This window comes from Cydia amplana, chromosome 1, assembly GCF_948474715.1.
Source record: "Cydia amplana chromosome 1, ilCydAmpl1.1, whole genome shotgun sequence".
In the NCBI taxonomy this organism is placed as follows: domain Eukaryota; kingdom Metazoa; phylum Arthropoda; class Insecta; order Lepidoptera; family Tortricidae; genus Cydia; species Cydia amplana.
In genome coordinates this window covers 3101024-3315109 of record NC_086069.1, presented here as the reverse complement: position 1 = coordinate 3315109, position 214086 = coordinate 3101024, and the positions used below count along the sequence as shown (strand labels likewise).

Here is a 214086-nt window from a genome sequence, read left to right as displayed (position 1 = left end):
AATAGAAATAGAAATTTATTTGCTAGAAATGTGGTAGGTACAGAAATTAGGTAGTAACATGCAATTTAGCGAGTTCAGCACATTTCGCCAATAATCTAGGCATGCAAATTATGTTTTGTTTTGACCTATATTGTACTATACATTATTTACAAACTATTTACATAATATCATATACTCACCATCGCATTACAGTGGCAAATATAAATCACTAATATAAATCTTGATAAAATATTTCAAATTAAGCAAAAGTCAACTATAATAAAATAAGAATAAAAATAGTTCTTAAATGTCTAAAAATAACTCCTGTACTGAATAAAAAGCTTTTTCCAATAACCACTTATGCAATTTTGACACAAACCTTGCATAGGTTAATTCTTTTATATCGTTAGGTAAACGGTTATAAATTTTTTTGTAAGTGCTGATTGTTTAATTTGTAATCCAATTCGAATCAAATTCCTTTCAATTTTTATGAAAATATGAAGTTTATAATGACACTGCCTCACTTTGTAATATTCAAGTCGTTGCAAAGTTAGCCTAGGCGGACTTTAAACGCAAGTCTGTGATAAAGGAACTATTATTTTATCTGTGCTTATGCTTATACAAAATGCCACTTGCCGGGTTCTGGCGGTGAGCAGCCGTTCAGTGTTTAATATTCAGTGGGCTCATTGTTGCATCCGGACCGCTGTTTACAATCATCACAACGCTTTATTTCCATTCCTTTACATTTTATTGCGAAATCGTTTCTATGGAAATCACCGGTGTGGAAATTTGTTTTTAATGGGGCGGTAAAGGTTGGTGGGGTGGTACTCGTACTATGCCTGATCTCAGTAGTAGACCAGGACACTTTGCAAAGAGTATAACGACAAAGAAGAAGATTAGATAGTAAAGTAGGTATTGTGTAGGTAATTCTGAGATGAACCCGCTTCAAAGTAGGCCCACTTGCGCGTTCCAGGGTTAGCCAACTAACTCGGAGTTAACCGTTTATATACAGTACAGTTTAAGAGAGTATGTCTAAGCTAATTCTGCATCGTCTTACTGTCGCGGACGTGTGCGACGGATTTTACTTACAATATGGCACCCGAGTGCGTGCGCCCGTTCCGTGCACCCGCGCCGTGCACTCGCGCCAGCTAGGTAGTACTTAAGTCGTCTATGGGATATGTCAGTGTCAAACAAGTGTCATAAGATTTTGTTTAAAGAAACGTCACTTTTGACGCTTGTTTGACACTGAAATATCCAATCCATAACGTTTGGATATCTAATATTTGACGTATCTTAAAGTTCGAATATGGCTGTGTGTTAGTTATCAAACGGCAAAGTAACTCAAGTAAAATAACCCTGAATATTTGATGAGGGTCAGAAATTATTTAACCAAATTACGTGCGACGCGGAGCATTAGGAAAGGCCGCATATGCTCCATTTGTTTTAAATCAATTTTAAGTTGTAAAGCTTCGGCCGTTTGTGGAGTTATGTATGCTTTGCGGATTTTGCGGATCATAAAGTTTCTTTGTCGATTGAAATTTGGAAAAGGACACATTGTACCTATTTTTCATAGATTAAATATTAAAAATAATGGCCACTTAGAATTTTAAAAGCCTGCTCAGGTATATAATGCAATTCGGAATAGGTAAATAACACTGGTTTTCTCGCGATGTTTTTTACTCCGAACATCACGCGACGCATCGACGATGAACCCAGAACACTTTAATTGAACCATGAAAATCAAAAATGTGCCAATTTTGATGAAAGCATTATCGAGTGTTTTGTGATTTTGTGATTCAGGTAAATACTACCTACATTTCAGAAACCATTTTCCAAACCGAAAGTGATTATATATGAAATAGTTGTTTTACATTTGTTCGCTGGATATTCTAAAAGTTGCATTTCAAAAATAACCAATCCAAAGCAACTCTCAAAAATGCTCGTTAAACTGGCACTGCCAGACGTGGCGTAAATCTCGTGCGGTGTCAATCACGTCGGCGTGCCCGGGGAAATCTGTTGAGTGCTTTACCTGCCTGTGTTGCGGGCAACGTCATTCTTGGTGTTAAGAGTCTGTGTACGATATTGATAGTTTTTTTTATTTTTAGAGCAGTGGTTCCTAACCTGGGGGTAATTACCCCCGTGGGGGTAAAACTGGTATTTTACGGGGGTAATAAGCTAACCTAATATACCTAACAATACAACAAACGTACACGTTTTATTTTTTATTACCATTGGGCAGGGCCGGATTAACCCTAAGGCAGAGTAGGCAACTGCCTATGGGCCCCGCCTCGCCCGCCTCGGCTAGGGGGCCCCGCGCGCGCCAAATAAAATATTTGTTTCATATGGTCAAAAAAAATCTATGGTACCTAATGTCCAATATCAGTTTCTCAGACACACAATCATTCATGTAAAAGTACTACCTATGAACAGCTCTTCTTAGAATGTAATATTTTAACAGTCCATGAAAAAGTCAAGTTAGTATTAGCTCTAGAACAAATGTGTAATGATGAGATTAAAATACCTATTGTCAATCAAAGGTTAATAAGAAACAGAGATAGTAATAAATTGCTGGTACCTAGTTTTACGAATTATTATGGCCAAAGAAGTAGAAAATATTTAGTCCCTAAGATCTATAATGAGTTACCGTCGGATTTAAAGACCACAAGGATGACAAAACAAACATTTAAAAAGAAACTAAGCAATCTTTTATTAAACAAAATACAAAGTCAATAATACGTTACATTTTTATTTTATTTTGATTTTCTTTTACTGTACGCTAAGAATATAGAGTTAACCCCTTACTTCATGTCATAAATAAAAAGTATTTGTTTAAAAATGAACTTTAATAGTTGCTATATAGGGCTGCGCATGCGGTAAAGGGTTAAGTAGATACCTAAGTTTAAGTTACCTATCAACTACCTAGCTTGCATGATTATACATAAAGGAGCCTCGTCTGCCAACAAACCACTCTGTGGTTTGGCAGAAGAATATATGTAATTAGTTGTACGCAAAATCTCTGAATAAACGTTTTTTTTTTTTTTTTATTAGATGATTTTGTAAATTATGTTATTTTATAGCTTTTAAAGTATGTAATGTCGAGCACGAATTTCAGGCTCCTGAGGGCCTAAAACTTCATCAATGGAACTTCGGCCCTCCGAGTAACTGTTGTACATATGACACATATTATTGTTGGGTAACATTTGACGATTGGTTCGTGTCAGAGCGCTGCACGCTGCTTTCTTACAGCTCGATCCTCGGCGTCGCTTTTTAACAAATATCAACATTGATTTCAGAAGCTTGGCCTTTTGCCTCGCATGAAAGCTCACCTCGCTGGTTATAAGTACGCTTTGGGCTTGTTAAGTAATGTGGAGATTGCTGAGCTCGACCTTCAACCAAAAGTGAGGCTACCTCAATTTTTGGTTTGTCTTCCAAATCTCCTCTTCTTCAGCTTAGCCTTTAGTCTCGCTGCGCCAAGCTCGGCCTGCGGTCTCGCTTTTTAATACAATGGACATTCGTTAGCGTCTGTGCTCCAGCTGAGCTTGTCCTGAAGCACGGCTTTGACCTCGCATGAAAGCTCGCCTCACTAGGGAACTTCGAATTTTTAGGGCCGGCCCGGCCTTTCTAACACGCACTCACAATTTTTTTCCAAAAAAATTCGCGCTCGTTTCGCTCGCGTTTTTTGCTGGTTGGGCCTGTACCTACATGGTAGCTTAACTGGTCAATGAATACATGGAAAATCATTATTAGTAGTTTAATTTTAATCATGTGGCTCAGCGTATGGTCTTACGGTCGGACAATCGCTGTTCAGCCTCGCAAAATATTTAACTACCTAGCGAAAAACACATCGCTCGGCTTGTTCGGATCGGCTCAACCGACACCTGAAGGTTGAAATTAAAACCGAAAACTTACTTCCCTATACTGAATATTATGTATGCAGAATTAACTATAAGGGGGCCCCGAGCATTGCACTGCCTAGGGGCCCCGACACGCTTAATCCGGCCCTGCCATTGGGAGGAGGGGTAAAATCAGGTTCCTTAGTTAGTCATAGGGGTAACCGGACTGAAAAGGTTAGGAACCACTGTTCTAGGGGGATCATTGTGAGCTAATCATAGGTCTAGAATGTATCTAAAAGATGACCTGTCAAATCGGAATGGTGTCCTTTCAATTGATCAGCGATCGTCATCTTGCCCGTTTTATTTCTCAACAATCCTTGTGAAATTTTGTGAGCAGGTTCGATTTACATGTAATTTTTTGTTGATTCACAGGCCAATTCGAATCTACACTATCAGAATGACATCCAACTGATGTCATCCAGACCATCCAGTCATAGTGCATTTCGCTCGTACTTGTCCGGACATGTATTGGCGCGGGCGAGACGCACGATAACTAAATAATATGATTCAAATTGATGTCAGTGTACGTTCGGATTTGCCTGCCAGTTTTTGATGGATCCATGGGGGTTTACGAGGTCTACAAGCTCACAGAGCCACTAGTTAGGTATTATTTGTAAGAAGATATCGACTTAGGTGTTCAGAACTACGTGCATTAAGTTTTGTTTATGTTAGTTCCCTAACTGATACCGTTCGCTATTGGATGAGTTAGCAACTCCGTTTCATCGTCAGCTTCTCAAAGTTCATGTTTACTTCTACAATACAGGCAAACGGTTTAGAGTTAGGTTGTGTACGTTAGGTAACGTTTCGGTGCACTTTCCTTACGGACTTCATTAGGGTAAAGTTGAGAATAATCGTATACAGGGCTATGGTTTAAAAAAATCTTTGCTATATCCTGGCTATCCACAACGGGCCACACACACGCTTTACTAGTTCAAAAGCACAGACAAACTTCTAAACTGTGCTAATTGAAGGTTCGTGCAATCAGGATTTACCGTAATATGGTCTCAAAACTTCTAATATGCGACTCCCCTTGGTCTCCACAACTCCCGTTGTTGTGCTTTTTCCGGCCAGTTACTGATGAAGGTGACGTCAAAGTCGTCCCGCCATCTCTGTCTGGGCCTGCCACGTCGGCGCTTCTTTTGCGGTATCCACTTGGTTATCCTAATATTCCTTATTTTCTACTAATTTATCAACATTTTCACAGACATTAGACACCAGCTGAATCGATCCACACGACAAAGCTAAGTCAAATAGGCATCATATACCGCGTTTACTCAGCCAACACTAACACGCGCTATATCGGTATTGTAGAGGTGCTTTGTACCAACATATATCTATAATTAGGTCGGATAATTGAGCCAGTTGCGGCGTAATCACGCGATGCGATGTGATACGGGGAACGGGTTAATACTGCTATTACACGGGTCTGATGTCACAGAATCATACGTCACTGTGCGTCACTGTAAGTCCTATATACCCATACGTTCTCCATATCTAAAACGCAATTTGAAAGTAGTTCGGCGGTTCCGTGGAAATCTGCCGAATCCTACACCGGTGCCTAGCCAAGGTGACAATCGCTTGCGCTACGATAATGTCTCTCTATCATATTCATATATTTATTCATAATAATTCGTATTACATGTCACAATATTATTTACAAGAAATTATTTACAAAATAGGATTTGTAACATTTTACATAATTACATAATATAAAATTAAATTAAAATCTAAGTTTAGATACTTATTTTGTACTCCATAAACTCATTAAAGCTATAAAAAAAGCGGCCAAGTGCGAGTCGGACTCGCCCATGAAGGGTTCCGTATTTAGGCGATTTAAGACGTATAAAAAAAAACTACTTACTAGATCTCGTTCAAACCAATTTTCGGTGGAAGTTTACATGGTAATGTACATCATATATTTTTTTTAGTTTTATCATTCTCTTATTTTAGAAGTTACAGGGGGGGGACACACATTTTACCACTTTGGAAGTGTCTCTCGCGCAAACTATTCAGTTTAGAAAAAAATGATATTAAAAACCTCAATATCATTTTTGAAGACCTATCCATAGACACGTATGGGTTTGATGAAAAAAAAAATTTTGAGTTTCAGTTCGAAGTATGGGGAACCCCAAAAATTTATTGTTTTTTTTCTATTTTTGTGTGAAAATCTTAATGCGGTTCACAGAATACATCTACTTACCAAGTTTCAACAGTATAGTTCTTATAGTTTCGGAGAAAAGTGGCTGTGACATACGGACGGACAGACAGACGGACAGACAGACGGACAGACAGACAGACAGACAGACATGACGAATCTATAAGGGTTCCGTTTTTTGCCATTTGGCTACGGAACCCTAAAAATGTGCTTTGATAAGCCATCGTTTCAGTTGCATTTTAAAGCTCGTTAATGACGGCGCATTCGTGACATGACTCGGCAGTCGGTTGTACACAGTCGGCCCCATCAAGTGGGTTAGTTTCGCTGACTTGGCTAACCTATGCTTTACACCCAAGAGTCTGTGGGCATTCCGCATTTCCGCAAGTTACGACCGTGTACGTCAGCTCCTCTCACGTATTCATTAAGGTGGCATCGCACATAGACAGCCACTTGGTATATAACTACTGAGGGCAGAGTGAGTATCTGGAGGTCCTTAAAGAGTGGTTTTGCAGATGTACTTTGTCCTACTTGCACAATCGCTCGGACGGCTCTTTTCTGCATTCGGAAGACGCGCTCCCATTCGGCAGCGCGGCCCCACAGCTCCGCACCGTATTGGAGGATCGAGTGCACAGTGGCAAAATAGCAAGACCCCACCACATCCCTGGGAACCACCCTTGCCAGGCGTCGCAGTGCGAATCAGGCACCCGCCAGTTTGTTACAAACTTTATTAGTGTGTGCTTCCCACTGGAGGGGATCAAGTTCAATGCCCAGAAATGCGGTGCTTTGGACCTGGTCTATTCTGACACGGTCTACGAGTACCACTAGATCCCTAGGATCTCTTCCTGTAAGATTGAAATGCAGGAAATGGGTCTTTTTTAAGTTAAGTACTAAGCCGTTCACACTGAAATACCGCGATACCTGACTAGCAACTTCATTTAGGCGCTGCTCGAGTTGATCTATAGTGGGTGCGGATACTACAACAGCGACGTCATCGGCATACATATAAGCTTCTCCCGCTGTTATTGCTTTCGGAAGGTCATTTAGAAGCAGCGAGAAAAGTATATTCGACACCGACGACTCTTGCGCAACTCCCATTGCCGTCGATATCGCTTCCGATCTCACTCGGCCCCCGTCACCTACCACTGCCTGGGACCTACCATGAAGCATACCTATCTGTTAAGAGTGCGTGCGCTTTACAAGCACGCTGTGGTCGGCAACATCGAACGCCTTCGACAGGTCACAGCATACCGAGCGACCGAGCGCCCACGACACAGCGCACCAGCTCGCGCGTCATTGCGCATGCGTAAGTCGAGCGGCCCGCGCGGTAGGCATATTGCCGCACAGATAGAGCGTCTGTAGCCGTAAGAAAATCCGTTAGTCGCGAGCTCTTACATATTCACTCTTTCATATTAGTGCGACAGTGACAAGCAACAACCGTGATCACTGCTAGTGCAACCTGGCTGAAACGTCGGAAAAAAGGAAAAATAATGAAATTTAATCGCTTTAATGACATTAATTTAATTACAGGCAACAAAGACCCATACATAGGAACATTCGTACCTTACAGACTAACATACATTTATCTTAAACTCCCAGAGAGGAAAGCGGGGACTACGTTCGTATGGCGAAGCGGTCACGTGACATCGTCTCCTTTCCTCTTAACGGTAGCTGCTGAATACAAAAACTAGCGCAACAGGTTTTTATGAAACAAAGTGGTTTAAACTTAATTAACTTTGTGCCTGGGCTTGAGAACAAGGAATTTCTTATTTCCTTTAACCTTGTTCTAGTGAAATTGCTACTTGGAACTTTACTGTTGGATTTTATTATGCGCTTTAATTACGTACGTAGGCGATAGCGGGTGATAAAATAAAGTAAATATTAAGTGTTAGAAATAAAATAAAATACACTCGCAACTGCCGGTACCCGTCGCTCAACCAACTAAGCTACCAAGACTTACCTGTCTGCTGATAATATCAATTCAGTGTTTTATATTTTATTTTTCCTTTATTAATTTAGTCGTTTTTAAACATACATATTGTGTAAAGTCAGACATTCGAAAATAGTAAAAATATAGCTTATGAGATTTGGTTAAAATATAGCTATAAATAATAGTGGTGAGTGGCGGCGTGAAATTTAATAAAAATGTGACTGTACAGTCTGGCCACTCTGGCCGTTTCCGTCACAAAAACAAGCTACTGAAACGTGTAAGCGCGAACTTTTATTGTTGTTTTAATCATAATCATAATCATAATCTTTATTGTTTGTGAGAAATGGGTTACATTGCCGGTAATTACTGCCGGTAATTGTAACAATATTTCATGGACTCACCAAGTCTACCTTTACAGATGTACAAACAAATATAGCTAGGGAGCATTTTTTATTTATAAGTTTATTTTTAAGTTTATTTATAAGTTTATTTCTAAGATTATTTTTAGTTTTATAATGCATGTACTTAGTTTAGTTTGTATTTTTATGTCAAAATAATTCAAAATTAATTATAACATCAATAAATAGCTCTAATATTTCCTATGTTACATTAAAGTTGAAGTCATACATAATCAAAGGTAATTTATTATAAATACGAATACACATAATATACGAGTTTCTTGAGGAAAGTGCCAAATAACAGAACGTTTATGTAAAGTAAACTTATTTTGTGTTCTTGTCGCGCGTGGACCCATTGTTTGAAACTCCACAAACAAGTATTTATACTTGCGTTTTGTTTTGTTTAACATTTTATAGTGACTTCTCCAGATTATTGCTTGGTTAAAATCTTTTTTCTTAAACTCCGTTATATTTCCGCACAATAAACGGCCAGCACTCGAAACGCTCGTATAGGTTTTGCCGCTGACGCTCTCGGGCGTGAAATATCGTTTGTGGACACTCCACTCTAGTGTTCACACAGCCGGCTGTAAGGAAAATTCGCTGGGGATCCAAAAAGAGCATGCATTGGTTATTTTTGTTTCTAACGTAGCTTACATTGCGACATATAAAATTTAGAGTAAGACCGACGAAACGACACAAAGACTGTTAAGAGCAAAGTGTAATGTTGACGAAATATAATTTACACCGATCTCTCGAAAAACTTATCGACGGTGCAAATAACAAATGTCGTAAGGGACATCTTGCCGTATGTCCTTACGGCATTTGAAATTTCCACCGTCGTTATGTACATATATGTATGGTATATCGGCGCAAATTTTATTTCGTCAAGTATACAGACACATTCAAAATTTGGGCCGCCATTATGGGTACCATTTCATTCCTGTTTAGACAGTCGATATGTTCAATGCATGATAGAGTCTGTGCGGGAAGAGAAGAGTCGTGGAATATAAGAAAGTTCATACATTTCACGACTCTTCTCTTTCCGCACAGACGTAGATATACAAAACTTCTTGAAATAAAAAACGTTTTATTCCTGAAACTTTGTTTACATTCTTTATCACGTTACAGCACGGAATCCCCCTGTTTATAGATATGAAGTGTTAAATGTCAAGTGTAAGTTTCCGATTTTGGCCGCAAGATGGCAGACCCTCCAACGCACAGGTTACCTATAACCAAACCGTTGCATAACATATTTACTATTTTACATATTTCAACCGTTAAAAGTTAAACTGTTCAGACGACAACGGTTTCACTCACTGTTGTCGTTATTTTTAGTTGTTAAGTGAGTCAAACCGTTGTCGTCCAAACAGTTTAAAATATGTCTCACGAAAGTTTAATATCGATCGTTAAAAATTAACTGTATGGAGGGAACGAAGAGCAAGTTTTTTCACTGTTGTTTTATGTTAGATACTTCTCCAGGTAAACGTTCCGACAAATTGATGAACTACATCAAAACTTTAAGAACCCCGAAGACGTCAGCTCAATTTTGAAATTGCTCCAAACACGAAGTTCGACAACTCGGAACTTTCGAGAAACATGTCAACTAGCCTGAGTGTTTGCGTACCGACTGTGTGTCTATTAAAAAGATACCCAAACTCGACAGGGACGGCGTGTCCAGTATAACTTTATTCTAAACTTTGATACTTCTGTACGTGATCGGGGTCAGAATCCTGGTCTAAGTGAGGCAGATTAGAGCTTTATGAAGAGCCATGAATTCTCACTCGTGGAAAATCAGAGAGGATCTCATTCGGACAAACCAGCTAGTATAATGTGATCTCTTTATCCGTAAGGTCTCGCGTTTCCAATCTTCTTAATACATTTGGGTCATCTGTATTAAGCCAGAAATCTATTGTATTTCACAAATCAGTCAACGGACGACAAATCAATTAATTAATCTTTGAATATAATGGCTACATATTCGTACATAGATAGGCACTGTTTTTCACATCGCATATGAGGAAATTATTACGTTCCAAAAAATTATTTAAGCTAAAAAAAATACAAATGTTGTAGTATGCAAAACAGAAAAAAAACCGTGTCCTTGATCAGAAAAGTGCCACTTTGATCCCTCTTCGCAGGGAATACTTAGAAAAGCATTTTTTATTTATTTTTCAAATTTTTTGTATTTTTTAAGCCATTTTATTAAATCTTGATTCACCGTGCCTGCTATCTCTTTTCAGATATCCAGTCAAGCCAACCCTCTCAACTAAATAACCGGGTCGTTCGAAAACCAATGAAATACTCACCAAAATTCGAACTTGCGTTATCAAAAACTTTTACAAGATAATCTGTAACCACCGAACTGTTCCTCAGTTCGCCTAACTCAGGGCCGCATTATTCACAACGCTTACTAGCTAATTCTGTACGCAAACCGCAAATTGTAGATTATTGGATTTTTCCGTATTTTAAGTGATAAAACAAAAAAACTAGCATAATAAAACTATGTGACAAAGACCAAAAGTTGGGGAATGTAGGACAAAAATAGTAATGTCATATAAAGCACTTGTCAAATACTTGGCTTTCCTCACTCGTGGACACTTTATAGTTAAGAAAAAGATACTATAGTTTATTAAAAAACATGGCATACCTACCTGCCTTCAGATCCACAGCGCAGGTTACGTCATCTTACAGAAAGCTCACTAGTTAAATTTCGTCATAATAAAAGTAGCCTAAAGCTCAAATTATAGTGGAAACGTGTGCATAATCGAGTGGAAACCGTTTCGCGAGTAGAAAAGGGCAATCGTTTTCATTTGCAAGTTAAAATGCTCCTGTGGGAGATATCATCCATCTTCGCCCCCATTACGCATCGATCCACAGACCATGTTGAACTAGATGCAGCAAGTTCTCATTCGCTTGTCACTTATTAGAGGCAATGCACGCCAAGCATGGTTCCGCTCTCTGCGTTCTGTCAGATTTTATTGCAACGTCAACAGTTGAAAAGGCTTTATAATTATCATAATCTATAATTAATTCAATTTCGTTATAGTTTGTATAAATTCTACCAAAGTTTCCCATTTTAACTGTAATACTCGAGTGAGACTCGAACATATTAAAGTCTTTTTTCATTTATTCTTTCTATGAAGAGGGGGTTAAAGTGATAGGGTAACAGCACCAGTGGCCAGCCAGGTACCAGTAGTCAGCCTTTTGAGTCGTTTATTGGTCATAAATATCTGGTATATTCGTTTAAACAAATCACGAGTACTCAAATAGCAGCTTTGATTCCTTATTGGTTAATACGTCACACGACAGGTGCGGTGAGGGAACGGGGGGAAGAAATATACTCGTTCATACAGGTGCTGTTTATCGACGAGTGCAATAGTGTCATGTCCGCCATGTTTTTTACTACACGTGGTGTTCTCTTAACGGGCAAGAAAAACTATGTTTTAATGTTAAAAGTTATTGTTTTTATTAATGATTGGTTTATTTATTAGTTTATCTATTACATTGCATTATATTTGAATGAAAATATCAATATTTCACTTATAAATTGAGGGGGCTGGCCACTGGATAACACTTTTTTCCAAAGAATCCAGTGCCCAGCCCCCACGGCTGACCTTTGGGTTATTCATTTATTTTATTATTTTCGAGCCAATGCGACCGTTAGGACTGTTAAATTTACATTTTCAAATTTAGTTAGGCATGCCCAAGTCAATTTAAAGTAAAACCCAGTAGTCAGCCGCATTTGAAATAACGTTTTAATGCGGCTGACCACTGGGTTTTACTGATCCAGTACTCGGCCATTGACCTTGCTTGGTCATTGAAATATAAGGTTCAAAAGTGTATACATATTTTTGACGTTAACTATACATAACTATCATTTTGCTTTTTCCTGGTCGGTATAATATGACTTTGTTTATTAATGATAAAATGATAATTAGATCTGAATAGACTCGTTTAATTATTTTTTACCGAATACCTACTAGGAACATAATTATATATTATGATTTACCTCGTTAATTTTTGACGGATTAATTATTAGAAAATAAATATTGCGATTCTTAGTTTGCAAGAATACTGTTAGTACCTATGGCCAACAAATTTCGTGTCATAATAATTGTATGTACCTATAAGATTTTTTTTTAATTAAATAAGTAAACAAGTAAGTAATACATATAAGCAAAAAAAATAATAAACTAAAATGAAAAACTACAACTACAATGACAATAACTAAAATTATAAATAAAAAATATATATTATAACATCGTTGATTTTGATATACCTATGCAAAAAATTATAAACTAAAATTAAAAACTACAACTAACTATAATAACAATAACAAAAATTATAAAGAAAAAATAAATATTATAATATCGTTGATTTTGATATAAATATTAGTGATTTTGATCTAATTATTATGAATACTTTATATAGGCTGAGTACTGGGTACACAGAGGCTGCTTACTGGATTTTGGAGGCTGACTACTGGAGAAAAGTGCCACTTTTTGTTTAAACTTAATTAGAGATATTATAAAGAGGATTGTTATTTTTTTTAATATTTTGTTTTAAAACTATGATAAACAATTGATCTAACCATCTCATTTGTTTAATTATCCGACTAATCCTGTAGAAATGCCGAATGTTCAAACTTAAAAAAGTCGTTATAAGGCTGACTACTGCTGCCTTTACCCTAGGTACCTACGTTTCGGCCTTTTTAAATTTAAATTAATCAATTGCTTTCGTAACATCATTTTATGTAAAGACAGCAGCATAGACGGATAAGCGGGCCAGTTGTCCAAAACAACCTGCTGCTGACTGTATACAAAATCGACACAGTTGATTGTCACATGGCATTAGCGGCCTCTAGTTCTATGCATGGTCTGTGCATCGATCGGTCGTCATTTCCATTGCAGCTCGAATTAGTTTTCGAGTTTAATGAATCATTATAAATAATGAGTTCATTATTAATAATGAGTTTGAGAAGAACGATACGTCAATCGTCGAGCGAAGGAGTGCAAGCGATTATTGCTAAACAATTTGAAAGGTAAAGATTTTATTGACGGATAAAAGGAAAAAGAGTAAGCTTCAACTGGGGTATATTATAACCACGAAAGTACGTAGAAATTTCCAATATTGTACATATTTCTAAATTTTCTAAAGACGTAACTAGACGAAACTTCGATTAAGTTCGCGGTAATCTCCAGTAGCATAAACCTACATGCCGAATTTTATGGTTATTATCGACATTTTGACCTTTATTCCCCGAATATAACCTACCCATTTTTACAGTAGTTACTGTGCGGTAAGAGAAGAATCGGGAATATTATGTACCTTGACATTGATGGCATTCCCGCCATCGTGACAAATGTGACAATCGTTCAATAATAAATGCCAATCGAAAAAAATCAGAAATAAAATTGTCGGAATGAGAGATGGGAACGAAAAGTCACGTGATAATAATTGTAGTTGGCGTTTTCTATAAATGACAGCCTTTAGGCCCCTTGTACCAACACCATTAAAATCTAGAATAGAATAGAATAGAAATAGAATAGAAACACTTTATTGACAAACTGTGTACAGAAGATGATATCTATATATAAGAACATTGTCCCAACAGTTACCCACATGGGCATGCAATGTTTACTTACATCTACTTAATACCTATATTTACATACATGCAATTTATGTCTTAAACTAATTAGACTATTGCCATTACTGCAAAAAAGACTACAATACTGACTCTGCACAAACCTGAAAATAATTACCACAATATGCACTTTCCAAAGCCTCCATTTTTAGGGTTCCGTAGCCAAATGGCAAAAATGGAACCCTTATAGATTCGTCATGTCTGTCTGTCTGTCTGTCCGTCTGTCCGTCTGTCCGTCTGTCCGTCTGTCTGTCCGTCCGTATGTCACAGCCACTTTTCTCCGAAACTATAAGAACTATACTGTTGAAACTTGGTAAATAGATGTATTCTGTGAACCGCATTAAGATTTTCACACAAAAATAGAAAAAAAACAATAAATTTTTGGGGTTCCCCATACTTAGAACTGAAACTCAAAATTTTTTTTCATCAAACCCATACGTGTGGGGTATCTATGGATAGGTCTTCAAAAATGATATTGAGGTTTCTAATATCATTTTTTTCTAAACTGAATAGTTTGCGCGAGAGACACTTCCAAAGTGGTAAAATGTGTCCCCCCCCCTGTAACTTCTAAAATAAGAGAATGATAAAACAAAAAAAAATATATGATGTACATTACCATGTAAACTTCCACCGAAAATTGGTTTGAACGAGATCTAGTAAGTAGTTTTTTTTTATACGTCATAAATCGCCTAAATACGGAACCCTTCATGGGCGAGTCCGACTCGCACTTGGCCGCTTTTTAAAACAAACAGTCACTTTAAAAACTCGAAATATAGCAAATATTTTTCTCAAATGCCTGCATTTATGTGTGAACAGCTGGGGTGACCGCAGCGTCGTAGCGCGATGGTGCGGTGCTAGTGCGGCGTTGTAGCCGCACTTGTTTACAGACAACGGGCTGTAAACCCCACATGCGACCCCTAGCGGGTATAAAATTAATAATATGAATATGTTATGTGGGTTGCGGCGAACTATGAAATTTCTTATTAGACCGGAGTGGGAGTTTCTGGAAGAATGTTATTTTTGTCAACAGACTGTTGCTTTAGTGTTTTCAAACCACACTGCGTGTTTTCTTTATACCATAGTTTATATCATAGTGTCAGCTGTAATCGTATTAAAGATTTCTACGCATATACAGCGACATTTATGTAACTAAAAATATACCTAACATATCAATCATATAAAATAAATCTGAACGAATACCTTCGCATAGGGGCACGCAATGTTTATTACTTAATGCAAAGTTTCATGTAATTTAAGTACTTATGTCGTTTTTAAATGAGAGTGTGACTTCGATTGTATAGGAGCGGCTTTTTGGTGGCCGGATCGTGTGACTCTTTAAGTAGGTATCTAAGTATGTCTGGTATTCGGTTTTGATACTAGGCACTCTTATACAAAGATTATAAAGAAAGTAGAAGTTTTACTTGCAGATCAGAAAAGGTCTTTTTGAGTATAAACTTGCTTTGTTTTCTTTTTATGATTTTTAGCAACGAAATCTAATACCATTCATAATACATATAGGTACCGACATATATTATTTTAATATTGTAATTTAACTTCAAAATAACATTTTTACAGAGCATATGAAAATATAGAATTTATGTATGTAAGTCAGAAGTGCGGGCCTCGACAAATGTGTGTCGTTAGGGCGACGGACCCGCATTTTTCAGCCCGCAATCGGATCGCTTTGTCACTGTTTAGGGCTAAATATAATTTCGCCATCCCGGCCGTGATCCTTTAGGCCTTAAGGCGAATAACTTTTAACATTTGATAACGGAACACGTTACCTGTACCCCTAGCGTAAATTTCATTCGATAGCGCGACGCGACGTACGCGTTTGCGTTAAGTGTCATTTTGTATGGGATTCTGAGTTTCCAAAAAGTCCCGCTTAGTGCGCTGTTCTAAATCCCATACAAAAATAGATATAGGTAATGCAAAGGAGGAGGCAGGGATTCTGACTATGGGACAAGTTAAATTAACCCGATTAAGGTGCAGTGAGTGCATGTTCTCCGAACGCAGCTCCAACCAGATTCTAACTTCTCGGGACTCAAACTATCTTCATACCAAATATAATATCAATCGGTTCAGCCTAGGCATGAAGAGGTAACACACACAGTTACTTTCATATTTATTAGTACAAGTAGGGATTTTAAGTAGGATTTTATCATTTTACAGTGGAATATCCCTCGTTACATTTAATACCCCCCGGTTCAGGTCCCGTGCCCCAAAGACGTTTGCTCTTCAAGTATATAGAAATAATACTTCATTTTTCAACCCCATTGTAAGAATGTGCCGTCTGTACAACGACCTAGTATCTAAGCATAGCCATATTGATATATTCAACTCGAATTTTGCAATTTTTCGGAAGCAGGTTATGGAAGTTCTTTGCCATTGAACACCTTTAGGTTAAGTTTCGTTAATCACTTTTTAATTTTCTATTGCCTTTAATGTGTGTTTATACTAAAGTTCTTTGCTTTATTTGCACTCTTTTCTTGATGTGAATTATTATGTTTTGTGTCAAAAATTGCTTTACTGTGTAATTAAGTTAGTTAGCTGTAGCCTTAGCATAGTTGTAGTTTTCGCTCCAATATGTTTTCATGATGTGCATACATGCTTTGGATGGCATTCCCAACCAAAACCTGTACTGAAAATAATTATTTCATGTAACAAATGTTATCTGTTTTGTGTGACTAATAAAAAAAAAAAAAAAAAAAAAAAAAATGGTAAACTTGGACACCTTAGTCGGACACCCACGCAGTGCGGGCGAGACAAAGTACAGTCTATTAGCGATAGTCCTGTGACAAATGGGAAATGACACAGGATCGTCATAAGCTCAATATTTAATAGGCTATCGAGGATACTAAGCGGCCCGATTCGAACTTTAAGATACGTCAAAAATTTGCTAAAGATACGACATGGATGGGACATGTCAGTGTCAAAAGTGACGTTTCATCAAACAAAAGCCTCACTTCATCGGGGCTCGTATAACACGCAGTAAGGGCAAGAAGAATAATAGGTATAGTTGGTCAAACCAATTTGTCAGTAAATAAGAACAAAAAAATATATACTCATCCTTATCTTTTGGATGCTAGTCCTAGTGTAAGACAAAGATATGGTAGGTATGATTCTCTCTGTCTATGTTTGAAATGAGACAGTCCCTTGATAAAATGTAAAATTGACAGTGACTTCATCCATTTCCCGCTATGAATTCTGTACAGTATGAAACCTTAAAACACCCAGTCAATCCATAAAACGACAAAAACACACACGCCCATGCACCCTGTATGTTTCCAACCACACGCGATTAATATAATTTATATAATTAGCCGGCATTACCGCAGCTTATTGCCTCGGCAATGGGATTAGATTTATAATGCATAAGTAACCTCTTTGTTTGCTCACAATGGGGAACAAAGGCCCGCTTTGCATTCGCCCCGTGTTGCTAATGGCAGTGTTACGAGCAGAGACCAGTTGCTAATATAGATAGGCTACTACTACCTACTTCCTATTAAAGTGTCATTCAATAGAACTTGCTATGTAAACAAACCGCCATACTAAAATTGACACTGAATGTCAATTTACTAGTAACTTTTGTTTACATAGTGAGCAAGTTCTATTGAATGACACTATATATATACAGTAGGTACATATATCAATATAAATAGAAATATATACCTGTATATATTGGCGGGGCTCCGTCGACTCAGGGAACGAGTCAATGATTTTCACGTTTCACCATATGCCTAAGAATTACATGCTCTGGTGGATATTACGAACGGCCGACATATTTACCTCTATTGTGACTTAATTGTCGCTAAAGCCTTCCACCGCCGGTGTGGTTGTGAGCGGTCGTTGCTTTTACTTATATACAGGTTGTTGCCTGTAACACGAGCAAATAATTAAAACGTATGCTATGGTGTTACGTGTGTGTGTATGTTATACTCCTCAAAGTATAAACTTTTGTTAAACAACTTTTAAAAATTATGAATTCTTTAGACTTCCTCTTTTTCATACAAAATCAATATTGCCTTCAATGTACGCTAACATCAGTGTGTTTGACGTTGCCTGTCACGCTTTAAACATAACAAAATTTGCAATACATTGCCTCTTAGACTAAACAGGAGTCTGTTACAAGAGACCTTACGGCCTTACGGGCACTAAGAATGGTGCTAGTTCAGCGGTGTCACTCACGAACTGCACGATTGGCTCTAATTCGTGTGCGTGACACAGCTGTACTGGCCTCATTCTTAGTGCCCTTCAGGCCGGTCTTTACGAAGTAATATATAAGTCAATGGGTCCTTATTATTGACTAGTCCGCGGTTACGACTGTGTTTAGGGCAGGAAAGGTGGGTAAGCTTCTTAGTTAACCGCCAAAAGTGATCAACTTGTGTGGCTGAGTGCTTTGTTACTGTGCATGGGATGCTGGTGGTTTTGTTGGTTAAGATTATTGGTGTTTCTCCTTTTAGTGGTTCTAGTAAAGAATGGACGGGAGTCGTACTATAATTAAAATATACGCTTTTCATAAAACTGGACAGAAACGAATACAATTACTTTATTTTATACCCCTCAAGGTTTTATGTTATTTTCTAAAAATAGTGTTTAAATATACTTAATAACATAAATTAAAATTAAATACATTTTATAGTATTGATGATGATAAATTTATTGAAACTATTGTGTTTTAATATACTTACCTAAACCATTGTCAGTATTGTAACAGAAAACAGTAAGCACGAACTTGGCTTGTCACGGAATCTAATCCATAGGGATCAAATTCTCCTATATTTTTTTGCACGTCGCAAGAAACGTTTAGGTACATAATTTAACTCTGAAAACTGCGCGGTAGTTCTATTATAGAAAGAAGCCTATGAGTGAGTAGTGTATGACTCTGTCTTCTTCCTTCCCTTATATCTTCTTCTTTAACTAAAACCATATCGTAGTAAACTATAATATCGTGTCAGCCTCCATCTGAATTGAGAGAAAGACCTATACTAAACAGTGCACACCGGATACGTAGACGTTCACGTGCGCGTTGTAATACAGATCCTTATGAGACAGAGAGACGGCAGTCCGCTTGCGTGACGTGTGCATGCACGGCTCCAACATTTTAATCAACGCACACGTGCACGCAGGCCGGTGTGCTCTGGCCTTAAATTATAGTACTTAGAATACCTCCATTCATAGAACTGCTCGCAACTATTTATATTTAACGCATATATACAAGCAACCGAATTGTTTTTGATATCATATTCATATTTAGTCAAACAGTAGCGAAGTCAATTGTTCCCATTAGATTTAATCTAACACAATTCAGCAACACAGCACAGTGTGCAATTGTTCCGAAAATTGGACTGTAAGCGGGCTAATCCCCTTCGTGTTTACTTGCTGCCTAATTTGTAATCGCGCGTTCGAAATTTAGAACAGAATAACCCTACAAACATGGCGGGTAAATCTTGCTTAGTGGTGGAATATAATAATAATAGTGATGGAATATAATATATTAGGCGAAAACTAATTTACAGGTATTGTACAAGTATGCGGCAATCTTAACTTACACTAAAAACCTACAAATAAACTCGCGATAAATAGGATAACAAAGCGATACAATACAAGTAGATCGCCATCTTCAAATTATACTGCATTTACTACTGCCAATGTTGTCGTATGAATTATTATGAGCTCGTACAGAATAGTAAGGAAAAGCGATATTTATGACCACGGTAAATCACCGGGCTTATAATGTATCAGACTATTCAAGAATAGTGTTGGGCCGTGGGGATATTTCCTATGGCCATACGAGTGTCCCCTTGATGATTGTCAGAGATCGGACAGATTGGCGTCATTGCTCGCAATAATGTGCTCTCTGTTTGGCCCGAGGGTTAACTGGTAGAGAATGCCTTCAGGCATTAAGTTCGCCTTTTGTACATTTTTTTACTGTGCAATAAAGTTTAAATAAAAAAAATATAAAAATGTGGACATGACTACAAATTGATTAAATACATAATTAATAATTTAACTATAGCTGGTCAACCAAATCTTGTCAGTAAAAAAAGGCGCGAAATTCAAATTTTCTATGGGACGATATCCCTTCGCGCCTACATTTTTCAAATTTGCCGCCTTTTTCTACTGTCAAGATCTGGTTGACCAAGTATATTTTAATTAATTTTTTACCTGAGATTTAGTTATGTTCCCTAGTCAATAAATAGCACTTAAATATATTTTTGATATAAAAAAATGAGTACCTACAGAAAATTTGGAAAACATACTAATTTTTTTTATAAATTTACATTATAAGAAATCTTTGTGTTATTTATTGATTAGGAATCAAAATTAAACCTCAGGTAAGAAATTAATTAAATGATTAATTAATTAAATGATCAATAATGGAGTCATGTCCACATTCTTGCGAGCAATGACGCAAGAGGTAAGTAACTATTGTTTCAATTACGCAGTTCTGAGGTAAGATATTTTCATAAATGAGAGAAATAACTCAGACAAAACAAAAAAGAACATTGGTGACAACATAATCACGTATTTAAACTGTGGACCATAGGTTTAAGTAGGTAGTATTGGATTTATAGTTACCAAGGTACAATACAATACAATACAAAACTCTTTATTGCACACCTCACATACACGTAGTTTACAATAAATGTACAATAACATAAACAAAGACAATAGAGGTAACAACAGGCGGTCTTATCTAGGTAGTATTTTATACAGAAAAAAGTATTTTTAATGGAATTTGTTTGTGTGAAGTTACACAAAAATCGTTCACTTAAACTCAGTTATTGTGAAATATAGACCCAATACCTTAAACATTGGGTATATATTTAACATTCTTAGGTATTGCAGAAAACACTATAAGTACTTGCTACTAACCAAACTTACCAAATATTTCGTTGAATAGCGAGTAGTATTATATTAACGAGTTAGCGGGGATATTCCCACCTTGGAAATATTGTCTTGAACGTCCCTTCACTATTAAGTAGCCGTGTAACTTGCAGCGCGATTTACGATATATTTTTACGGCTACTTATTTCAGTTAGCGGTTTCCATTTTGTTATGTCCTTATCCGGTCAGTAGCGTTTTCCATACAAATCTTTTACGCCGTCGCTAGCGAGTACGGCCAATGTTGAGGGTAGATTTCTGATATGAACAGGACAAAGTGAGGGAGTGTCATTTTATAAACGTCATATTACTGTACGGATATGATAGTTGGACTTTCAGCGTGTCATGTTTTTTGAGAATGAAATAAATAAAAAATATTTGTGTTCAGCTTCAGTAAAGTTATACGAGCGAATAGTATAAGGAATCAGTGTTTTACATTAGCCCTCGTAACAAACCTCGTAGAGTCTGTGCGGAAAGAGAAGAGTCGTAGAATGTATGGGCTCCCTTACATTCCACGACTCTTTTCTTTCCGCACACACAGACTGTAATGTAAATATTTACCTACAATACCGTGCCTTTACCACTACATAGTATAAAACAAAGTCGTTTCCCGCTGTCTGTCTGTCTGTCTGTATGCTTAGATCTTTAAAACTACGCAACGGATTTTGATGCGGTTTTTTTTAATAGAGAGTTATTCAAGAGGAAGGTTTATGTATAATTTGTTAACCCGTGCAAAGCCGGGGCGGGTCGCTAGTTATATAATACAAGTGAAACGCAATTAAGCACTAAACATTCTAAATTATCTGATTTCGCTATAAATGTGGTTGACAATTAAAGTTGTTCAAGTATTGAACACGCAATGAACTAAAACTGAATGGCGATTGTTTGAAATGGTTTAATTACACGTTGTGGTTTACACTACCAGCGTAGTACCTATAATATTCATCGTGTGCTATGGAATCATCAGATTAATACATGTTATTAAATTGTACAACGGGACTTAATCGCGTATCTAAGTTTTAAGACGGGAAGCCATTGAAATCAAAAAACATAAAGTCTATTCTTTTATTCGGTAGACTGAAATGACAGTTAATAGTATGAACATGAAATGTCATTTCATACTATTAACTGTCATTTCAGTCTACCGAATAAAAAAATAGACTTTAGTAATTTCAATCGGGACGAGGGTTTCAAGATCTCATCCACATGGAATCCAGTCATTAGTAAATGTAAGCGTAAACGAATATCGACAATCAATAAATCATCGAATATCGTTAGTGTTGTGTGTCGACAGAGTGACATCCCTAGTGCGCAAAACGTTCAAGCGGATAAACAAGACCAAGTGCAGGTAGTTCGAAAAACTCGCGCGGTTAGAAGATGCTGATGTCAACTTAAGCCAGTCTTCTCCGAGACCACGGGGACAACGCCGTCCTCGAAACATCGGAGCTAAATGTTAAAACTTAGATACGCAATTAAGTCCCGTTGTACAAAAAGTTTCAATCAGTGTTAAATACATGTGTTGAACGTTCGGTAATTATTATGTAAGTTCTGTTCCATTACCTTCTGGACGCCCTATAGGTACCTCCAGTGGTACCGGAGGTACTCGTATACGAGTGTGGAGTGGTATATATATTGATATAGGTGCAAAAAGACGCGCCGTCGATTAAGCCCGTCACAGACGGAGCGATAATATACCGACAGCTTAGGTATCTTAGCTTAGAGTATAGCTGAGCACGACACACGACAACTATACCAAAATATGTATCGCTCTCTGCCTAGCATCGACATTGTGAGAGAGACGAAATATCTCAAAATATATCGTATAAATATACCGAGCTATAACATCTTAAAATATCTTAAGATGCCTAGCTGTATAATATATCGTAAGATACCAAAATATATATTATAGCTTCGTGTGTGGACTCTATCAAATACTTAGTACGTAAAAGATATCGTAAGATGCCTTGCTATAAGATATCTTACGATAGATGGTAGGCTATGGTTTTAGTACCTACCTGACCAGCTATTATGGTCGCATTTTTATCACCTGTCATGCTATGCGTCACTTTCGCACTTACATATTTGTTAGAACGTGACAGCCATGGTGACAAATGATAAAGAGCCGGCCATCTTAGCCCTCCTGGTCTATGAAATGTAACACCTTTTTTGTATACCTATAGTCACAATAAATATATTATGATTATGATTATATTATTGCTCTGTCTATGAACGGGGTTTAGCCTGAAGCGGCTTTGTAGAGGAAAACATGGCGGTCTTTGGTGCCGGAGGCCAAGACCCTCTTCGGGTCATCGCGTCACCTTACATTGTCCAGTCCTACCATCAAAATTGGCTCTTATGATTCCTGCTCTCTTATATCCCTGTATTCATTATGTACTTAAACATAATTCTTGCCCGTCAAAGTATCTCAAAAGCCTTTGCCACTCGCTGTAGGTAGGTATTCGGCACTGATTGTTCAAAGAGATAAAAACGGAACCAAATGGCGGAATTCTAGTTTTCACAGGAAATTGATACGGCTAACTAGGTCGCCATCGGACTTGACAATTAAAAAGGAAGGACTATAAAGGACTTCAACTGCTAGTGATATGGCTGATTTCGTGATGGCGGACGGCGATGTATGCAGATAAGAATAAGAATAAGAATTCATTTATTCATGGCAAACTAAACTACATTTAATACAAACGTATTACAAAAAGTATAGTTTAAACAGAAATTATAGTTTACCACGAAATGGTCCCGCCTCAGCATAATGCTAACCCGAAAGTCAGCGTTGGTCTTCCGGCGAGACCATTTGTGGGCCACGAACGCAACCGTACAACACAACCCTACAAGTAAACGAACCCGAACGCGTCCACTTTGCGCTCTGCGCCGACTGCGCCTGGGCGTACATGACAAAAAGTCATGATGACTTACAAGGCCATGCCGTACAAGTATTGTTGGATAACATTCCTATATTATAATATATATGTTACTTAAACATTAGTTATTGTGAAATAAACTTGATAACATTACAAAGAAAACAAAATACAAGCATGCAGATATATATCGGCGGATATATATGAGCGGATGAACCTGACCCTTAGTCTCGTTTCCCAATGGGGGGGCGACAATCTGGTCGCGTTCAATGCCTCCAAAACGCAGGCGTGTCTGTTTTCCGCAAAACGGAGTCCATTCGAACTGACTCCTTCTTTCCGAGGTGCATCTGTACCTATTACTGACAGCCTGGAACTCCTCGGCGTGGAGTTGAGTTCAGTCCTCAACTTCGGCACCTTCATTGAATCTAAAGCACAGACTGCGGCCAGAAAGCTGGGCGTCCTAAATAAGGTGAAGCGATACTTCACACCTGGACAGCTTCTAACACTGTATAAAGCTCAAGTCCGATCGTGTATGGAGTATTGCAGCCACCTGTGGGACGGCTCAGCTAAATACCAACTTGCCGCTTTAGACTCAGTGGAGCGCAGAGCCAGGAGGATGATTGGTGACAAGAAGCTAACGGGTAAGCTTCAGTCTTTGGCCCATCGGCGGAAAGTCGCCAGTCTGTCGGTGTTCTACAGATTGCACTTCGGGGAGTGTGCTCAAGAGCTACACGAGCTTATTCCACCGTCCCCATTCTACCATCGGACTTTTAGACGCACGGCCGGTTTCCATCCTTACTTGGTAGATATTCCACGAATCCGCACGAAGCGCTTTGCTTCCTCTTTCCTTATGCGCACTGCCAAGGAATGGAATTCCTTGCCGGCGTCTATATTTCCGAGCTCATATAACCCGGCAACCTTCAAATCAAGGGTGAACAGGCACCTTCTGGGCAGACTCGCTCCATCGTAGGCCACGTCTTCGCCTCGGCTAGTCTGTGGCCATGAGTAAGCCCATTTTTAATAAAAAAAAATATCAGTTAAATAATCAATTATTTCTTAACCCATTCAGCGCTAATCACAACACGTTGTCGTTTTGCCTCTACAAAGCATTTTCGCTACTTACCGGGAAACATGTTATCGGCTACGACGTAGCGCTCCGACCGTAGCTCTGCGGTTTTCAGCCCATACGACCGCCGGCGGCGACGACAGCGAAAAATTTAAGGGTACCTAAAAGACATTCTGAAGGTCAGTCAATACTTACTCCCCAATATAAGTTCGGCAAAAAATGATGTCCAAGTACACCTACTTATTGAAGAGTAAATTGTTTACAAGTATAGGTAGGTAAGTACCTACTTAAAAATAATGCTCCTTATTCAGGTTCTTTTTAAGGTGAAGCATTCTCCTTGCGTTATTATGCTTTATTTGAGCATCGGCACTCAATACAGCGCATTAGAACGCTGAAAGCAAACGCTCTCATTGTGCTCACATAAATATAGCTCGTTGTAAAAATAACAAAACCCTCTGTCCTCGACATAAGAATTGAATTTTTTAAGAGATTTTCTTAGAGTTCCCGCAGATGGATTTAACGGAGATTTAAAAAAGCCGCTCCTTTTAAATATGTCTTCTTTTTAATACGTCTTATTGTACAATAAAGAGTTTACTACTACTACTAAAACGACAGGAGCGCCATAATACTTGACTTGCTACTTGGCATGAAAACTTAGTCTGGCGTCTATTTCACAAACTTGCCAATTGACATCTGACGCTGATCTGGGTCACTAAGTAACCACGGTACATACTTAATGTCAATGTTTACTTGGTGGATCACCAATGTGCAGTGAATTGTCAATGTCAGACGAGATTTGTCAGCGTGGTGATACAGGGGCGTGATCAGACTCTAAAAGACTTAAATGTCAACACAAGTACCAAGAAACTACCTCATTAAATCTTGTCTTATTAAAATAATTCATTCATACAAGTAGATAAATAAAAACCCGATACGGAACCAGTATACCGTCGGCCCTTTCTCCCCGCCATGCTTTATTTTGAGCTGTCTCATCCACAAAGCCCGACACTAGACTACTTACTACAAAGCTAATACTGTCAAGCATTTCATACTCCATTATTCATAAGAAAACAATCCGAATTTCTGAAAGCCGGCCCGAGCAAGGGACGAAGTGTTTTAAATACGTTTTGCGTAAGATCGCTTTTGAATTTTTATGCTGAGTTTCTTAGAGGCTCATTTGGTGGAAATTTGACATTTTCGAGTCTCCAAATGGTATTTTATTTTATCCCGTGTTTATATTATCATTTATCAACGTCACCACTAATTTACCTGAAACAAAGACTTTAGTTATAATAGAACGAAATTGTTGTCGAAATTTGCAATTTAAAAAAGTATAGATACTTACATTTATAGTAAAATAATCGTGGATGCAATTGAAATAAGCGAGCGGTCATGCTCTCTTATATAATACCTAAAGGGGCCCACTGATTAACAGTCCGCCGGACGGTATCGGCCTGTCAGTTGTTTGGAGCTGTCAAGTTTTTGTTCTAACTGACAGGCCGATACCGTACCAATCTGCTTGTACTCTTACGTCGAGATATCTTAAGGGGCCCACTGATTAACAGTCCGCCGGACGGTATCGGCCTGTCAGTTAGAACAAAAACTTGACAGTTCCGAACAACTGACAGGCCGATACCGTCCGGCGGTCTGTTAATCAGTGGGCCCCTTTAGGTATTATATAAGAGAGCATGACCGCTCTTAGTAAGGTGTATTTGGTTTCGGAACTGGAAGTATTACTTAGGTTTGAATTCACTCGCATCCAGCTGCCAGCTTGTAATAATAATGATGGCGTGTAACTTCCGAAATATTAACATATTAAATACTAGCTTCTGTCCACGACTTCGTATGCATAGGATTAGTATATCCATATACCACTTCCATAATAAATTTCAACCCCCTTTTCATCCTCTTAAGGGATGGGTTCTGGGACGAAAGCTAGCCTTTCCCGAGTCTCAAAATAACTCCATTAGAAATTTCATCGAAATCGATTTAGCGGTTCAAGCGTGAAGAAGTAACAAACAGGGAGGCAGATAGACAGATTACTTTCGCATTTATACTATAGTTATGGATCTGTTATTCTGTAGATACCTAAGCATTAACTCAATTATCTAGTACATTATTTATGGGCTAACACATAAATCCATCAAATAATGCATTTAATTTGCAACAGTCCATTCGTCTATTTCATATATTCCAACCAACCGACCGACCGCCACCGCAACTATTCTCATTTGCATCAAACAAATGAATGATTCGTACAAGTATTAGTAAGTACATACCTAATACGTACTATATCAAACAGAAATGAACTAATCAGACGTTCAAGAGAATTAGAAATGGATTTAAAGTTGATGTATCTAAGGTTGAAAATACAGTATGCTTGCTTGTAGACTTAAGGTTCTGTGGGTGTGAATGCGAGATATATTTGTTCTAATTTGTGAAGCTCCCATGGCATTTGTAGGCGATATAGCGGCGGTTAGTTGATATTTATTACTCAATACTACCAGAGCTGGCTACCGCCACTTAGTGGGTAATGTCGCGAATTATGTGAATATGTTAATGGTGCCTTTGCTCCTTATCACATGGCTGGGTTTATAATGGAATTTGAATAGCCAATGCGACCTAAATTGACTACCTTTAGTACGTGCTAAACCTTTTTTGCCTTTTAGTCTTCTCTACATAAAAGCCAAATAAATGCGCGGGTTTATGTAGAAAGGCAATATGTAGGTATTCAAATGAATTTAAAAAAGGTAAATAATTTTAATATTATACTAATAAAAAAAATATCAATATTATCAACTTTTGTTCTGATCATGCCTGTTCGCACGTGAATCATGTTACAAAATGAAATTTATAGCCTATAAAAAAGTAAATTAATAATAAGATTTCCCGGAACAAAAACGCGGCAAAAAGTCCGTCAGCACGGCAGACACGCCGCGAAGCTTTGTGCGTTACTGAAAAACGTGAGACGCCCCACTACCCGACGAAAAACGTCGCAATTGCCATCATTGCCAGCCCAATTACAAACTTATTACCTTAAAAATATAGGTGCATATCGCAGGTCCTTGGATTACAAAGGCTTATTATTTCCGAGCCGTATTTTCCTGCGCTTATTGTCTGATGAAGCCCCTGACACGAGTCGTATTTTTCTCCTCGTAAACACCGCATGGATCGGGCTTTGGTCCGGACAGCCTTTGAAATTCTTTATAGTTTTTTTTAGACGTCCCTCAAGTTTTGCCTACGTCTATGGAATTACATAGAATTATTAGATAGTAATTATTTCTACGTAGTAAGTAGTTCTACGCCCAGTTACAGATGTCATGCTAGGCGTCATATATATTTTAACAGATTTGAATCAGACAGACTGGCTACCAGTCTGTATCAGTCAATCCCCGAGGATGGCACACTATAAACATGATCAAAATAAGTTACAATCTAATAAAATACCATATTATTTTCAGTTCAGTCAGCCTTAGGATTTCCAAAAAAGAAAATTCAACCTTTTGATAACCGTACCTATTATTTCGTTCTGTAAATCCACAAAGGTTTAAAAAAGCCTTTAAATTAAATCCTGTAGGTACCCGTAATTCAAACTCGAATTGCGTGTGTTAGGGTTTAGTATATTGCAATATATCTGGGCACAGTAAACAAGGCATTGTGTAATACTCTATTGCCCCGCTTTTTATCCAAATAACCTAATCCACCCGCTATCAACTTTTAAACCCAATTTCCCTCCATAAAGGCTGTGTTCGTTAAAAAACGATAGATAACTCGATAAACTTTCAACTTTATGTATCGCATAAAAGTTGAGCGACACAAAAATATCGGGCCGATACAAGTTGTCCAATGCCATTAAAAGTTTGAGAAGAGTTGAACCGACGGTGACGGGTGTACGCTTAAGGATGGCTCGCGTCACACCGTGCCGAGCCCGACACGAGACTCGGCCGGCGTTCAGATACAATTTTTTTCATCTCGTCTTCCTCGCTTTGTCCCGGCATTTTGCCACGGCTCATGGGAGCCTGGGGTCCGCTTGGCAACTAATCCCAGTAATTGGCGTGGGCACTAGTTTTTACGAAAGCGACTGCCATCTGACCTTCCAACCCAGAGGGTAAACTAGGCCTGTATTGGGATTAAACCGGTTTCCTCGCGATGTTTTCCTTCACCGATAAGCGACGGGTAAATATCAAATGATATTTCGTACATAAGTTCCGAAAAACTCATTGGTATGCCGGGGTTCGAATCCGCGACCTCCGGATTGCAAGTCGCACGCTCTTACCGCTAGGCCACCAGCGCTTCAGCGATTGTTTTTATTATCACAATAATATTGAATAGAAAAAAGCCAACTTCACAAAGCACTTGGAAATGCAATTAAAATTATATAAAATCATAGTGCATCACATAACAATTCGCGGAGGAGTTCCATTCTGACGGAATTGTGTTGGTGATGCAAATGCTTGGTTTTTAGATTAAAATCTAAATATATTTTTTGGACTTTATTTAAAAAATTATTAAAGAAATATGTTTTACCGTATTTTGATCACTTGAATGTTACAGTTCTAAATATTAATATTGTAATATATTTCTAAATAAATTAATGTTCTTAACTTCCAAAATATGTCTGCAAACATTTTACGTGACACATACCTACTCCATATAAAAATGGACTGACATAGGGACCATTATTCGACGCGAGAGGTATCGGCACTATTTTTTAAGTTATATCATGTTATATTACATTACAATTATTGTTATAAATACCTACTTATAGTGGGATTTTGTTTAACGCATGCTACTCGGGTCCGACGGCTAAAGCTCGGCACAGAGTTAGCGGACCCTGAACGGTTTACGCCTTAATAAACTGTTTGTAAACATAAACAAAACTCGTTTCGTTTATCTAAACATTTTGAACAAGTCACTCACGTCTCATATTACAATGTTTATGTTAATATAAATATGTAAAATACACACAGAAGAAGAAATATGGATTGGAGTTCGTTTACAAGCTTTTTATTCATCGGCTGCGGATGTTTTCCGTTTCATATTTTGTTAATGTTTGCGAATCCATGCAGAACGGGACACGGTTAACGGGACAATATTACAGGTTGGCCCAAATATAATATAATATGACAAAAATGTTTACTGCGGCATATTTCTTATCGTTGATAATTTTAACAAATGATTCCGTTTGTGTATCGAAGCTATAGGATAATAATTATTTAATAGATACCTAATACGTTTCGTTTTAGTTAACGTCAATATCCAGAAAGGAAAATAGGGTTTGTATGAAGAAGCCGGTCGTTCGCAGCCGTCCAGTTTTAAGAACTAAGAGAAATAATTGCCATAAAAAAAACTAGTTTGAATTAGCAACTTACTGCACCTGAAAGTACACGAAATCATTGTCCAGTATTATCTTAAATAACTCCTTAACTAACAAAGTCGCATATACAGAATGATTCAGGAGACGTTAATGTATGTCAAAGTGTGATTGTCCTACTTAAATAATGATGGTCGGCGATCCATTAACATTTATTGAATGTGTAGGCTTGGTCCTGCTCACGTCTCATGAATCATCCTGTATGTAGGCGATACCAAGGTATTCTAAGATTCCAATGAAGCGAGTATGAGAGCTATCCCTATTGACAGTGTGAGCACTAATGTATGCCTATTGATTGTTCCATTAGGTTCATCCAATTTGGCGTGTGATCCGCATCTCCATAATGCCCGTATTAATGATAGGCGTGCTAAATTTACTCTAGGTATGCTAAACGCACCCGCCGCAACTCATGACAAATTAAACTTATTGGCATGGTATCTGCCATGGTATCTAGGTACGAGCAAAATAAACATAAATATCCCAGGGGGCCTAACCAATTCAGAATAGTTTATAGAAAACGCCAAATTAATTCCAAGCAATACGGGTGACAAGCACATCGTCTCCGCTGGCTTGCCCACCTCGAAAGGATGGGAGGAGATCGTGCTGTAAAGAGAGTATTTGGTCGACCTACGTCAATCAGTGTAGGTCATCCTAAGTATCGGTGGGCGGATAGAATAGAGGTAGATCTCTGGGAGCTCGGCGTCAGTGAATGCTGGCGTGAATCCGCGCAGAACCGGGTAAAATGGCGTGCTCTTGTGTCGGAGGCCAAGACTAATTTTTTGTCATCGCGCCAACAAAGTAAGTAACTATGGGGTGACAAATGAGTTATCAACTATTGGGATTAGGCTGTCAAATAACGAAACGTTTAATATATAAAATTACGCTAATCGATCTTCGTACATCTTCAACTAAGGACTATTAATTCCGATTCCGTACCTCTTTGTACTAGCGTTTTTCTGGTTGTCTCCTGAAGGCAATCCAATCCCAAGGATCGGCGCAACGTTTCAACCCAGAGGGGTAACTTGCCCTTAACTGAGATTAGTTCGGTTTCCTGACGATATTCTCCTTCACCGAATAGCGAATGATACATATCAAATACTGAAGTTCTGAGAAAGTGACACGCCATATCGGTAGGCAACAAACGCCCCTACTACCATTCCGAAGTGGGTTCAGAGGAGTTTCGCAATAACGTAAAAGAGCTTGGAAATTTCTCTTCTTGGGTAGCCCTAAAACAGTCAACAAATAGTTTCATTAAATCAAAACATTCGCAAATCAAATGAAGATATTATTCACGTTAATGGTAAGCCCATAAAATATTATAAAAAGTTGAAACTGCAACAGTAAAGTGAGGTCGGCGCCGTTCATTCCGCGCAAGAACGAAACGCAATAAAGTACTGCGCCGCAGGTATATATTAAAAGCTGGCTCATAATACAGCCAGCAGCCAATAAATTACGTAGAACAGAGAAGTACGAGCTGACTGGTCAGTAGCTCCGTTTAATTATTAACATATATACACTGACTATAGAACACACAAAAACAGCAGGCGCATTTGCTTTGAGATCTCTTTACATTTCTACAAAATCATCGTCTATGTAATCTACGTATGTACAATTGTACATGTACAATGAAATCAGATAAAATGTATTCGGTATATTTGGTTTTTATACTATAAATTTGGAATATCCTAGTTACATTATAATAATGAGATTTGAAAAAAAAATACCAAGAGTATACTAATTATTAGTATTAGGTAGGTATCTTGAATTTTATAAGAAACTAAAAGACGGGCGCTTAAGCAATATAATATGCACCGGTCTACATACTGGGACAATTAATGAACTTAGAGATCCGGTAAAACAGTGGAATATGTTTAAATTAAAAAATATTCGCGGAGTAAACTTGCCAAATTGGGCCGTTGATACAGCTCCAAATTTTGGTTTGTTTTGTCATACATTATGTCCTTAGACTTCGGTTTTATTTGGGTCATAAGTACCGTAATTCGGGGTGAGTTGGCGCGAAATCGAAGTTCAAACCTAGATAAAAGTTTATTTTTATATGTGGCACATTGATTTATATACAAAAAAGTGTTCCGGAGGTATGAATTTTATTTTGTCAATGATAGTTTGTTGCTACATGCATATATAGTTTCTACGAAAAATGCATAATAGTAGGCAAAACCAGCTCACCCCGTAGTTGGGGTGAGATGGCTTACCAAAAGGGTGAGTTGGAAAAATTGCTAGGGTTGCCACTTTTGGATTAAGACAATAGCTCGATTTGTCAAGAGATTTTTATTTTATGCAAATTTATGTTTTATTTATGCTCCTATTTGAACCGGCTTAATGTTTTCGATAAGTAGTGATGAACCACTCAGTAGGTAACAGCCTGTATTACTGTATGAAATAAATAAATTGCAAATTTTAATATAACGTATTGATTTAATTTGCAATATTTAATTTCTTTGCTACTTCAATGATTTTTAAAATAATATTTACCATTTCATTATAATGTAAGACACTTTTGACTACTTATGTAAATCGACAACCCTGAACTACGAACGCCATCTCCCCCCTCTACCAAGCCGGTACACCCCGTTCGTAACACCAACTCTCACCATTCGTGAGTCAACTGTCCCCGTTGTCGAGCCAACTCACCCCACAGTACAAACCTACTCACCCCATAAAAATCATAAAATACGATTGGATTGTTTTCTATGTTAAAACCATTATAAATAAAGAAAATATAACATATGTTTTTCTGTTTCCAATAAGCCATGTAAGTATATAAACGATATCCGAATAGTATATGGACACTTACTTTGGTAAACATCACTTAAAATCAAAGTTAAAATCAACTAAAAATCCGCAGATTTCGAGCATCAACTTTGAGAGTGAATTTGTGTTTCAAAATTGTATGATTTGGGAGCTTAGTGTTGCGAAAAGAAGAAAAAATATGTCTAAAAATATAATCAAATTACTTTGAGAGCAACATAAGCCCAAAAATTAAAGTAACTACTCAAAAAAGAAATTCTGGATTCGCAAGCCAACTCCCCCTGCGAAACCTACTCACCCCGAATTACGGTATATAGATTTAGTAAATAGGTATGACAATTTTGATCGGGACCAATTTTTAGCGATGTATGTGTATGACCTATTCGTAATCATTACATTATTGTAACGTACGGTAATGCTGTTATTTTAGCAAGTGCAGCCTGAAGCTAAACTATGCAGCGGGGCGTTTGTTTCAGCAACTGATGTAACACCACCTTCGAACTTCGGAATTAAATTCATTTACGAAACGGACGTGTTTGACTTAATTCCTCTTAACTCCGTACATACGAGTAATTTATTTTTATTTAGGTTAAATAAACATCCAAAGTGTATTATAAATAATTGAAATTATAGAATCAAGTCACTTATGTAAGTAAATTGAAAAAATATGGAACATGATCCTTTTGGGTAGCCTACGGTACCTATAATAAGGTTTTCTAAGTTGTTAACCATTTCGAATTTTTTCAACCTTTTCTAATACATTTGCTTTTTTATAAAATTAAATAATACAAAAAATAAAGTTACAAATGTTGTAATTATTGCTAGCTGAGTGCTGACGAGTTGTGTACTCAAACCATAACACTGAATGCAAGAAATCACAGCAAACATAATTAACCTTTTTCAATTAAGTACACATAGTCAGGCATACTATTTCTGTTAATATAGTTCGTTTTATTAGCATTAGAAAAAAGATAAACAAGCTTGGCGTGTCTTTTTATTGAAAAACACTTTTGAAAAATAGTCACGGTAAATATATAACAATTATGTAACATATACGATTATGTACGTTCTTTTGCTTTCATAAGCAATAGTTACTGATAGTTAAAAAGCGTTTTTCTATTAAAAGACATGTCAAGATCGCGTACTCAAATTCTAATGCCGAAAATAACGAACTATAGCAAAAGCGCAAAATTCTGAAATTGTAGGCTCAAATAAATTATTTTAAATTAATATATTTTTTTAGTAAAGGAAATAATTGACCTGGCTATAGTTATGATGGAAATAAAGATTATTTCTGTGTAAGAATGTCCTATCATTGATTTATTAAACACTGGTTTGTCCAAAACCTAACCTTTAAGAATACACGGCTTGACCACAAGGCGGCTTAGAAAGCCGACGACGAACATCGCAAAGGAATTGCTTCGCCTCCAAATTGGAGTGAAATGTTTTGAAGCACCAAATAAACCTTTATTTTGCAACGCATATGACAGGCAAAGACAAGGCGAATCTATAAATATAAATAAATTTATATGGAAGGTATAGATAGTCAATAAAAATAATAAATAATAGGTTGAATAACTTTTACAGCATGACCTAGTCCTATTTATTATATTTATACTATCATCGACACTGTTGGTTAACCATAACCTAAAATACAGCAAATACATATGGGCTGCAAATGGTTGTACAAGTACTTAAGAATTGTTCACTTTTTACTTCACGGAGTAAACCAAAAATGGCGTGAGAGTGACGTCAAAATGAGATCAATTTATAAAACTCGAATAAATCTCCAGTATAACTTGACCCCTACTTTATTATCAAGTATTTGAACTCGGAGGTCCTTATACTGGTCAATTGGTAAAGTGGTTGTGCATATATCGGGCAGCTCAACAGTCATTTGCAGTCGAGGGCCGGCAACGAGGGCTAATCTCTCTAAACATGCACGGGAATTCAGGCCAAGTTCGTCAATTGAAAACTGTTACCTTATTGTTTTGAAATGTCTGTCTGACCTTTCCTAGCTAGCATAAACAAAAACTGAAATTACTGTAAAAGACCCCCTGAAACCTATTTAAATTGTGCATATGTTACAAACCTATAAGTATGTACTTATCTGAAACTCTAAGAAAAAATTAAATTACTTGAAATAAAATATTTTGGTCTTATTTGTTATTTCGTCTAAGTAGGTATCATTTTACAAAATGATGACGCGTACACAAACAATCTTATCCAGAGTTTCTTACTGGGGTACGTGAACCCCCGAAGGTCCACCAGTGATTGTATTGGGTTTGCGAAAAGAAACATCATATAACATAAGAAAACTGACTGGCTCGTTTTAAACAAATAAGTTTTGGATTTTTTTATGGAGGATCGCAGTTGTCTGGGAAATATAACACAGTTCGTATGTTTGAGAATTCTTGGTTTAGATTACTTACTTGACGATTACAATGACTACAATGGACATTATGCGGCTACCAGAGAGCCGCGTGTCACGTCATAGCGTCACGTCACGGGGGATTTGCGACCAATATAAAACACAAGTTATGAAATAACAATTTGTGTTGATGATGATGCGAACACAAACGGTCTAATCTTTACTTACTTGACTGTTCTCTACGTGGCGCCTGGCACAATGGACATTATACGGCTAACACAGAACCGTGTCATGTCGTAGCGTCGCGTCACGGGGGATTTGCGACCAATATAACATAACACAAGTTATAAAATGATGATGCGAGCACAAACGGTCCAATCTGTACTTACTTGACTGTTCTCTACATGGCGCCTGGCACAATGGACATTATACGGCTACCACAGAGCCGCGACATGCGTCAAGTGTCACGTCATAGCGTCGCGTCACGGGGGATTTGCGACCAATATACAGATTGCACATCGCACTCAGTGCGCAAAGCTGCCGAGATTGAATTTCAGATTATGTGCAAAGGTAACACACGCGTTTAGATGCGAATTGCTTCCTGTGGGCATACTAAATGAGTGCATAGTAAGTAGACAAAATACCAAAAAAACAGCCCTGTTACATTTTTGCCTGGTTTCCTGAGTAGCGAAAAATAATACACACATTAAAAAATCGAAAAACTCAAAGTGTGGCTGTGGTTGATATTCATCAAATTTTGTGAAAACATTTTCTATAATGTTATGCAGAGAGGAACATAGGGACTATGTTTGTATGGAGACTGTCGGGTGCGGTTGTCCACTTTCCTCTGAGTGCTACAACGTTAACCCATTAAGGTTAAAAATGAGAATTGTATACATTCATGACCTTGATTTTACCTACGTACCTACATTTTTAGGGTTCCGTAGCCAAATGGCAAAAAACGGAACCCTTATGGATTCGTCATGTCTGTCTGTCTGTCTGTCTGTCCGTCTGTCCGTCCGTGTCACAGCCACTTTTTTCCGAAACTATAAGAACTTATACTGTTGAAACTTGGTAAGTAGATGTATTCTGTGAACCGCATTAAGATTTTCACACAAAAATAGAAAAAAAAAACAATAAATTTTGGGGGTTCCGCATACTTAGAACTGAAACTCAAAAAATTTTTTTTTCATCAAACCCATACGTGTGGGGTGTCTATGGATAGGTCTTCAAAAATGATATTGAGGTTACTAATTAATATCATTTTATTCTAAACTGAATAGTTTGCGCGAGAGACACTTCCAAAGTTGTAAAATGTGTCCCCCCCCCCCCTGTAACTTCTAAAATAAGAGAATGATAAAACTAAAAATAATATATGATGTACATTACCATGCAAACTTCCACCGAAAATTGGTTTGAACGACATCTAATAAGTAGGAGTTTTTTTTAGTACGTCATAAATCCCCTAAATACGGAACCCTTCATGGGCGAGTCCGACTCGCACTTGGCCGCTTTTTCTCTTTAAATCTCAGGAAGCCTAAATTCGAGTTATATAGTGTTATGATTCTTGTGCTAGTGTTTGTTTGTTCATAGTAAGGCAGTGTCCATCAAAGTAAACAATCTCTATTCCATCATACACTTACACACACACTTACACTTGTTGTTCACAAGTATGGATTTCACGGCTACTAGCCGTAATGGCCGCCGTACTTCCGGGAATTATCATCATTTGGGCTAAAAACGCGCAATAACGAAGCGGGAGACCACACTACACCCTTAACAACAGTACGCAAAGACAATCATCAGATCTTACCTTGACATCATTCACAGCGGATCTAACTTGTTGTACTTACTGTATCCATATCAAACATATATGTAATGCTAAATTGATATAAAATGGATTATATTCTAGCCCCCTTATGCATAAATGCGCTACAAACCTCAATTGGCTAATAATCGTTTGTCCTTATCTGTCATTTTGACTTATGTATTTGTAAGAAAAGGATCAAGCATAATTTAAATAAATCAGGGCCGTAAAGTTTTATGAATAAGGGGATAAGTTTAAATGGAGCGTAAGTTAAAACAACTGAAATTTTCGATAGATAGATTGGTGAAACGAGCAGGCAAGCTGAAGCATATTCGCTTCGCTTCTAGCAGGTAGCTTCAATTAATCAGAACCTATTTTTCTTACGGATGAAGTACCTACATAAAGACTATTTAGCTATGTGCGATATGAAATGAATGTGTCCCATTCCCGCCCAGGCGGCAAGTTGTGCACAGAGTAAATATAGTCAACTGAAACCTAGATGTGTCTTACTGTTCTCCTATATCCACTGCGACCGCGCCAGTTAGCATCATTACGTTCGGAAAAAATCCCTTTTTACAGAAAATTGGGTAATCGACGCTCGACAGGCGGTGTATTATCGCTGGTGCGAGTGTGACGCCTTGCTGCAGCCCTTAATCGTGGCCCTTACGGCGTTGGGGAAAATGGGTTCATTGGGGTAAATGGGTTCATTATTTATTTGGTGCTTTGTAGGTTAGTTGTTTCCTGATTTAGGTCATGCATACAATCAAAGATCTATAAATTGTGTAAGGTGTGAAAAGTCTATATAATATAATGTGTAAGACAATTTCATCTTTGTATTTGACGGCTAAACGAGATGGCGCTGTACGGCCACGTACATTATGCGGTAACTTTGGTTGTCAAAATTTGACGTTTACAATTCAGTGACATGAAAAGATATGGTGCAGTACAGCGCCATCTATTTCGGCTGTCAACCTAGCGGGCACGTTCTTAACTTAGACTTCTTAGACTTTACATTTTAATTAATTACATAAAATGAAATAGATACAAGCCCCCCAATAATATGTAGTGACAATATGATAATTGATCAAGATCGTAGTGAACCTTTGGATGATGGCAGTGAACGTCGGTCGTAAGAATCTTTCCTATTTAAGTACCTACCAAAAGTGTCATGTTTCACAACAAAACAGACGATTTTGAATTACAATAATCAGGAGCAAGGATAATTAGAATGATATATTGGCCAATCTATAGTAAGTGAACTGCAAACCAAACCGCCTTTAACAATTCGACAGTCGCTATGCAGTAAACATAAAAATCAGTTTGCATATTGAAAATAAAAACAAATTCATACCACAGCTCGCAGCCGAACTATCAATAACTCAGCTCCCACCGCAAACCCGGATATTTCAAACAATAATTAACAGAAAAATACGGAGTTCAGTTGACAGCTCGATTAGCGGTTTCAATTTCGCAACGTGTGACGAGACGGGTGCGTGACGTGACGATCGCGTGACGCGTGACGGCGCGTCGCGTGTCACGGCAAGGGATGCCAAATGGCGTTAGATATTCGGTACACGGCTTGTCGGGGCGCTTTTGAACGACATTTTTTTAGAAATTTGCACAATATGCTGCTCGTGGTGATGACTAGCGAATCTCAGGTTAAAAACACAAGGGATCTCCGTATAATAAGTATGTACTTAATATCTGGGAGACCGAGCAAAGCTCGGAAAACATATGAAAACTGTAAAATGCGCGTTTTCTCAGAGATAAGACCCAGCTAAATCGATTTTTCACGTCCGAAAACCCTCAAATAGCAAATTTCTTCGAAATCGTTAGAGCCGTTTCCGAGATCCTCGAAATATATAAATAAATATACAAGATTTGCTCCTAAATAAATATAAATAGTAACTTAGTTAGGTTTATCTTTAAAGTCTAGATTTGCTCAATTAAAGGTATAAGATAAAGTCTCCGAAGCCCAAAGAGTTTCTGTCCGTACCCGAACTAAGGTTTCATTTTGTACTAAGTTACAGAGATTCGTACACCGATACCGACCGATTAATTCATACCATTATTAAAGATCTAAAATAGCTGTTCTATTTTAGACAAAATCAAAGTTCATCTTTACTTACTTCAGCACTGGCAAAGGTTGCCGTGGCACGACCTTGCGCCCTTTGAACATGAATATTGAAGCTCCCTTTAGCAGTGTTTAACGAAAAAAGGCCGTATGTTACAAGTAAGGACCGTACGTTACGTCTTTCTGTCTAATGAGGAAACGACGTCGTAAATCTACCGGACGAACCCGCTCCAGGCCAATAATCCATATACATAATTATCATATGCTGATATTGGCATGGTATACATAATATATTGAGAAGCAAGCAGACGGTAGACTCGGTAACAGCTAAGTTCAAGGAGACTAAACATACCTACACGTACGTCTATTAGTCTTACAAGGATTGCACCTACTGGTACAGTCACCTGCAATAATATGTTACACAACGAAGGCCGCAAAAATATCTGACACGATCTTATTTGTAGAGCCATAAAAGCGTGTTACATATTTTTGCGACCTTCAAAGAGTAACAGGTATTATTGCTGGTGCCTGTACCGTCACGCAGCATTCGATGTTTTACAGACCGTCATGGCGATAGTTTTCAGTTCACGCCCAATTAAAAACCTATTATGATAAATAAATAAATACCTATTACATTATTTAACAAGAGCTAAATAATTTAATAGGTAGTCAGATTTTGATTTCTTAGAAATTAAAATCAGAATCGGGCTCCAGGTTTTTGTGCACAAATTCATTGTTTTAATCGAAGGTTTATATCATGTTTCTAATCCTCGGATATTATGGCTTTAAGGAGCTTACTCAGGTTTGAAATTCGTATTTAAACACTACTGTGATAACTTGAATGGGATTACATAGTTTTCGGTACAAACTTAAACTATATGTAAACTATTGTAAACTATGTTATATTATGGTTGTTACTAAAAGGAACAATTTTTTTTGACTATGTGTTAGTGAAATTCTTAGTGTTAAATTTGATCTGTATAATAATCCAATGTTATTATGGAATAATATTAACATTAATAAATTGCTCTAATAATTAGATTAAGATAATATGTACCTATGTAATACCTAATTACTATTCATAAGTGCTTGTTGCTAGGCCTACATGAATAAAGTATATTTTAATCTTTGAACTTTTGTAATAATAAAATCTATTTTTTTCATATTGTGTTCAGGCCAGAAACGTGTTTTTGAAAGCTGCACTATGAGAGCTTGTGCTTTTAAGCACAATTTTGCTCAAAATATCCTATCAAAATATAGGTACTAAAAACAATTCCAAAAATACAAGTTACAATATCGAATTCGCTTCATGACGTTTACTCAATAATTTAATATATCATACCGAATAGGGTTACCACCACTGAAGCCGAAATTCAGGATAATGCGATCAATTTGATGAAACACGGCCGCGTCAATTATATTTCGTTGGTAACTTGATTTTAGTTTATCTGGCGGCTTTTTCATTATTTCGACATCGGTAAACTAAATTAGTGTATACTTTTTGATACCTGTGTGTATATGCTCTGTCGATTTTGACCTGTCTTAGCTGAGCGAAGATGATCAGCAAGTGTATGACGGACACATTTATTGCGTGATAACGACATGATAGCAAACGTAAACCGCTCCGTAGAAATATAAATGATCTATTATTGCCTGCAATTGGGTCACTAAGTAGGTACCTAAATTAAAATGCCAATGGTACTTTTAGGTAAACATTTGCTACCAAATGACAGAGGTTTTTTTTTAAATTCCTAGTAAAATTTCAGAAAGTCCGACAATTTGAAAAATTCAAAATAAACTGCTCATTCTAGTCAAGCTTTATTCAGCTATAACTACAATACCAGACTGTTGGAAACTAAAACGTCACGTTCCGAAGAGAAAAGACATTCCGCTTTTTTCCAGAACAAATAAAATTAAACACTTGTCCGAGAAAAAGAGAGAATAATGGCTACCGTCGCTTGGGCGGTTACTTTTCACGTTTACTGAACGCTTATAAAACGACCAGTGTAAGTGTGAGCTCCGGTTAGGGTTAGAAGTTACGTATTTTGAGGTCAATGTATTTTAGGACCAGCTTACAGTCGGGAGCAAATGTTTTGTAGTCAGGTGGTTGTGTACTACTCGCATACTTACGGAGTGAAGGCGAGCTTTTGCCTCGATTAGTTAGGTAGTTAAATACAAGCGCGCACGTGAGAGCCATAACGGATATGAGTGGGCGGAGGTTAAAGTAATGATTTTGCCTTCTTGTGAGTGTTCTATCATTCAAATCTAGTTACATATATTACGTTATGCTCAGAAGAATTGTTCTCATTATGATGCCCACGCCAGTTAGACAGGACGTTCATATTCATACTCACACCCTACCACCCTAGAACCTATGTGTAAATGGTCCCGCACTGTCCGGTTACAGAGAGATTTTCTTCCGCGAACGGAGTGGCGTTTCACTGTCGTGGTTTCCACGAGAGACGCTTGCGGTTGTCAAAAAAATGAGTTTTATAAGGTTACCTATAGAGAAAAGGTTACAAATATACTTGTAGCCCGAGGCAATCCTTTATAAAGAGATGGGAACATCGCCCCTGCAGTCACGTAGTACCCACAATATTGCAGTGGGCTGACATCTAGCTGTAGACTTCGGGATAGTTCGGCATAGTTCGGCCAAGTTCGTACGTGAGCGCGGCGAACTAAGTTTGTGGATGTATATGGTTCGACTGAGAAAATAGGTTCCGTATTTTCTTGCAAACAACATTGAAGTGTTCAGTGACATCAAAGAGAATAGAGTGTATATGTCTAGCGAGTAACTGTCGTAGTAAATTATGAAGCCACAGTAAATTTACTGCCATCTTTCGACAGGATTAAAACTGTTAGAACGCCATTTGACTTTGATTCTTATTCTTTCACTGATATGTGTCAATTTGTTAAATGTCAAAAATTAACGTCATCTACTCGACAGTAGTAGGCCAAAAGTATGGCACCATCGCTCGAAAAGATTGCATCATACCCTTGGCCTAGCCTAGAGTTATGGATGTTTTCTATATATCCGAGTATAAGTATTTAAATATATAATAATAATAATAATTTGAGCCTATATACGTCCCACTGCTGGGCACAGGCCTCCTCTCATGCGCGAGAGAGCTTGGGCTATAGTCCCCACGCTAGCCCAATGCGGATTGGGGACTTCACATACACCTTTGAATTTCTTCGCAGATGTATGCAGGTTTCCTCACGATGTTTTCCTTCACCGAAAAGCTAGTGGTAAATATCAAATGATATTTCGTACATAAGTTCCGAAAAACTCATTGGTACGAGCCAGGATTTGAACCCGCGACCTCCGCTTCTCACTTAAATATAACTATAAACATTTAACCTAACCTAACATTTAAATATGTAATATATATCGTCGTCGTCGTCTAGTACCCCAATGCCACAAGTCAGTAACACAAGCCTTACCCATAAGTGTAAGGCCTGAGTAGACGCTCGAAGCGGAGCGTGCAGCGTGGCGTCGGGCTCACAAGTGATTTGAGCAGCGTGCACTAAGGCCGCTCCTATACGTTTGCATTTGTCTAACATGCACGCCGCACGCCCCGCCCCGCTACACGCCCAACTCGAGCGTCCACTCAGGCCTTACACTTACACTTTAAACTCTCGCATTTAAGGTAAAAACAATGAAACTATATCGCGGTAGACCCGTTTGTGTAATTAAATACAAGCCTTATCTATTGAGCTTACCGTGGGACTAGGTCGATCTGTATAAAATTGTCCTATTAATATTTATTAAATATCATAAATCCCTAACCGCGTTTGTGTGCATTTCATAATATATACAAGATTACGTGTAAGTGTAACGTAGTATGTATACAGTACTCTAATTTGTCGCCTCGCCTATTCACTAGGTATTATAATTATGGTTCCCACGTCCGATATCTCGTCAAAGCATCATCCAATTTCCCAAATAAGTTGGAAAACGCTATTTCAGATACTAGTTACGCATCCCTATTTTGGCCGCATCGGGGCTCATTACCGGATATTTGAGGGAAATGGCGGGAAATTCGGTTATACAATGTTGCCCGCTATACAGTTTTGATTTTATTACCCGAGCGTCAAACGTACCTATCCGTGGGTAAACTGACTTATCAGATTGGCCAACTAATTTGTCAGAAAAAGCGGGAAATTTATGGTTTGAACCATGTCATTTTATCTGAAAAAAAAAGTTTGTCAGATTAGGTTTTTTGCACTTTTTTTGCACTTGTGTAACTGCACTAAGTTATCACGCCAAGTGCCATAAAGTGCTACTCTGCTAATCTCATCTAAATACCGTTTTTTAATACATTGAAAACCGACTAGAAATTTTACAGCAGGCTTCGTTCGTACTTTATTATTTGGATAAATAAAAACAATGTTCCTAATTCTCAAATATATATATGAGGTAGGCAAAGGAAGTATAATAATTATTGTTCCATATCACGTAAATTTTCACCTCCTTAGTGCTACACTAGCAGGGTACGGTAAATCCGATATTAACCTTCTCGCGTTAACTTCGTTAGTCACTAGAGCTACGATCACGATGCTCAGACCACCCGGCCATCCTGACAAAATTGTGTGTCCTTAGGAGCTTCATTGAAGCATAAGTCTTTTCACACAAGACGTCAGCGGATGAGTTTAGGCGCCGCTACACAAAATTTAGTACTTGGGCAGGTACCTACTGATAAATGATGGGTGAAATAATACAACACACGTTTTACGGACTACACATATAAGAGTAGTAGAGTCTATGAGTGAAAATGTTGGCCTCCGAAGTCGGTCCAGAGCCCAGATCCTCGTCCAGTCGAAACGAATTACCAAAAGATGCACGTGGAAATTTACCTACGGGTATTTGACAGGTCAAGCCTTTCGCAAGGCAGGCCTGTCGCTTGTAATTATGATCACTAGGAAGAGTGGGAAGGCTTGGATGAGTGAAGAGTACGACCGGTTGTTGTCGCCATTATTATCCACCCCGCCAAATTGATTCTGACAGTATAACAATATATATTTACTGGCATTCTCTTTGAGCATGAATCCATTCTTCGACGCGTTAAGTGCATGCAGAAATTAATTCACTTTACGTCGACGATTCGAAAACAATTAACGGCGTCTGTTTCGTAAGTACTACGCTGATATGATTCATTTCGGATATTTATGTAAATTTAAATGTAAATAATTTTCTCGTTCAGTAAAATATGGAAGTAAGTATACTGCCCTTTAAAATTGGATGCAATATTTTTCCAATATGCGAAGAACAAAAGGAGGAGGTTCTTGATCCGACGTGTATTCTTAGCTTTTGCGATTTTACGCCATAAAAAATACATTTTCATTTCTCATGTTTTTTTTTTCAATGGGCAATGAATATTCGGTTCAAAATGGATTTGCCGGATAACTTCCGATTCCCTTACTTCAATTGCTTAGTAAAAATAACCTCACGAAATACTACAAGTTTTAGTCATGTTTTGTAAAATATGTATGCGTTCTATCTATTTACTTTTATTCGAGATTAAAAGTAGAGTATCTATTTAACTCGGGTTAAGCTATATCTCGGCAAAAATGGGGTTCTTTCATCCCTTGGTTAATAATCTGCTATTAAGTATTAAGTTTCACCAAAATGTTGTTTTGAAACGACTTTTTTCCGAAAAACAATATACTCGAGTTCTACTAAGCTACTGTAACTAACACTAGAGTGTCGACGAAAAATCCAAAGCAATTTGCATAGCTCTGAAAAAGAGATTAACGCCGGGAATGGCAGATACATATAGACCTTACCTTCATGGTTGCCGAATTAAGGCGCCTTTGACGTCCCGCGAAAATGGAATAACCAACTCGTCAGCTTTATTTGACAGCAGGCGAAAACGCGGAAATCATATTTCCAAAGGTTGGATTGGAGTTGGCGCTATAATTGGATGGTAGTTATAACACGAAAAGGAAATAAAAATGTTAACTTTATTTTGCAAGCTGTCCTCTCGGCCACTTGTTAAAGTCCCACTAAAAATAACTGTGGGAGTATTGAATATAAAAGTGCTTTTGGGTCACACTTTTCTTTTGATTGTGGTTACATGGTTTTTCTGAATGGTCCGAGAGATGGTGGACATTTTGGAGTAGGTACCTACTTGAGGCAAGCTGAAAATTTGCCTGATATTTCTCCTATCTTAGCCCAACTCAGAACTGCAGGTCTGGCTGCAGGGTAGCGCGGCTAAATCAACCCTTATGTTTTAAGATTTAGAAGATTATTTTTAAGTTGCTGAATTTATAATGCCTTCGTAATCTATATATATAAATGCAAGTGTCCTGACTGACTGACTGACTGATTCATCAACGCAGAGCCGAAACTACAAAAGCTAGAAAGTTGAAATTTGCACACTAGGTTGAATTTATAAAGTGTACAAGAGATAAGAAGCGATTTTGAAAAATTCAACCCCTAAGGGGGTTAAAAAGGGGATGAAAGGTTGTATGGGGTGCAAGTTTTATTTTAAGCTAGGAATTTGAAACTTTGTAAAAATGTACTATATTAAAAAACAAGAAAACAAATTTCTGCGTTTTCGAAAATTCATCCCCCAAGGTGGTGAAAAAGGGGTTGAACGTTTGTATGGAGATCAAATATTTTTGTGAGTGTTGGACTTGAAACTTTGTATATAGAGATATTATTATAAGACGGGAAAAGTAATTTCAGCGTTTTTGAAAATTCATCCCCTAACAGGGTTAAAAAGGGGTTGAAAGTTTAAATCCATTACAAATGCTTTGAAACTTCTTAGAAAGGCATAATAGCCGATGACAAAAAAAAGTAATTGCGACGTTTTAGGTAATTCAACCCCTAAGGGGGTAAAAAAGGGGATGAAACTTTGTCCTGGGGTGCAAATTTTATTTTAAGCTAGGACCTTGAAACTTCGTAAAAAGGTATTAAATTAAAAAACAAGAAAACTAATTTCAGCGTTTTTAAAAATTCATCCCCCAAGGTGGTAAAAAAGGGGTTGAAAATTTGTACGGAGATCAAATATTTTTGAGAGTGCGGGACTTGAATCTTTGTATTTGGGGATATTATTAAAATACAGGAAAAGTAATTTCAGCGTTTTGTAAAATTCATCCCCTAACAGGGTTAAACAGGGGTTGAAAGTTTGAATCCATTACAAATGCTTTGAAACTTCTTAGAAAGGTTGAATAATTTTACGGTTTAGACTCACTTGTTTTAAGTCACTCGCGCGACATGTTTCGGAGAGCCTAGGTCTCCTTTCTCAAGGAGAAAGGAGACCTAGGCTAGGAGAAGGAGAAGGTCTTTTTCTAGGTTTTCTCGGCGCGCGCGCAGCGTGCGACGCGGCGTGCCGCAGTACGCGATACACGGCCGTCGTGAACGCTGCTCGCACTGTTAGTGCTTGAGAAAGGAGACCTAGGCTCTCCGAAACATGTCGCGCGAGTGACTTAAAACAAGTGAGTCTAAACCGTAAAATTATTCAATGTTAGCATGTCTCACAACAGTTTAAATTCGATTCTTAGAAAGGCATAATAGCCGATTACAAAAAAAGTAATTACAAACAAAAAAAAATGAAAGTTCGTCATAGGGTGCAAATTTTATTTTAAGCTAGGAACTTGAAACTTTGCAAAAAGGTATTAAATTAAGATACAAGAAAACAAATTTCCACGTTTTTAAAAATTCAACCCCCAAGGTGGTAAAACATGGGGTTGAAAATTTGTACGGATATCAAATATTTTTTCGAACGCAGGACTTGAATCTTTGTATTTGGGGATATTATTAAAATACAGGAAAAGTAATTACAGCGTTTTGTAAAATTCATCCCCTAACAGGGTTAAACAGGGGTTGAAAGTTTGAATCCATTACAAATGCTTTGAAACTTCTTAGAAAGGTTGAATAATTTTACGGTTTAGACTCACTTGTTTTAAGTCACTCGCGCGACATGTTTCGGAGAGCCTAGGTCTCCTTTCTCAAGGAGAAAGGAGACCTAGGCTAGGAGAAGGAGAAGGTCTTTTTCTAGGTTTTCTCGGCGCGCGCGCAGCGTGCGACGCGGCGTGCCGCAGTACGCGATACACGGCCGTCGTGAACGCTGCTCGCACTGTTAGTGCTTGAGAAAGGAGACCTAGGCTCTCCGAAACATGTCGCGCGAGTGACTTAAAACAAGTGAGTCTAAACCGTAAAATTATTCAATGTTAGCATGTCTCACAACAGTTTAAATTCGATTCTTAGAAAGGCATAATAGCCGATTACAAAAAAAGTAATTACAAACAAAAAAAAATGAAAGTTCGTCATAGGGTGCAAATTTTATTTTAAGCTAGGAACTTGAAACTTTGCAAAAAGGTATTAAATTAAGATACAAGAAAACAAATTTCCACGTTTTTAAAAATTCAACCCCCAAGGTGGTAAAACATGGGGTTGAAAATTTGTACGGATATCAAATATTTTTTCGAACGCAGGACTTGAATCTTTGTATTTGGGGATATTATTAAAATACAGGAAAAGTAATTTCAGCGTTTTGTAAAATTCATCCCCTAACAGGGTTAAACAGGGGTTGAAAGTTTGAATCCATTACAAATGCTTTGAAACTTCTTAGAAAGGCATAATAGCCGATTACAAAAAAAAAGTAATTGCAACGTTTTTGGAAATTCAACCCCTAAGGTAAGGGGGTTAAAAAGGGGATGAAAGTTCGTCTTAGGGTGCAAATTTTATTTTAAACTAGGAACTTGAAACTTTGCAAAACGGTATTAAATTAAGATACAAGAAAACTAATTTCAGCGTTTTTAAAAATTCATCCCCCAAGGTGGTAAAACATGGGATTGAAAATTTGTACGGATATCAAATATTTTTGAGAGTGCGGGACTTGAATCTTTGTATTTGGGGATATTATTAGAAGACAGGAAAAGTTATTTCAGCGTCTTGTAAAATTCATCCCCTAACAGGGTTAAAAAGGGGTTGAAAATTTGTATGGAGTTCAAATTTTATTTTAAGCGAGGAACTTGAAACTTCGTAAAAATATATGTTATTAAAATACAAGAAAACTAATTTCAGCGTTTTTGAATATTCATCCCCTAAAGTGGTGAAAAAGGAGTTGAAAGTTTGTATGGATATCAAACATTTTTTCCAACGCGGGACTTGAATCTTTGTATTTCGGGATATTATTAAAATACAGGAAAAGTAATATCAGCGTTTTGTAAAATTCATCCCCTAACAGGGTTAAACAGGGGTTGAAAGTTTGAATCCATTACAAATGCTTTGAAACTTTTTAGAAAGGCATAATAGCCGATTACAAAAAAGTAATTACAACGTTTTTGGAAATTCAACCCCTAAGGGGGTTAAAAAGGGGATGAAAGTTCGTCTTAGGGTGCAAATTTTATTTAAAGCTAGGAACTTGAAACTTCGTAAATAGGTAGTTAGGTAGTAGGTTTTATTAAATAGAGGACATGAAAATCTTATAAGGGGGTTTAGAGGGATTACATCGAGGACAATTTTATTCAGTTAGGGGCTTGAAACTTCGTAGGTTGTGAAAGAAAAGTCTCATGCGTTGTATAATATTAATAATTAAGAAATGATTAAGCGTCCTACCGCAATCTCTTGCTGCATAATGTTCTAAGCTAATGTAGAATATATAACCACCAATATACAAATCCACGCGTACGAAGTCGCGGGCAACAGCTAGTTTAATCATATGAAGTGAATATTTATTGTAATCTAATTAAAATGTTCTGTGGTAGGGTTAGTCTTAGTGTTGGTTCGCGACGATCAACCTGTTAAATCATCCGTTTATTTATATCGTAGGTATTCTTTGATTGATTTTGCATTCGCTGCATGATCATGTTACTCTCAACTTCACGAGAATATTAATTTAAATTAATCGATGATTTAATTTGACTGCCTAACTCGTTCGCGTCTTTCCTGTAGGCATCGCGAAGTTAAGAGAATCAAAAGTAAATTTTTGGATTGCACTTTTACAGGCGGTAGGTATAGGTAATTTTTTTCAGTACTTGGGACTCAAATAAGAAAAACGTGATATATATGTACCGGGTCGTTAACTTCTGATGTGTTGTCCACAGAAGTGACCTTTTTCTGAAATGTGTTTGACCCACATACACCTTCATGACAATAAACTAACAACCAATATACCTATCAGTTACCCATATTATAAGGTAGGTACATTAATAATCAGCAGTGTCGAATTGCAATCATCTTGATACCCGTGCTCGAGACCGCATATCTCCCGTAATATCTGGAGTGTTACATAATGGAGCCGTTTGACACCTGCCCGTCAAGTGCTTTACATAAAATACTAGTAACTAAACCTAACACATATAAAGAAACATATACTTACGTATAGATCATACAATATGAAATTGTCTTAAAGGGGTCGTAAGGAAATTAGAAGGAAACGAAATACCTATATGACGCGCCGCGCGAAACTTGCGACGGAAGATATGGCCTAGTTTCCGCAAATATCGTCTAGTTTCCACGTGAATGTTTTCGTGGCATTTGCCCTCGATTAAAACGTGTAAAAATCCGATATAAAAACTACAATTTTGCGTTCGCCTTCGCCTAAATACATTAAACATTGTAGTCCGTAAAACATTGTTGTTGAAGTCAGCTGATTTTAGTTACATTGCGGATCATTGAGGTTGACACCAATTCAGCCGACCGATCGAAGGACGCAATGTAATGAAACTCGCATGCGAGTTCTCGCACCGTCTATAACCTGGCATCTTAAGAGGCCCACTGATTAACCAGGCGGATGGTATCGGCCTGTCAGTTGTTCGGAACTGTCAACTTTTTGTTCTAAACAGGCCGATATCGTCCGGCGGACTGTTAATCAGTGGGCCTCTTTAAGCGAGGAAAAAATAGGTACCTACATGATTATAAATCGTGTCAACGTTGATACAGCACCGCGTCAGGGGAGCGTCGCGGATCAACGTAAACAAAAGTTTACGCTTGTCTTAAATTCTTTACGTGCTCAGTATACTGTTATCATCGGCGAGTTTTACGTCACACCTTTATTTCGGATGCTTTTCATATTTTACGACGCTGCGAACGAGTGTGAACTAAGTGAGATAGCGCCTCACGAGTTTACTGTCGGCGTAAAAACGTTTAAATGTTGTATGATATCCATCTGCGGAATACAAAGTGCGGGCACAAGTGCGTAAAGCAGCGGTTTAGTGCTACTGATGTATTCGTAGCGTTTACCGAGCAGGCGGGTGGACCAGCTTCATTGCGGCTTCGAGATGAAGGTATTTGGGGACAATCTTAACCCGGGATCTCCTGCTTAGTAGGGGTCACTACCGCGAACGAAACGCAACTGTCACTGTCGCACTAGTATGGAAGAGTGAGAGAGATGACTACGATACGCTACGGAGCCAAGACCTCGGCTAGTAAAGGCAATGATAGCAGTGGCGTTAAAAGTTGTGTTGTTCGCGTCGTAATCGTTTTGTCGAGATTGGGCTTCGTCGCCGTTTATCCACCTGGATAGCGACTTTACAACACCGTCATTACCTAAATAAGGTTTTAATATTTAAAGATACTGAGCTGACTGTCTTCAGGACGAAACGGTAGCATAATTACGAACTTGGATTGTAAACGTAATGCTAAAAGTTTTGAGTACGACACTAAGCTATTATTTCAACTAAACTCGCGAAAGAAAATTAATTTTGAACTTTCAAAGATTTTCATTTATAAGTAATTTTCCATACTCTTAAAAAAACAACGGGTTACACTCAAGGAGTACCGGCAGAAGTGAAAACTCAATGACTAGTGCAAAATGCACTATGTATAATTGAGGTTAACGCCATCTAGCGTTATTTCGTCGCATTACTTCAAACCCCTAAGCACATCACTGTTAGTACTCGAGTTATATATACCCACTATATACCAGTTGGAGCGAAACTCACTAGATGGCATTTAAATCAATAAAGAAAAACTCAATGACATTACATGTAACAGTTTTTCGATCAGGTCACGTGTCCGTCTTACGACTCTTACGGTCACGTGATCGTCTTACGTTCACGTCATCTCTCGAGAGTTTAACATTTTTTTCCCACCTCAAAAAGTGCACAGCGCCGCTAAAGAAGTTTTCACTTCAAAAATTAACAGGGGAGGCAATTTTGACTTACAACCCAAACGGCTTTATAAAGTAGGTACATTAAAAATTGCAATTGTCCATCAAAATGTCAGGTATGTTCATCAAAACATTAACAACTCATTAATATTAACTTACACGTAAATAAATTAGTTTAAAAACGTAAAAAATCCGGCTACAATTGAGACCTATTGACTCTTTAGATATAACTCATTTCGTTTACAACTTTACATAATTAAATTTAACGAGATGCAACTTGTTAACAATATTAAGCTAGTTTATATAGAAATAGCTACATTGCCAAAGCTGCAAAACCTAACTTTTGAGTATGAAGTCCTACTTATACATGATTAAAAGAATTTCAAATTGAATTATATGAGTAACCTTCATTCGAAGATATAAAAACCAACAATTCATCATAATTGTTTAAAGTTACATAGTTGGCACTGATATTTCATCAATATTCATCATATTCCTAAAACTATACAAGCCTCATAATTTACGTTTTATCCCTTTCTTACAAATATTTATAAACTAGTCAAAATTACAGATTCGGACAACCGATTATTAGCTAATTGAGCTTGAAGCGCGTTTATGAATAACCATCACACTTTGGATACACTGAAACAACTGACTGTGCGCAACAATAATACATTTTTCTACTCCAGCACTTAAATGTGTCAATTAAATGACTGACAGTGATATCTAAAGCAATGTCATTTGAATGCTTTGTCTATAGGCTCATAAGATGACTGCTAGCAGTCATCTTATGAGTATAATACAACTGCTTTATTTTTTTTAAAGATACAAGTTCCGATCATCTTGATTGAAAGAGGTATGTTTTCATTTACAATAATAACTCTTTTTTTTTTTTAAATAATAACTCAATTTTTTTTAAATAATAACTCTTTTTTTTTAATAATAACTCTTTTTTTTTAATAATAACTCTTTTTTTTTTAATAATAACTCTTTTTTTTTTAATAATAACTCTTTATTTTTTTTTTGCTGCAGCTGTCATAGAAAAAGTAATGTATGCAACAGCTCATAATTGGTTCTTAAAATTCTCGGGTCTTTTTTTACAAAACTCGACTACGTCTCGTTTTGTAACTTCGACCCTTGAATTTTAAGAACCCTTATTATATCACTGTTGCATAAACTACTATACTTAGTTATTTGACAGTTGATAAGTGATGTCGAATAGTTAGAAGAGAATAGTGTGGGATACCTCCGGGAGAGCCGAGCGTCCCTAAAAGGCACACATCATCCTCGATGTCAAATATATTGAAAGTTTAGGCGCATGAAAGTTTTTTCTTTGGCACATGAATGCCGATTATAACATATTATCAAACAGAAAAAGTGATACGAAAAAATTGTAAAGAAAAAACTCGTGTCAGATTAAAATTAAAACACCCGCACGCAAGTAAAAAAGGCTGTTAATCCGACACAATTTAATTTCATGTTTGCGCCGCATAGCTGCGAACTTTTTAACATTTTATTCAGTTTCAGTGCAATTACACTGTAGTGTTGGCGGAAGTTGTTGTACTTTCTTTTGCCACGAGTGTAATAACAGAGGAACTAACGAAGTTAGCGCGTTGCTGTTTCGCGAGTGAGTATCGGGGGTAATTTTGTTGCAGCGCTCTCCATGTGGGACTACGTTGCATCTAAAAGGGCATTTCTAAATTTATCACATCCAGACACTTCGGAGGCTCTATTTTATGATCTAACTACTAAGTGCCGGTTGCACCATCCGCACTTGACAGACCCACTGCCCACCCCATTGCGGCATAGTCAATTAGGCCATTTTGGCCATTTTTTAAGGGCTCTAGCGCCTTAAAAAACAAAAAAGTCAAAACGGTCCGACATAGATATTGACAATATTAAGCTGTGTTGAAAAAATCATTGCTCTAGCTTTAAAACCCATGGAGGAAACAGTCGAGTACGTTTGTATGGAGAAATGACCACTCCTGTTGGCTCTTAATTGTAATTCACTTCCAACGTCACCCGGCGCGCTACGGCGGTTTACTATGAAACTTTCCATACAATAAAATTTAGCGAACTCTTTAACGATGTCAAACAGTTTAGTTCAACCGACCCTATTAGTATTTATTTGTGTGATGATTTGATGAACACAAATATTTGTTCCTTAGCCATGGGTGTTTTCTATGTATATAAGTATGTATTTATTAGCACATAGTACCTACATGGTTTGCTTAGTTTGGGGCTAGCAAGGTTGATCTGTGTAAGATTTATATATTGTTAATTAAATTAATTTATTAGGTATCACAATTAAACCTCGGTCACGGAACGAGTACATACAAAATTTTGTACTCTTCATTTTATAACATTAAAAAATCAATCAGTATCCATAAATATTGTACTCTATTTCTGCAATTAAGTCCAGGTCATAGTAACTATAATCGTCCGCCAACATTAAACTTAAGAATAATAATAATTCCGCCTTATCAGTATCAGGTCAGTATGTGCTGGCTCTTCAAAAAAAGGAGTTTACAGGTTCTTAAAAAGGGTCGGCAACGCGCAAATAACACCCCTGGAGTTGCAGGCATCCATAGGGCTACGGTGACTTTCCATCAGGCGGGCATTGTGCTTGTTGGCCACCGACGTGGTATATTTAAAAAAACACTTTCAACGGTTTCAGTCCAATCCACAACAGTAAGCGAATAGCCCCACAAATCCGACAATATTGCATAATTGACAACGCCCCTAAAAGCCGTTGCTCAGTTGATTTGTAAGCGATGCAATAACTTTAAAATGCTCTGCATAGAACCAGCTGGTTTACGAGATGGCCAGCGGCTGTTGTTCGATCCAACAAATCATTTTCATAGACGTATTTTATGAACTAGCTCCTCCATTCTGAGTATTGCGAGGCCAGATGGCGGGAACGGGCCGTTTTACAGTTCTAAATGAATTGAATTCAGACAGTTTCGGACAATGATAAGATTATTTTATTAAGGCCCACTTGCACCATTCCACTAACCCGGGGTTAAGCGGTTAAACCGTTAACCCAGTGTCAAATTGTACTGGTAACCATGGTAACACCAGGTTTAACCGGTTAACCCTGGGTTAGTGGAAGGTGCAAGTGGGCCTAAGTGAAGCACTGTCCTAACTGAAGCATCGTTGGCAATAATAGAGTTATCGAGCGAGTGATGCCTATGCGCCGAGGTTGATATGCGACAAGTCACAAGGCGAATAAGTAGCAAGCAAGTAGGTAGCTAAGGTAGCTAGGAAAGTTCCTAGCTCCTAGTTCCTAACACCTAAAACTCCAAAAAGTCCAAGTTTCTTTCAAGTCACTGTCACAAAATTAGCGTTGCCAAAAGCTATTAAAATCAGCTACAAATCTTTAGTTCATATGTGTATAGGTAGGTAATGTTGTAAAATAATATATCGGTTTAATTGTAGATACCTATTTTATGCTCAGATAACCAAGTTTGTCTCATTGGATCCTATCGAATATCGCAACATAGCAACTTAGGACATAATCACATCAAATTGAGCAAACTTAACCCATTCATGGCCACGAACCGCCGAGCGTACACAATACGCCAGGCCATCATACAAATCGTTTTTAGCTAAAACGCATGACTCAGCTTATGGGTCTCGAGCCTGGCGCGAACGGTAAATAAATCGCCGCTTATGAAGCCGGCCAGTTGGACAGCATTATGCAACATTTTTACTAACCACCGATTTTCTGTGCCTATCAAAAAAGATACTAATTATTGCAGTTTGTAGGAGTGAATATTTTTACTTTCTACAAGCGTTTAATGTCTGACCAAGCTAAGTTGGTAGCAAATTTTATAGCCCAGCCTGTGCAAGTGTTAATTTAAACGTCATAATTTCATATAAGTATGACATTTAAATTACACTTAGGTACTCAGCCTGTGCTATCAAAATTGCTGCCAACTTAGCTTAGTCTGATTCTATTTAACTTGCCGTGTTTTTTGTTGTTGTTTTTTGGGGCAAATCTTGGAAGTTAAATTAGAACCGTTTCCCGATTTAGATGAAATTTTTCATACGTATGTAAATCGAATGACAGACTGACAGTGCAATATTATGATGACATGGAGCTGATCTGATGATGAAAACAGGAGATAGCTATGGGAACTCTGTGATAAAACAACGCAAACTAATTGTGTTGTGTGTCAAGATAATACCGCCGCCGTCGTTCGGATGCATTCCTTGTTTATTGTCCAAGTGTGTCCGATAAGCTTACACCTGGTCGGTCATTATCTTTGTTTTGGTAAACGCCATTATATTAGTAACAATAGAGAACTTAAAATGTATTATAGTACTTACTTTCTAAGCTGCCGTAGAAACCACGATGTTTGAAAAAACTTGTAAATATTTGTCACAAACTATTTGTTATACAATACATATTAGTTAGTGGTGACTGTTTCAACCGCCTTGTTCTATATTGAAACGAAAAAAAATTAACTTTAACATCATTGTTAGTAGGTAATTGCCTAAGATACAATACAACGATCACCAAATATTATGACATAAAAGTACAGTGGGAAAAAAATCCTCGTTGCCTTACCCCTCATACAAAACAAAATATTATTATACTACGGCTTGGTTCCTACAAATTGTTGCTTACCATCATCCAAACAGTAATCAGTTGTAAAATGTTACAATATCAAACAGCTTCAACATGAAATAAGCTTTAAAACCAGTCAATAAAGTTTATTTTAGCCTGCTACGGAAACATTAGCAGTTTTTACAAGTAGCGCCAGGCCACGGTGACCCATACCTTGAGCCCTGTCAATAACTTCTGAAATATATATATTTTTTGTATTTTTTCAATATAGATTTTTCTGTTTGCTTGCATCGCATTATGTATCTAGAATTTCAGTATATTTACTATATTGCACTGATAGTAAACCAAACTTGAATATTCGAGACCCTGTTTTCATTTAAAAAAACGTGTTTATAATTTTTATCCTAATATGCCTTATAGAAATGATTGTTAGCTTATATGTTACTTACGTTATTACATCAAATTACGTTTCGTTTAAGTTTAAATCAGAATTTATTCAGGACTCACATGTGAGTCACTGGCCCTGCGGAACTGTTTGAGCATGACCCATACGCTGAGTCGCTGGCCCTGAATGGGTTAACGTACCAGTGTACAGTCGCCATCAGATATATTGGAGCGCCCAAGGTGCTCACAAATATCTGAACACGCCTCTAAGTCTATTGTCAAGACGTTAGAGTGTGTGTTCAGATATTTTTGAACATCTCGGCCGCTCCGATATATCTGGTGGCGACTGTACCTTATCCCATTGGTTTGCCGAGCGCTTAATACCATCAGGGATACGTGTAAGACTTCAAAACAATCATAAATACATACAGAGTCCGTCTAAGATAACTCTGCACCGACTTGGATAAAAAGTGAGGGAATATCATTATTTAGTGATATTTTCATAGAAATTAGAAATTAATGATGACATTCCCACATAATATTTGGCATTGCATAGTTTGGTCAAACTAAGAAAACTTATTCCAAATCCTACCGTACCTACAATTTATACCTAGTGGAATTATGATTTAATGCTCGTTAAGGCAAAGTTACGTACTAAATGCGTATTTAGGGTACGTATTATTGGCAACCCTGATTTTCAATGAATTGCATAATTGATAACGGGGTTTGCTAATAAATAATTCAAAGTGGCTAAGATTCGAGTGATAGCGTAGCTTACAGGAAGTACGTTCTAGGAAAATTGAATCTGCACTTTGCAGTGTGTTTACAGTCAATACAGGTTTCCTCTGCGGGTCTTCCAATTGCCAAGCTGGATGGCAAGTGTAAAGAACTTCTGTAGGTATAGTAGGTACCTACTCGAAAATGTAATCTAAGTTACAGTCTTGCAATCATAGCTTGCACAACGAAGTGGGCAAAAATAAAGTAGGTATGACATAAGTGTCTCTAAAAACGTATTTATTAAATTTTTGGTTGCTTTGTTGTGCGTGATAATTCAAAATGGTGTTTGACAAGCGATCATTTTGGATTTTTATATTATATTCATTATCAATGTTCAATATAAGTCGGTAAAAAAGATACACAATCAGAAACGTCTGAGATAAGTCAGTAAGGTATACGAATAACTAGAATAACTAGTAACTGCAAACTGTCGACACAAACAACTCATCTGGACAACTAATAAATAAGAGCACAATAACATTAATAACACAGTTTATGGACAACAACTATGTTATAGCCATTCTCCGTTAAACGACTCGAGCCAGTAACATATACATAACACACTTTTCATGTTCCGCCCCGTTTGCCAGTGGACATGATTAAGTCATATTATTGTGTCTGCAGAGGCTCAGATCATAATAAGGCTTGGCAATATTTCAAATTATATGACTTCGTTATACGTTACTAAATAACTTGTTTAAACGTTAATTTTCTATCCAAATTTCCTCATATTTCTGCATAGAAATCGAAAATACCCACTTCCAAAATAAAAGTTTCTTTTGTATCCTATGAAATTTTCTTAATATTTTCGGGAACTTTTCCATCTTTTTGGCAACTTTCCGCAACTTGCATATCTGTTGTCACTGTTAACAGTGTAATCCTACCGACTGCGCCATGTACCTAAACATATTACACATAGGAAACATCCATTAGACAGCAAAACTTAGCTCATAGCTGGTTAGATTCTAGCCTGTCCGTTTATTTTCAAAGACCATTATGTTCAGCAACGCGCTCGTGACATCTCTAGAGCAACAAGCATCCATGGAGACTGCTTTTCATCAGACAAACCTTACGCTTGTTAGGTTACCGTCACGATATAAAAAAAACGTTGAGCACGATTCGATAACGTTAATTAAATTATAACGAATTATAACTTAAGTTAACGAATTAATGCATTAACGGTTACGGTTCCTGCTTTGCTTCAGAGGCATATTTCAGAGTCTGGCAGCGAGCCAGATCGGTGATGTGTCCCGTGTTGTCATTCCCATAGCTTTCTCTAAGCACCAGTGTAAATGCGCTCACGTCGACATGACTAAAGGTCTGGATGGATAGCGGCAAAATGTAGACACACCACCGCAACACCCCGGCGTGACATTCAAGCTATACCCAATCAAATTATTTGTTTTACAAGCGGGCAAAGATGTTGTTTAACCCCGTGCTAATATGAGCCGAGCAAGTAAAAGATTCCAAAATTGATTTACGAGTAATAACGAGGTATAGCTAATAAGTGCTAGTGTTTTGAAAAGTGGATTCTTAAGCGTTCCAAGGGTTTCAAGGCACGAGGATTAAACGAACTTTGCCACCGAGTGAAAATAAAATGTTCACCCAATTTTATTGCAAGTGTGCAAAGTGTTATTATGTCCAGACTTTTATGAGCCGTAGGCGAATTGGGTGGCTACCACGAACATCGAAATATCAATAGAGCGATGGAGATGGACATAAGATATTAGGATTTTGACGGTAGGTAGCCATCTAGAATCTAGGTGTCCCTCCATCAGGTGACTCACTCGCATTCGTGCAGCAATAGGAACACAACCAGCTTCCGCCTATTAATCATAATTCAATGGCGTGGCCGATGAATTTCCATTTTTGCCATTAGGCTTTTAGGCGAGTTATCTAGGCCCCGGTCGGAGGTTACTCGTTAGTGTCTCGGATGTCCGGGCCGTGGTTATTAGTTAAGAAATACCTATTTATTATTACTAGTCAACAGGGCAGGGCACAGTAGAATGGCTTTTCGCTAGAATTTGGAGCAGCTGAACTGGGGAATCGGCAAACCCCGTTTTCAATGTTGCAATTCATTGAAAATAAGGGTTGGCAAAAATACGTAGGTATCCTTAATAGACTTTTAGTACATAACTTCGCCTTAATTAGCATTCAGTCATAACCCCGTTATAATTTGTATCATGGGATTTATGGGTGTATTCAACTTTTAGGATTTGAAAGTTTTTAATGATCACATGAAAGCTCAAATTCGGAAAAACAACCACTCACAAAAAAATCCAGCAGTAATAGCCGCCGATTCAGATTCCAGCAATTTGGCCGGCAATTTGAATATTTGTGAGTTGCCAGTAGAGAGAGACGTGACGCCATTGTCGCGAGCGTTCAGGGGCCCGTTTCAAAGCTTGTGGCCGGTTGTGGCTTGTAAAACAAATGAAAGAATTAAAATAAAAAGAGTATTAATTTCCGGGCTTTCGTAAAATGGGCCCTTTCTAACCCCGTTATCAATATTGCAGTTCATCACAAAATAAGGGTTCACAAAAATAATAAGGAGGGAAAAATTGTATGAGTGATGTGGATGCTTAAATAATTGTTTTTTTTTATATCCTCGCATGTTTGGAGAAAAACACTATATATATACGGCGGGAATAGGAATTCGCTTTGCCGTTACCCGGTCTCTGCAATAATAATATTATACTATAGCTGGTCAACCAAATCTTGTCAGTAATAAAAGGCGCGAAATTAAAATTTTCTATGGGACGATATCCCTTCGCGCCTACATTTTTCAAATTTGCCGTCTTTTTCTACTGTTAAGATCTGGTTGACCAAGTATATTTTACTATTTTTTACTTTCAAACTATTTTCACGCAGGTCTATTTATTGTGAGTTAAATTGATATCTACTACGGCTACTTGCGCTTAGTGGGAAAACGCAATTACCAAATCTATGAACTCGCAATAAACACTAATAGGTACCTACCTAAATGTAATTCTTTATTCTTTAAATAAACACATGTTTATATAAGTTTACAGCTCAAGATAAGCCAAAATACATAGTCATATACATAACTATCCCTAGGATCTTTATTTATCTTTACAAAGGTAAATTTAAAAAAATCCTGAAACTACAGTAGAGTCCGGTTATAACGACGCCCAAGGGACCGGTGATATTACGTCGTACTAACCGGACGTCGCACTAAACGAACTGCCAATTTTAATATATTTTTTTAATCAAAATAATGACATCATTTTGTATTATAGACAACTGACTAATGTTGAAACAGCTCGCCTTGTTTATTATAGTTATTTTCATAGTGTAATGTCATATGGTATTCTGGTTTGGGGCAAAGCAGCTGACATACAGACTATATTTGTCTTACAAAAGAGAGCCATTCGTTCTATATATAACTTAAGAGCGCGTGAATCATTAAGAGAACTTTTCAAAGAAATTAATATTTTAACTGTAGCTTCCCAATACATATATGATAGTATTATTTATGTTATTAAGAATCTAGACTCCTTCACTAAGAATTCTGATGTCCATAACTTTAACACTAGAAATAGAAATAAGCTTGCTATCAGAAAGTTTCGTGTCCGTAAAGTACAAAAGTCATTCGTTGGGCAATGCATTCATTTTTATAACAAGTTACCTGAGAATGCTTTAAGATTACCCTTTCCAGCTCTTAAGAATTACTTAAAAAAGTCATTGATGTTAAAAGCTTATTACAGAGTCGAGGACTACTTGACAGACAAACATGCATGGTCCAAACCAGAAACTAACTAATAAAAAGTAGTAGCAATTAAAAACATTGTATTATGTATAGAGTTATAGGTGACACAGCTCAGGTAAGCAGGAAAGCACATCAAATATTATATGTTGGTAATTAATAATAATCAATCAGATTTATATAATATGTTTTCCCATTTCTTTTAATAACTTTATTTTCTTTTCCTTTTGTAAGAATTTGATATGTTTTCTGAAAGAGCTACGATTTCGTATGATTCCATGTACATATGTATATTTTCTAAATCAAATTTCTATTACACCTTATGTGTATAATTGCATGAATTCTATAGTAATTTAAATTGTATTTTTTCCCTTATTTTCTCGTAATGCATGTTAATTATAAGATGTAATTATTTTTGAAAAGATGTGTCCCGCCGAGTTTGTTGCCGGTCCCATATTGGGATACCCTCCTCCAATTGAGGGGGGATTTAAATCTTCTCGGGGCAGAGGTGTAGGGTTGGAGCCGGTCTACCTAGCTTTATTTGACGTTCATAAGCGCATTGTAATTATGCCTACTTGAATAAACTATCTTTTATCTTTATCTTATCTTTATTTATTAATACTTATGCTACAATCAACGAAAAAAAAAAAACATTTTAATTAAAATATTCATTTACGTTAGTATTACAACACTTTGTGTTAAATGCAGAGGCTTGTGTGTTTAGAAGAAGCCACTTTTGTAGGTTCGCGTACTCACTCATCATCCGCAAATTACTCGAATCCCGTACAATAAAAAGTCGTAATTTTTAGGGATCTAATCAAGGTGACAATCGTACATCGACATTAAAAAAAAATAAGTTTTTTGTCAAACATTTCAATTTTGACTCAAGCCTTTATCGCAGACTGTTTACTTTTGTTTCAACAAGCAACCTATATACAATTGAGACAATTATTTTTACACACCCAAACTCAATTTAGGATGCGTTGTTTTATCAAACAGTTCCTATGACCACCTCCAGCTCGAAGGTACCAAAATATTGCATTGTCACCCAACTTACATAATTATGTATGTGAAGTTTAAGCTCAATTGAATAATGCGAATTGGGTTTTATTTAGTTTGCAAAATTACGAAAAGTCAGTTTTTCATCTTGCTGCGTATAGGCAAAGGGGAGAGGGGAGTTGGGTGCGCGGGACGGAGTAAGCTTCTTACCAACAATTTATTTGTAAAAATTACGACGCTCGTCGTTATAACTTGACTTGACGGACGGATTTTGTGTCAATTTCCGTCGTTAAAAGCGGTCGGTCGTTATAAGCGGAGTCGTAATAAACGGTTGTACTTTCATAGTAGCTCATACTAAAACCAAACAAGTGCTTATACTTACGTCGCTATAAGCGGTTGGTTGTTATATGCGAAGTCGTACTAATCGGACTCTACTGTATACTAATTTACATAGGTAGAGTTTAAAAAATAAAAAATCCTGATACTACGTTGTAAATCCTGATGCTATACTAATTTACTTAGGTTGAGTTAAAAAAATCCTAATACTATGTTGTAAGGACGGCCACTTGTCTGCGAATATGTCTGCGTTTTGGACTGCAGCTAAGAAGCTATTAGTAATTGTATTGCTCGGTACGTGGCGTGGGTGCGTTCGAACCGTGATAGGTGCGCACATTTGGATATGCGAAAAGGTTTCTGGCTCTACGTGCGCTACGCCCTACTGCAGCTATGTAGTTGTCGGCGGTAAAAATACGCATACGCTCCAGAACGGATGAGTTGTCAATATGATTTCTTAGAAGTAGACAGTAGGCCAGCAACACTTACCCATATACCACACTTACCCGTATTGATCTTACTTCAAAATTAATTATCCTAATGTATAATAGAACAAGAGCACGGTGTATATTCAATTCACATTCGCCGCACCATTAAGTTGGGTTGGACAAGTTCGGAACAAGCAGGGAACGCAAATATTTGGGTGTTCCTCAAGTATTACGGAGTTATCCCGAGTTCCAGGTTTCTGTGTAATCATGTTGTTTGGATTGTTCCGAGTTTTCTGGGATTTGGGAAAACGAGACCTGTTGATACGGGATCAATAAGAACAGAGAGGCGAAATTCGTAAATTGCGGGGTTCTTTTCCCTTTTACTCCAATGAAGGCGTAATTAGAGTGACAGAGAAAAATGCCCGCAATTTGCGAACTTCGATTTTTGCGGGTATAGCCCTGACAGGCCGATATCGTCCGGCGGACTGGCTCGTATACAGTGGAACTTCAATTCAATAGCACGAATCTCGGAAGTCCAAAAGTTCGTGTGCCTCAATGCTCTCAATCCCTCAATGCAGGCAAAGATTTTACATTTATAATATGTAGTATTAAGATTTCCTTACGGTTAAACATAATCCAACTAAGACTTATTTGTAGGTCACTATTTTTATAATTTAAGAGATCCAGCGATAATTTTAATTATTTCGAGTTCTTGTTATAGGTAGTCTGTCTTGAAAGAAAATAATAGTTATTTTCGATACAAGTGCGAAAAAGAGGAAATTCGAAACGAGTGGCGATAAATTAAAACACGACCGAAGGGAGTGTTTTAAATCGACACGAGTTGCGAATTACCTATTCGCACGTGTATCGAACAACGTTTTACAGTACATATGGCACTTTAAAGTTTCGACATCGCACGAAAAGTGCTATTTTACGCACTAGTGCGGAAAAGTAGCCCCATATGTACTGTAAAATCATTTAAAACCTTTCTTTTAATCCTGTCCCGAAACAGACATCTTAGTTTTATACCTCTCATTAGATGCGAGAGGTAATTGAATCCAGTGATATTTTAATGTTTTGAACTGAAAACAAAGCTAAGTTCCCGTGACAGCCACCTTGGCTGAACGAAGCGTATAAACCTCGTTAGAACTCTTAGCTTATTGTTCTGCGGTGTCGCCGTACAATCGAATTAGCCTGTCTTAAAGCGGACGCTTCACACATAGTAAAGTGTTGCCAGCATAAGGAGTTTTCTAGAGATTTTATAAAAAAAAGCCACCAGTTTAACCACTGAATTGTTGTTTTTAACTTGTCTCAGTAATGCATCAATCTTATACCTTTAAACGAGCAATTCTTGTTTATTTATTTATTTATATATATATTTCGGGGATCTCGGAAACGGCTCTAACGATTTCGATTAAATTTGGTATAAGGGGGTTTACAGGGTCGAAAAATCGATCTAGGTCTTATCTCTGGGAAAACGCTGATTTTTGAGTTTTTATATGTTGACGTCTGACAACAACAAATAGCAACTCTTGTCAAGTTATGTACCTACTATTGTAATTGTAGGTAAATGTTACCAGATACTGACTGATTACTAAATGCTAGTAAAATGCCTTGACCTCCACAAATTAGTACTGCTGTTCTACATGTTTTAGACATTATTTATTTTTGGAACCATTTTGTTCGTAAGTATAGCAACCCCAACGTCACCAGATTAGCGGACCCGTCACAGCTCGTCGCGGGCCGCATTAGAGCGCAATCACTGGAGTGCTTAACGAGGTAAATCTAATGTTGCCAGTCACTAGCAGATTTCCTGTGACGGTGACTCCAGAGCAAAGATCCACGGTGCCACGGAAGAATACTTTCTTATAAAATAATAAGTATCATTTATCTCACTCTTTTATAAGTTACAAACTTTATATGTACAATTAACCCTCAATATAATTTGTAATGTGCGTATTGGGTGTCCTGCAATTTCATTAATTCATCTTTTTGGTATAATCGATTTAGTAATAAAGAATTAATTGGTTAAGTGATCCATAATCCATATTTTAATTGAACACACTTCCGGTTTAAACCTAAATATAAGATACGAGCGAGTATCATATCGAACAGGAAATACTATAATTAGGATATAATGTGGAACAAAAGCTTAAGGGCATAATCGATATCGTATTCTACCTAATTAACATGAACAAAGACGGGAAAAATAAAAGAAAAATAATTGACGCTCAACAAATAATTGTATTGTGGGTTACACATTACGCCTTGTATACTTGTATATCCTGTTTTAATAATTTTAGGATAAGTTTGGTCTTTATTACAATTCTTTGTACTACAATTTAATCAACTTTCCTGAAAGTCTTTCCTTTGAACCTTTTTGTCTGTGCAACGCCTGCCGCGAACGCAACTCAGTAAAATTAGTAGCAAACAATAAACTATTGTGAAGTCTCTCGAAACAAATGTGAGAATTTAAAACCTTTGTGTTGCCAGTGGAATAATTAAATATACCGAATAAAGAACCGGCGGAATGAATAGAGGAAATTATTTCCCTCTATTGTTTAAAGTACTGTGCTTTTTCGAAGCTTCTCCGTGTCTATTTATAAATTAGCGACCCGCCACGGTATCGCACGGGTTTCACAAAAACTTAACAAATTATAAACCTAAACCTTCCTCAAGAACCACTCTATTGATAGGTGAAAAAAAATCACCCTTGATTGCAACAAATTAGAGTCCATTTTCGGAATTACACGACAATTTTAAGTATTCGAATTTACCCAAACTTACCTTATAGGGTTACATACAACGTCTTTAGGTTTACGAAAAAAAAATAAGCAAATACGAGTTTGATTCTTAGCACTTTATTTCATTCGCAATTACAGTTGTACTTCTAAATTACAAAAAACATCGCATTATTTTAATAGCCTACTTACTATGATCAAGGCTGAATGTACAGATTAAAAACACTAATTTAAGTACTATTTACAGGGTACACTAAATAACTTAAAATTGTGGTCATTTAAAATGTAAATTTGACATTTTAAATTACAATCCATTGAAGCACATTTGCTACAATCGGGCTTCGTATAAAAATATGAATAAATAAACAAGTAATACGATTCATAATTACTATCAGGTAAATAAAAACCGACCAAGTGGTTGTCGGACACCGCAAAAAGAAGGGTTCCGTATCTTCAAACAATACGAAAAAAGCTCCCATAAAAGTTTTCGTTTCGTGTTTGGCCGTTTTCTAAAATAAGTAGGTATAAATATTAAAAACCTGATTCTTTTAAATCTTGACATTCGTGGGCTCATTCTACTAGAATCGACAGCATTCTCCATCCTACCATTAAAAAAAACCAGCCAAGTGCGAGTCGGACTCGCGTTCCAAGGGTTCCGTACATTAAGTCCGCCTCACGTCACTCTAATAGGTTTTCTTGTCATCTATAGGTAAAGAACTATTATGGGTATTTTTTTCAAAATTTTAGACCCAGTAGTTGTGGAGATAAATGGAAGGGGGGGGGGGGCGAATGGTCGGACAGACAGACGCACGAGTGATCTTATAAGGGTTCCATTTTTTCCTTTTGAGTATACGGCACCCTAAAAAAGATGTCCCAAAATGTCCATTCCATTACGTTACGTATTATAGTGTGATTTTTTTTCACTTGTATGTGCGTGACGTAGTGGAAAGTATAAAGTGTCATTCTATGGAACTTGCTAACTATGTAAACAAAAGTCACTAGTAAATTGACAGTCAGAGACAATTTTAATATGGCGGTTTGTTTACATAGTTAGCAAGTTCCATAGAATGACACTTTAATAATGTAAAATACAATGCAGTGAAACAAGCCCCAATTTGAAACCCAGCCACACTTATCCCGCCCGCAGCCACACTTACCCGTTTTCACCGTAACTGTTTTTGTGAAATTGCCAGTTATTCGAAAGCGGACAGTAGCATACAATTTATCCTATTTTTATGTAAAGTACCTCTATTTAATCAGTGCTTGCATACTAGCGGGTTCGACTCGTATATATACAATAAGGGATCACAGCAGTCTTATATAAGTTATATAATTCAAAGCACTCATTTACATCGCGATAAATTCATCACATCTATATAACCATAATTATACTAGCAATATTAAAAGTTTTGGCGGGATTCTATAAGTAGGACGTAAGTTTCGCAATTTTTAGGATTAGAATGGATACCACAGAAGAAAGGGTTCATCCACATATTACGTGACAGCAACAGGTGCCAAGCCAAGTGTGAGAGTACGTATTCGGCCTATCTTTTTCCTATGAAAAAGTGTGACAAGGGGGGAGGGGTGTCTAATTAATGGACGACCCCAAAGCATGAGCTTGTAAATCACTAAAACGTGTGCATTTACACCAAATTAAGACCCCGATAAATATGCTTCTGTGGAGTTACTTCTAATCCTACCTGTGTATTGTGTTATCCCATTGTTTTCCGACGCCATTGCATAATATTATTAAATTATACATCATTTTATACTTCGTTTATTTAGCATCAGAAAGAACTCCACTCCACAGAAGTAAGCGTGCAATTTTTATCAGGCTTTTTAATTATTCAAAATAATGGAATTAAATATAATGTAGCATGGTCAAAACGTATCATTCACTTCTAAATTGTAACACAAAAAAATGCCCGATTTTAATCCACGTGCCTACTTAGGTACTTCTGCAAAGTTTTTACCAATGCTAAAAAAAACGAAGTATAATAATAACTGTTTATTCAACTACCTTGTTGTATTAATATAAAATATTTGTGAAAAGGGTTTTAACTTACTTTTTAATTGCGAATTAAAACATTAAATATTTGATAAGCATTCGGGTAACATAAAAACCAGAGTATTTATGAAAGCAATATCAAGTGTCATTCTATGGAACTTGCTATGTAAACAAAAGTCACTAGTAAATTCACAATTCAAAGACAATTTCAATATGGCGGTTTGTTTACATAGTTAGCAAGTTCCATAGAATGACACTTTATGCAAATATATGATGGCAAAACACTTAACTGTTGCTAGACAATGGTTAAGAGCTTCAATATACCTACTTGCGATTTTCGAAATGACCTCGTTTAAGTACCCTAATGCACCTTTTAAATAATTCGCAATCCTAGTAACTTTAAATGTTCGGATAATACTGTAAGAAATAATTTATTAAATCACAGCAAAAGACAAAGATGATTACTTAGGGCAAAATAATTTGAGGCAATACTTATTCCTAAGGTTCTAACCATTTAAAGTTAGCCGAGCATGCAAAGATACTAGGATTTCCTGTACTTTTCTTATTATCTTACTATCTAGTCTAGAATATCTAGATAATATAAACTCGACATAAATCAACACACAGAGCTAACTGGATTAACAAATGCCAAATAAATAAATTCGTGATTTTGACATAAAATCCAATTTTAATAATAACTAAAGACATACCAGTCCTAGCATTCATCTTCTGTCAGCACCATTTTTCCAAAACTTATATATTGAGAAGCCTCAATACTGGGGCTTACTAAAATATAAGCTAATAGGTAGGTACTAAATGATTTGGTAAGTAAAATCACGAATAGTACCTATATTTTTTATGCAATAGGCCCCTGATTGCAATGTTCTTGTACTACAAGTTAACTTCTTGTACTTATATTTTAGACACGCTCTAGTAAATGATAATTAGTCGAAGTAGGTACAGTCACCTGCAATAAGATATTGCGCAATAAAGCGAGCAAAAATATATATTATAAAAAATAAAACAAATACAGTAGGGTAACAGTACCAGTCATGGGACATTTAAGAGGAAATTTGGAGTATTTGTGATATTTCCCTGATACATGTAAAAGTTCTACCGTTTAGCGTGTTAAAAGATGAATGTCCTATCCGTATTTCCTGTTTCAGGCATTTTGTATGGAGGATACTGCAATTAGTTTCCACATAATTAATAAATTAAAACTATGCTTTTTTCTCCAGTCATGGACACCAAAGCTCCAGTAATGGAACCCCGGTAATGGACGAGGATCCAGTAATGGGCCCCCTATAATGGACATACCGTATCAGTATAAGATATTGGAATAGGGAATAAGTTTTCGGCAAAAAACCAGTTATTAGTCATTCTTGGTATAAGCTTTTATGTAAGAATGTATTTTTCTTTCCACAGCCAACTAAAACTCATCGAGACAATTCTAACAAACCCAAACACAATTAGGTTACGTTTATCACAGAGTTCCTATGGCCACCTCCTGTCTCCATCATGAGATCAGGTCCATATTATCATAATATTGCATTGTCATCCGATTTGCATACGTATCCAAAATTTCAACTCAATCGGAAATCCGAAAGTGGCTCAAATTCAACTTCCAAGATTTGAACCACACTACCTAACTAGAGTGTATACTGTATGTTCCGAAAATCGTTATTTCCTAATTGCAGTTAATACCATTCGCATTATTTCTCACTTTATATTTTTCTCGTAATCTTCCTTTCCCTATAGCAACTTTAGTCATTCGCATATTTTTCCATTCTATTTTTTTTTGAAAAACTTATTTTCCCGGTATGTTTTGTAACCATTCGCATTATTTTCCATACAAACGTCCGGAACACTTATTATATATGTCGTAGTCAGATTGTATAATCCGCCGTATTACATTTCCTTCACAACTTAAATAGACGGAGCCCCGCTTAAGTAGGTTAGGTTCGTTAGGTAGCTTCAGATGCCCGAAGGGCAAACGGCTCAGAAATAGGAGCCCCGCGAAGCGGGGCTCCGTCTAGTTAAGTTGCAAAGGAAATGTTTTTTGAAAAGAAACAGTCCGACGAACTCCAGATTTGATGGACACCCCAGCGTTTTTCATAGTTTGTTGTTGTTATGTCAGGCAGAAAATAAGCTACTAATAAATACATAGAATGGGTAAATATGAAAACGGTTCAAAAACATATCGAGAAAATAAGCTACTAATAAATACATAGAATGGGTAAATATGAGAATGATTATAATTGCTATTGATAAATGAAGCTTACGAGAAAAATAAAAAGTGGAAAAAAATGAGAATGGTATTAACTGCCATTTAGGAAACTACAGTATACACTCCCTAACTAACATACAAACTGATAGGGCAAGTTAAATATATTTTTTTTAATATTAATTTATCCGAAGTCCGAGGAGACCTCCTGACATACGAGGGGTATTCAAAATATTCTCGGTATGAGAATGAAAACAAACAAGTACGAAAAGTTTGATATTTTTATTTTTCAATATACTCCCCCCCTATGTTCATACACTTAAAAGATCGATCAATTATTTTTTTTAATCCTGCATAAATATATTTTTTATCTTTGGTGTAAAAATGCTCCTCCACTGCCGCCTTCAATGCTTTATCATCGGAAAATTTATTTCCACGCAGATCCTTTTTAAGATTGGGGAACAAAAAGAAGTCGCTGGGGGCTAAGTCCGGACTATACGGTGGGTGAGTAACAGTTTCAAACCCACATTCAACAATAGCTGCCTTGGCAATATGAGCAGTATGGACGGGGGCGTTGTCATGCAGAAGCATAACACCTTTGGTTAACTTTCCTCGCCTCTTTTCTTTGATTACATCCTTTAATTGACGTAGAATGTTAGCGTAGTACTGTCCTGTGATATTTACACCTTTTTCTTTATAATCGATCAGTAATACTCCTTCACAATCCCAAAATATCGTGGCCATGACCTTGCCAGCTGAAGGGATGACCTTGAACTTCTTGGGATGAGCTGAACCCTTAATGTGCCACTGCATGGACTCTTGTTTACTCTCTGGGTCATAATGATGAACCCAGGTTTCATCTCCAGTAACTATTCTTTGCAGCACCTCATCAGGATTTTCACCGCACAGGTCAATAAAATCGGAACAACAAGCTACACGCATGTCTTTTTGAAGCCGAGTCAGCATTCGCGGAACCCATCTTGCACTTACTTTTGACATATTAAGATGGTCATGGATAATATCATGTACGGTACCAATAGAGAGATTGGTTACTTGTGCTATAGATTTTACCTTCACTCGACCATCTTCCAATATAAGTTTTTCCACTTTATCAATATTTTCTTGTGAAGTAGCTACTACAGGCCGGCCAGGTCTAGGGTCGTCTTCAACACTCTCCCTTCCACGTTTAAACTCGCTTGACCACTTTTGAATGGTAGATAAAGAAGGAGCAGACTCACGGTAAACACAATCCATTTCCTCTTTTATGGTTTTTTGATTTTTACCCTGTTTTGTCAAGAATTTTATCACGCATCGATGTTCTAATTTAGTTAACATTGTCAATTCCCACATGATGTTCATGTTTGTTCAGCAATTGCAGAAAAACAAAAGAACATCTCGGTTCGAATTATACTTTTTTTTAATGTCAATGAATAAACCTTAGCGGCCAGTAACGAAAGAAATTTTAGAAGAGGTTGTAAGATATCAATACCGAGAATATTTTGAACGCCCCTCGTAGTTCGTAACTTACATACTTCTGTATTGTTTAAACATGAAACTCCTGACACACTTCTGTAAGTAAGCATCATTATGTAAATTGTCCCATCATAAGAGGTATGCAGTTTTACAGCGCCTATAATGGGATTGGACAAAATACCACTATTTTTATACATCCCTAGAGTCACAACATAGTATGTTGTATACCTTATATCTCATGGTAAATGCAATTAACAAAACACATTCTAGTTTACACCAGGTAATAATTAGTTACAATTTAATATATGAACTCAACTCTCTTAGCGAAGTTGTTAAGAATTCTTACTGGTTATTTTTTTCAGTGACACGACAACTTTTCGGTTGACGCCAATTTCTTAAAACCTAACCGAAATTAATAAAAAGTCAAACTTCTATGACTCTTATTTATAGTAAAATATTGTGTGTGTTTATAAACTACTTTTAGATACTTATTTTAGAGGGTTTGTGGTTTTATGTCCCATTACCAGTTCCACGTCCATTATAGGGGTGTTTACTATATGTGACGTTATCTATGAAAAGGACGTTAGTGTCGATGGCGCTTACGCCATTATTAACGATGCTCCGATATAAATACAATGCCGCGCGACGCTGGGCGGCGTAAGCGCCATCGACAATAAGGTCCCTTTTCATAGATAATGCCCCACATGTAGTTTGCTAATCTACTAAATTAAGTCAATTAATATTAAACGCGCGGTTCGCGCGGCGGGACGTTAATTGCATGCAAAAAATACCCAAGTAGGTAGGTAGGTACCTATAGGTACCTAAGTATAGCGTGTATGTCGTGTATAAGGAGTATAAGGACCTAACTATAAATTAAGACCTATATATTTTTGCGCGTTTTGTTATGTAAGATAAATCATTGCAAGTGAATGTACAATCGATTCCCTGACTCCCAGGCCTGCCTACTTCACTAAATGTCTCTAACTATAGATACGATAAGTCTCGTGGGGCTATTTGGAACCAAGAGAACTTATAGTTCTTATTTTGCTTAGATTTAGTAAGTATAAGAAAACCTCAACTAACTTAAGAAATATTTGAACTAAAGCTATTTAATTGTCTCGTGGTGCCAAATAGCCCTAAGTTTTGTAATTAGTCTAACGAGGTGCTCAAAATAGTGAGCACATGCCGTGTACGCAATTTCCGACTATATTTCAATGCCGTTAGGGTTTAATGGCTTTCTGTGCCTACAACTCCTGTGTCCGGAATCTAGTAAATCAAGATTGAGTGATTGTAGAGTTTCGTATTTTACCGTCTAGGGGTAGAGTTAGTTACTTAAATATATATCAATACTGTTTCGGAATGTTATAAATTAATTCTTTGTTATAGTTAGCATCAGATACTTAGATACTCATAGTGACGGCGAAAGTGGCCTAATTTATCTCAAAATAACTTTGCCATCACTATATATTTGATGCTGCCTATAGGGTATAGGCCTGGCCATCACATTGGGCCCTGTTTATCTAATTGATTAGTGTATATTTCGAGTTTATACATTTGGTGCTTGCGTTTACGGGCAAATGTATGAACTCGCAACCGACACTAATCAATGTGTAAACAGGCCCCAATGTGAAGACCAGCCACACTTACCCGTATAGACCTTATAAACTACCTATAACAGTTGTAGAGCGAGCACCGCACCTCGTCGATTGACGAACCCTCGCAGTGGCGTAGCGTGAACTAATCTAGCCGTGGACGAAATCGCATCTGCGAGGCCCATGTCTTTCACTGTGCCCGATGGGGCCTCGCGCGAGGCCACTCTTGGGGCGCGAGGCCGTGGGCGACGGCCCACTTCGCCCACGCCTAGCTACGCCACTGAACCCTCGCGTTCACCAGATAGCCGGACGCTTCCACCTTTCACCCCAGCGATCCCAGCGGTCGGCACTCAGCGGGTACTATTTTCCCTCAACATGTATTCTAACTTGTCATAGTGTTACAAACTTTAGTGGCGCCCAACTCTAGTAAAACCGTAGTAGAGTGGACACCGCAGCTTACACTCATAGTTCGTCGAAGGAGCTCTCTCGCTCATCAAATGGCCGGGCACGTTCGCCCCAGGGGTCCCAGTGCTGGGCACTCAGCAGGGACTACGTATTTTCCCTCAATAAGTATCTTAACTTGTCAGAGTGTTACAAACTTTACAGTGCCGCCCAACTCTACCGTAAAACCGTTGTAAAGTAGACACTAGTAAAACCGTTGTATAGTTCGTCGAAGAAGCTCTCTCGCTCATCAGGGAGTACGTGTCAGAGATCACTCAGCAGGGACTAAGTACGTTTTTTCCCTCAATATGTATCCTAACTTGTCATAGTGTTACAAACTTTAGTGGCGCCCAACTCTAGTAAAACCGTGGTAAAGTGGACACCGCAGCTTACACTCATAGCTCGTCGAACGACGAACTCTCTCGCTCATCGAATGGCCGCGCTCGCTCTCCCCAGCGGTCCCAGCGCTCGGAGCTCAGCAGGGACTCCGTGTCTTCCTCGGGGATCGGCAGCGGGAACGCGATGCCATCGCCGAAGCTGGTGTTCCATGTGATATAAGATGTGTTAGTGTAAGGCCTCAGTGGACGCTCGGAGCGGAGCGTTCGGCGGGGCGTGCAGCGTGGCCTGGGGCTCACAAGTGATTTGAGCAGCGTGCATTAAGGCCGGTACTATACGTTTGCATATGTTTAACATGCACGCCGCAGGCCCCGCCCCGCTGCACGCCCAACTCGAGCGTCCACTCAAGCCTTATACTCACGGTTCGTTTATAGTAAATGGGGTTGGCAACTGTCAAAGGTTTGCATAGATGCCGCCATCATAGCTTGCCTTTTTCTATGAAATTTGGCTTAAAAGGCATCCAGGGCATTAAAAAAACAATTTGACACAATTCTAGGGATTGACAGAGCAAGCTATGATGGCGCTATCTGCTAAATACTTCGACTTGCCAACCCCGTTATACGGTACTTATCTTATTTGGTTACCTATATGGCGCTCAACCATATTTTTTTTAAATATATTTTTGGCTAAAGGCTGGATTGCGTAATAATTTTAAATTTATTGTAAAAGATGCATGTAGATATGGTAAGAAAGGCACCAAATAGGACAAATACCTACCTCGTAGCACAATCGGCCTCAAAAATCGCTGAACCTTTAATGTGTTGTAAATTTTGTCGCAATGCAAACATCAATCAAAATAAATTCATTTAAAAATTCACACAGCCGCCGTTTTGGGGCCGACGTGCGACGTGAGGGCCGAGTCGACGAATGACATATTGGCGATATTAATCTGACTGTCTTCTCTTCTACTATATTATTTACCAGAAAATAGTTACCTTCAGCATTTTTTGGGAAACGAATTATAATTATAAGATTCAAATGTTCTGTTTAACTATATTATATTATTGTTTATCTACTCAATAAAAAAATATGAATTACCTACTCATCTGTGTACAAACTTAGGTTGTATTTCGCTACATCTTTATAGTAAGCATGCTTACTTATGAACACTGTAATAAATTTTCATCCGTTATAAAAACTCATGGTGATAAAAAACTGGAAGAATAAATACGAATCATGTGTGTGTCATTCTTAATAGTCTTAAACACAACCCACTGAAACCAAGTTTTTAAGTAAATGGTAAACTCTTGTAACAGCATTTCTTAACAATACTTCTGTCAACGAATTTACAGTATTTCATGAGCTAGGGTGTGTAATTATTGTTAACACTTTTTAAGCGTTTAATTTAAGTAAAATAAGTAAGTTACGAATCTGTTATATTTCGTATAGTGACTATTCGTAATAAATAATATATTATGATGATCATGTTTGTGTCTAAATACCGTCCCCATGTCTGTCATGTCTAAAATGTGCCCATGTACGCGATCAAACAAAAATATACTACGTGATTTATATATTTTATTTGCAGTTCTACTAAATGTGTTGCTGTAGCTCAGCCTAGTTTCTAAATAAGATCAATGTGACGAAGACCGTCTGACAGATAAGACCGTCTACATGCTCTTTCGTCGCTTCTAGCTCTTTCGTTTATACACATACTTCACTAAAGGTAAGGTCGGTAGAGCAGAAGGTGCGAAGCTCCTCCTTTTTGTGTCTGAGTGACGTATACTAAGAGCTCATTTAGACGCGCGAACTCGTAAGTACCTATACTTTAGTTACATTGCGGATCATTGAGGTTACATCAATTCAGCCAACCGATCAAATGACGCAATGTAATGAAACTCGCATGCGAGTTCTCGCACCGTCTAAATGAGCCCTAATACGAGTGTTTTTGCCTTAACCTCTAGCAGCCTCTATACGTCAAACCTTGCCATGCAAAATGAAATTTCATTTCGTCAACACAAAGTTCAAATTAGAATGGAACAGGAGACCTTTTTATAGGTCTCTGCGGCTAGAGGTTATGACGGTTTTTCCAATCAACCATTTTATATGTCGGTCTTCTCCACATTGACGTAAAGCTTGTTTTGTTCTACTGCTAAAATAATTAGCATGCAAAAGGACACTGTATAATTGTATATATATTTAACATCAACTACATCAAAAAGAAGTGAATGACTTAAATTTTGACCAATTAAAATACGGGTATATATCGCCAATGAATGAAAAGCATGTTATAAATAAGAATTGATTTATTTAATATAGTAATAAAAATATTGCAGGATGGAAGTGGGTTAGATTATTAATATTAAATTGTCCTTATACTATGGCCGGGGCTCCGTCCCCCTTCGGGCAAAGTCTCCATCTCTCAGTCTCGTGTCCGTTCGCCACGCTAAAATATTAACAAAATGTCTCAACCCCGTTGTACCAATTATATTGACATTTAGAAGCATAAGCTGGTCCGTGAATGCTGCAGATAATTTTAGGACGCATTTAAAGGTCCGACCACACCGTTGCTTCAAAACGGTGAAGGCACGGAATCACAGTGACGCACCGTAAGCGTACCGTTTTTATCGCATGCCCTGCATCTGCATCCGTTCATTTTTTCTGTTAAGAGCCCGCACAGACAGACAGCGGTCTTTTTCGAATGTACGTGAGTCTTTACGTTAACGCACACAGCAGGCGGTCAGAACGCGGCGGTCAAAGCGGAGTTCTGACCGCCTGCTGTGTGCGTTATCCTAAAGACTCACCTACATCACAAGAACGCAGAACTCGGAACTCGGAACTCCAGACCGCTCTCTGTCTGCGCAGGCTCGTTCTTTTTAGAATTTTAGATCCATATGGTTTGGACTTATAGACAGGTCGTATTATGTATTTCGCCTTTATAATAATTTTAAGACCTGATTACAGAAGAAAAAGAATGTAAAATTTAGAAGAAAAAAGAATGTAAAATGATAATGAATCTTTAGACATATCCTATCTGCAGCAGTCAAAGACACTGAGTATAGACTGAGAGGAAGAGAAGAATTTAGAAGATTCCAAAGAAATACATTTAGATATACATCACACAGATAGTACGTGTATAATTAGTGATAAAACATTATTTTTAACATATTGTTATAACGTTAATCACCAAGGTAAGGCAACCTTTCCACTAAGGCGCAGACGAGCGGAGATTAGAGGAATCAACCAATATACAACCACTGCTATTGGTCAATTCGCTCGTCTCTACATCAGTGGAAAGGCCTAAGGCAGTCATTCAAAAAATATGGGTAAATAAGTTTAGTAGTAGTATAAAAGTATCCGTTTGCTTGCTAAATAAGTTTCTAAACTGCATAAAAGCATTGTACTACAACAAGCTGGTACGGGACTGGAGGCGCAGTGTTCATAGCGTTAGAGTAAATAAAACAAAAAACAAAATAAAAGACAAATTAATTTATTGTGCACAAAACATACAAATTCATAGGACTCTAACTTTATCAGTCTTGTGTGTTGTATATAGCTCAAAAATAATAAATGCATTATCAAGCAATTCGCATACATAACAATCATTATTGTAAAAATATGTTCGTATCATTTGTAAAATTTCAATTCAGGTATATCAGCACGAACCCCACGTAACTTGAGAACTATTATACGAAATTAAAGAATGTTATGTATCAGGTACATAATGTTCTAATAGAAATCCTATAGAATTTAGTCTAAGAAGAGAATTAGAGCATTAAGAGAGTACCCAGTAAAGAGCTAGAAATCGTCATATACCTAAATATTTATTAAGTAACATTGTCGACTAAAAATGTAACATAACTGCACCATTGCATACAACAATACGCACAATATAAAATGAATACGTACCTATAGAATAATGATAACAATTATCAATATACGTTTAAAAAACTTCACTAACCTTTACGGTTAAACCTTCATTCTAACTTTAATTTAAAAATTATTTTTAATTGGCTGTCAGGATTTTATATTTCTGACCTATAGCACCTACTCGTATAAAATACAACAAGATTTCCTATAAAATATTAAGTCTAAAATGGTGAGACTAACAATTTCCTGAACCATTAATACTAAACTATAAAAACAATGCACAGATTCAGACTTATGATAAATATGACTTCTAAAAGGCGAGTTTAAAAACATACACACGTAGTCAGTCATCTGTCAAATATAATGGCTTCCGGTTTAGGCAAGTACCTCATAAAGATGCTACTTTATGAGGCCAATACCTTTGTTACGAACGAGATAAATGAATAAATCGCAAGTCTCATTAACCTCCTAAGGCCCAGCCGCAGGTACATTAATACAATCCAAAATTTGCCCGTTAAATTGGAAGTCTACAGTGTAGGGAATAGAGTTGATTTTGCTTTGTTTGAAAATTTTACGAAACTAAACAACTCTATTCCGATTGGAAATAATTTATATTTCATATAGAACTTAATAAGTACTTACCTACAGGTAGGACCTTGAGCCTTATGAGATAAGGTTCCAAAGTTACATTATGAACCACGAAATCGTTACATCTAACAGACAACGAACTATCTAACCCCTGAACCCGGGGCAACCGGGGGAAATCCGAAAACATACCTAACAAGCGTCTTTATTCACGTAATATCGACACGATACAATCGGCCACAAGTAGGTACTGTATAAGTGCCTAACTTTCACTCATCACTGCTTTGATCAAAGCAGATGTAAAACCTTATTTGGCTAGCAGTAAATATATTTGTTTAATCCAAACATTATAAATCTTCGAGACTTATAACAATTTAAAACTTCATTCCAATACATTATTTTATTCAACACGGATTAAAACTAGGCAATTGACTTGTTATAAAATCAGTTAGTTACATTTACGACATTGAATTTAGGGTTAGGAAACCGGTTTATTTTTCTAACCGTTTTTACTCATTCACATGGAAACGAAAGGGATTTCGTTTCGTTTCCGTTTGCGGTTACCGGTTAAATAATTTTCTATTATTCGTTCGTCTTTTAATTATTGTGGAATGAAATTAATCGGTTAAATTGAGGATTACGAAGCAAGATAGAACCAGTAAGAAAACGAGTTTAACCGAGAGTCAGAGTTAAACCGGTATAAAATCGTTCCCCGATTACCATAAAATTTCGTTCCCTCCTCTTACCGATAAGGAGAACGATTTGTTTTAGTTCGCGTTCAATTAACCGGTTTTTGAATGAACGTGTAATAATATAATGGTTTTGGAACGATATTAACAAGTCAATACCGATTCCGAGCCCTGATTGAATCTGCCATATTTCGTGAATGTGACGCGTCTACTACGGTCCCCGGTCACCCTAACCCGAGCGTAACAGACAAGCTAAGTACCATCGTCCGCACAATTAACTGGATTTTATACCTTATTGCAAATACATTAAGGTCCGTTATGGGTCATTTAAGAGTGTTAGCATGTTCTCAAGGTATGTGCGAGTCGTCTGAGAAGTGTGGGGATTTGTCTGACCTTCTCAAGTCTGAGCGCGTGGTGCCCATGGAATCGTAGCTTTCCTGCGGCGTGGTGAACGTCTGCAGTTGGTGCTCCCGGCGCACGGGGAAATCGCACCCGTCACCCAGGCTGACAAAATGGGTAAGTTACGAATAGTTTGACGCCGGCGCGGTATGTGGATCGTCACATTTAGCATTATAGATTGAAATAAATAATGCCTGAGACTGTCTGAGACCTGCATGCTTAACAACCTAACTGCACTTCAATGCACTATAAGTGAAATATGAATCCAATCTAAATATCACAAGAGAGGATGACTAGTAAATATAAGTTTTAAAAAGAGATGAAAACCAATGCATGCACAATTCATGGAAAGAAGTTCGCCCCTAACCTAATTTTATCGATATTTTCCGATTGTTCTACCCTTAAATATAATATATATATAGAATTATAGCGACAATACAAAAATATATTATTATAGCATATTATTGTAGAAGCGAGCGTGAGAGCCGTGAAAACAACTTTTTTTATTATAGTTATATATTTATATACAAATAGCACATGTTAGCCCAATGTTATTATAAAAATAATGACCTGTAACATGAAAATGAAGTGATTTATGAAATATAACTTACCACTGAAATATTATGCATACCTAGTACTTACAGGTTAGGACTAAGGTTTTATAAAGTGATTTTAAGATATAGTGGGAAATGTGTGTTAAATTATTAAAATATAGTGAAGCTTAAATCGGAAAGCTGATTATAATAAAATAAACAACAATGCCAATAAATTAGTAGTAATGATAATGAAACGTGAATGTGCATTAATCCTATAACTAAAACACCCGGTTATTTCATTTCTAACTAGAAACCCGGTCGTGTTAGAAATGTCATTCACTTCTTTTTCCACACATTTGATCATGCACACAGCCACATGTCTAACCCAGTAACTAAGGAGCACACACGTTTGCAAGCTAATTTTTCTAGAACGTCAACCAAGATATTACGTCGCTAGGAGCTATTTCCATCATAAACTTAGGGATAATTGGAGTCTAACATTTGACACTAAATCCATAACCGTCTCGTTATTAAGATGACTGACGGACAACGCACGTTAAATGCCAGTTTTTATTTATCAAAAATAGAACTAACACTATCTAGTTTCATCATGAATTAGCTTTTCGAAAGTAAAGCTGTAGAATATATCTTGAAGATTTTAATACAATTTAGGATTCCTAATCTCGATAAAAGCAAAATGCAACATTACCATTTCGAAATATATATTCCTCTTAAAGCAGTTGCACAAATGTTTATTACCATGGTAATATTCCATGAGACACAGTTACGTCGTCAGTTACATCTGACACACATTCAAATTCTGTTGACAAGTAACATAGGAACAAAGCAATATTAAATTTTAATGAAAATTGTTTAAAAAAAACTGTGCTAAAGTTATTAACAAAATAAAAAAGTTAAATTAAAGTTACTAATGGCGTTGATTTTTAGGGTTCCGTAGCCAAATGGCAAAAAACGGAACCCTTATAGATTCGTCATGTCTGTCTGTCTGTCCGTCTGTCCGTCTGTCCGTCTGTCTGTCCGTCCGTATGTCACAGCCACTTTTCTCCGAAACTATAAGAACTATACTGTTGAAACTTGGTAAGTAGATGTATTCTGTAAACCGCATTAAGATTTTCACACAAAAATAGAAAAAAAATAATAAATTTTTGGGGTTCCCCATACTTCGAACTGAAACTCAAAAATTTTTTTTTCATCAAACCCATACGTGTGGGGTATCTATGGATAGGTCTTCAAAAATGATATTGAGGTTTCTAATATCATTTTTTTCTAAACTGAATAGTTTGCGCGAGAGACACTTCCAAAGTGGTAAAATGTGTGTCCCCCCCCCTGTAACTTCTAAAATAAGAGAATGATAAAACTAAAAAAAATATATGATGTACATTACCATGTAAACTTCCACCGAAAATTGGTTTGAACGAGATCTAGTAAGTAGTTTTTTTTTATACGTCATAAATCGCTTAAATACGGAACCCTTCATGGGCGAGTCCGACTCGCACTTGGCCGCTTTTTTTATTTGATGTGAAACACTTGAAGTATTTTTAAATAAAAGATTGGTGTTATCCAAAATGTTTAAGTCAAATCTAAATCTTCCTGAGGTACATTAATAGCAAATTCCAAAAGTTTTCTGAAATCTATTGACATGGAACACTTTAAAATAAAGGATAAGAAATTCAAATCTTCCTACCCTATAGGTCTGTTTTCTAACTGACTTTAATACAATAATAATGAACATTTGTGCAACCTTTCCCCCTCCTCCCCCCCCCCCCCCCCCCCTTCAATAACACCCTCAACCTTTAATAAAAAACAAACTTATACGCTGTTGTCACACTGATGCCGATCCACACACCGCTCCAGCGAGCGAGACAGCGTAATGCACGTTGTCCCACTCGCACACCGGAGCAGCGTGCGACCCACATCCAAAGTGACCGTCTTACCTGGTAAAAACGGGCACCAGCCACAGGCAAGGCTGGTTGCCGAACACCTCCTTGAAGTTGCCGTAAGCGCCTATGGAGAACCCATTTTTATCCACGCCGCCGCGGAACATGGGCGCTCGGAACGCCTCTGTAAATTTAACGTTTTATGCTGAGGATTCTTTATTTGATCAAAATTCAAGGAAATTGGTGAACCGACTTTTTCTTGTCACTCGTTGCCATGGTTACGTTCTCCTGGGTCACTCTTTAAAACCACATTTTTAGGCATTTAAATTCACCAAACACGTTTTTTTGTGATACTTATAAATCCTTTCCATTGAGGGTCGTCTACCAAGCGTGTCAGAAGAAGGTGGTGTACAATGTCTTCTTACAAACTATGCTACTATTGTCTCTTGGCTGACCGGACAGAATAACAACAAGAAATAGTTGTTCCACCCAAATATATTGTACAACTAAAAGCGATTAATTATAATCAACATTGCTATCTAATCGTTGAGTCACGAGTGACGTTTACAACTAAAGATAACCAAATTGTGGAGTATGAATGGAGATAAAAACTATATCATTAGATTACTTATCACTATCAAACAATAAAGCATGTATGAATGGGGTTGGCCGGTCGAAGTATTTAGCAGATGGCGCCATCATAGCTTGCCCTGTCAATCCCTATAGTTCGTTTTTTTAGCATTAGAAAGAACTTGAAAGAAGGTAAGCGATTTTGACATGTCTTTTAATTGAAAAACACTTTTTAAAAATCAATAACTATTACTTATGAAAGCAGAAGACTATAAAGATCGTATTAGATTCATAATTGTTACATATTTACCGTAACTTAATTTTAAAATGTGTTTTTCAATTCAAAGACACATCAAGATTGTTTACCTTATTTATTTCTAATGCGAAAAAAAAACGAACTATAGAATTATGTCAATTTTTTGTTTTTTTTTTATGCCCTGGATGCCAGCCCTTTAAGCCAAATCTCATAGAAAAAGGGGCAAGATATGATGGCGTCATCTATGCAAACCTTTGACAGTTGCCAACCCCATTGTAAATTTCATTATTATTCGTGTGTTGCCATGGTAACCCATACGGCTTGACAGTTCGTGGACTAATATTATTACTTATTAGTCTAATACCGTTCGATAAATGGGCCCCTGATATATATAGAAGCTCAAATTTGCCACTTGTATTTCTGAAAATTAAAGACATTGGCGAAACAAATGGCAATTATTATTGTAAACTACGTTAGGAGTGGCTTTTACACAACAAAGTTTTTCTTCTTCTTTTGATCTCGTGTATGAAATTCAAAGATATGTAAGTGATCTATATTGGTACCAACTGTACTAGTGTAGGCGTTTTATCGATAATTTCTCGTGGAAATAATTGTTTTTATTGAATGAGAACTACTTTACGATACCTAACTTAAACTACATACAATGTACAGTCAGCAGCAGAAGTTGCTAAGCGGGTGAGGTGTTCAAAATTACCTTGACGCGCTCTTATTCTTTTAACAATAAAGTCGCGTCAACATCATTTTGAACACCACGCCCGCTTAGCAACTATTGCTGCTGACTGTACCTACTATATACTGTTAGAAGTGGCTGCATTTACCATGGACCAATCTCTTAAATATATTCCCAACAATCTGACTAGTGGGGCTACCGAACCGGCGGTACAATATGAGCACGTCTGCAAACAAATGTGAACCTTAATGATAATGCAATAGAGATCGAAACGGTGCGGTTCGACCAGGTAAAGTACAGTCACTTCTAGGGACTTGGACCACAGTCCCTAGAAGCGACTGTAGTCCAAGGATTGTAATAAAGGGTTTAGTCACAGAATAAATAATAGTACTACCGTACCTACAGAAATGACACTTCCTACAAAACTGAAGTTTGACAGCGATTCAGGGACGAATCATGTTGCCCCTTTTTAATGTATGGCACTATCCTTTTCGGCTATTTAGGGTTGTCAAGTTCGCGGTATTGCCAAAGTCTGGTGTAGGTACCAGGGATCGGATACCGGTATTTATTGTATGGGAACGAAAACGGTATTTTTTCGTTCTTTGCTAATTATTTCATTGCTAATTGGGCAATCTAATAATACCAAGTCGTTACCTAAACACACAACTGAGTCCTACATTTCGAGTATAAAATAATTCGAAAAATATGGTTATTTCGAAGTTTTTACAAAAAACCGGTTCCGATCCCTGGTAGTACACAATATAGTACTGGCCCGCGTTCGCCACGACGCTGAGGTAGGTACGTACCTAAGGTCGTCCTATTGGTGGCGACGAGATAGCAGTGGTACCCGAACAGCGAGCCCAGCGATATCCCGAACATGAGCGCCACGAAGAACGCGAACACAATATGGTACCGGCCCGCGTTCGCCACGATGCTGAGGTAGGTACGTACCTAGAGTCGTCCTATTGGTGGCGACGAGATAGCAGTGGTACCCGAACAGCGAGCCCAGCGATATCCCGAACATGAGCGCCACGAAGAAGGCGAACACAATATGGTACCGGCCCGCGTTCGCCACGATGCTGAGGTAGGTACGTACCTAGAGTCGTCCTATTGGTGGCGACGAGATAGCAGTGGTACCCGAACAGCGAGCCCAGCGATATCCCGAACATGAGCGCCACGAAGAAGGCGAACACAATATGGTACCGGCCCGCGTTCGCCACGATGCTGAGGTAGGTACGTACCTAGAGTCGTCCTATTGGTGGCGACGAGATAGCAGTGGTACCCGAACAGCGAGCCCAGCGATATCCCGAACATGAGCGCCACGAAGAAGGCGAACACAATATGGTACCGGCCCGCGTTCGCCACGTTGCCGAAGTCACCTCCCTAGAATTACAAATAACATATTTTTTTGTATAGCAGTTAAGTGGTACAGACATAGACTAGGAATCCTCTAGACGGAGTTTAGAGCAATTATTTCATGAAACCGATGCTGCCAAAAATACTGGGGTGCGGGGGAGGAGGTGAGCTAATCCCGTGCCGTGATTGGTCCCTTCAAAGACGGACCAATCACGGCACGGGATTCTGACACTTGACTCGAAGATGGAGTAAAACTACCGTATATTTGATGCAGAGGGGGTAGCGTTACTATGCTCAGTCTAGAGGATGTCTTGTCTGTGGGTTTGTTATTTAACTTTGTTTGGTATTTGGATGGTTTTACGTGCTTTCTTTGATCATGATACCAGACAATCAAAAGATTAAGTAGTAATCGAGGTTTATACAATCGTGTTCCAATTTTCTTAAAGAAAAGCATTAACACATTTCCACAGTCAATAAATGGACAAGTGGGCAACCCCCTGTTTAGAAGCATTAACTACTTATAATGTAATTTAATATTTACATAGCGCAATTTATTTGGAGACACCATTCTGGCTAAAAAGAACTAACCATAAGAATGTGATAAGAATGATGGGGAAAAGGCGTATTTCGAAGAGTGTACAAAAAAAGCCTAAAGCTTGTGGTGAATTAACAGTGAAGGAAACTACAATATATTCCACACTGCATGAATCCTGGACACAGTTAATTAACCATTCGTAGAACTTATTTCAACGGCATAAAGTCTACCAAAAATGCTGTTAGAACATTCACACAAACATTCCCACTATGATACAGTATAATAACTATAGTATACCGTGTATGAAGTATTCAAACAATGTGGAACAAAAAACAAATGATTAATGGTGATGAAAGTTCAAACGCGTGCGGGTACCGCGAGTCTACTGATAAGGTTTTATCAGATACAGTGCAGGCTGGTCAATATGTGACTCACTACGCTATACGAATAAAATGATCCTAGTACTATGGGGTATGTATGGGGTTTGGGCACCTATCAGAATAGAATAAAAACACTTTATTGACAAACTGTGTACAGAAGATGACATTTATACAAGAACATTGAATCACCTCTTCGTGTAAAGTTCCCAGCTAGACGACAATGAAGTGTCAATTGAAGTGGGCGACATGAAAGTAGAATATTTGATAGTTAACTTCTTGTATGTGATAAAGATCCTGATCGAATTCTTAGTCGTCTTTCTGCATTTTTGTCGAGAACTATTTTTTTCTGCTCTTTGTACAGCACAACCGAGGTTTGAACCCACGATTTTTCACCGAAACACACATATGAAAGGTTAAAGACAAATACAAACATGAAAGCAGAAAATCTTTTGTGGAGAAGTCTTGTAAAAATTAAAATGAGGAAAAAGCATAACGACTGGGAATATATTGTTAGACCTTCTTTATTTCTAATTGATACTAAAATACTTAGTTGAATGAAATTCTCTCGGAGGAAGTACAGTCAGCAGCAGAAGTTGCAAAGCGGGCGAGGTGTTAAAAATGATCTTGACTGACACGCTCTTATTCTTTTAACAATAAAGTCGCGTCAAGGTAATTTTGAACACCTGGCCCGTTTAGCAGCTTCTGCTGCTGACTGTACACATATTTTACGTAGGTATTCAATTAAAATAAGACACTAAATTCTACAGGTATTCTGATAGGTACCCCAAGCAACTAATTCTTTCGTCTTCTAAATACTGTTGTTATTTTAAAAAAAATCGTATTATAAACATATTTTGCCAAATCAATACAAATCAGAAATGCGTTGGTCGGTAGTCACCCGGCCACCCGAGTCATGGCGGTAGATATGGGTCGAATTTTCTCGAAACTATAAAATCTCCGCCCTTTTCATAAAATAATTTGATTTGTTGGGTGGATCAACTATTTCTTGTTATTATTCTTTCCGGTCAGCCAAGAGACAATAGTAGCATAGTTTGTTAGAATACATTGTACACCACCTTCTTCTGACACGCTTGGTAGACGACCCTCTATGGAAAGGGTTTAAAGTATCACAAAAAAGCGTGTTTGGTGAATTAAAATGCCTAGAAATAAGGTTTTAAAGAGTGGCTCAGGAGAGCGTAACCATGGCAACGAGTGACAAGAAAAAGTTGATTCATCCTGTTTCATTCTATCGTTCGTTTATTCAGTTATATTTCCAAAGATTAAATGCGAATCTATTATTAATTTATTATTCAACAAACGTTTATTCGGGTATTTAGAGAACGGAAGTTTAACATCTAGTTTCCTGCGCTAGTGAATTAATGATATACAAGCCTATATGAATAAAGGGAAACCAAGGTTAAATTACTAGAATATCCGTGCATGTTTTAGTGAATGTGCCTTTCGCTATCAACTGCGCGCAGTGGGCATGCTGGTATTTCTTATACATCTGGAAATCCACACAACCTGTTGAATGAACTAATGAGCAACACTCAACTCCTCATAAAATAAATACCTAGTTGAAATTTTCTGAGGTGATTTTTTCGGCTCATTACAGTCAACAGCAATAGTTGCTAATCGGGCGAGGTGTTCAAAGTGATCTTGACGCGACTTTATTGTTAAAAGAATAAGAGCGCGTCAAGGTAATTTTGAACACCTCGCCCGCTTAACGACTTCTGCTGCTGACTGTATATACGATACTTAATCTGTTAAGAGGAAAGTATAGCACGTGATCGCTCATACAAAAAGAGAAAACGTTTTTCCACTTCTAAATATTTTCCATTCTCCACAATTTTTTAGATGTTATTGACACAATGAAAAACTAGGTTCATATGTATTCCTTTTTTCAAAATTTGCATTTTTTTAAAAGCGAAACCTATAAACCTAGAATATATTATGCTGAAGCAATCGACATCAAAATCAAAGTGATATATGTTAAAATTTAGTTAGTGAAAAACGTTCTACGGTTTAGATTCATTTGTTTTAAGTCACTCGCGTGACATGTTCCGCTCTCCGAAACATGTCGCGCGAGTGACTTAAAACAAGTGAGTCTAAAACGTAAAATTATTCAATGTTAGTATGTCTCACAACAGTTTAAATTCTAAAAACGTTCTCTCCCGAAATGAAAATTGTTTGAAAAAAGGACCTTTTGTCAGTAGCTATACTTCCCTCTTAAAGAAAATACATTGTTTCTGCTACCTACCGAATCCCTGACGAGTGAAAAGGACGAGTCTGATTAAAAAACAAATTTACGGTTCTACGGTGTACGGTTCAAATTCGTGTAGCAGCTCATTCGGAGATAACACGTTTGGGTAATGTTAGAAGATCGATATACCTTTTCAAAATCACCTCAAAAACTTCAACTACCTATAGTCGACCTTATGCCTTTTCAATAAGAGTTACAAATGGTCAGTTAACATGCATGATGGGCATGTTAAACTAGTTCACGTATATAATTTTCCATAATCACTTGCGTTATCTCAGTTGGATAAAGTGACTAGACGCTTATCACACTAGCATAGTGGCATCAGTGTGATAACCGCCTTAGATTCTAAAGTCTAAGTACCTAAGCCTTTATCCATGGATCCGTGTTATAAATAATTCATTATTATAACACGGATCCATGGATAAAAGACAATAAAATAAATCATAGGGTTGTTACGTTCCTATCCACTAAATTGCACCTAAATCACCAATCACAAAAAAACAGATCCGTTGTCAAAACACTAAATTACGCCTATAATTTGCGAACATAATGACCTCTGTCCTGTGTCAATAAAATAAGCGTCAAACACATATACATGGTGCGACATAAAATAGTAGATATTAAATAAAATGGAAACTAAAAATATTCCATACTAAATTGTTGCCATGTTTAAGCATTTTACGTCAAAAAAGTGACAGTTACGAATGAAGTGGCGCCCTCAATATTTTTATACAATTTCTTAATATTGTTCTATACTCGTACTACTTTTAACCCTTAAATGCATGGTGTACGATGCAGCGTACACAAGAAACATCTAATTTTATACATAATTGGAAAAACCTATATATGTCTGTTTATATATTATTTCAATAGTAAAACTAAACCGTTTTCCGATTTTTTTATATAAATTTATGCAATATTTTAATTTATAAAAATTACATTCGTTTTAAGACGAAATGCCAGAAAATTTGAAAATATCCAGAATTTGATGATTTTTAGTGTGTGATTATGGATGTTTTTTTTGGGGTTTGTAATTATTTTATATTTAAAAACTCTATCATAGGTGTATCACAAATAGTGTACCTTTCTGATGACAGTAGGATTTATCATATATCTCTTACTGAAAATTATATATTTACATAAATATGATTTAGCCTATGCAACTTCTAACAATGATTTCGTAGTGAAAATCGATGTTATAATTTTTTTACCATTTTTCCCATAATCAGCAAACAATTACGTAACACATATATTAATTTCGGGCAAAAAGAAAAAATCATGCATTTAAGGGTTAAAGACGTAGCAATGAATCATGCATTTGTACTTGCACGCGGTGTATGAGTAAATAGGGCAATGTTTCAACCGCATTATACGGCCACGACCCCCACGCAAGGATAAACGTAAACAACAACGTAGCGAAACAACTACAATCTCATACAGCTGACACTTTATAAGGGCCACTTGCACCACCCCACTAACCCGGAGTTAAGCGATTAAACCGTTAACCCAGTGTCAAATTGTACTGGTAACCATGGTAACTCCAGGTTTAACCGGCTAACCCCGGGTTAGGGAAATGGTGCAAGTGGCGCTAAGTCATTCTCGTGGAAAAGCAATCACTATGGCTATAGTATGGGCACTTGCCGTTGTGTTAATGAAATAAGCGTCAAATCCCTTTGCCTCATTTCATAACGTTAATAATACTCATTAATATCATGTTCTATGGTTCATTTCCCCCATGAACCTGTAACAGTGTCTAGATAGAAAAAACCGGCCAAGTGCGAGTCGGACTCGCGCACGGAGGGTTCCGCACCATCAACAAAAAATAGAGCAACACAAGCAAAAACACGGTCACCCATCCAAGTACTGACCCCGCCCGATGTTGCTTAACTTCGGTCAAAAATCACGTTTGTTGTATGGGAGCCCCACTTAAATCTTTATTTTATTCTGCTTTTAGTATTTGTTGTTATAGCGGCAACAGAAATACATCATCTGTGAAAATTTCAACTGTCTAGCTATCACGGTTCGTGAGATACAGCCTGGTGACAGACGGACGGACGGACGGACGGACAGCGGAGTCCGTTTTTACCCTTTGGGTACGGAACCCTATAAAAGAAGAAAAAATATAATTCCAATGTGTTTGGGTTTTTCATAATTATTCCAAATTTCAAATCTATAGCTTCAGTAGTTCTCGAGGTATTTAGCAATGTACCGGACAGACGGACGGACAGAGTCGCACCATAAGGGTTCCTTTTGTACCTTTTTGATACGGAACCCTAAAAACTAGTAACTCAAGAAACATCAGTGACGATATACACAAAAAAGTTTAAAGCCCGATAACGAAAGTAAACAGATACAGAACTCATACAGGCTTAAGAAACATTGTTAAAAATGTAAACTTATCAATATTACAGCAAAATATCCAAACTGATAAAGAAAAAAACATAAACAAAAGAATCATTGACCTCTAAAACAATGGGATTTAATCGTGTGGTTGCTATAACGGCCTGGCCACGACATTGCGCGACTGGCTTCAGCTAAGGCGAAAACCATAGGTGGGAACGAAAAGTCAGATCGCTGTGTCTCGCTCCAACCTATGGTTGTCGCCTTAGCCTAAGCCAGTCGCGCAATGTCGTGGCCAGCGCGTAAGGGTTTTCGGGCGTCCGCTAGCTAGCGCGGTTGCACGGAGCGGGTGAGCGTGTTAAGACTGCGTAGAGCAAAATCAGCGAAAAAGGCAGTCACCGTTCACATTTCTTAATAAAAACATATATAATCAATGTAATTATTATCTCAAAGTGTTCCCAGGGGCAGTGGTGGTCTATCTTGAGCAAGCAGCGGCCGCAGAGGCTGCTGTGTGGCAAAACCTTTGTAAAGAAAGTTACTGACCTTCCAAAACCTAATGAAATAAGGCAAGCACGTAGACATGACGAAGGTGCAATACACCAGCGCATAACCCAAGAAAAGCATGAACAACTTGTAATTGTGGAAGCACACGCAGTTGTTGACCCAGGAGCAGTGGTGGTCTATCTTGAGCACGCAGCGGCCGCAGAAACTTCTGTGTCGCAAAACCTTTGTAAAGAAAGTTACTGACCTTCCAAAACCTAATGAAATAAGGCAGGCACGTAGACATGACGAAGGTGCAATACACCAGCGCATAGCCCAAGAAAAGCATGAAGAACTTGTAATTGTGGAAGCACACGCAGTTGTTGACCCAGGGGCAGTGGTGGTCCATCTTGAGGACACAGCGACCGCAGAGGCTGCAGTGGTGCGCTCTGTCGGGCTTGACTAGGACGCAGCGGTTGCAGTAACGCACTGAGCCCGACATTGTTCTGAAAAATAAAGTTTAGGTAAATAAGGATCTGTCTCATATTATTTATCAACACATTCAGTGCCAAAAACCCGACTGGTATCGGGTACTTTATGATTTCGTTCCCAGGCCGGACGACCCGATAGTCGGGATCGTGGCACTACAGCTTTATATGACGAACTTTTTGTGGCCTGGCGCGGATGTCTTGTTTGGCTGGGTAGCAATGAATGTGTTAAATGCGATAGCCATCATTGAGGCTCTCAGCGTCTGCGTTAAGGATAAGATACCGTGAAGTATAGTTTAATTTAGTTTATCTTTTCATTTAGTTATAGACTTACTTTGATACTTTCCAATTTCCAATTTTTCTACCTACATACTTCCGTACCATGCCTATTTTATTAGAACATACTTCAACAAAGCAGGTTCTAATAAAATAAATCTGAATTTGTGCTCAGTTTTATACAACTGATAATAGAGTCCAGATAAAACGACTGCGTGCAAAGTGTGTATTTCATGTGTGTGTGATCGTTAATTTTTAATGTAATGGCAATGACATAGCGACCTAGCCCGTACTTCACAAGAATTATATAAGCACACGGACACGTAATGCATTAATTATTGTGCCGAGAATAATAACACATTCTTGAAAGCCACGTAATAAACAATACAACACAACAGACAGACAGACGCTACCGGCAAATGTAGGAATTTAAATACGATAGTCCATACCAGCGGTCGGCTACCCGCGGCCCTGTCACCCTGTCACTTGCGGCCCGCGAGCCTCCCTGTCTATTTTGTATGTAATATTGACAAACGACAATGTCTAGTCTAGTCATCAATATTAACAAAGTGCGGCCCGCGTCAACTTCGTTACCTACTATGTGGCCCTTGGCTGCTAAAAGGTTGCCGACCGCTGGTCTATACCTACCTCCTCCGATTCTATTAGATCACTAATGGGACTTCATTGTGGTACCACTTTTTTAAGAGCGTTTTTCGAGACTAAAGTAACGGTTTTAGGTATAAACCCTTCCGTATGTCGGCCTGAACATCTACAACTTTGTCCAGTGATGCAAATATTTGAAATTTCGATGTAGTTTTACCCAGAACGATTACATTATATTAGTACATGTTCAGTACAATACGAGTACCATTTACCAAGTTGGTATATCGTAGGTTATCGGTTGAGCACTGATAAAGTCATAAAGGGCAGCATGGCAACAATAATTAACTTAATCATAGCGTAAACAAACACAAACACGCACGCAAACTAAGGCGGTGTTCACATTGGATGGGGTCCGGAGTACGAACGGGACATCGGTATACACATCCATAGCGCACAGATCTACCATGATGCTAACGTACGAGGGGCGTTCAAAATATTCTCGGTATTGATATCTTACGACCTCTTCTAAAATTTCTTTCGTTACTGGCCGCTAAGGTTTATTCATTGACATTAAAAAAAAGTATAATTCGAACCGAGATGGTCTTTTGTTTTTCTGCAATTGCTGAACAAACATGAACATCATGTGCGAATTGACAATGTTAACTAAATTAGAACATCGATGCGTGATAAAATTCTTGACAAAACAGGGTAAAAATCAAAAAACCATAAAAGAGGAAATGGATTGTGTTTACCGTGAGTCTGCTCCTTCTTTATCTACCATTCAAAAGTGGTCAAGCGAGTTTAAACGCGGAAGGGAGAGTATTGAAGATGACCCTAGACCTGGCCGGCCTGTAGTAGCTACTTCACAAGAAAATATTGATAAAGTGGAAAAACTTATATTGGAAGATGGTCGAGTGAAGGTAAAATCTATAGCACAAGTAACCAATCTCTCTATTGGTACCGTACATGATATTATACATGACCATCTTAATATGTCAAAAGTAAGTGCAAGATGGGTTCCGCGAATGCTGACTCGGCTTCAAAAAGACATGCGTGTAGCTTGTTGTTCCGATTTTATTGACCTGTGCGGTGAAAATCCTGATGAGGTGCTGCAAAGAATAGTTACTGGAGATGAAACCTGGGTTCATCATTATGACCCAGAGAGTAAACAAGAGTCCATGCAGTGGCACATTAAGGGTTCAGCTCATCCCAAGAAGTTCAAGGTCATCCCTTCAGCTGGCAAGGTCATGGCCACGATATTTTGGGATTGTGAAGGAGTATTACTAATCGATTATAAAGAAAAAGGTGTAAATATCACAGGACAGTCCTACGCTAACATTCTACGTCAATTAAAGGATGTAATTAAAGAAAAGAGGCGAGGAAAGTTAACCAAAGGTATTCTGCTTCTGCATGACAACGCCCCCGTCCATACTGCTCATATTGCCAAGGCAGCTATTGTTGAATGTGGGTTTAAAACTGTTACTCACCCACCGTATAGTCCGGACTTAGCCCTCAGCGACTTATTTTTGCTCCCCAATCTTAAAAAGGATCTGCGTGGAAATAAATTTTCTGACGATGAAGCATTGAAGGCGGCAGTGGAGGAGCATTTTTACACGAAAGATAAAAAATATTTTTACGAGGGATTAAAAAAAATAATTGATCGATCTTTTAAGTGTATGAACATAGGGGGGGAGTATATTGAAAAATAAAAATATCAAACTTTTCGTACTTGTTTGTTTTCATTCTCATACCGAGAATATTTTGAACACCCCTCGTATATCTATACTAGCGACCCGCCCAAAATTATACACAAACCTTCCTCAATAATCATTCTATCGATAGGTGAAAACCGCATGAAAATCCGTTTAGTAGTTTTTGAGTTTATCGCGAACATACAAAGACACAAACAGACAGACGCGGCGGGGACTTTGTTTTACAAAGTGTAGTGATATATTTGACAGGCAACCGTATACATACATTGTAGATTTGTGGGATAGCGGTAGCTCAGTGTGATGACTGCATAAGTGTCATAGTTGCGATGTATGTCATGTATGTATACATATTTGTTCACGAACAAATGTTCATATATCTCCAACGTATCGACCGATTTAGTTACGGTTCTCTACTTATTAATATTATTTTCTCAATTTTAGCTACAACTCACAGGTATCCAACAAACCTCGTCAACACAGGGATGTTTTCTCCAAATCTGTTTAAAATGTGTTTTCTAGTTAGTGACTTTTTTCGGCAACAATTTCTTAATGCAAGCCGGAGTCTAGAATTGAGAAAATAATCGAGCTGAAGTTTCATGGAACTACTAGTATTTAAGTTATTTATGTACTAACATTTGAGTATTATGTCTGTCGTTTTTTAGACTTAAATCATTAAACAATGTGCCAATACACCAAAGCAATGTTTGTAGTAAATATATCATATGGTATAGATATTTGAAAGAAATTGTTTGATTTGCATCCCAATTGTTGCCTTATACATACCTGGTAATATTCCAATCATTGCATAATTATGTCATTATACTGTTGTACTAAATAGAAAACAGTTTTCCGAGTCAAAATTATGCAATATTCCGCATAGACACACAAAATAATGATTGCTACACAGGCATGGCATTATGAAGAATTTACAAAGATCATGAGGTCACCACACATAGAAACAATTTCACTTGTAAAATTCTACGATTTGACCAGCACACCAGTTTATTTGGAAAAAAAATTACATGAGTATTGGTCTTAATTATGGGTACAACTGAAATAAGCTCCTTTGTCCAGACCGCTTATGTGTGAGGACCTCAATTGTCGTAAGTGCTCCAACTATTAGTTTAAGTGGTCTGTGGCTAGACCTTATCTCATAGAACTAAGAGTTGAAAATGATCAATCAACTCTATCAAAAATAGTACCTTGTCACTATAGGGAGATCCTTGGCAAAGTTGTCCAGGATTTGTCTCTGCGCTTCTTCTGAATCAGCGCTGAGTAATCGCTCTATTTCTTCCTCTGGTAACTTAAACTGTAAATATTCATAGTAATTAATCCTATTAAAGGCCTGTGCACACCGGGTGCGTGTGCGTAGACGTGGACGTGCACGTAATATACAGATCCTTATGTGAGACGACACACCGCTTGCGTGACATGTGCGTGCGCGGCTCCAACATTTTAGCGCACGTGCACCTCTACGCACACGCAGCCGGTGTGGCCTGGCCTTAAATAATGAGGTCAAGAATTATAATTTGTTTCGTTATAGAAGTTTTTTCGTTTCTAAAGAATGCGGCAGTGATCATGAGGTTCTAAGTAAGGCACAGTATGTCGTAAAATGTTAAAGTAAGCCATTTGAAATTATGAATCAATCAATCAATCAATCAATATTTTTATTTGTTAAACATAGGTACATAGGTGTTACAATTAATTACTTAGTATCACTATGTCTTACCAGCATTAGGTATACAAATTTAATTGCTTGGGAAGTTTAACAATGAACTGCATGCATAAATCTTACCTTATTCTAAACATTAAATAATTATTGCATTAAATTAAATTAAATTATATTATTGTCTCTTTTATATTCGTCAATGGAGTAATACGCTTTGTTTGATAAAAATGCAAACAGACGTCTCTTAAAGAGTATTATGTTGTCTTCATTTAAAATGCTATTTGGTAAAATATTAAAAATCCTTGATGCCATTCCAAAAACACTTTTTGATAATAATGCCGTGTTGAATGAGATGGTATTGCTAATCTTCCCTTGTTGACGTACACTATTAAAGCTTTGGAACAGATTTTTATTTTGCTTAACATAACATGCAATTTCATATATATATAGGCAAGGAAGAGTCAGTACACGTAGTCCAATGAAATGTTCTTTACAAGAGTCAGTTGGCGGAATACCACATACGGCGCGAATACATTTTTTCTGACTTTTGAAAATCATCTCCCGATCAGTACAATTGCCCCAAAACATAATTCCGTAACGTAATGTTGAGGTTACATAGGCATGATATGATGTGAGAACCGCTGATTGGTTTACCAACTTGTGCAAGTTATACAAAGCAAAAGAATATTTATTAAGTTTATTACATATTATTTCTGCTTGGTTCTCCCATGTCAACTTATTATCTAATCTTGATCCTAAAAAAATTGTCGCATTTGTTTCTTCTATTATATGGTCATTATAAACTACAGTCAAATTATCTATTTTGGTAGTCCGTTGTTTAAAGTTCATTATTTTAGTTTTGTCAAGGTTTATTTTTAAATTATTTTCATCAAGCCATGCAATTACAGTATGTAATGTCCTATTTATGTCTGATTCATAAGTGCTTATATCTATATTTGCGTTTTTTGCCGAGAAAATTATCGTACTATCGTCCGCAAAGAGGACCATAGGGAATTCGGTCGCTCTAGGTAGGTCGTTAATATATATTAAAAATAGCAGAGGCCCCAGGATGCTTCCTTGTGGTACCCCATACTTTATTTCTCTGATGTCTGACGAATATGTAACTTCAGTTTTAGACTTGACGCATAATTGACTGACTTGCGTTATTTGTTTACGACTGTCTAGATATGATTTTATTAGGTCATGCACATTTCCGCGTACTCCATATTGATATAGTTTGCCTAGTAAGATATTGTGATCAACAAAGTCAAAAGCCTTTGACATGTCCATGTAGAGAGCACTGACGGGAATCCTTTTATCTACATTTAACATAACTGGTTTTAGCATGTCATAAATAGCCATGTTTATTGATCGATTCTTCCGGAAACCTTTTTGTTCATTTGCAAGCAGGTTTTTTGTTTCAAAATATTGATAGAGCCTGTTATGTATTACCTTTTCAATAATTTTTGAGAAATTGGAGAGCAATGCTATTGGACGGTAGTTTTTAGGGTTCTCTTTGTCTCCTTTCTTATAAATTGGTTTCACGATAGCTATTTTTAAGATATCTGGATAAACACCGGTCTCTATGCAAAGATTTACAATATAACTGAGTGGCTTAATGATAACACTACAGGATTTTTTTATGATTCTCGTTGATATGTCATCATATCCCGTACTGTTTGTATTTTTTAAAGAGTTTATAATCACAAGTATTTCATTTAAATTCGTCGGTCTTACAAAAACAGAATTAGGCGTGTTTTTGATTAGATTGCGATGTCGATTTTTATCATTATTATTATTGGTTTGACTACACTTAATGTCAGTATGGATACTTTCAATAAGATAGTTGTTAAATTTCAAAAAAATGAAGCGGCATATAGAGCTTAAAAACCCTATAAATATGGGAAACCCTGATATTCAGTATTTCTCTTGTTTTTATCCTTCTCACAAGAAACAATAGATGTTGTGTAGCCATAACATTAAGAATATTAGACAGATGTTTTCGTTGCTGTTTTTCTATTTAGTCAGGTGACAAGCAAAACTCACTAATTACTAAAAAATATTTAAGCAAAAATCAACCTTCTTTTCATACTAATATGGTTCACTATGGCTATGAACTTGTGGTGGTACTTAGTGAGTTTTGCTTGTCACCTGACGATTTCTTGTTGTTCATTCCAATTTCTATTAGATTTATGGGTTATTCCAAAAATAGACTCCAACTATGATTATGATATGATGGTATGATTGATTTGAGAGGATTATGGGCGATTTTTTACATTACCTTAATTACACTAATTTATGCTAATAATATGGAATAGGGTTTAGTTTGTGATGTGAAAGTTTCAGCTTTATTGAATTATGTGACCGTAACCTTGAATAGCAACAGTAAGTGGCCCAATTGACCACTTTATATGTCAATGGGAATAATGGGATAAATTGAGTGACTCATACCCGGCAATTTAATAGATTAGTTTATTTATAATTCAACTACCACTCTTTTTTATTATAGATGTGAGTCAATTCTTAGATATTGTATTTTTAAAAAGAGTAAAAAGTGTTGTAAAAAGAGGAAAATTCTGATATGAGAAGTATTTGTTTCGACTTTAGATTATTTATAAAAATATCTGAAATATTTACACTATTTACAGGCTTTTATTGGCACAGTGGTAAATGATAAAAATTAAAAACAAATTACAAAGTTAACAAATTTAATTATATTGACAGACACCTGCAGAAGTAAACAAGCATGTCTAGTGTTCAAAAAGACCTACACAACTTTGTTATTTAGAGAGTTAGATACTGTTGCTGACTGATCAACAAATTTAACCCAGCCATATAAGGGGAGTCCTTGCCTAAATTAGAAGAGAAACTTTGTTTGACTTCAATGCTTTGTTTTTTATTAAACTAGATAGACATAGAAAGCTAAAAACAAGGTTTTGGTAAAATAAGAAGATAATAAGAACATTAGCATATTTCATAACAAACAGGAAAGTCTATTGTTTAAGTTGATTAATGATCATTATGCTAAAAATGAGGTCATTACCACAACATGAAGTAATTAATAGGAAATAATAGTACTAACCTTTTCTGGTATGGGCTTAATTTGAGCAAAAATTGTGCGGTAATATGACCAGGCGAACATGAACAGTAGGATGTGGTAGAAAATAAGGTAAAGCACTTGCTGCACCGTACTCTCAATTGTAACTGAAATAAAAATGACCCCCAAAATTACACAGCCAGGAACACAAAAACACACTGAATCAACTAATTAATTATTAATTTGACTACTAACAAATGCACAACTGAATAACGTAGGCATAATAGGACCAAGTTATGATAGACACAATCAAGAGCACAGGGATCCATTTAAACGCTCGCCAGCACACGTTATTACACACTCTGCAACACATACAGTAGCCCGAGGGCGACGATCTGTTATTTTGTACAGACGAAGCCATTATTCGTGTTTTTCGATGGAATTGAGATCATCCATGTTCGACTCATGAATTCCTATTTCTAAAATAAAATGACACATGAAGTTTGAGGTTGCCAGTTCTGTAAGAAAAAATCCCCGATGACAAGTTGTCAAGTCTCAGGTAACATACAGCGAGGTCAGCGAGGGTTATTGATGATAGGGAATATTACGCGAAACTGCGTAGGGGGCACCATTACCACAATCCATCACAATCTGAAGGTCTACTGCAAAACAAGAAAATCCATTATGCCTATTACTAGCAGAATACGTAGTTTTATTTATGTGCATCAACTTTTTGTTAGAGTGAATTAATGTTTTTTTTTTCTATATTTAACAGTCAGTACAAACTTTAGGCTACATTCCATTCCATAAAAAAAATTAGAATCCCTACATTTTCGGAATTTTAATATCCTGGCAACACTCATAGTGGCCGTACCACAGAAAATAGACTTTAATGTGAAGCTATTTCAGTGCTTGTTTTTTCCGCTATAATTGTAACAATTGTAACTCAGTTCATTTACCGAAACAGAAGTAATTTTCATTTGGCAACATTCAAGCAGTGCTGCCAACATAATAAAAAAAAAGGTATAGGCGTTTTTTGACAACTAAATAATGCTACATAAAGAATATCACTCCTCTATTGGCTTATTCATAAAATGAAGCGTTTGTAACAGCTCGTCATTGGCTATATTCGGGTACGTCACATTGTTAAAATACCACTGCCGTGTCGTATTCGTCGTGTAGTCGCATTGTAGTCGTGTATCGTGTATCACAAAAATCATGTCAGTGAGAGAGAATTCATAGCGTCTTAATTTTCGTTGTTTTTTTGTACCAAAATAATAGTTAACCAGATAATTCGAAACAACAGTTTTTGGTAATCATGGAAGTTAAAGAATGCAGTGATTTAACTGAAGAAGTAAGGCCATGGCATTTTTGTGTTTTCTGTTTTGGCGAAAGTGGGTATTGATTCGTATTTACCGTGATGACGATTTTCAGAATCAATTCATCGTAGACGATGTGAGCAAAATCATCAAAGAAGCTATCGAGAGTTCTATTGGAGGGACTGCCTATCAGCACAACAAAGTCAATCAATGGACGTCGGCGGTAGTTGAATCATGTTTGGGTCAACTGACGAAGCTACAAAAACCTTATAAATATATAGGTTTGTATGCATAGCCGGTCTCACCGGCGTGCCTTGCTTGCTATTGTTCCGTTTGCTCGCGGTCTGGCACACCTAGGTAAAAGTATATTATTTGAATCTGTTATGATTGGTCCATACCACTTACTGTGTAAAATTGTTGTAATTGTCTATGGGTTTAAAGATTATTTTCTACGTTCGCAGGGTTAGGCTGTAAATTAATTAACTATGTAGCATTTTTTTAAATTGTGTTTTAACTGTTCTAGTGACTTGCACAATAATGCAGAGAATGGTGCGGGTTTGCACACAGCTTCGTCATGTTTCTGGGACAACAACACGGATGGATCCTGCACTGTGCGCTGGGAGAACAAGACAATGTATTGCATTGTCTCTGTCTTTGGACTTGGCATCTAATTCTTTCCATTTTCAAACATTTAGTCACACAATCCTAGCTTGCTCTGTTCTCAATTGACGTTACACTCTCATTTTTAACAACTTTCTTTATAAAATGATATTTGACATGTAACACATTCCAATACTAAAAACATTCAAGTAACATATACCTATGTCTGATACTAGTTTTCATTGCTAGAAATTGTAATACAAAGAAATAGTGATCATTTAACATAAAAAACTTGTGTATAATAATTTTTTCCAGACAGCCAAAATATTGCCAGACAGATTTATTTTACGTAAATGTACATGCCTTTATTTCATGTATTTAAGCATATTGTTTTAAATTAGAGTGTAATTTCTATTGTATGGGAGTTGCTTTTTGGCAGTGGCACAGATTATATGCGGAGGGTTTGTGTGACTCGTAATGGTTAATGTAGGCCAAGTCCATACTTAAAATTATGATTAATTATCCTTCAAGATTATCTACTTATGATTAACTCCATAGACTATCACTTGCTTAGGTATGGAAGATGTTTAAAATTATTTTAAGTTGTGGTATAATGAACTGAAGTAAAGCTTTTTGTTTAGGTCATACTTTGTAACAAAGTATTTACTGTAAAATTATTAACACCAATGTAGCATCTGTAAAAGTGTTGCTATTGAAATAAATAATTGCACTATAAACATTTATTGTGGATCATTATATAATTTTTTTTCTTTAGTTAATATTAAAACATGCTTTCTAGGTAACTAGGACACCTATTATCGTACACAATAAATACATTAAATTAAAATCGATGGTTGTTTTACCTTGCTTCTCATAATACCCTTTTAGAATATAATTATATTAATTTAAATTTATTGGAAGATTGTGGGTCTCTTTTCTTACCATACTCATACTACTCAAGGAAGGCCTATCGGCCTATGCTCAGCAGTGGGAGATTGAGATAAACGGTTTAAAATGATGATTTTAAATTGAAACCATGTGGAAATAATATTAACTCGACTGCTGAACTAAGAAATATCAAATAAGTAGGTACCAGGGATGTTGCGAACATCCGCATCCGCAAACGCGGAACATCCGCATTATTTTCAACATCCGCATCCGCATAAAATCGATGCGGAGCTTATGCGGATGCGGATGTCGAACAAGTTGGTACAGGAACGTCTTAGCGGCGGCGTAAGTGCTAGGTAATTTCGTCATTACCTATAACGAAATCGTCTAGATCCAGAAAAGTCTGCGTAGTTACTGTTTATTAAATATAACGCACCTATATTCTTGCTCAAATACTAAACGTTTCGTTTTTTTTAAATAAAAGAATACTAAAAATGTAATATTTGACGTTTTCTAAGTACCTAATCTTGACATCCGCATCCGCGGATGTGAGCCTTTAAATATCCGCATCCGCATTCGCGGATGTCAAAAAATCTGCATCCGCAACATCCCTGGTAGGTACCTTTGGTACCTATGTATCTACCCCTCAATTCAGATGAATGGTGATAAGTTTGCCTATGAAATGGTTGAATCCTGGAGCGCAACTGATTTATCATATTATACAGATAGATGTGTAAATTAGGTACATAATAGTCCCACACTCAACTATCTTTTAGAAAATGCCTCGCCTATCAGAATATTTGATCACATGGCATTGCAGATATTAACATGATTCAGTGGGTAGAACCGGTTTTTGTTATCAGTTATCACCTACCATTTTCATTATGTTTTCATTCATACAATTGTAACCTCACCCTAAATGCTACGAACACCTACATATTTGTGATTAGCTTGTGTGAAAAAACCTCTAATGCATTTGTTTTCCATCATCTTTACAGAAACGACAACAAACATGTGAATGAAGAAACAGATGAGCTTCTAACTATAATACCTACATGAAGTTATATTTTTTAAACTGGAGCGAGCATGAAGTTATAATGTTTTAAACTGGAGGGAACTGTCACTTTTTTTGCCATACTAATTTGAACCTTATCACCGAGACAGAAAGTTGTTCGTACCAGACTAGAGAAAACGGTCCACTTGAGATAGAAAAACCAGAGCCCTGTGTCTCACTCGCACATGTTGCCAATGTTAAAAAGATACCACTGTGGTAGAAATCATATCAATATACTACTGAAATTAATTACCTTCTTATACAATTTTAGTGCTATATTCAGATTACAGTTCTGATAACTTTTAAGTAATTTGTAAATAATTATGATGTCAATATTATTAACTGATTAAACCAAACATGCGCACAACAAATAAAGCATTTAAATTTAACATGGTAGAAATTGTAGTAACTTTGAATATGAATTGGTATCCCAAACTTTTCGTGTATTTTCAAAATACGTAAATGGCGCCGCTCAGAATTTATTCGTAAAATATTTAAAAAATGGTTTAAAAAATGTTGTGTGAGGGGTTGTAGAAGTGAAAGCTATGCTGATTGTGGAATATCTTTTCACAGGTAAGTCACAATTATTCAATTTTACGATAAAAATACAAAACGATATTGTCAAACTCATTAGGGTGACTATGATGTCGGCACGATGTGGATCGATCTTGCAGAATTATTATTACGTACTTAATGTAAAAAAAGTTTACATAAATAGGTATATCTTTATTTCAGCATGTTTAATTATTTGAGTGACGTAATGAGATCTATATAATTGCCAAAATTTAAATCCAAAGTCCTTAAACATTACAGATTCATATTTATGTGATTTAAACATAATATTTAATTACTGAAACGTTGGTTCAAACTATTTACGTATATGTAATCGATTCTATATAGACTGAACACACATTTCCGTCTGTAGACAAAGGCGGCAAATTTGAAAATTTTGTTGCAATCACAGATCTACGATGAGTACGATGACGCTTACGCTTAATGAATAGCTGAAGTGTGCAAAAGGGAAGCCATCACGTATATGAATGAACACACCATGAGTATGATATTGATAGTGATAGGTAGTTTGTAAAATTATTAAGAGCATAAATAGTGAACCAAAAGGGCCCTCCACACCCGTGCGCAATTCGCGGCGCGAAGCCGCGATTCACGCACATAGTCTAGAGGGGGCTAAAGAGAATTTAGAATTCTCTTTGATCTAACTCTAATATGCTTATCTTAGTGACAAGCGCCTTAGTTAAAAACTGTAATAGACGGGCATACCGGTCCGCGACCCTGGATATATGTCTCGCTCTCACATATAGCTGTGTTTTTAAAGGACGTACGGCGGACCACCTTCGTCACAATTATAGCTGGTCAACCAAATCTTGTCATTAAATAAAGGCGCGAAATTCAAATTTTCTATGGGACGATATCCCTTCGCGCCTAAATTTTTCAAATTTGCCGCCCTTTTTCTACTGTCAAGATCTGGTTGACCAAGTATAACAATGATCGCGATCCAATACGCTCATCCCATCTGTAACAGCTTTTATAACTGACTTACTTAATTAAAGTGGTATCCAGACGGGACTGATCAAATCAGTCGATTTGATCAGGAAATTTGCATTCCATAGATAATTACTATGAAAATTGGCATTTATGTGTCTGCACCTGCTGATTCGATCGGAGAATTTCATCAGATTGGCGAAAAATTGTCTTGTCTGGTCTGGATACCACTTTAGTAAGGTTATGTGAAGCGTTTTACAGAAGATAAAAAAATCTATATCCATCCCTTTTCTGGAGCATTTATACTAGCATAGGGAAAAGACAGTATGATTCTCTACGACTATGCACGAATGAGAAAAAATTTTGGCCAAACTATACATTTAAACTTATCCTAATATCCCACATACATATGACTTATGGTCACCCTAATTAGAACGAGATGCAAGGCTCTGGTTTGACTTCTCATGTGGACACACTTTTTGGCCCGTGTACTCGATCCAGTTTATTCTCTAGGTCCGTGGGAGCGAGTTGTCACTTTTTTTGCCATACTAATTTGAACCTTATCGCCGAGACAGAAAGTTGTTCGTACCAGACTAGAGAAAACGGTCCACTTGAGATAGAAAAACCCGAGCCCTGTGTCTCACTCGCACATGTTGCCAATGTTAAAAAGATACCATTATGGTAGAAATTATATCAATAAACTACTGAATTTAATTACCTTCTTATACAATTTTAGTGCTATATTCAGACTACAGTTCTGATATCTTTTAAGCAATTTGTAAATAATTATGATGCCAATATTATTAACTGATTAAACCAAGCGCATACACAGCAAAAAAAAAAAAATTTAGTATGGTAGAAGTTGTAGTAACTTTAAATATTAATTGGTATCCCCAACTTGATGACATTTCTTCAAAACACGTGAATGCGAAATTTCTTAAAAATTGTGAAGAAATGTTGTGTTAAAGGTTGTTGGAGTGAAATAATTGCTAATTGTGAAATATTGTTTCACAAGAAAGCCACAATTATTACATTTTACTATAAAAATACAAGACAACATTGTCAAACTCATTAGGGTGACTATGATGTCGGCACGTTTTGAATCGGTCTCACAGAATTCTTATTAGTTATTACTAACGTAGGTAATGTAAAAGTAAGTTTAACATAATAGGTACCTTATGTCTTTATTTCGGCATGTTTAATTTAAGATTGTTGTAGAATAATTATTGAAGGGATGTTTACAAAAACAACATAACTGCTTAGACCGGTTGACACTTTTTTAAGAACATTGTTAATCGTTTCAGGTGTCAACCAGTGTAGTCAGGTATGTTGTTTTTGTAAACATCCCTTCAATTGCCAAAATTTAAAACCAAAGTGCTTAACTCCTTAAACATTACAGACTCTCATTTATACATAATATTTTGTTAGGTGTGTTAAACTGTTTATATATGACATCGATTGTTTATAGGTAGGACACATTTCCGTCAATAGAAAAAAGGCACCAACTTTAAAAAAAAACGTCATATTTGCTAAACAGATCTTCAATGACGCTTATACTTAAAAAAAACTGAAGTGGACAAAAGGGAAGCCTACCTTTATGAACATATCATGAGTGAGTGCGAAAGAGGCCGACTACAAATGAAAAAAAAACCTGACCACTTAAAATTTCACTTTATTTAGAAAATGACACACCCTACTGATATATTCCATGTTATCCTAATATCCCACATACAGATGTCTTATGGTCACCCTAATTAGAACGAGATGCAGGGCTCTAGTTTGACTTCTCATGTGGACACACTTTTTGGTCAATGTACTCGATCCAGTTTATTAACTCTAAATCCGTGAATACCTATTAACGGAAACAAAAGAAAAATCGTTATTACGATAATAACAAATCGATAAGGTACCGATTCATTCTAATTAAGAGGCAACTGTATTGAGGTTACTGATGTTAAACTAATTAAGGTATTATATAAACTGAAAATTAAGGTATTAAGATTGAGCGAAGGAACGTAGTTTATTTCATACAAATATTGAATTTTCGCGGGGTCGTGATAGTAGCGACATATTTGCGTCACGTGACCGTCATCGATCCAATGGTTGAGCGCGTCTCGGGTCCATTCAACTCGGTCCCGACAGAGACAGGGAAGGACACTTCACAACACCTTCTATTCATACGTAGGAGATATTTATATGTTTCTGTCCCTCTCACGCGTATTGAGAAATAATTAAATGAATGGTGAACGAGTGAAACAGGGATACGTTCGAGTGGAAATTATTGAAAGCGGCTGCCTAGCCCTAGGCCAGTCGCCATGTAGATTTTTTTGATGTGGGTGTTGTGTCTCAGGATGTCGAGCGCTTCAATGATTACTATTTTCAAGTGGACGTTTTGAATATTGTGTATATCTAAACGATTCGTGGTGTTTAAAGTGTTAGTGGACAATATTTATTCTTTGTGTTCGTGAACGATTCGGTTCAGTGACGGCAAATAATCTCTGGAGGGGGGCTGCTAAAATACTACAATAGGATAGTAACAACGTTTTACAACTCGCTAGAAGTGTTCGGAGCGCCCATAAAATTTCTCATATCGGTGCGGGCGAGGCGGACTTCCATTTTGTTTTATTATGAGGTTTCGTTGTTTACTCGGAGCGTCCACGACAATGGAAAGAGACGGTGAGTACTAGCCAGTGGCAGCACGGAACGAAAATAAAATGATATCTGCGCATGTAGGCCGCACATGACAATAAACAACTAGTGAATAAGTAATGGTGTTCGATTTTGTGCATCGCCGTTGTGGCGCAGCCGTGAGGCGTCTCACGGAGCGGCTAGGAGGTGCGAGGTGCATGAGGTGCGGCTGACGTGATCACGCATTGCACAAGTCCAGCTAATTGATTCGAGTTGAATCTGTAAGCATGCGCCGGTGCACGGCGCGCGGCCGCGGCGCCGCGGCCCGAGCAGGGCTCCCCGCGCGCGTTGACAGCCTTATCAGCTGATTACCTATACTGTATACATTGCGTTGCAGCTTGCAGTGCACTGTTTTTAAATAATCTCTACTGGAAGTGATTGTTGATCAGTTTGAATCGTGGCTGGTGTAATTGTGACATAAAACCCAATGGATCGGATCCATTCCAAAGGTATAGTCAAATATTATATCTAACAATGCAATTTTTCTATTAAGATTGCTACAAAGCCAGATGTTTATAACCATTTTAGTTCGAGGTTGGTTTAATTGCCTGAGGTTTAGTAATTACCGTAATAGTCTTTGGTTACCAAGTTGATTGCCTAGCTAGATGGTATATAGTAGGTATATGTTTAAAATCCTTATAATTACTCGTATCTACATAAGGTATGAGTGCACATTAAGATGATGATTTGCTGTGGCTCAATGGAGTAGGTATTTAAACATTTACTGTTTATGTGTAGCCTGGGACTTGATTTGTTTTGTTGTTGTGTTTGTATGCAAACACATTACCATATGAATACTGGCCAGTGAAATAATGGGGTACTTTCCTACTAGTCAAATCAGTTTCTTTTTTAGAACAGTCATAACTATTTGCGAATATAGAATAGAATATAATTTATTCATAAGCACAAACAATACATTATATAAAAGAAAACACAAAATAGGAATAAAGTGCCACGAAATGGCCTCATCTCAGCATGTTGCTGGTGGCTTCCAGTGCTGGTCTTCAGATGGAAAAATATGGAATTTATATGAAAACTGCAGTTCACTCAGTCACTGTCAAAGGTCAAGTCATCTACTTTATTTACCTTTATTCGACTTATTCACGGAAGAAAAAATGAGCAGACAGACAAGCCGAGGTGAAGACGTGGCCTACGATGGAGCGAGTCTGTCCAGAAGGTGCCTGTTCACCCTTGATTGGAAGGCTGCCTATGTTTTTCCAATATTATTTAATCTAGTGCTTTATTTCATGCATGGTGTGTAGTAACGTATTTAAAATACAGGAAACATCCCTATTTTTTCATTTAGTTTCAGTAACTTCAGAATTTAATTTTTACTTATTGTTTTGTTTTTACACCATGCCAGCATAAATGATTAAGACAAGCTAAGGGATTAATAAATTAATTTATAGTTTTAACAATTACTCAGAGTAACTAACAAGCACAAGATCTATTCAACAAATACTACCCGCACCCCTCCAGATGCAAAGGAGCCCATCACGCTCGTCGCATTGCCATGTTGAACAGTGATGGACAACCTTTGCTAAAGGAACAACCTGCGCGTCTGCCCACTTCCCCAATAAATGTCTTGGCCTCAGAACACCTGTCAAACTTGAAAGTGGTTCTAATTTACTAAAACGGGAACGGGACTTAATTGCTCGTAATTCAGTTTTAAATTTACCTGTGACGTTTCGAGGACGGCCTTGTGTCTGTGGTCTCGGAGAAGGTTGTGGTGTCTCCGGTGACGGAGGTTAATTTAAAATTTGAATTAAGAATACGCGATTAAGTCCCGTTTTAATGAATAATAATGAGTAAAAATCGTGAAAGTTTAAAGTGATAATTAAAAAAGATTTAATCTTCAGTAATTATATTCAGGATTCTCTTTGTTTTGGAACCATAAGCCAAACAAGGTGTAAGTCAAAACATGTTTAGATAATCTTGCTTAAACACTTTATGTAATTCAGTTAACACAAACGTTTCCTTGGGAGTTGGAGGCGATTCAATAACTTTGAAAGGGAAACTGTGGTTTGTGAGTTACAGTTACACAATAGTGAGTTACGGTGTAGAAACTGAATTAAGTAGTTATGTATACCTAAATATGAAATATCCACATCAGTATCTTTATTAATTTCATAGGTAATACAAGGTTTCAATGAGTTTTTACTGCAAAAAGGTAGGATCTGTTCGGTTTAGGGCGAACTAGTACTGGTAATTAATATACTTAATATTAGATGCCTAGAAATTCTAGTAAATTTCTTATCTAATTTGTGATCTTAAACTTCGGCCTAAGCTCATTAATATCGCACATAGCCAACATCTGCCGACCATGTGAATTAATTGCATATTCAATGCAAATACACAAAGAAACTAGCTATCAGTTCAGGCAAGTGACTAATTTTACCATCAACACTTAACTCATATATCTTGAACCTTATTGTAACGATATAAGGCACACTTTCGGTCAGTTCAGAGTGTTGTTGTTAGTAACGCAGAACAAAAATGTCGAAAATATAAAGACGACACGAAAAACTACACAAAGACCTTATGATTATGCTAACAAGATTCACAAATGGTCAATTAACTGTGTCATCGAAGGACTTTTTGACCTTAACAATCATAGACCATATCTTGTTTAGAATAAGGTCTACAAATGAGTCATGGTTAGTCTGAAAAGAGGTGTAGGTCGTTTCTGTTCCAAAGACATGTGTAACATGTTAGGACTTGTCCTGTTGTCTCCGGGCTTTGTTCAATATCTAAGACAATTTATTCGAAATAGCCTACTTCCTAGACTGAGAAGTAGGCTCAATAGGTGCCTATGTAGTATAGTATGTGTTATGGTCTTTAGAAAACCGCTTAGGCGCCTAGATTGTGCTAAAAGGTAGGTATGATATGGTTAATATTGTTAGCGAGAATAGGGTTGTCATATTATAAAAAAAGGAAATCCTGACAAAAGTCCGGACATCACCCTAAAAATCCTGTCATGTCCTCGGTAATTTCTTCCAGGTAATTTACATCTATTAGGTAACAGAGTAATGGCAGAAAACCTACCTATTATATAAACCTACTTTAACCTGCCTCAAGAATCCATCATACATATACATACCTACAGACAGTACAGACAGACGCGGCGGGGGACTTTGTTTTATAAGATGTATAGATAAATGGCAAGCGCTCCCTCACTAATTTCTCCGAAACACCCCACAAAATTGAAAAAAAAAAAATACTTAGAATCGGATCCTAACGATTTAATATACTGAACTAACGTGAACTAACGATTGTCTATCGATTCTAATTGATAAAAACCATAAAATCGATTTTGGGGCGGTAGCGTGAAGTTGACCTCCCCACTTTTGTTTAAAAAAAATCGATGTTGTAGTCGGATCCTAACGATTTAATATACTGAACTAACGTGAACTAACGATGAACTAACGACTACATATCGATTCCAATTGATAGGAACCATAAATACGGTTTTAGAGTGGAAGACGGTGCTGGCGCTATCCCCTACTTTAAAAAATTCGCACACAAGTTATGCGTCGGATCCTAACGATTTGATATACTGAACTAACGTGAACTAACGATGAACTAACGATATTGATATGCCATTTGCGGGCGCTCGATATGGGGCGGTCAACTTCACGTGAAGCTGACCGCCCCACAAAATTGAAAAAAAAAAAAATACTTAGAATCGGATCCTAACGATTTAATATACTGAACTAACGTGAACTAACGATTATCTATCGATTCTAATTGATAAAAACCATAAAATCGATTTTGGGGCGGTAGCGTGAAGTTGACCTCCCCACTTTTGTTTGAAAAAAAAAATCGATGTTGTAGTCGGATCCTAACGATTTAATATACTGAACTAACGTGAACTAACGATGAACTAACGACTACATATCGATTCCAATTGATAGGAACCATAAATAGGGTTTTAGAGTGGAAGACGGTGCTGGCGCTATCCCCTACTTTAAAAAATTCGCACACAAGTTATGCGTCGGATCCTAACGATTTGATATACTGAACTAACGTGAACTAACGATGAACTAACGATATTGATATGCCATTTGCGGGCGCTCGATATGGGGCGGTCAACTTCACGTGAAGCTGACCGCCCCACAAAATTGAAAAAAAAAATACTTAGAATCGGATCCTAACGATTTAATATACTGAACTAACGTGAACTAACGATTATCTATCGATTCTAATTGATAAAAACCATAAAATCGATTTTGGGGCGGTAGCGTGAAGTTGACCTCCCCACTTTTGTTTAAAAAAAAATCGATGTTGTAGTCGGATCCTAACGATTTAATATACTGAACTAACGTGAACTAACGATGAACTAACGACTACATATCGATTCCAATTGATAGGAACCATAAATAGGGTTTTAGAGTGGAAGACGGTGCTGGCGCTATCCCCTACTTTAAAAAATTCGCACACAAGTTATGCGTCGGATCCTAACGATTTGATATACTGAACTAACGTGAACTAACGATGAACTAACGATATTGATATGCCATTTGCGGGCGCTCGATATGGGGCGGTCAACTTCACGTGAAGCTGACCGCCCCACAAAATTGAAAAAAAAAAATACTTAGAATCGGATCCTAACGATTTAATATACTGAACTAACGTGAACTAACGATTATCTATCGATTCTAATTGATAAAAACCATAAAATCGATTTTGGGGCGGTTGCGTGAAGTTGACCTCCCCACTTTTGTTTTTAAAAAAAATCGATGTTGTAGTCGGATCCTAACGATTTAATATACTGAACTAACGTGAACTAACGATGAACTAACGATATAGATATGCCATTTGCGGGCGCTCGATGTGGGGCGGTCAACTTCACGAACATCGTGATTACTAAAACCTCGATTTTACTAAAACCATCACATAATAGGTAGGTATTCTCGTAATCAAGATAACCATAAACGTGTTGGCGCAAAAACTGTGAGAGCGTCTGGAGCCCGGTAAAAAATAAAACAATAGGGACCGGCCAGGTTATTGATCCGGAGTAAATCTGGCTAGAATGCTAGAATTAGGTATCTTTGAATAGGAATGGCGCGAAAGTTTAGGTAGCTTCCTACTTAAAACGAAAACGGCGGAGTAAGTACGAGCGCCTTTAATTTAACCTTTCTATTACCGAGTAAAGACTCGGAAAACATATAAAAACTCAAAAATGCGCGTTTTCCCAGAGATAAGACCTAGCTAGATAGATTTTTCGCCTCCGAAAACCCCCATATAGCAAATTTCATCGAAATCGTTAGCGCCGCGCCGTTTCCGAGATCCCCGAAATATATATATAAATAAATAAATAATAATAATATATATATATATATATATATATATATATATATATATATATATATATATATATATAAGAATTGCTCGTTTAAAGGTATAAATAAATAAAATATAAGATTTAACCTTTCATATGTGTGATGGTCAAAAATCGTGGGTCTAACTTCGGTTGAAGGAATCGCCGATAGCAATTACTGTCACCCATGGACACCTGCAACACCAAAAGGTTGCAAGTGCGTTGCCGGCATTTTAGATGGGAGTACGCTCTTTTCTTGGAGGTTTGAACATCGTAGGTATCGGTCCGAAAATGCGGGCGACAGGTACCTAATAATAGAAGCCTTCCTGGTTTATTGATCCTGGCTAAATATGCCTTAAATCTTGAAATAGTGCGACCTCAAAGTGTACATTTTCATTCTGCAATTCACCATTGTAATGTCTATTAGGGTACCTAGTTTCCGAACAAAACCAGATTTTTTCCCGGAACCGAAGTTTCAGCACGTCCAAATGATTCGGCAGTTCTTTGGCCGAAACCGGCCGATTTTTTTTGCCAAAGCCAGTCGTTATCGAGACTTCGGTCGGGCACCGCTTAGTGTTAAGGGCCTACTGCAGCCGCGTCTGGCGCTTCGTAAACCACGCCCGTTAGTTCTTCCCTCCCCGCTAACACGCACACATGGAAACGCTTCGCGCCGCACGTGAAGTTTGTGTGACCTTTTAGCACCATCTAACGTTACAGAAGTTAACTACCATTATACGCGGTCGCTGCGGTCGGCCAGAAACTTAAATTCGGAAAAAATTGAAACAGATGGCGTTGTTACTTGTTCATAATAGCAAACAATAAAATAATTAATTAATAAACCTGAATATTTATTGTTGTTTTGGAAGATGTTAACAGCATAGAAGCAGCAGCGTATATAGCATATAAGTTAAGAGTATTGATAATAAGAAAATAGCACAAGAACAGAAAAGAGATTATTTTTGATAAAATATGATGAAAAGAGATTTACTTGATTACGCTCACCTGACTTTGCGGTCACTAAATGCAAATTTCAACCTTATTGTTATGGGGTTACAATACCCCTGGGGTTGCAGGCGTCCATAGTCGTTATTATTATAAATGCTTTGGTTGAAATGCTTTTTAACCCTCGAATTTTTCATAGGTACAGTCACCTGCAATAATATGTTACTCTTCGACGGCCGCAAAAATATGTGACACGCTCTTATGGCTCTACTAATAAGATCTAACATGATCTACCGCAAAACGGCCTTCGGTGTGTAACAGATAATTTAGGTATGTAAGGAATACAGGGTGCCTTTTTGAAACACTCATTTTTAGGGTTCCGTAGCCAAATGGCAAAAAACGGAACCCTTATAGATTCGTCATGTCTGTCTGTCCGTCTGTCCGTCCGTATGTCACAGCCACTTTTTTCCGAAACTATAAGAACTATACTGTTGAAACTTGGTAAGTAGATGTATTCTGTGAACCGCATTAAGATTTTCACACAAAAATAGAAAAAAAAAATTTTTTTTGGGGGTTCCCCATACTTAGAACTGAAACTCAAAAAATGTTTTTTCATCAAACCCATACGTGTGGGGTATCTATGGATAGGTCTTCAAAAATGATATTGAGGTTTCTAACATCATTTTTTTCTAAACTGAATAGTTTGCGCGAGAGACACTTCCAAAGTGGTAAAATGTGTGTCTCCCCCCCCCCTGTAACTTCTAAAATAAGAGAATGATAAAACTAAAAAAAAATATATGATGTACATTACCATGCAAACTTCCACCTAAAATTGGTTTGAACAAGATCTAGTAAGTAGTTGTTTTTTAATACGTCATAAATCCCCTAAATACGGAACCCTTCATGGGCGAGTCCGACTCGCACTTGGCCGCTTTTTCTGGATAATTTTGAATTTCAATTGTCAGGGGTGCCTACATTATTTTTTAATACATTTTACAACGACAACAAACAAAAGTTCAAATTCGCCGTATTTTTATTACCCGGGTCGATCGCAACAAAATAGAAAATCATGTTTTTCAAATCTAAGCGTTATTGTAATTTATCTCAAATAACCAAAAAGTCAATCTGACTGGAACTTAAAAGCGAACTGATTTATTTTAATATGTCGATTTTTCTTGGTGACCCAGGAGATTTTTTTTTTGTATCCCATACAAAAAGAGCGTATCCCAATCGCGTATCGGTTTTGGTTTTTACTACGAAGGATGTGTGTTTCTTCATGTTTTATGTGTCTTTTTGTACAATAAAGTGTTTTACTGCTACTAATATATCATATTAACGATTAACTAAAAAGGTATTTACATCTAATTTAACTGGTAAATTATTAAAGTCCGCTAAAATTTATATATACCTATTCAAAAAAATATTTGTTAATATGTCCCAAAATCATGGCTCATTTTTTAAGTCTCCTGACTTACCAAACATATCGCAACGAAGGCAAGGGCACAACGCGGCATCGTGAACCTAATAACGTAATGTTTCAGTTACTTTTTTATTCGCCGACCATTTTATCCGGGGTACGAAAAGAGGTATTAGATCTATCCTGGGTCTAATATGTTATAAAAACATAGTTTTTTGAAAAATGTTCGTAGGTAGTACACAAAATTTACATTTTCTTTTAAATGTGATTTGGGTCATCGTTCTCCCTGGTGACTTTTCTGGTGACCCAAGAGACATCAATTTTATTATGACTCAGGAGACTTTTTTTCTATGCACTTTGATTTTTTTGATGCGCTAATTTTGTAATCTAAAATAACTTTAAACTGCTGATATACTTATATCACTTTGCTGATGAGTGGAAGTGGAATTGAAACTTAAATTTATTGTTCTCTCCCTAGACATTTTGGCATACATTTGACATGCTGCAGTGCACTCCTAACGTAAATAAAGACATAATTTTTAGAAAAAGCTTTAGGAAAACTCAGTCTTGAGCTTAAAACGATTAAGTCCTTATCATATTATGTTAGATTTTTAGTACAGATTTGGATCAGTGAAAATGTCTCTTAGCCAACTAAATTTGTCTCTGGGAAAAGTATGATATCCCTAAAAATTGTACGTACATTTCGCATTTTTCTGAAGGAACGGAATTCATAAATTGGGTTATTATTATTTTTTCAGATTATTTGATTGCATTGACATATCACCAAGATAGATAGAACATTTAAGTTACCAGAAGAAAAGCATTTGTGTTATTTTATACAGTGTGGAAAAAGTAGGTTCGATTCCCGGGCGCGACTAAGCGAATTAAAAAAAAACAACGTGTTGCATTCCGGGAGTGCCGACAGAAGTGAAAACTCAATGACTAGTCCAAAATGTCTGCAGCACTATGTATAATTGACCCATCCTCCTTTCTATTGAAAACTTTTGGTTCCGAAATTGCTGGTCAGTGAGCTTGTTTAAAATTCTAAATTCAAATTTATAGCGTTAATTGTTTAAAATTCGAATAGAAATTGTAAAGTTACCTTGCAGACCTCGCATCTAAATATATTTGGTCATGATATTTTGAGTTTTATTCACCAGTACTAGAGTTCACTTTTATTAGCGATTTCATCAAGATGTAGCTTTATTGAATTATATTTGAGTGATATAAAGTTATAATACTGTGAGATCCTCGTATTTCAGCCCGTACAAGATTATAACCTTTTTCATGTAATGTCATTGAGTTTTTCTTTATTGATTTAAATGCCATCTAAACCTTACGGTCACATGATCGCCTTACGCTGTCTCGAGTTTATCAATTTTTCCCCACCTCAAAAAGTGCCTAGCGCCGCTAAAGAAGTTTTCACTTCAAAAATCTTTGAATGCAGTTGTTTCTTTAAAAAACAATAATGTTTCATTTAAGTAAAATGAGCAAACTTAAGGTTTTAAGGCACTTTCCCTCCAGGGCCCATAATTTTTTTCCACCCGGTAGTAGACAACTATTTTTTTCGACTAAATGAAGTTTTATTAGATAAATCGTTGATCACATGGTTCGTTTCACACATCACATCAAATCGTTTGTCATCACAATCAAAATTTGTCAAAAGTAATGAAATTTATGCCAAAAAAACATAAATAAAACATATAAATTCAACACATTTTTTAAATAAAAATCTTTCTCGATGATATAAAAAAGAACATCGACAAATTATGTTCAAAGAATTAATATCAAAACAGATGTCATAATTAGGATTGGCTACTTTAAGAAAGGGACAGAGAGATTTAATCCTCTGGCTCTGCACGTTATTCTCATTCCTCCTTGTCAAGCCAAAATAAACTATAAAATGATAGTAACACAGTACATTGTAATATTCACTTTTTCCACGGTATCATGTCATTGTAAATTACTTATGTGAAATTGTAGTGGCGTGCGACTTTCAAACCGGAGGTCACGGGTTCGAACCCCGGCCCGTGCAAGTGAGTTTTTGTAAGTAGGGACCTTTTTTAGTGGTACTTAAATATAATAACTTTTCGTATTATTGAAATAAAATATTTTATTCAAACAAACTTAATAATATAATAATTAAAACGAATAATATCAACTAGTTTTCAATATTTATTCAATTATTTTAAATTATTTGAGCATGAAACATACTAGATTTATTTTCATCATTACAATAGAAAAAAAGCTAAAAAAATATATTCTTATAGATATTTTATTTTCAAACAAAAATAAAGCAAAAAGTTACGGTTAGATTCTGATGGCTAAATACCAAACAGCTACCGATACATTTTAATATCTGTCGAAATTTCCTAACCCGTTGTAACTGACAAAGAGTATAGATTTCGACGTAGCATGACGTAGCTAAGCAAACACGCACACATGCGTAACGTATAGGCCTGTAAGAAGGCACCATCATAGGTTTACCTCCGATTCCGTTACTACTCAATGGAGTTACGACTCAACGTTTATTGGATATTAAAATTTTACGTAATTCGGAGCGCTGCGCGAAGTGACATAGGTCTTACCTCTTTGAGGCACGACGGCCATCTAACATTACTGGCATAAAGGATGCATTTATGACTTTGACGCATGACAGAAAGAGAAACCGAACTGCGTAAAATGGGCGTTTGCTGTTGAATTCATAAAATCAAAAATCGATAATAAATCCATCGGTAAAGGATAATAAGTTAATATTTAGTTCTTTGAAAGTTAAGACGAGATGAAAACCTTTGCTGTAAGGTGGATTGTGCTGGATATGGATGTGTTTTCTAGTTGCACGAAGCTAAAACCGAAAAATGAACATGTAAGTTTGGATTTATTTTCTATCGAGAAAATTTTAAGCATTCGTGTTTCGACTACTACGAAATCTCTTATCATATAGTCAAGAAACATATATCCGAAAATCACTACTGTTTGTTTCCGGGGCTAGCCACTGCCACCTTTCTAAGATCCTGTTATTTTTCGATGCACGGCCTTAAGTGTATACCCAGCTTTACATCTAGCATAGCAACAAAGCTCGCGAATTAAAACGAGAGCGCACACAGGTCATTAAGCGAGCTTTTTATAATGTTCACATTTATCATTACCATTAGATATCATTCATTACCGGTTTTGCCCTTTTTTGTCTAACGATGGAACAGGTTTGACTTTACTGGGCACTTAATGCAGTTGAGTAGGTAGTGTATGATCTTGTTTGTCAGTACTAGCTTCTGCCCGCGACGTCATTCGCTATAATTGGTAAAAACTATCATATATGTCCTTCCCCGGGCTTCAAAATATCTCCATACAATTTTTTTATACAAAATAGGTTCAGCGGTTTAAGGTCCGTCTAAGCGAAGTTGCACCAACTTACCAGCGAGCGACTAGGGTTTGCAATCCGGATCCGAAGCGGATATCCGTCGTGCAAACCCTAGCAGCGACTAAGTTTTATAAGAATTTGGTGTTTATGGTGACGCTTCCACACTCTGTCGTCAGGACAGAGCTAGCTTAGATGGACTAGCTGTATATATTTTTTTAATTTCATTCGTTCTTTTCCCGCTCGTACCCTCCATTCTTTGCTACTTCTTGAATATTGTGAATCTTGAATATGAATACTATTGTGCCTGTCGAATGAAAACTTAACTTTTGTGTTAAAAAACATTGTGTATTTCAAGTTAAAATGGATGAAGACAAAAAACTTAGTGTCTACGCCTGAAGAAATATCAGAATCACTAAAAACAGGTAGATACCGTAGGTAGAAGTCCACTAGATGACATGAAAAATATTTGTGAAATTTACAATTTTATTTCAAAGTAAGTGTTTGGTCGTAGAAAAAGTATTGTATGCAAAGTTGTTTAACTGAGTCAAAAAATACTCGTGGCGTCTTTATTAACAATTTTCGGCTTCGCCTCAAATTGTTACTCACGCCACGCCACTCGCGTTTTTTGACCCCTCTTAAGCAACGGTTGCATAAAATACTATTTTGTCGATTACGTTTTGACTTTTAGGAAAGGCTGTATGCCCATAACAGAAGAGCGATAAAAACTCCACTTAAGTATTAATATTGTTTCACGTTTAAAGCATTGGTCTGTGGTCAAAAGATCTTTGAAGGACGTAGGTATCTAAAGTAGTATCCGTTGGATATTTTTTAAGCTAATAGTACAAGGATGCTAACTCATTGCAAAAGTCCCCACATGTGTTTAGCAAGTGATTCAATATTATTTGTAAATTTTAGCTTTCCGAATTAATATTAATATGACTGATATTAATTTTATAACTAAGCATAGTACACAAGTTAGACAAGTAACTTACACAACACACTAGCACTAGACCTTGTTTTGCAGAGACTCATCTCTTATCGGGGATCCTAAATGTTCTTAGGTACATACCATTTGTCTAACAACCAAAGAAATATTACAATGAATTCCTGATGCTTCTGTATCTTTATAATTATTACAACATGATTACAACGCGCAATTGCACCTGTACCACGCATCCGGTGTGCACAGGCCTTAAGAGCGTGTATATATTTCTAAAATGTCGCTCGCTTAAATACTACTCTAACATTCCTTTTCGATAATGTCTTCGATAACGCATTTCCCGTTTTCGTGTAAGTTCATAATTACCATTAATATCATATCCATTGGCAATTAATATCGATTAAGAATATTCAGTTCACTCGTACTACAGTTTCCGCGTAAACAAAAGCGCGTTGACTCATTGCAGTAGGCAGCGTGTGACGTTGGAGCATGCAATATTTTAAAATGAATTGTCTGTTGTGGTGGAGTATTATAAGTTTATATCATGTTTATAAATAGTTTTATAGTGAATTTAGTTTATGTTACAACACTTACAACTCTACATTTTAAATCCTTATCGCCGGGGTTAATTTAGACCATAATTGTCACGTTTTCAAATAAAAGGTGGCACATTATCTAATAATGGAATCTTTATGGGAATAAGCATCTTCTTGACAACCGACAAAACCCCTTACCTTACCTTACCCTTTTGGTTTAAAATGGCTCAATTCTTGGAATAACGGGATAATGTCCAGTCAGCAGTAGCTGGGCGGAGGACAAGATGTTCAAAATAATCTATACACACCTTTATAGTTGAGGCAGTAAGAACGTGTTTATCAAATTGACCGCTTCACCGTTTTAGCCGTTTTTTGCTGAGTGACGCATACGGCTCATTCTTTGAGCGTGTGTTCCGGCTTACTGATATAATAGTCATTCACATAAATCAGAGCAGCCAAGATAATACGCACAACTATCTGAACGTTCCGACGTTATAGTTAGAACGTTGTAGTCATAATTTGGACAGTGTTATGAAATAATCGATCAAGCGACAGTTAGTTCGCTAGCGCTTAGTTCGCTATTCCATAACACTGTCCATTTATGTCACATCACATGACATTAATGTTTAAATTACCAACCATGTATGGACATTTTAGTCTGAAATAAATGATTTTTATTTTTTTTATTTATAATTATATCTGATGGCGACTTTAGGAACATAGGTATTTACTTCTACTTGGTGTTTCGTTTCCTCTACTAGGATAAAACTATACCTATACCATTAAAGATAAAAATAGTTTATTATTCAAGTATTAGGCATATTGCAATGCGCTTATGAACGCCAAATAAAGCTACACCGGCTCCACACCACACCAACACCGTTTAAATGACTTTACGTCACCCTATGCCCGTAAGTGGGATTTTCTTCCCGGGCGAGAAGAAAATCTCACTTCCTGGCCAAGGCAAGACGTAAAACTTTATACAAACTACGGGCGGTAATTCGTAAAGCCCCAGATCGTATATTTATGGACCAGGCCACAAACACCTGCTGTGATCTGGAGCTTTTACGAATTCACCTCCCTAGGTATGTAAATAATGTACTATATCCACAGAATAACTAATAGTACTACCGTACAGAAAATTCACTCCTTCACAAAAGTCAGATTTAGGTATAAAATTACATCTATATCGCCGCCTGCATGCAAAATTGAAATTTATAACCGCGCACGAACCGTGAATCTCCTTTGCGCGCCGCAGTTTTATGACCGAGCTGTGAGTGTCGGCACGGGGTTATCACTTGACAAGTTTTTATACCTATACCCACTGATTTATTATTTTTAAGATAAATATGTAGGAATTAGAAACGTTGATTATGTAAACATACATTTTTTATCCGGAGATAGTATGTCTGATTCTCACGGAAGTAAGTTTCGAAGCCATTGTGTATTTTCAATTTTGCGCGAGCGCCACGTGACACGACTATCGTGCACGTCGAGCGGCAGCCCACTGCCAAACTGCCATACGCCTGTCTGATGGGCGCGCCGGCCAAATATACCTAAACTGCGGAGTGACACCCCCCTGCTATAACCTTGCTTTTTTAGGTTTTTAACCTCATGATGTTTTTTAAATAAAGGAAATTATGGAAAAAGAAATCACTGTCTAAGGGTGGTATTCCGTCTGTCCAATATCTTGGTCCAATTCCAATGTGTCTCACTCTCATTAAGCAAAATGTGAGATGCAAATACACATTGGACCAAGATATTGGACAGATGGAATACCACCCTGTGAGACTATTAGAACTTCCGACTCCGTGATACCAGCCTCTAGCAAGTAATTAGCTACATAATGTGTATTCTGTCGACAGTTGGTCGACAGCTTATATTTCCACCATATTTCAAAAACATTTTAGTATCGGTAGTAGAGTTCTCCGAAATGAATTCAACTTTATCGACTAGTATTTTTCCACCAGGATCACGGCCACAATGACTGGGCAGTAGGCGGGCATGCAGCGAGCCGCCGCGGGCGGCGCTCCGCAGCCGCAGCCCTCCGCCGCCGCCCCCGCGCACCCCCGGCGTCTGCACGCGCTCTACCCGGACATTGACGACCAGGTATGTTACATGCGGACTGTACTGTACAGTGTACACATTCGTCGAGAGACGCCGAGAACTAGTGTGTACAGATGCTGCTCACTTCTCGTCTCGCTCTTCCATTGTCTCATCTCGCGCTTCTCCAATTGGATTGGCGCGGTGCCGAGACTCATGGAGGCGAAAGACGTTGGTTTCCAGGCAGTGGCGTAGCGTGAGCTAATCTAGCCGTGGGCGAAGTCTCATCTGCGAGGCCTGAAGGGGACTGTGCCCGAAGGGGCCTCGCGCGAGGCTCCCCTTGGGGCGCGAGGCCGTGGGCGACGGCCCACTTCACCCATGCCTAGCCACCGCCACTGCCACTGTTTCCAGGTTCTCACGCCACGCACCCGTTTCAGGTGTCCCTCAGCTCACGTATTTACGGTTCTTGTGTTTCAATTGTGAAATAGATATAGAAATATCGTTTATTTGCCACGCACGAACGCAGTTTGAACGCAGTTTCATATGATGTTGGGTCTAAGAGAGACCTAAAGCCGCTGCTTTAGGTCTCTCTTAGATAGCCGTTCTTATTGAAATTTTTATCTTCACATACGTCAAGTTACGTCATTTTATTTCCTTACTCTTGTTTGGATATGCATAATTTTCTTAACTCTTTATAAGGTATAAGGGTGTCGGAAATTATGTAAAATTGAACCCTATCACTTTGAAACAAAGTTCAAAATCATGTGGTAAATATAATCCCTCTGTTTTATAAGGCTTAAAATTGATGAATTGGTCCTTTTCCTTTTCGAGTCGAAATATTTAGCCACTTTAATGTTTAAACATTTACTTGAATTTGGCGATTGGCCAACGCTTAAGTAGTATGTAGAAGTTGATAGCGTACAGCCCCGTCTCCATATCGCGTGGCAAGCTATCGAACATTGGATACCGGGCTGCCGCGCGAGCGAGCGAGTTGGCTCGCGCGGCAGCCCGGTATCCATTGCGCACGGCTGCTGCGCGAGCCAATGTTCGATAGCTTGCCGCGCGATATGGAGACGGGGCTTACTACAATAAAAGTGGTCTGTTTGTAAAATGTCACATTCTCTATTCACCACGCCTGTGAATGACGTCAATCATTTTAATAACATACCTACTATATCACATAAATCACATAATAAGCAATAAATCCTATATTAAATACTTTTTACAATTTTCCGTTCCTTGCAAAAAGCGAGATGAGAAAATGATAAAAAATTAAAAACTATTATAATATCAACAGTATCAACGTAGCGTTATTTTTAATGAGATGGCGTCACATATATGAAAGGATACCTAGTCATTTTAAAAGAAAATACAAATATCGAAATTGCCGTATGTCTAATCGCGAACACTATACGTATTATTCTTGTACAGCATAACAATAATATGAATAAGGGCATTAATCCTTATAATTATTACTTGTATGTACAGTTGGGGTTGTATTGTAAAACACAAATAGGCACTGTATACATCTATTACGGTATTTACATACGATATCGTTCACAATGATACATTTATTTAACTTTAATTTCCGCCTAGTATGATATCGCGCTATTTTAGTATTTATTATTATATTTCAAAGGAAAAATTGCGAATTATGCAGTATTGTTTTGTAAATTTAATTTATGCCGCACACGACGGTTATCCAAGCGTTTTGAGATATTGAATTATTATAGGTAGTTATATTTTATGGTTATTGTGCTTAATATCCGTAACCTATAGGTATGATTATTTAGTTATATTTTCGTTTTATAAAATTAGGTACAATTTTTTTATCTTTTTTTATCATTGACGTATAATATCTAGGGACTGGCTTTACGGGCAATAATAATGAGGCATGACAGGGGCACACAGGGGCCAGTACAGCGGTGTGAAATCGCTACAACGCGATTGGTTGATGAGTTCGCATCACGCGCGCGATTGGTTGACGAGTTCGCATTACGCGCGCTATTGGTCGCAACTAGTCGCGTTAGACTGCACGATTAGCTGGAATTCGTGGGTAGCACCGCTGAACTAGTACAATGTTTAGTTCCCCATTAGCCCGTCCTTAGATATGTTTTTTCAATGTTTTTTATGATATATTATAACATATTTATCTAAGTAATAATATTTAATGACAGGCTATTGTCAAAGTCGACCAACCCAAAGTTTTTAATGTATAATTTGTCAAAGGACTGTCTCATTTCAAACATAGACAGAGAGAATCATCTTTGTCTTACGCTAGTATAAGTAGTATAAATTAGCACCCAAAGGAAAAGGATGAGTATAGGTTTTTTGTTCTTATTTACTGACAAATTGGTTTGACCAACTATATGTATGAGATCACAACCCAACCCGTCGTCTTTGAGTATGAAATCTGTATCATAGATGTACGATAAAATGATATAACGATAAGTGACAAAGAGATTTTATAGCCAAATTCCCGTTAAATCTATTCTTAAGACGATTGAGTAATAGCTTGTTTTTGCGAGATATAGTTTACAGGTAAAGTGTACGTGAGGAAAATATATAGGTAAGTCGTTAATTCGGGGAAATCCAGCGCATATGTCTTCATTTGTGTGTCTGTGTGTACTGTGTACCAGAGACAAGTAAATATTATACACTGTAGACTGCAAAGTTGCACATTAAACAGTTCAAAATATTGTATTTGCGTGCTGCAAATATGTTATGTTAATTATGTATTATGCTAAGAAATGCAGCACGGGGCCACACCTGATTTCATCTTTTAAGTACAGGAAAAAGAAAACGGACTCACATAAATATTAATATTATTTAAAAATAATCAATCTTTGTTGACCTTAACAAAGCAGAGACATGTGTGTATGGATAAAAAATAACCGCTAGTAAAATTATCCTTCTTACACAACGTTTAAGGCTCAATATAATTTGGAAACAACTTTGTATGTGATAAAATTTTGGGGAGCATAGGTCCGTATTTCCAAACATTGAGAAAGCTCAGACAGTCTTAATTAAATGACGCATAGGTACAACATGCATCTAGCGTGAGATATCGACCGCTCGGAATCGGATGCTACTGCTCTAATATATTATATGTAATTGTACAATCGAGTAATAAAAGTCGAGATAATGACGATAAGTCAGCCTTTGGAATTTCGTGTCATAATATAAATATTTTTATTGTGATTATGTATCTTCATAAAATATAGTTTATTTAAACAATGAATAAGTAAAAACTATGTGTTACGCTAAGATAGTACGAGAGATAAGTTATTACATTAGTAATTATGAAATATAAATTGTTGCAGAGGCACACATAAATTTTAATTTAAACCCTTTGTACGCTAAAATGTATAACTTAATAATGCAATTAGGCATGAATGCAAATGTTGCCTGTTCCCTAGCCACAATCATTATTCGCCATCAAAATATTTCACAAAAGTGATCACACACTTGCGCACCTACAAGTTCGTGCAGTGGGCTTATTCCAATTCCTGCGTCAATCTCCTTTATATTTTCGTAGTGGTCACGTATAAAAAAAATGTATTAAGCGTAAATGGCCGCGTCTAGTTGAACAAATCTGCCATAGGTCTCAAAGTAAACCATCTTCTTTCTTCTTGTTCCAGATACCCGCCTCAGTAATCAGTAGCGTGGGCACAGTGAGCCTGTCCCAGGCCTCCTGCCCAACCTCCATCACCATGGCCAACCCCACCAACCCCGGCACCGCCAGCAGCGGCCAGGCCCAACCGGCCCAGGCCTCTCGCCTCCCCAAGAAACGCAAGTTCGACCCTTCAGAACTCGAAGAAATGGAGAGAACATGCACGAATAATGTCAACAACGTTGTCGTCTCCGCTCCGCAGGAGTACCATCCGCAAATATACCATCCACCTATGCAGCCTTCGCCAATCCAACCGTCACCGCCACAAGACATGAAGTTTTCTCTATATCCAAACATCGACTTATCCGAATGGAGAGATCATAGAGTCTTAGCCAAGCAGCATAGGCTATACATCCCAGGAGTTATAAGACAGGCGGAAGGTTGCAAGGTTGTTGTGGAACTCGACGGTCAGGAGCAAAGCCCGATCGTCTACAACGACATTTTCGGGGCCAACAAATACGACGTGATCAGTGACGCGAGCCCGTTACTCAACCATCTGCTGATAGGGTCGCCATGTGTGGTGAGGACCACGGATCCGAGCCGGGAGAGTGTGCAAAACGTTTTTGTGGAAGGACTTGTTGTGGAAGTGCTTAGTTCGCCGATTAGGATAAGAGTTAAGGTAAGTGATATCTGACAGAGTGTCACGGATGGCAAACTGAGCAACGTTACTACGCCACCTCTTGTTAGAATGCTTTAAAAATCCTGGAATGCAAAAATGTTATGTCTAAAATCAAATTTTTGCTTCCTGGGAACAGAAGCTGTAGGTATCTCGATCTAATTTGACACCCTGTCTAACATGAAACCATCAGCAGAAAGTAGTTTTGTCCATACTTAAACCAGGATCTTGGGGAAAAACACATATTTCGGGCCCCTTTGAAACTTTGTGGTTGTAAAAGATGACGAAAGTTTATCTTTATAAAGAAGCGTTGCGCACCCCCTGTTGGTGCGCTCTGTATTCGAACTCCTGTCATAGACATTCAACTACATATGATGATGTTGTTTCCTCAGCAGGTAGACGGCATGTGCAAGGAAGCCGTGGAAGTAAAGCGAGCAGATATCCGCCTGCTGCAGCCTCCTTGGGCCGACGAGCTCGAGGACGCGGGCTCGCACGCTGCCACTATGCACTCGCAGCGGGTGCTGGTGCCCATGCAGGTAACACCGTTTAACTTTCTTTGTCTATCTATTCAGCCGGTAGACATTATACTACAACCCTACTGCTACAACCGTGGCAAGACATCCGCCTGCTGCAGCCTCCTTGGGCCGACGAGCTCGAGGACGCGGGCTCGCACGCCGCCACCATGCACTCGCAGCGGGTGCTGGTGCCCATGCAGGTAACACCGTTTAACTTTCTTTGTCTATCTATTCAGCCAGTAGACATTACACAACCCTACTGCTGCAACTGTGGCAAGACATCCGCCTGCTGCAGCCTCCTTGGGCCGACGAGCTCGAGGACGCGGGCTCGCACGCCGCCACCATGCATTCGCAGCGGGTGCTGGTGCCCATGCAGGTGACACCGTTTAACATTCTTTGTCTATCTATTCAGCCAGTAGACATTACACAACCCTACTGCTGCAACTGTGGCAAGACATCCGCCTGCTGCAGCCTCCTTGGATCGACCCTTAGTCATCTCACGATAGTTACCAGCACCCCAAGCACATGATTGGTGCGACAGTATCTCGCAGCGAGATAGACTACCCATCTTTTTCTGTGTTAATAAAAGAGGAACGGGTAGTCTGTCGCCGCGAGATACTGTCGCGCCAATCATGTGCTAGCCCAGCAGGGGCCTTAGGATTCGACATGCAGTATAAAGTACACAAGTTTCTCTCGCCCTATAGTGACTTTTAGCTAGGTACTCTAGTTGGTTGTATGGTGACTTTTAGCTTTAGGGTACCTAATCTAGTTGGCTGTCACGGCGTTATTACCTACGTCCACATCATGCATTGACATAAGGATTTCCAACAAAGCCCCCTTTCATTTTAATATGTACCTAGTTGTATTCAAAAACCTATACTATGCTAAACCTATATACCTAGTATTACCTAGACATGAAACTACTCCGACTTGATTTCAGTAAATTTGCGATGACATCATCAACAACAACATTTACTTCATACATTCAATAAGATTGAATTCCATTCACATATTTCCTGCTAACGTAATTCCACGAATGAGTTTGCAACGCTTGAGATCGTATTAGCTCTCATTGATAGGATGAAATTCTTCAACTATGTGTACTGTTTACAAGTGCTATAACCACATAATTATCTTGTCATTTTTACTATCATGATGTATCATATGTTTTTAAACACCACGTTTTACACTCATTTGACCGATACAAATATCGCATAGCTTGTCTCTGAAACTTAGCTGGTTGTCTTGGCTCCAAGTGGATTTTTTACCATTTATATTATACATGTTTTATAATTTATAGTTATTAAAGACCCCAGGTCTCGATATCGTAACGACAAGTTACGAGAATGACGTAACTCTGTGACACCGGGCGTTCCTATCCGTGACTCATGCTAACTTCTGTCTAGGTACCGGATTTTATGGCTCTTACACTTGTACATATTCTATAAAATGTATCTTAAATCGAGCTTATTTTATTTATATCAAATTTGGACTAGGAAAAAGGACCTCTCTTTGGTGCTGTCCTATAGTTCTTTTTTTTAGGGTTTTTAGCATTAGAATAAAGGTAAACAATCGCTTTTGAAAAATAAGTCACGGCAAATATGTAACAATTGTGAATCATATACGTTTATTTACATTCTTTTGCTTTCATAAGTAGTAGTTATGATTTTTAAAAAGCGTTTTTCAATTAAAAGACACGTCAAGATCGCTTAGTCTTTTTCTAATAATGCTAATAAAAACGAACTACGAGTACAGTATGAGGGTTGCAAGTGTGTATGTGTGCGTCACATCAATTTTATATAAACTGGAGTCTATAAAACTGGCCAATGTTACACTTAAGTATGCTCTAGCTAGTCCAACAGAGTAGGTACAAGCATTTACAGCGTCTAGACAAATATCGTACAAAAATAAACGAGCGGTCCGCAGGTCAAAACAAGTGACGACGTGTCTGAATTAGTCATGATAAGCCAAAGCCATGATTAAGTACTATAGAGCGGGCAAGCGGTCGTTCGTTACTGAGAAACGATTTAAGTAAACCAGACCTGGTCCTACTATATCCAATTGAATAGGAAAAGATATAATAGTCCTAATATTAGTAATTTTACACTATTGAATATTATTATTGATGCCATATACCTATATGTAATGTATACTTATAGTGGGTTGCGGTGCAACCGCAGTAAGGGAAAACTATTTGTGATTTTAAATGTATATAGCGATTAGTTAATACATACACGTCGCCACTGTTAAATGACATTTTGTAAATATGCAAGACGATGGTCACTATGACAAATCATTGTTATAATACGTGCGTCAGCACCTTCGCCGCCTCCCATGTCAGCCGTACCTCACGCGTGGCCGGAGCGGCAGCGGAAACACAAGCGGATGTGAAGCGTCGTAAATATGATCCCCTCTCCCCTGCCTACATAATCGTCCCTTTCGCAGTTGAAACGGCGGGTTGCTGGGGAGCCGACGCGAAACGCTTCACACGCGACTTAGGACGTCGACTCAGACAGAAAGGGGAAGGCCCCCGCTCCGAGTCGTTCCTCGTGCAAAGGCTGTCCCTGGTGATCCAGCGTGGCAATGCCGCGAGCATCATGGGCACCTTTGCGCCGGGAACGACTTGAAGTGTTGTCTTTTTTTTTTAATTTATAATTTTAATTTGTAATTTTTGCATAAGTACAGGGGTCTCGGCCCCGAGTATATTTTTATGCCATTTGGGGTTGAGACCCTTGGCCCGTGGGGTCCTAGTGCCCTACAACTTTTTAAAGAGCTGGCAAAAAGATTGATCGACCTCACTGGTGACCGAAGAGCTGGCAGCTTTCTCGCGCAGCGTATTAGCCTCGCTATACAGCGGGGAAATGCTGCCAGCGTCTTCGGCACCATGCCAAAGGGGTCCAACTTTTTAGATTTATTTTAATTTTATATAGTATTACTTTTTAGTTTTAATTTAGTTTTATTTAGTTAAGTTAGTTTATTTATTGATGAATGTACATTTACCTGTTAATTTATTTATCATACAATAAATTAATAGTGTATTTTAGATATAAATATTAAACTTACTATCTTTCTTATATGGAGATTATGGAGTCGTATTCATATACGACGTTACGTTAAAATATTCTATCGATATTTTTTAAATTAAGCTCTACCGAAAGACTCTTGAAGGAATTGTCAAATTCGTTTACTCTTAAACCTGTATACCATGGAACCAAAATGGTCGCTCACTATGCGATTTCAGAGGAAATTACTTCTTGACTGTGAAATAAACTGTTAGGTAGGTACTTAGTTAATTAATACCGCAGGTGGAAAGGTACATTATATGATATCGAAATTAAAAATATTTGTGACATTATTCATTTTGTTGTATCAGGAATCAGGATGAAATCGGCCTTTAAAACCTAAGTTTTTGTCCTAGCGACCTAGTTCTTTCAACTCTTGATGACATACGTCCTTTAGATTTCAAAATGACCGCCTATACAACGGGGGGACATGACACGGACTTGCACGTGCCACCGTAAGGCCGCCTTTACACCTGTAAGTTTTACTTACGTAAGTAATAGGGACACAGCTATACCACAGAATGAGAGATGAATATCGTTATCTCATTCTAACAAATAGCTTTTTCCCTACTTACGTAAGTAAAACTTACAGGTGTAAAGGCGGCCTAAGGCCTTGGTGAAAGAAACAGTGACACCGCTTAACGGTTTACTGAGCGTTTTAGGCTGCGACGTTGTTTTTATACTCAGTCCAAGCTAAGACTTTAAAGGTCTACTTAGTGCCAGCCATATTTCTACTATATTTTATTAGACGAGTGCATCTTTTGTACTTTAGGCAGCTGTCCGAACGTTCGTAGTCAGCCAAAGCGATGACCGAGTTTTTTTCTCAGAAAAATTATTCGCCAGCCAGCAGTCAGCGATGAATAATATCGCATCTATTTTATTCGTTCAGGATCTGAATACATCTTTATTTCTTGCGCCAGAAAATATTAGCTACTCCTTTTCATCGGCCAGCTGCTATAATTATGGATATTAATGATATATATCTTGCTCGACTTGTGGCTATAATATACACAGATAACATAATACAAGATTTCCACTATTTCCAATATAATAATGCCAACTTTTTTCCCAGATGAGCGAAAACTTCTACACATCGTCGCCGCTCGGCGCCGGTCCCGTAGTCACCGTCGGGGCCCTCTCAAACGGTTCAATGGACGAGCTCCGCAAGAGGCCCTTCGATGACTACTGCGAGAGCGACGACGAACTACGCAGGGAGGACATTATGTTCCCCGACCAGGCGCATATGGGTGAGTTGGAGATGCTACTCTATTGTCAGAGACGTAAGGATGACTATCACACGGTTCAATGCACCAGCTGCGCTAGAAGTCCTTCGATGACTACTGCGAGAGCGACGACGAACTACGCAGGGAGGACATTATGTTCCCCGACCAGGCGTATATGGGTAAGTGGACTTTATTGTCAGAGAGATAAGAATGTAAATGCAATGGTTCAATGGACGAGCTCCGCAAGAGGCCCTTCGATGACTACTGCGAGAGCGACGACGAACTACGCAGGGAGGACATTATGTTCCCCGACCAGGCGCATATGGGTAAGTGGACTTTATTGTCAGAGATATAAGGATGTAAATGCAATGGTTCAATGGACGAGCTCCGCAAGAGGCCCTTCGATGACTACTGCGAGAGCGACGACGAACTACGCAGGGAGGACATTATTAAGTGGACTTTATTGTTATGAAGATAAGGTTGAATATACGACTTGATATACAACTGATAAATTGATACTTTGTATTATGTTATATATGATTAGTTTATCTTATTATTTATGCTGTGTTTTTGCATATCAGACTGACCTAGAAAAAATAATAATGTTATTTTATTTTATCAGTAAGGTATTATCAACGCCTTCCGCTTTCAAGATCGCATATCGCATCTTATTCCATTGAGTGTACAATTCGAAAAACAATTTAAATTGCAAACATTAAAAGGAAAGAAAAAGAAGCTTGCAATTTATTAAAGATAACTAAAACATAATTTTACAAGATACACCGGTACAGAGTGTCGAAAAGGTACCGAGTTTTCTAATTTGCTCAGTGTTGGCCGAAACGTTAATGCAATTGAAAATGTTGGCCTTTACCATTATAAATTGAACCGTAAACTGTAATCGTCCGTTACGGTTTAAGGTTCAATTTATAATGGTAAAGGCCAACATTTTCAATTGCATTAACGTTTCGGCCAACACTGAATTTACTCAACATTACAAAACTGCACACCGGCTAGTATTTGCAACAAACTACTATTTTAGTTAATAGTACAATCACTATCTGATCTAGACACCGACCATGTAACAAATACTAAAAGTACGTTAAATTTAAATAACAAACAGCAAAGGTCACGCTCCAGGGGTTTAACGCAATTATTCAAGATGAACTGATACGTTCGACATAATTCGGCATGCGGTGTGTGAGCGATACAGCGGTATACACGTGTATATCGGTGTCCCGCTCGCATACCCGAGTATATTTGCATGCATAAAATGAGTCTGTGACACAGCTGTGGGCTATGACTGTGACGTCACTGTTCACTAACTTTGAACAAACTAATTGTTCTGTGGTTAGAGTTAGACTGAAGTTAGTTTTAGTTTGCGGATGATATGCCAGCTTAGCTAATAGGTATCTAAGTCTCTGTTTATTATAACTGTTACGGACTGCTTGGTACACGTTTATGCTCATAGTTTGAATTTGAAAGCGAGCCATTTAATGTGATTTAAAATAGAGCGTTTACATTATAGTAAGGGTTTGGGGTGGGACTTATTCCTACAGATGGATGGATATAGGAGACCCGCCAATGTCATACAGTCAATGACATTCATGCGGGGCGTGTCGCGGTACACATGTAAAACAAAATGCAAATGTTTGCAAGCGGCCTTAAGGCTTCGTCATACAGGCGCGTTTTCCGGGCGGGGCGTGAGCGTTTTATATGTAAAAGCGGCGCGTCCCGCTTACGCGCCGCCCGGAAAACGCGCCTGTGTGACGAAGCATTTAGTTTACGTTGATCAAATCCCTTGGAAGCTCTCCGCCACGCTACACGCCCCACCAAACGCTCCGCTGGTCGCTAGCAATTGAAGTACACACAGACAATCAAATTGACTGTTGTCTGTCCTTTCAGACTGCAGCAACAGCAAACGCAGCAGCCTGCAGAGTCGCGGCAGCACCTCCAGTCTGCTGGAACGCAGCATCACACCACGATCTCAACCCCCCACTCCCAGGTAACTAACTTTTAAACTTTGAGAGTTCAGGACCAAATCGCCGATATTTAATAGATTCGCAGTCCCTTCGGCCTCTCCACAACTTTTTTAATACCACATCGGTGGCAAACAAATATACGGGCCGCCTGATGGTAAGCAGTCACCGTAGCCTATGGACGCCTGCAACTCCAGATGTGTAACATGCGCGTTGCCGAACTTTTAAAAACCTGTACACTCCTTTTTTTAAGAACCTCATACTGTAGATTGGTTATGATGACGATGAGAAAGGATAACAATCATTTGAACTTGAAGTCATTATTTACATAATACATTACACACATGTATATACCTGTTCATTCTGTACCTAATAGTTTTGTTCTAAGCAATAAAGTGTGTTTATTAATTTTCTTTCTATGTGCATTCTCAAGACACGTAGACGGAGACATAGATGTTGTTTTAATATCAAAAGCATCTACAAAAAACTGATTTGGCAAATAAATTTCATTTTGATGAGTCTAGGATTGTGAAAAAAAAAAGATTAGTCATCAACCTTTGATTGTTTTCAGATCTCAAGCGGCAACCCCGCACAAATACAAGAAAGGCGATGTCGTGTCCACGCCGACCGGCATCAGGAAGAAGTTCAACGGAAAGCAATGGCGGCGGTTGTGTTCCAAAGATGGCTGCTCCAAGGAGAGCCAGCGCCGCGGCTTCTGTTCAAGGCATCTGTCGTTGCGAGGCGTGGCAAGGTCGTCTAACACGCCGTTGGCACAGGGCTCAGCGCAGCAGAGGTAAGTGTCGAGTGAAGTGAGGAACGAAGTGGGTTTTGAAGAAAAGTTCAACGGAAAGCAATGGCGGCGACTGTGTTCCAAAGATGGCTCCAAGGAGAGCCGCGCCGCGGGTTCTGTTCAAGGCATCTGTCTTTGCGAGGCGTGACAAGGTCGTCTAACACGCCGTTGGCACAGGGCTCAGCGCAGCAGAGGTAAGTGTCGAGTGAAGTGAGGAACGAAGTGGGTTTTAAAGAGAAGTTCAACGGAAAGCAGTGGCGGCGGCTCTGTTCCAAAGATGGCTGCTCCAAGGAGAGCCAGCGCCGCGGCTTCTGTTCTAGGCATCTGTCTTTGCGAGGCGTGGCAAGGTCGTCTAACACGCCGTTGGCACAGGGCTCAGCGCAGTAGAGGTAAGTGTGTCGAGCGAAGTGAGGAATGAAGTGAGTTTTAAAGAAAAGTTTAACGGGTCGCAATGGCGGTGGCTGTGTTCCAAAGATGGCTCCAAGGAGAGCCAGCGCCGCCGGTTCTGTTCAAGGCATCTGTCTTTGCGAGGCGTGGCAAGGTCTTCAAATACGCCGTTGGCACAGGGCTCAGCGCAGCAGAGGTAAGTGTCGAGTGAAGTGAGGAACGAAGTGCGTTTTGAAGAGAAGTTCAACGGAAAGCAATGGCGGCGGTTGTGTTACAAAGATGGCTCCAAGGAGAGCCAGCGCCGCCGGTTCTGTTCAAGGCATCTGTCTTTGCGAGGCGTGGCAAGGTCGTCTAACACGCCGTTGCCACAGGGCTCAGCGCAGCAGAAGTAAGTGTCGAGTGAAGTGAGGAACGAAGTGCCTTTTAAAGAGAAGTTCAACGGAAAGCAATGGCGGCGGCTCTGTTCCAAAGATGGCTCCAAGGAGAGCCAGCGCCGCGAGTTCTGTTCAAGGCATCTGTCTTTGCGAGGCGTGGCAAGGTCGTCTAACACGCCGTTGGCACAGGGCTCAGCGCAGCAGAGGTAAGGGTCGAGTGAAGTGAGAAATGAAGTGGGTTTTAAAGAAAAGTTCAACGGAAAGCAGTGGCGGCGGCTCTGTTCCAAAGATGGCTGCTCCAAGGAGAGCCAGCGCCGCGGCTTCTGTTCAAGGCATCTGTCTTTGCGAGGCGTGGCAAGGTCGTCTAATACGCCGTTGGCACAAGGCTCAGCGCAGCAGAGGTGAGTGTCGAGTGAAGTGAGGAACGAAGTGGGTTTTAAAGAGAAGTTCAACGGAAAGCAGTGGCGGCGGCTCTGTTCCAAAGATGGCTGCTCCAAGGAGAGCCAGCGCCGCGGCTTCTGTTCAAGGCATCTGTCCTTGCGAGGCGTGGCAAGGTCGTCTAATACGCCGTTGGCACAAGGCTCAGCGCAGCAGAGGTAAGTGTCGAGTGAAGTGAGGAACGAAGTGGGTTTTAAAGAGAAGTTCAACGGAAAGCAATGGCGGCGGCTCTGTTCCAAAGATGGCTCCAAGGAGAGCCAGCGCCGCCGGTTCTGTTCAAGGCATCTGTCTTTGCGAGGCGTGGCAAGGTCGTCTAACACGCCGTTGGCACAGGGCTCAGCGCAGCAGAGGTAAGTGTCGAGTGAAGTGAGGAACGAAGTGCGTTTTAAAGAGAAGTTCAACAGTAAACAATAGTGGCTCGAGATATGAAGCTCACATTAAAATTTGGTAGTCTTAACGCCAGTTGCACCAACCGCAATTAGCGGACTAATCAACGTCACTCAACAGTGAATTATGAAACTTCCCATACAATATAATTTAGCAAACACTTTAACAGTGACAGGTAAGTGACAGGCGATTTGGGGCAACCGACCTCTTTTACTAACTTTTAAATTTCACTTCTCATCAACATTAGGAAATTCTCTAAATACATTAGAAATTCCGCACTCCAACGCTACCTACTTAGTTACTATTTATCAAAATATAACGCCCTTGTTACAGAAGCAGCAGTAAATCCCTTTCATCAAGCGGCACGGGCGTTGAAGGCGATGAAACATCCCGCGAGTCCGACACGACCCCGCCCAGCTACCGGCACGTGGCCGGCCGCTTCGACCCGGACGAAACCGAGGCCGCCAACATGCTGGGTATGTACAGCAGTATATCTAGAGTCTAGCACGGTACATGACGAAACATCCCGCGAGTCCGACACGACCCCGCCCAGCTACGGCCACGTGGCCGGCCGCTTCGACCCGGACGAAACCGAGGCCGCCAACATGCTGGGTATGTACAGCAGTATATCTAGAGTGTAGCACGGTACATGACGAAACATCCCGCGAGTCCGACACGACCCCGCCCAGCTACGGCCACGTGGCCGGCCGCTTCGACCCGGACGAAACCGAGGCCGCCAACATGCTGGGTATGTACAGCAGTATATCTAGAGTGTAGCACGGTACATGACGAAACATCCCGCGAGTCCGACGCGACCCCGCCCAGCTACCGGCACGTGGCCGGCCGCTTCGACCCGGACGAAACCGAGGCCGCCAACATGCTGGGTATGTACAGCAGTATATCTAGAGTGTAGCACGGTACATGACGAAACATCCCGCGAGTCCGACGCGACCCCGCCCAGCTACCGGCACGTGGCCGGCCGCTTCGACCCGGACGAAACCGAGGCCGCCAACATGCTGGGTATGTACAGCAGTATATCTAGAGTGTAGCACGGTACATGACGAAACATCCCGCGAGTCCGACACGACCCCGCCCAGCTACCGGCACGTGGCCGGCCGCTTCGACCCGGACGAAACCGAGGCCGCCAACATGCTGGGTAAAAATTGTCTTATATTTATTTCTTGTAGATATTTTTGGGATAATAAACTTTCTCGTACTTATTGTGGATATATTAGGAAAGTTCCGTAAATTCATTGTAAGACAAGATGAAGATTTTACAGCCACATTAGCTAGAAAGTCTGGCACTTTTTGCAGAGATTCATACAATATTCAGCTCGAGCCTCGCTCATTTTCTACGTTTTCGCACAGCGTCACTAAAACGGCACGGTTCTATGATTTTTTGATAACGTTGAAACTTGAGGAATGAGCACAATCGAGGCAGATGATTTGTAAGTAAGTATTTATTTGGAAAGAATAAGTAGGTACAATAGTGTCTTAGGTGGTAAGTGACAATTGGTTGTTATTCTGCTATTTGTACTATACAGGTTGTACTAGCATGTAAAAATCTTAAAACGACTACAAAGCTGGCTGTATAATATCTTCAGAGAGGAAATCGTTTACACTGTAATAGCTTGTATCAGTCAATAGCTTCATCAATTTATTTCTAAATCTGTGTACAGGTAGTTCTCTTATAGATTTTGGCAGTTTGTTAAAAAGTTTCATGCACATAACAAAACAGTGATTGGAATCCAGTGCTGTCCTGGGAACACAATTATGAACCAGCCTTCCAGGATCCCGTTGATTTCTATGAAGCTATGAAGATGTTGGTTTGTTTCTATGAAGCTTGGCCACTGTATAAAGCCTTTTCACCTTTTTTTTTTTCAAGCATTTGCCGGCGTTGCCATTGGAATTTGAACCATATCACTTAGAACATAATGCTAAATAAACCCTTGCATTTGCAGTGTCCCTGGGCAGCTCGCGGTCGGGCAGCCCTGGCGCGTCGCCCGCGGGCTCGCCGGCCGGCACGGCGCTGCGCAGCAACGTGTTCGTGCCCATATCCTCGCCGCAGCCGCCGAGGGCGCTGCCGCCGCACCAGCCCGCCATCTACCCTCATCTCATCAGGTACTGTACACTTTGGCTATGTTCCGAATTACGCTCACAGCGCTCACAGCACGCTCACGATCGGACTGATTCACGCTCATAGCGCTTACAGGAGATATCGTGACGTCATTAATGACATCAATAGATGGCGCTCACGGTGGTCACACTCCCAGGCGTAAGCACCTTGAGCGCAAACGTCAAGGGTCACCTTCAGGGTCAACGTCAGTTTGACAATGACAGGACAGGCGCAAAAAAAAAATCAGTTAGCTAGTTCGATTATATCGTTACTAGTTAGATTCGGACCGGCAGCCAGCACTGTAAGCGTTGTGAGCGTGATTCGGAACATAGCCTTTTATAACACGGCGATCCTTGTCACAGTGGCATTCAATATGAAATCCGCTAGAAATCACATTTTTCTGTAAAGATATACGAAGTGGAAAAGAAATCAAGTTCCTTAATGTAATGTTGTAATATTTCCACAGGCCCGAACTGGTTCGGCCGGGCAGAGTGAGTCCACCCGTCAACAGCGTGGCCACGAGCGTTATAAGAGTGTCACCAGCTCCTACTTACCATTACCAGGTCTTTACAATAAATAATCAGTCCTGTTCCTTTGTCTAACATTATTCGAAATATAAATCATGAAAAATAAGGTTTATAAAATTCTAGCGTATTATTGATCCAATCTCTTTTTCCCGATGAAATGACCACATTTATTCAGATTAAGAAATAAATTCAGATTTGCGTTAAGATTACTTTTATATTCGTTTATTATTCGTATTATTTAATTTATGCAGTGATTAATAAATGCAGTGATTGAACCATTTTCGAATCAAAAGGCTTAATATTGGACCTATAGTTATAATAAATTGACAGTTTAATTTTAATAGTTAAACAGACAATTTTTCACTATACTATAAACCACCTGCCATCCCCAGGTCGAAAACCGCAACGGAACCACGACCATCCAAACAAACAGCATCAGCCAACCCAGCGTGATCGGCGTGCAGACCTCCGGCCTCAACATCCCCAACTCCCTCAACTCCCTCAACTCCCCCGTGCCCAGCCTCAGTCTCCCCTCCAGCATATCCCTCAACTTAAGCTCCCTCAACGGGCAAAGCTTACAGACAAGCATAGCTAACATCCGCACCGCCAAGCTGGACGAGATACCGCATAACCTGGTGATGCACCGGACTATACCGACGTCGAATGGCATAGACCTGGAGCATTTATATCGAGCACAGCCGTTGTTGAGGAACGGTATACATGATTATAGGCGGGAGGAGTCGCCTACTATGAACAATCATGTAAATTTTGTGAGGAGTTATGAGGAGGAAGATCAGGTTTGTACATTGTGATTTTCTTTCTTATTATTAGTTTGCTTACTAGCATAGCCAACATCAGCACGGCCAAGCTGGACGAGATACCGCATAACCTGGTGATGCACCGGACTATACCGACGTCGAATGGCATAGACCTGGAGCATTTATATCGAGCACAGCCGTTGTTGAGGAACGGTATACATGATTATAGGCGGGAGGAGTCGCCTACTATGAATAATCATGTGAATTTTGTGAGGAGTTATGAGGAGGAAGATCAGGTTTGTACATTATGATTTTCTTTCTTGTTATTAGTTTGATTACTAGCATTGCCAACATCAGCATGGCCAAGCTGGACGAGATACCGCATAACCTGGTGATGCACAGGACTATACCGACGTCGAATGGCATAGACCAGGAGCATTTATATCGAGCACAGCCGTTGTTGAGGAACGGTATACATGATTATAGGCGGGAGGAGTCGCCTACTATGAATAATCATGTGAATTTTGTGAGGAGTTATGAGGAGGAAGATCAGGTTTGTACATTATGATTTTCTTTCTTGTTATTAGTTTGCTTACTAGCATTGCCAACATCAGCATGGCCAAGCTGGACGAGATACCGCATAACCTGGTGATGCACCGGACTATACCGACGTCGAATGGCATAGACCTGGAGCATTTATATCGAGCACAGCCGTTGTTGAGGAACGGTATACATGATTATAGGCGGGAGGAGTCGCCTACTATGAATAATCATGTGAATTTTGTGAGGAGTTATGAGGAGGAAGATCAGGTTTGTACATTATGATTTTCTTTCTTGTTATTAGTTTGCTTACTAGCATTGCCAACATCAGCATGGCCAAGCTGGACGAGATACCGCATAACCTGGTGATGCACCGGACTATACCGACGTCGAATGGCATAGACCTGGAGCATTTATATCGAGCACAGCCGTTGTTGAGGAACGGTATACATGATTATAGGCGGGAGGAGTCGCCTACTATGAATAATCATGTGAATTTTGTGAGGAGTTATGAGGAGGAAGATCAGGTTTGTACATTATGATTTTCTTTCTTGTTATTAGTTTGATTACTAGCATTGCCAACATCAGCATGGCCAAGCTGGACGAGATACCGCATAACCTGGTGATGCACAGGACTATACCGACGTCGAATGGCATAGACCTGGAGCATTTATATCGAGCACAGCCGTTGTTGAGGAACGGTATACATGATTATAGGCGGGAGGAGTCGCCTACTATGAATAATCATGTGAATTTTGTGAGGAGTTATGAGGAGGAAGATCAGGTTTGTACATTATGATTTTCTTTCTTATTATTAGTTTGCTTACTAGCATTGCCAACATCAGCATGGCCAAGCTGGACGAGATACCGCATAACCTGGTGATGCACAGGACTATACCGACGTCGAATGGCATAGACCTGGAGCATTTATATCGGGCGCAGCTGTTGTTGAGGAACGGTATACATGATTATAGGAGGGAGGAGTCGCCTACTATGAACAATCATGTGAATTTTGTGAGGAGTTATGAGGAGGAAGATCAGGTTTGTACATTGTGTTTTTCTTTCTTATTATTAGTTTGCTTACTAGCATTGCCAACATCAGCATGGCCAAGCTGGACGAGATACCGCATAACCTGGTGATGCACCGGACTATACCCACGTCGAATGGCATAGACCTGGAGCATTTATATCGGGCGCAGCCGTTGTTGAGGAACGGTATACATGATTATAGGAGGGAGGAGTCGCCTACTATGAACAATCATGTAAATTTTGTGAGGAGTTATGAGGAGGAAGATCAGGTTTGTACATACATACATTGTGTTTTTTTTAGCCTATATCAGTGTCTCACTACTGGGCAAAAGGGTTTCTATACTCCATTCTGTCTTGCCGCTGGTTATTTCGCAGTATTTCCATGCATTGAAGTTGTCTCGCGAACTTCTTTTCTGTGTGCCCTTACCGGCTTCTTCGTTTTATCAGAAGTTAGACTTTATCTCGTAGTAATACGGGTCATTTCACCATAGCCATCAATATAAGTGTTAAACAATAGCGTTACATACTCGACATTTTTCTGGAATGCCCATGTGCCTTCTGGGCCATGCTACCAATAAGTTGGGAACATCATAAGAATGTTCAGACACTTCATAAACGTTACGATATTGACCCTAATATAACTGTTGAAATTAAAGTTACCTTTTGAAAATGTTATGTCGGCTGTACACTCTCGTCGAGAGCCTGCCGAGACTCTCGGCACCGCTCCGATCCTATCGGAGAAAAGTGAGACAAAACAAGGAAGAGCGAGACGAGAAGGGATCAGCCTGTACACACTCGTTCTCAGCCTGTCTCGGTGTCTCGACGATTGTATACAGCCAGCATTACAAATAAATAATTGATTTCAGCGAGAGCACGTGAGGCTAGAGACACGTCCCGAAGCGACCGAGGCGCGAGTGGTGAAGCCCGCGCCATTACAAGCGAGGCTGTACGTCATACCGCAGGCCACCAACGAGAAGAAATTCGTGTTCATAAAAAACGAGCCGACTGAGACTGTTCAAGTGAGTTCATGCTACTATTGTAAGCACTTTCATTGTATACCTACCTAATTTTGTAAGAGAATCCGAAATGCCACTATTTAGAAAACATTTGTTGAACTTTTTGGTACAAAATGCTTTTTACTCATTGAAAGAATTTTTAGACTATATTTATTAAATTTAGTATAATGTAGTATAAGGTCGAAAATGTCTTATTTTTGCATTCTGCATGATAGGTCATAAGAATCTACATAGTCATAGTTATAAATAGGTAATACTCAATATTTCAGGGAGGCGGGGAGCGTGCAGGGGTTCATGCACGCTCCCTCTAGATGTGAGCGTTCTTCATATGAGAATTGAGACGAAATTGACACTTGTCCGAATGATCAAGTTAACTGAAATGTTTGTTTCAGATTGAGCAGAAAACGCACCAGTTAGCGCAACAGATGAACATTAACATAAACAACAACGACTCCGACCACGACCAACACAACAGGCCCCTGGACAACGGGGATCATGTAAGGCAAAATACCAGTTCTCTAACCCCTGAAATGTTACATTATTAGTATTAAGCCCCGTCTCCATATCGCGCGGCAAACCATCGAACATTGGCTCGCGCGGCAGCCGCGCGAGCCAATGTTCGATAGCTTGCCGCGCGATATGGAGACGGGGCTTTACAAAGGCTGGTAAGTAGGGAAATACCGACCACTGTAATACCTACAGCTAGCTAGCTAGTTAGCTTTATTTGACGTTCATAAGCGCATTGTAATATGCCTACTTGAATAAACTATTTGTGACGTCCCACGGATAAAGGTACCTTATGGCGGTTGGCGCTTACGCTATTATTAACGCCGCTCCAATATTATTGCGGCGCTATGCGACGTAAGCGCCAGCCGCCATAAGGTACCTTTTGCTGTGGAACGTCACATTTTTTATCTTATCTTACCGACGACGCTCAGCACTGAGAGACGATAAATGGTGAGCGATGCGAGGTCGTATAGTAACACAAGGCTGACAATGTCAACCTATTCCGGCCGAGATATTTACGGGGCTTTTCATAAAAAATGCGTAGAAATGTGACCTAACAACCGGAATCTCATAATTTTTTATCTAATAAATAAAACAGTGAACTTTCTTCTAGAATCCAGGTGAATGTAAACCGTTACACTTTTATTTGATACCCAATATTACCTATCTATTGATTTTGGACTCTCTTTACAAGAACACAAAGTTGTATTTTACATTTGTGTGAGAAGAATTGTAATTTTTGAGAATATTAAATAGAGAAAGTTATCGTGAATATGCCAGCGGTTAGCACCCGCTTCTTGGAATGTATAAAAATAGGCATTGGTAAGGGTGGTATTTCACCCGTCCAATGTATATTTGCATCTCACATTTTGTTTAGTGAGAGAGTAAGACGCAATGCACAATTGGACCAAGTAAACAGGTGGAATACCAACCTGACAAACAATAGAGGGATTAAGGCGGTAATATTTCTGGCTACGTACAAATGACGGGTGTCGTGGGTGGTCTTTTGTGGTTTCAACTTCTGCCGCTTTGCCTATCGGTGTATTTACATCGAACACGTAGTACTATTTGTATTATTTATTTTGTGGATTGTATAATGGTTGAGGTAAAAATATAGATACAGATATAGTGCAACATTGATTTTTTTGTATTTTTTTAAATAGCAAGACATGTTCGTAAATTTCCTTGAAAATAGGAAGGAAAATAATTATGCACTACATCTTTACTCGTAACATTATAGATAACGGTGACCGTTTTGAATATAATTCGAGATTTCGTTTTGTATTCTGAATCTGTTATTTTTTTTAATTCGTTAATTTATTGTTAAAGACACGTTTTTCATTTTTTTTTCTTACACATTGGATATCATCGTCGTAATGATTTAGTTTTGCGCACAGCGCTTCGGAAGCCGCCATCTTAAATAACCGTCACACTTCTAACAACATGTATAGGTGTGTCAAAGGACTGTCTCATTTCAAACATAGACAGAGAGAATCATACTATCTTTGTCTTACAGCACCCAAAAGAAAAGGATGATTATAATTTTTTTGTTCCTATTTACTGACAAATTGGTTTGACCAACTATATATGATTTTAGCAGGTGAATAACGCGAACGGTAGCGCAGTGATCGTGCGGCCCAGCCAACTGCTGCCCGTGCTGCCGCCGCCCACGCCGCACACGCACATCATAGGTAACTTGTAGACCTTATCTCGTAGTAATACGGGTCATTTCAGCATAGCCATCAATATAGGCGACATGAGCATAGTTTTACTTAAATATAATAAGTTTTTGGCAAAAATTTCATTTTTGGTACAAGCTTTTATCGCTGACTGTACTTTTCTTACGATAGACAACTAATACTCATCGAGACAATTCTAAAAACCCCTAACACAATTAGGTTGCGTTGTTTCATCACAGAGTTCCTATGGCCACCTCCTGTCTCCATCATCAGATCAGTTCGACAGTACCATATTATTGTATTGTCATCAGAACTACATACAGCTGCCAATTTTCATGACGCTACGATCCTTGGAAGATGGTTAAATTAGTTACCTTAGATTCCATTACATAGGTAGTTACATACAGGTCGACCTAATAAAAGCTTGTTAAAAATGCCTAATTATCAGTTCACTCGACTCTTTCGGTCTCCTGCCTTCTTCGGGTAATCGTCATTAATCAATGTTTTGCCTATTGACTACTCTTGAAAATGAGTAAATTGTTTAATGGAATAACATACTTTGCCAAAGGGAAACGAAATCCTGCGTGTTTTACTTGGGGAACCAACAGGGCAACTTACGATGGTTGTATAGTTTGTAGCTTTCTAGTAGACCCCGAAGGCTTATCCTATTGTCTATTGTTCAGTAAAACCGCACGTGCTACTTACCTGCAAAAAAGGGTCCTAATATTCTATTTGGCACCTGAGCGCGGGTAGTCCAACGCTCAAAAAAACCAGTGTAGGTGCGCTCTCCGATAACGCGCCTTTGTTACGCATCTCGATGACACATTTTAGACTGGTTCTGTAGCGTTCGACTCGCCGGCACTCAGTAACCGAAGTACCGATTTTTAGGGTTCCGTAGCCAAATGGCAAAAAACGGAACCCTTATAGATTCGTCATGTCTGTCTGTCTGTCCGTCTGTCTGTCCGTCCGTATGTCACAGCCACTTTTCTCCGAAACTATAAGAACTATACTGTTGAAACTTAGTAAGTAGATGTATTCTGTGAACCGCATTAAGATTTTCACACAAAAATAGAAAAAAAACAATAAATTTTTGGGGTTCCCCATACTTCGAACTGAAACCCAAAAATTTTTTTTTCATCAAACCATATGTGTGGGGTATCTATGGATAGGTCTTCAAAAATGATATTGAGGTTTCTAATATCATTTTTTTCTAAACTGAATAGTTTGCGCGAGAGACACTTCCAAAGTGGTAAAATGTGTGTCCCCCCCCCTGTAACTTCTAAAATAAGAGAATGATAATACTAAAAAAAATATATGATGTACATTACCATGTAAACTTCCACCGAAAATTGGTTTGAATGAGATCTAGTAAGTAGTTTTTTTTTATACGTCATAAATCGCCTAAATACGGAACCCTTCATGGGCGAGTCCGACTCGCACTTGGCCGCTTTTTTATGCAGGTGGTTGTGGCACGTGGCACGAGCGGTTTTTCTTAACAATAGGCAATAGGATTAGCCTTCGGGGTCTATTAGAAAGCTACAAACTATATATTGCAGTGTCAACGAGCGGCGTCAGCGGCGGCGTGTTCCCGTGGCAGTCTTTAGTACCACTCCTCACGGCGTCCTCTCCGCCCGCGCCCGCCAGCCCGCGCACGCCGCGCACGCCGCACACGCCGCACACGCCGCACACGCCACACACGCCGCACACGCCGCACATCAAGCAGGAGGAGATAAAGTCTGAGGGCGGTGAGTATCTTTACGATGTTGAATGTTGACATCGGTAATATAATGGTGATATTGTTTTGGTTTGGGATTTTTCACTTTGCTGATATATTATTGTCAACAGATGTTTGAACAAATATTGTAGGAAACTTGATGTAAAAATTCCTAAATCTGAGCATTGTGTCCTTGGAATTTTTTTAAAGCATTGTCGGTCACGTGAGTCGACTTCTTCAAACTTAGATCCAGTAGGTACTCAAATCCTCGACGACGCTAAGTTCTCCGAAACAAAAACGCGCTGCCATTTAAAGATGAAATTTAACTGGTCTATAGAAGGATCAATCTCCTTTGGCTCTAACGACGCACTCCGACTGTCATTTGAAGGTACTATCAACAATACTATTCGCTTAGCACCACATACAAACTTATATGCAGGGTTGGGTACTTTTTCTCTGCAGATGTCTGTACATAACTTTTTTTTTTTTCTAGTGGACGGCATAACTTCCATGTGCACAGAAGAGGACGAGGAAGTATTCGATTGCGACGAACCCAGCGGCGGCGACGAGAGCAGCAAGCGGCGCTCACACAGCCTGTCGTCGCTGCCCGCGGCCGGCCCGCAAGAGAAGGTCAGTCATTGTCGTCAGTCTAGTAAGAAGTGTTCGAGTGCGACGAACCCAGCGGCGGCGACGAGAGCAGCAAGCGGCGCTCACACAGCCTGTCGTCGCTGCCCGCGGCCGGCCCGCAAGAGAAGGTCAGTCATTGTCGTCAGTCTAGTAAGAAGTGTTCGAGTGCGACGAACCCAGCGGCGGCGACGAGAGCAGCAAGCGGCGCTCACACAGCCTGTCGTCGCTGCCCGCGGCCGGCCCGCAAGAGAAGGTCAGTCATTGTCGTCAGTCTAGTAAGAAGTGTTCGAGTGCGACGAACCCAGCGGCGGCGACGAGAGCAGCAAGCGGCGCTCACACAGCCTGTCGTCGCTGCCCGCGGCCGGCCCGCAAGAGAAGGTCAGTCATTGTCGTCAGTCTAGTAAGAAGTGTTCGAGTGCGACGAACCCAGCGGCGGCGACGAGAGCAGCAAGCGGCGCTCACACAGCCTGTCGTCGCTGCCCGCGGCCGGCCCGCAAGAGAAGGTCAGTCATTGTCGTCAGTCTAGTAAGAAGTGTTCGAGTGCGACGAACCCAGCGGCGGCGACGAGAGCAGCAAGCGGCGCTCACACAGCCTGTCGTCGCTGCCCGCGGCCGGCCCGCAAGAGAAGGTCAGTCATTGTCGTCAGTCTAGTAAGAAGTGTTCGAGTGCGACGAACCCAGCGGCGGCGACGAGAGCAGCAAGCGGCGCTCACACAGCCTGTCGTCGCTGCCCGCGGCCGGCCCGCAAGAGAAGGTCAGTCATTGTCGTCAGTCTAGTAAGAAGTGTTCGAGTGCGACGAACCCAGCGGCGGCGACGAGAGCAGCAAGCGGCGCTCACACAGCCTGTCGTCGCTGCCCGCGGCCGGCCCGCAAGAGAAGGTCAGTCATTGTCGTCAGTCTAGTAAGAAGTGTTCGAGTGCGACGAACCCAGCGGCGGCGACGAGAGCAGCAAGCGGCGCTCACACAGCCTGTCGTCGCTGCCCGCGGCCGGCCCGCAAGAGAAGGTCAGTCATTGTCGTCAGTCTAGTAAGAAGTGTTCGAGTGCGACGAACCCAGCGGCGGCGACGAGAGCAGCAAGCGGCGCTCACACAGCCTGTCGTCGCTGCCCGCGGCCGGCCCGCAAGAGAAGGTCAGTCATTGTCGTCAGTCTAGTAAGAAGTGTTCGAGTGCGACGAACCCAGCGGCGGCGACGAGAGCAGCAAGCGGCGCTCACACAGCCTGTCGTCGCTGCCCGCGGCCGGCCCGCAAGAGAAGGTCAGTCATTGTCGTCAGTCTAGTAAGAAGTGTTCGAGTGCGACGAACCCAGCGGCGGCGACGAGAGCAGCAAGCGGCGCTCACACAGCCTGTCGTCGCTGCCCGCGGCCGGCCCGCAAGAGAAGGTCAGTCATTGTCGTCAGTCTAGTAAGAAGTGTTCGAGTGCGACGAACCCAGCGGCGGCGACGAGAGCAGCAAGCGGCGCTCACACAGCCTGTCGTCGCTGCCCGCGGCCGGCCCGCAAGAGAAGGTCAGTCATTGTCGTCAGTCTAGTAAGAAGTGTTCGAGTGCGACGAACCCAGCGGCGGCGACGAGAGCAGCAAGCGGCGCTCACACAGCCTGTCGTCGCTGCCCGCGGCCGGCCCGCAAGAGAAGGTCAGTCATTGTCGTCAGTCTAGTAAGAAGTGTTCGAGTGCGACGAACCCAGCGGCGGCGACGAGAGCAGCAAGCGGCGCTCACACAGCCTGTCGTCGCTGCCCGCGGCCGGCCCGCAAGAGAAGGTCAGTCATTGTCGTCAGTCTAGTAAGAAGTGTTCGAGTGCGACGAACCCAGCGGCGGCGACGAGAGCAGCAAGCGGCGCTCACACAGCCTGTCGTCGCTGCCCGCGGCCGGCCCGCAAGAGAAGGTCAGTCATTGTCGTCAGTCTAGTAAGAAGTGTTCGAGTGCGACGAACCCAGCGGCGGCGACGAGAGCAGCAAGCGGCGCTCACACAGCCTGTCGTCGCTGCCCGCGGCCGGCCCGCAAGAGAAGGTCAGTCATTGTCGTCAGTCTAGTAAGAAGTGTTCGAGTGCGACGAACCCAGCGGCGGCGACGAGAGCAGCAAGCGGCGCTCACACAGCCTGTCGTCGCTGCCCGCGGCCGGCCCGCAAGAGAAGGTCAGTCATTGTCGTCAGTCTAGTAAGAAGTGTTCGAGTGCGACGAACCCAGCGGCGGCGACGAGAGCAGCAAGCGGCGCTCACACAGCCTGTCGTCGCTGCCCGCGGCCGGCCCGCAAGAGAAGGTCAGTCATTGTCGTCAGTCTAGTAAGAAGTGTTCGAGTGCGACGAACCCAGCGGCGGCGACGAGAGCAGCAAGCGGCGCTCACACAGCCTGTCGTCGCTGCCCGCGGCCGGCCCGCAAGAGAAGGTCAGTCATTGTCGTCAGTCTAGTAAGAAGTGTTCGAGTGCGACGAACCCAGCGGCGGCGACGAGAGCAGCAAGCGGCGCTCACACAGCCTGTCGTCGCTGCCCGCGGCCGGCCCGCAAGAGAAGGTCAGTCATTGTCGTCAGTCTAGTAAGAAGTGTTCGAGTGCGACGAACCCAGCGGCGGCGACGAGAGCAGCAAGCGGCGCTCACACAGCCTGTCGTCGCTGCCCGCGGCCGGCCCGCAAGAGAAGGTCAGTCATTGTCGTCAGTCTAGTAAGAAGTGTTCGAGTGCGACGAACCCAGCGGCGGCGACGAGAGCAGCAAGCGGCGCTCACACAGCCTGTCGTCGCTGCCCGCGGCCGGCCCGCAAGAGAAGGTCAGTCATTGTCGTCAGTCTAGTAAGAAGTGTTCGAGTGCGACGAACCTAGCTGCGGCGACGAGAGCAGCAAGCGGCGCTCACACAGCCTGTCGTCGCTGCCCGCGGCCGGCCCGCAAGAGAAGGTCAGTCATTGTCGTCAGTCTAGTAAGAAGTGTTCGAGTGCGACGAACCCAGCGGCGGCGACGAGAGCAGCAAGCGGCGCTCACACAGCCTGTCGTCGCTGCCCGCGGCCGGCCCGCAAGAGAAGGTCAGTCATTGTCGTCAGTCTAGTAAGAAGTGTTCGAGTGCGACGAACCTAGCTGCGGCGACGAGAGCAGCAAGCGGCGCTCACACAGCCTGTCGTCGCTGCCCGCGGCCGGCCCGCAAGAGAAGGTCAGTCATTGTCGTCAGTCTAGTAAGAAGTGTTCGACTGCGACGAACCCAGCGGCGGCGACGAGAGCAGCAAGCGGCGCTCACACAGCCTGTCGTCGCTGCCCGCGGCCGGCCCGCAAGAGAAGGTCAGTCATTGTCGTCAGTCTAGTAAGAAGTGTTCGACTGCGACGAACCTAGCTGCGGCGACGAGAGCAGCAAGCGGCGCTCACACAGCCTGTCGTCGCTGCCCGCGGCCGGCCCGCAAGAGAAGGTCAGTCATTGTCGTCAGTCTAGTAAGAAGTGTTCGAGTGCGACGAACCCAGCGGCGGCGACGAGAGCAGCAAGCGGCGCTCACACAGCCTGTCGTCGCTGCCCGCGGCCGGCCCGCAAGAGAAGGTCAGTCACCCTAGTTAACCTATTAAATATCCCACTGCTGGGCACAGGCCTCCTCTCATTGGACAATATAGACACTATAGTCTGTACTTTTAGGTATTTAATAAACGTAAACAATTAATTCGTACATTTTCGGGTAGTTATAACATTTATTGGTTACTAACCAAATACAAAACCGCCTGGAACCTGGATCTGTCACTGAACGACTTGACTTTAAGCTACTTTATTTGATCGTGTAATGTTCTCATCTACCCTCTGAGGGTAGATTTTGTTTACGTTTATTTAAATACCTACCTAAAAGTACAGACTAGGTACTTTGTGCTGGAAGAGGACTTTCGGAGAAACACATCAAGAGTTTTAAAAAATCGAAATTTTGTGTGATGTAGTTATTGGACGATCCCTAGTCTATTCACATTAAATATTACGATACCTACCTACCGTTACACTAAAGTACTTAAATATTTTTTTTATTGCTTCTCATTAGAGCTTCTTAATTATTATTTTCGCAGAAAGAACACAACCGCATCCGGCGGCCAATGAACGCGTTCATGATATTCTCGAAGCGACACCGGCAGATGGTGCACCAGCGGCACCCGAACCAGGACAACCGCACCGTCAGCAAGATCCTAGGCGAGTGGTGGTACGCGCTCAAACCTGAGGAGAAACAGAAATACCACGAACTGGCTAGCGAGGTACACATTTTTAGCCATTGTCTTCTTTTTGACTACAGGAAAGTTATATCCTTTCGTGATCTTCGTTAGCAATTTCACTTGACCAAATATCGCTGTCAGAAAGGAAATACACGAGTTACTATCAAAAACAAACATCACTATAGGTGTCCCTAAAAAAGTTGAAGAGTTCTCTCGATTTCTCTAGGATCCTATTACCAGATACTGACCTAATGACAGTAATGATAATGTGACCTACTGTGGGAACTCTTGAAGTGGACTAAAGCAGTTCAATCTTGGCTACCTTAATCACAGATTAACGGTGTAGTTACTGACTTATTGTTTATAATAAATACTTATTACGTTCTCACCATGAATTGAATTATGATTTCCTCAGGTCAAGGAGGCTCATTTCAAAGCTCACCCCGAATGGAAATGGTGCAACAAGGACAGAAGAAAGTCGTCCAGCAGTCGGGACCCCACAGGGTCCATGCCGCAGAGCCCGCGGACCCCTTCAGAGGGCCCCAACACAAGCAGTGCCTCCGACCTGCCCGTCACGGTGGCTTCCTTCAACCATGCTAGTTCACCGCAGCTTAGCGATGACGAGAAGATGGTACGTATATCTTGGATTTCCAAAAGGCTTTCGATACTGTTTCAATACCAATTTTGTTACTTACGTACGGTGTCCCCCAAGGAAGTGCCTTAGGTTCATCGTTATTCCTAGTCTATAAATAACCACAAGTAGAGGTCTTTGCGCCCAGTACCTCTGATCCGTCCGTCTTGTTAGCTTCATTCAACCATGCCGTTTCGCTGCAGCTTAGCGATGACGAGAAAATGGTAACTAGTATCTATGGATTTGGAAAAGGCGTTCGATACTGTTCCAGTACAAATTTTGTTACGTACGTACGGAGCCTCCCAAGGGATTGCATTAGGTCCATTGCTGTTCCTGAATGTGTTAACACTAATTGAAAGGCTTGTACTGTACAGCTGCAGTGTTCAGATTCCGTGTCTATTTTTATTCCCAGATTACCGCCTCCATCTGCGAGGAAGCGGCGGCGGCGGCGCACAACGCCGAGATGGACCTGAAGTGCGGCGAGCGCGTCACGGACTCGGACTCCGACACGCACGAGCCGCGCGACTACCTCAAGCACCGCGACACGCGCCGCCCCAAGCCCATCAAGGCCAGGTACCTTTTGTTACGACACTATATAACCGGGACTGTGTTACCAGGAATTATCTAAAGTACTATGAAGAGTTATAGATAGACAGAAGACTCTTTATTGGCACACCTCAGTAAAAAGATAAAAAAGACAAGAACAATTGATTAAATGTAGAGGCAGACAAGAGGCGGTCATACGTTCAGAGCTGGCAAAAAAGTCACATTCTTTCACCTATATGTAACCGAGTGCCAAGCGATTTATTGAATAGGCTTACACGCTTTATTTTCGCGGGCTCGACTGTACTGCCTTTGCCACTCCCGGTTCCTTTCCGCTGGCCAAAAGTAAGGTTACCTGGGCCGTAGTTTGGAGACCCCTGATCTTGATAATAGCTCGGCAATTGGGCATGGGACTTAAAAGTTTTGTTTGCTCTTTCAGGGCCGGCTCGTCTGATAATCTGCTCGGCGGCATAACTGCGTCGAGTCCCGGAGGGTCTAAGGTGTTCCAGCCCACTGGGGGCGCCTTCAAGTCCACACATGCCGACTCGGGTAACTCGTCAACTCTGTTAAGATAGAAGTCTATTGTACAAGAGGGTTTGGAGATATAGCCTCGCACCCTTCATAATACAAAACTTTTGCCAAGGAAATTGAATCTAATTCTATTTTTAAATGTGTTGAATTTCTTTTGTTCGAAAATTTAACAAAACAAAAGAAATGCTTCTTTGTTTATTTTAGGGCAGAGGTTCGATTTCCATGTAAACAATGAATGTAGTCAGGAATAGGCCAATACGGGTAGAAGAGTTTACACCTACCGAAGCAGATTTTCTTACACCCAAGAAAATTTGTCAAAAATTGTATAAGGAAAATTTTGGAAAGTGCCGTCTCTCAGATTTACAATAAAGTCAATAGATATGACATCAACTACTTGCTTTTTGAAGCGAATCTTTAATACCAAATCCATTTGGTCGACAGAAACCCACCGGCAATGGAACGCGTACGCGCACAACAAGATCAACCACGTGCCCGCCTCCCCGCACAGCACCGCCGCCATCACCAGCAGCGTGCAAGGAATATCCCTCTCCACACCCAACCTTACCACTCAAGCGGCTCTTGACAACGCCATCGCTTCGCTCATGTCGCCGACACCTACCTCTGGCGTGCAAGTTATATCCAGTGGCGTGTCCAATGTGCAGTCCGTGCCTCAAGGGAACCTGAGCAATGCGCTGTTGAAGAGCGTAACGCTGGTCAAACGCAGTGTCGGCGACAACGCCACGGGTAAGTGATCTATAATTACACTCCCCGCACAGCACCGCCGCCATCACCAGCAGCGTGCAAGGAATATCCCTCTCCACACCCAACCTTACCACTCAAGCGGCGCTTGACAACGCCATCGCCTCGCTCATGTCGCCGACACCTACCTCTGGCGTGCAAGTTATATCCAGTGGCGTGTCCAATGTGCAATCCGTGCCTCAAGGGAACCTGAGCAATGCGCTGTTGAAGAGCGTAACGCTGGTCAAACGCAGCGTTGGCGACAACGCCACGGGTAAGTGATCTATAATTACACTCCCCGCACAGCACCGCTGCCATCACCAGCAGCGTGCAAGGAATATCCCTCTCCACACCCAACCTTACCACTCAAGCGGCGCTTGACAACGCCATCGCCTCGCTCATGTCGCCGACACCTACCTCCGGCGTGCAAGTTATATCCAGTAGCGTGTCCAAAGTGCAGTCCGTGCCTCAAGGGAACCTGAGCAATGCGCTGTTGAAGAGCGTAACGCTGGTCAAACGCAGTGTCGGCGACAACGCCACGGGTGAGTCTATAACTTATACCAGTGGGGAGACACTCCTGACTTCGGGCAAATTCGGCTCCGTTCGGCTCAGCATTGCTCTGAGCAATTATTAGGGTTGACACAACTTGACGTCCCTTTGCGTGCACGACCACAGATAAGATAGTGAATTGAATTTTGACAACCCTAAATAGCCGAAAGGGATAGTGCCATAATTTAGAAAGGAATATCATGATTCGACCCTGAATCGCTGTCAAACTTCGGTTTTGTAGGAAGTGTCCTTTCTGTACGGTAGTACTGTTACTTGTTCTGTGCTTATACCATAGAGAAATATACTAAGACAAGAGTGCTCACTCCATACCTACATCAGTTCAGACTATTAATTTCAGTGTCTACATCTAGCATCGAGTAGCGGAACTATCAGTACTGCTACTTGACAATAGATGTAGCACCGACCGGAAAGTCTTATCTCAACAGCATAAGACTTTCCGGTCGGTGCTACATCTATTGTCAAGTAGCAGTACTGATAGTTCCGTTACTGGATGCTAGATGCTAATAGTCTTTTTGGTACTAAAACCGATGTATGGAGTGAGCACTCTATGTATTTTTTTCTCTATGCTTATACAAGCAGCGCGAAACAACGCTGTAACTATAGTTGGCCAAACCAATTTGTCAGTAAAGTAGAACCAAAAAAACTATACCCATCCTTTTCTTTTGGGTGCTACAAACTACATATTACATATTATCCGATACTCAACATGTTCTCCCCGCAGGTCCCCTGACCCTGTCGGTGGACGCGTCGGGCAACCTGCTGCTGAAGGCCAGCCAGGCCGGCGAGGCGCCGTCCGAGCCGCAGTTACACTACGTCCAACTGCAGAGGCTCTATGTACCCTCCTTCAATACTGGTACGTACAGTCAATATACTCAACCTGTACAAGTGGTGCTGGACACAAGCATCGGGCAACCTGCTGCTGAAGGCCAGCCAGGCCGGCGAGGCGCCGTCCGAGCCGCAGTTACACTACGTCCAACTGCGGAGGCTCTATGTACCCTCCTTCAATACTGGTACGTACATTCAATATACTCAACCTGTACAAGTGGTGCTGGACACAAGCATCGGGCAACCTGCTGCTGAAGGCCAGCCAGGCCGGCGAGGCGCCGTCCGAGCCGCAGTTACACTACGTCCAACTGCAGAGGCTCTATGTACCCTCCTTCAATACTGGTACGTACAGTCAATATACTCAACCTGTACAAGTGGTGCTGGACACAAGCATCGGGCAACCTGCTGCTGAAGGCCAGCCAGGCCGGCGAGGCGCCGTCCGAGCCGCAGTTACACTACGTCCAACTGCAGAGGCTCTATGTACCCTCCTTTAATACTGGTACATTCAATACAGTAAAACCCGCTTAAGACGATTCCGAGGCGACCTAGCAAAAAAAGCGTCTTAAACGGGAAATCATATTAAACGTGAAAAAAAAAACAGCGGTGATCGATAATAAGCAAATGAAATCTAAGTGTAGGTAGGTATAAGTTCACACGCGGTTAAAAAAATCTAGGAACACTTAACGATAGGCTCAAGTAGAAAGTCGTGGAGTAACTGACAGCAAATAAATCTGGGAACGATAGCGTCGGTTATGACAATAACACACGTGCAGATGGTGCGTAACGGGATGGATAGGTAAGTAATAGATATTAACATAATTTTAGATGGCGTATTAAGCGGGACGCGAGTCGTATTAACCGTGAAAAAAATTTATGAAAACTGGCATAAACTTGCAGAGACCGGAGTAAAATGGCGTATTATGCAGGAAATCGTATTAAACGTGGTCGTATAAAACGGGTTCTACTGTATACTCAACCTATACAAGTGGTACTGGACACAAGCATTGTTTTACGCATGATATTGATAGGGATTGGGCTAAAATTCTCGTTCTGCTCAAGAATAGGTGAAGACTTCAGATATATATATATCCGAAAAAATTCAAACAGAAGAGAGAAATTCAAACAGAAGAACAGAGAGGGAGTGGTGGGTCATTAACCCTTTGACCGCCAAAGACGTCATATGACGCGCGCGGCTACAGGCCAATATCAATATTCGTGCATTCCGACAAGGTTCACGATGACGCGCCGCGCACTATAGGCGTGACGTTAAATTGGTCTGTTAAGATATCATTAAAGTCTTCTTGATTTTCCGCTGATTTATTATAGGCTATTACATTAAATTTAATGTAATGCCGTCTAGAATCAAAGGACTATGCGTCAAAATTGCCCCAAAACCAACAGAGTTGAGAGTTAGGTCATTAGATAGGTATTTTTCTGTACTTCATTTCGTTCTATGGGCACCAAGCGGAATTCCATTGCAGAACTGAGAATTTGGTATTTTAGTCAAAATGTCGTCACCCTTATTACCTAGGCAATAGAATCGAAGGCGAGCGCGGCAAATCATTCGGTGTGCTCGCCCGGCGGTGCGCGAACATCTACCCTGCAGCAATTAATTTACTTACTTGGACTCTATTGCCTAGGTAATAAGGGTGATGACATTTTGGCTAAAATACCAATATCTCAGTTCTTCAATAGAATTGCGCTTGGTGCCCATAGAACAAAATGAAGTACATAGAAATACCTATCTAATGACCTTACTCTCATTTCTGTTGGCGTTGGGTCCAGGCTCCATACAAAGTTGCCCATGGTCCTTTAATGCAATTTGTTTTTTCTTTCAGAAGTTGAACCGCCCAAGTGCCAAAGCCAAACGGTACAAGGTCCGGGTCCAGGCCAGTCTGTGATAGTGTCTCAGAGCAACGCTCAACCCACGCAGAAACCCAATGCGTAAGTACCTATATTGATTTTCCACCTAAAATAGTTTAATTTGCAATAAGAAGGAATGCAAAAAATGGTTATTTAAATGTAGGTTACTAATTAGAATTAAAATTATGACCTTGTCGATAACTCAAAACGCTTAACTATTAACACATTCAGTGCCGAAAACCCGACTATCGAGTATTTTACCATTTCGTTCCCAGGCCGGACGACCCGATAGTCGGGATCGTGGTACTACAGCTTTATATGACGAAATTTTCGTGGCCTGGCGCGGATGCGATGGCTTGTTTGGCTGGGTGGCAATGAATGCGTTAATGTATCATTAAACCTTTGAAACCCATTTTCAGCTAAATTGTTGAATTTTAAAAAAATCTATTCGTAATTTCAAATTTTAAGGTCCAACGGTAAAGGCTGTTTGTTGTCAGCCAGTCGTATTTTATACCCAGTAGTTCAAGAGCTAAACTTGTTAATAATGTACCATGGCTAGGGCATGCAGTACCGGTCCCGGTACCAAGAATTTCATTTCCCGGTTCTGGGTATAGCCGGAACCGGGATTCCCGGTTCTTCCCGGTTCTCTAGACATCTTATGATTATTTTTAAGAAATTGTTTGTGTTAGCGTAAATGACTTATTTTCATATAAATAATTGCATAAATATTCATAAATGACGTATTTTATTAAAAAAATAACACTTTATTAGCGTTCCAACCTATTTTACGAAATTAACCGGCATACATTGCCTCCGCCTGGGCTTCAAGGTGTACGAGCCACACGGCCGTAGTTGATGCACACAGCACTATGACGGCACAAATACATACAGAAGGGTCAGAAGGTAAAAATTCAACCCGAGAACGGAATATTTTCATATAAAACCAACTTCCTAGAAGAATATTCGAATATAATATCCTAAGGGCCACTTGCACCGAACAAATGGTTAAATAAATAAGTACGGAGTTAACCAACCCGAGGTTAACTCATTAGATTTTAACCCCAATCTTGTTTTGCACCATTGAAAACTAACTCGGGGTTAGTTAACCTGACAGTTTTTAATTGTAAACAGGCAACATTATTACATTTCCATTCCGTTCTACAAGCAGCCAAATAAGAAAGAACGAACGAACGAATGGAAATGTATGCCTATCTCTCTTACACTAGAACGTGGGGTATAAGACTTTCTTTCTCTAAGAGCGACATGACGTGACATTTGGTTTAAAGCGTATGTTCTTCTGTCATTCGTCGTTGGCGCCTTTATTATTTTCTTTCAATTCTTTGCTGTTTGGTTTGTTTGTGCGATTATCAAAAAGAAATGGATAAGAAACCTCGTTTGCGTGCTCCAAATTTCACTCAAAGTGATAATATGCTGCTGTGTGAGATAGTCGGCAAATACAAAGGTATACTAGAAAACAAAAAAACGGATGGAGCTAGAAAAGCAGAATGCTTGAAGCAGATGGCTTGATGTGGAGAATGAGTACAATTCTTCCACAACAGGTCATTCACGCACTGCAGAAAGCTTGCAGCAAACTTACAAGAATCTGAAGAAAAAAGCCAAGAAGAATGCATCCGCGCAAAAAATGGATGTCATGGGTACAGGTAGGTACTTTGTTAATTACTTTGAGAACAATTACTATTTAGGAACAATCTTACCCTGGCCGCACACGCACGGAATTTTCTGGAACGTCCCGTTTCGACCTGTAATTCCGTAAGGAAACCGAATGAAAATTCCATGGGTCTGTGGCCAGCCTTACGCAGATCGAGCTAGCCCCAAACTAAGCAAAGCTTGTAATAATATGGGTACTAGGCGACGACGATATACATATATAGATACACACATAGTTATATACTTAGAAAATACCATGACTCAGAAACAAATATCCGTGCTCACCACACAAATAAATGACTGGGATTCGAACCCGGGACCATCAACTTCATAGACAGGGTCACTACCCACTAGGCAGACAGGTCGCGATCCAAGCATGTTTCTACAATAAATTATAAATTAATTTTTGGCAAGCCGGAGAGAGAGGCCCAACTGACTATCAGGGTATGTGATACTACCACGCCACAAGTTGCTCTGGGAGCTGAATAATTATTATGTTTGTCCTTAACATAATCTGGGGACCAATCGGCAATTGATATATAAATCAATCATGCCTACAAAGTGGTAGATTTGATTCCTATTTGAATTATTTATATTTTTGTTGTATGTTTGTCCCAGTAAATAACAATATTGTTTTCTTATGGTTGCTAATGTCTTCTAATTGTTTACCAGGAGGAGGGCCATCATCTAACATTGACAAAGATCCAGTATTGGAAAAAGTTAAAGTTCTTGCTGGACCTGTTCTGGATGGTGTTTACACAATTTATGATGGAGATAGCAGTCTTATGGCATCCCAAAATATACCACCAATAGAACTTCATAATATTGGATTAGGTAAAATTTTATTTATTTATCTTAGGTTGGGTATTTTACAACATTTTTATTAAAGTAAAATAAAAAATACATTCAAAACAATATCTGGACTCTGCGCGCTGTATCTATGAGCACCGCCTTCTGCATCTGACCCTTGATCCAACTACAACCTCTGGAAGTAACTTAAGATGTTTATATGGAGACTGCTTGCTGAAATAACCATCTGTACAGTGATCACCAAATCGACTTACCACATTTATTTAATTATATCATTCTGATTTTTTTTTGTGGTACTAGGTTGTCGTTTTAAAAGGAATTTAAATAACATTTTAATAATTATATTTCAGTTTCTTCATTCGTGGAAATAGATATGCAAGATCCTGCTGATAGCAAGGAGAACAATACCAAACTACCTACATATTTCACCAATGATAGGGCCAATTTGAAAAAGAAGCCACACCATTTGTTGACATGTGAGTGTTGTTTGTCTGTATAATCTAGCTTATATAGACTTCACATGTCACTAGGAATTATTGTTTATACTTGGTCAACCAGATCTTGACAGTAGAAAAAGGCGGCAAATTTGAAAAAAGTAGGCGCGAAGGGATATCGTCCCATAGAAAATTTGAATATCGCGCCTTTTTTTACTGACAAGATTTGGTTGACCAGCTATAGTAATAAATTATGGATAGTAAGATGGATGACATGTATAATTATGAGTTTAGTAATATAATGAATATTTTAATTAACTGCCTAGCCTAGTCAGTAGTAACAGCAGAAGCAAGAGGTCCAGAATTCTGGTATGGGAATTTATTTGTGTTTGTCACAAATATTTGTTCCCGAGTTATGGATGTATTCTATGTATTATTATTCGATGAATATGTCTGGGAGGACTTCATCATCATCATCTATGTAATGCATTTACTTACCGTTTTTTAAATACTACGTCGGTGGCAAACAAGCATACGGCCCACCTGATAAGGCTTATTAAGCTTACTGTAGGTTGATTTGTGTAACATAGTCCTATAATATTTATTAATTAATTTCAGGTAAACGGAAACTAGAAACTGAAACTAAACAGACAGTTACTGAAAAATTTAAATTACTTGCAACTGTGAAAATGGACTTACTGGAGCTACAGAAGGAGTTGGTCAAAACCCAGCTGCAAGAGGAACAAGATCAAGCGGAGCATAACCGTATGATGAGAGCAATGGAGATAGAGAATGCAGAAAAAAAGTATATACACGATGAAAAGCTTAGAGAGATGGAGATGGAAGAAATGAAAAGGAGAAACGAATTTAATGAAAAAATGAGGCAATTTTAAATTAAAATAAAACAATATGTCATCGCAAGTTTGTTTTAATGTTAAATGTATGATATTATATGATATTCATAACCTTAACTTAATTAACCTAATCTCCCAAAGTCTTGCTCAATCAGCACTTGACGAGCATTATGTCCTGCCGTATTTGGACCTGATCTATTGTTAGGTAACACTCCAATCTCATCGGCTGTATTGTCCAATATAGGAGGATAATCTGGGTCAACAGGTGGTTCTAGGTCATTTTGCAGACGAGCAATATTATGCAACACGCATGTAGCGACGATTATACCGGGTATCCTGCTTAAATTGACTTGAATACCTCTGCTAACAATAGGAAATCTTCTCTTCCAAATACCAAAGGTGCGTTCAATAACATTCCTAGTTCTGATCTGTGACTCATTGTACAAAGATTGCATAGGAGAGGTCACATTTCCTAAAGGTGTCATCATAAATGCAGTTTGTGCGTATCCTGAATCACCAAGTAGACAGTAATTTCCATATTTCCTATGAAGAAAATGTCTGCGTTGATTACTATTGTCCCAAATAAGCGAATCATGGGCAGACCCATGCCAACGTGCAACAACATCAGTAAATAGTAGATCAGCAGAACAGATAGCTTGGGTGTTGATTGAAAAGTATCCCTTTCTGTTTCTATAAATCTCTGCATTCTCTCCTCCTAAAATAATAAAGAAAATATCAACATTGTCTTTACTCTCCATCACATTAAATATTGTAAACAATCGTATTATAATATTATGGTAGATCACGGACTAGCTAAATAGAGTATAGGTACCTGGAGACTTCATCCGTACATGAGTACAGTCTACGGCTCCAATAGCACGTGGAAATCGAGCAATTTGATAGAATTTCATTGCGGTTTGTTTTAGCTCTTCTTCTGTGCTAGGCATAACTATGTATTCTGGGTACAAACGGGCTATGGCATCTGTTACTTTATGAATAGTTCTACATGCGGTTGATTCGTGTACCCCTATGAAATCTCCACACGTCAAAAGTTGGCTTCCAGTGGCATAAAATCTTAAAGTGCATAGAAGTTGGTTCATTGGTGATAACGCGGCACTGAAAATAAAATTGTATGTAAATTACTCATAACATAATTATAGGGTCCAGACACAAGTCATAGGTATACCAAGTAAATAGATACCTAAACTTATACCCATAGATAGTGTATTATTTATTATAACGTTATACATACTTACTTGATATTGTCATGTTTGTATTGCAATCTGTGTTTGATTTTATCTAATAAAAATACTACACTGTGTTTTTCAAGTCGAAACCTTCTGTGAAATTCTTTATCTCTTTGCGAGTTAAAATAATCAGTTCGTTCTGCAACTCTTCTATTATATAAATCCGTGGCAATATAATCGATAATCTCTTCATCGTCATCGGAATATAATAATAAATCATTTATCATAGTTCCGTCGTAAAACCAAACACAAAACAATGATTTTACTTCGCGCCAATACACTGCTAATGATCCGCTATTCTTTTTTCATAATAATTCGGTAATAACCCAGAGTTAGCGATTTAACCCTGCTCCGTCGGAGAGTTAAATATTGAACAGTTTAATTCAGAGTTAAACCTTAACCTTTAACGGTGCAACACAAATTATTAGTTTAACCCTGTGTTAGCGGTTAACTCAAAGTTAGTTGGATAATTCCGAATGGTGCAAGTGGCCCTAAAACTAAACTAAACTACTAAACGATAACTACTATTGAAATGGAAATAAATACGCATACTGATGAGAACCGGGAAGTACCGGTACCGGGTCTTCAGTACCGGTTCTTTCGACACTATAAAATTCCCGGGAATTTGAGAACCGGGAATTCCCGGGAATTTGAGAACCGGGAATTCCCGGGAATTTGAGAACCGGGAATTCCCGGAAACTTGAGAACCGGGAATTCCCGGGAGCATGCCCTAACCATGGCGTGTGTGTGTGTGCGCAGGCAGTGGGAAAGCCCCGCGGAGGAGGCGCGGCCCTTCCCGCTCGCGCCCACGCCCGCGCAGCTCGGCCGCGCGCCGCTGCAGAAGCGACTCAGCAGAGGTAACTGACAATGTCTCTTCCTCATATTTACACCAACATTCAAAAAGTTAACCTGTAAGTGCCATTGAATAATTTTACGGTTTAGACTCACTTGTTTTAAGTCACTCGCGCGACATGTTTCGGAGAGCCTAGGTCTCCTTTCTCAAGCACTAACAGTGCGAGCAGCGTTCACGACGGCCGTGTATCGCGTACTCATGTCGAAACATGTCGCGCGAGTGACTTAAAACAAGTGAGTCTAAACCGTAAAATTATTCAATGTTAGCATGTCTCACAACAGTTTAAATTCGATTACTGTAAGTGCCACTTGCACCATTCCACTAACCCGGGGTTAACCGGTTAAACTAGGAGTTACCACGGCTACCAGTACAATTTGACACTGGTTTAACGGTTTTACCGGTTAACCCTGGGTTAGTAGGATGGTGCAAGTGGGCGTAAGTGCCACTTGCACCATTCCACTATCCCTGGGTTAGCAGATTTTACCCTGGGGTTGCCATGGTTACCAGTACGATTTGACATTGGGTTAACGCCGCTTAATCCAGCGTTAGTAGGATGGAGCAAGTGGCCCTGAGTAGGTTTCGAGGGCTCTTTCGCGAGTCAATACAACATTAACAGTGACATAAAATAGTACATTACGATACGAGTGCGCAAAGTAGGAAATTCGCAACGAGGGGTAAATTACATTTTCGCACATGTATTGTACGTTTTATAGGACATACGACTCTTTAAATATTCGACATAGACACGTAGTGCTAATTAACGCACTAGTGTGATAAAGTAGTACTGTATTTAGTATTTTCGTGTCCTCAGCTGCGCATTTCGGTTCCAGAGGAGCCCACCTTAATCATCACTACATAATATAAAACAAAGTCGCTTCCCGCTATTTGTCCCTATGTATGCTTAGATCTTTAAAACTACGCAACGGATTTTGATGCGGGTTTTTTTTAATAGATAAAGTGGCTCAAGAGAAAGGTTTATTTTGTTAACCCGTGCGAAGCCGGAGCGGGTCGCTAGTAGCATAGAGAAATATAGTAAGACAAAAGTGCTCACTCCATACATCAGTTCAGACTATTAATTTCAGTGCCTACATCTACCATCGAGTAGCGGAACTATGAGTACTGCTACTTGACAATAGATGTAGCACCGACCGGAAAGTCTTATCTCAACAGCATAAGACGTTCCGGTCGGTGCTACATCTATTGTCAAGCAGCAGTACTGATAGTTCCGCTACTCGATGCTAGATGCTAATAGTCTTTTTGGTACTAAAACTGATGTATGGAGTGAGCACTCTATGTATTTTTAGGGTTCCGTAGCCAAATGGCAAAAAACGGAACCCTTATAGATTCGTCATGTCTGTCTGTCTGTCCGTCTGTCTGTCCGTCCGTATGTCACAGCCACTTTTCTCCGAAACTATAAGAACTATACTGTTGAAACTTGGTAAGTAGATGTATTCTGTGAACCGCATTAAGATTTTCACACAAAAATAGAAAAAAAACAATAAATTTTTGGGGTTCCCCATACTTCGAACTGAAACTCAAAAATTTTTTTTTTCATCAATCCCATACGTGTTGGGTATCTATGGATAGGTCTTCAAAAATGATATTGAGGTTTCTAATATCATTTTTTTCTAAACTGAATAGTTTGCGCGAGAGACACTTCCAAAGTGGTAAAATGTGTGTCCCCCCTGTAACTTCTAAAATAAGAGAATGATAAAACTAAAAAAAATATATGATGTACATTACCATGTAAACTTCCACCGAAAATTGGTTTGAAGGAGATCTAGTAAGTAGTTTTTTTTTATACGTCATAAATCGCCTAAATACGGAACCCTTCATGGGCGAGTCCGACTCGCACTTAAATAAATAAATAAATAAATACTATATGACATTTTTACACAAATTGACTAAGCCCCACAGTAAGCTCAAGAAGGCTTGTGTTGTGGGTACTCAGACAACGATAGATATAATATACAAATACTTAAATACATAGAAAACAACCATGACTCAGGAACAAATATCTGTGCTCATCACACAAATAAATGCCCTTACTGGGATTCGAACCCAGGACCGCGGCTTCACAGGCAGGGTCACTACCCACTAGGCCAGACCGGTCGTCAAAACTTGGCCGCTTTTTTCTCTATGATAGTAGTTTGTAATTAGATGTGTTGTCGGTAGGCACGTCGACCGGGTCCGCGGGGTCGGGGGAGGCGGGGTCGGCGCCGCCGTCGCCGCGCGAGCCCGACCACAAGAAGAGCCTCTTCAAGAAGGGCACCGAGGACGGACGCGACAAGTACGTACCCCGATACCACAAAATAGATACAGTACAGAAGTCAATCACATGTATGTACTTCACTTTTCATACCTACGCTCGGCGGTCGCTCTAGGGTTGTCAAATATGATTTATGCACAAAAAACTATCGTGATAGTGGCACTCGTATCTAGTAGTGGCCGGGGCGGGGTGCATAGGTACCTACCTAACTGTTCTGTTTAACGTTAAAACGAACCATCGAAATACAAGCAGATACTTACTTACCTCTCTGAAACCACTGGTAGCTTAAAAAACGACAATTCATCGTTTTATGTTGAATTCAAACAACCGTCCACTGAACAGTTATAATAACATTTTTTTGTTTCTCCATTATTGCACAAAAAAGTTCACAGACGCGTGTCTCAAGCGGATGGCACTCGCGCTCGCACTGGTCCCAACCGGTCCGAGATATCGTGTCCGTGAGCAGTGTCTATGTGTGCGTTGCTCGAGCGCACTTTGTATGTAGGTTGATTTCTGTACTGTATCTATTTTGTGCCGATAGCGAGCCACAGTTCCCGACACCAGGCGGCCTAGCCCAAGGTGACAATCGCTATCGAATCGCTTTGTATGTCTCTATCACTCTTCCAAGTCTTCCATATTAGTGTGACGGTTGCGTTTCGTTCGCTACGGACCGTTAGCGATTGGCATGTTGTCTACGAAGCCAGGCGTGGCTCACTCTGCAATTTCGTCGCGTCGCTACAAGTACCTACAAGTACATGCGGCCCACACCAATTTTGGTGTCTAGCCATAGTAGTTGCCGCGCATCGCTACGGAACGGACGCCTGCTCGCGCTTGCGCCACCTATCGGTCATATATGTCGTAATAGACGCGTTTTGTTAAAAAGTGAACCTTCTTTACCTAGTACTATTATTTATTCTGTGCCTTTACATAGTGACATCTAACTTTATACTGGCGTATTTTATTGTTCTGAAAGTAAATTTGTAAAGGTTACATTGTTTGTGTTGTGTTATTCTTAGTTATAGTACTTATAGTATATACCTAGTTTATAAGTAATTAGCTCTTAATGTTAATAGCCTGCCTACACTATCGCATTGGGAAACTGTTAAGATAGCTGTAAGATTTATTAAATAAATAAATAAAATACCTACGAAATAATCAGAATTCTAGCCGACTCTTCTCGTTAATGAAGCGAGCTTAGGGTGGTATTCCACCTATCCGTTATTTGATCAAATGTGCATTGCGTCTCACTCTCTCATTAAGCGAAATGTGAGACGCAAATACAAATTTGATCACATATTGGACAGGTGGAATACCATCCTTACATAATAAATTGAAAGAATACATTCTTACGGTAGATGTCGCTATGCGCCTCCCGCGTGTAAACAAAAATGTAAGGAATTGAAGGATTCACACACTTAGAAGTTAGCCCAATGGTTAAGAGTGGTTAATACTGTTAAGAGCGATCGGACCGATATTCCGAAAGGTCGCAAGTCCAACTCGCGTCGTGAATTTTTCCTTTAATATAAAACTAAGAATATTATCCCCAGGGTCCTGGAAACGGTGAACTTCGAGCAGAAATTCAGTACTCTACCACAGTTCAAGCCCGAAGCGTGCAGCCCCAGCGTCGTGGTGCCGAGCAGCCCGCAGTTGTACCTCAGGAAGAAGCACAACAACAGAATAGGTTGGTTTATACGACAACGGTTTCACTCACCTGAATTTTTAGTCGCTATTGGCGACATGTTTCGGGCCCTTCGGGGGTCCATCCTCAGGCGCTCGTGCTCGCGGCTCGTGCAACTCGTGCACTGATCGCGCCGCTCCGTGCGCGCGCTGACAGGGCGGGGGCGGGGGGCGCGGTGCACTCCGCATCCAGAGTTTGAAAATATGTCTCACGAAAGTTTAATATCGAGAATAGGTTGGTCTTACAATCTTACATACTTTCAGACGATGTTCTAAAGAGAAAAAAATTACTAAACCTGCTGTGGCACCTGTCTAGCAGTATAGGTTATGACAAATATTGAATAAAAAAGAAATTTAAAACCTACGAAACTTAATGTTGTTGCGTCGTCGAATATAAGTTGCTAATAGTGATTTGCATGGTTTTGACTGCAAAAAATACACGAGTTTGAGCCTTGTATCTTATACCTTTAAACGAGCAATTCTTGTATATTTCGGGGATCTCGGAAAGGGCTCTAACGATTTCGATGAAATTTGATTTATGGGGGTTTTCAGGGGTGAAAAATCGATCTAGCTAGGTTTTCTGGGAAAACGCGCACTTTTAGTTCATATATGTTTTTCGAGCAAGCTCGGTTTCAGATATTTTGTATACTACGATACGTGTTATATGTATAGTCCCTTGTTATTAACTTTTGTTTTTTTTTTTCTGTTTTTTCAGAAGAGGAGGTGCCTACAATGACGCCGGTGCTGGAGCCCGAGTCGCTGCCGAGCGGCGCCATGCCGACGCCGCACTCGTACGGGACCCCGCACACCACGACCAAGCTTGTAGGCAACACTTTCTTCGGGCCCGACTTCAACTTGGACACCTTTAGAGGTATGTTGTCAGATTGTCACAGAAGAGTAAGTACTAACGTTGATGCCAGTGCGAGAGCCACACTCTTTTTTATGGAACCCCACGCACTACGACCAAGCTTGTCGGCAACACTCTCTTCGGTCCCGACTTCAACTTGGACACCTTTAGAGGTATGTTGTCATATTGTCACAGAAGAATAAGTACTAACGTTGATGCCAGTGCGAGAGCTCGAGCCACACTCTTTTTTATGGTACCCCACACACCACGACCAAGCTTGTCGGCAACACTTTCTTCGGTCCCGACTTCAACTTGGACACCTTTAGAGGTATGTTGTCATGTCACGGAAGAAGTACCAACGATAACGCCGGTGCTAGCTCGAGCCACACTCGTACGGGACCCCGCACACCACGACCAAGCTTGTAGACGACACTTTCTTCGGCCCCGACTTCAACTTGGACACCTTTAGAGGTATGTTGTCATATTGTCACAGAAGAATAAGTACTAACGTTGATGCCAGTGCGAGAGCTCGAGCCACACTCTTTTTTATGGTACCCCACACACCACGACCAAGCTTGTCGGCAACACTTTCTTCGGTCCCGACTTCAACTTGGACACCTTTAGAGGTATGTTGTCATGTCACGGAAGAAGTACCAACGATAACGCCGGTGCTAGCTCGAGCCACACTCGTACGGGACCCCACACACCACGACCAAGCTTGTAGACGACACTTTCTTCGGCCCCGACTTCAACTTGGACACCTTTAGAGGTATGTTGTCATGTCACGGAAGAAGTACCAACGATAACGCCGGTGCTAGAGCTCGAGCCACACTCGTACGGGACCCCGCACACCACGACCAAGCTTGTAGGCAACACTTTCTTCGGGCCCGACTTCAACTTGGACACTTTTAGAGGTATTTTTACATTTTCATTGTCCGTGCGTTGGTATTTTGGCCATTTCTTGACCACACGCTCTGGTCTTGTGAGATTTGGCTGGATCCTCTGAGAGATCCCGTCAGAATTTCTATTCCAGAGATGTTACAGGCGCGTTGCCGACCCTTAACCAGATATTTCTTAAAATAATGTGAGGGTTCCGCGATGCGAATATATTCTCTCATTGGCCCTGTATCCCATATGTATGTAAGAGTCAATATCCCTTGGTATGTAAACACGTCCCTTTATTAACATTCTGTGTTATTTCAGTATCGGAGAGTATGGAGGATATGTCGCCGCGCACGCCGTGCACGCCGGGCGGTGCGCGCGGGGAGGCGGGGCACAGGCGGGTGCTGGAGCAGCGCCGCCACCTCGTGCTCAAGCTGTTCCAGGAGCACGGCATGTTCCCCACCACGCAGGCCACCACGCACTTCCAGGTCAGTAGAGAGGGGAGGCGGGGCACAGGCGGGTGCTGGAGCAGCGCCGCCACCTCGTGCTCAAGCTGTTCCAGGAGCACGGCATGTTCCCCACCACGCAGGCCACCACGCACTTCCAGGTCAGTAGAGAGGGGAGGCGGGGCACAGGCGGGTGCTGGAGCAGCGCCGCCACCTCGTGCTCAAGCTGTTCCAGGAGCACGGCATGTTCCCCACCACGCAGGCCACCACGCACTTCCAGGTCAGTAGAGAGGGGAGGCGGGGCACAGGCGGGTGCTGGAGCAGCGCCGCCACCTCGTGCTCAAGCTGTTCCAGGAGCACGGCATGTTCCCCACCACGCAGGCCACCACGCACTTCCAGGTCAGTAGAGAGGGGAGGCGGGGCACAGGCGGGTGCTGGAGCAGCGCCGCCACCTCGTGCTCAAGCTGTTCCAGGAGCACGGCATGTTCCCCACCACGCAGGCCACCACACACTTCCAGGTACTGCCCATGACGTGGTTAAAGCTTTGGATTCCTCCGAAAACCGTGCCGTTATATGACGGCCGTCATATAGCGGCAGCAAAAGACGGCCGTCTTTACGGTGACGACATGTGGAAAGTACCACGGCGTCATAACACACCGTCAGCCACCAAGGTCAAAGCGGCAAATTTGAAAAATGTAGGCGCGAAGGGATATAGTCCCATAGAAAATTTGAATTTCGCGCCTTTTTCTACTGACAAGATTTGCTTGACCATCTATAATTTACTTGGAGGATGAAATATCATCAGAAGAGGAAAATAATCGTAGTACGGAATCATTTATTCAAATCTCGTGTCATTTATTCAAAATGGCGTCACCGCTATCTAATAAAACGTTCACGAAACTATCGACAAGGTCATGGCGGCCGTCATGCAAATGACGGCACCGCTTTATTACGTTACGTTGACAATCAACGCCGTCTAGGAAACCGCGCCATCTTGTTTACATAGACAATGTTCTAGTGACGTCATTCACCGCTATATTACGGCCGTAATATGACGGCACCGTTTTCGGAGGAATCCAAAGCTTTACACAACACAACGCCACAACACACACAACACAACACACAACGAGTCACTTCATAAAGAAGTTCAGAATATGTACTCGTAGACGCACTGCCTTGTTATAGCAGAATAACGTACCTTTAATTGTTAGGAAATAGATAGTACAGTTAGGAATATAGTATAGATAGGAAATATGTAACAAGATACGCTGGTTTGCCGTAATAGGGCAGCGCAGATGTGCCTCGCTCGGGGCAATCGCGGCTACCCCGGGCAGCTTAAGTGAAATGCTTATGTTTATGACACATTTATCAACTATGCTAAGGCACCTCACGCCATAGTTCCTAAATCCAACCGAACTATCTAGTCCGTTCCAGAAGTCGACACCTTTATTGTCACAAATATGTGACTGTCCGTAATGTAAACCTTATTTACAGCTACGAGATAAGCACTGCCAATAATCAATTAAATGTGTTGTGTTTATGTTATATTTACAATATTTAGATATCATATCGATAATTTCGCAGGCGACTCACATGGACATATTCCCGAACAAGATGTCTCTCCAGCTGAAAATCCGCGAGGTGCGACAGAAACTAATGGCGCAGTCCAACCTCACTCCGCATTCCGACATCAACACACCCACTAGTAAGTATTCTCTATATCACTGCATAGTATAAAACAAAGTCGCTTCCCGCTGTCTGTCTGTCCCTACGTATGCTTAGATCTTTAAAACTACGCAACGGATTTTGATGCGATTTTTTTAGTAGATGGAGTGATTCGAGAGGAAGGTTTATGTATAATTTGTTAACCCGTGCGAAGCCGGGGCGGGTCGCTAGTTTCATATGTTTCAATGTCGGATGAAAGAAGATATTATACGTGCGTTTACGGTTAGTCCTCGCTTACCCCGCTTTGCGGGGTATTGTCATTACGTGAACAAGGTTTAGTAAGTGTTTTTTTATTATTATTATTGAAGGTAAAACAATGTAACACAAATTAACGAAAGCCTTTTGTTTTGAAATTATAAAATAAATCGTCGCCCGTCAATAAGTCTCGGAAAGTTTTGTGTTTTTCAGGCTCGTTCAACCCTAACTTTCCCCAAATCTCCAAGAGCCATATACAGGGTGGATTTTCTTTTTGGGTCAGTGAGGGCAGCTATCAGATCCCGTACAGCTACGCGAAATGGTATTACAAGACCTTCCCTCGATTTCAAATTGATGGAGATTGCCGGTTACAGATTTTGGAAAAAAACATACAGAGTACGAGAAAAAGGTAATTTTTGACAAACTTTTTTTTTTGATGCCAATCGATCCCATTCCTATTGAGGATCAAAAGCTTGTATGTAACCACAAACAAATTTCCGGCTAGAAAAGCCACAAATCGAGGAAAACTTTTCCCATACAATTTGTATGAAAACGAAAACTTTTATTCTTCACATGCTATTTTTGTATGCCAATCGATTCCATTCCTATCCAGTATCAATAGTTTCTTTGGGGTCAACTTACGGTAATGTACTAAAAGGCCACAAATTAAAGAAAACTTTTTCCATACATTTACTATGGAGAAAACGTGAAATTTAATTCACAGTTTTCTATCTGGCCAATCAGTCCTGTTACATTTAAGAACCATAATACTGTATGAATACATTGCTGTAGGACTGATGGGCGAGGTAGAAAATTGTGAATAAAATTTCACATTTTCTCCATAGTGAATGTATGGAGAAAGTTTTTATTAATTTGTGGCTTTTTAGTACATTACCATAAGTTGACCCCTGAGAAACTATTGATACTGGATAGAAATGGAACCGATTGGCATACAAAAATAGCATGTGAAAAGTAAAAGTTTTTATTATGATACAAATTGTATGGGAAAAGTTTTCCTCGATTTGTGGCTTTTCTAGCCGGAATTTTTTTTTGCTTCCATACAAGCTTTTGATCCTCAATAGGAATGGGATCGATCGGCATAAAAAAAAAAGTTTGTCAAAAATGACCTTTTTCTCGTACCCTGTATGTTTTTTCCAAAATCTGTAAAAGCCAATTTTCATTAATTTGAAATCGAGGGAAGGTCTTCTAAGACCGTTTTCTCGTAGCAGCACGGGATCTGGTAGCTGCCCTCACTGACCCAAAAAGAAATTCCACCCTGTATAATTAAAAAAAAAAAATATTACGTAAGACACACTTTGTTTATAATGTAAAGTGATGGGGCCACCCGATAAGCAAAAATGCCTGTGTTGGGTGGCACCGCTCTTGGTGACATAACTTATTATATAATGTTATCCTCTTGGAATTATACAATCCTTCCCAAGTGAAAACTCATTTATTATATTAATAAGTGGTATAAAACTAACTACAACTCAACTACAATTAAAATAACTAAAACTAAAAATTAAAAATGCCTATTAAAATTTTGAGCCCTTGGTAGGGTGCCCATCACGCTGGCAGTGGGTCACCTGTAGCCTCCATGTTATCCTTGTGTTTTGTGTTCCGACAGACGTGAACTCGCCCATGTCCGCGCTGCAACCCACGTCCACGGCCAGTTAGCGCTGCGGCCTCACCGTCTCCATCGTGGTGCGCGAGTAACACCACACACACACACACACACACCGACGGTTAGCACACACACGCACACCGACGGTTAGCACACACACACACACACACACACCGACGGTTAGCACACACGCCACACATCTACCAATATTGTCTTCTGAAGTCGTAGCACATGATTGGCGCCACAGTATCGCGCAACTAAATAGACTACCCGTCTTTCTATGTTAATAAAAGAGGGACGGGTAGTCTATCTCGCCGCGATACTGTCGCGCCAATCATGTGCTAGTCCGGCTGAACCCGTAGGCTTTTTACGCTAAGTTTGCATCGACTTAGACCTAGCTAACTCTGCAATTCTGCATCTCATTTGCAATGATCAAGTGTGGCAATTTCATCATTAATGTCAAATTTATATGAAAATATGACTATGATGCCACCTCCTCACTTTGCTCTGTTCAAGTCGGTGCAAAGTTAGCCTAGACGGACTCTAGTGCTCTTGGGAGTGCTATTGAATACAAGCTCTGAGCCATGTAATTTACACTCGGACACACTCACCTTGCCAGTACAAAAAGGCGTGTAATTCAAATTTACTATGGGAAGTCAATCCTTCGCTTCATTTCTGACAAAGTGGGTGTGCCAGAGTATGGTTGACTACTGTTTAAACGGGCCATTTAAACTGTAACTACACCTAAAATTCTGTGTTACTGTTGAGGAAATGTTGCAATAGAAATATACTGTATATTGTAATGCTAACCGCCAAATAACGGAGACGGACCAAAATCGTAGCGACTAAAAGTGTTTGCAATTTAACGTAGATTGCATTTAAAGGATTTCCCCATTACAGACTAACTTCATATTTCATATTAATAAATCAATATAAAACTGTCGGTACTTTTAGGTATTGAAAATGTAAAGTTTGTTAACCTGATTTGGTTATTCGGCCAATGATATATTATATTACCATAAATACAAAATACCCCACATATAGAAACTGTGTTTAGGATACTAAATCATTGGCCGAATTCTATTTTAAATACCTTAAAGTCAGACTATACAAAAAAATAATCATAAATATTTGATAATCTGTGTGAGAGTCGATTATGATTGTGCTAAGGGCTGTTAGCGTCATTTAGTTTTACATTTCGTTTACCCAAACTCATTTATGTTAGCTTGACCGTGCTGTCGAACAAGCAAGATCTTTGATTTTTAACCCTTTGACCGCCAAAGACGTCAAAAGACGCGCGCTGCTACAGCCCAATATCAACCTTCGTGCATTCCGACAAGGTTCACTATGGCGCGCCGCACACGATAGGTTAAAGCTCACTTAAGCAAGCTAGGGTAGACATGTTAAACATTGGACTTTTTACTACGAACTAGAATAACTGTTAACTCTATTTTTCTGATTTATAAATATCGTTGTCTGAGTACCCACAACACAAACTTTCTTGAGCTTACCGTGGGGCCTAGTCAATTTGTGTAATAATGTCCTATAATATTTATTTATTTATTTACTTTCCCCAAATGTACTTACATGTCTTAAAACTAACTTAAAAGTGAGAAGGAGCGTTCTATCTCACTTTTAAGGCCCAAGGTCTTAACTATAGTACCTATTCGATTCGATGTAATTTAAACCATGTTTAATTGGAACAGAGTCGCTTTTGCTTTGTTTCGATCAATTTTCAAACTACGCAAAATCAACTGTATTTCCTACAGTTTAGGTTCAAATTTCAGTGGCAATTTTTGGATGTTTCGTTTGTATGCCTTAGGAGGCTATTGCCAACTTTCAACTTGGAACGCCACGCCTATTGTGCGCGGCGCGTCATCGTGAACCTTGTCGGAATGCACGAAGGTTGATATTGGGCTGTAGCCGCGCGCGTCAGTTGACGTCTTGGGCGGTTAATGGGTTAAACGCTTAGTAGTCGGTCAGAGCTGACACACATTTACATCATCATCATCATCATATTTACTCAGTGTGGGTGATCTCAATACATTTGTATCTGTATATAAGTCATATGTGTTCCATTATCAGTTGGGTTTGTTCATTATTTCACCATCACACAACGCAAGGCTTCGGCGAGATGAACCACTACGTCGAAATTGCACCTTATGTCGTAATAGTAAGGTCGCATTTTGAACCATCACTTGGTATGGGACGTTCCGCCAAACTGTGTCTCCACAAAGCTTCCTGCTGTTTCAACTAGCGTTCAATAGTTACTGCAACTTCTATTTTATTAAATAATTACAAATTATTTAATAAAATACAAAAACTTTCCAAATCATATGAACGTTGAAACAGTGGGCGGAGGACATACTTATAAATTATAATCACATTTATAATAGACATCTATTTAAGAGTCGTCCGATCCCGCCGTCAAGAAGTCGCTTCAATACAATCGTAAAAAAAAGTTACGCGCTCATTTTAAAACGACTAGTTTTCGTTGCTGAAAATTTGTATACAAAAAAATAGAGCAAGTAGAAGTTTTGTATGTAAAAATAAAGACGCTCTTCTAAATAAAGACGTTCTTTGTATGTATAACAATTTCTAGGAACTAAAACAAGTACCAGACATAGATAATGTTACTTCAATGTTTATATCAAGTTTCTTGTTAAATATTTCGGAATGTCGTTTTAAAATGAGAGCGTAACTTCAATTGTATGGCGGCTAGGTTCGTGTGCCTCTTAAGGGGCGGGTCATTATGACGTGTTTAATGTATCATTGACATGCCAATAAGGCATTAGTCGTCTCGTGTCGGCCTACCTTCAAATGACCCAACATTTTATATCTAGACAAAGTTTTACGAAGATCTATGGCACTCATCTATTTCGTTGTTGCATTTATAATCGTTCATGTCGACCACGAGTTATTCGCTAAGTTTATATCGTATGGTCATCTCGTACGTGTGTACATTGAATGTGGATTTTAACGAAACTGGTGCGTACCAATTAATTATTATTTAGGTACACGTTTATTTTTATCGTTTTATATTTATGTTGTGATCTTGGTCTTCCACGAGTTTGAAATCTTTTCGTTTATTTAGATGATTATCTATTTAATAATTTTCTTTATGTACAGTGACTTATTTTAAGCTATAAGTGGAGTGATTTTGAATTATTTTTCGATGCCATGTTTGATCGTGGAGCGCCGTGGTGCGCGTTCTATTGTTAGCTTACACTAGGGGCATTTCGGAAACGTGTCGGGTACGTGACGCTATTTTATTTACAATTCTGATAAAGCTAAGAAGGCGATATGTGGCTTGATAACTTTATCTTTAAATTCAACGGTATATAATACAGATTTCTGCAGGTTAAGGTAGCTGCCGTATGCGTCGCGACCCCGATAAAGTAGTCCTTTATGCGGAATGCCCCACAACACCTACAGCGGCATTTCTCGCGGCCGTATTTGCCTAATATCGATGTGCATCTCTTTTCTTTACTGTATTGAAAAAAAGAGATGAAACACTAATATTTTCGAAAGGGCATTGGTCGCGCGAAGTGCGGCCTCATACATTTTCTACCACTTAAGACAGCGCATAAGGATTCTGTCATTTTAAAACGACCGATACGGTTTACAAAAACAGCTCAAACGATAACGACACTAGATAAATCAATATTTATATTATAATCTCATTGTAAATATTAGATTTATGTTATACTAGTGCTAAGTGTTCCCGGCTCTCAAAGTAATTAAGTTTTTATTTAGAGAATGCTAATGATATAGACAAAAGAATATAAAATTTATACTTGAGAATTTTCGGCCAATACAAATGTTATGTATATCAAAATTGTATTTTTTAAATGATCTCTTCGGCGATATAGTGTTAGGATATTGCTTTAGGAGTCCGGAAGTGAAATGAATTTATTAAAAATATAAACGTAAGAAATATTTTCGCACTGTTAAATCTTAATAGTCGCGTAGTCAATTGATCTTTAAATAATAATTGTTGTCATAATCATACCATACAGATGCAGAAGTAGAACCGTTGTTACCAATTAGAATAACATTACACGCATACTTTTATACACACATTAGTACTATGTATATGCCAACCTCACCTCTTATCAGAACAGATGTCTATAATCAATAGTATATGCCGTCGCCCACTTTTTGAATTTAGAAAGAGTAGGGATGTCTGTCTTATCCCGGCTTGCTTTGTCCAAATACATCATCCCAAAACAATGTTTCGAGATAGTCAGGTGATCCCGCATGTAGATCTACATAATATAGTGCTCGAACAACTGAGTATCTCTCAATATTTTTATATTATATATACCTATAGTAGTTCCCCATTTGATCACAAATCTATCCAGCGCCACACAATAGTACGTCATAGTTGTAACATTATTTGCAGTTTCGTAACTAATAAGCGTTTTAATATTTGCAACTGGAGTAACTTGCACTCGGCAACTCCATTCCAAAGCCCGAAACTTCCGCGACTGATGAACGAGCCGCAAAGCAACTCATAATAGATAATGAGATTAAAAACATACTCCAGTGCCTAAATTATATATTTATACTTTCAAATAGCTCAACGATGTCGTTGAATTAATATGCAATTATAATTATATTTATACTTTTAGATTGTGTTGCAATATCGTTTATGTAACATACAAATAACAGTTTTGTTTAATGTATGCTTGTGATGTTTGTACTTGTTTCCATTTGTTTTAACTGTCCATAAGTTTAAGTTTGCCAATGATATCGGTTGCTTTCGAGTTTTAATTTTCCGTGTGTTATATTTACAATTAATGAAAAACAAACTTTAAAGTTAGTCTGCGTATGCTAGTGCCTTTTTGACTCTCAAAACTTAGTGTATCTACTTGTCTTAATACTGTTGAAGGATGTTATTCGAGAAACAGAAGACTTACCGCGAAAAACGAAACTTGTATTTTCGTTTGTCACGGCAGGCCTTTGGTTGCTAGTTACGTTTTACTCTCTCGTCTAGGTTTTGTTAGTCAACAAACTATTGTAATATGCAGATTTTTTTATTAGACTGAATTATGTATGTTACAAAACATTTTCATTGTTATATTTTAAGAAATATGAGCAATTACTGCTGAACGACTTTTTGAATGAAAGCATTTTCGTTATTTATTTCTTCTACATAAGGCATTAGTCTAATTGTTTAGTCAAAATGTAACTGTAAATATCTTGTTTAGAAGTTTTATTTAGAATTAAGTGTTCAATTTAATGTCGATTAGATTGAATTAGACAAACAAATCATAATAGCTAATATCTGAAGCAGTAATCTTTTGTGGGAGTTTTCAAAACCAACTTAAGGACCAATAACACCTTTAACTTAGACTCTATAATGTATGAAGCAACAAACTCTGTAGAACTGGAGCTACCCGCGTGTGGACAGTTTGTTCAAGCATATTGGATCATTGTACGAACTTATGTTAAAACATAAAAACCACGAAAACATTGTTGCATTTTATTTATCTACCTTTTGTATGGTCGCCATCGACCGGGCGGAGCCGAAGGAACTTGGAAGTTTTAAAATATTATATATGTTACTGAAATGGACCGCTTGCGGCCGAGTCCGCTCTATATTTGGCCAGGCCCATTTGGTTGCAGCTGTACATTAATTTATCCCAACTATAGTTAAGGAATTCTTTAAAGAAATAGGTCTAACCAAAACCTGATGCTCACAGAACTTTAGAGCTTTGAAGTTCATTGCATCTGTACTATCTGTAGGTCTATTCTTCACAAGGCAACATAGCGGGGAAAATGCTTATCTAAAATTGATGCTAAGCCATCGTCCATATATTACATCACACAAAATGTGTGACTATGTGGATGACCCCTAATAAGATGATGGTATAAAGTATCCAAACGAGCCAGAGTTGTATAACAAAAATATAATTCACTAATAACACATTAGGTACAATACTAACATCACACATTTCATTCCGTAACAGCATTTATCAAGAGCTTAGGATTTTCCTCTTCTAGGACGGACAAAGCCGCTTGCAGCTCTAAATTATGACCAGGATCAGTTACATACAGAGTTTTGAGTGCTGACATTCTTGCCAAGGCAGAAACTCCGCCAACACACAGGTTGCAGCCTCGTACATCTAAGTGTTCTAAGCTTTTCCCATTCTGACCGGCCAGTCTGTCCAGACACCAAACATCGACATGTTTATTATTCCTCAATGATACCCATTTGAGGAAGTTGAGGCCAGAGAAATTTTGGATGCCCTCATACCGGATGCCGTTATACAGGAAATTGGTGCAATCTACAGCTTCTACAAAATACCCTTCTTCGTACTGGCTGGGAAGGCTTAGGTTTGTTGCGTCTCCGGTTATCCATTCCTGTTTTCCTTTCAATCTGAAAATTATATGAATGCGGAATTAATTTATGTGTTTCATTAGGTAGGTGACTAAAGTGACATCCTATAAATAGAATATGATTTACTTAGATTAGCACCAAAAGTAGTAAATCTTATTTACTCATAACAGGAATTTATTTTAGTTTTAAAGAACTTATTTTGAAAGCATTGAATAGTAAACCGTAAGTATGATTTCAAAGTAGTTTGCTAGTGATATAAAAATTGGTAGAAATTAGTATTCATAATCACATGGAGCATAGATTAACAGTATATTTGACAGATATGTTGCAGAAAGTTTCCAAAAAGTTAAAAACTTATTAAAACATTTCAAAAAAACAAAATGGACAAATTTGAAATGTAAAGTTTCACACTGATTTAAACTTTCACGATTATTACACATTATTAAATTGTACAATGGGACTTAATCGCGTATCTAAATTTTTTAGATACGCGATTAAGTCCCGTTTCAAAATTTCACATTTCTTGAAACTTTCCGGCGGCATATCAGTAACACATCGAGTGCCGTCCGTTCCGTTCCCAGGCCGGACGGCCCGATAGTCGGGATTGTGGTACTACAGCGTTATATGAAGAACTTTTTGGGGCCTGGCGCGGATCTCGTTTGGCTGGGTGGCAATGAATGTGTTAATCTTTTTGTAGAAGAGAAAAAAACAATTGTTACCTAACGGCACAAGCTCTGTATGTAAAGAAGTGCAGTGCTGCCAGATTAGACCCAAGAATAGCCACTCTCTTCGGCAGAAACTCCTGGTTCTTAATCTCTTGCAGCACCTTCATACTGGCCCACCATTCCTTTACATCTTTCATGGTTAAATTTGGTAATTTGGAGAGTGCATTCACGATATTCGGATTAGGGTTTTTCTCAACGAAAACCGACAACTTGCTGCTCCATTCTCCGTCGCGTTGTATCCATGGCTTCCTCCAGTCGGGGTACAGCTTTCCATGCACCATTCGTGGCTGTGGGCCTTCTTCATCACGCTGATAAATAGACTTCTCTTGGCAATAGTTTCGAGAGGTTATAAAGAATGTCTGGCAAAGTCGATAAGGCTTTATGTTAAGCGACATTGTACACTATTATACTTAATTTAATCAAACAGTATGTGCAGTCATAATTAAGGGATTGCTTTTATTTAAGTGTTTGTTTTTCTTTAAAATGCAATCATAACCCCTTAAATTTCATAACTAGAGAACTGTCACTGTCATGGCTCCTCTACACGATGGGCCAGCGCCGGCCACTTCAAGGGACGCAGCCATGCGGTAGAATGAGATAGCAATATCACTTGCTCCCTCTAACGCATAAATGCGTCCCTTGGAGTGGCTGGCGCTGGCCCATCGTGTAGAGGAGCCATCAGTGTACATCTTTTGTCAGTGTCAAACCAACAAAGGGATATGATAGGGATGTTCGATATCGATTTGATTAATCGATATTTTTCTTATGGACCTTAAAAGCCATAACAGACTACCGCGCCGCACCGCGACCTTGGTGCGGTCAAATATCTCTTTCTCGCTCTAACTTATACCTGCGTCCTTAACGCATGTACAGCGACCATCTATCTGCACGTAACACACTATCGATACGTGCGCCGCACATTCTACTCGAAAGAAGGCCTCGGACCAAACCAAGGTCGTGGTCCGTCTCTCACGTATGTAGTCTGAGGGCCTACCGCGAACCACGTTCGACGTGTTGCCTCTCTGTCGCACTTGTGAATTCGTACGTAAGTGTGACAGGGAGGCAACACGTCGAACGTGGTTCGCGGTAGGCCCTCTGTGCGGGAAGAGAAGAGTCGTGGAATGTATTGGGTCCCATACATTCCACGACTCTTCTCTTTCCGCACGGACCATGCACGGACTATATTGGTGCTTTATGGCTCCTCTACACGATGGGCCAGCGCCGGCCACTCCATTTATGTTCTCACTGCTGAAGTGAAAAGTTTTGTGAACTACACGAGATCAAAGTTATTTACATCTCGTGCGCTTTTGAGTCCCTTACTACGCTCAAGATTCTAAATTAGTATGGGCTCCGTACGTCCGATTAGTATAGAATCTTTCGCTTGCACGGGACTCAAAATAAGCACTCGAAGAAATATCAAACTTTGATCTCTTGTTGTACAAATTACTATTGTTGACCTTCCCACGGTATTGAATAAAAGATGTAGTCAGAACAATAACACAAAGAGGTTTTATTATAAGTGACTTAATTATATCTACTGAGCCATTTTTTGTTAGAACTGTACGAGCGGAAATTGAAGTAAAAAACATTTATCATAGCTATTATTTTTATTCACATCAATCTTCCTCGACACGAACATTTTCACGAACCTTCTTATAAAACTAAAACACAGCACTCTAGGTGCACTAGTTACCTACTATAAAGATAGAGATGATCATGTGTTAAGGTTAAGTCCAAGACAAATTCGTGGCATCAGCTGCCAAATTCATATAAGCTCGATTTTTTCTTAGATTTTACACCTCTCCCAAACTACATATTTAAATATTAGAACAACACAGCATTAAATTATCTATTCTTCTTATTCACATCAATCTTCGTGGACAAGAATCGTCTTACAACAAAAACACTCAATAAAACAAGTACGAACACAAGACCCAACAGGTCGAGGTACATCTTCTGGTACCAGGGCACCAGGAGCGCAGGGGAGCGCAGATGCGGCGCGCCGCGCGTGCGCACCACGTGCTCCACCCAGTGCACCAGGGTCTTGCCGGGCGGGCTCTGGCGGTGGTGGTACACGAACGAGAGCTCCTTCACTCTGTCTCGGTACCTGAGAGAAGAAATGGGTTTAGTAAGCATGAGCATCCTCTAGTATGGTAATTAACGCATTGTTACTGATGTGTTCTTAATATGACTTCTGCTTTCAGCGCCGTGAAGAAGCCGTGTGTGGCTACTTCGCGTCGCGTTAATCTAAATTTCGTTACCTGCCTCTCTATTGCTTGAATAAATAAGCAAGTGAATAAGTATGTGATTGTGATAGAGAGGTAGATAATGATTTTACAATTTACGGCTTATGGTCCTATAACAGCCAAGTCAGCCATACAAAGCAACGTAGACCCACCTTGGGCTTCCAAGAATATCTTCAATAGCTTCTTTCAACTTCTCCGGAATGTCGTGATCAAAATCCACTCTCTTGGCATAGCCTTTGCTCACAGCCCTGTCGATGTTGAGGAACTGGTCAGCAAAGACGGGGATTCCGATTATAGGAACGCCAAAATGCAGCGCCTCCGTGTTGGATAGCAGCCCGCCGTGCGTGATAAAGAGAACGCAATTAGGATGGTCTGCAAGATAATAGGTAGGTATACATATATCACAAAATTATTCGGGCATGCTCGGCTCAAGAAGAAAGCAGTAATTAAGACACAGTCTATATAGCGACCGAAAAAGAGAACGCGTTAGCGATCACATTATTCGTAAAGATCCTCTGTCAAACCAGAGGGTCAAAATGCTGTACGTAGTACTATCAATTCTGTACAAGTACTTAGGTATATACTTAGGTAATGTTAGCATTAGAGGGGCTATCACACATTTGATTTATGAGCTGGATTGGATTGTATAAGGATGGTCACGAAAAGCTGAAGCTTCTAAAGCAGTCACCTTTATGTTGACGTCATCGTTCGTGACAAAAAGGATTTGTAGTGCAGATAAAGATTTGAATATTAATTAAGTGCTTGTGTGATAAGATTACTCACATATACATATACATATATATACATAAGTGTAAATGCCATTAGCAAACGCGTTTTTAATATAAATAACTGATTGCGTTCTTATGACCGTTTATCTCACCAAAGAGGCACAAATGGGTGTTTCAATATCGATCTTTCCAAAGAACAGGGTCGTTCCTTGTCAAATGGATTGAGGTAAATGAAAATGCAGTGAGACCCTTCATCCCATCTAACACCTTTCACCATAGCAGTTCAAACTAAGAGACTTTTAACCTCTACCCGCCCAGAGACCTATAAAAAGGTCTCCTGCTCCATTCTAATTTGAACTCTGTGTTGACAAAATAAAATTTCATTTTGCTTGGTAATGTTTGACGTATGGGCGGCTAGAGGTTAAACTCATACCTAATATGCTTTGTTGAGGAGCAAAACCAATCAAATGGACGTTTTTGGGCAGGTTCTCGGGTGACTCCTCCAGTTTCCAGATGACGGTCTGCTTCAGCTGACCGAACATAGCTAGGAGGGCATGTTTCAGTTCCGCGGACAAACTTTTGCTGCTCAGTACGGAGCCCATACTGAAGTAGATAACGCCGTGTTTAGCGTTGTCCATGAGGGTTTGGAGGTCCTGGAAAGTACCAAATTACACAATTCACATGAAAATATGTAGGTGACCGAGCTTCGCTCGGAAAACATATAAAAACTCGAAAATGCGCGTTTTCCCAGAGATAAGACTAGATCGATTTTTCGCCCCCGAAAACCCCCATATAGCAAATTTCATCGAAATCGTTAGAGCCGTTTCCGAGATCCCCGAAATATATATATATATATATATATATAAATATTAAATAAATAAATAAACAAGAATTGCTCGTTTAAAGGTATAAGATTAATAACTGATGGAGGGGAGGGAAGGATAGCATGGAATTTGAAAATAAGACTAAGTATGTATTTGTAAAATGGATAAGTTTCATAACGAAAAATTTAATCTGCCAACCGCCACGTAAGAAAAATAATGATAATTTAATTTCAAGCCATATAACTGCAACGTCTTTAGTGTAAGGTATCAACATTCAACACTCTTTGACAAGCTATGCACAAACTTGTTGGCACGCTTAGAATATGATGGTACCTTGGATGGTTCATTATAGACATTACGTCATTTTGAAGTAAATTGAACTACCTTAGGTAAAGGCTTGACGGTCTCCTCTATGTGGTACCCGGCAATAGGAATGTAGCTCTGCGGGAGACTGAACGCGCTTCCAGCGGACACATGGGAGTTGCCCAGCATCAGACTCGCGTTGTACTTGGCCGCGTCGTATGGAGGCAGGTGGCGACCCCTGGCGGCCGCTGCTGAGGTTAACGCTTTCTCGTATAGCGAAGCCTCCTGTTGTGACAAGAGCCTAGAAAATATAGGTAGGTAATAGTATAGGTAGGCAGCATTTGCAATTTGATAGTGGTTGCCTTCAAAGCATACAATGACAAACAGTCTGAAAATAGACAGTAATAAATTGATAGCAGAAATAAACGAGTAAATAACAATGACACAATTATCAATTAAGATTGTTCATCTCACAAGTCATGTAGGGAATTCTATTTGTTGGCAACTTATGTAACGCGCATTATCATCGCCAAGGCCCATATACAACCATAACTGAGTGTTTGTTTATAACTAAGGGCCCTTACGCACTAGCAGTTAACCGCGGGGGCGGCTGGCCGCGCGGCCAGCCGCTTTTCCAATTTAATATGCAACCGCTTGTGATCGTACGCACTTAACCGCCACAAAATTTCAACCGCGGCGGTTGAATGAAGAGCTGCGGCCCGCTTCGCGGCTGGCCGCCAACTTGTCTATACGCACTGGCGGTTCAGGGTGCGGCGAGCCGCCGATGAGTTTGTAGCCGAAGTATCCGTCCACTACAAGTAATAAGCGTAAGCTATTGAGAGGGACACAAGCTTTTTTGAAATCCAACCCGTGGGGAAGGAACAGAAAACAATGGCGGTCACTCTACTATTGTGCGGCCAAAACCCAGCCAGCCAGCTTAATCATTACCGTGCAAGCACGTTGGTTTTGGCCCTATAATAGTTTAAAGTTTATGTTGAGTATATGAAACGTCTTACCATTTATGATACTTAGTGGACAAAAACGTCCAGAGTCCAGCTACTCGCTGCTGGAAGTTGAAGGGCGGGACTATGGTCGAGCTGTAGTCCGTCACGTAGGCAGGGTTGGGGTCGTCGTCTATGAGGGACAGCACCATGGCGTGCGGCTCCATGGAGGACGACCAGATCAACGGACAACCGAACACTGGTGCTAGTCTGAAACGTAAGAGTTTAATCCATATAGGTATGCACGGAAATAAGTAGCATATTTTTTGCTCCGGGAATTGACAAAAGTGAAAACTTATAAAACAATCAGGGTGTTTTTAACTCTTAACCTTGAGCAACTTTTACTTTGGGACCGACCCCGATCAGATGTCGATTTTTTCTGTGGGAGAACCAGTTTTTTGCCACAAAAACGGTTTCAAACGTCACTGAAAAGGTTTCCACTCACTTCCGTGGAAACTCTTCCAAAAAACGCAAATCGTATAGGTATTCGTGGTTAATTTTCATTCATTTCGTGGCAGTTTCTTCTTTGTATGTTTTTCTTATATGTATGTATGTACTTATTTTGTTCCGTTTGTGTTTACGAACATAAAATACCATTCTAAAGTATTCATACCCGCTGTACGCCTCCGTGAACATCCACTCCGCTATAACGACGTCGAACTCCTCCCGAGCGTCGCGCAGCAGCCGCTGCACGTGCTCGTGCAGCAGCGTTCCGTTGGCGATGAGGAGCATGAGCTGCAGCACCTCCGGAGTGGCAAACGCTGGTATTTCCTTGTTCATCAGCTTCGTCAGGTCTAAAATTTCACCTGGAACCAGTCAACGTACATTTTAGGTACCTATGGTAGGAGTTTTCGTTTTCTTTAGTTCTGAATATTATTATTTTTTAAATTTGCCATTTTCCGCATTTTCAAATATCCGATACCATTTTATTTTTTCAAATAACTGTAGGTGTTTTAGTATTTTAATACAACCTGAATTAGTATTTTATACAATCGTAATATACCTACTTGTAATAGAGAGCTTTTCTACGAGTCAACTAAAATAATACTTCTACCATAAAACCTAAATATGTACCTACTTAATTAAACAAAATTAGGTAGGTAAGTAAATATCTCAGTAGATAAAAATACAGGGTGCCATTTCAGTCGTAATCAGAAATATGGTTTTCTAACTCCATAAAAAATGAGCAATTTAATGCCGGCTCTCACTAAAATCAGACAAGATTTTTTTAATTTTTTGTTTATTTTTTGTCATTTATTTTACTTTTATAAGTGGATTTAGGATATTACAACGGCTTATTAAGATATTTAAATTAGTAAATTGAATAGCTTCTTTGAATCGGAACTGTCACTGACTGTCAATTTTGTTATTTGTCCCAGTTAGAAATAAAATTTACTTAATTTTTCATTTGAAATATCTTACAAAGCTGGTTAAATACCACATTGCCACTTGTAAAAGTAAAATAAATGACAAAAAATAAACAAAAAAATTAAAAAAATCTTGTCTGATTTTAGTAAGAGTAGGGGCATTAAATTGCTCGTTGTTTATGGAGTTAGAAAAATATATTACTGATCACGACTCAAATGGCACCCTGTATAGTACAAAAGACATCAACGCACTTCTTAAGTTCTAATTCATTAAATAGTAGCGCGTCGATGTCTTTTGTTCTATCCTTAAGTAACTTACCCGCTGGAAAAAGAGCAAAGTTTGAAGACACGTCGATTTGACGCAAATTCTTTGATGGGTCCTTAATAGGAACTGGAGTTATATACGTCACCTGAAATACATAACCGTTACTGTTGAAATTAAATTAAATTAAATGATAATCAGCACCTGCTTGAAAACAACAGACAAAAATTTGCCTCTTATAAAAATAAAAAGAGATAGCAATAACAAACGTTGCTAGCTCGTCCTTATAGACACGTTTTTACCGGAGAAGTAAACGTTATGTACATATTTATTAAGTATGGACAAATAAAAAAAAATAAAACAATTCTCATGATCTGAAGAATGCGTGGTTAAAATATTTCAGATTCCGCGAGGGCATGGTGTATAATTATACAATAATTTTAATGCATAGAATAAATTGATAGGTAATTATTTCCTGTATTTGTATGGGCGATCACAAACCCACAATTAGATTAATGTAAATCTCATTAATCTGCAAATTATAGGTTTTTTTGCAAGGAACATGACTGGTGGTTATTGCGCAGTTAGCTAACGAGTTGTTCCCTAAGTACCTACCGAGAATCACAGCCTAATTTAAAGGCTAAAGCAGTGGTTCCCAAAGTTAAGAGTTTCGACCCATCTAACAAAAACTGCTAAATTCACCCCTTGACCAGGCGCATAAAATATTTTTGTAACACTCAGATGATAAGATAAGATAAGATAAAAGATAGTTTATTCAAGTAGGCATAATTACAATGCGCTTATGAACGTCAAATAAAGCTAGGTAGACCGGCGGCTCCAACCCTATACCTCTGAATTTTATATTAAAGGATTTTTTTTTCCTATACCTCTGCCCCGAGAAGATTTAAGTCCCCCCTCAATTGGAGGCGGGTATCCCAATATGGGACCGGCAACAAACTCGGCGGGACACATCTTTTCAAAAAAAAAAATTACATCTTATAATTAACATGCATTAGGTACGAGAAGATAAGTAAAAAAAAATACAATTTAAAATACTATAGAATTCATGCAATTATACACATAAGGTGTAATACAATTTGTATGGAATCATACGTTAATAACCAGACACACACGCGCGTAAACACACATAAACATACACATATTCTAAAAATCAGACATACAGAATACTCACACACGCGCGCGTACACACACATCATAGTTTCGTATGTTTAGATTATCTTTCTTTAATTTTAATTTTAATATTGTTGAAACTGAAATATAAAATGTCTAACTTGTAACATTACTGACGCTTGTAATTGGGAAGGAACTGGCTCTTGAGACACAGGGACACCTACTTTGAGAGCCAGGAACCAATGCTATGTAACCACTCAAAGTTGCAATAAAGATTATTTTTTTTTTATAATACGATGCCCTAGTAGTTTCAGGGCCCACTCAATATTCGCTCGCGAACCATAGTTTGGGAAATGCTGGGCTAAAGGCTTGTGCAGACCCAATACGTGACGTGCGTAGACAAAGACATGCACGTGCACATGCATCGTAATTAGATGCTTATGAGTGACGGCTTATGTATTAGGTAGTAGGTACAAAATGTTCCTTTGCATTTAAAGGTTAAAATACTGATTTATAAAGACAAGAAGGTGTGTTGGTAGATATTATCAATAATCATTATACTTACAAATAAATAAAATAAAAATAATAATAAACAAGGTGCACATTGAGCATTGCCCGACATATGCATATGCATAAGACCATATGGTCTTAGCAGTTTTTTAGAGAGTGGTTCAGAGCAAGCTTGATGGCCGATGGCTTACCTGATGGCCGGCCCGCAGCAGGTGCCTGACGTAGCCCTCGCCCAGGTTGATGTGGCTGCGCGTCGGGATCGGGAACACCACCAGCACCCGATACGCCTCACAAGTTAGCATCAGCACAGCTAGCACTGCTAACGCTCTCATGGTCACTGCCAATGGGGAATGTATCGTCAGGTGACAAGCAAACTCACTAATTACTAAAAAGTAATTAAACAAAAATCAACCTTATTGGAGTACTAATATGGTTCACTTTGGCTTTGGCATATATTGTGGTGGTAATTAGTGAGTTTTGCATCCTCAGGTAATTTTGAATAATGACTTTTGTACTTTACGGACACGAAACGTTCTGATAGCAAGCTTATTTGAAGGAGTCTAGCTTCTTAATAACATAAATAATATTATCATATATGTATTGGGAAGCTACAGTTAAAATATTAATTTCTTTGAAAAGTTCTCTTAATGATTCACGCGCTCTTTAGTTATATATATATAGGACGAATGGCTCTCTTTTGTAAGACAAATATAGTCCGTATATCAGCTGCTTTGCCCCAAACCAGAATATCATATGACGTTACACTATGAAAATAACTACAATAAACAAGGCGAGCCGTTTCAACATTAGTCAATTGTCTAATTCTCCTCACGGCGTAAGCGGCCGAACTTAATTTATTAGCTAGTGTTCCGATATGAGGACTCCATAGTAGATTTTTGTCCAATGTTAAACCAGTAGATTTTCTAAAGGAAACTAACTTACCACCTCTCAACTATATCTCACACACGCGAAGCTTCACTCCGAGATGACCGGCGACTGGCAGGCCACGCAAACAAAACATTACATAACGACCAGACAAGCGTGATATGTAATCTTGGTAATCGTCCCCAAACTGACTTGCACTTATCAACAAACAGAGGTACCTAGCTGACTATTTACAGTAGTGTGCGATAATAATAGAAGTTTAATTAATACTGTTATTATATTACACGAGTAGATTGAGTTAATTATTTCTAAATAGTCATAGTTACAGTTTGTCATTGGCGGCATTATCACCAGAGCCTCAAGCAATCAAACCTTTATTTATAGTACATCCATTCTGCAAGGAAGACCGCCTAATATGTGGAAGAAAAAAAAAACATATTTTCTGGATGAGATGGATGAAACTGTAGATGTATTAAAGCTTAGATTGAAACTGCGTTTGATATTAAATTGAAATAATTGTATATTTTTCATTGATTTTCCAGTTTTATAAGAGTTTCGGCTAGGACAGCCATTCTCAAAATGTGATTTTTTTGGGACCACGCGAGAAAACTTATATATATATATATATTTTTTTTTTAAACAGAGCTTCTTAGGTATATCTGGTCCACACAGTGACGAACGAAATATTTTAATTTGGGGGTCCTTCAAATATTTCGTTTTCCGTCACCAAAAAAGTTGGGAACCGCTAGGAAGTAAACAAGCCAGTTCTGTTTTTTTTTACTTCCATATTATTCAAGCAAAGTTTTTAGTTAATTTTGAATTAATGTTAAGTTATGCTGAATGAAGCATATGAATAATAATAATAGTTCGAATATGACTGATCTAAAGAGTTTTATTCCCTTAATTTTAATTTCGATACTACTTAGAAAAAAAATCTCGTATCTCACACTGTACTCAAAGTTGAAAGACAGTAACTCTGTATGCATCCCATATAGGTACGTACAGTCACCACACGGGATTGTTACTATCTGGGGGCACGGCAGTGCCCCCGCCAAGTCGAGCAAAACAAAGAGGCACGGCCGTACCATCCTTTTCTCGAAGCGATTCAGGCCATTTTCGACGTCCTGTAATTTTCAGGGAAGTTCAGTACACATCAAGGCTTCACGTGTGATGTTGATTGGCTTTAAAGAATTTCGACAAAAAATTACTCTAAATCTCGGACAAAATTTAAACATCGATCACGAGTTATTTACCACAAAGAAATTAATGTTTTATATGCTCAGTGATAGTAAATATCATCTAGTTTAAGTATTTAACATTCAAAAAGTGATACTAATGTACAGTTTTTAGTAGGAATTTTCATTATACTCGAAAACAGATTCCGGTCTGGGCACGGGAGTAGTAATTTGAGCCTTTAAGTATTTTTAAGTGTACCCTAGTAACAAATTAATCAGTGAATTACTGTTGACCTCGGTGTGAAAGTGTGACTTCTTTATGGAAAAAAATAAATGGTACGATTATCTGATGCTAACTTCCGATTTTCATCTCGGACACAAAAAAATCGCGTTCAGAACATGACCCAAATGTAGTGATTATCGAAACAGATCATTTTCTATTTGGCTATACTTCGTTCCGAATAATAAATTTTTGTGATATAATGTGGTCGATCGTCGGATCGCCTGCCGCGCGCGGCCGCCGCCCTATAGTTCAAGATGGTACCAAAATTGGCTCGCGAGCCAAAATACAGGTGCCTCGGTCGAACATTGCTCGCGCGGCCGCTGCGCGATATCGAGACGCGGCTTTAGATACTCACTCACCACCAATATTTTTCTTTTGATTGACAGAAAAGATACGAGTATCTTCCAAAGTAGTGCCGATTTCCTATTTAAGTAAACGCACACAGCTGTGTAAACGTTCTTCAACAAGATAAGTTTTTTAAGGAAACTGCACTGAGTTTAGTACGTATAGTAACAGCACCAGTCATTGGACATTTAAGAGGGAATTTGGAGTATTTGTGATATTTCCCTGATACCGGTAAAAGTTCTACCGCTTAGCGTGTTTAAAGATGAAAATCCTATCCATCTTTTATGTTTCAGGCGTGTTATATCAAAGATACTGCAATTAGTTTCCACATAATTTACAAATTAAAACTATGCTTTTTTTCTCCAGTCATGGACACTAAAGCTCCAGTAATGGTACCCCGGTAATGGACGTGGATCCAGTAATGGGCCCCCTATAATGGACATACCCTATCAGTATAAGATATTGGAACAGGGAATAAATTATTGGCAAAAAACTAGTTATTAGTCATATTTGGTATAAGCTTTTATGTAAGAATGTATTTTTCTTTTCACAGCCAACTAATACTCATCAAGACAATTCTAACAAACCCAAACACAATAAGGTTGCGTTTATTACAGAGTTCCCATGGCCACCTCCTGTCTCCATCATGAGATCAGATCCATGTTATCATAATATTGCATTGTCATCCGATTTGCTTACGTATCCAAAATTTCATCTCAAACGGAAATCCGAAAGTGGCTCAAATTCAACTTCCAAGATATGAACCACACTAACTGACATACAAACTAACAGGGCATGTTAAATAAAATTTAGTAAAAACGATATTAATTTATCCGAAGTCCGAGAAGACTTCTGTATTATTTAAACATGAAATTACGCCATGGCAAGCATCATTATGTAAGTTGTAAATTATCCCATCATAGGAGGTATGCAGTTTTAGAGCTCCTATAATGGGATTGGGCAAAATACCACTATTTTTTATACATCTCTAGAGACACAAAATAGTGTTTTGTATACCTTATCTCATGGTAAATACAATTAACAAATCACATTCTAGTTTACACCAAGTAATAATTAATTACAATTTAATATATGAACTCACCTCTCTTAGCGAAGTTGTTAAGAATTCTTACTGGTTATATTTTTCGGTGACACGACAACTTTTGGGTTGACGCCAATTTCTTAAAAAGTAACCGAAATTAATAAAAAGTCAAACTTAAACAGCTCTATGACTCTTATTTATGGTAAAATATTGCCAGTGTTCATAAACTACTTTTAGATACTTATTTTAGAGGATTTGTGGTTTTATGTCCCATTACCGGTTCCACGTCTATTATAGGGTCCATTACTATATTTATTTAATATTAATATACTATTTAAAATGCAGCGGAAACAGCGGAGCCCTGGAAATAGTTGTCCTCGGTCACTAGTCATTTACATAAATACCTAAGCCTGAGACCTACACGAACACTTTATTAATCTACGTATGTCATATAGAAGGTTATCTTTTAACATTAAAGTGAGTTCACTTAAGTTCAATTAAGTACCTATGTAACTTAGAAAGCACGACAGAGGCGTATGCAATGTGTAGGTATCGATCTATCGATATTAAAGATAAAGACACGACATTAGTTTTATTCGTTAGTTTTAAGAGTGACCAATGGAAATGGAACCCTATTATATAATAGGTATAAATGTAATACTCGTACGTACATAGTCGCTAAAAGAAAAACGTACAGTACGTACGTTGTCGTTTTTCTGTTTCTGAATTCAATACTTGAAATGACGCTATTAGAGTGACATCATTCCGATTTTCGTCGCACTTTTGGTAATTGATTGGCAATATTGTATATACATTGTAAATCTGTGACAGAGTCTGTGCAAAAGACAAAAGTTTGCTGAACTCTAGGCTAGTCGAAACGTTAAGCCATCAATCATAATTACATGTAATCTGCGTAGAAGTATTGTCAACCTTGAATACACACAACAACAATACAATATACACATCATTTAACTAAGTAGGTAATTGTATACTACCTACTATCTGCGTTGTGTACGCGTGTATGATTCTGCAGTTTCGTCCACATAGATATTACTTACCTACCTACCTAGTAAAGTAAACCATTGAAGAACTGCACTCAATGATAAATGATAACATGTGCTCATGCAACATTGTATGCTATAAGTATACCTACTTGCACGTGTCTAAGTAGTTAAGCCTACATTAAATAACATTGTAACTCAAAGAACGAACGTAGTTGCACAGTTGTCTTTCTAATCCCAATAACGATAGTTGTATTAGATTAGTCCTTTACTAAACAACTGAAGTATCTAATCTATCGCAAGTGAACAATAAAACCTTAAATCACTGAAAGCAAAAGGAACATGTGTGGACTGTAGACTAGACTTGTGTTCTCATATATGTTTTGCTATTTACGTGTTCCTAAGTAAAGATCGTGGTTCTTCTATTGGATTAGAATTGAGCAATTGCATTAGTATATTCTGATATTAATTAGTGTGAGGTATCAATATCAGTTTACTTTCTAAGGTAACCGCATCTAATTTATGGCAAGTAAAAATAATTTAAGTAGATTATACGAGACGTTTTTATCCAGATAGGCCAGATAGCTATGGCTATGGATAGCTATGGTGTTGGGTTAAAGTGTAATATGCTCATCCTAGCCATCGACAAGGCTGGAAAAAAACTGAATAGTATGTGCGGTTTACTAGACTAATAAGTACTCCATTATACTCGTAATGTTCTAGAAGAAGGAATGAGACTGACTGCGACTTTAATCCTGCTGATGGCCTGGTGCTGCGCCGGCTACAGAGTCCTGGTGGTGTTCCCGCTGCCGGGGGGCAAGAGCCATAACATCCTCGGGGAGGGGGTCGTGCGGCATCTCCTGGCCGCTGGACACGATGTAAAACTATAAGTTACTTATACCTTACTATCCTCCTAATTTTTCTAAAATGAGTTGAATGTATAAGTAAGTAGGTAAATGTGGTGTTTCCAATTTTAGGTAACATACATCACGGGAGTCCCATCGAAACTATCTGCTCCCAAGCTACGGCAGGTCGACGTCTCAGCTAACCAGAGGATTTTTAAACCGGGTGGGTATTAACTTATTATAAGTATTTTTGAAGTACCGTAAAATGGGATGAGTAAAATTTGAATGTCAGTTTTGCCCCTAATCACCCTATTTTACGGTACTTAAGAGATTTTTTTTTAAGTTTTCGACCTAAGAGTGTTTAGCGATGAACTTTTGTTGGTGCATTCCGCCAGAAGGCATCATTTGTCGGTGACTTGACGCGTATATGGGAGCATGATGGCAGGCTATCCTTTATAAGCTTTATCAATCTAAATTCTAAAGAATACCTGCATCGATTTCGAATGTATCAGATGCTAGCGCTTAATAAAAGAGATAGTAGGTATTTTATTTTATCCATTTTAAAATCGGTTTTTCTGACAGGATAACCCGTGTGGTGTCCTAATTTGTCGTCTAAATTAAGTACAAAATTTTCCAGAGGATTATTGTGACATTGACAAGATCCTGAGTCAGGGGAAAGAGATAGTGGTCGATCAATACACAGCTCGGCTGCAGCTAACGGTGACCAACTATACCGCCACGCATGAACACGTGCAGAGGTTGATGCTAGACCCGAAGGAAGAGTTCGACTTGGTCGTGATTGAGTGGCTGTTCAATGAGTTCTTAGTCGGGTAATAAGAATCTCTTTTTTTTGTGACCATATTTCGTGGAAAACTTAGGCTTAAAAACGTAGACTGAAACTGAAAATCAGCTCGCGGGCACATGCGATTTTCACTCATGTGCAGTCGTGAAGTTATAATGTAATGTTGTCTTCATAATCTTACAGTTTGTCTACGGTGTTCAACTGCCCCTTCATCTGGCTGTCCTCGCTGGAGCCCCACGGGCTGGTGCTGTCCTTGATAGACGAGTGGACGGACCCGTCCTATGTGCCGGACGTCCACTCCAAGGCCCTTCCGCCGTTTACGTTTGCACAGAGGATTAGGGAGCTATGGTCGATCATCAGGCACAAATATATCAGATGGTATATTTATTTATCTTGGATCGATATACAATAAATTCTTTAGTTACTTATATGTTTTTGACGTGATGCAGAAGATTATTATGACAAGGACAAGATAGGTACTTTAATTTATGACGTTTACAGGCAGTTAATGTCTGAAGAACAAGTACTATTTGAGCGGGCGTTCGGCCCCGCGGTCGCCATGCGAGGCCGGCAGCTGCCTCTATTGGAGGACGTGAAATACAACGCATCCATGATACTGGGCAACTCGCATGTGGTTATCGGACAATCCACCAAGCTACCGCCGAGCTACGTGCCGATAGCTGGATACCATATTCATCAGGATAAAGCTTTACCTGAAGTATGAGTATGCTCAACCTTTATGCCACATTTTTAATAATTACTAGCTTGCCTTCTATCTAGCAGACAGCTTCTATTGACTATACAAATATAGATTTTGACGTAACGCAACAACATATATCGCATGGACGGAGAATTTGAAGTAAAATAACATAGGTACCTAATACTTTTTCAGAATTTGCAAAAGATCATGGATGACGCCAAAGATGGGGTAGTTTACTTCAGTATGGGGTCCTTGTTGCAATCCACGCGCATGCCAGAGACCCTGAAGCAGGGACTCCTGGCCATGTTTGGGGGTTTGAGACAAACTGTCATATGGAAACTGGAAGAAACACCGGAGAATTTGCCGAAAAATGTCCACATTGAAAGCTTTGCACCACAGCAGAGCATTTTAGGTAAGCGACTAAAAGAAAATTGCGTGTAGGTAATTTAATAAACTACGATACTGCTACATTTACCAGTTATATAAACAGAACAAACAAGGCATAGAGTGATCTAGATAGATTATTTATTCATTTGTCATTTTTGCTAATTGCTTAAAAAATGTTTCCTTGCAACATGACAAACGATTAATAGATAATAACAATAACAGATATTTTTAATGTTAACTGCAGGTGCCGGTATTAATATCGAGCGTGACTAGGTACGATCCGCGATGAACTTACCATACAACACTGCTGATAATAGGTATTGAGATAAAAGGCACATCGTTTCTGTCTACTTAAGTACCTAGGTATTTATTATGTAGGTATTGACTTGATATTTCGAAAAGTTTTGTAGGTTCTTAGGCACAATGACCCCCATAGCGCGTAGTTGGTGTATAGGTAAATATGTCTAGTAGTGATCTCATAAAGAGTTTTTCTTCTAGCTCACCCAAACTGCATCCTGTTCATCACTCACGGCGGATTGTTGTCCACCAACGAAGCCCTCCATTTCGCCGTCCCTATCCTCGGCGTGCCCGCCTTCGCAGACCAGTTCCAAAACGTAAATCGCGCCGTCCAGAAGGGTATCGCGTCACAAGTTCCGCTGAGCTACGATCTTCCACGAGAATTGAAAGTAGCGATTGAAGAGATGATTGGAAATCCCAAGTAGGTGCAATAAGTGCAAGAGTCTGAAACTATGATAGTCAATATTTTGTTGGAATGAGGATCGCTTATATAACTCCTATCATAAGTATGTGCGTTATCAACCCTTTAAAAAACTCTAGAGTCTATCTCATCAGCTAACTCTGCCGCACCGACGTGGCAAGAGACGGAAATCAAATTCATTTATAAAATTACTTATGACGTCATACTATAAAAGTGGCTCTGCCAATTAGTCACAAATTTCTCAAAATAAAATTTATATCAGGTACCGGGAGAAAGTGAAAGAGTTGTCGTTCATCTACCACGACCGGCGCGCGCCCGGCGCGGAGCTGGTGCACTGGGTGGAGCACGTGGTGCGCACGCGCGGCGCGCCGCATCTGCGCTCCCCTGCGCTCCTGGTGCCCTGGTACCAGAAGATGTACCTCGACCTGTTGGGTCTTGTGTTTGTACTTGTTTTGTTGAGTGTGTTTGTTGTAAGAAGGCTCTTGTCGAAGAACATTGATGTGAATGATGTGAATAAAAAGAATAGATGATTAATTGTGTTTTGTTAAACTGACTCCTTGGCACTTCTATCAGTTCTAAGAACATGATTGAATGAAATTGAGTTTTAAGACACCTCATTCTTATCTTTAATTTATTATTTTCAATACAGGACAGACAACGCACAGCCTAAACCTTGAAGATACTTATAGGACTTTGAAATTCTTCAAATATTTAAATACCCTTAGAAACATTTTTATAAGCGCTGGTGGCCTAGCGGTAAGAACGTGCGACTTGCAATCCGGAGGTCGCGGGTTCGAACCCCGGCTCGTACCAATGAGTTTTTCGGAACTTGTACGAAATATCATTTGATATTTACCAGTCGCTTTTCGGTGAAGGAAAACATCGTGAGGAAACCGGACTAATCCCAATACGGGCCTAGTTTACTCTCGGGGTTGGAAGGTCAGATGGCAGTCGCTTTCGTAAAAATAGTGCCCACGCCAATTACTGGGATTAAGTAGTTGCCAAGCGGACCCCAGGCTCCCATGAGCCGTGGCAAAATGCCGGGACAACGCGAGGAAGATGATGAGAAACATTTTTTTTTAATTGTCTTTATAGTAAGTATTATCGACTTTCTACACGGACGACTTCGCGAGCTGAGGCTAGTATTATCATAAATTAATTATCCACGCTCCGTGCCAATTGAATATGTGGATAACCCTCCCGATATAATTAATATTATCTTCCCTTCGGTATAGGTAAGTTATTTACTCCAATAACCTAGATTATATCAAGTGCCGAATTAAGATAACAATGGATAAAGGTCCTAATTAAAATGAAACCCCTATAAAAGCATTGGAGTGAACTTATAAACGACCATTCACTAATAGTTATATTATTTGAATCAAAAAATAAAAAGAACAAAATGAAAAGTGTTGTGGCGCTTTTCCTTGTTCTTTCAACAGTTTACGCAAGATCTTTGCTCGGCAACCAGCTGGCCAAGAACCATCATACATGTAAGTACTATAAATGAATGTTTCCTATTATAAGAGTAAAGATTAGTGGTAATTTTTCCATATTTTCTCTGGCTTTTGGCTCCAAAGAAAATGAGTTGAATAATTACCAGGTACCTATTATTCTGCTTTGTAACTATATCTATGAAGCACATGTTATCCGATAAGTAGATATGTAGTTCCTTCTGACCACCTTCCGCATGCATTATCATATCAGTTCCGTGTTAGCATATTCTCCATGTTTCAATTCAATCGGACACGGAAAGTGGTTCACACACATATAAGTTGCAAGATTTTAATCAAATATATACAGAGTGAAACTAAGTAAAAGCGTGTTAAAAAACCTAACATGAACCTCCTACCTACTCATCTTATGCATTTTCTTGTATCAGATGGATACGGACACGGACTGAAACGCTGCGTCAACATGTGGGACGAAGGTTGCATCAACGGGCAACTTGGCGGTTCAGGTACGATCTTAATGAGCCTATAGAGTCAATCGCTAATTAGGCAATAAAAAAATGGATGTGTCCCTAATTAGGCGTAGGCATATAATAGATGCTTCATTTGCAGGCAGCGACGATTACTACCTTGGAGGTAGCTTCAACCCCGGCAAGCGGTGCGTCAACATGTGGGACGAAGGCTGCATCAACGACCAGCTCGGCGGATCAGGTACTAATTACATCAAGGCGAAAATCCATGTCCATTTTTATACTAGAATATGTTATATAAATTGCCTCGGATAAAAATGGATCGCTTTATGCCCTTGTTGTACAATCTACTATTAACTTCAAAGTTTTCACACACTTTTAGCACCAACATAAGAAGTTCTATCTAACTAAGTATACAAGCGTACCGTCTCTGTCATCCGCTTTACCATTATTGGCAAAATTAACTATATATTTATAGGTACTATTTATTATTTACCTATGCATAACCTCGGTACTTAGTGAAAATAGTGGTAAAAGTAAACTAGATTTTATAATAACAGGCAAGGACGATTACTACCTTGCTGGAAGCTTCAACCCCGGCAAGCGGTGCGTCAACATGTGGGACGAAGGCTGTATCAACGGCCAGCTCGGCGGATCAGGTATTTTAGTATTTAACCTTTTGACCGCCACAGTTGTCCGTCATCGAAAAGCCTTGCCAAGGACGCCAACGACGGCAACAACCGACATGCCGTTTCGCTAATGCAATAGGGACGTACGCGGGATTCCGTAAGTTTAATTTCGCTTGAATAATAGCGATTGCATGGCGTCCGGGGCACGGCAAATTCCATCGCCGTCTGGCGTGCAAAAGGCTTGGGTATTAGGTTTATTTTTAATTATGGTTGACTATTTTGACCATAGTAGGTACCGCCCTTATATCATAGCGTTGATAAGTGCGACTCATAGGCCCATAACCTAAACACGTTTAGATGCACATGTGTGTTGCCGTCCGAGTAATTTGATTCCTACTTAATATTATAGAATAAATACGAATGTAACTCTATCACTTCTACACGCTTAACCCGCTAGCCGATTTAGATAAAATTAAGTAAGTATGGGGATAGTTTGAAGCCCGAGGAAGGACATATTATTTATCATAATTACTTATTCCACGCAGACAAAGTCGCGGTCAGAAGCTGTTAAATGTAATCATTCACAGATTTAATGCTCAGTAAAAGGGGTTCAGCACTCAAACCACTGCTTTCAGCAACATTTCTTTTATTACATTGATATACAGGATTCAGTGGCGTAGCTAGAGGATATGGCGCCCGGGGCAGGCACCAAATGTGCGCCCCCCCCCCCCCCCCCAACGAAATGAACTAACGAAAGGGTTACTTTTTACTTATTAAAGTTTATTTTTGATTTAGACAAATAAGTGTTTTTTTAGTCCATCGGTGGCTAACAAGCTTACGACTCGCCTGATGGTAAGCGGTCACCGCATCCTATGGACGTCTACACTCCAGGGGCGTTACATGCGCGTTGCCGACCATTTTAAAACTTATACACTTCTTTTTTGGAGATCTCCTTAGACTTGAAGATTCAATATCGCTAGTAAGTTTGGGATCGTAGACTATTCATAGCGCGCCTTTGGACTGATTTGAAGGGACCAAGGTGGCATCTAGGTGCTCCTGCCCAAAGGTGACAGCAGTACCACAGATTATATAATAGGCAGTACTCATTATATGGGATCTGTCCATGGCCGTACGCAGCATTTTTTAAGGGGTGGGGCAGAAGTAGGGGAGGCTGGGGACGTTATAACAGGGTACGGTTGAAACAGAGATTCTTAGCTTATGGTCAGAGACCAGGGTGGGACAACTGCCCCACCTTGCCCCACCGTGGGTACGCCTATGGATCTGTCTGCCCCAAAGTAAAGTATCGCCTCCCTTTATTGAGCACACCAAGTTTTTTGGATACGAGCGCAGCCTACCCAGCAAGGTGGCTACGAAATTATAGGACGTCACTGATGGAGATGTCAACACCGAGGCTCCCAATACTCCCTGGCATGGGAAGGGTTGTGCCTTGAAAAATGAGGTTTTCTTTGCGGTAAACGCGCAAAATTGAGCCTTGGTGGGATTGAATTGGACTAAGTAAATTCTTCCGATCCCACACCGAAACTCTGGATAGAGTGCTCTCAATACCTGACACACGTTTTTCACGGCATTCTAGTATCACAGAATCAGCGATGTTGGCACGGCTTGTGTTATACAGGTTGGTCCAAACCTTGTCGTCCAAAAATTTTTTTAAGATTCCTCACGCCGTGGGCTATCAGAATATGTATGTTAGCCGACTTTTCGTAGTTTCCGAATTATGATTTTTATTTTTATTACTTTTAACTTTTGTTGAGAAATTCCGGGGTGAAGCAATTATTTATTAAAAAAAATATTGAACTTTTTTGAATATTTCTTTTTGTAACATAATCCTTCACAAACAGCGCAGTTGCTAAAAAAAAATCAGCATCCTCACTTGGCTGAGTTGGGAAAAAAAGACAAACTTTTAGAAACTGCTAGACCCTACGTTTTTTTAAAAGGTCAAAAAAGTGATATTTAGTAGTCATAATTTGTCAGAGTCGTCGGTCAAAGGAAGTAAAGGAACTGAGGTGGAAAGCTTCCAAATTAGTAATTCATTACAAAAATCCTCTTTTGTTATTTGTACTATTATTTTATGGGGTCACTTCCCCATCGCTATTTCATGTTATCAGTGCAAATACCAAGAACAATTATTAGAAGGCATAAAAGCAACGTAAAGCGCTTCACCCCGGAATTTCTCAACAAAAATTAGAAGTTAAACTCGAAAACTACGAAAAATCGGCTAACATACATGGGGTTTATTCTGATAACCAACGACGAGGAGTCTAAAAAATTTTTTGGACGTCAAGGTTTGGACCACCCTGTATACAGGGTGGCTAAAAAATAACTGCATTTCCGTTGCCAGGGAGGTTTTGGGATTATACTGAGCAATTTTTACTATGAGACCAACCCCTAAGTCGCGAAAATAAATTTGACTGTTTCCTACATTTTGGCTGGTCCATTTTCTATGGGAGGTCTTTTGCCCATTTTGGCGCCCCCCCCTTGGACGGCGCCCGGGGCACGTGCCCCCCCCAGCCCCCCCCTAGTTACGCCACTGACAGGATTAGTTTAAGATTACAATAATATCAAATCGAACATAACCTCGGGCAACGCGCGCCGCCATATCTGACAGTTCTCTCTCTCTCTCTAGCAAATTACCATAGATACAATAAACAAAAAGTATAAAGCCGGGTGCCTACTACATGATTATCAGTGTAAAGCCACATACAGGACATTAACTAGGTATTGTGATGCTTACAGCTTCGGCCGTCCTTTTATTTAAAGTGAGTCCTCTCACTAAAAACAATTGTACATTAATAACAGCAGTAATATATCATAACAATTTTATCGATATCAAACAAACATTCATAAGAATAGTTTTTGTAAACTTCTGACTATAGACCTTTATTAGACAATCACAGCCAATGACTATTTGCATATATTAACCTTATTGAGAAATCAATCTTCTCACTTCACATGCTTTAACCTGAGATCATGTAAACAATAACTTAATATAACCAGCTAACCTTATTGAGAAATCAATCTTCTCATTTCACATGCTTTAACCTGAGATCATGTAAACAATAATTTAATACAACCAGCTAACCTTATTGAGAAATCAATCTTCACACTTCACATGTTTTAACCTGAGATCATGTAAACAATAACTTAATACAACCAGCTAACCTTATTGAGAAACCAATCTTCTCACTTCACATGCTTTAACCTGACATCATGTAAACAATAATTTAATACGACCAGCACCTGGTAGCATTAACAACCTTCTTTCGATAATCTTTCAATATACTTATATAAACTAATTTACAGTCATGGTCTGCTCTAGACAGTCTGCCAAAGTATAAACCAACATCAACAATCACAGTCTGCCCTCAAGGCCTGCTCTAAACAGTATGGCAAAGTATAACACGTCATAAATAATGACAGTCTCCCCTTAAGGTCTGCTCTAAATAGTTTAGCAAAACATAATTCATCATAAACAATCACAGTCTGCCATTAAGGCCTGCTCTAAATAGGTTACAAAGCATAATTCATCATAAACAATCACAGTCTGCCATTAAGGCCTGCTCTAAATAGGTTACAAAGCATAATTCATCATAAACAATCACAGTCTGCCATCAAGGCCTGCTCTAAATAGGTTACAAAGCATAATTCATCATAAACAATCACAGTCTGCCATTAAGGCCTGCTCTAAATAGTTTACAAAGCATAATTCATCATAAACAAACACAGTCTGGCATTTAGGCCTGCTCTAAATAGTTTACAAAGCATGATTCATCATAAACAATCACAGTCTGTCATTAAGGCCTGCTCTAAATAGGTTACAAAGCATAATTCATCATAAACAATCACAGTCTGCCATTAAGGCCTGCTCTAAATAGTTTACAAAGCATAATTCATCATAAACAAACACAGTCTGCCCATAAGGCCTGCTATAATAGTTTGGCAAAGCATAATACATCATAAACAACCACAGTCTGCCATTAAGGCCTGCTCTAAATAGTTTGGCAAAACATAATACATCATAAACAATCACAGTCTGCCCATAAGGCCTGCTCTAATAGTTTGGCAAAGCATAATACATCATAAACAACCACAGTCTGCCCTTAAGGCCTGCTCTAATAGTTTGGCAAAGCATAATACATCATAAACAACCACAGTCTGCCCTTAAGGCCTGCTCTAGACATAATCCCAAAGTATAAATTGTTATGGCCTGCTCTAGACTTGACTAGTCTAGACAGTCTGCCACTACGGCCTGCTCTAGAAGACAGGCTGCTATCAAAGCCTGTTCTAGACAGTCTGCCAAATTCAACCTAGACAATCTAATAATTTGATTTGGTATGGCCTGCTCTAGACTGGACCAGTCTAGACAGTCTGCCATCACGGCCTGCTCTAGAAGACAGGCTGCTATCAAAGCCTGTTCTAGACAGTCTGCCAAGATCCAACCTAGTCAATCTAATAATTTGATTTGGTATGGCCTGCTCTAGACTGGACCAGTCTAGACAGTCTGCCATCACGGCCTGCTCTAGAAGACAGGCTGCTATCAAAGCCTGTTCTAGACAGTCTGCCAAGATTCAACCTAGTCAATCTAATAATTTGATTTGGTATGGCCTGCTCTAGACTGGACCAGTCTAGACAGTCTGCCATCACGGCCTGCTCTAGAAGACAGGCTGCTATCAAAGCCTGTTCTAGACAGTCAGCCAAAGTTTAAATCATCAACATCATAAACAATCGCGGCCTACCCCAGACAGTCTGCCTTCAAGGCCTGCGCTGGTCAGTTTGCCAAAGTATAAACTAATATATATATTTTAATTTGGATCAGACAACAAAGCCCATATTACAATAACCTAACTTTGCCAAAACATAAACTAACATAATAAACAGTCATGGCCTGCTCTAGACAGTCTGCCATTACGGCCTGCACTAGACAGTCTGCCAAAACTCAACAGTTATATTCTAGATTCATAATATTAATATGATAACTAGCAATCATGTCAGCGAAGAGTCTCGAACAACACCTAGAGATACTCTCGCTGGGTCGCTGGATTAAGGTTCAGATGCAGAAGGTGGTAATCTTGGACACGGCGCGTATGTACGTCGGTTCCTCACTCTGTGGCCCTGACCATCGGCAGCTTGGGCCCTGCCCACTGCTGGCAGCACCATCTTAACGGTTTAACCTCCTTTGCTTCAGTCAGCTCTTGCTGCGAAGCCCTCGCTTATCATCAACTTCATCCGTTCAGCCAGGTTACCAGCGTTGAAACATAAAAAAATAAAAATGTTATAATTATTGGCAGTAGCAACGATCGTTTTAGTCTCAGTCCTCGTCAATAATTAATTCATTGATCATGCACATCGACTCAGTCAATCACTATCATCATCAATTAATCTTACTATATACATCATCCATATATCGTCATCAAAGTGGTCGGTCAAGCATTATCGCCGACATTGTCATCTAAATCGTCCAGCTCCGTTTTTATCATCGATATGGTCAGTTATTGACCCTGTCATGGGGCAAACATCGTCGCCGACATCGACACTGTAGTAGACATGTTCAGTCATATACATCATCATCGTTATCGGACCTCTATTACCTTAGATTTTCCTTAGATACCTACTCATCGTTACTAAGATCGTAATCAGACGTCAATGTCGTCATGGATATCAATCATTATCTTCATCAAAAATCATCAACATTAATTAATTAAAATAACAAATATTCCATCAATTCATCAACTCAGAAATAACATCTAAAATATGTTTTATTTTTTATTTTTATTTATTTATATAAACAGATTATTCAATGACCTGATGGTCCTGATGTTTCGTCCTAAACTTCGTCCAATATTTCACAATAGTAAAGTAATAGGGATTCAGCCACAGAAATCGGCAAAAACGCAGCAATAAACCTTGGGGTGACATGCACCCGGAAAGAAAACACTCCAAATAAGTACTACTGTATACTACACGGAGTATACCGTAGCAAGTACTATCGTCGTTACCCCACCTATTATATTATTGGAACCATTGGAAGTAATTAAAAGTAATTCCAATACCTTAATTCACCCTATAAGCAAATGAAATCGTAAAGTCACAAATAAATTGTATTTCATAGCAACAATTCATAGTTTCATTTTTGGTTTATTACTGGATTGCAATTATAATCATAATCATTTATTAGTCGCAATCCATTACACACACACACACACACACACACATTACGCATGTATAACTGCATTACTTATTTCAATTTTGAATACCTAGTAAAATTTTAAAAAATATAACTGAATACTATGCAATATTATTAGACAAATATTGAGTCAACAGCACGGAAAAAGTAATCTGTTCTTGTTTAGCCAATCCCGTTTAACAAATGCTTTTACCAGACAGGACTTGCACTAAATTTATAAATTTAGACAGACAAATTTGTACATTGGTGTATATTTTGTGCAATAAGGTTTAAATATAAATACCGCTTGTCATCAATTCAAAGGTATGAAGTAGGTATTCAAGAATTCCAAATAGAGTGAAATTATTCACTTTGTTTTTTAAATACCTACTAGGAGATCTTAACCATTGTAAATGAACCTGTACTCGTTAACAGAAAATAAACTTTCTTTTTCGTTTTCATTTGCAATGTCAGTAAAAGTATCCACAATGCGACCAGACATCATGTTGCTAATAATGATGCTTTGAAATTGTTGCTTATATTTTCAAACTTATTTCTTTTGTAAATTGATGTAGAATAATTGTGACACCATTAATGGTGCAAGTCTCTTTTACATTCTGAAATGTTAATATCATTAATTTAAACTTCCTTGATTTGTATGTGAGGTGTGAGGATTAAGCCTGGACTATCCCTATAGTCCAATATGCAAAATTTCCATACATCCAATCAATCGAAAATAATAATAATAAAAGAATGTATGACAAATCTGTAACCGATAACATTTAAAATTTCGAAAAATTCTGCTCATCTGTTTTTCATCTTTAAATTATATAAACCTTGCTCATATACAAAATTCAGGCTTAAGAATGAATTACATAAACTAATGAATTGGGTTATTGAGATGCATGACATTTGAAACAATAGCATGAAATAGATGTGAAACTACCAACATCATTTCAAATTTAGAATTCATACTGTGTGTAATTCCATTCAATCATTATTGTTTCTATATGCTTCTCTCTAAGTATCCAGATTGATAATTTTCAGTATAACAATGATATGCAACTACATGCATGTACCTACCTATGTAGAATATACCATTCAATATCTTCAATTATCATTTTTTTAATCCCTTTTTCATACACAAATGTTAATAAATAATTATTTTTTTGTTGTAAAATCAAAAACTATTTTCTGTCTTTTGTCCAAAATAATTTATATGCACATTTACCTATTATATTATTTTATTCTGAATTAGAGACCGGAGTATGGTGCCTGCTAAAGGCCTCTTCTAACTCTTTCCATTGACAACTGTCATGGGCCAATCTCCTACAATTCTAGCCCGCTATCATTTTCTTCCTCTCATTTTCGCTATCCCATCATTTTATCATGGCGATAACCTCTGCGATACTGATAACATTGTTTTGTTATCTCTTACTATATATAGGCATTATATACTCATGCATCATTAGAAACAATATACCTTTTAGTGTCATTAGACTATCCAAAAAAAGAATAGTAATAATACCTAGTAAATATTCAACTAACATCATTATACAACTCAGTGTTAATAACTAACTTCACTGAGCACCTGCATTGTACCTGAATACTGCATAATGCCATCCTTACCCTTTTGACTTCCTTCGTAACCATGTTGGCTCTTAATGATAGCTCTGTGTCTCACCAATCTCTCCGTGACGAAGCTGATGGTTGTTTTGCTTGCGTTCTCGTCGAGATCTATTCTCATTGTATTCCAACATGTCATCTCACAGTCCAAAAACAAACAATGACAAAAACACGGGTTAATAACTAGATCAATATATAGCGAACATCCAGTGCATTGCAAATTTAAAACACTTTTTATGGTAAGCAAACAAAACCAATTGTCAATCATTTTGTTTAGCGTACAAAATATGAAATCTATCTTGTATCATATATATACTTTCTATTGCTTTCATTATGAAATGAACTCTTAAAAGACCAAGCAACTTACATTTCTACGCACCTCTCGTCATCAGTGAGAGCGACGATCGTGAGCTCTCAGGTGGCTGACGTAACCTATCTTTGCAGTGAATGTACGTCCACATTCACCGCAGGTCAGCAGCCCTCCGACAAAATTGTATTTGATGACCGCAGGTGGTCGGGCCTTTAACTCATCACAGTCATCACGCTTCGCGTAGTTCCACTCGCCTCTGCTCTTCAAAGGCTTGCACTTTTGTATTCATTGTATGCCTTCACTTCGGCCGATCTTGTGCCGAAGTCTCCCAGTGCGATGGTTCAATATAGCACCTCCATACAGGTGAAAACAATCATCCAATTTCTATGTGGGCATTTGAATTCACAATCCCGCTTTCTGAGATGTAATCATTCACAGATTTAATGCTCAGTAAAAGGGGTTCAGCACTCAAACCACTGCTTTCAGCAACATTTCTTTTATTACATTGATATACAGGATTAGTTTAAGATTACAATAATATCAAATCGAACATAACCTCGGGCAACGCGCGCCGCCATATCTGACAGTTCTCTCTCTCTCTCTAGCAAATTACCATAGATACAATAAACAAAAAGTATAAAGCCGGGTGCCTACTACATGATTATCAGTGTAAAGCCACATACAGGACATTAACTAGGTATTGTGATGCTTACATAAATATAATTACTTTGGTTACAGGTGGCGATGATTATTACCTGAACGGTGGATTCACTCCGGGACGCGTGTAATCCGAAACTCGTCCGTGTTTATTTCAAGTTCCCAACCATCTTCCATGCAGCTTTAAGTTTGCTGATTTGCGGTGTTTAGTATGTTGTGTTGTATTTATTTTCATTCCCATCTGTATTTAAACAAATAAATAAAATAAAATAAACTGTAGTTTAAATATGTGCTATCTCGGATTAAGTATATACCTACCTACATATATGCCTAATTATATAAATATTACCTGTATATAATAGAATTATCAAAAGAAGTACTTAAGATTCGTAAGGCTTATTCTTCCGTTATAAATCCGTTGTGGCAACCGTCAACCGGAAGGACAGTGTCGGCCTGGCGGCAACGGAAACCCAACGGACCGGAAACTACTACTCGAGGGTCCCACAACACAACACAACACACAGGTGCGCCGTATGTTCCTTGTGGTCACACTCCTTTTTATAACCATCTATTAACTCTAGGGTAGGTAACTTTCATTTGAGGTATTCGTAAATATGGAAGTTAAACGTTTAAATACAATGAATATATTATACTTGAAAAGAGTTTTTTCAGTTTTCTAACAAAACAGTACAAGAAGAGGAACAGGTACTCACTGTACATACCTCTTCTACCTAACTTACAAGCGAGAGAGGAGTAATGGGATTGATTTAAATCAAAATCTAAAAATGCTAATTAAAATTTATTAGTTACACATACTTTCGTGCCTTCAGCACATATTATACATAAACGACGTATAAAAATATTTAAAATCTTCATAATCTTGTAGCATATTTTGCAATTTTATTGCTACAATATTTTTATATATGATACATCTAAAATATGTTTTTAAAATTAATGTTTATTTTGATTGGTCGTAATTTATTTAAGGTTAATTTGCTTGGCAAGTTTGACAAAGGCCACGTTTAGGTAAAATATAATTTTTAAAATCAAAATTATGTTTCTTCTAACATGTTTTTTACTAGATTAGTGTAAAGTATAATGAGAAAAATAGTAGGTAGTCACGAAAGGAGTTTTTACGCGATACATAATTATTACTATAATAAAACATATGCATTTTGCCGTAAACATTTCCACCTGGAAACATGTTTCAGTAATTAAGCAAGAGTTAGTTAGGTACTAAAGATTTCATGATAAGTAATAATAGTCCATAATAAATAAAAGTTTGTACAAATAATGACCTCCAGACGGTCTAGCATGAGTTGCGTTCTCGCGCGCGATTTCAAGTACGGGCTCTTGTGCGAGTACGCAACTTATGCTAGACCGCCAGTTCTCTTTATTGTCTCATTAGAGCGAGACAGTGAGTATTACTATCATTATTGAGGCTATAAAGGCATAGAATACACTGGAATGGAACAAAAACTTACTGGTTAGATGATCACAATGGTACTTATAAAGTAAGGACGCTGAGCAGGAAGAATTTAGTACATCGACCCGCCTGTTCCTATCTCTATTGCACGCGCATAACTATATTACTGTCCCGCTCGCACAGTGGCATCGACCGCCAGCATCATCGGCGCGATAGATATAAATAATTACGCGCGTGCAATAGAGATAGGCATAGGCGGATTAATGTACGAAATTCTTCGTGCTTAGCGCCCTTAGTTTAGCAAGTTGTGAGTTTGGACTACAAATACAAAGAGTATTACTGTAATATGTGGCAATGAGCAACACCCAACTCCCATCTCTTTCCAAAATAACATGAAAACAGGAATACAATGACAGAGATAGCTCCAGCATATCCTGTCACCGTACAAAATATCGTTTACCTGTCAATCCTACAAAATAGTGTCAAAGTATTTCTTTGGGAATTTTATGGCCTAGCTAGACACAAATAAAATCTATGCTGGCGCCATCTATATAAATGTCTGACAGTTGACAACCCCATTTCCACTTTAGGAGCATTCCAAGGGCTGTCCCGTACAGAGGCATTTTATTTTCTGTGTTGCGACATTTTTTTTTCGGCATTTAAAAGGCGATTCTTTTTCTGTGCACATTTTTGACCATTTGTCAGAGAAAAGAAATCTTCAGAAAATTCACGTTCGTACTACTGGGACAACGGTGGACAATTTCATGGAATGCTCTTTTATACTGTTAAAATTAATCATACCAATATAGTACATTAGCTAACTTGTTCTAGAAGCCGTTTTTGTAGCTGTAGCCCTTCTCAATTAATGTAAAAATCAATACAGTAATTAGGTGTTAAATACATTGGATTTGATGATTTGTTAGTTTTATCACAAGTTAAGGCAATTTAAATTTACGTTCGCACGTTTTTAGTAAGCGGTGGGCTTTAACATTGCACTTATATTATAATTGACACATAACCATAAAAAATGGCGAAAATATGGTAGGCTGAGATAAAGCATATTATTTTAACAACAATTTACTACATTATTACTACAAAAATTATGTCATATTTTCATGATTGCAATGACTTTCATAATTGTGACACAATAAATACAAATTATACAATATGATAGTCCATTATCTGATTGATTTTATTGTCTTTATTAAACAATTCAAATATTGCTATCACAGTCCTATCTGTCAATATCATTTAGACTGATAATAATAAAATGCTATTCCTTTGTACATAATGTTTCAGTCTCATTTTAACATTCATGAACCTAGTGTTTTTTAGGCCTGGCCTACTTTAAAAAGTACATGATATTGCAGTTTCTGAATGTTATTAATGTTTCAGTAATTCTTATTTGAAAAATTGAATCTCCAAATCATGAAAATGTGATGTAGTATGGTTTAATTAAATTAAGGATTAAAGAGTTAAAAAAAATGCAGGTTCAATTCCAATAGGTATAGGTACATCACATTTTTTATAGGTGGCTTTCCATCCGAGAAGGGTCCTTATGCACATGCATATGGAGCCGGTCTACCTAGCTTTATTTGACGTTCATAAGCGCATTGTAATTATGCCTACTTGAATAAACTATCTTTTATCTTATCTTTATCTTTTATCTTTTAAAGACCCTTTAAGCATGGAACGTCACATAGTCATTACATGGAACATTTATCTTTAAAAAATTGGTTTAAAATGTTAAGTTATTTAGAGATCCGAATCATTTACCTATTGGCATATAGCTTAGCTTTACTGTTCTATAAGTTGAACTAAAATTAACTCCCAGTGAGTGAACACATTCCATTCTAAAATAATTATATGACAAGATAGTTTAACCTATTTCCAAAATTAATAACTAAAATAAATAAAGCAAGCTGTAAGTATTATAAGAGACAGGTTCAAGTTGCCAATAAAGTTATTACACCACAGTGAAATTTAGAAATATATCAGCTTGTGCTGATGATCCAAAACTTCAGCCTGATCTCATCAACTGGGTTAAAAAAAAACCTTTCTTTAGTTGCTTTGTCCCTGCCAATGCTCCTGCGCATACTGCGGTAACTCCATAGGTAACTTGTTGTACCCCGTGTGCATCGGTGCAGGCTGAGTCTTCGGGGGCCCTGCTTGCCGGAACTTAGTTGAGTATTTATAAAAGTCTGACATCTCAAAAGGCTTCGTCTCCTCCCTGTAGGGTATGCATTTACCTTGCTCTATGACTGTCAAGTTCTTAGGAGATTCTAAGGTAGAAGAGGTGGGTGATAGTACGGAGGGACTGTGGGACTGATTAGGGCTCTGCATAGCAGAATGGCGGCCAGTGGAAATCATTATCTCGTAAGTTTGGGAGTTACCTATACTTGAAGTCCTTTTGAGGCTGGAACTCTTCTTTAGTAAAGGTGCCTCGGCTTTTGTTGGCGAGTCCAATGAGGTTTCATACCACTGCTTCTCTCGGACTTTAGAATCTTGAGATAGGGGTGAAAATTTATTCATACTGACCGAGTCAAAATTTCCTTGAGAATATCCTGATAACTGACTGACAGGGCTCAGTGCATCAGGATAGCCTCTTCTTTCATGCATATATTCATCAGTAGATACTTGTAGGGGCATGTGCATAGGTCTGGCATTTCTTTCACGCAAAGGCAAGGTATTAGGTACAGTTGGCCTTTCTGTAGGCACATGTATTCTATCAGTAGGCTGCTCTTGAATATCTGGCTGAGATCGGTGTTGGTACATAGGCAAGGGGGGCCTGTGAGGATCCATAATATTCTCAAAGTGTTGATTGTAATCGCTATGTGATGTTAAATGGTAGGTCTGTGTGCGCTGCAATGTGTTCCTCCGGCTACCCTCGGGTCTTCTTTTAGAATTAGATTGAACTTGCATTTGGTGGTGATGAGGAAGAGCTGCCAAATGTTGGCTCTGGGCCTTCAGATGAGATGCATACTGATATAAGAGAGCATTATTTCTCATACCATTCTGTTGTGCCATTGGCTGTGGAGCAGCTGTGGTGTGAGTGTAGTGGGTAGTAATATCAGGATGGCTTGAGCTGAAATGTGTCTCCCGTAGACGAGTAACATTGTGAGCCTCGGGAGCATTGTTATAGTAAATTTTATTCATATACTCAGTGGTCATAGTGTGGTGTCTGTACCCAGGAGGCTGATTGACATCACTGTGCATGTTCTCAGTCATTGGTTCATGTCTTCCTGCTAATGCTGGATAGGTGTGAGAAGTGTGCATTGAAAAAGTCTCTGGATTCCTTTCCTGAGGCGGGGACGGAAAGAAATTAGAACAGCTAGTCTCCGGACGCCGTATAAGTCTTGGGTGTGCACTTTTCGTCGACATACCAGATATCGATGGCGTAGAAAGTCTGTGCGTGAGGTTTTTGCGTAGATTCTGATCTGAATCGTGCAAACGCTCTCCTGGAGCCATTCGGAGACGTCTGGAAGTATTGTCTGAGCCGTCTTGGACGTCATTGCCATCAGTTGACCTATCAGTACTACGTACACTGTTTAGTCTCTCTCTCGGCACTTCGGGGCTCAAGGGCGCCTCGGGTGGCATGATTCCTGTTAGTTGAACTTCTTGAACACATAGTTTATACAATTCCTCGTTCTTTGTGGCTAAAAGCTGCTCTAATTCTTTCTTTCTAGCTTGCAATTTCAATAACTTGTCCTGCTTATCTGAGTGTAGATCGCTACCCATCGTGCTTGTACCCATATTCAAAACGTAAATTCACAAACACAAAACATTAGTGAAGGTATATTTCAACACAGAAATAAACTAAAATCGCTGATTAACTTAAAATAAACAAAGAAGAACGTAAATTTTAACGCAATGACACAACACGCGTAGCCATTTTGATCCACAGATAAAGTACAAAAAATAGTTTAAAAAACCGACTTGCGTTTTTGTTCTTGCTAATGTATTGATTATTTTGAATTATCAGTTACTAAAGTAAATTTATGCATTGTGATTGCATTATAATGTTAGATTAGGTATTGTAAATGACAGCGTTTTACACAAAAATAAAACGCTAATTAAATAACTTACCATATTCGGAACCTAAAGTAATATATTGAGAGTGGCAACACTGTAGTTAGTCGTATTGTCCTTTTCTAGCATATACGTCCATCTCTCTCCCACACCCCCACCACTTCAGGCAGTTGCGTTTGACAATTTTGACAGTTAGAAACAAACGCAAATTACCTCATTGTCTCAAAATTATACATATTTACACCAGGCAGGATTAAAACTTTAGGTTCCGAATATGGTAAGTTATTTAATTAGCGTTTTATTTTTGTGTAAAACGCTGTCATTAAACAACTGTACCGATATTCGGAACCTAAAGTAATATATTGAGACGTGTTTGTTATCGCCTGGTGGTGGGAAGACGCCAAGCCAATGTGATTATACATGTACTTACATATTATGTATATGTAATATTATTATATTAGGAGTGTTTAATTAATTAATTAATTATGTAGTACACCCTTTATTTTAATACATGTGAGGAGAGAGGTATTTAGTAAAGCATACAATTTTATATACCATTATATTATGATACTAACTTTCCATTTTATATACGTATTTAATGTAGGTACTTATAAATTTTCAACGAAAATAAGTGAGTCACCACAAGGGTGCTATAGTACTTAATTATATGTATGTGAGACTATGTAAAAGAAGATAAGTCAGTCTACTCTTCAGGGAGCATACAACATCTGTGATATGGAGTGATGTAATTAAAATATGAAAAGATAAAAATCATAAAGTACTCGAGTAGTTTTTATTTATAACTCCCAATTATTGACAAGTTTGATAATAATTATCTAGTAAGGTAAGCAGTTGCAGGATATAACAAGGACAAGACCTTTCTTATTTCCAGAATCCCTCAGGATTAAGTAGACGAATATTTTAAATATTCGTTATATCACTATCACCCACAAAGTTAATATTGGGTAGGTACTTAATAAAATGTCATAGGGAATACTTTTAATGATTTTACTGAATTCTTTTAATGACTGTGAGCCAGTGTGAGCTATTTATTTGGTTATAGCTATAAAATGCATTTAATCGTTTGTACGCTTTACTAACGCGAACGCGAGCTAATGGACCTAAACAAACCTTACTTAAAATTGTGAAGGTTACTTTGAGAGCTTAAACCATATCATAATACTCATGTGGCCACTAGTTACGACGCTTTTTGGTGCTCTTGGCGTTCAAATGGTAAATGTAGAATTGCCACAGAGCTTTATCAATGATATTTGTATAGGTGCAGCTCATTCTGCTTATATTCATGTTTAGCTATCATCAAGTGACCTTAATTGTACTCATTATTGTCTATATATGCAGTATGAGTAGTTTACCTTATCTGGTGCCTACTAGTAGACATAAACTTGATTGTTTCTGAACGCTAAAGTGGCTTAATTTATGTAAACCATTCATAGACATAGCTTAATTCTGAATATTCAGTCTTCTCTTTCCAGATTAAGAATAAGGTACTTAATTCGAAACCTTAGCTCATCGCATATGTGTTTTTAACCAAAATGAAAATTTGTGTTTATTTTGTGATTTTACATTATTTGCAATAACTGTGCGGAACCATGGGGTCCCCGACCTTTTGCCGGGCACCCGTGGGCCCAAAGCCAACAGCGCAGATGCCGTTTAAGAGGAACCTCTATTTTATCCAATGCTAGGGTCAACACTTTGTCGAATATATTTGATATTTATGTATATTTATCCTCCTTATGACCTAAGGGTAGGTAATTGTAACTTTTTGATATAAAATATACGCAGAATAGTCAATTATTTTGTATTCTGAAGTGCATATAATATTACTGGATTTGGGCCAGTGTGCTTTTGTATACTATATCTCTGGCCTACTATATAGGCTAGTCTATTAACATCCCGCCTCCTGGAAGGCAGTATACAGACTTCTTAGATATATTCACGGTAGTGCTAAGAGTGTGGACCTGGTTTTCCGACACTTGACTGCATGAGATTATTTTTTCAGGTCTCGAGCAAGAAGGGTGCCTAGATAGGTTGAGGTCCTCAACTTGTGGATTTGGTAGGAGCAAGACACAGACGGGGTGTAAATTAGTTAATCCACCATGTTTCAAGAGATTCATGTGCATTCATGCCTTCAGGTTACACTGTAGAGACAGACTAACACTTTGGCAGAGTTTTGCTAACATATAATAAATGATTGCATTTGTTTGGGTGTACAATTACATGTTCCACACCAAAAACATAATTATTTATATATTTCAATCTATTTTTGAAAGGTTTGCGTTTCAAAATAGCTTCGCCTTTTCGCAAGGCGTGCTCCTGTTCCCCTATTTTATTGTGCAAAGCGAACAGTATCACAATGCTATAATTTTGTATAAATTGAGAACTAGAGGGTCATGCCCTAGACGTGACCGCCCAGAAACTGTGCTAGAACCGTTCGTGCAAACCATTCAGTCACTATTTTTAAAAACCTTTTGTAGTGGGTACATTCCACGGTCTTAAATTTATTAAACGTGTAGTATCAAACTATGACAAGTCATGATAAGTGAAATAAGTGATAACAGTATCTGGTCCGTGCATAGAAGCACTTGCCCTTGAGGTTAGGGCATGGGTAGTTTATTATAAACTTAATCCGTGCATAGGAGCACTTACGATACAGGTGGTTTAAAACTTCCAGGGTCACAATACAGACACAAGGGTGTAAAAGACATAATTCATAAACGCCCGTTAGGCCAGTTTTGTATATTTTATTTCAAACATGCTTGTGCAGCACCGCCAGCACATAATAATTTTCCTAATATACCATGGCAGTCAGGGATATAATAATTATGTAAAAAGGTAGGTAACCTTGGTCATGTCGTGTACATAGGTAGGTACTCGTAAACATGTTAACTGAAAGACAAGTGCTCTCCAGCCAAATATAATTTATGCAACTGTGAGCTGCTCTTACATTGGGATCATATGTATTTATTTCTAGTCTGTCATATTGTAGCAGGCCTAGACTTCAAAGGTTTGTAGATGTTTATAGGGCCGTTAAACGGACCCTTTGTACACCTTGAGCAGGCTGTTTGTTTCACACCATGGGTAATATATATTGTAAACATAGCTTATTTCAGAATGGAATCGTAAGCTCTGTCGTGTCGTGAGCTTACCGAGCCTGATTTAATTAGAGTCCACAGATTGTATGGACCTTGGAGGATTGACCACTCCTTATTCTAATTATCAATATTCTGCCTGGGCTTATAGTCGAAATTAGGTGACTAAATCTCTTAGTATTATCTATGCCACCCAAGTTATGAGGCTTAGCGTCTCCAGACCACAATTTTATATTAGGGTGCAAAGATTTTTTCATCTTTAAAATAAAAATGAGTCGAGATAGGCCTGGAATCTTAGGTTTTTATTTTACCTATTATAATTTTAGAAATGTTATGTAAATGGAAAGCAGTTTTCACTTTTACCACAGTTAATTAGCCCAATTTCGGGTTTAGCCAATAGGGTGTTCGGGACCCTTGAAATAGATTGGTAAACAAAAATGAAAACTCTAATAACGAAGCCTTGCCTATTTCGACTGATTTTTACCCAAAACATTATTTTAAACCATTTTTACTTTCTCTAAAAAGAGATATTTACAACTTAATCTTTGTAATATTTTTGTGATTGTGGTCTACTCGCACGCCTGTGTTATGACCATATCATTTATATTTCTGTGAATATGTCTGACGTGCCTTGCGCAGGCTTACATAGGTTATAATATCATCATCAATATCAGTACATAG

At 39.0% G+C, this 214086-nt stretch overlaps 8 protein-coding genes and 2 long non-coding RNA genes across 10 annotated transcripts; 6 read left to right on the top strand and 4 right to left on the bottom strand.

Moving 5' to 3' along the window:
- Positions 1–73285: 73285 nt before the first annotated feature.
- Positions 73286–98452, bottom strand: LOC134662182 (palmitoyltransferase ZDHHC15B-like). The gene is made up of 9 exons (XM_063518454.1): positions 98202–98452; positions 97992–98113; positions 94443–94549; positions 90430–90667; positions 86505–86585; positions 84049–84190; positions 81348–81474; positions 78851–78961; positions 73286–73514 (listed from the first exon to the last, which is right to left on the bottom strand). Exons 1-9 carry the CDS (start codon positions 98365–98367, stop codon positions 73373–73375), a joined length of 1236 nt encoding a protein of 411 aa, XP_063374524.1. The 5' UTR covers positions 98368–98452; the 3' UTR covers positions 73286–73372.
- A 700-nt stretch (positions 98453–99152) lies between these two features.
- LOC134652642 (dynein light chain Tctex-type-like) lies at positions 99153–99976 on the top strand. Its single transcript, XM_063507804.1, is given in 4 exon segments — positions 99153–99300; positions 99381–99546; positions 99789–99806; positions 99809–99976. Coding segments are annotated over 4 exon segments (348 nt in total). The 5' UTR covers positions 99153–99264; the 3' UTR covers positions 99937–99976.
- Positions 99977–105312: 5336 nt separating this feature from the next.
- LOC134654951 (uncharacterized) lies at positions 105313–170018 on the top strand. The gene is made up of 41 exons (XM_063510386.1): positions 105313–105983; positions 120482–120620; positions 124196–124846; positions 125236–125379; positions 129493–129667; positions 131546–131645; positions 132191–132412; positions 134329–134471; positions 135957–136116; positions 136578–136674; positions 137031–137435; positions 137799–137866; positions 137984–138123; positions 138188–138206; positions 138498–138720; positions 138827–138894; positions 139012–139234; positions 139832–139984; positions 140374–140478; positions 142089–142179; positions 143724–143912; positions 144375–144511; positions 148518–148700; positions 149074–149289; positions 149702–149862; positions 150272–150381; positions 150805–151107; positions 152393–152524; positions 152574–152681; positions 152849–152995; positions 154335–154440; positions 155878–156020; positions 157188–157313; positions 157890–158076; positions 160132–160229; positions 162401–162515; positions 164042–164175; positions 164887–165042; positions 166222–166388; positions 167931–168051; positions 169894–170018. The coding sequence occupies exons 2-41, from the start codon at positions 120516–120518 to the stop codon at positions 169941–169943; spliced, it is 6381 nt and encodes a 2126-aa protein (XP_063366456.1). The 5' UTR covers positions 105313–105983; positions 120482–120515; the 3' UTR covers positions 169944–170018.
- On the top strand, positions 156383–156813 carry LOC134662229 (uncharacterized). Its single transcript, XR_010098040.1, has 2 exons — positions 156383–156475; positions 156703–156813. It is a non-coding gene; the product is annotated as an uncharacterized LOC134662229 (long non-coding RNA).
- A 5772-nt stretch (positions 170019–175790) lies between the features above and the next one.
- On the bottom strand, positions 175791–177486 carry LOC134658640 (distal membrane-arm assembly complex protein 2). The gene is made up of 2 exons (XM_063514322.1): positions 176956–177486; positions 175791–176275 (listed from the first exon to the last, which is right to left on the bottom strand). The coding sequence occupies exons 1-2, from the start codon at positions 177354–177356 to the stop codon at positions 175852–175854; spliced, it is 825 nt and encodes a 274-aa protein (XP_063370392.1). The 5' UTR covers positions 177357–177486; the 3' UTR covers positions 175791–175851.
- Positions 177487–178801: 1315 nt separating this feature from the next.
- LOC134658737 (UDP-glucosyltransferase 2-like) lies at positions 178802–186296 on the bottom strand. Its single transcript, XM_063514412.1, has 9 exons — positions 186287–186296; positions 185525–185670; positions 183750–183840; positions 182677–182869; positions 182079–182273; positions 181144–181363; positions 180369–180588; positions 179360–179579; positions 178802–179068 (listed from the first exon to the last, which is right to left on the bottom strand). Coding segments are annotated over exons 1-9 (1548 nt in total). The 5' UTR covers positions 186288–186296; the 3' UTR covers positions 178802–178806.
- Positions 186297–190786: 4490 nt separating this feature from the next.
- On the top strand, positions 190787–194046 carry LOC134654946 (UDP-glucosyltransferase 2-like). The gene is made up of 8 exons (XM_063510373.1): positions 190787–190942; positions 191042–191132; positions 191547–191739; positions 191895–192089; positions 192213–192429; positions 192604–192823; positions 193297–193516; positions 193779–194046. The coding sequence occupies exons 1-8, from the start codon at positions 190796–190798 to the stop codon at positions 194044–194046; spliced, it is 1551 nt and encodes a 516-aa protein (XP_063366443.1). The 5' UTR covers positions 190787–190795.
- An 859-nt stretch (positions 194047–194905) lies between these two features.
- Positions 194906–205070, top strand: LOC134662081 (uncharacterized). The gene is made up of 5 exons (XM_063518355.1): positions 194906–195009; positions 195399–195476; positions 195580–195678; positions 195998–196096; positions 204922–205070. The coding sequence occupies exons 1-5, from the start codon at positions 194919–194921 to the stop codon at positions 204969–204971; spliced, it is 417 nt and encodes a 138-aa protein (XP_063374425.1). The 5' UTR covers positions 194906–194918; the 3' UTR covers positions 204972–205070.
- On the top strand, positions 199398–201354 carry LOC134662215 (uncharacterized). The gene is made up of 2 exons (XR_010098032.1): positions 199398–199516; positions 200251–201354. It is a non-coding gene; the product is annotated as an uncharacterized LOC134662215 (long non-coding RNA).
- A 3201-nt stretch (positions 205071–208271) lies between the features above and the next one.
- LOC134658534 (uncharacterized) lies at positions 208272–210167 on the bottom strand. Its single transcript, XM_063514242.1, has one exon. It carries the CDS (start codon positions 210017–210019, stop codon positions 208328–208330), a length of 1692 nt encoding a protein of 563 aa, XP_063370312.1. The 5' UTR covers positions 210020–210167; the 3' UTR covers positions 208272–208327.
- Between the last annotated feature and the right edge of the window lie 3919 nt (positions 210168–214086).

What these genes read in the sequence shown, in the direction of transcription:
- LOC134654946 (XM_063510373.1), top strand. Translation starts at nt 190,796, where the DNA reads ATGAGACTGACTGCGACTTTAATCCTGCTGATGGCCTGGTGCTGCGCC. An exon ending in CCAGAGGATTTTTAAACCGG is followed by an intron (nt 191,133 to 191,546) that starts GTGGGTATTAAC and finishes AAAATTTTCCAG; the next exon opens with AGGATTATTGTGACATTGAC. An exon ending in ACCACAGCAGAGCATTTTAG is followed by an intron (nt 192,824 to 193,296) that starts GTAAGCGACTAA and finishes TTTTTCTTCTAG; the next exon opens with CTCACCCAAACTGCATCCTG.
- LOC134658534 (XM_063514242.1), bottom strand. Translation starts at nt 210,019, where the DNA reads ATGGGTACAAGCACGATGGGTAGCGATCTACACTCAGATAAGCAGGAC.
- LOC134658737 (XM_063514412.1), bottom strand. An exon ending in TGCTGCGGGCCGGCCATCAG is followed by an intron (nt 183,841 to 185,524) that starts GTAAGCCATCGG and finishes TATGTATTTCAG; the next exon opens with GTGACGTATATAACTCCAGT. An exon ending in CTTTGCTCTTTTTCCAGCGG is followed by an intron (nt 182,870 to 183,749) that starts GTAAGTTACTTA and finishes GACTGGTTCCAG; the next exon opens with GTGAAATTTTAGACCTGACG.
- LOC134658640 (XM_063514322.1), bottom strand. Translation starts at nt 177,356, where the DNA reads ATGTCGCTTAACATAAAGCCTTATCGACTTTGCCAGACATTCTTTATA. An exon ending in TACAGAGCTTGTGCCGTTAG is followed by an intron (nt 176,276 to 176,955) that starts GTAACAATTGTT and finishes TATAATTTTCAG; the next exon opens with ATTGAAAGGAAAACAGGAAT.
- LOC134654951 (XM_063510386.1), top strand. Translation starts at nt 120,516, where the DNA reads ATGCAGCGAGCCGCCGCGGGCGGCGCTCCGCAGCCGCAGCCCTCCGCC. An exon ending in TCTCAACCCCCCACTCCCAG is followed by an intron (nt 131,646 to 132,190) that starts GTAACTAACTTT and finishes GATTGTTTTCAG; the next exon opens with ATCTCAAGCGGCAACCCCGC. An exon ending in CCCTGGACAACGGGGATCAT is followed by an intron (nt 140,479 to 142,088) that starts GTAAGGCAAAAT and finishes TGATTTTAGCAG; the next exon opens with GTGAATAACGCGAACGGTAG.
- LOC134662081 (XM_063518355.1), top strand. Translation starts at nt 194,919, where the DNA reads ATGAAAAGTGTTGTGGCGCTTTTCCTTGTTCTTTCAACAGTTTACGCA. An exon ending in CGGGCAACTTGGCGGTTCAG is followed by an intron (nt 195,477 to 195,579) that starts GTACGATCTTAA and finishes CTTCATTTGCAG; the next exon opens with GCAGCGACGATTACTACCTT. An exon ending in CGGCCAGCTCGGCGGATCAG is followed by an intron (nt 196,097 to 204,921) that starts GTATTTTAGTAT and finishes CTTTGGTTACAG; the next exon opens with GTGGCGATGATTATTACCTG.
- LOC134662182 (XM_063518454.1), bottom strand. Translation starts at nt 98,367, where the DNA reads ATGGCTTCGTCTGTACAAAATAACAGATCGTCGCCCTCGGGCTACTGT. An exon ending in GATCTCCCTATAGTGACAAG is followed by an intron (nt 90,668 to 94,442) that starts GTACTATTTTTG and finishes TTTATTTTTCAG; the next exon opens with AACAATGTCGGGCTCAGTGC. An exon ending in ATTTCATTAGGTTTTGGAAG is followed by an intron (nt 86,586 to 90,429) that starts GTCAGTAACTTT and finishes GTGGATTTCCAG; the next exon opens with ATGTATAAGAAATACCAGCA.